The 224,952-nt window shown below is 45.7% G+C and overlaps 5 protein-coding genes and 1 non-coding gene across 7 annotated transcripts; 4 read left to right on the top strand and 2 right to left on the bottom strand.

Annotated features, from left to right (window-relative positions):
- Positions 1–10,137: 10,137 nt before the first annotated feature.
- GLB1 (galactosidase beta 1) lies at positions 10,138–126,120 on the top strand. 2 transcript variants are annotated; one of them, XM_089918980.1, is made up of 16 exons: positions 10,138–10,247; positions 31,549–31,718; positions 34,050–34,200; positions 34,738–34,798; positions 36,296–36,390; positions 41,241–41,421; positions 43,790–43,848; positions 45,278–45,399; positions 45,486–45,526; positions 50,859–50,971; positions 71,642–71,716; positions 74,464–74,553; positions 77,865–77,978; positions 79,603–79,734; positions 81,637–81,876; positions 123,403–126,120. In XM_089918980.1, exons 1-16 carry the CDS (start codon positions 10,176–10,178, stop codon positions 123,445–123,447), a joined length of 1,761 nt encoding a protein of 586 aa, XP_089775106.1. In that variant the 5' UTR covers positions 10,138–10,175; the 3' UTR covers positions 123,448–126,120. The 2 variants fall into 2 exon arrangements, with proteins under 2 accessions (XP_089775106.1, XP_030619975.1); XM_030764115.2 differs by lacking the exon at positions 123,403–126,120 and adding an exon at positions 103,352–104,181.
- TMPPE (transmembrane protein with metallophosphoesterase domain) lies at positions 10,153–24,371 on the top strand. The gene is made up of 2 exons (XM_022553899.2): positions 10,153–10,247; positions 12,635–24,371. Exon 2 carries the CDS (start codon positions 12,744–12,746, stop codon positions 14,085–14,087), a length of 1,344 nt encoding a protein of 447 aa, XP_022409607.1. The 5' UTR covers positions 10,153–10,247; positions 12,635–12,743; the 3' UTR covers positions 14,088–24,371.
- Positions 120,897–121,030, top strand: LOC115804038 (U11 spliceosomal RNA). Its single transcript, XR_004024845.1, has one exon. It is a non-coding gene; the product is annotated as a U11 spliceosomal RNA (small nuclear RNA).
- Positions 122,076–125,288, bottom strand: CCR4 (C-C motif chemokine receptor 4). The gene has a single exon (XM_022553902.3). It carries the CDS (start codon positions 124,474–124,476, stop codon positions 123,397–123,399), a length of 1,080 nt encoding a protein of 359 aa, XP_022409610.1. The 5' UTR covers positions 124,477–125,288; the 3' UTR covers positions 122,076–123,396.
- A 5,216-nt stretch (positions 126,121–131,336) lies between the features above and the next one.
- Positions 131,337–135,548, top strand: LOC111164300 (transcription elongation factor A protein-like 4). The gene is given in 2 exon segments (XM_089918979.1): positions 131,337–132,052; positions 132,054–135,548. Coding segments are annotated over 2 exon segments (564 nt in total). The 5' UTR covers positions 131,337–131,597; the 3' UTR covers positions 132,163–135,548.
- A 30,845-nt stretch (positions 135,549–166,393) lies between these two features.
- Positions 166,394–224,457, bottom strand: TRIM71 (tripartite motif containing 71). The gene is made up of 4 exons (XM_022553800.2): positions 223,456–224,457; positions 177,694–177,861; positions 171,461–171,595; positions 166,394–167,875 (listed from the first exon to the last, which is right to left on the bottom strand). The coding sequence occupies exons 1-4, from the start codon at positions 224,317–224,319 to the stop codon at positions 166,424–166,426; spliced, it is 2,619 nt and encodes an 872-aa protein (XP_022409508.1). The 5' UTR covers positions 224,320–224,457; the 3' UTR covers positions 166,394–166,423.
- Between the last annotated feature and the right edge of the window lie 495 nt (positions 224,458–224,952).

Raw genomic sequence — 224,952 nt, 5'->3', positions numbered from 1 at the left:
ACTGTCCTAATAATGTCTTTTTTTTTTTTTTTGCGGTACGCGGGCCTCTCACTGTTGTGGCCTCTCCCGTTGCAGAGCACAGGTTCCAGACGCGCAGGCTCAGTGGCCATGGCTCACGGGCCTAGCCACTCCACGGCATTTGGGATCTTCCCGGACCGGGGCACGAACCCATGTCCCCTGCATCGGCAGGCGGACTCTCAACCACTGCGCCACCAGGGAAGCCCCATAATAATGTCTTTTACAGCACTTTATTCCCCTGGGCAGGATGCGATCCAATATCCTGTGTTGTTTCTAGCTATCTCTTCTATTTAGTATTCTGGAATCTAAACCTTCAGCTTTTCTTGTCATACCATTGACACTGCATAAGAATACAGGCCAAAACAACAATGAGATCCACTACACACCTATTAGAGTGGCCAAAATTCAAAATACTGACAACACCAAATGCTGACAAGGATGTAGAACAACAGGAACTCTTCATTCGTTGCTGGTGGGAATACAAAATGGTGCAGCCACTTTGGAAGACAGTGTGGCAGTTTCCTACCAAACTAAACATACTCTGCCATACCATCCAGCAGTTACATTCATTGATATTTACTGAAATAAATTGAAAACTTGTGTCCACACAGAAACCTGCACACAAGTGTTTATAGCAGCCTTTTACATAATCGCCAAAACTTGGAAGGAAACAAGATGTCCTTCAATAGGCGAATGAATAAATAAACTGTGGTACATCCAGACGATGGAATATTACTCAGCACTAAAAATAAATGAGCTATCAAGCCGCAAAAAAGACATAGAGGAAACAAATACATTTTACTAACTAAAAGAAGCCAATATAAAAAGGCTATATACTGACTGTATGATTCCAACTATATGGCATTCTGGAAAAGGCAAAATTTTGAAGACAGTAAAAGAATCAGTGGCTGCCAGGTGTTGGGGGGAGAGAGGGATAAACAGGCACAGCACAGAGGATTTTTAGGGCAGTGAGACTATTCCGTGTGATACTATAATGGTGGATAAATGTCATTATACATTTGTCAAAACCCACAGAATGTGAAATACCAAGAGTGAGCCCTAATGTAAGCCATGGATTTTGGGTGATTATGATGTGTCAAAGTAGCCTCATTTGTTGTACTCAATATACCACTCTGGTATGGGACTCTGATAGCAGGGAGGCTGTGGGTATGTAGTGATGGGAGGTATGTGGAAAATCTCTGTACCTTTCACTCAGTCTTGCTGCAAACCTAAAACTGCTTTAAAAATGAAAATCTATTTTAAAAAAGAACACAGTCCAGTTATTTTATAAAAAGCCCTTCACTGGGGCTTCTCTGATGTTTCCTCATGATTAGATTCAGATTAAGCTCTTTGGACTAGAATACCATCCTTCTCAGCTGTCACAGGAGGAACACACTGTCTTACCTTATCACCTTATCAGTGACATTAATTTTGTCTACCTTGTTAAGGTAGTATCCATTTTCTCCACTTCATTTTTTTTTCTTTTGTAATTAATAAGTGTTTTGGCTATGATACAGCAGCACAGTTCCTAATAGCAGAAAGCAGAAATAACCTGTCTAAAAACAGAAGAGTGGATTTTTTTTTTTTTAGAGAGAGAGGATGTGTGCAGAGGAGAATATTTTACAGCAGAGGATAATGAAAGAATTACAGCTACACATAACAACACAGTTCAACCTTAAAAAGAAAAAAAGAATGATTCCACTTGTCTAAAAGTTTAAAAATATGCTAAAGTACACAAAATATTATTTAGGAATGCAAGTAATACAGTCTTATCTCATACAAACACGCAGGGTAAAACTGTAGTGAAAAAGGAGCCATAAACAAAAACTTTGGAGAGTGGTTTCCTGTAAGGCGGAAAGAAGGACATGGAATTGGAAGAGGGTCACAGGAGGGAGAGGGGATGCAAGTGAATATGGGAACATTCACTGCATCATTTTTTTATGCCATACATATATTTTAAAGATATTATTTTAGGGCTTCCCTGGGGGCGCAGTGGTTGAGAGTCTGCCTGCCGATGCAGGGGACACGGGTTCATGGTCCGGGAAGATCCCACATGCCTCAGAGCGGCTGGGCCCATGAGCCATGGCCGCTGAGCCTGTGCGTCCAGAGCCTGTGCTCCGCAACGGGAGAAGCCACAACAGTGAGAGGCCCGCGTACCAAAAAAAAAAAAAAGAGTTGGGGAGAGAGTGTGGGGCAGCAAAGGTTAACTGGAATTGCCTTTGAGGAGACAGTCGTGGGTGGGCAGGTGGAGGTGGAGGGAACAGTTGCTTCCCATGATAATTCAACACAATTTATAAATGGAAGTGAAACCAGACAATGTCTACAGTGGCTGACCCTTGCTTCCGGGGTCTGTTCAGCTTCACTAGAGCTGTGCCCAAGAGTGTCTCCTCCCTAAAGGAGCCAGCGTCCCCCAGGTGTCTTTAATGACAAATTCTCTTTCATGAATTTATTCATTCTTTCAATACACTGTTCAGCATCTACCTTATACCAGGTCCTGCCCTTGGCACTGGAATGCAAGCATGAATCAGACATATATCCTCGACTGAAAGGAACTTCCAGTCGAGTAGAGATAAGACATCTGTAGTTTTTTCATTTGTTCCATTAAACTATAGTGAACCTATAGGCACTGTATTAAATAAATATCACCTCTTTCCTAAGGGAACTCAAAGTCTGGAGAAGACATAAGTAAACCTTCAATTACCCACCACCAGAGCTGGAAAGAGTGCTGTGTGGGCCCCAAAGAGAGCTGGGTAACTGTCTTAGTGGGTTCAGGCTGCTATAACAAAATTACCATAGACTGGATAACTTATAAACAGAAATTTATCTGTCACAGTTCTGGAGGCTGAGAAGCCCAAGATCAAGGTGCTGGCAGATTTGTGTCTGGTGAGAACCCGCTCTCTGGTTCATGGATGGCCGTCTTCTCACTGGGTCCTCACAGGATAGAAGGGGCAAGAGAGTTTTCTGGGGTCTCTCTCTTCCTTTTTTCTTTGGCTGGGTAGCTTGCGAGATCTTAGTTTCCTGACCAGGGATTGAACCCAGGCCACGGCAGTGAAAACACCAAGTCCTAACCACTGGACCACCAGGGAATTCCCTGAAGTCTTTTTTTGGCCACGCATCATGAGGGATCTTAGTTCCCCAACCAGGAATCGTACCTGGGCCCCTGCAGTGGTAGAGCAGAGTCCTAACCACTGGACCGCCAGGGAAGTCCCAGGGGTCTCTTTTTTAAGGGCACTAATCCCATTCATGAAGGCCCTGTCCTCATGAACTAATCACTCCAAAGACCTCAAAGACCTCACCTCCAAACACCATCACTTTGGGGATTAGGTTTCAACATATGAATTTGGTGGGGGCTGGGGGTGGGACATAAACATTCAGTCTATAGCACTAATCTAGTCTGAGTCTGGGAAAGTTTCTTGCAAGAGGCCATTCTTTTTTTCTTTTTTTTAAATTTATTTATTTTTGGCTGTGTTGGGTCTTCACCGCTGCACGCAGGCTTTCTCTAGTTGAGGAGAGCACGGGCTACTCTTCCTTGCGGTGGCTTCTCTTGTTGCGGAGCAGGGGCTCTAGGCACGCGGGCTTCAGTAGTTGTAGCACACTGACTCAATAGTTGTGACTCTCAGGCTCTACAGCACAGGCTCTGTAGTTGTAGTGCACAGGCTTATTTGCTCTGCGGCATGTGGGATCTTCCCAGACCAGGGCTCGAACCCGTGTCCCCTGCATTGGCAGGTGGATTCTCAACCACCGCGCCACCAGGGAAGCCCCAAGAGGCCATTGTTGAACTCCTTTAAAGGGCCTGAAAAAATGGAATAGAAGTTTGCTGGGGGCAAAAATGAACAAAGGAAGAAGATTCTGGGCGAAGAAAACACTACAAAGGAGAAGAAAAGTGATGGGACTGGAGGCCAAATAACAGCATAGGAGACCCCTCAGTGTGATCTCCACAAGAAAAATGAGGGCCTGGGAATTCCCTGGCGGTCCAGTGGTTATGACTCCATGCTTCCACTGCTGGGGGCCTGGGTTCAATCCCTGGTCAGGGAACTAAGATCCCACAAGCTGTATGGCATGCCCCCTACAAAAAAATATAATTAATTAATTAATTAAATAAAATAAAGAAATATGAGGGCCTGAGTTAAGGCACAGACCATAAAGGGTCATAACACAGAGAAAGATAAATGTCATAAGTTAGATGTAGGTAGGGCGGTGTGGAAATTGTTAGAAGGAAAGAACTCCTTCAGCTAGTGCAAGCACTGATTACTTCATTACAAAAGAGGTATTAAATCTGGGACTTGAATTGGGAATGAGTTGTGACCTATGGTCCTAAAAGCAAAATCTAAGAGGACCTCCCCAAAACCCACGGTTAGAGAAAGTTCAAGAAATACGTACAGGCAACGGTAGGCTGCAGAGTAATTTCTTCATGTTCAACAAATAACTATCTTATCCTGGGCTAGAAAATAGAGGCTGAGGCAAGGACTAAGTGCTCATTCTTTATTTGGGAGGTAAACCCATGACAGTGGGAGAGAGAGGAGAGGCAAAGAGGGAAAGGAAGGGTGAGATGCAACACAAAGTAATGTGTTACCACACTGGCTACAGCTTCAGAGCAGCCTTGGCAGGTGGACCCGCTGGACTACGTGGAATGTCTCTGAACAGGCTATATACAGAGAAACCACTCCTTGAAATAGTTGATCCGAGGGAAGAAGGAGAGGCCATTTATTCACTGGCTCTTTTCCTCCTCTGATCTCTGTTGCACTATGGTTCTCTACGGGGGAGTGAACTTGCCTGCCCCTCTGGGTTGCACCACCCAGCCTCTGGCAGCCACATAGGAAGCATGGTGCTTTGTTCCAGTGAGTGCAGAGGTGTGTAGAGGAGCCAGAAACTCCAGATAGTCGGTTTGGGGCAGCAGATGTGCTGCCAGGGCAGCTGGGTGAAACAGGAAGACTAGAGCTCTGGAGACAGGTGACTAGGGAATCTGAGGCATCACACAAATAATGTTTGATATAGCAGTCAGAGAGGTTGTGATCAAATTACCACAGAAACTCTCTGACCCAGAAGCTGCAAACTTAAATCTCTCATGGGGCCTGCAGGCCATGTCAAGAGAGCAGTGGACCAGATGGAGATTGTTGCCAACTGGAAGAACCTACCTGCCTAAAGAATGTCCCAGTTTATATCTCTGATCTACTGTTACCCTGGTATGGCCAGACCTTCTGATCTTTGAAGAGAAACTGGAAATCCAGATTATGTAAATTCCCCTGATTAAATATTGACAATTCCATTGATTATATAAAATTTAAGACACCGATGGGCCAACATGGTGACTGTCAAAACAAATAGCCCTTTGGCCATATCTAGTTGTAACCTTCGATTGAGCTAGAAAACTACTGTGATTATTCAGAGACATGAACCACGGCTGAAGATGTGGATATAAAGACAGAGGGGGCTAAATCCAGGGGCCCAGATGAAGAAGAAACAACAGGCCTAGATCAAACATGAAGGGGAAAAAAACAACACTGCAAAGAAGCAGCTGGGAGACCCTAGGGAAGAAGATGCTTTTGCCAGATAGTGAAGGCAAAAGAAGATAGGAGACAGAGTGTTTAAAACAAAGTCATTTTTCCCCCCCACTAAGGCCGGCCTCACTTGGGGCATTTGTTTTTAGATCTCAGACTCCTGAAAGGGAGCTCGAGGACATGGTGACAAGGGCATCCTAGTGCTCATGACTATCAAGAGGGATGGGCCAGTCCTGGGACACAGCTGCTAACTTTTATTGGGATTGTGGGGAAACTGTTGCCAATGATTTCACAATTCTATCTTTTTATTGTTTCATAACCATACCCATCAGTTGGTTGCACAATTTAACCCCAGGATACAGGTCTTGGGACTTATTGTATCAGAAAACTCAAAGACTCGTGAGAAGCATGAGGAATTGCTGCACATCAGAATTGTCCACATCTGTTGGCAGTAGGCTTTATTATTTATTTTTTAAATAACTTTTTATTTTCATATAAGAATTGCTATATGTCCTTTACCTAATTCATCAATTGTTAACATTTTGCCTTATTTGCCCTTATTGCTCCATAATCATGTACATGTAATAATATGTATATTTTGTATAATGTATAATTATATATATAAACATATACATATGATCATTGGGGAGGAAGTTGCAGACATTATGCCCCTTTACCCCTAAAAGTTTCAGAGTGTATTACCTTTTTGTGTGTGTGTGATTTTTTTTAACAATTTTATTTATTTATTTATTTTTATTTTTGGCTGTGTTGGGTCTTAGTTGCTGCACGTGGTCTTTCTCTAGTTGCAGTGAGCAGGGGCTACTCTTCGTTGTGGTGCACAGGCTTCTCATTGCGGTGGCTTCTCATTGCGGTGGCTTCTCTTGTTGCAGAGCACAGGTTCTAGGCACGCAGGCTTCAGTAGTTGTGGCGCACGGGCTTAGTTGCTCCGCGACATGTGGGATCTTCCTGGACCAGGGATCGAACTCGTGTCCCCTGCATTGGCAGGCGGATTCTTAACCATTGCACCACCAGGGAAGTCCCAGAGTGTATTTCCTAAGAACATAACCACTGTATTGTTATCAAAGTTAGAAAATTTAATCTTGATACAATATTATTTTCTAATCCACAGTCTATATTCAACTTTTGTTAATTGTCCCAATAATGTCTCTTGTAGCAACTTTTTTTCCTGGTTTACAATCCAATCTGGGATCATGCACTGCATTTACTTGTCAGTTCTTTTTAGTGGAGGCCTTGTTTTCTCCTTGCTTTTAACATCTATCATTTAGTATTCCTAAAACCTATTGCAAATTACAATCATTTTAATAGAACTTTAAAAATATTAGAAATATAAAGTTAGCTAAATTTTTACACTGAAATACAGATCATAACTGACACTGGGGGACTTACCTGGCGGTCCAGTGGTTAAGACTCTGAGCTTCCAGTGCAGAAGGCTCAGGTTCGTTCCGTGGTCAGGAAACTAAGATCCCACATGCCAAGCGGTGCAGGCCAGAAAAATAAAAAAAAGAAAGAAAAGAAAAGAACTGACACTGGAACCTGAGGAAAGCTCTGTAGGACCACAATACAAAACAGTTCATTCAAAGGGAGATTGATTCTTGTTCTAAAACTTTATTTATTTATTTTTAATTTTTGTTTGAGTATAGTTGATGTACAATGTTCTGTTAGTTTCTGCTGTACAGCAAAGTGAATTAGTTATACATACACATATATCCACTCTTTTTTTAGATTCTATTCCCATATAGGTAATAACAGTATTGAGTAGAGCTCCCTGTGCTATCCAGTAGGTCCTTATTAGTTATCTATTTTATATATAGTAGTGTGCATATGTCAATCCCAATCTCCCAATTTATCCTAACTTGTGCAAAGCCCTGTTAGGATAGAGAAACAAAGTTTTTACCTGTTATTGGGTCGCATATGTCTCTTCCCTTCATTGTTCTTAGGCTACTGATGAGGCCTCTGTGCTTCTCAAGCTTCCTTTGGTGAAGGATCACTTTTGTTTCTGTGATTATCAGTGCTCTTTCCCATCCTTCAAGGACTGATCTGGTTGTACAAATCTATAACAATAAATTACTAGAAAAAAGAAATAAAAATAGACATAAAATTCACATCTAATTTTTTCATTATTAGATGCAACAGACAAGCTTTCTCAAATTGCTGTAAGTTTCCAAATACCTACTCTGAATTTCTGTACTTACCTTATGTCACTGGTCCTCGGACCACACTTAGAGTAGCACTGGTCTATATCAGAGCATGCCCCATATATAGTTGTGTGTGTGGACATCTTTCTACTGGAAATGATTCCCTATGGGGTGATAGCCTTCTCAAGATCACTTCATATTCCCCACAACCTGGAGCAGGAGGCTTACACACCAGCACACACTCTATATGCACACTTGGACAGGAACTATAAGTAAAGTAGGCACAGAAGCATGGCCTTGTAAAAGTAATTCAGGCTCTAATAAACTATAGTGGAAAAGAATATGAAAAAGAATATATTTTGCTGTACACCAGAAACTAACACAACATTATAAATCAACTATAGTTCAATTAAAAAATAAAAATAAAAAATAATTCGGGCTCTAAAATCAGGCAATGAGGGACTTCCCTGGCTGTCCAGTGGTTAAGACTCCGTGCTCCCAGTGCAGGGGGCTCAGGTTTGATCCCTGGTCGGGGAACTAAGATCCCGCAGGCTGCATGGCAAGGCCAAAAAAAACCAGAAAGCAACACAAAACAAAAAAAGGACTAAATGGCGAATACCCTTGTAACCACCCTCTAGTTCAAGAAACAAAACTTTGTTGCCCTTCCATGGGGCCCCTCCCAATCTCAAGCCCTCACCCCCAAAAGTAACCACTATTCTTGACTTTTATAATCATCGCTCACAGTGTTAAAAACCAGACTAAGTTTTAAAAAGATGCACAAGTTGTAAAAAACAGTGCTAAAGAAAAGAATTATTCTGACACCTGATAAAATGGTAAGGAAGATTTCCTTCAAGACTTTTTTGTAATAAGGGTCAACTCTACTGCCATAGGTGGGGAGGGATGGGTCTCAATTCTAAGTACAGCAAAGATAGCTGGGGATTTACAGCCAGCAGAGAGAAGGGCTTGTTGGTGAAAAATTGTAAGAGGAGATCTCAAGGGATTCTTGCTAAGGGGAGGTCAAGGACTTAGATGTCAAAGGGAGGTGGGGTGGGGATGAGGACCTTGATCAGATAACAAGAATTGGGGGATTGCTCCTAAACTGACTTAGCAGGATTCTTTGCTAAGACTGGACAATGCAGGGCAGGCAAGGACAGGACAGGCACAGAAGGCCAAGGTCCAGGTCTAGAAAAGTTTAAAAGAGTCTCTAGTCAGAGAAGCCTAATTAAAGTTTAGTCTAGGAGTCTGTCAATAGACCGCGTAATTTAACCGTACATTTGTTTTTTTGTTTTGTTTTTGGCTGCGCCCTGAGACTTGTGGGACCTTAGTTCCCCCACCAGGGATCAAACCCAGGCCACCGCAGTGAAAGCGCCGAGTCCTAACCACTGGACCACCAGGGAACCCCCTAACCCTACATTTTTATTTTTCAAAACTAAGTTAACAATATAAAAGTCGAAAATATTTAAAATGAGTGAATTTTGTGGAATGTTAATTATAACTCAATAAAGCTGGAAAAATACATGTATTTGAAATCGATTTCCCTAAAGGCTCCTTCCTCTGAGAAAGGGGGGATTTTCAGAGAGTTCGGGGAACTAGGTAGGAAAGACAACTTCAGACTCATATCTACTGGTTAACCAGCGGTCCTGGACACATTAACTCACACAGTAGAGACTTCGTTTTCACGAGTGGAAAACTTGGATAAAACTTGTATTTTATGCCCAGTTGATAGATCTGCGGTATCGCAGGGATGTTGAGAGGCTCAAGGGCAAAACTGAAAGATGGGAGGTGTTGCTACTCTTGTCTCTCAAAACCCAACGATGAAATAAAAATTCCGCAGCCCCTGGTGCTTTGAGGCTTGGCATTCGGAAAGATTTCGCCACAGTTGAAACACACCTCTAAATGTATCAATAACCTGGAACAGTGGTTCTCAAACTTAAGCGTGCATCGGAACTACCTGGAGGGTTTGTAAAAATACAGATTTCTGGATCCCACCCCTAGAATTTCTTGGACGAGGACCTGCTATTTCCATTTCTAACACGTACCAGATACAGGATTGGTCTAGGGAACCACACTTTACAGGCCCCTGGTTTAGTCTTCCGGACAGCCCCGTGGGCAGGGCTGGGAGTCCATCTAGTCCACTTAGGTTTATCTGGCCTCAACTTCCCTCTGCTGTCCTGTCAAGGGAGCCAGGGAGCAAGGAGACCCCTGTTAAAGTCCAACCTCGAGGCGCGTTATCAAGCTGCTGACAGCCAGGCCTCCTGAGGGCCTTTGCAAAAGGCCCCTCCCTCCGGCGGAGGCCTGCCAGTGCCAGATAACACCATCCTGCTGTCACGCGGCGGCGCTTGGCCCCAGGCTCCCGCCTCCCTGGGTTCCTGGCTCGGCGGCCGCTGGGCGGGACGCGGGGCGGAGCCGGCGCGGGGCGGTGCCAGGCCGCGGGTCCTCAGTCAAGTGACACCCGGCGGCTGACTGGGCGCTGACAGTGGAGCCAGGAAGCCGGAGGGTGGATATGCCGGGGGTCGTTCGCATCCTCTCCCTGCTGGTGGTGCCGCTGCTGCTGGGCTCTGCGCGTGGCTTGCACGTAAGTCCACAGGACCCCCGCGCAGGAATGATGGATAGGGGACAGGCTGGCGGGGGACCGGGCTGATGCTGCGGCCACCTGGGGTCCCAAAGGGCGGAGGTCCTGGGACCCCAAGGCGCGCCCGGGCCCGCAGGGCAACGGGGGGAGCTCAGGCAGTGGGCTGAGCCGGCAGAGGGCCGGCCGGGCGGGGCGAGCTTCCTTACCGGTAGCTCTGTCGCTCGTGTGTTCCGCCCCTGCCGCCTCTTTTCGCTGGGGCCTACTTCCTTATTGGTGCAATGAGGGGCTGAGATGAGGTGCTTTCCATCTTTGCGGGTTTCCGGGAGGGGGATTCCAAGCAGCGCGCGTTCTTGGAGGGCGCCTTGGGCTCTGTCTGGCTTGGCGCGCCCTCCCTTGCCAGCGCTCTGCGGAGCGCTCCGGAAGGAGAAAAATGGGGTCAAGAGAGGCCCCCGCAATGGGAACATTGGATTAATTACCTTCGAGGTGGTCTCTTTTCGGACATCTCGTGCCCTTCTCGGCCCTTCTCGCCGCCTACTTTTTAAGGCTTGGATTTTCCAAACCTTCAGGGTTTGGCGGTGGGCAAGAGGCAGGCTGCAGGTAGCCGCCAGCGTTGCTGGAGGGAGGTCTGGCGGGACGAGGTGCTGGGCGGTGCGGAGCGTGCACGATTGCGGGAGAACTACAGCCTCAGTCCACCCGGCAGAGCTAAGGCAGGAGCCGAGGGAACTCCGAATCGCTCCTGGGAAGGTCAGCATCACGGCCTTGGAAAGGTGGGGTGGATCTGAGGGGAGAGGGACCGGGGGATTTAAACGGGCGCCTGTCTCTCTGCACGTTCAGGGAACCAACTTTCTTTCTCCAGAGTTCGGGTGGGCTGAGTCTGGGACTTGTTTTATAAGTGGAAAATGGTGAACTTTGACTTGCAAATTACACCTTTGATAAAAGGCTTTCAGTAAAGTGCGTAGGGCAGGGGGAAAAAAAGTATATATATATATATATTTTTTTTAATTTATCTATCTTAAACCGAGGTTGAGAATCTTATTTGGAAAACAACTGCTGAAAATATTTTCATTTTGGATTCTTCTTGGGAAAAGGTCACCTCAAATGACTATTTGCTAACCTTTGTCTACCTGGGTCTGTGCTTCCCCTGCCCCAGTTTTTTGTCTGGGAGCCCTGGAGTGGGAACTAGCCAGCTATGAGAGCCACAAGAGAACAGTTCAAGGATTCAGTGGCAGAGAAAGATGGGGAGATGGCAGATCTTAACCGATATCTAGGAGGGTTGTGAGACGGAAGGGATAAGGATTTATGGAGGAGGAGCTGGGGGACAGGGCAGCCTGCCATGTCGTGGTTGCTCATTATCCTTGTGCAGCATCATTCACAGGGGCTGCCCTGTGACTGCCAGGAGGCCGTCTTCACCCCAGGAATCCTTATGTTACGTGTCTAGGTGTCCCTCCTGGGCCTAGAGCTGAAAAAGATACCAGACAACCAGCTTTCCATGATTTCCTTCTTTACATTTATTTACAACAGCGGTTCTCAAACATTAACTGTCCTAGAAGTTAAAAGCGAACATTTAAAAATATTTATTAACTTAAGAAATCGTAAAATCGTTATATGTTAATAAACTTTATATATTTCTTGAAAAATAATAATTTCTTCCCAAATTGTAGGGCGAAGAGCGACATTGTACATTTTTGCAAATCTCTTTCATGTCTGTCTTAATAGATGATAGTTGGATTCTCATAGCTACTTCTGCATTCATTCTCGCTATATCACATGTCATGTAGCCTCTGGAAAACTTCACTGTACACTCATGAGAGAATGGTTATGGCTTAGTACTGTTTTTTTGGTTTTTTTTTTTGCGGTACCCGGGCCTCTCACTGCCGTGGCCTCTCCCGCTGCGGAGCACAGGCTCTGGATGCGCAGGCTCAGCGGCCATGGCTCACGGGCCCAGCCGCTCCGCGGCATGTGGGATCCTCCCGGACTGGGGCTCGAACCCGCATCCCCTGCATCGGCAGGCAGACTCCCAACCACTGCGCCACCAGGGAAGCCCCTTAGTACTGTTTTTGAAAATAGTTTTGACTTAATGGACCCCCCGAAAGGGTCTCCCTGGACCACACTTTGAGAACCGCTGGTTTAGAATAATGTTTTTGTTCTTATAAAAGTTCATACACATTATGGAAATACCTGAAACATACAGAAAACGGTAAGAAAATGAAACTGCCCATCCTGTTATAATCCAGCGTGTTTGTATTTCAATAATAAAATGTAGCAACTGACTGGTATTTGAGTGGCTTGGATTCAGGATGGGTTGGGCAGGTGTAAGTGGCCTTCAGGTTTTGACTGGGGACAAGGAAGCTCTCATATCCCACAAAGCTGACGCCGGTTCCTGGTTGCAGGCGGAGCTGACCTGGAAACCTGTCCTTGGCCACTGTCCTATCTAAGGAGCTCACCTTCCAGAGCCCGCCTGCACAGAACTGGCAGGGGACCCTCTTAGGAGCAGAGGTGATGGCGATCTTCAGGCAGCTGTCCCTGGGCGCAAAGGCCGCCCTGGCAGCCGGCACTGTCTTCGTGTCCATGGTCATCTCCCGCTCCTACCTGGCGGAGAGCCTCGAGCTCAGGGCCTGGCGGTGGCTGTTCCGCCTGCAGCTCGCCCTGTTTGCCAACTCGCTCATGCTCCTCGGTTCCCTCTACATCTGGCGAAGCACCGTCAGCAACCTCAGCCACTCCCCTGCTGCAGAATCGGCCTGTTTCCAGCTTTGGAAGTTGGCCGTTGTGGCCTTCCTGGCCCTGGCCCATTCCAGTTTCTTCACCATGATCTTTCTAGTAGCCGAGGAGCCCTATCTCTTTTCCCTGACGGCCTACTCCTGCCTCGGGGCATACATCATCATGGTCTGCTTCCTCTGTACCCTCAGTGGCATGGAGCAGGCCTACCAGCTCCTGGCCTTGCGCGCCGGCAGGGTGGTGGGCAGCCTTGACAAGACAAGGAAGCTGGCACTCAGGCCAGCGCTGGCGGTGCTGGTGTCCGCCGTGCTCAGTGTGGTAGGGCTGCTGAACGCTGCCCAGCCCCCGGCTGTGAAAACCGTGGAGGTGCCCATCCATTGGCTGCCCGCCTCCATGGACAACCTCAAGATCGCGCTGCTCTCCGACATCCACTTGGGCCCCACGGTGGGCAGGACCAAGATGGAGATGTTCGTGAAGATGGTGAACACGCTGGAACCGGATGTCACAGTGATTGTGGGTGACCTGTGCGATGCCGAAGCCTCTGTCCTCCGGACAGCCGTCGCTCCTCTGGGCCAGCTTCGTTCACGCCTCGGCACCTACTTCGTCACGGGGAATCATGAGTACTACACATCAGATGTCAGCAACTGGTTTGCGCTGCTGGAATCCCTGAACGTCACGCCCCTTCACAATCAGAACGTGAAGATTTCTGCCACCCGGGCCCAGCCTGGCGGGGGTGAGGATGATGACTGGATCTGCTTGGCCGGGGTGGACGACATCGAAGCAGACATCCTGCACTACTCTGGCCACGGCATGGATCTCGAGAAGGCTCTGGGGGGCTGCAGCCCGGACCACACCACCATCTTGCTAGCTCATCAGCCCCTGGCTGCCAAGAGAGCTCTCCAGGCTCGGCCAGATATCAACTTGATCCTTTCTGGGCACACTCACGCTGGGCAGATCTTTCCCTTGAATGTGGCAGCCTATCTCCTGAACCCCTTCTTTGCTGGTCTGTACCAAGTGGCCCAGACTACATTTGTTTATGTGAGCCCAGGCACGGCCTACTATGGGATACCCATGCGACTGGGCAGCAGGGCGGAGATTACAGAGCTCGTCCTGCAGCGGGTTCCCTGAACCCAACCCTGCCCCGTGCACCTCCTCATTGCCCTTGCCCTCCGTCCCCGACCCTCTGCAGACCAGGCTGCCTGCTTTATCCCCTCCAGCCTCTCCTGCCAGCACACACTTGTCACAAGACTGGCTTGCACCGTGATCAGTGGTGGGCTGCCTGTTAACTCTGTAGGTGGCCATCTGCTTCTTTCTGTGCATTTGTGAGGCCACTAAAGTCACATGTGTAGGAACAGGCATCTATTTTCCAGATGATGTGGAGTAAGCCCTCCTCCTCTGCAGAACTCATGGGGATGAACTGAATCAGGGGGTTGCTTGAAGGGGATGCCTGTGGAAAGTGGAGTAGGGAGGGGACTCTTGGTATTTTAAAAGCCTCTTTAGGACTTAAGCAGTTTTCAAAATCATTGATCCAGAGCTTTCTGGGGAAGGGGCAGTGTGGCTAGGTAATCTGGGAGAACTGGCGAGATGGAGGTCCCTCTGGCTGCTGGAGAAGAAGCTTTTCTTTTCCCCCTTGGTTCTATCAGAGTCACCTTTACTGAGAGCATCAGCCAAGTCGGGTGGAATATAGGCTCATCCTGTTCCGGGCCTTGAGTGATGCTGTCTAATTGACTGTGCTCCTGGGCCTTTGGGGTTGGGGGTGGGGCAGAAGGATGGGAACACTGGTCCGTGAATGAAGGTCAGAGTGCTGCTGCCTAGGAATTCAGAGGGTGTTTGCCAAACTTGGCTCCTTTTATACAACACCTGGATGAGGTGATTAGGGACAGGCAACTTTCCCCAACTGAGAGATGAGGGAACCGAGGCAAAGGGAGGTAGAACACTAGCGGCAGCACAAGGGTTATGGGAGATTCTGGCTGGAAGCCAGGTTTTCTGCTTCCCAAGACCAGTGTTCTTCCCACTGCCTGATGGTAAGTAGCTGTACCCTTACAGGTGAGGACAGGGTTCAAACACAAGTAACATTGTAACGAGAACAAGCAAGGGCCTATAACCTGATGCCCTTTCGAAGTGGTCTGCTTGAGGCCGATTTCAGTTCATGGTAACTACGTGAGCAGGACCTGGAAGGGGGTCGGGCAGTTTCAGTGTAGGATGGCTGTTACACTGGAGGGACAGTCAGGAAACTGGAGTGCACACCCTCCACTCCAGGTTTGGGTCAGAAACGGAGGTTCGCTCTCTACCGGTAGGGAGGTTGAGGCTTGCATGGGGAGTGGCAGGGCACTGAGCTCTCGCGGGCCCCAAAGCCCTCCCTTCGTGGGACCCCTGGCTCTGGGATGCTGGGCTGTCCTTCCTGCTGGTGGCTCACTGCCCCCTTCCCCCCCACCAGCCTGACCCCATCAGAGCTGTCCTAGCGCTCTGGCCACAGAACCAGACGGCCATCCCTAAGCTGGACCCTCAGAAAAAGAGGCAGGGGTTACCGTGTCTGGAGCAGCCCCAGCCTCGCTGGCCGGCCTCTGTGCCAGAGGTAGGATACCCTTTGACCCTGGGGTAGCAATAAGACCTGATAGACAAGGCCTCACTGAGAATCTTTCCGCGACAGGGAACTCTGACTGGAGGGGCTCACCCTCCTGCTTTCTTGTCAGGCAGCATCGGGCAAATGACCTCACTGAGCCTCGGTTTCCCTCACCCTGAAATGGGGATAATTATCATATCTACCTCAAGATTGTTTTGCAGGGAGGGTATTAAGACATGGCGCGGAAGTTGCTTGTAGCTCAGTCACAAGGAAGCAGTTGATGTTGCTAATTTTTAAACATCCCATGGGGCCTGCAAAGGGGCTGTGTTGGTCACAGGTGCACAGAGAATTTATGGAGCAGCCAGTCCTGGGAAACAGGAGTGGGTACCATGCCGCCTGCCGCTGGGCCCCAGTGATTTGTCACAGCAGCAACTGCTGGGGTTGCTTTCCTCTGTCTCTTGCCTGTGTTATTGTCTCCCTGTGCACACTCAGCCTGGCCAGGGCAAGTCTCTCCATTTTCCCCCTTGTCCTCTTGGTTAGCGGAACCCTGGGGGCTCCTGGAGACCACCTTTCTTGTTTCCAGGCAACCAAAGTATTGACAGCGGGTCTTCCAGTCAAGTTTAAAATGTATCTTTGAGTTGAGATTTCAGTGGTTTCCTTATTATTTACCCCCTCGTGTTTAATCATCCTTATAGCCAGGAATAAGTTTGGAGAAAAACTTATCCAGAACCAAGGGAAGGACCCTGGAGAGGCTTTCTTTTAACACATTTTGCGGGTGGTGGGGTTATAGGAGGGGGAAGTGCTTTGCCAAGGGCAGCGCCCAGCTCAGCTCAAGTTTCCTGACTGCATTCTTGGTGGCATCACTCAACCTCGCCACCTCAGGAAGGTCACTCTTCCAGACCCTCTCACTTTCTCGTGCCCTGACCCCAGTTGGGATCACCCCCAGTCTACACTAGTTCTGCCATTTGTCTTCCACCTTGTGTGTCTCCTGCTCTACCAAGTATTATTTCACTGGTTTCTTGATTTGGGATCTTTCTCATCAGTGCCCTGAGCTGGATGGAATTCACTTCCATCAGTCCTGCTTTTCATCTTGCACCTTCTTGTCTCTTCTCTTTCCCTGAGTGCCAGCATTTTTCAGTCTTGAGCACCTGTCATCCCTGCTCTGAAGTCCTTGCTTGACTGATTCCTCTCTTAACAGAAACAAGACAGGTCCATCTTCTGTGCCCAAGGAATAGTCAGCAGCACCTTCTCACACTTGGTTTGTGTCCCATGACGTGGTGGAAGTTTTCCCAGCACAAATTTCTCCAATTGTGTCCAGATATGGTCCTGGTGGGCTGCTCTCCACGGCCCCCTTGGTACCTCTGTTCCCTGTTCTTCACTCATTTACCTTCTTTGATTTGTTTTTTTATTGCCGGGGGAGGTGGTGAGAAACATTTACTTGAAGCTTGAAAATGCTTTCAATTTCATTCTAGTTTCTTTTTAAAAATCTGTTAAATGCAAGTTAAAATGAAACATAAAGCTTTCTAAAAATTAACTATAGGGCTTCCCTGGTGGCGCAGTGGTTGAGAGTCCGCCTGCCGATGCAGGGGACACGGGTTCGTGCCTCGGTCCGGGAAGATCCCACGTGCCGCGGAGCGGCTGGGCCCGTGAGCCATGGCCGCTGAGCCTGCGCGTCCGGAGCCTGTGCTCCGCAAAGGGAGAGGCCACAACAGTGAGAAGCGACTTGGGGCTAGAAGTTAGGTTTTCTACCTCTTAATAAAAGTATTTTTTCCACTGTCTGAGGATTAGGTGGCTGTGTCTATTACAAGTAACTTTAGGATTCAAATGCAGTTAACTGTGTAAAGAGTTAGTTTTCAGTTTTTCCGATTATCTCAATTGTCTTTTGTGTGTGTGTGATAGAAAAACACATAGTGTGGAATTTATCATCTTAGTGATTTTTAAGTGTACAGTTCAATGGCGTTAAGTGTATTCACACTGATGTACAACAGATCTCCAGAGCTTTTTCATCTTGCAAATGTAAAACTCTATACCCATTAAATAACAACTCCCCTACCCACCCCCAGCCTCTGGTAACCACTACTTTACATTCTGTTTCTATGAATCTGACTACTCTGGGTACTTCATATAAGTGGAATTATATATTATTTGTCTTTTGTGGCTGGATTATTTCACTTAGCATAATGTCCTCAGTGTTCATCCCCACTGTAGCATGTGACAAGACTTCCTTTTTAAGGCTGAATAATATTCCATTGCATGTATATACCACATTTTGTTCATTCATCCATCAGTGGACATTTGGGTTGCTTTCACCTCTTGCCTGTTGTGAATAGTGCTGCTGTGAACATGGGTGTGCAAATATCTCTTTTGAGACCCTGCTTTCTATTCTTTTGGATATATACCCAGAAGTGGGATTGCTGGATCATATAGTAGTTCTATTTTTCATTTTTTGAGGAAACTCTATACTGTTTTCCATAGCAGTTGGACCACTTTATAATCCCATCAGCAGTACACAAGTGTTCCAGTTTCTCTATATCCTCACCAAATCTTATCTTCCATTTTTTTGTTTGTTTTAATTAATTAATTTATTTATCTATCTATCTATTTATTTATTTATTTATGGCTACACTGGGTTTCTGCTCTGCACGGGCTTTCTCTTCTTGTGGTGAGCGGTGGCTACTTCCGTTGCGGTGCACGGGCTTCTCATTGCAGTGGCTTCTCTTGTTGCAAGCATGGGCTCTAGGCATGCAGCTCAGTAGTTGTGGCTCGCGGGCTGTAGAGCACAGGCTCAGTAGTTCTGGTGCACAGGCTTAGTTGCTCCGTGGCATGTGGGATCTTCCTGGACTGGGGATCGAACCCGTGTCCCCTGTATTGACAGGCAGATTCTTTTTCTTTTTTTTAAATTTATTTTTGGCTGCATTGGGTCTTTGTTGCTGTGCGCGGGCTTTCTCTAGTTGTGGCGAGCGGGGCTTCTCTTGTTGCGGAGCATGGGCTCTAGGCACTCAGGCTTCAGTAGTTGTGGCACGCGGGCTCAGTAGTTGTGGTTCCCAGGCTCTATAGTACAGGCTCAGTAGTTGTGGCACATGGGCTTAGTTGCTCCGCGGCATGTGGGATCTTCCCAGACCGGGGCTTGAACCCATGTCCCCTGCGTTGGCAGGCAGATTCTTAACCACTGCGCCACCAGGGAAGTCCCCGTTTGTTTGTTTTTGATAGTGGTGTGAGATAATAACTTATTGTGGTGTTGATTTGTATTTCTCTGATGGTTGGTAATGTTGAGCATCTTTTCATAGGCTTGTTGGCTATTTGTATACCATCTTTGGAAGAATGTCTATTCAGGTCTTTTGCCCATTGTAAAATCATATTTGATTTTTTTGTTGTTGAGTTGTAGGTCTTTATTATTCTGGATATTAACCGCTTATCAGATATATGATTTGCAATTATTATCTCCCATTCCATAGATTGACTTTTCACTGTATTGATTGTATCCCTTGATGCGAAAAAGTTAAGTTTGATGTTCCATTTGTCTATTTTTGCTTTTGTTGCCAGTGCTTTTGGTGTCATAACCAAGCAGTCACTGCCAACCAAGCCCAATATCATAAAGCTTTCCCCCTATGTTTTCTTCGAGGAGTTTTAAATTTTGGGTTTTATGTTTCGGTGTTTGATCCATTTTGAGTTATTTTTGTATATGGTGTAAATTAAGGATCCAACTTCATTCTTCTGCATGTGGATATCCAGTTTTCCCAACACTTTTTGTTTAAGAGACTGTCCTTTCCCCATTGAGTGGTCTTGGCACCCTTACTGATGACCATGTGAACATTTGTGTGACAGTTTATTTTCAGGCCCCTCTATTCTATTCTATTGGTGTATTTGTCTGTCTTTATATCAGTAACTCATTGTTTTTTATTACAGTAGTTTTGAAATCAGGAAGTGTGAGTCTCCCAACTTTGTTCTTCTTTTCCAAAATTGTTTTAGCTATTGGGGGTTCCTTGAAATTCTGTATGAATTTTAGGATGAATTTTTCTATTTCTGCAAAGAATGCTGTTGGGTTTCTGATAGAGATTACATTGACTCTATAGATCACATTGGGTAATATGGACATCTTAACAATACTAAGTATTTCGATCCATTAACATGGGATGTCTTTCCATTTATCTGTGTCTTTTAAAATCTCAGCAGTGTTTTGTAGTTTTCAGTGTATGAGTCTTTCACCTCCTCGGTTAGGTTTATTCCCAAGTATTTTATTCTCTTTGATGCTATTATAATTGGAATTGCTTAATTCCCTTTTTGGATTGTTCATTGTCAGTGTATAGAAATGCAACTGATTTTTGTATGTTGATTTTGTATGCTGCAACTTTGTTGAATTCATTTATTAGTTCTAACAATTTTGCGTGTGTGTGTGTATGTGTGAAATCTTTAGGGTGTTCTACATATAAGATCATGTCTGTGAATAGAGATAATTTTACTTCTTCCTTTCAAATTGAATGTCTTTTGTTTCTTTTCTTGCTTGTTGCTCTGGCTAGGACTCCCAACAGTATGTTGAATAGAAGTGGTGAGAGCAAGCATCCTTGCCTTGTTCCTGATCATGGAAGAAAAGCTTGCAATCTTTCACATTGAGTATGATGTTAACTATTGGTTTTCGTATACGGCCTTCATTGTGTTGAGGTAATTTTCTTCAATTCATAGTTTGTTAAGTGTTTTATCGTAAAAAGTTGTGGAATCTTACCAAATAAATTTCTGCCTCAATTGAAATGATCATGTTTTTGTCCTTCATTCTGTTAATGTGCGTTCCATTGATTGATTTTCATATGTTGAATCATTCTTGCATTCCGAATCTCACTTGGTCATGATGTATAATCCTCTTAAAGAGTTCTTGAGGGAATTCCCTGGTGCTCTAGTGGTTAGGACTCGGTGCTTTTACTGCCAAGGGCGCGGGTTCCATCCCTTGTCAGGGAACTAAGATCCCACAAGCCATGTAGCGTGGCCAAAAAAAAAAAAAAAGTTGTTGAATTTAGTTTGCTGATATTTGTTGAGGATTTCTGCATCAATATTAATCAGGAATATGGATATTGGCTTGCAGTTTTCTTTTTTTGTTATGTCCTGTCTGGCGTTGGTGTTAGGGTTATGTTGTTCTCATAGGATGAGCTTAGAAGTGTTCCCTCCTCTTTAATTTTTTGGAAGAGTTTCAGGAGGATTGGTGTTAATTCTTCTTTAAATGTTTGGTAGAATTCTCTAGCTGAAGCCATCTGATCCTTTGTTTTTCTTTGAGATTTTCAATTACGGATTCTATCTTCTTACTAGTTATTGGTTTGTGCAATTTTCTGTTTTTTCATGATTCGGTCTTGGTAGGTTGTATGTTTCTAGACATTTATCAGTTTCTTTAGGTTTTGCAATTTATAGGTATACAATTGTTCATAGGAGTCTCATAATCCTTTTTGTGTGTGTGTGTGCCATCAGTTGTAGTATCTTCTCTTTCATTTGTGATTTTGAGGCTTCTCTCTTTTTTTCTTAGTTAATCTAGCTAAAGATTTATCAGTTTTGTTGATCTTTTCAAAAAAAGAACTCTTGGGCTTCCATGGTGGCGCAGTGGTTGAGAGTCCGCCTGCCGATGCAGGGGACACGGGTTTGTGCCCCGATCCAGGAAGATCCCACATGCCGTGGAGCGGCTGGGCCCGTGAGCCATGGCCGCTGAGCCTGCGCGTCCGGAGCCTGTGCTCCGCAAAGGGAGAGGCCACAACAGTGAGAGGCCCGCATACCGCAAAAAAAAAAAGAACTCCTACTTTCATTGATTTTTTTTTTCTATTCTCTATTTCACTTAATCCCTGCTCTAATTTTCATTATTTCCTCCCTTCTGCTAGCTTTAGTTTTTTTCTTTGATTTCTTGAGGAATTGTGTCACTTTACAGTTCTTTTGTTTGAATCAGGATCTAAAAACAAGGTCCATATATTGTATGTGATATATTTCTTAAGTCTCTCTAAGTCTATAAGATACCCTCTCTTCTTATTTTGTGCCATTTATTTGTTCAAGTTATCTGGATATATCTTGGTATTTCCTACATTTTGGATTTGTGGTGGTGTTTGACATGTACTATCCTTCATATTTTCTGTAAACTGGTAGAGGTGGACATCTAGTAAAGTTAGGGCTAGAAGCGAGACAGATTCACGTTCAACTTTTCTCCTTTTTTGGTAGGAAGACTTCATTGCTTTCAGTGATGCTGAGATTGACCAGGTGTTGTCAGCTTGGCTCCTCCACTAGAAGGTTCTACATCATCTTTTCATCTAATGTTTCAGCAGTCATTGATGATTGTTGCCTAAAGTCATTAGTCCAGTAGGGATTGTAAAATGGTGATTTTTTTTTAAGTTTGATACATTTAATACAGAATTTAGTAGGCCAGAGCACTAAATAGACTTTCTGGGAGTATTTAGTTGGCTTTTATCTATTCAAGAGACAATGGAAACTTCTTTTACCTCAGTTCTGAATTTTGAAGGAGTTTTTGTGGAGCTTAGAAGTATAATCCTGGGAATTCACTGGCAGTCTAGTGGTTACGACTCTGCACTCTTGCTGCTGAGGGCCTGGGTTCAATCCCTGGTCAGGGAGCTAAGATCCCACAAGCCGCATGGTGCGGCCAAAAAAAAAAAAGAAAAAGAAGTGTAATTCTGCCTTCAGCCCCCAAAACGATGATTTTTAATCTCATTTCTTCTGCATTTACTAGCTGTGGTTCTTCTACAAAGAATTCTCTTCATCAATTGTTTGGTTATTCTGAAAAAGTCTGTACCAAAGGCAAGACGGATGCTGGATTCTTCCTCTTTATTCATTAGTTTTCAGAATAATTAGTTGATACCCCAGCAGACTTCAGGGATGACCAATAAGCTTTTCTTTTAGGTGGGAGGGAGTATTATGAATTTGGCTATTTTTGCATATCTGACGTGTTTCAATCTAACAAAATGATAAACCTTTTAATGCTCAAAATATCCCATTTTCAGCCAGTTGGAGCTCCTTCAAATTGGCTTCTATGTCATTTTGTGTGGCCCTAATAGTTGTTGATTGTTTTAGGCTTATTTTGTATATATTCTGCCCCAGACTTGGATTAAGTGATTTCTTAAGGAGCCCTGGTTCCTTTTTGTGGGAAATATTTAGAGACCATAATTTAAGTGCTAGAGGAGCTAAGTGCTACTGGCTAGTGTCATTTCTTAGCTGTTTCTGTGGCTATTGCTGGGAAATAAATATTTTTTTAGAAAGAGAAAAAATTTTAAGTTACATTAGTTTTTAGAGCAGTTTTAGGTTCATAGCAAAATTGAGTGGACGGTACAGAGATTTCCTGATTGCAGGGCTTTTACTTAACTTTCTTTGATTTTATGTTTGTTTCTATTTTATACTGAAATGTTTGGTTCCTAAAACCCGATGTAATTGCTTATTTATCCTATTATGTATTTTATAGATTCAGAATAGTAATGAAATATTATTAATAGGATGAAATCTACCGGATGCAGGTTTATTTGTTTTAATGCAGTTCAAGATGTATTTTTATCCTTAGTCTAAATACTGTCAAAATACTATTTCAAATTCACTTGAAATGATGCCTTCCTCTGTGGACAGTTAGGTCTGTTTTTCACTTTTAAGAATTATTTTATATTTTTAAATTTTTTTTTTAAACTGTGTACTTACCTTTTCTCTGAGATGAGGAAGCAGAATTAAATCTGTAAATGTCTGTGAGTCCTGGAGGATAGGGAACTGATCCTCAACTGTGCTCATTTCTCCTCCATTCTGCCATTTCCTCTTCCTCTTCCATTGAAATTTGCACTCTTTATCCACAGCCTTTTGGAATGCTGAACAAAAATCTTCTTGGAACAAGACAGGAATAAGTAAATAAAATTAATAAATCTATAAACTATGGCAGATCATTCACAAATTCCTCCAAATCCATATTGATTATCACCATTCATTCCGTGTGGTGGTTTTTCTTCTACAGCCTGTCTGATGTAATGGTGCTTCCATGATATTTGATGTTTGAAAGGCTCTAGCTCTGACATTATCAATGTGTGTTTTATAGTCGTCTGCAATATTCCTTCTCTTTCTCTTTGCTCTGTGAACTGAGGGATCTGGGAAGCCCATGTGTGTAAACACCCCTCCACCCCTGTCTTCTCCCCTTCTCTTAATCCCTTTTCCCTCAACACTAGGGTGCTAGCAGCCTGGGATGGTTGGGTCTCTGTCACCCTGGAGCTGAGCAGCTCATGTCAGGAATTCTCCAGGCTCTTGGGCTTCTGGGGTGAGTTGAGAAGGTATGTAGGGTGCTGGGGATGGAGATCCATGGAATAGGTGCTTACCTGAGTTATTATGAGAGACTTGAAGACATTAGCATCTTCATGTAATCGGCATGACACATAACCTGTGATAGCACTGAGCTCCTTTTATTTCTTTATTCAGGTTGAGGAATGTGCACAAATAATGCAAATATAATTAATTTTAGTCCCGAGGATTAGGCAACTTGAGGCATGTTCACATTACCTGGTGATGTAAATACCAATGTTACATTGAATCTTTTTTAAAGAAAGGCTTATTCACCACTGAAATAATCTCAACAGCATCATTAACTTTAAAAATGTTGTATTGGACAGTATTAGTTACCTGATATGTATTTGGTCTGGGGTTATTTCATTTGTACTGTGGTCTTTTTTCTCCAGTGTTATATGCATTATGTACAATACATTGGTTGGGGGTGGGGGCACGGCTTGGAAAGGTGTGGGCTTTGACTTGCTTGGAATTGCTTTTTATTCTGTAAGTTCTGTGATCTCATGCACTGTAAATATGGATGCTACCACACCCGAGCACTTGTGAAATAAAACTGTGGCTCTTCAGTATTTGGTTCCAATGCGAATTAATTAAAAAGGGGTTGGGGAAGTAGGTGTCCAGTAGTTAAGAATCCGCCTGCCAATGCAGAGGACACGGGTTCCATCCCTGGTTGGGGAAGATCCCACATGCCATGGAGCAACTAAGCCCGTGCACCACAACTACTGAGACCGTGCTCTAGAGCCCGCGAGCCACAACTACTGAGCCTGCGAGCCACAGTTACTGAGCCCGTGTGCCACAAATACTGAAACCCGTGTGCCTAGAGCCTGCACTGTGCAACAAGAGAAGCCACCGCAATGAGAAGCCCGCACACTGCAATGAAGAGTAGCCCCCACTCGCCGCAACTGGAGAAAGCCTGCGTGCAGCAGCGAAGACCCAGCGCAGCCAAAAAAAAGGGGGTGGAATTTGCACACAGGGAAAATTTTCCATTATATGTATTTGGGGGGAATAAACTCTGAAGGCAGCTTTCCCTCTTTTCTCCTCCCCCCACATTTCTCGATGGCCCTACTTCCATCAGTGGTGCCACAGCTCAGAGATTAAGGAAGCTGGCTCTTTTAGACTGGGTCCTCTCAGGTCCTTCAACATTGAAAGGGGTCACTTTGGAGCCATGAAGTGGATTTTCCCTGTTTACCTTGGCCCTGACAGTCACCAGTTAGAGGCTGTCTCTTAGGTGATGCTGCTTCTGCATCTGTCTGTATCATCCCCTCTGCTGCTTTTCTAAGCTTCCGTTTCAGAGACTTGTCACTGCTCCCCAGGTCCAAATAACATGCTGTTGTTTGTATATCAGACCAGTGTGACAGCTCAGGTTGTGTCCTGACAGTCGAGGTGTCTCATGGGAGAGGGCGGGGCAGTTACCAGGTCCCTGGAGCAAGACAAAGAATGTGTCCTGCTGTCCTGCCCACTTAAAAACCAACTGCTTTTGACCCTTTTTATTGATAGTTTTGAAAAGATTAGCCACAGACCAAATGCCAGAGGCTGTGCTGACTGTCCCACAGCTGCCACTGGGGCTACCACTTGTTTAAACAAGTGGTCCACCACCATCCAGCACGATCTGTTTTTGGCAGGGGCTCCCCGGTGATCTGAATGGGGATGTGATGAGGATGTCCACTGAGTCTTTGTGGTAGAGGCACCAGTGTCTGCAATTCCAGGAGAACTGTGGGCTTGTTCAGAATTATCTTGGGTGGAGGTGGGCAGTGGGCAGTTCCAGGACATCTGGTTGGCCCTTCCCTTCATAGTGGCTGTTACTCATGGGGAGGCTTCTGGGGGCTGTTAAGTAGAACCATCCCAGTTTGCACTCAGAACCAGGGACATCGCCATAGGGTAGGTCCTCTGACTAGTGAGAAGGACGTGGGCCCTTTCCCGTGGCAACAAGGTGGGGATGGTGGCATTCGGGAGCCCTGGTATATACATACCAGTCCAGACTGCATCCAACAGTCCTGATGAGGTCTGGGGGTGCACTTTCCTTAGGACACAGGTGTCCTAAGTCCCACTGGGGAAGGAATATTTATTGTGTGTACTTAGGGTGGCATCACAGGGCCCTTCCTCACTGGGATCCATCCAATCCTTCCTTCCATCAACGGTTTGTTGTAGAACCACCTCAGAGCTGGGAACCGGATGAAGGAGTCGTGATTTTCCACTGCAGGGGCTGACCTCAGCCTTTTGCTCACGAGTGATTGATTTTTTTCTTGCGAGACACATCAATCAACACCCTCACTGGTTGGCCAACCATCTCACCCTCTAGGAATGCTGCAGTTTCTGAGCCCTTGCCTGAAGTCACCTCTGTCAACACGCCCCAGCTGCCACTCTGGCCTAGCTGGTTGTGGTGGTGATTATGTCCATCTGCATCTGGTGGTTAAGTGGTACCTCTTTGGTTATGCCAGGATCTCATCACCCTCGAAGACACGAGGGAGCATCTTCTGTCACCCCCTGCCCACAGAGCACAGCCCGCAGGGGACTTCTGGAGGACACCAGGACCCTCCTCACTGCTGTGTTCCTTACTGAAGGGTGTGTTCTCTGGACAGTTCTGGGGAGTATAGTCAGATGTTGGGGTGTCTGGTCACCGTTTTTACTTTCTCACTTCTTGGAGCCATCTCATACCTTCCTCAGGATTCCATGGCAGTCTGGGCACCTCCACCTCATTTCCTGTAAGTCAATATCATGTCCAAGTTCTAAGGAACTGGGTTCCAACAGCACAGGGACTGGGTTGGGCACCTTTACCAAGATGACAGCTCACACATGGGAGAACGCACCATGTCCATACACTCCCCTCTATCTGCCTTGTGTTCTGCCCCCTCAAGATCCCCTCCCAGTGTTCCCCCTCCCCCTCCCCAATTAAGTCCTGGCCTTATCTTTCTGGCAGGAGATGTAGGTCTCTTTAAACATTGCCATGGAAGCCTCTGGCATTCACAGAATGCCCTGAGTGGGTGGCTGATTTGAGCCTGTCAACCGGTCTCTTTCTTCAAAGCTTCCAATCTGTTAGTAAAAACCAGCCAACCTCACAATCCTTATAATTACCAGCACCCACCCCTCAGCTCCATTCCACGGGTAGAGCTAATGCAGATGCCCACTCCCAGCCCTGCACAGGTGAGGGCCTTATCGTGTGTGTTTGCATACCATGGGCCGTCGCCACCCACTTAGCACCAGCTGTAGTGTTCCTGCTGTTTGACGCACAGGAAATGAGAAATCCAGGTATTGACTCACATCCTGAGGATCTGCTGTTTAGGACAGTTCTGGTACCAAGTGTCTTAATTTGGGTTCCTCTAGAAGTAAAACATGAAACCAGGGCTGGAGTGCAGGTGATCTGGGAAGCAGCCCAAGAGGGACAGATTCTCACTCTGGGCAACACGACCGTGATTCTGCCAAGGTCTCCTGGAGAGCAGACGGAACGTCTCCCGAATTGCCTGCCTAAAAGAGGAGGGTGGCGCAGTGGTTGAGAGTCCGCCTGCCGATGCAGGGGACACGGGTTCGTGCCCCGGTCCGGGAAGATCCCACATGCCGCGGAGCGGCTGCGGCTGGATCCGTGAACCATGGCGCTGAGCCTGCGCGTCCGGAGCCTGTGCTCCGCAACGGGAGAGGCCACAGCAGTGAGCGGCCCGCGTACCGCAAAAAAAAAAAAAAAAAGGAGGGTGCAGTTATCCACTCCCACTGGTTGAGGGCTGCTCCGAGGTGCGTGGACTCCCCCCGACACCTGGGTTCCTGGGTGAGCAGGTGCCCGTGGCGTGTGGGTGGGAAGACACAAAGACTTGACGGGTGAGCTTGAGATGAGACACTGTCAGCACACTGTACAGTGAACTCGCGCGGGACTATCCACAGGAGCTGACATAGGTGTGTTTTTTTGAGGTTTCGTTTTTTTAATTTTTTGGCCGCATCTCGCGGCATGCGGGATCTTAGTTCCCCGACCAGGGATGGAACCCGCCCCCCCTGCAGTGGAAGTGCGGAGTCTTAACCACTGGACAGCCAGGAAGTCCCCAGGTGTGTTTTAAAAAACACCTCTTGACCTTCTCTTTATTCTGTCTCAGAGATCTTACCACAGTGGCAAGAATAAGTCATTACTCTCAGGATGTACATAATATTTCATCGTGTGTGTGTATGTACATTCATATGCAATACACATACCATAGAAACCGTAATTCATTTCATCAGTCCACTTTTTAAGTTTAACCTTTTTCCAGTTTTATTGAGAAATAATTGGCATACATCACTGGATAAGTTTAAGGCGAACAGCGTGATTTATTTACATGTTGTGAAATGATTACCACAATAGGTTCAGCTAACACCCATCTTCTCATACAGATAAAATAAAAAGGAAAGAAAGAAAGAAGAAAGGAAAAAATTTTCTTCTCCTTATGATGAGAACTCTTAGGATCTACTCTCTTAACAGCTTTCCTGTATATCCTACAGCAGTGTTAGCTATAGTCATCATGTTGTACCTTACATCCCTGGTATTTATTTATCTGATAACCGGAAGTTTGTACCTCTTTTTTTTTTTGGCTGTGCCACGCAGCATGTGGGATCTTGGTGCCCCCACCAGGAATTGAACCTGCACCCCCTGCAGTGGGAGCGCAGAGTCTTAACCACTAGACTGTCAGGGAAGTCCCTGGAAGTTTGTGCCTTTTGACCACCTTTCTCCAGTTCTCCCTGCCCCTGACTTTTTAATTTGTGTCAACATTTTACTAGGAAAATACTCAGGAGGGTGGAGCCCCCTCCACCAGGGCTCACAGATTCCTCTGCCTGTGTCTCCCATCCCCTTGGCTAACTCTTCCTCATCCTGGGGCTCAGCTTAGACCCATTATTCTTTTTTTTTTTTTTTTTAGATGTTGGGGGTAGGAGTTTTTTATTTATTTATTTTTGCTGTGTTGGGTCTTCGTTTCTGTGCGAGGGCTTTCTCTAGTTGCGGCAAGTGGGGGCCACTCTTCATCGCGGTGCGCGGGCCTCTCACTATCGCGGCCTCTCTTGTTGCGGAGCACAGGCTCCGGACGCGCAGGCTTAGCGGCCATGGCTCATGGGCCCAGCTGCTCCGCGGCATGTGGGATCTTCCCGGACCGGGGCAAGAACCCGTGTCCCCTGCGTCTGTAGGCGGACTCCCAACCACTGCGCCACCAGGGAAGCCCCAACCTGGTGGTTTTATCCTCATTTTGCTCTGTAGGCCTCACTATGTCGACTCTTGGGTTTCTTCCTTGCTAGACAGAAGCTTCATGTGGTCTGTGGCTGCATCTGTTGGTTCCCCTCTGTTATTACCCAGCACATAGTAGGTGTTTGTAATATTTGCAAGTGCTTGTTAGGTTGATGTTTGGGCTGGATTTTGAGGTTGTTTGAATGCAGGGGTGCTGTGCTCTGTGGGACAAAGGCCATATTCCACCATCTGCCCAGATCGTTTCTCTCCAACCTCATCTGCTTCTCCAAATCCCTTCCCTTAGACAAGCGAACTCCAAACAGCCCTTTCCTTGTCCCAATTCTGCCCGAAGTTGCTCACTCCCTTTCTACCTGTACAAACAATTTCCCCAACATATGGGCCACCTTTGAACTCAAAGAACTTGTGGGAAACCCTTATTTGACATTTAATCATATACATGCTGTGAGATGTTTTCAAAGTCATCCATTGGGGCACCTACTATAAGAAATCATGTGAGTTTCTTGCTTTTGAGTAGCAATTAAAGCGTTGTTTGGAGATATTAAATTGACACTCTGGCCTTCTAAAAAATGATTCTTAAATTATTTGGTTTTTTTGGTTAGCTTTAGTAACTCACATACAGTAAAGCTTTCCAGTTGCCCCTAAGCAGTCTCCTGGCGGCATGCAAGATCTTTAGTTCCCCGACCAGGGACTGAACCCGGGCCGCCTGCAGTGGAAGCTTGGAGTCCTAACCACTGGACCGCCAGGGAATTCCCACAGTCACAATACTTTATATTTGGATTTCAGGTCAAGTGTGATCTAGGACCCTTGCTCTCATTGATGTTTCCAGATATGGCTTCAAGGGCAACCCCCAGAGCTCTCATGGACTGTGATGCTGCTATGAAAAAGAGATTAAAAAAAAAAAAAGCCTAAAGATGCACAAGGAATCTTACCAACAATGGAGGACACTAATTAAATGGTCTCTTGTAGCCCTTGTCCTGTTGGAACCTGAGGTCTATTGCTGCCTTTTTATATCCACCAGAGGGCAGTGTTCTATTCTGCCTCACAGTCTGCCTCCCCTTTCTTTTCTTTTTCTTTTTTTTTTTTCAATAAAAAATTTTTTTTTGGCCACGCTGCATGGCATGTGGGATTTTAGTTCCCTGACCAGGGATCCAACCCAAGCCCCTGCACTGGAAGCACAGAGTCTTAACCACTGGACCTCCAGGGAAGTCCCAGAGGTCTTCCCTTTCAAATCCTAGCATTTCAGCTCCTGAAGTGATCCCCAAACTGTGTTTCTCAAACTTTGATTTGACTTCTAGAAATACATCTTGGGCTTCCCTGGTGGCGCAGTGGTTGAGAGTCCACCTGACGATGCAGGGGACGCAGGTTCATGCCCTGGTCCGGGAAGATCCCGCATGCCGCGGAGCAGCTAGGCCCGTCAGCCATGGCCGCTGAGCCTGCGCATCCGGAGCCTGTGCTCCGCAACGGGAGAGGCCACAACAGTGAGAGGCCCGCGTACTGCAAAAAAAAAAAAAAAAAAAAAAGCATCTTGATTAGTTGCTAATAGAAATACATCTTACATCTCAACCCCACAGAGACATACAACCATATGCAACTCTATATATGTATATATAACAAAATTTCATAAAATGACACTTGTTTTCATAGAGAACAGACCTGTGGTTGCCAAGGGGGAGGGGGTTGGGAGAGGGATGGAGTGGGAGTTTGGGATTAGCAGATGCAAACTATTATATATAGAATGGATAAACAACAAGGTCCTACTGTGTAACACAGGGAACTATATTCAATATCCTGTGTAAACCATAATGGAAAAGAATATGAAAAAGAATGTATGTATGTGTATAACAATCACTTTTCTGTACAGCAGAAATTAAGACAACATTGTAAATCGACTATACTTCAATAAAACAAATTTTTAAAAAAACACTTGTCTTTACTATGTGCAATACACTGATATTTCTATTCTCTTTCATTAAAAAAAGTGCCAATCATCACCAAATTGAGTTCACAACCTACAAATTGGGTCGCACGTATTGCCTTAGAGTTCATTTAGTCTGGCATCCTGCATACTTATGGATGAAGAGATGCAGGGTTAGAGAGGGATGCTCAGTCATTGTGGGACTCAGCGCAGCACCTAGGATAAGGCTTCAGGGCTTCGGACTTCTGATCTGTTGCTTTCAGCACAACGACATTCCTGTTGAGGGACACCCAGAGCTCCGGCAGGTCACAGCCATGGGATCCAGGGTATGTGTGTGTGTGTTCCAGCCCCAGCACACTGAGCTTCGCCACACCTTGCGAAGAGTCCCCTGCAGCAGAGTTTTCTCTTTGGACATGTAAATTCTGCAGCTCACCCACTGATTGTCACATTGGTGCTGGCCTCTGGAATCCTGCACGTGGCTCCTCCATGCCCTGACTTAGCAGTGGTTTGCTTTATAGCCCAGAATCAAGAACGTACACAAACTAAGAGGGTAGGGAGTCAGTTGCCACTGTTGAAGCGTCTGCTTCTGAGATGCGGAGGGTGGAAGTTCTCATGTGGTTCCGTCCTTGCTCTGTAGAACGCCTCCCAGAGGACTTTCGAGATCGATTACGGCCACAACTGCTTCCTCAAGGATGGCCAGCCCTTCCGCTACATCTCGGGAAGCATTCACTATTTCCGCGTGCCCCGTTTCTACTGGAAGGATCGGCTGCTGAAGATGAAGATGGCTGGACTGAATGCCATCCAGACGTAAGTAGGAGGGCACTGGGCTCTCACCTGGGCCTGGACACCCACCCCTGGAGGGAGGGTCCAGCTGCATCTCTCGGTGCAGCTGTTTCATTGCTCAGAACGGGGAATAGCATGGTCTGGGGTCCCGGGAGAGGCTAGTCATGGGCTTGAGTGTCCCTTCTTTAGACAATTAACTACTTCTTCCAACCTTGAACTTTGTCACCAGAAATCATAAAATGGATATCAGCTTGAAAGGGCAAAGGGAAGTAACAATGGTTGAGCGTTTACTGTGTGCAGGGCACGTTACATGGATGATGCCATTTCTCCAAGGTCACCCTTCTTGTTTGCAGCTGGCGAAACTGAAATTTGCCCAGGCACATGTGTTTGGACAGAGGTTCTGCTGAGATTTGAAGATAAGGGTGTTGGTAGGCAACCATAGCCCCTCTCAGCTCCTAGAGGGATATGCCTGGTTGGGTAGATTCCTGAAACCTAGTTTGTCTTTGTGGTTCTGCTGGGGTGATTCCATGGCCCAAGGTTACAGAATTTTACCCCAAAACTATCTCTCCTTATCTCTTCTGCTGTTGTAAAGTGACTAATTGAGAAGGAAGTTGGGGTGGCTGGCCACTTTGGTTTCTGCATTGCTGATGTGGATTGCTGATAACTCTTCAAAGATAAAGGGTGAGAAAACCCAGCGGCAGATTCCTGGGACAGATGGTTAGGAAGAATCCCACTTGTTTTTCTGGTTCTAGGGCCACTGGGACATGTCTGTAGTTTCAACACTAAGTTCTGGGAGACCAAGACTGTTCCAGGGAACCCTGAAACCATGGGATTGTGGAAAAAAAACACAAGCCAGGGGTCATCAAAGACACCTTTGTGATGGCAGCGGGTGGCTTCATATTTAAAGTTGTGTCCCAGGGCTTCCCTGGTGGCGCAGTGGTTAAGAATCCACCTGCCAATGCAGAGGATATAGGTTCGAGCCCTGGTGTGGGAAGATCCCACATGCCGCGGAGCAACTAAGCCTATGCGCCACAACTACTGAGCCTGTGCTCCAGAGCCCACGAGCCACAACTAGTGAAGCCTGCACGCCTAGAGCCCGTGCTCCGCAACAAGAGAAGCCACCGCAAGCAGAAGCCCGTGCACCACAACAAAGAGTAGCCCCCACTCGCTGCAACTAGAGAAAGCCCGCACGCAGCAATGAAGACCCAACGCAGCCAAAAATTTAATTTAAAAAAATAAACTTTTAAAAATAAATAAATAAAATAAGCTTGTGTCCCATGCTGCAGGCAGCCCGAGGAGCTGGTTGGAATTTTATTTTTTATAAATTTATTTATTTATTTTTGGCTGCATTGGGTCTTCATTGGTGCACACAGGCTTTCTCTAGTTGTGGTGAGCGGGGGCTACTCTTCCTTGTGATGTGCGGGCTCCTTCTCATTGCGGTGGCTTCTCTTGTTGTGGAGCATGGGCTTTAGGCATGCGGGCTTCAGTAGTTGTGGCATGCGGGCTCAGTAATTGTGGCACGCAAGCTCTAGAGCGCAGGCTCAGTAGTTGTGGCGCCCGGGCTTAGTTGCTCTGTGGCATGTGGGATCTTCCCGGACCAGGGCTTGAACCCGTGTCCCCTGCACTGGCAGGCGGATTCTTAACCACTGCGCCACCAGGGAAGTCCCAGAATTTTTGTTATTTTACCTCCTTCGGGCTATTCCTGACAAAATCTTTTGTTAGGAGGACACAGGGCTTGGAGGTTTTCCCATTTTTATTGAAAAATATTTTTCAAAAAATAAGTATGGGGCTTCCCTGGTGGCGCAGTGGTTGGGAGTCTGCCTGCCGATGCGGGGGACGCAGGTTCGTGCCCCGGTCTGGGAGGATCCCGCGTGCCGCGGGGTGGCTGGGCCCATGGGCCGTGGCCGCTGAGCCTGCGCGTCCGGAGCCTGTGCTCCGCGATGGGAGAGGCCACGGCAGTGAGAGGCCCGCGTACCGCAAAAAATAAATAAAATAAGTATGCCTCTTATTACTTTAGCACAGATATTTTCATTTTTCCTAAGCCCTTACATAGGCATAAGTAATTTTTCCATAGCAGTAATTTGTGTCCATGAACTCTGTCTTTTTTTTTAAGTCAAGCATTAAATAGGAATGGGCATTCTTTGAGGGTCATACACTTAAAAGTGTTCCCCACAAGTTTGATTCTCTTGGTAGCTGCTGTGAAAACTCAAAAGAAGGCTTCTTTTCTGCGAGTCTGCCTTAGGAAGATGTCTGTGTGTCCTGCGGGTTTATAGTTCCGCAGACTGTTCAGAAATTCATGTAGGACACCTGGATTTTTGAGCTATTTCCAGGAAGGGGCTGTGTGTGTCTTGGCAGGTACGTGGCCTGGAACTTCCATGAGCCCCAGCCAGGACAGTACGAGTTCACAGGGGACCACGACGTGGAGCATTTTATTCAGCTGGCACATGAGCTGGGACTGCTGGTCATCCTGAGGCCTGGACCTTACATCTGTGCGGAGTGGGACATGGTGAGTGCGGCTAGACCTGCCCTGCCTGCCTGGTGTGCGGTCAGGCAGGGATCTGGAGGCAAGTGAACTAAAGCAGCGTTGGTAAGTCTCTAATTCCAGGTAACACGGGCCTGTGACTGAGCAAACCCAGTTGTCTTTTACCTTGAGCAGTGCCCAGGCAGAGAGGAGCAGGGAGGGGTCACAAGGCGTGGGTCCTCCTCTTGGTGGTCACGTACAGAAGTCAGTTTCCTCATCTGTAAAAAGAAGTTCATGGTGTGGCCTCTGTCTGCCTCACAGGGTTGTTGTGAGGTTAAGTGGAGGAATCTGTAGAAAAGGCTTTGATTCTCAAAACATTGCATTCATGCACAGTGATCTTATTTTTATTATGTTTACAATTTCTAATTGCCCTGAAAGTTACAACCCAGAAAGCCCAGCTCAAATACCCCGTCTCCATGACATTTTTCTTCTTTCCCCTCACTGCTAGTAGTAATTTCTGTCTCCCCTAAGACCTTATCATGGCCTCTTCTTCCTTTTTTTTTTTTTTTTTCCCTCTCCTAGGGAGGATTACCTGCTTGGCTACTAGAGAAAGAATCTATTGTTCTCCGTTCTTGTGATCCAGGTAAGTTGTTACAGATGTCGTAAGAGAATTTAAGAAAGCTTAGATAATTTATATGAAAAGAGTCAGGTATTTCAAAGGCTGGGGTACTCCTGGGCGAATGCTTCTGAAAGTTTGGCGAAAGTGTGAGTGTTCATCATGCTCCTCCAGATACTGAATGTTTTAGGAAAGAAGGATTATTTGAACAACTTGACCAGGTCTCGCTGATACCCTGGTAACTCTCTGAGTTGGCACTGGGCCCTGTTTGCGGTTCACTGGCTGATTTTAATGCTTTCTCTGCCTCTGTTCTTAGAGTACGACATGGCTGGTGCTGACTCCCAGCTAATCAGAATGGCAGATGTAGCTTCTGCGGTGGTGTCACTGGATTTCTCAGTAGCTGCGGTGTCTTCAGTTCCTTCGTCTACTTTTACAGAGTTAGATAACTAAATGATAGATAAAATGATAGGTTTTTTTCTTGTCTAGCTGTAAACCCTGATCGATCTGCAGGTCCCATTTAGCTGCTATTCTTTTTTTTTTTTTTTTTTAATTTTTATTGGAGTATAGTTGATTTACAATGTTGTGTTACTTTCTGCTGTACAGCAAAGTGAATCAGCTATACATATACATATCTCAACTCTTTTTTAGATTCATTTCCCATATAGGTCATTACAGAGAATTGAGTAGAGTTCTTAGCTGCATTTCTGTCTTCTGAAGGCTTCAGTTTCTCTTGGTGATGAAGCTGGTCATAAGAGCAGCTAACGCTGATTAAATTTGCTGTGTAAAAGGCTAGTATATTATGTTCTATATGCATTTCCTTCTTAGTGTACTACCCTCACATTTTATGCTCTTAGTATATTAGTGTTTTTCCACATTTTATCTCAGTTAATCCTTACAGCAACTTTATGACCTATGTACTCTGTTATCCCCACTTGACAATGTAAATGTATAATTGATTAGAACTTAATTTTTAAAAACTCAACTGTGACAGAGAGGACACATCACTCAGTCATTCAACAAACATTGGTGGATGCCTCCTGTGCTGCAGGCTTTTTGTCCTAATGGCAGGGGCAGATACCAGGCATACTGGTCCTTGTCCTCTCAGAGCTCCACTGAGGAGACAACTCTCGGCAGGACAACTTTTTTTTTTTTTGGGGGGGTGGGGGTATGCGGGCCTCTCACTGTTGTGGCCTCTCCCGTTGCGGAGCACAGGCTCCGGATGCGCAGGCTCAGCGGCCATGGCTCACAGGCCCAGCCGCTCCGCGGCATGCGGGATCTTCCCGGACCGGGGCACGAACCCGTGTCCCCTGCATCGGCAGGCGGACTCTCAACCACTGCGCCACCAGGGAAGCCCAGCAGGACAACTTTTAGCAGACTTTTAGTGCATGTAGCGCCCCCCATTTCAGAAAGTGGTTGTTAAATCCAGTCTGTTCAGTCTCTGCTGCCAGCCCCAGGGTAAGAGGCTGTGTTGTGTCTCTTTGTAGAAAAAGGCGTGTGATGGTGTTAAACCTGGTTGTCTTCCAGATTACCTTGCAGCTGTGGACAAGTGGTTGGGAATCCTTCTGCCCAAGATGAGGCCCCTCCTCTATCAGAACGGAGGGCCGATTATAACAGTGCAGGTAACTGCAGAGAGGAGCCTGGCCGGGTCAGGGGAGGTTTCCATCCATCCACATTATATATGGGAACGAAGCAGACATGAACCTCATATGTCTGTTTCTTTCTCTTTTTTTTTCTTTTTAATTTTTAAAATTGAAGTATAGTTGATTTGCTATGTTGTGTTAGTTTCAGGTGTACAGCAAAGTGATTCAGTCATATACATATATATGTATATATATTCTCTTCCAGACTCTTTTCCGCTCTAAGTTATTACAAGATATTGAATATAGTTCCCTGTGCTATACAGTAGGTCCTTGCTGTTTATCTTCATATGTCTGTTTCTTTAAGAGGCAATGCCACAGATGGTGCTTTGATTTAAATTGCATTCTGGGGAGGCATTACCATTTTTGAATGCTTGCTGTGTGAGACTCTGCTGGATACCCTACAAATGCTATTCAGTTATTCCAACCACCATCTTCAAAGAGGTTAAGTGACTTGGCCAAGGTCACGCAGCTGGCAAATGTTGCAGCCTGGCTCCTCCCCGGTGCCACGTTGCCTTCTGGCCACAGGGATGCAGCATGGACTGACCCACTTTGGCGTCTGCACTGCCTAGGCCGTCAGTTTCCATGGGTGTGGAAAGAGGATGCAGTGAATTGGGGCCACTGTGTTTTCTCTCCCACTTGCTGCCCTCACTTTCCTTCTTCCATGTGTTTTTCACTTTGCAGTGACTGGTAGATTGTGAGGTATATCACGTGGCAAGAATTTTTCAAGTGAAAAATAGGTACACTTGACCTGCGATGATTTTTGATGTTTGTAAAAATACTTCGGTAAAACAAAACCATGTCTGTTGGTCATTTACCAAGGGTGCTCTGATTGCAAAGAATACGTTATGTAAAACTGGCTGCATCCCGGACCAGCAAGGGGGTGCGTGCGGTGCTCCCTAGGGGAGCGTGGGCCAGATTTCCTTCTTGTGAACAGCACTGTGGAGTGTTTGCAGGGACGGTCATTGTGGGGAGGGAGCCTGGCCATTTCCATGCCCTTCAGATATGAGAGGGCTGGGCTGGCCAGGGTGCCCTGCGTGGTGGAGAGAGGCCAGGCTGCTGCTCCCAGAGGGGTGTACTGATAGCACTCACTGCCCCTCACCTGTCCTGAGTCTGTACCAGTTAAGCTTACAGGAGCCCATTTTCCTGTATGAAGATTTCAAGGCTGAAACTGGGTGTATCTGCATAGCTGGGTCTTCTTCCTTTCTCTTGATCTCAGGTTTTCCTCAATTTCCCTTGCTTTTTAGTCTCTGCTTCTGCCGAAATCACTTTCAATTTATGCTGATGGCTTTTCTGTACCTTTTGGTAATTGAAATGCACCACAATGTCAGCAAATATGAACTGTGCAAGGGAGAGCAATGTTGACTGTCTTGGGGGGAATTTCCTCCTGTGTCCATCCCTGGCAACCTCAGATGACTTGAACTTGACCGTGGATCCTGCCGGAGGACTCAGCTTCCTTCCTCTCCCTTCCCCCCGTCACATCTCCACCTGCTAAAATCCCACCTAATCCTTTTGCCCCTTGATAATTAGGAGTGGAGGCCTTCCACCCACAAATTTGCTTCATCCAATTTGTGAGGTACTCATCATGAGGGATTAGCCCTGTTTATACCTGCTGTTTTGGAAGAGGAACAACTGAAAATGTCTGCAGTGTTTTGTTGCTTTATCAAGGAGCTTACAGGGTGAGATAATTATTCTAGAACAAAGACCTGCAACCTGCAAACCTGGCCCTCTGCCTGTTTTTGTAAATAAAGGCCACTGGCACATGACCGTGCCCGACCATTTATATATTGTCTGGGGCTGCTTGTGAACCACAATAGCATAGTTCAGTAGTTGAGACAGAGACATATGGCCAAAAAGCTCCAAATATTTACTCTCTGGCCCTTTATAGAAAAAGTTGGCAAACTCCTACTCTAGAAAAATCAGCTTTCCTCTGAGGCTAACTGCAACTTCGTCTATGAGTCTCAAGCCCTTTTCTGTGTGTTTCTCCTCTTACCTCCCTCGCCTCCACACACACCTCTGCTTTCCTCTCGTTGGCAATGATAGAGAACTTGACTGTACGCTTTATTGCCAGCTTTCTGAGCACTTACCAGGTGCCAGGTATTGTGCAAAAGCCCTATTCATGTATTGGCTCAGTGAATCCTCATACAACCCAGTGAGGTAGGTACACTCACCTCTTACAGACAAAGAGACATTTTACGGGTGGAGCCACCTGGATAAGAAGAGGCAGAGCTGAGGTTTGCACAGGGACTCTTGGGCCTCTGATGCCTGTGACCGCAGCACAAGGCTGTCTTGCGAATGTTGAGCTTTTCTCTTTCTCTAGAAACCTAACCAAATTAGGTATATGCATTTATTACAATCCTGTTTAAACTACAGTCCTGTATTTTATCTTAATACAATGATGATAATGGATAAATAAGATTTGAAAGAGTAAGTGAAAATCAATGACATTGGCTTGGGGCGTGGCCAGAAAAGAACGAGAGGTGCAGAGGCTCTGGGCCCTCTTAGTTGCTAAAGCCGACCCTTAAATTTAGCTCTGAACTTCTTGGCAGCCAGATGATGAAGGAAGACACAGCCATTTAAGTAGCTCTTAATTAAAGAGGAGAAAAAAGAAAATGAGGGGGACAGTACCTTGCCAGTATGTGCAAAGCTTTTCTTAAGATTTATTTCCATTATTTCCAAAGGGACTTCTGAGGCACTAATCAGAGTATCAGAATCAGTCATCCAAGGGGAGTTTCCTGCTCTGTGTGAGTGGCACACACCTTCGATTGCAGGATGGCTTCATGACCTGTGAAGCCCTTGATACTGGCCTACCACTACCTGTTTTGCTTCTTTTTTTTTTTAATTTAATTTATTATCATTATTTTTTTGGCTGCACCTCGCGGCATACGGGATCCTAGTTCCCCGACCAGGGATGGAACCCGCGTCCCCTGCACCGGAAGCGCAGTCTTAATCCCTGCACCTCCAGGGAAGTCCTTGTTTTGCTTCTTTTTTAAATTATTTATTTATTTATGGCTGCATTGGGTCTTTGTTGCTGCACGTGGGCTTTGTCTCGCTGCGGCGAGCAGGGGCTACCCTTCGTTGCAGAGCATAGGCTCTAGGCGCACAGGCTTCAGTAGTTGTGGCTCGCGGGTTCTAGAGCACAGGCTTCAGTAGTTGTGGCGCACGGGCTTAGTTGCTCTGCGACATGCGGGATCTTCCCGGACCGGGGCTTGAACCCGTGTCCCCTGCATTGGCGGGCAGATCCTTAACCACTGCGCCACCAAGGAAGGCCTGTTTTGCTTCTTGAACCCATAACGTGAAAGTATAGTCAGAGGGATTCTCGCTGAGAAAACCATCGTGCGTTAAACCATTGGGAGGAGGTGCTTTGCAGATGGTGGTGGTGGTGTCTAGTTCTTCTACATCCCTCCCTACCCCCTTCCCACTCCCTGACTCTGCCCATAGGCTTCACGGAGCTACTAGCAATTTTGCCAACAGCATACTCCTTGCAGGAATACTCTCTACCTCTTCCGCTTCCCTACCCAGCGAGTGCCTTTCTGTCTAGAGCTGCCTCGGGCAATCCCTCCGGGGAAGCTTCCTTAACCATCTCTTCCAACCACCCTCAGACTGGGCACCTCTTTTCTGGAGGCTCACAGTTTCTTATGCTCCTGTTCAAAGGCCACGTATCCCTAGGATCACAAAAATTTTGTTTCGCGTTGTGTGCAGGTAGAAATTGTTATGTGTGGGAAATTTTTAAATTTTTGTGAAATTGTGAAGTATACCACACACACATTAATGTGCAGTAATGAAGCATTATGATGGGAACAGCCACAGAGTGACCACCCAAGATGGAAAATGGTACGTGGCCAGGACCCTGGAAGCTTCCCAGGTGTCCTTCTTAATCACACCCCACTTCTTCTCACTGTTCTGACTTTCGTAGCCATCAGCTTCTTGCTTTTCTTTACACTTTTACCAATTATGTGCACACCAAGACTTGATAGTTTGGTTTTGACTATGCAGGAAATTGTTTTCTATTCGGGAAATTGTATCGTGTGTATTTTTCAGTGTCATGCTTCTTTCACCAACCTCTATACCTCTAAGATTCTTTGGTGTATTGGATTTTCTGGTGTATCTGGTGTATAGGAAATAAATGAAGGTCATTCATTTTATTGCTTTAGAGCAATGTTGCTTAGCCTTTTTTTCATTGTTGCCCATTAAAGATCCTCTCTAGACATATTTTTCTAATTGCCCCCCATGAAATTTTAATACCTGAGATATACTGTATAATTGTACATATATCTATACTTTATATGAAAAATAAGGTGTTTTTTTTTTAATCCTATAAAAATCAGCTCCCACCTCTTTGGGGATGCTCTCCACCTCGTTGAGAATGGACACTTCAGAGCAGGGGTTGCCACCCTCAGCACTATTGTCATTGTACCCAGTAATTCTTTGTTGTGGAGGCTGACGATGCAGGATCTCTAGCAACATCCTTTGGCCTCTACACACTGAATTAACAGATGATTTTTCTTCATTTTTTAATACTTCTGCCATGGAAAGGTATTATTTATGTAATGTTTAAAGTATCGCTTATGTATTAAAGGGGACAATATCACTACAATCTGAAAACTAACACATTGGTTGTTTTCCTTATTTCTGGGAGGTATTAGAAGGTAGGTTTTTATGCTGAGTTGCTTTTTGGAAAATGAGTTTTGAGGACTGAGTGTAGGAGATATTTGGGGATATTACTAAGCCTTGTCATCTCAGAGATGCGCAGGTAGTTTCTCTAAACAAAAGCTTGCCTTCGGACGTTGGAGTCTCCTGATTTCTTTCCCCTCCTCTTTTTAAATTTGCAGGTTGAAAATGAATATGGCAGCTACTATACCTGTGATTACGACTACCTGCGTTTCCTGCAGAAGCGTTTCCACTACCACCTGGGTGAGGACGTGCTTCTGTTCACCACGGACGGGGCGCATGAGAGCTTCCTGCATTGCGGGGCACTGCAGGGGCTCTATGCCACCGTGGACTTTGGAGCAGGTTGGTGTCTACAGTCACAGAAACCCAGCTCACCAGGCAGGTTTGGGCTTTTTACTCCATCGGTCATTCTAAGCAGCTGTTGTTCAAGTGGCAAGGGCATATCGAGTGAGATTTCCCAGATTTTCCTGTATCTGGTAACTGGTAAAATAGAACACCTGATAATGCACCCCTCCATTGCAGAGATCATTTTATGTCAGCTGAGCTGGCCCTTAGGTCAGGAGCTCCATTTCCAGCCCTGGCGGAGCTGGCTGCAGCCTGGAGTCCTGTTCTCTTAGGGGCTGCCTGCCAGGAGCAGTTCCAGGTTGAGGAGTTCCACCTTTCAGGCTCTGTCTGGGATGTGCTGCTCTTCCCTGCTCCCTCTGTCCCCCGAGTCATGGCTGGATGCTCGGGCTGGGTCATGGCCATCGTGAACTCTGAGGCCAGTCCTGGGTTTCGGGGAACTTACCTGGTACTTCCATTTTCTTTCTACATAAACTCATAAGGCTGGGAACTGTGATGGGCCGGAGGTGGTTTGGCAAATGCTACAAAAAATCGTCTTCCTGATGCATTAGTGCTGTGTAAGCTGCTGAGGTTCCACACATGAAAGGAGGGCTGGGATGCTTTGGGCTGTAATGACATTAAGAAATCTTCATGTAGGTTGAGAGCAGCTTTCATAAAAGGCATGGCAGCTAAATGCAGTTGTGATCCTGGACTTTTTTTTTCCGTGTTTTTTTTTTTTTTCCTTTGTTGTTGTTACGAAGGACATTATTGAGACAATTGAAATCTTTGAATAAAGCCTTTAGATTACTGTTTTTTATCATTGTATTCTGTTTATTTAAAGAATGCCCTTGCCCTTAGGGGATACACACTGAAGTATCTAGGGGTAAGGGGCCATTCTGTCTGCAAATTATTCTCAAATGGCTCAGAAAAAAATATGTATATTCATATAGAGAGGGAAAACCTGATGAATGTGGTAAAATGTTAACAATTGGGGAACCTGGGTGAAGGGAAGATGAGTTCTTTGTACTATTCTCACAGCTTTTCTGTAAGTTTGAAATTATTTCAAAATGAAAAGTTACTGCCCCGCCCAAAAAGACCAGCTCTTCAAGTAGCATAAGGATCCCGCTGTTCTCCCATCTGAGGGATGAGACGCATATCCAGCGTTGCCTTCTCTTGAGAAGGATGTACAGAAAACTGAAGTTGCATTTTTAAAAAGATTCTTCTACCCTACCAACAAGGAAATAACTGGCTCTGAGTGAATTGAGTGTTTCTAGAAACATGGCACGTTGCTCAGAGCATTTGGCGGTGAAATAACTCATCTACAAAGAGCTGCACAGGAAGTGGCATGCTGGTTTCGTCCTGCTTTGGCACACTTCCCAACACAGTGATGAAAAAGCACAGTATTTTTCTGTTGGGAGGAACAAATTGAAGATTATTATGAGTTAGTTGTAAGCATTATTTGTATGTAGGGTGACAGCACATACAAATAATGCTTCTTCTGTGGGTTCAAGGACAGACACTCAAGACCAGTGTGCCTGAGGCAGGTGGGGCTGTGGTAGCTTTATTCATTTGTGTGCAAGAGGGGCAGTGCCTGGGGTCAGATCCCAGGAGAGGCGCCTGAGAGCAGCATTTAAAGATCTGGAAGCTACTGAATGCTTAATAGTGAGAAATGTACAGCCATAAAATAAATGAGATTCCATTCTTTCTTGATCAGCACATTCCCTCCTGAAAGCTGGCCTTACAGAGAAGCCCAAGGCTTGTCCAAGAGCAGGGGGGTTTTGGAGACTTGGCTGGTGTCCCTTTCACGGTGGGACACCCACTGCGGGAACTGGACTGTGCAGTGTGGGGTCAGGGTGTCCTCTGCTCTGGCTGGGAAGCACTGTGCGTGTTCACTGATCTAAAGCAGCCCATTACCTCTCTGGGGAGAAACCCCTTCTCTCTTTAGAGGTGGAGGGGAGAACAGAGTCATGGGAAGCAAGATGAGATACAGGCATCCTAATGGAATATTTCAGAAGAAAAAATTGAGTTCACGAGTGGTCTGGAATGACTGTTGATGTACAAATTAAAATTCAGAGTATACTCCATGACTCAGGGATAAACGTAATCAGAGCACATTTGTCCCTTTGATTTGTTAATTAAGTGGCAGATATTTGTGCCACTATGGTGTGTATGGCACTGTGGAGCTTACCAGGAAGTATGTCCAAAGCAGGGCTATCCTGCAGGGAGCAGCTAGGTCAACCAGATGTCCGAGTGGAGAGAGAGAGAGAGAGAGAGAGAGAGAGAGAGAGAGAGAGAGAGAGAGAGAGAGAGAGAGAGAGAATTTGTACATCAACAGTCATTGTCATTGTCATTCCCATGGCTGACCGTTCTTCTCCCTCTCATTTTTCAGGTGTCAACATCACAGCTGCTTTCCTAACCCAGAGGAAGAGTGAACCCAAAGGACCCTTGGTAAGAATCAGGCGTGAGGCCTGGGGAGACTGTTTGCTTGCACTAACTTCATTACCGCTGCTGGGAGAGAGCGATTAACTGCTGCGGGGGGTGGGAATGGATCCTCGGTTTCTCTGAGTCTGAGGTCAGCAGCTGATGGGAGTGTAGAGACCCCCTTCTGGACACATGGGAAACCGCAGAAGCAGTGCTGCTACTTGACACTGAGGCCCTGCACTGGAGGGGGGCAGAATGGGGACCAAAGTGAACATCCCGCCTCCATCAGGCTCTGCGCTTTTGCATACCTCATCGTATTTGGTCATCGTGCCAGCTCTCATAGGTAGTATCATTGTCTCCATTTTCAGTGAAACTCAGAGGCCATGTCACTTGCCCAGGGTCGTACAGCTGGTGAGTGGCAGGGCCAGGATCTGTGTTCAGGTCTGTGTTTCTTGAAAGCTCTTTGTGACAGAGCTTCTCCACCTTTAATGTGCTTACAAATCACGTGGGACTCTTGCTAAAACGCAAACGTTGATCTGTTGGGTCTGGGAGGGGATTGAGATTCTGCATTTCTGACAAGCACCCGGGTGACACGGGGAGGTAGGTGTTGCTGACCACTCTGGGAGCCGCGGGGCTCTGTGACATGCTGTGTAGGTGCCTGGGAGGTGGAGATGGAGGCCAGGTCCTGGCAGGTGTGCTCAGCCCATCAGTGATGCAGCGCTCTCTGTGCTTCCCTTCTCCTTGCAGTTGTGGCAGTTGTCCTTGTCACTTGGCCCCGTGTAAGGGGGAATATCCTGTGCTTTCCCTGCAGCAAGTCAGGCTGCCCCGCCTGTGTACCCACCTTTGTACAAAGCAGCCTTTTCTGAGCCTGGTCTCTGCTTCGTGAGCCACGCAGAACCCGAGTTCCCAGACTCCGGGTGGAGCTATTTCCTGGAGTCTGAGACAAGAACTCCCCCGAACACGTCCAGATTTCTCTTTCCTTCCATAGATCAAGGGCTTGGCAGGGTCATGCCCAACAGAAACAAACATTAAGTGCTTGGGGCCTGCTTGGCAGAATATTTGGACAAGTCTACCTCACTTTAAGTCAACCTGAGATCTGAAAATCTAGATTCACACAAAGGGTGAATTTGGAGCTAGTTATTTTATAAACATTTTGTCATCTGATTCTTTTGCCCAACAAACTTTCCTACCATATTCAAACTGAGGATTGGTTAACAAGATTTTGATGCAGGTACAACTTTTCAGGGACACCTGTATTGTCCACACCTGAGACCTGAGTTTAGGCAATGCTATATGGGATGTCCTCGTTGGTCCCCCAGCTCCAGGTAAAGTAGTGAATGTCAGCTCCTCTCCCCACCTGTTCCTCGGTAGAGAACCTAGGGCAGTAGTTACTGAGAAGCCCAGCATGTAAAGGTCTTAAGTCTATCCTAAGCTCCATATTCCTTTCTCTTTTCAGGTCAATTCTGAATTCTACACTGGCTGGTTAGACCATTGGGGCCAACCTCACTCAACAGTCAAGACTAAAACGGTGGCTTCCTCCCTTCACGATATTCTTTCCCGAGGGGCCAGTGTGAACATGTGAGTGTTATTTTTCAGAGGGGAGGCTGTTCTCTGTAGCTGTGGGCTCATGGTGAAGTACTGTCTGTTCTCTTGTTTCCTTGTAGGTACATGTTTATAGGTGGCACGAATTTTGCCTATTGGAATGGTAAGAGCAACTTAACATCTATTTGTAGAATCTAATCCTAAAATGTTTTTGGTGCTTGATTTTTGGAGGGGTGTGCCTGTGGACAATTGTTATTTTCTATTTTTGCTTACTTTCTCCCAAATTTTCTAATATATAAGAATTGCATATATAACTTAAAAAATAATTTTTCTTTTATTTATCAAGGAGGAAAAAAAAGGTGAGAAATGTTGAATTTACTTTTCTATTGAGAACTGATTTTAAAAAATTGAGTATCCAGGTGTTATGAAATAATCAATGTTATATAAATGAGGAACTGCATTTGATGATTATAAATTACCCTTCTATACTTGTTTGAGATGCTCACAAATTACTTGTTCTTTTAAAATTTAATTCAGAATTTTCATTTAATTTACAAATGTGTTATAGAATCATAGAAATGGAATATTTTTCTTATGTAAATACGAATCTTTCAAAGTTTTCTTTTCTTTTTTCATTTTATTGAAGTATAGTTGATTTACAGTGTTGTGGTAGTTTCAGATGTACAGCAAAGTGATTCAGATATAGATAGATATAAATATATAGATACGTATTGTTTTTCAGATTCTTTTCCCTAATAGGTTATTATAAAATATTGAGTATAGTTCTCTGGCTATACAGTAGGTCAAAAAATCATTCTTCCTTAAAAAAAAATTTAAGAGACATAACTTGTACATTTAGAAGCTATTGTTTTAAATCAAGCTAGTCGGGCAGGTCATAGTCTCTGGCTATAACTTACTTGTTCATATATTCTGGTCTTTTTCTTCTCTTTTTTTTTTAAAAAAAACACTTTGTTTTGTTGAGATATAATTCACATACCATAAGATTCATGATTTGGGGAATTTCCTCGCTGTCCAGTGGTTAGGACTCCGCGCCCTCACTGCCGAAGGCCTGGGTTTGATCCTTGGTCGGGAAACTAAGACCCCACAAGCCACATGCTGTGGCCAAAAAAATAAATAAATAAATTCATGATTTTAAAGTACACGATTCAGTGGTGTTTAGTTTATCACAAACTTGTGCAGCCATCATCACCATCTAATTCCAGAACATTTTCATTACCCCAAAAAGAAACCTCGTACCCAAGAAATGCCCCACTCTCCCTCCTCCCAGCCCCTGGCAACCACTAGTCTACTCTCTGTCTTTATGGATTTGCCTATTCTGGACATTTCATACGAAGGGAACCATACAATTTGTGGTCTTTTGTGTTTGACTTCTTTCATTCAGCATAATCTTCTCAAGGTTCATCTATATTGTACTGTGTATCAGGACTTCGTTCCTTTTTATTGCTGAATAATATTCTGTTGTGTGGATATACCACATTTTGTTTATCCTTTCATCAACTGATGGACGTTTGGGATGTTCCCCCTTTTGGGCCATTATGAATAATGTTCCTATGAACATTATTACCTATGTGTAAGTATTTGTTTGAACCCCTGTTTCAATTCTTTTGGCTGTACACCTAGGAGTGGGATTGCTGGTTCATATGGTAACTAACTCTATATTTAGAGTTAGAGGAACTGCCACAGTGTTTTCTAAAGCAGCTGCACCATTTTACGTTACTGTATGGCCTATATGGTCATTTTTTTTTAGTAGGAAAAATTATGGTAAAATTCTCTTCATTGCCATTGACTTTTGCAAAGACAAACCATCCTATACTGCTTTTCTCTAAACCTCATTCCCCACATCTCTCCACATCTGCGTTTTCCTCTAGGAGTCATTGAGGATGCTTTACAGTTGAGTTTTGGAAGCTTAATTGGACCTTAGTCTCCTGGTGTTAGTAATTGGACACTATCAGCTCTTAATGAAGTTTCTTCTTCAAACTGCTATCTTTTGTGCAGGGCAGGATGGTCAAGGAGAAGACTTTGGTTAAAGTATTATTAACATTATTTTTAGAGCCCAAAAATGGAGATAATGCAAAGTTCAAATGTCATTTCTTAAAAGATAGTAGAGTGCCAAGGTTGGTAATTGAAGTTAGATCAGCCCTGTGTCTGTCTTCCCCTTAGAAACACTTCAGATTTTGTGATGCCTTTTGCATTCAGAAAGTAGGGATTCCTCCTAGCTTCCATCCATGGAACCAAGACCAGTCACCAATCCAGGAATAAAGGCTGATATTGTTTGAAACTTTACAGTTCATGAAACAATTTTTTATATCCTATTATTTTATTGAAAACAATACATTCTTTTTTTTTAAAAATGTATTTATTTATTTATTTTTGGCTGCATTGGGTCTTCGTCGTTGGGTCTTAGTTGCTGCGTGCGGGCTTTCCCCAGTTGCGGCAAGCGGGGCCTATTCTTTGTTGCGGTGCACGGGCTTCTCATTGCGGTGGCCTCTCCCGCTGCAGACCTTGAGCTCAAGGCATGTGGGCTTCAGTAGTTGTGACATGCAGACTCAGTAGTTGTGGCTCGTGGGCTGTAGGGCGCAGGTCCAGTAGTTGTGGCACACTAGCTTAGTTGCTCCGTGGCATGTGGGATCTTCCCAGACCAGGGATCAAACCGGTGTCCCCTGCATTGACAGGCAGATTCTCAACCACTGCGCCACCAGGGAAGTCCCAATACATTCTTTTTTAAAATTTACGTATAATAACTGATTCACTTTGCTGTACACCTGAAGCTAATACAACATTGTAAATCAACCATACTCCAATAAAAATTTTAAAAATAAATAAATAAAATTTACATGTATAAAACTACCACTCAGAAGTTGTCCTTAATCCTGTCCCTTGCCCCTGACCCTGCCATAAACAATACAAGGCTCTTTTCTGCCTCTGTTTTCCCATTTAGTCCTCATAGCAGTCTCATCTGGGCTGGGGATTATGGACCCACTTTACAGATAAGAAAAGCAAGGTACCAAAAAAGTCCACAAGATTCCCATTCAGTTGGTAGAGAGTGGAGCCTGGGCTCAAACTCAGGCCTTGGAAAGCTGGTCACCGCTCTTTGGATAACTCCTTGCAGCCTGAAGCCTGTGTTTCCAACCCCCAAACCAGCCCCTCTGTGTTTGCGGTCCTCTCTCTCCTGCCCTGTTGCCCGGTCTCTTTGCAGGAGTTGGGCGAGGGGGTGAGCAGTCTGTGCTTTTGGCTGCAGTTCTTCGGGCCAGCTTCCCAGAGGACGGCATGGGAGAAAACCTGGCTCAGGTGCTCACTGCGTTCCTGCCCACAATAGCTGCCCATGCTGTGCAGATAGGCGCCCACTCTGGGCTCATGTATCCCCACGGGAGCCAGGCTGTCCTCTCCTCCTCACACACCCTGCAAAGCTGAGGAGCGGTACATCCTGCCATTTCTCTTGTCTTCCTACCTCACACTCCCCAGCGTGGCCAGAGGAGGCTGAAGTCAGCACTGTTTCCCTAGGACACTGCCCTGTGGGGATCTGAAACATCCAGAGGAAGATTCTGCTGGTAGAACTGCACACACTTAGTTTTCCAGTCTGTCCTGTAAAGTATGTTTCTGGGTGTTCACACTTGTTGACACTCCTTCACAGAGCTCCTTCTCATGCATGGCTCTGCAGGGGCCTTGGGTAAACAAGGCCATGCCTACCACTAGGATGCCCTTGGTCTAGTGGAGCGAGGTCACTGCCACACTGAGCGAGAGGAGGGACCATAAAGGAGAAGGTGAGCTCCTTGCAGCAAGGGATGTGGTTTTTCTTTTCTTTGCATCTCACAGCAAAGGATGTGTTTTAACATAGGTGTTCCCAGAGGCAGGAGAGTAAAAGTAATATGACTGGATCAATTCAATTGGTTGAGTGGTCCAGGTCTTTCAAAATGTAGATCCTGTGCATTGAACAGATTAGACAGTCTTTGGGGGATGACCTGATCCTTGGCCTCCCTCATCTGTCAACCCCGCCACCAGTAGGATCACCCAGGGCGGCTCCATCATTCGTGAGCTGTGGGATCACTCCAAGGAATTCGTTACTAAATCATAGTGAACTGTCAGATTTTGTGCCTCATTTACTTAAAAATTAGATTGGATATAAGATTATCCTAAAATAACTTTATTCTTTCACACACTTGCACTGCAAAACGCTCTCTGGAGTAGAAGAGAAAGGGGTGGCATGGAGCCTTGCTGGTCTGCAAAAGGCAGCATCAGTGTCACCTGGGAGGCTTACTTAGAAATGCAGAGTCTCAGGTCTGACCCTATCCCTGCTGAATCAGAATCCCAGGTTGGGCTAAGGAGTGTGTTTTAACGAGCTCTCCACGTGACTCTCAGGACAGGGCAAGTTGTACTGACACAGGGTCACTGCCCAAATTTGCAGAGTCTCCTATCTGTGAATGTCACCTGTGACAAGGCTGCGGCCCACTGGTCTAGACTGTGCCCCTTGGACAATAATTGCAGCGCTGTTTGCTTTTGGCATCCACAGTATTAGCATTATTTATTAGTCTCTGTGGCAGGTCACGTTCCCTGGGAAACGGACTCTGAGACTGCCTGGCACGAGTTTATTGACGTGTGCTCCCAGCGGCAACACCAGAGTCAGGATTGGGCAGAAGGAGAAGCTGGGCAGTGATGCAGTCTCAAAAGTGGCTCACCTGATTCTAGAGGGAGCTCTGGAGCTGGGATGGCCCTTTGAGGCAAGGGGACTGGGCTTTTATATCCCTGCACTGGTCAATCTTTGGATGTGGGCGATCCCAGGAGGGGTGTAATCTTGGGCAAGGCGGCCCAGCAGATGTCAAGGACCAGAGAGGGGCACATCTGAGAGCCGTCCTCAGCAAGCACTCCCGGTAACTGGGGGAATGAGTGAGTCAATGTGAGAGGCACACCACAGCACCCCCCCTAACTCTTTGCAGACATTACAAACGCCCAAGGTTACACTTGACTTTCAGTGGGCTGATGTGTGTCTGCAGTCATCTCCCAGTTTGTTTGGTCTGATAGCCCCTTAGTTGTTTGCTGCTGATCCTGGGCCCAGAAAACTGTGTGTCCACCATGGACCTTTTCTCAGCCACACATGAGGTGATGAACAAGATCACGGCTGCAGGGTTAACAGTCAGACGTGTGAGTCATGCCATAAGTCTTGCTGTTGCTGGTTGTGAGATGTCCAGGGGGGTTGTGGGGAGCTTCAGAGGCCCTGCTTGTCCAGTGACAGGGCTGTCTGCTGGGGTCGCTGAGAGGGTGGATGGGGAAGGTGCTCTGTAGGCTCTAAGAGCTTGGCGAGGGCCACTTGCAGGACGAAACTCGTTTCTCTAAACCTTGCCTCCTGAGGGCCACCTCTGTGTCACTTAACAGTTGACGCTAATGTGTTCTCCCTCCACAATGCCAAGCCATGAATCCCAAAGAACTTCTCCCAGGGGAAGGCCTTCCGTAGTAGCTAGTGGCACGGTTTTGTCTTCCAGGAGCCAACACGCCCTACCAAGCACAGCCCACCAGCTACGACTACGATGCCCCCCTGAGCGAGGCCGGGGACCTCAGTGAGAAGTATTTTGCTGTGCGGGATGTTATTCAGCAGGTGAGTGCTTTGTACGGGCTGCAGGGGCTGGTCTGGGCCAGAGCCTGCCCGGGACTCACAATGCTCTGTAGACGACTTCCTGGAGCCTTTGTGTTTAAAAGGACAGATGAAGGGAAGCATGAGCAAGACTTGGCCTTGAGTCTTGGTCCCACCCGATTAAGAGTGAGCCTGAGGGCTTCCCTGGTGGCGCAGTGGTTGAGAGTCCGCCTGCCGATGCAGGGGACACGGGTTCGTGCCCCGGTCCGGGAGGATCCCACATGCCGCAGAGCGGCTGGGCCCATGAGCCATGGCCGCTGAGCCTGCGCTTCCGGAGCCTGTGCTCCGCAACGGGAGAGGCCACAACAGTGAGAGGCCCGCGTACCGCAAAAAAAAAAAAAAAAAAAAGTGAGCCTGTCAGCAAGGTACTCCACAGTACGTTGTAAGGATTAAAAAGAACACAGGTAAGGCCTCCGGTACAGCCCCGACACATCTGTTGTCCAGTAAGCAGTGGCCATTTATACTATTATTCATACTAAACAGAAGAAAATGTGTGTCCACATAAGTAGCTGAAGTACGCAGGAAAGAACATCGTGGGCATTCTGAACACAGTACAAATGTGAGCTGTCAGCAATGCTTCATTTTTCTATTTGGGGCAAGTGATTGCTGTTTCCTCCGGGCCTGACACCTGAATGCTTAGTCCTTGCTAACGTTGTGACCTTTGAGGCATCTAATGCACCCAGGTGGGGTTTCCTGTCTCTGTGTGGCTTTAAAAAAAAACCCACAGTTTTTCTGCTCAGTCACCTGAGTTTTTAAGTTAAAAAACAAAGATTTTCTGCCTATAAATGGTATGGACTTTTTTTTCTGTTAGTTTTAAGTATGCTGTAGTCTCTGTTTAAGCCTAAGTGTTATTTATATTATGAAAAATTTTAAACATATTGAAAAATATGATCTATACTTAACTACTCTTAGAGTTTGTCCATTTGATCTACGTTTCCAGATGTGTGGTTAAAATGTTGCTTGTGTGATTTTTATTGTGGGTTTAATCTCTGTAGAATTTGAGTGATGGCTCCCAAGTTCTGTCTTGTACGTTTGTTCTCTGTTTCAAAGTTCTCTATTCCTATCTTTATTATTTCCTTCCTTTATTTGAAGCTTACCTTTTAAACTGGGCTTTCTTCTTTTCTTTTCTAATATAAATACTCAAGTCTATACATTTCCTTCAAGTACTGCTATGGTGCCATATCATAAGTTTTGATATGTAATATATTTATTATTGTTTGCTTTTAAACATGCCTACTTTGATTTCTCTTTGACCCTTCAAACGTTCAGAAGTGAGTTTTTAAATTATTAAACGTAAATATTTTTCTAGTCTGTTGGTTTCTCACATATTTGCATTGTGGTTGGAGAATGTAGTGTGTATGATACCAATCCCTTGAAGTTTCTTGAACCTCTCGGTAGAGCCTGGCCTATACCAATATGAACAAATACTCTGTGTATTCTCGAAAAGACTTCGTGTTTTATAATTGTTGGCTATAATCTGTATACGTGTTCATTAGATTAAGCTTATTAATGGTTCTGCTGATATCTTTGATATCCTTCCTAAATTTTTTGGTCAGTTTATTGTATTAGTTATTGAGAGAGTTGTGTTTATGTATTTCTTCTTGTAGTTCTGTCGGTTTTTGAGGCCATGTTATTAGTATGCAGACTGAGAATTAAATCTTTTAGTATCATTATATGGAAGTCATCTATCTCTGATAATGCTTTTTGCCTTAAAGTCTGTTTTGTCTGATACTAATACTACCTGCATTCTTTTGGTTAGTATTTATCTGGTATATCTTTCACAATGCTTTAAGTTCAACCTTTTTATATCCTTTTTAGAAAAACACGTGTCCCGAAACAGACTCAACGGACGTAGAGAATAGACTTATGGTTGCCAAGGGGGAGGGAGGGATAGATTGGGAGTTTGAGATTAGCAGATGCAAACTATTATATACAGAATGGATAAACAACAAGGTCCTGCTGTATAGCACGGGGAACTATATTCAATATCCTGTGATAATCCATAAAGGAAATGAATATAAAAAAGAATGTATATGTATAACTGAATCACTTTGCTGTACAGCAGAACTTAACACAACATTGTAAATCAACGTTACTTCAATTAAAAAAAAATTAAAAACGTGTCCCTTGTAAACAGGATATAGCTGGATTTTTAAAAAATCTAGTTTGAACATTTTTGTCTTTTAACTGGTGCACTTGTTCATTGTCATTCATTATAATTCTTGATACACATCAATTCATTTCAACCATCGTATAATAATCTATTTGTCCAGCTCTTCTTTTTGTCTTCCCTTATTACTTTCTTTTGAACTGTTTATTTTTGTTTCCTTATTTCATCTCCCTCCCACCCTAGTTTGGATGTTATTCACTATATTTTTATTCTTTTAGTGGTTACCTATTGAAGTGTGAAATACGTACCCCCCCAAAAATACAACTCAGTATAGAACAACGTGAACCCCTGGAACCAACACACAGCCCCCCAGAAGCTCCCCTCATGCTCCTTCTGGTCATTGACCTCCCATTGACCTCTATCACCATAGGTTAGCTGTGCTTGTTTTTTTTTTGGTACGCAGGCCTCTCACTGCTGTGGCCTCTCCCGTTGCGGAGCACAGGCTCTGGACGTGCAGGCTCAGCGGCCGTGGCTCAAGGGCCCAGCCGCTCCGCGTCATGTGGGATCTTCCCAGACCGGGGCACGAACCCGTGTCCCCTGCATTGGCAGGCGGACTCTCAACCACTGCGCCACCAGGGAAGCCCTAGCTGTGCTTGTTTTTGACTTTATATAGATGGGTTCATACAGTATGCACGCCTTTATGTCTGGCTTTCAAAAAACTTTAACATTCAGTTTTTACTTATAATAATTTAAAATTAATCCATATCTTTACTTCCTTCCTACAACCAGAACTTATCTCACATTAACTCCAATTACATCCTTCCTGACTTATATGCTCTGAATGTCATGTATTTTAGTTGTGGGCTAGTTGTGGATGTAAATCTTCAAGGGAGATTTGTTTTCTCCCCTATTTATTGCTGTGCAACAAATTACCTACAAACTCAGTAGCTTAAAACAACAAATGTGGGACTTCCCTGGTGGCGCAGTGGTTAAGAATCCGCCTGCCTGCGTAGGGGACACAGCTTCGAGCCCTGGTCTGGGAAGATCCCACATGCCGTGGAGCAACTAAGCCCATGCACCACAACTACTGAGCCTGCGCTCTAGAGCCCGCGAGCCACAACTACTGAGCCCATGTGCCACAACTACTGAAGCCCGTGTGCCTAGAACCCGTGCTCCGCAACAAGAGAAGCCACCGCAATGAGAAGCCCGCGCACTGCAACGAAGAGTAGCCCCCGCTCACCGCAACTAGAGAAAGCCCACGGCAGCAACGAAGACCCAACGCAGCCAAAAATAAAAATTAAATAAGTAAATAAATTTAAAAAAACAAAAACAAATGTTATGACCTCACACAGCTTCTGAGGGTAAAGAATCTAGGGGTGGCTTAGCTGGATGTTCTAGCTCATGAATTCTTCTGAGGTTGCACTGAAAGCTGTTGGCGAAGCAGCAGTCTCTGAAGACTTACGTGAGGCTGAAGGGTTCATTTCTTTCTTTTTTAATATTTATTTATTTATTTGGTTGCACCAGGTCTTAGTTGCAGCACGTGTGTTCCTTAGTTGCAGCAGGCGGGCTCCGTAGTTGTGGCATGCATGTGGGATCGAGTTCCCTGACCAGGCCCCCTGGATTGGGAGCGTGGAGTCTTACCCACTGTGCCACCAGGGAAGTCCCTGAAGGGTCCATTTCTTTCTTTATTTTCCTCTTTCTTTTTTTTAATTGAAGTATAGTTGATTTATAATGTTGTGTTAGTTTCTGCTGTACAGCAAAGTGAATCAGTTATACATGTATATATATATATTCTTTTCCATTATGCTTTATAACAAGTTATTGAGTATAGTCCCCTGTGCTATACAGTAGGACCTTGTTGTTCATCTATTTTTTATTTTTTTATTTTTTTTTTTAAACATCTTTATTGGGGTCATCTATTTTTTATATAGTAGTTTGTATCTGCTAAATTATCCTTCCCCCACCCCTTTCCCCTTTGGTAACCTTAAGTTTGTTTTTCTATGTCTGTGAGTCTGTTTCATAAATAAGTTCATTTGTGTCATATTTTAGATTCTACATATAAATGATATCATCTGGTATTTGTCTTTGTCTGACTTGTATGATCATCTCTAGGTCCATCCATGTTGCTGCCAATGGCATAATTTCTTTTTTTATGGCTGAGTAATATTCCACTGTATATACATACCACATCTTCTTTACCCATTCATCTGTCGATGGACATTTTGGTTGCTTCCATGTCTTGGCTATTGTGAATAGTGTTGCTATGAACATAGGGGTGCATGTATCTTTTTGAATTATGGTTTTCTCTGGATATATGCCCAGGAGTGGGATTGCAGGATCATATGGCAACTCTATTTTCAGTTTTTTGAGGAACCTCCTATTCTTCTCCATAGTGGCTGCAACAACCTACATTCCCACCAACAGTGTAGTAGGGTTCCCCTTTGAAGGGTCCATCTCACATGGCTGTGTGCAGGTCACTAAAGTTCTTTGCCATGTGGGACTCTCCATGAGGCTGCCCACGATGTGGCTTCCCCCACAGTGAATGATCCGTGAGAGAGTGGGCACCTCCAGATGAAAGCTGCAGTCTTTTTATTACCCAAACACAGAATGACATCCCATCCCTTTTTCCATATTCTTTCCACTAGAAGCCAGTTACTAAGTCCGGGCCATATTCAGGGGAATTAAGTTCCACTTGTTGAGGGGAAGAGTATCAGAGAATTTGTGGGCATGTCGTTAAAACCACCACATCCCCCTACACTCAGGGCCATATTTATGACGGGCAGTGTTCATTGTAATCACAGGTAGCCTTTGGTTATGCCACTAATCAGATAAACAGGTTCATTTATTTCCTTTACTGTTTTTTTTTTAATATTTTTTATTTTTAGAGGTTCCTTTTTTTCCTTTCTGTCCTAATTTTGTTTAATTATATAAAATTACAAGGTATCAGTATTTTTAGATGTTTCCCCTATGGCTAAGATTTCCAGAAAATATGTCTTCGAATGTCCTGCCTGGAGTAAAGGGCTGGTTGCCAGCATTCTGCGCCCTGGGGCAGGATTGGAGGTGGGGGGTGGGGGTGGGGTGGGGGGGTAGTTACTTTTTACTACGTGCATGATCACATTCTCCCCTTTTTTTTTTTTTTTTTTTTTTTTTCTTTACATTCTCCCCTTTTAAAATGTCCTCGATGCTGCAGGTTATCCATGAAAGCAAAGACCATGTTTTCCTCTCTCGGGAGAATAAATCTCTAGTCCCAGGTGGGAGGGGGCATTGCATAGAGCAGCGTTTCTCAAATACCAGAGCATCAGAACCACCTAAGTACTTGATGGAAATGCAAATTCTACTGAATCAGAAACGCTGTGGATAGGGTCAGCAATCCAAGATTTTACAGACCCCTGGGTGATTCTGACGTGCGCTAGAGTTTGAGAACCTTTGGCTTGAAGAAGGGGAAGAAATCTGAGGATCATGCTGCTTTACAAATAGCTTTCACCCAATCCTCCTTATTTTAGCACCTGTACCTCCCAGTTCTAGAAGTATCTGGTGCTTCCAATTTTGAGCCTTTTGGTAATTTTGCAGTCTGATTGAATTGGTTCTTAGTTGTCTCCCATTCTGGATTAGGATTTGGCTTTCTTACTACTGATTTGCCATTCATTTGTCCATTTTCCAGCTTCCAGGATTTTGTTGCTGTTGTTTCCTCTTCTGTTCTTCAGTTCTGTGTATTTATGTCTTAAACAAAAATCTGTTTACTGAGATGTTTACTGGCATTCTTTCGGGAAAGAATGAAATTAGATGTTATGTTTAATGTGCCATCTTAACCTAAATGATCTCATTCTCTGTAATGGCTACATGCTATTGTGCTATTTAGATTTACTGCCATTTACTTAATCCATTTCTAATTGATGGGCATTTAGATTATTTTCAAATTTTAAATGACATCTCATGTACAGTTCAAGGAAGCTACAGGAAATTTTCTTTTTTCTTTTTTTTTTAATATTTATTTATTTATTTGGCTGTGCCAGGTCTTAGCTACAGAATGTGGGATTTTTTTTTTTTTTTTTTTTTTGCAGTACGCAGGCCTCTCACTGTTGTGGCCTCTCCCATTGCGGAGCACAGGCTCCGGACGCGCAGGCTCAGCGGCCATGGCTCACGGGCCCAGCCGCTCTGCAGCATGTGGGATCTTCCCAGACCGGGGCACGAACCCATGTCCCCTGCATCAGCAGGTGGACTCTCAACCACTGCACCACCAGGGAAGCCCAGCATGTGGGATTTTTAGTTGCATCATGCGGGATCTAGTTCCCTGACCAGGGATGGAACCCGGGCCCCCTGCATTGGGAGCGTGGAGACTTAGCCACTGGACCACCAGGGAAGTCCCTGAAATTTTCTTGAACTATATTACAAATGGCTCTTCAATGAAATTGCATCAGTTGAGTCTTATTTCCCCACACTTTTACCAATACTGTGAATTATCAGACTTTTTGACGTCGCCATTTGATATGTAAAAGGATAGTTTTAAAAGTAAGCATTACTTTCTTTAGTAATGAGTACTTGGAGTTGTACACCCTTTCATGTATAAATTGTCCATTTATGTTACTTTTTCTATGAACTATTTGTTCAGGTTTTTTCATAGTTTTTCTGTTGGGCTATTTGTTCTTTTTGTAATTTGCAAGAGTTTTGTTATTGTGGCATTTTTCATTTTTCACAGTTTGGGGCAGGTTCCTTTTTTTTCTGTAAAAAATAATCCTGTGTTTTTATGTAGTCAGATATGTTACTTCCCTCCTTTATGGCTGCTTCCCCACTGTAGTAGTATAAATAAATTCTCAGCATGTTTAAAATTTTTATGATTTCATATTTTACATTTAAGTGCTGATGTGCATGGAATTTTTGTTGTTGCTGTTATTAGGAGTGAGGTGGAGACTTAGCTTTATTCATCTCTTAAATGACTAGACAGTTATCCCAGCCCTTTTTATTGACTTATCAATTATTTTGCCACTGGTTTGATGTGCCCATTTTGTCACCTACTTAATTTCCATAAGTATTTGGGTCTATTTTTGAACACTTTCTTTTATGTTATTGATTTTTTTTTTTTTTTTTTTTGCGGTACGCGGGCCTCTCACTGTTGTGGCCTCTCCCGTTGCGGAGCACAGGCTCCGGACACGCAGGCTCAGCGGCCATGGCTCACTGTGCCTAGCCGCTCCACGGCATGTGGGATCTTCCCGGACCGGGGCACGAACCCGTGCCCCCTGCATCAGCAGGCGGACTCTCAACCACTGCGCCACCAGGGAAGCCCAATGTTATTGTTTTTTTTTCTCTTTTATTAATACCAAACTGTTTTAATTGTTACCTTTACAATGTTTTATTATCTGGTAGGATTAGTCTTCCATCTTTTTTCAGTATTTCCCCGGCTATTCCTGCAAGTTTACTTTTCTATGTAAACTTTCATATTATTCTATCAACTTCAAAACAAAACAAAAACTCGAGATACCTGTTGATGTTTTAAGTTTATACATCAAATTAGGGGTGATATTTACAATATTGAGTCTTAGCTAAGAAAATGCCTTTCTATCTATTCAAGTCTTCTCTGATGTCCTTCTTATTTTAAAGTTTTCTTAAAGTAGTCGCTGTCCATTTCTTAATATGTTTATTCCCAAATATTCTATGTTTCTAATACTAATATCATTATAAAAGGAGTCTTTTATTTCTTTATGAGAAATATTATGATATATATTTGTCTTTAAAATATAACCTACTTAAAAAATGTTAAATATATAAAATAATGTCACACATCCATGTACCTGGTACCTAGATTTAACACAGGTTATTATGAAATCTTTGCTTCTGATTTTTTAAGAAAATAATACATCACAGATAAAGCTGGGTTTATTTCCTGTTTCTTCTCCTCCCTCCTCAGAGGGAGGAGGAGGAATAGTATTTATCCTTCACACACATTTTTGTGATTTTTTTTTACCACAAATGCATGCATCCACATACACTATATTTAACTTTTTGTCTCTTTAAATTGTACATGAATATTCCATTTACTTCCCTTTTTAAGTTACTGATTTCTTTGATTTTATTGTAGTGCCTGTGGACTTATTTCTTTTACAGTCTGTTGCCTCATCTCACAAACCACTTCAGGTTTGTTTATTTTTAAACAGATTTATTTAGATATAAATCACATACCATAGACATCATCCATTTAAAGTACACAATTCAGTGGGTTTTGTATGTTAATTGTTTTTAATTGTGATAAAATATATATAACAAAATTTGTCATTTTAACCATTTTTACGTGTACAATTCAGTGGCATTAATTACATTCATAATGTTGTGTAACCATCGCCATTATCTATTTACAAAATCTTTTCATCCACCCAGACAGAAATGCTAACTATTATGCAATAACTCCCCATTTCCCCCTCCTTTCAGCCACCGGAAAGCGCTAGTCTACTTTCTGCCTCTGTGAATTTGCATATTGTAGATGTTTCACAAAAGTGGAACCATACAATATTTTCCTTTTGTGTCTGACTTATTTCACTTAGCATAATGTTTTCAAGGTTCATGTTATAGCATGTATCAGAAGTTCATTTCTTTTCATGGGTGAATAATACTTCATTGTATACATACAGACAGCCCTCCATATCTGTGGGTCCCACATCCACAGACTCAACCAACTACAGATTGAAAATATTTAAAAAAAAAAAATTACAGAAAGTTCCAAAAAGCAAAACTTGAGTCTGTTGCACGCAGGCAATTTTTCACATAACATTTACATGGTATTTACAACTATTTACATAGCATTTACACTGTATTAGGTATTATAAGTAATGTAGAGCTGATGTGAAATATATGAGAGAATGTGCACGGAACATATGCAGATGTACTCACGTCCCTTGAGCTTCCTGGAATGTTGGTATCTGTGGGGGTCCTGAAATCAATACTCCGCAGATACAGAGGGACGACTTGTATACCACAGTTTGTTTATCTATTCACCTCATTCATCTCTTGATGAACACTTGGGTTGTTTCCATCTTTTGGCTATTTTGAATGATACTACATTGAACATTGGGGCACAAGTATCTGTTCAAGTCCCTGCTTTCGATTCCTTTGGGTATATACCTCTCAGTGGTGTTGCTGGCAGGTTTCTTTTTTTAATTTTTTTTTATTTTTTGCGATACGCCGGCCTCTCAGTGTTGTGGCCTCTCCCGTTGCGGAGCACAGGCTCCGGACGCGCAGGCTCAGCGGCCATGGCTCATGGGCCCAGCCGCTCCGCGGCATGTGGGATCTTCCCAGACCGGGGCACGAACCCGTGTCCCCTGCATCGGCAGGCGGACTCTCAATCACTGCGCCACCAGGGAAGCCCGTGGCAGGTTTATTTTTAGAATCATTTGCCTTCTGAAATAATGAGCTTTTCTATGCTTAACATAGAAAAACAATCCAAGTCAAATTTAAAAGCAGATATTTTACATGTGCTTTTCTTGCACAAAACATCATCTAATCTTTGGCCTCATCATAACCTCACGGTTTTTTTTGCGGTACGCGGGCCTCTCACTGTTGTGGCCTCTCCTGTTGTGGAGCACAGGCTCCAGACGCACAGGCTCAGCAGCCATGGCTCATGGGCCCAGCCGCTCCACGGCATGTGGGATCTTTCCGGACCGGGTCACGAACCCGTGTCCGCTGTATCGTCAGGCAGACTCTTAACCACTGCGCCACCAGGGAAGCCCAACCTCACGTTTTTATTCTCCCATATATTTAGCTACTTCTTTCTGCCCCCTCCCCCAACCCCTGCAACCCCTCACATTTTCTTGATCTTCCCTGACTCTTAGGATTGATGGCTGTTAGAGTCTTTCACCATCACCCTCCATAGCCCTCTCTGCTGCTGTTCAAGGGCGCCTGCTCCACAAACCACCAGCCTGGACCATTCTGCTGTCACACTCTGGCCCTGAAACCAGGCAGGAGGACTGTGAACTTCAGTGTGGAGTGGCTGGAACAGGGGTTTGTGCTTCCAACCTCAACTGGACCTTTAATTATCTGCACTTCTCTATTTACATCCTGGTCTCTTCTCCCCATCTAGTGGGAACCAACACTGCCATGCTTTCTCCTTAAGGTACAGGTGATGCTATCTCCTCCTTCACCAAGAACATTAATGCTGCTGAATATACCATGTGAAATAGTCAGATATACATTTCAGAAAGGGTACTGAGTGAGGCACCAAAAGCGAATGTATATTTAAATGAGTAAAAAAGAAATCATTACAAACTTACTGTTACCAGGGGATAAGTGGGGGGAGGGATAAATTGGGAGATTGGGATTGACATATACCCACTACTGTATATAAAATAGATAACTAATAAGAACCTGCTGTATGGCACAGGGAGCTCTACTCAATACTCTGTAATGGCCTATATGGGAAAAGAATCTAAAAAGAAAAAAGAGTGGATACATGTATATGTATAACTGATTCACTTTGCTGTACACCTGAAGTTAACACAATATTAATCAACTATACCCCAATAAAAATTGTTTAAAAATCATTACAAATTTTAAAATTTTTAAATTAAAATAATTGCAAACATCACAAAACTTAAAAACATATTTTGGCTTTATTAACTGAAACACCTCTGTCATCCTTCTTTCCTTATATTCTTTTGGCTGCATGCTGTTTTATTGTCTCTTCGGATGATAACAATGTTTGTAATCTTCTCTAGAGAGACTGGCAATCTCTCTCAAGTGTGACTGACTGAAATTTGTTTTTTAGTATTGATAGTTTAGAAAAACAGGAAAGCTTCACATTTTGTTACTGATAGCGTTATATGAATATTTAGGATTGTTATCTAAACTGGGGAGATCTCTCTCAAATTCTTTCATGCGTGAGCTGTAATATTTGGAAGAAATTTCTGTAGACATGTCCTGGCCCCATAACATTTTTTTTAACATCTTTATTGGAGTATAACTGCTTTACAATGGTGTGTTAGTTTCTGCTTTATAACAAAGTGAATCAGTTATACATATACATATATCCCCATATCTCTTCCCTCTTGCAACTCCCTCCCTCCCACCCTCCCCATCCCACCCTCCCCATCCCACCCCTCTAGGTGGTCACAAAGCACCGAGCTGATCACCCTGTGCTATGCAGCTGCTTCCCACTAGCTATCTATTTTACATTTGGTAGTGTATATATGTCCATGCCACTCTCTCACTTTGTCCCATCTTACCCTTCCCCCTCCCCATGTCCTCAAGTCCATTCCTAGTAGGTCTGCATCTTTATACCTGTCTTGCCCCTAGGTTCTTCATGACCATTTTTGTTTGTTTGTTTTTTAGATTCCATATAAATGTGTTAGCATATGGTATTTGTTTTTCTCTTTCTAACTTACTTCACTCTGTATGACAGACTCTAGGTCCATCCACCTCACTGCAAATAACTCAATTTCTTTTCTTTTTATGGCTGAGTAATATTCCATTGTATATATGTGCCACATCTTCTTTATCCATTCATCTGTTGATGGACACTTAGGTTGCTTCCATGTCCTGGCTATTGTAAATAGAGCTGCAATGAACATTGGGGTACATGACTCTTTTTGAATTATGGTTTTCTCAGGGTATATGCCCAGTAGTGGGATTGCTGGGTCGTATGGTAGTTCTGTTTTTAGTTTTTGAAGGAACCTCCATACCGTTCTCCATAGCGGCTGTATCAATTTACATTCCCACCAACAGTGCAAGAGGGTTCCCTTTTCTCCACACTCTTTCCAGCATTTATTGTTTGTAGATTTTTTGATGATCTGGCCCCATAACATTTTAAACCCTGTTTCCCCTCCACAACCCACATATTTCTGGAGCTGGATGCCTTAGAGCACAATCATATTGCAAGTCAGCATAATCTGTTAGCAATAGTTTACCTATTCATAGGAGTGACAGTGAACCTTGTAAATATATTCTGTGCACAAATTAAATAAATCCCCACCTCAGCTCTCCTTTGGTTGAATCTCAAAGATGCCTGTAGCCACTCTAAAGCCTCCTGACCCAAGAGGATGTTTAACACAGGAAAGCTGGAGCGGAAAGAGGCGAGGGTCTTAGCCTTTGGTGGTTAAATTGCATTACTTCTGCAAATTTTACAAAAACCTATGACCATGAGAACGCACTGCTAGGACCCTCCCTTGGGGCACTTCTGGCTGCAGAAGATGAGTTCAGCAGCTGCTGCGGTAACCTAGGGGTTAGATGACGGCGGGGCCAACGGGGAGTGCAGAGGAAGCAGTTGATTTGAAAAATATTCAGGAGGTAAAACTGGTGGAATTTGGCAACCGGCTGAATGCTGGTGTGAGGAAGAATGAGGAGTCATTGATTTGTCCGGGTTACAACCTTGGTTGGATAACTAGATTGGTATTGGGGTCAACAGCTAACATTGAGGGTTGCAGAGAAGGCACAGGTGGGAAGGGGGAGGGAGAAGCAAGTTGAGCTCAGGATGCCTCTGAGGACATCCAGGTGGAGGTGTCTGTCTGGCAAGCACCTCACTTAAGAATGAGAAGCTCCAGGAAGAATCCGTTAGGCACGGATTCTGCACTCATTGTGGAGGTGGAGACTGAAGTCCAGGAGAGGTTGAGATTGCACGCAGAAGCTGAGTGAGAAGGGCAGCGGGCCAAGCAAAAGACAAACCCAGAGGATCCCAAGCATTTAACCAGTGGCCACAGTAAAATGAACCCATGAAGGAGACAGAGTCTTCAGAAATTAAGGTAATTCAGTAGCTTATGATAGATTGCAGCTTAAGATGTGGTCATCTTTCCCCACTTCTCTTTTTTGATATTTCAGGTTTGGAAGAGAGAAATGAACGACTTTAAAAGTGAGCTCTTTCTTATGAGCCTTTGTAGATGTTCACTTCGATGGTTTGTTAGATGGTATTCAAAGTATTTGTCTGCATCGAGGAAAAGAAATGGGATCATAAATACCCCCATATATAGCTCTTCCTGCCTCTTTCCTTCACCAAAGACTTAAAAAGTCGAATGGGTCTCTTCTTTAGTTCATCTCAAGAGTAAGCTGGGTGGAGATGGACAGTCTCTTTCACTGACATGGACTCCCAGAGATGGGAATTTCCCAGCAGACTGCACAAGCTTGTGCTCAGCGGTGAAGACTCCAGGCAGCCCTTACACAGGACTCTTCAAGGCGTGACAAAGCTCGTGATATTTGCATTTTTAAATGTATTCTCTTTGGTGTGGGTAAAACTCAACCAGACGCGGTTAACACTTTGACCTCGAGGATGAAGCGTAATACTATAGGGTAGCGCCCTCCTCCTTGGTAGCAATTCCTGAGAGGGGCAGTGGTGAGTTTATTTTTGTATGCTTTTGAATGAATTTCAGACCGATTTTTTAAAGAGTTTTGTTCCAGTTCTTCATAGGGATCCCATCAAAGATGAGTCCAGCTGACTTTCTGAAGATGGGTCATTCTGCAGAAATTAAGTTGTAGTTGAGGACCTTGATGACTGGAGGGGATCTCGGAATTCCATGAGGGTGGTAGTGAGGCTGGGCGGGGACTGGACATGACAGAATGGCCATCGTGATTTTCAGTACCTCAGAAGCTTAATGAAGTTTGAAACTTGACCCAGGACCAGTCTACACTGGCTGATTGATAGTCCTTCTTGGTTTATGGCTGGAATGACATTAGCTCAATGGGTAGACACAGCTGTCTCTTGATGATCCATGTTGCTGGTGGACACAGTGTTTACGTCTGATAATTAAGGATTTCGATGTGAATATTACTTAATGAATGTTAGTCTTTTTAAAAAAAATTTATTGAAGTATAGTTGATTTACAACGTTGTGTTAATTTCTGCTACAGCAGAAGTGACTCGGTTATACATATATATATATATATATATTCTTTTTCATATTCTTTTCCATTACGGTTTATCACAAGATATTGAATATAGTTCCCTGTGCTATACAGTAGGACCTTGTTGTTTATCCTTCCTATATATAATAGTTTGCATCTGCTAATCCAAATAGTCTTTTAAAGCGTCACCTGTACTCTTGTGGCATTAGTCTATTCATTTCCTACACACCTGGCTTTTCTAGTCTGTCTTCCAGAGTGGTTTCTCTGAAATGCTGATCTGGTCAGGATGCCTTCCATGACTCTGCCCCTGTTTTCATCAAGCCTCATCTTTCAATTCTCCCCCTTTTTTTTGGTGCCACTTTAAAAATATTGAAGTATGGTTAATTTACAATGTTGTGTCAGGTTTGGGGTGTACAGCAAAGTGATTCAGTACTTTTTCATTCTTTTTCAGATTCTTTTCCATTATAGGTTATTACAAGATATTGACTATAGTTCCCTGTGCTATTCAGTTCTCGCTTTCTTATATGTGAGTCTCTAGCCTTAAAATGAAGGTACATAAAATTCTAGAATTTTACAGGAGGTGCAGTTTACAGCTCCTGGCCTCTGCACAAACTGGTCCCTCTGCCCTTATCCATCTGGAAAATGAGGACACATCTCTTTACCTTCTCTGGGGTTTGTCTTTGATTCGTCTCTCTGAAGATTTAGTCACACTTTGTTTTCCGTCACCACATTATACTGTGGAAATCTTGAAGACACAACTTCTCCTAGTTTGCTAATATAACTTGTTTATACATTCTCACTCTGGACTAGGGGCTGTTATTATCCTTAGTACCAAGCATAAGACCTGACACAAAGTACTTTCCTTTTTTTTGCCACGGCTTGTGGGATCTTAGTTCCCTGACCAGGGACTGAACCCGGGCCCTGGCAGTAAAAGCGTGGAGTCCTAAACTCTGGCCAGGGAATTTCCCAAAGTACTTCCTAAGAGCTTGTTAGAGATAAATGAATGAAAACATTAGAGATCTTGGGAAAAGAAAAGTTGGTCACCATTGAATCTGTTGGATTACACTGGGAAAAGAGCTGCTTCCCATGTTGAATTTGTCCATCTAAACAGGTAGGATAAGAAGCAGTATTTATGACTGCTCTTAAAACTATGATTAAAGTACAAATTACTATGGAGAAATAAAGGTTCCAAAGTATAATATTTTGGCATGTCTATTTCTTTTCTGACATATTAATTAGTTGGACAGAAGATTAGAATTTTGCTGTATGATAATCAATGAAAATTCACTATAATTTTTTTTTAAAGACAGAAGATTGTGGCAAGTGGAATAGACACATGGAGGCTTAATAATGAGAATATAATGAACTCATACCACTGATTAAAAATTCAAGATCCAATTAGATAATTGGGCAAAAGACATAAACAAGTATAGACATTTGGTGAAAGTTTTGGCATACACTGTATTAAGAATCATATAGAGCTTCCCTGGTGGCGCAGTGGTTGGGAGTCCGCCTGCCGATGCAGGGGACATGGGTTCGTGCCCCGGTCCGGGGAGATCCTACGTGCCGCGGAGCGGCTGGGCCCGTGAGCCATGGCCTCTGAGCCTGCGCTTCCAGGGCCTGTGCTCCGCAACGGGAGAGGCCACAACAGTGAGAGGCCCGCGTACCGCAAAAAAAAAAAAAAAAAAAAAAGAATCATATAAAATGCTTATATCATTTGACCTAATGACCCCTCACTTGGAACTTTATTTAAAAACATTCTGAACGTGGAAAATGCTATAGACATGAAGTTGTTCATTGCAATATTATTTATAATATCAAAAATTGGAAATAATTCAACTCCTAATATTCAAAGGTTATGGTTATGTAAACCATACATAACCATAGGTAAATTCTGTCATATTCGTTTGACTGTAATATGCAAGTAAATAAAATTATTGTTACTATTTGGTCATGTCAAAAGTGCTTTTGGGGCTTCCCTGGTGGCGCTGTGGTTGAGAGTCCTCCTGCCGATGCAGGGGACACGGGTTCATGTCCTGGTCCAGGAAGATCCCACGTGCCGCGGAGCGGCTGGGCCCGTGAACCATGGCCGCTGAGCCTGCGCGTCCGGAGCCTGTGCTCCGCAACGGGAGAGGCCACAACAGTGAGAGGCCCGCGTACCACAAAAAAAAAAAAAAGTGCTTTTGGTAAGTGGCAGTAGCAAATTACAAAATTACCTCCTATCTTTATGTGTGCTTAAGTGGGGAGGGGGTGTAGGAGGAAAACTAGAAGAGAGAAGGTTTTGTGGGATTTTTTGGTTTTGGAATTATGGGGTAAGACACTTTCTACTCTATTATTGTTCAGCAAAAAAGGAGTCAAGATGGAGCTGTAGAAACAACACTAGACTTGGAGTCAAAGTCCCAGCTCCCTCCCTTGCCCTCTTTAAAATCTTGAGCAAGTTCCTCAGTCTCAGCTCTAAAAAGGAAATATAATAACTAGCTATGAAGGTCTTTGTGAATAGTAAATAAGATGAGAGAACTGGCTGAATGTAGGTTGAATAAAGGTGTCTGTGCGGTGACTCTTTCTTCCAATGTGGTAGAGGGATTGCAGTCCTGGCTATATTGGAATCCACCTTCACTTCAGGAGTTAGATGTGCCATGGTCACTCCCATGTGCAGTGAATAGGGGACCTCAGAAAATGAATTGTACAGCTGTCAGGTCTCCTTTGTGGATTTGTGTTTGCTTATTTTACTGACCAGAATGGGGGTGGGGGGGAATGGAGTGGGTCAGCTTACAAAGAAGAAAGAATGTGGTCTAGACTTCAGGGAAAGCTGGGAAGAGAGATCTTACATCTTACTCTAAGATTAGCAGTAACTCTGGCCTCACATTCATGTTACTATGAGTCATGAAGATCATTTTTAATATGATCTTTCAAAAAATTTTTCACAGAAATATAGACTCATAGAATATTAGAAATACAAAGGGTTCCCAGTTCAAGATGGCTGTCTGCCTACATATTTGTCTCTTCTCCCTTCCAAAATGTTACTAAATGATAAAAAAGGATTTTTTTTTTTTCTAATGAAGCCAACAAGAGGGGAGCTGTCCATGCATGAGAGATTTCAGCGGATTTCTGGGAAACAAAAATAGGTGGAGCAATGGTGGCTGAAGAAGTAGGATAAGAAAATCTAGGTTCCCAGTGATGATGGAAAGGGAGTTGGTTATAGGAACAGGGAACAGGGAGAGATTGGCCTTAAAGAACCCTGGAGAGCCAGGGCCCTGGAAATGCAGGCATGGAAATGAAAGGGTGGAAATGAAAAGGATGAAAATGAAAGCTGAAAATGGGAAGACTGATGAAACTCTACATATTTCCTGTCATGTCCTTCATTTCTTCACCCCACTTTGAAATAGACTATCCATCAGGGAAGCATCTTTCTATCAGTTAGAAAATCAGAGGATTTAAAAAAAAAAAAAAAAAAAAAGAACATCCCCAGAGCAAAGACCCCATATATTATGTCTGACTCCCTGCCAAGTCACCCTAAAACAAAGCTCCCAACTGCACAAGCCTGGCTCCTGTACCCAGAGCAAGACTGGCAGAGAGAAGCTGAGTGTGCAAACGCTAGCGCACCATCTGCATTGCCGTTAAATATGAATAGACAACTAAGGATGACGGCCAGATGTTTGAGCACATCCGTAAAACCTGCAAAGGGAAAGACAAAGACCAAGATGAAATAAACAGAAAAATAACCCTAAAGGCAACAGAGAATTCAGGAGACAGGAGAGATCTTAAACAAAACAAAGCAAACTTTCTCAAATTTATATCCTTTAGAGAGATTTGAGAAGACATTGCATCCATAAAATAAGAACAGGATACTTGGATAAAGGAGATCAAGAAAAAGTTATTGGAAATTAAAAATAATATCCTAGAAATTAGAACCAGAAGACAGAGATGGAAACAAGAGAGAATATATGAGACATACAGAGGAAGAATCTAGGATGTGCAGGTTACTTACAAGGAAGGGGAAAAAAAATGGAGAAAAAGGAAACATCAAAGAAACAGTACAGATTTTTTTTTTCCAAAACAGAAAAGGATATCTGAGTTGCCTAGCATAATGAATGTAAAAAACATATGTATCCAGACACATCCTTATAAAAATTTAGGACATCGAGGATAAACAGCCTACAAGCTTCTAGAGAGAAAAAGCTGGTCACCTTTTTCAGGAATGAGCCTGGCATGAGCCACAGCAGGTGATAGAGGACACAGAACAGTACCCTTGTCATTCTAAGGGAAAATGATTTTCAATATAGAATTCTATACTCATTCAAATTATTAATTAAAGGTGACATATTCAGACATTGCGAAGATTCAGGAAGTTTACCTCCCATGTACCAGTCTTTAGGAAGTTACTTGAGATTTCTCTAGTGAAATGAGGAAGTCATGAGAGTCTAGAAACAGGAGGGAAAAGCCAGAAGAATAATGAAGGTGAATCCTGGACTCTCAGGGAATTTGCTGGTGGTCCAGTGGTTAGGACTCGGCGCTTTCACTGCTGTGGGCCCAGGTTCAATCCCTGGTCAGGGAATCAAGATACCACAAGCCATGCGGCGGGACAATAAATAAATAAATAAAATATAAAAGTTTAAAAAAAATCCTTGACTGTCAAGCCTTGGAGCAGGAAGACTGAGGGTTCCAGTAGGAAGTTTTCTAGGGGGGGAAAAGAGTGGTGGGAGAAACTTGATACCGTCTCTGGAAATTTGGAACAACCTAAAGAGGTGTTAACCTAACGGCAGACAAGAAAAAAGAAAGCAATTAGAAACCCCAGGGAAAAGAAGAGAAAAAAATCATCTACAAGGAAAGAGAACATGCCATCCCAGTACATATTCGCCACTTAGCTGTGCAGAGAGCAATATTTATATAATTATAATAATGTGAGCATTGGTGATTTTTTTTTTTTTTTGGCTGTGTTGGGTCTTCGTTGCTGCATGAAGGCTTTCTTTTTAGTTGCAGCGAGTGGGGGCTACTCTTTGTTGTGGTGCACAGGCCTCTCATTAAGGTGGCTTCTCTTGTTTCAGAGCACAGGCTCTAGGTGTGAGGGCTTCAGTAGTTGTGGCCCATGGGCTCAGTAGTTGTGGCTCACGGGCTCTAGAGCACAGGCTCAGTAGTTGTGGCACATGGGCTTAGTTGCTCCGCGGCATGTGGGATCTTCCTGGACCAGGGCTTGAACCCGTGTCCCCTGCATTGGCAGGCGGATTCTTAACCACTGCACCACCAGGGAAGCCCTGATTTTTAATTTAGAGTCAATGTACACTTGAAGGGAGGACTTATGGCTATAGACTAGACCTTTAACCTTGACAATGTAAAAAGTAAAGTTGATGGTTTGGAGGTGGGAGTGGAGAGGAGAGCTCAGCAAAGCGTGCAGATAGCCTTATCTTTAAATGTGTGGACACAAGGGATGTCTTAGTTGGTTAGAACTGAGATATAAGTATATGATATTATTTAAAGCTACAAATTCAACCAGTAGAGAAAGTGAAAATGACATAGCCACATTGGTAAGAAAGGGAGATACCCAGAAGAGTACAGCTGAGCTAAATCCCATGTATTAAAGAAATCAATAATCATGCTTTAAATTGACTGAACAAGAAATAGCAGATGAGTATATTATTTAGAGACTAAAAGAAGCAAAAATTGGAAGAATTAAATGATTTTAAAATGGTTTCCTCTGAAGAACAGAACTAAGAGAATAGTGAGTCAGGAGACTATCGCTTTTTACTATAGCAGTGTTTTATCCTCTTCTTTTTTACTACTTTTAAAAAGGGAAGCAGAGAGAGCAAGAGAGAGGAAGGAAGGAAGGAAGGAAGGAAGGAAGGGAGAAAGGAGGAAAGAAAGAACTGTAAGGATCCTGACAGATCATAATACAACCTACTTGGAGATTCCAGATGGACATAGACGTTTTTAAGACCTGGGAATTACACCCATACCTTCTGATGTTAATATAAATTGTGTGTGTGACTCTGTGTGTGTACATATTTAATATTTTATTTAGAAAATAAAATATTTTTATTTTCTAAATTTTTTTATTTAAAAATAATTTCAAGCTTACAGAAAAGTTTCAAGACTAAGAATATTACAAAGAACACTTGTATATTCCACACCAAGATTGACCCCTGTCAACATTTCACTCTATTTGCGTCATCATTTGCCCCTCGCCAAGCCCGTGTGTTCCCTAAACCTCTGGAGGGTTGCAGACATCAGGACCCTTTACCCCTAAATACTTGAGTGTGTATTTTGTAAGAATAGGCAGGAATATGCTCTTATATAACCACAGCAAATTTAACATTGACACAAAACTTTAATCTACCAATGAGATTTAATCTGCAAATACCATCTTTTCCTACTGTAAACTCCCTCCCTTCAGAGTCCGTTTTACCATGTACCTTTTTCCTTTTCTCCTCCACTTCAATCTTCTGCTGTCACCTTTATTCTACTTGTTTTTGCTTTCGGTTTGAAGTCTTTTGTTCTATAATTATTTGAATGATTCCTGGAGCTTAAAGAACAGACATACAAAGATATACACTTAGATTCTGTTTGGGGGAGAGTTTTTGGTTCCTTTGCCTTTCCAAAAATCACTGGCACTGTTGTTTGACTCTTTGACCCTCCTTTTGAAACATGAATTGTATAGATATCTTTCTGAGAGTTTAACAGCTGTTTTTCTTTTCTGTTTTTTTCCACTCTGGTTTATAGTTTGAAAAAGTACCTGAAGGCCCTATCCCTCCATCCACACCGAAGTTTGCATATGGAAAAGTTGGTCTGAAAAAGGTAAGAAAAAACAAAATGACAGAAACATTGAGAGTGAGGAAGTGGAATTCAGCAGTTGTGAGTGAAAGCGTTATGCTGGGGAATCGGTTCGTTATTTTTCTGTGAACTTGTTTTCTGTGAGACTGATGGGGTGGATGATGTTTCTGGGAAAACGGGGACACGGGAGGTGAGAGACTCTGTGTGCATGTTGACAGGGTGAGCACATGGGGCACGAGCGGGCATTCTTAGATCATTTTGGTTCCATTATCCATGTCAAAAGCAGCACTAGGAGCCCTTGTGGGAATAACGTGCACCTTATTGTTATGGCTGGTGATGTTCTTTTCTATAATTCACCTTTCTCAAAGGGGGTTCTCAAAAGGCACAGACATTAACCCTCAATTATACACTCCCCTCCATCTCAAAATTATGTCCTCGTGGCTTGTGGCTTATATGGTAATTGGGACATCAGGGGGGAAAGCTAGAAATGAATCATAAATATGAGTGAAGACCATTTTATTCTAGGGAAAGAGACAAAGAAGTGAGGTTTCATTTGATAGGAGTGACGTAGCCCAAATCAATTTGTTTTGACCATCTGTGTCTTCAGGTTTTCCCCTCTGATAATCCGTAACTCCTACATGGGTTAACTCACAAGGAAAAAAAGTTACATATTTCTTAAGAATCTTGATAATTCTAAAATAGCATCATAAGTTTTTATCTTTAAGCAAAATACCAAACATGATTGTATAATTTTTCCATTCATGAAGCCCTTTGATATATTATTCGTTGGTTGAGCTCTTGTAACATTTTCCACCTAGTGTCGGATAGGTGTGTTATGATCTACAAAGAATGTGGTCTCTCTGCCTGATAGGAATCTTGCTTTAGATTAACCAAACTTTAATCACACTTGTAAAGGGAGTATCTTCTACTTCTTCATTGCTACTACTACTTAAGGAAAGGGTTGGTTTGAGTCTTTTTAAAAACTTTTTAAATTTTTGGCTGTGCTGGGTCTTCATTGATGCGCGTGGGCTTTCTCTAGTTGTGGCGAGCAGGGGCTACTCTTCGTTGCGGAGCATGACCTTCTCATTGTGGTGGCTTCTCTTGTTGCGGAGCACGGGCTCTAGGGTGCATGGGCTTCAGTAGTTGTGGCGCACGGGCTTAGTTGCTCTGCGGCATGTGGGATCTTCCCGGACCAGGGATCAGACCTGTGTCCCCTGCATTAGCAGGCGATTCTTTTTTTTGTGTGGTACGCGGGCCTCTCACTGTTGTGGCCTCTCCCATTGCAGAGCACAGGCTCTGGACGCACAGGCTCCGGACGCGCAGGCTCAGCGGCCATGGCTCATGGGCCCAGCCGCTCCGCGGCATGCGGGATCTTCCCGGACTGGGGCACAAACCCGTGTCCCCTGCATCGGCAGGTGGACTCTCAACCACTGAGCCACCAGGGAAGCCCTTGGCAGGCGATTCTTAACCACTGTGCCACCAGGGAAGTTCCAGTTTATGTCTTTACAGAGCTGTGAAAATTTTATTTTTATGCAACAGAAAATAACTGCAAATGTTTCAAACAACAACATTGCTAAAACATAGCTACCTTAGTACCAGAGCACATTTTGTTTACCAGGAAGGAAAATTGTGAGACCAGAAACTAAATGTATACAATTGAAGATAGCAAATCGGCATATAACTAAATGAAGTTTAAGTAGAACATAGTTATATAGGATAAAAGCTTTCACCATGAGTTGAGTTCCTTTAGTTGTCCAAGTGGGAGAGCACCCACTCAGCTGAATTGATGGATTCCTGACCGGGGCTTCCCTGGTGGCGCAGTGGTTGAGAGTCCGCCTGTCGATGCAGGGGACATGGGTTCGTGCCCCGGTCTGGGAAGATCCCACATGCTGCGGAGCGGCTGGGCCCTTGAGCCACGGCCGCTGAGCCTGCACGTCCAGAGCCTGTGCTCCGCAACGGGAGAGGCCACAGCAGTGAGAGGCCTGCGTACCTAAAAAAAAAAAAAAAAAAAAAAAAAAAATTCCTGACCAGTATCGTATTAGGGAAAGCCCTGGGTTTGGAGCCAAACCTAACTGCAAATCCTGTCTGCGCCTTGATTCAAGTGAGCTGCTCTGAGCCCCATTTCTTCTTTACTAAAAAGGGACCATAATGCCTGCTTTTCCCGGTGTTGTGAGGATTCAGTGAGGTATGCGGGTAAAGTGATGTCTCCCCTGGAGGCAGCCAGAGCTTATAGCCATTATCATTGTTGTTATTGCATCAGAATAAACACCATGAGCTGCAAGAATACACAATTATAAGTATGAATTGAGTGTCTACCTTGTGCTGGCATTGGAGGTAAGCTCAGTACAGACCCTGCCCTTAAGGAGCTGACAGTCAGCAAGGACAGCAGTGGTATAAACAACTGGAAAGTGATACAGGCGTGGGAAACATGCTGCAGACCAATTCAGAGGAGGGCACAGTTGGAGCTACTTCATTGGGAGTGGTGGGAAGGCTTTACGGAGCTTTGGTTTTCATGCATTTTAAGGGCCTTTCATATACAGGAGGTTGTGTTTGCAGATAGGTATGTTTGAAACTATTTTTAAGTTTATCATCCGTTAATTTTCATCCAGAGTTAAGGAATAGATGGAATTGATTGAAGGTGACTGGGGGACAGCACTAAGTAGAATTTGAACCATTTCAATTTATTTAGGGGTTGGTCAATGACGTTATTCTCTACTGTGATTACCAGGGAGGGGTGACAGTGAGTGAATGCTGCTTTTGTTTCTTTTCAGTTAAAGACAGTGGAGGAAGCTCTCGACATTCTGTGTCCCTCTGGACCCGTAAAAAGCGTTTATCCCTTGACATTTATCCAGGTGAAACAGGTAGGCCTTCAAAGGTAATGCTTCACCTTTTTTCTACTTGCAAAAATGTGCTTTCTGCACTGCCTGTTCTGAACACAGAGACCAAAACGGTAAGTAGATAAATCAGACCCCACATAAATTAACCATGGATCTCCACGCTCTCTTTAGTTCTAAGTACTACATGGTGAGCTGATCTTTCCTGTGTTTTCCCCCCATTTCTTATTATCAGATAGGTCGTAGCTCAACCTGCTTCAGCAAAATTCTGTACAAGCTATAAATTGAGTATATTTAGGACATAATTAATCTTTCTTATAAGGTATCAGAGGAAAACCACTATTTTATTACTCAAAAAAGACAATTATTTGTCCTTAGCTCAAAGGTAGAAGGACTGTGTTCTTAATAGGTTAGGTTATTAGAGATTCTTTTTCCTGCTTTTGAAGAGAACAAGAACAGTACATCGTGTGTGTGTGTGTGTGTGTGTGTGTGTGTTTAATCTCCAGGCCACAGCCCCATCTTTATTGTAAAAGTTTCCCCCAACTTTTTATTTTGGAAAACTTGCCAGAATAGTACAACAAACACCCGTAAAGCTTTCACCTGGATTCACCAAGTGTTAACAGTTACTTCACTTGCTTTATCTTTCTCTGTGTGTATACGCAGTCAACTGCTTTTTTTTCAGCAGTTTGAGGTAGTTGTCAACATCATGACACTTCACCTTTAAATATTACAGCATATATTTTTAAAAAGGACATTATCCTACACGACCATAAATAATGATCACCCTTAAGAAATTTAGCATTGGGACTTCCCTGGTGGCACAGTGGTTAAGAATCCACCTGCCAATGCAGGGGACACGGGTTCTAGCCCTGGTCCGGGAAGATCCCACATGCCACGGTGCAACAAAGCCCACGAGCCACAACTACTGAGCCCGTGTGCCTAGAGCCTGTGCTCCGCAACGAGAAGCCACCGCAACGAGAAGTCCGCACACTGCAACAGAGAGTAGCCCCAGCTCACCACAACTAGAGAAAGCCCGCACAGCAACGAAGACCCAACGCAGCCAAAATTTTAAAATAAATAAATAAATAAATTTATTTTTAAAAAAAGAAAGAAATTGAGCATTGATACAATCTTTTTTTTTTTTTTTTTTTTTGCGGGCCTCTCACTGTTGTGGCCTCTCCCGTTGTGGAGCACAGGCTCTGGACGCGCAGGCCCAGCGGCCATGGCTTACGGGCCCAGCCGCTCCGCGGCATGTGGGATCCTCCCGGACCGGGGCACGAACCCGTGTCCCCTGCATCGGCAGGCGAACTCTCAACCACTGCGCCACCAGGGAAGCCCTGATACAATCTTATTATCTTATACACATTCCAAAGTCAGGTAGCCCTGGTCATTACAATGGTGTCCTTTATAGCTTAACTTTTTTTCAGTCCAGTTTCCAGTTCATGATCACACATTGTCTTCTTTCAGTCCAGTTTCCAGTTCATGATCACACACTGTCTTCTTTCCTCTGAAACGGTTCCTGAGTCTTTTTTTCTTTCTCTCGTGACATGGACATGTGTGAAGAGGTCAGCCCAGTTTTGTATACGGCCCCTCACTGGTTAGATTCAGTGAAACATTTTTGGCGCAAACGTGACAGTGGTGATGTGTTCTTCTCAGGGCACCATTTCAGGATGCCCATGAGGTCACTTTTTGCCTTTGGTTCAATGTTCAGTTTGATCACTTAGGATCTCAGCCCTGTTTTTTGAAATGGAAAGTTATCTCGGCCCTCCTTTCTGACTTCCGGGAGAGATCACCTTCTTGAGGGAATAATAGCACATCTGATCTCACTTTAACGTATTTTGCCTCCAGTTACTATTGTTATACTTGTGATTTCACTCCAACAGCACTGCTTTGTGATAAATAAAAATGAATAATTAAGCTCCCCACCCCACACTTTTTCATCAGGGTTGGGTAGGTTCTTTCTCTGGTTCTAACACACACTGACTGTACATCCACGTTTTCATCTACCTGTCTTCTCCACCTAGTAGGGTCTGAGCACATCAGACAAGACACAACACAGAGCAGTAGGAACCTGGGAAGTGAATCCCAGGTTCATGTGTAGACACCGGCAGCCCTTGTTCTTCCTCAGACCCCTTCTGCTCTCTCATCTCTGGCCAAGGCAGTGCTCTCAGATCGGGTGGGGCTCCTGGGCCCTGGCTGTTTCAGATCTGAGACAAGCCCATAGAAGATTTATTTCCAGCAAACCCTTTGGCGGGCACAGCTGCAGGGATTGGGGTGCAGCCCTGGTACCCCTGCAGCTGCCCCCCACCCCACCCCCAGAGGCCTCAGCTTTGCCTTTGCAGGGAGCATCTCAGCTTCTGCTCCCCTCCCGGAAACCCCTGGCTAAGTTTTCCTCGGCCTCTGAGTTAGGACTCACCACTTTGGTACTTTCAAAAGATAAAAACAAGAGAGAGATGGAGATTTGGAGTCTGGGAGGGAGGCATCCTTGCACTTGAAGGTTTGGCTGGCGACAGCAATAGCATTTCTTGAGTTCAGCACTTTCCTGCAACACAGGAGCGTGTGTTAGCGGTTTCCTTCCACTCCTGCAAGGCATCTCTCCACTTACCTGGGGTGCACTTTCTTGCTTTTGGGCCCGGAGGAGTAGGGAACTTTGTCTCTGTTCCCTGCTGGATTTCCATTTGGGCTCTCTTGTATGACTCAGGATTTATCCACCTCCCCCAGCTAATGGCCACAGCAGGAAGCCACGAACCGAGGCTGATGGTTGGGGCCTTCCTTTCGGACCAGGGATCCCAGCTCTCAAAGTACTTACTGACTTAGGGACAGGTTACACCCCCATCTCTGTCGGTTTCCCTCGTGCCTCCACTTTAAACAGTTTCTGATTGACTCTTGTTTTGTATGTTAGAGCGGATTTAGCCCAAGAATCTGGAGAATGTTTTACCGAGCATTCTGTTGCCGTTTGCCTTTTGTTGTTGTCTTTGGTTCTGGTTTTTGAGGTAACAGAAATAACTTTGGGATATATATGATGGGATCCCCCTGAGTGATTCTGGGCAAATCACTTAACACATTCCAGGGCCCAGTTCCCTCTTGTGGGAGGGGAGGTGACATTTGACAAAACACTCTTCAGGCTTCCTTGCAGTTCGCTGCTGTGATAGTTTTATTCTATGACCCGAAGATTGAAGCCGGCTCCCTTCTCTCAGATGGAATTTTTGCCGAGGCTGGGGAAGCATTTCATTCCTCTGGTTTTAGAAATGTCACTTTCACACAGATCGAGGGTCACCAAGTTCTCCTAACGTGAATGGCAAGAGTGATGTCTTTTTCTTGCATCCTTCTCTAACCAGTACTTTGGGTTTGTGCTGTACCGAACAACACTTCCTCAAGACTGCAGCGACCCAACACCCCTCTCTTCGCCCTTCAATGGCGTCCATGATCGGGCCTACGTCTCTGTGGATGGGGTAAGAATTCTCTCTGTACTTGTGGGTCTGCCCCCACGGGAGAGGGGGTTTGTGGTTGCACTTGGTAACATGACAGTCAAGGCCGTTGCTGCCTTTCCATCCTCAGGCTCTACCCCTCCTCGTGATGCCCCTTAGCTCTGCCCCTTGCTTGCTGTTGTAGCCTCACCTGTGCTCTGTCTACCTGAGATACACCCCCTCACCCATCCGAACCGCAGGACTGTGCTTAAGGCCCCACCTCCTCGGAAAGCTTCCTGGTTGCCCCAAATCCAGGGCCATCCCCTCTGACTGACCATGTGTGTCACCCATGTCTTCTTTGCTCCTGGAGGGCAGGGTCCGTTTGTACACCCCAGATGACTCATTTAACTGTGGGTCTTCATTACATGAGAAATTATATTGTGTAGGATTGTTCATGATAATTAGAGCTAAAAGACACAAAGGCTTTGGTTTTGTAGCAAAGTAAAGATAACATTTTAGGATTTCCCTTCCTCTCACTGAAACAATCATGTGAAAAAAAACACATGAAGAGATTTTTCCTAACCAAGAAAACTTGTTCAGAAAGTTTTAACTGAAAACATCTCCATTCTGTTGTCATTAGCGGCTTTAATTTCAGTGGCAGCAAGTGTCAGACATTATGTGTATACTGGCAGCACTTTCCAAAATCTCAACCTGGGGGTTGTCTTAGTGAATTACAGTCATTTTTTTTTTTTTCATCTTGCATTTAACAAAACTAGGAATATGTTGCTGCTAAAATACCTGTTGTTTCCCCTCATTTTATTATTTCATCTTTGTGGTTAACGCATCATGTCAGGTATTTTGAAGTGAGACTATTCCACCTAACTCACTGATTTTATCTCGTTTGTCTGACTCTGTCTCCTCTCTCCATGGTGTTTAGAAGCTACTTTTTGTGACTGCCTTTTTGCTGTGAGAACGTGAAGAGGTTCCTGTATTAGGAATCTTCCCCTGCAATTTTTGCCTCTATCCCCTTTCTGTTAAAAATAGATACACAGGCTACTCAACACTCTGTTATAACCTATATGGGAAAAGAATATGAGAAAGAATACATACGTATGTATGTATAACTGAACCACTTTGCTGTACACCTGAAACGAACACAATGTTGTAAATCAACTACATCCCAATATAAAATAAAAACTTAATTTAAAAAATAAATAAAGGACTTTCCTGGTGGTCCAGTGGTTAGGACTCCGAGCTTCCACTGCAGAGGGCGCAGGTTCGATCCCTGGTCAGGGAACCAAGATCCCACATGCCGTGCAGTGGGGCCAAAAAATAAAAAAACAAAAAATAAGATAAAAATAAAAAATAATAATAAATACAAAATTTAAAAATAAAAATAGATGCACAACAAAACATCCCAGAGCTAAGGAAACCAGCCTTGCCCCTTCCTTGCTGGGAGCTGAGCCTGCTGACCTTCTTGTGCAGAAAGCAGTGATTTCTGGAACGTGGGCATCTGGCCAGTAACTTGGGCAAAGGAGCCATCAGAGCATTTCCTCCCAAGTCCGGTGACACTTCCAGGCAGGAAAATGAGTGCTGAACTAACTGAGCGGGCTGCCTCTCTGCTGACCCTCCCACCCTAGTTAATTCTCATTTGGCATTGAACTGACAGGTCCCCCACGGAGTCCTTGAGCGAAATATTGTGATCACCCTGAACATAACAGGGAAAGCTGGAGCCACCCTGGACCTCCTGGTGGAGAACATGGGGCGTGTGAACTACGGCAGTTCTATCAACGATTTTAAGGTAGGCGTAGCTTCCCTGTTAGGAGTGAGGTTCAAAGGTTGACCTGTGCCTAAGCCACTAGGGAAGTTTCTGTAAATCCATTTAAAAACTCTCCCACATACACTCTTTCCCTCCAGCCCTGTTCACATAGAAGTAATTTTTAAAAGCACACCCACCTTTCCGTATTTGATGAGTGAACCTACCCTGATTTGTTTTGCAACCTAGAAGTTGGGTTATTTTGAAGAACTGTTTTCCTCTGCAGGTGATGAGAAAGTTGAGCTTTGCAAACAGAAGCCTTCCTTTGCGTTTGAATTCAGTCACCCCTTAGTAAGAAACAGGAGGAGAAAGCCACTGCACCATGCTTTTCCTTTGCTTAAAAAACCCACTGAGGTCGCAAAAGGCACTCCCTTGCCAACAAAGCCAGCTTAGCATCTGGTCTGCTCTGTTTTATGGATGTGGATGAACCAGGACAAACTCTTGAATTGCAGAGAACCTTTCCCTTGGTGCACTGCCTCTCACTTCTGTTGGTTAGTCTGTGCCTAGGTGTCTAGTCCAAATACATTTTTCTAATGTACATTTTGAGAGCATTATTCAGCAAACATTTGTGCAGTTCATGCTCTGTGCACATGCTCCGTGAGGCGCTTTGGGGGATGCAAGGATGTTGAGATATAGACTACCCCGTGGGTAGCTCACCATCTGCTAGAGGAGGGAAGTCTTCACTGAGGGAATGATGGCACCACCCACTCTAGGAGAGGACAGGTGTCTGGGGCTATTTCCTGACCCTCCTGGTGACACCTCGGAGGCAAGGCAATGACACTCTTAGGGAATAGCTATACAGGGGCCACTTTTGTCTCCAGTAGAAATGTCCCTGTTACAGTCCTTGTGCTCAGGCTGTAATTAGTGGCCTTCCTGCTTGGCTGTCACAGGCCATGCTGACCTATAGAGTGATGGGGACTCTTATGAGGTGTCTAAGTCCCCAGGACCCAGCAAAGAGCCTGGCACACAGCTGCCTTGTTAATGCCTATTGAATTACTAATTGGACAATTGAGGCTTGATATTGAGAAGTGTCCTGGGACTAATTTGGAATCCCACTGGGTTGGAGAAGTTCCCCTCATAAAAGGCTGGGAAGAGGGACTTCCCTGGTGGCACAGTGGTTAAGAATCTGCCTGCCAATGCAGAGGACACAGGTTCGAGCCCTGATCCGGGAAGATCCCACATGCTGTGGACCAACTTACCCGTGCACCACAACTGCTGAGCCTGCGCTCTGGAGCCCGCGAGCCACAGCTACTGAAGCCCGTGCACCTAGAGCCCGTGCTTCGCAATAAGAGAAGCCACCACAGTGAGAAGCCTGCACACCACAATGAAAAGTAGCCCCCACTCCCTGCAACTAGAGAGAGCCTGCGCACAGCAATGAAGACCCAACACAGCCAATAATTAATTAATTAATTAATTTTTAAAAAGGCTGGGAAGAGAAAGCCAGATAAACCATTAGCAAAGGCTTCGATGCAGTGGCTGGTGCCATGGACACCCCAGGCCCCTGCCCCTGCTGGACAAATAGAGCAACTTCAGAATGTGAGTCTGAGGCTCCCTATCATCATCACGGCCCTTTCTATCCTTTTACAGTGGGCTGGATGTTCTTTTGCATCCCCCCCTCCACTCACTCTCTCATCTTCAAATTCCATCATTTCCTCCATTCTAGCAATGTCTCTGAATCAAACACTGAAGATTGGGGATTTGGGATCAAAAGCTCTGGCCTCAAGCCAGATCTGTCACTTTGATGTACACACCGTTTGAGTCCGCATATACTGTTTGTGTTTCATATCCCAGTTTGCTTTTCCCAGGAATTCAGGGCTGGAACACAGAGTCACTTAAAGCCAACCTCCACCCCCACCCCCAGCTCATTGCTCTGTTTCTCCTTTACAGGGTCTTATTTCTAACCTGACCCTTGATTCCAATATCCTCACCGACTGGGAGATCTTCCCACTGGACATGGAGGATGCAGTACGCAGCCACCTGGGGACCTGGGATGGCCATGACAGCGGCTGTGCCCACAGCCCATCTGACTACACACTCCCGGCCTTTTATGTGGCTAATTTCTCTATTCCCAGTGGGATCCCAGACTTGCCCCAGGACACCTTTATCCAGTTTTCCGGATGGACCAAGGTATGTGTCTTCATGGGAAGTGTTTGAATTCAGGCCTCAGACGTCTGGTTTTCAGTCTCTGATTGAGAATCAAAAAGAGCTGCTAATGGGATGCTGTGTGAGTCTGAGAGTGGAGGTTTTTCTATGGAAGTTTACCCATTTCTCAGGAGCAGGACCATGGCAGATCTTTGAAGATGCAATGGTCAGCATGAAGGTACACCATCTACCCCATTTTCATTGACTGACAACTTCCTTTAGAAACTTCCTCCTTCCTCTAAGAAAAATCATAGTCCCCTTGGAAAGTGCCTAGGAGGAGCCCTTCTTCTTTATCCTGAAGAAAATCTGGCCCAGGCAAAGGGGTGAATATCTGGGGAACCTGTTTTCTCTTGCCCATGCCTAACTCTATACTCTCAGAACACCCCCACCTCCGCGTGAAAGTGCCCCTGTGCCCTGGGGGCATCCACCACTGTCTGTACGATCCTCAGCTCTCCCTTGGCCACTTTACTGCCTGCTCACTCTCCTTTATTCTTTGAAGACATCAGCATGTCTTCTTTCACCATTGTCTTCTCCACTTCAAGTCCTGTTTTCATCCTAGATGCCCTTATCATGACTCAGTTATTCATTCAACAAATATTTAGTGGCCACTGTTACCAAGAGTGGGTCTAATTGCTTGCTGCTCTAAAACCAATAAAGAGGCAAGGTTGGTGGAAAGGATGGTTTGCTTTATTTTGGTTGCCAGCAATTGGGGGTGGGGAGGACAGACTCCTGCCCAAAGGCTGACTCCCCCCCACCCCCAATCAGCAGGCAAGAGCTTTTATAGGTGGACGGAGGGGGCTACATATAGAAACAGCACAGTCAGCCTGACAGTCATATTGAAATTGGTCCTGCAGTGGTCTGACCACCTTCATCTTGACTGTTTTAAGTACACTTAATCTTCAGCTCCAGGGTCAGTTTGTTACCATTTCCTTGAGGCCAGTTCTCTGAATTGTGGCAGCTTATGTGATGGCTACAGTTCTGGTCCTTGTGTAGTTAACTTCTTCCACCTGGTGGGGGTTTCAGTATCTATAAGACAGCTCACAGAACATGGCTCAGAATATTATCTATAGCCCTTGAGGAGGAACTAAAGTCCTTGACTTTGCTTAATGACTAAACTATTAATGTTTTGTCCTATTTGATTGTTTTCCTTTGCTTCTGTATTTTCCCACTTCTCTCATTAAACCTATCCTTTGGCTAAAGTTTTTCTACAAGACAAAAGGCAGGTGGAGGACATGGGGCGGGGGGAAGGACAATAGGGTTCTGCTCCATTTCAATCCCCCCTTTCCTTTGATACTCCCCAATCTTGATGAGGGACAGGTATAGAACAAGAAAGGGAATAAAGTTTTGGATAGAGAGATTAATCATAAACTTGGCAGAGGAACTTGGTTTTAGTTCCATTTCTGTTCCAATTTCCCCCAAATCTTTGAGGGAATGGGGTGACAACTGTTCTGGCTACTTCCTGCTGAAATGGGGCCTAGTCCTGCCTAATTTGGGGAATGGACACAGAGTTGGAAATAATTTCGTATTCCAAGCTTAGCATCAATATTTTGTATTATGAAAACATTGCCTCTGTCTTTGATTGCCTTGTCATAGTACCTGGACAAACATTTGAAAGTTAGTAGACATATTGCAATGAGGATAATAATCAAAATGGTTTTTTTTTAAAGATCAGCTTTTTAAATAAATTTATTCATTTTATTTATTTACTTTTGGCTGCTTTGGTTCTTTGTTGCTGTGCACGGCTTTCTCTAGTTGCAGCAAGTGGGGGCTGCTCTTTGTTGTGGTGAACAGGTTTCTCATTGCGGTGGCTTCTCTTGTGGCAGAGCACAGGCTCTAAGCATGCAGGCTTCAGTAGTTGTGGCATGCGGGCTCAGTAGTTGTGGCTCGCAGGCTCTAGATCACAGGCTCAGTAGTTGTGACCCACAGGCTTAGTTGCTCCACGGCATGTGGGATCTTCCCAGACCAGGGCTCGAACCTGTGTCCCCTGCATTGGCAGGCAGATTCTTAACCACTGCACCACCAGGGAAGCCCCAAAATGTATTTTTGTACTATTCTCTGAATGTATTTTTTTCCTTAATGGTTAAAGTGGATGTACAGTGTATGTTTAATAGGCCATAAACAGGCTGTTTGGTTAGCCTAAAGTTCAAATTAAATCAGGTATAAGACAGAATGACTTCCCCATACCTCAATATGTGAAATTTCTTCTATCATTTTCCCCTTTCAACTGTAAATAGAAAACATTGATAATCAATGTATTTTTCCAAGTTGCCATAGTGGCTCAGTTGCCTACTCTGGGTCCATTCATGTCCCTCAGTGCTAGACCTACTTTTTGTTTATATATTTGTCTAGTCATCTACATTGGGGAAAAACTAGTCAGACATAACAAACAAGTACAGAAAAGTCTGTTGATGGGGAAACAGTTTATAGGCTATACATTTTATCAGTTATACCCAGTCGTCACACAAACATTGTACATGTGCTTTAAGCAGTAAACTTAAAGCCAGCAGTGATACACATCATGAGTAGTTATACTCTGTGACAACTTCATTAAACTTTTTTTTCCATCCTGAACATTGGGGTCAGGAGTATAGTTAGAAGAACAACAGTAGCTTTCCATTAGAACTCTTCAAATTTCTTATCAATATTTCTCTCTGAGATTCCTCAGGGGCCCTCTGGAAAACTCAAAATTAGATAGATAAAGAAATTTACAATCTGTTTTCAAAAGCAGCTCAGTATTCCAGGAAAACGTTGTTCTCTTAACAGAGAGAAAACCAGATTCCCACCTTGTACCAGCTTACCGTTAATAACAAAATTCATTTACATAATTAAATTCAATCTAATCTTTTTTTTTTTTTTTTTTTTTTTGCGGTACACGGGCCTCTCACTGTTGTGGCCTCTCCCGCCGCGGCACACAGCCTCCGGATGTGCAGACCCAGTGGCCATGGCTCACAGGCCCAGCCGCTCCGCGGCACGTGGGATCCTCCCGGACCAGGGCACGAACCCGTGTCCCCTGCATCGGCAGGTGGACTCCCAACCACTGTGCCACCAGGGAAGCCCCAATCTACTCTTAATCGATCTTAACAATGTACAAAATTCTTTTCTCAAAATACCTTTTTTTACAAAAAAAGGATACTTTCTGTATCCATATTAATTTGTCCCTTATTTTTTTCCCATCCAGAAGCAACCAGCTTTAGGACAAAATTATTCTCCTTTTATCCCTCAACAAAGATATCTCCAGGGAATTCCCTGGCAGTCCAGTGATTAGGACTCCACGCTTCCACTGCAGGGGGCATAGGTTCAATCCCTGGTTGGGGAACTAAGATCCTGCATGCCACATGGCATGGCCAAAGGAAAAAAAACAGCAGAAAACAAAAATATCTCCATTTTTTATATTTTCTCTTGCCAACAACACACATCCTACTTGCTTTACATACTGAAATGTTTCCCTTATCATTTTTACATATTACAATTTTTAATCTTTTAAAACCTTGACAAAACTAAGAAACAAGTAATCGAACTGTTATAGCAGCATTTTCTGATTGGCAAACTTAAGAACATATTCCATAACCTCTAAAAACATACATTTTTTTCATGCACAATTTCTCTTTAATGTGGTACCAGATGTATGTTTAATACACCTTAGTCCTCTTTCCTCTCTTTTTTTTTCTTTTTTTTTTTTTTTTTTGGCTTGAAGTTCTACTAATTAACCCAAGGCTGAAGTCTCAGGCAAAGTGAGCTGTGTTTGTATTTCAAGGATGTGTTAAGAGTTAACTTCAAACTTTCTCCTAAGCATATTTTTGTTCTCTCAGGGTCAGAATTCTGAGGGGAAAAAAAAGTATTTATCAAGCTAGCTTTCTCTAACTGCATATAGAAAAATAACCAGTTTTGGAATTTCAAAAGAATTTCATCTTAACCAATTTTTTTCGGAGTTTGAAGAATACTGTTGGTGGCCACACGGTGTTTTAAGAAATCATCTTTCTTTTTCTTTAGTCACAGTGTCATAGCTAAAATCTTTCTAATGAACTGAACCTGAATTTCTCATTTTACAAAAGGCAACAAGAATACCAAAGACACAAATGGAATACACACTCACACACCAGAAGACAGAACTGTCGCAGATCCTCTGAGAGAATGACCAATACGGAGTCCCAAACAAACACTTTCCAACACAAATGGTCTTCAATGGTAGACACACATCAGAACCAATTGGCAAAATGCCCAAATGACACTCAGTGCTCACAAATGGTTCTCAACATCAGACACACATCAGAACCAATTGGCAAAATGCCCAAATAGCACCTCATGCTCAAAAGAGAAGTTTGCCCAGGTGCACACCAGTGAACTTACCTTGGTCTTGGAGCTCATCAGCTCGTCCAGAGGCATCTTTCTGTTCCACCAAGGAAAAGCGTACGTGGGCAGCCAGCGGCGAGCAGGGGAGAAACAGGGAGGATCCCCGAAACAAATGGTTTTGGCAGCTGCTAGGAACACCCCCAAATCCCCCTCTCAGGGCCAGCGAACCATGAGCCGTGGGCTCCTTGCAGCCAACCCGGTGCATCGTCATGGTGGCAGCTCTGCTGGAGAAAACTCCAAGGAGCCAGATATTGTGAGAGCGCAGCTTCACAATGGGAGCCAAAATCTGTTAGCAAAGGTGGGCCCAGCTGCTCACTGCTCAAAAGCCAATAAAGAGGCAAGGTTGGTGGAAAGGAAAGTTTGCTTTATTTCCAAGGCTGGCAAGTGGTGGGGAGGGCAGACTCCTGTCCAAAGCCGACTTCCCCCGCACTCCAACTGACAATCAGGGGGCTAGAGCTTTTATCGGTGGACGGAGGGGGCTACATGCAGAAACAGCACAGTCAGCTCTGACAGTTGTCTTGAAACTGGTCATCGGTGGTCTGACCACCATCATCTTGACTGTTTTAAATACACTTAATCTTCAGCTCCAGGGTCGGTTTGTAACCATTTCCTTGAGGCCAATTCTCTGAATTGTGGCAGCTTATGTGATGGCTACAGTCTGGTCCTCGTGTAGTTAACTTCTTCCACCTGGTGGAGATTTCAGTATCTATAAGACAGCTCACAGGACATGGCTCAGAATATTATCTATAGCCCTTGAGGAGGAACTAAAGGTCCTTTTTTTTTAACATTTTTTTAAGATTTGTTTATTATTTTTTAATTTATTTTTGGCTTGTGTTGGGTCTTAGTTGCGGTGCACAGGCTCTTCCTTGCTGCACGTGGGCTTCTGTCTAGTTGTGGTGCGCAGGCTCCAAGGCACGTGGGCTCTGTAGTTTGTGGCACACAGGCTCTCTAGTTGAGGCAAGTGAGCTCAGTAGTTGTGGCGCGTGGGCTTATTTGCCCTGTGGCGTGTGGGATTTTAGTTCCCTGACCAGATATCGAACCCGCGTCCCCTGCACTGTAAGGCGGATTCTTTACCGTTGGACCACCAGGGAAGTCCCAAACTAAAGGTCCTTGATTTTGCTTAATGACTGAACTATTATTGTTTTGTCCTATTTGATTGTTTTCCTTTGCTGCTGTATTTTTCTCACTTCTCTGATTAACCTTATCCTTTGGCTCAAATTTTTCTAGAGACAAAAGGTAGGCTGAGGACATGGTGGGGAAGGACCATAGGGTCTTGCTCCATTTCACTACTGTGTGCCCAAACTTTGTGCCAGGTGCTAATTATACAATAATGAATAGAACCAGATATGGTTCTTGCCCTCATGGAACTTAAAGTCTTGTTGGGGCAGCCAACCCAAATCATATAATCACCCAAATTAAATGATAGAACTGCAGCTGCAATGGGTGCTAAGAAGAGATATGGAGGTTGATAATAATTGGGCATTTGACCTTGTCAGGGAGGTCAGGGAAGCCTTACCTGGGGACATGATGCTTGACAGAGGTAGGAGTGTTGAATAGGAATTAACGTGGCAGAAAGGGGAGGGAAACATGCTCCAGGCAGAGGAGACAGCATGTGCAAAGGCCATGTGGTTAGAGGGGAAGGTGGCCAGTGTGAGGAACTGATAAAGGACTGAAATGTATGGAACACAGAGAAAAGGGAGTGTGGTTCAGAGAAGAGGCTAGAAAGCGGGTAGAGACCAGATCAGGACAGGCCAATTCAGCCATATTAAGGTTTGGTCTTTCTGTTGAGAATCACTGAAGCAGCAGAGAGACATGGCACGATTGTGATGTGATGAGCCTCTGTGACCCCAGGATGGGTTGGTTGAGGGTGCATGTGGATTCAGGGAAACTGTCTAGGAGGCTGGCCCATAGTTTCATTGAGAGACTGGGATGGTGGGAGCCAAGATAGAGATGACATCAACTATGTGAGAGATGTTTGAAGTTAAATTGGGAATTCCCTGGTGGTCCAGGGTTAGGACTCCACACTTTCACTGCCAAGGGCGTGGGTTCAGTCCCTGGTCAGGGAGCTAAGATCCTGCAAGCCACATGGTGCAGCCAAAAAAAAGAATAAAGTTAAATCAATAAGATGTAATGACAGATCGGATATAGGGATTTAAAAAGAAGGATGTATCAGATGACTCTGAGGTTCTAGGCTTGCAGCTGGGTAGATGGTACCATTTACTGAAAGAAGAAATTTCAGAAGAGGACTTGGGCTGGAAGAGCAAAATCATGAGTCTGGATGTGGACAGCTGAGTTAGAAATGCCTTGGAGAACAGTGGAGAGAAGGTACACAAGGAGGCTGTTGGATTTATGGGTGGGGATTCAGAGGAGGGATCTGGGCTGGGAACATACATATGAGATCATTTGTGTATGGATGGTTGTTGAAGACATGGGATAGATGAGGTCCTCTAAGGAGAGAGGATGAAGAAGGAAGAAAGGAAGACCTCAGACTGATCTTTGAGAGACACAAACATGACAGAAAGTGAGGAGGAGAGACCAAAAAATGAGAGGAGAACAACATTTATGCTGCCAAGAGGACAAGTGAGATGAAGACAGAAGCATCTCTGCTGGATTTAGCACCAGGGGGTCATGGGGACCCTCAGTAAGGGCTAAGGCAGCAGAGTGAAGCATTGCAAGCCAGATGGCCTTCTACTGAGGAGTGTAGGGGGAGGACATGAACACATGAATAAATACAGATACTTGAAGATAAACATTCTTCTTGAGAAGTTTAACTCTGAAGGAGAAGAGGAAAAAAATACTGGAAAAAAAGCTGGAAGAGACGATGCACATGGCATGTGTTTAATAAATGCCCTTTTATAATGTTTGCTTTTTACATGTTTATGGAAATATGTTTTCATGATGTTTGAAATATTTTCTAATTTCCCTTATTATCTCTTTGAACCATGGATTATTTAGAAGCGTGTTGTTTAATTTTCATATGTTTGTGCGTTTTTTAAAGCATATCTTATTTTTGATTTCTAATTTAATTCCTCTATAAAACTTCTGGAAGAAGGAGGAAAATCTTCATGATCTTGGGTGAGGCAAAGATGTCTTATATTTGACACCTAATACATGATCCTTAAAGGAAAAAATGGATAAATTGGACTTCATCAAAATTGAAAATGTTTTCCCTTCAAAAAACATTATTAAGAAAATGAAAATCCAAGCCACAGACTGGCAGAAAATGTTTTCAAATCATATATCTGACAAAGGACTTGATTTTAGAATATATAAAAATTCGTATAACTCAATAATAGGAAGACAACCAACCCAATCAAAAAATGGGCAAAGGACTTGCATGGATAGTTCAACGAAGAAGATATACAAATGGCTGATAAGTACGTGAAAAGATGCTTAATATTCAACATCATTAAGGAAGTACAAATCAACCACAATGAAATACCACTTTATACCCACTAGAATTGCTATAATAATGAAAGATGGACAAGAACAAATGTTGGCAAGGATGTAGAGAAATGGGAAACCTCCTACATTGCTAGTGGAAATGTAAAATGGTACAAACACTTTGGAACACAGTCTGGCAGCTTCTTCAAGGGTTAAATATAAAATTACCATAGGATTCATCAATTCTACTCCTAGGTAGAGACATAAAACATATGTGCACACAAAGACTTACATGCAAATATTCGTAGTAGCATTATCAAAATAACCAAGAATTGGAAATAATTCAAAATGTCCATCAACCGATGAATGGATAAATAAACTGTGCGATATCCGCACGATGGAATGGTATTCCACAGTAACAAGGAGCAGACTACTGATACAGGCTACAACGTGGATGAATCTGAAAAACATTATGCTAAGTAAAAGAAGCCATCATAGGAGGCCACATATTGTATGATCCCATTTGCACGAATCGTTCAGAAAAGGAAAATCTGTAGAGACAGAAAGTAAGTGAATGGTCACCTACGACTGAAGGTGGGACTAGAGAATGACTGCAAGTGGGTATGGGATTTCTTTTTGGGGTGATGGAAATGTCCCCAAATTAAATTGTGGTGATGGTTGCAAAATCTTCTTAAGTTTATTGAGACTCGGTTTATGGCTGAAGCATATTGTGTTTCTTGATGAATATAACTCCGGAATTTTAAACTCTACCATCCTCTCTCTGGCCACATATTTCTATCCCTCAAACTCTCATGCCTCCCAAGCCTACTCTTGGATCTCATGGATGACCTGAAGCTCCACCATTAAGGCCGCAGTTCTTCCCTATCCTGCGTAGACATCACCACCATTTTTTTTTTTTTTTTCCGGTACGCGGGCCTCTCACTGCTGTGGCCTCTCCCGTTGCGGAGCACAGGATCCGGACACGCAGGCTCAGCGGCCATGGCTCACGGGCCCAACTGCTCCGCGGCACGTGGGATCTTCCCGGACCGGAGCACGAACCCGTGTCCCCTGCATCGGCAGGCAGACTCTCAACCACTGCGCCACCAGGGAAGCCCAACCACCATTTTTTTAAGGGCCATCAATGCACTGACTCCCTTGCCCTTCCACTCTGTCTCCTTGATCATCCTCCACTGGGAGTGGGTCCACCATTGGCCTCTGCGGGTTCACCAGTAACTGAGCAGCCCTGGGGGAGCCACTCTGGCACATTTGTCAGGGCCACGTTCCCCTCACTCTCTCCAAACTCTGGCAGTCCCAAGTTGCCCAGCAGTCCTGGGCCTCTCTCTTCCCTGTCCCCAGCAGGCCTTTATGACCCTCATCATCCCCCTTAAACCACCTTCCTCTTCCCCACCCCCTCCGCTGAGGACTCACCCTCCTTGACACTATCAGGTGGGGCTCCTTTGTTCCTCAGTTTCCTGTCAGACTTACCTCTCTGCCTCCACCCTCGCTTCCTGCCCAGCGGCCTCTAGGAGGAAGTCTAAGCTCCAAATCCCCCTCCCACCTCTTTCCTCCAAGCCGAGGTCCTGTTCTCTTTCTCCTGCTGCATTTTGTCAGCCTTTCTGTCTTCTCTGCCAACTCCCGTGTTGCAGCCCAGAAGCGATATCCAGGGCCTCTGCGACCCAGAAACAGAACAAAGCCCTCCCCGGATCTTCCCACTGGAGCACAAGCAGGCTCGTTCTTGTTCTCTTGCTCCCTGCCCACCCCCGGTCCTTCCCCCCTTTTCCTCTTGGTGTCCTCTGTTCACGCTTTTTCATTCCCTCCCTCTGCCCACCGGGTCTTCACGACGTCAGGACTGGCATTAACTCCTATCTGAAACCTTCCTAGACCCTCAGTCCCCCTTGATCCACCTCGTGCCCCGCCTGGACTCAGCTCCGTGATGCTTCATCACTCAGGCTGGCGCTCTGGTTTCACCCACTGAGTCATAAGTTTCACGAGGGGCATTTCTTTAAGTGTCCAGATTATTCTGTGTCCTCCCTGGGCCTGGCTGCTCTGTAACTGCTTTCAGGTGGAAAGGGGGAGTTGCCTGTGTTGCTGGGTCCCTTGAAAGAAAGCACGTGAGAGGAGTGTAGGCCCTTGGGTGGTCCTGTTGGTGAAGAGGGGCTTGGCTGGTGCTCTGGGTACAGGGCCAAGGCCAATGAGAAGACGCAGCACAAACCATTGCTCACCAGGTGGTGTCAGTTTAGTGCCTTAAGAGAAACAACCTTCAGGAGATGCAAAGTAGAAAGAGAACATTATCTGTCACAGGGGTTATGAACAGGGCTAGGGGGCTCAGATGGAGCTTGAAACACACCTGAAAGATGGATGGTCCTTCATCGGAATAGGAGGCTTTGTCAAGGAGGGAATTTCAGGTGAAAGAATAGTAGATGCAAAAATGAAGAAATGGGGCCTCCCTGGTGGCGCAATGGTTGAGAGTCCACCTGCCGATGCAGGGGACGCGGGTTCGTGCCCCGGTCCGGGAGGATCCCACGTGCCGCGGAGCGGCTGGGCCCGTGAGCCATGGCCGCTGGGCCTGCGCATCCGGAGCCTGTGCTCCGCAGCAGGAGAGGCCACAGCGGTGAGAGGCCCACGTACCACAAAAAAAAAAAAAAATTAAAAATTAAAAAAATTTTAAAATGAAGAAATGGAGAAGCATAGGATGTTTTTGAGGTCAAGGGGTTTTGCCTTGGCCAGGTCATAGAAGTGTCACACCCAGGAGTTACTGACCCAGGAGTTTTGCTCGGCACTTAAGAGACATTATCTTCCTAATCATGAAAGGAGGCCCCTGTGGTAGGATGTCCTGATAGTGTCTCCAGTTTGCAGATGAGCAGGTCGAGGCTCAGAGACCTCAGTATCGTGTGTGAGGTACAGACATGGTGGTGGAAAGGCTCCCCAGCCCCAGGTCTGTCTGACTTGAAGGCCCACACGAGAAGGCAGGCAGCATGTACGGGGCCTCGAGGGCCAGCTGGGAGATTGTGCTAATTATCCAGGCAGAAGCTCTTTACTTACTTAGTCAGTCTGATGGATTTTCTGCACCGTCATGCTCGAAAAGTACGTGTACACACAATATTTATGAATGTGTCAAGGGGTTTGGAACCCCAGAAGCCCATCTAATTTATATGTCCGATCAAAAATGGGTACACAGGGCTTCCCTGGTGGCACAGTGGTTGAGGGGTCCGCCTGCCGATGCAGGGGACGCGGGTTCGTGCCCCGGTCCGGGAAGATCCCACATGCCGCAGAGCGGCTGGGCCCGTGAGTCATGGTTGCTGAGCCTGCATGTCCGGAGCCTGCGCCCTGCAGCGGGAGAGGCCACAGCAGTGAGAGGCCCGCGTACAGCAAAAAAAAAAAAAAAAAAAAGAGTACACAAATGTTCACAGCAGTAGTATCCAAAATTATCCAAAATCAACCAAAAGGTCGAAAAACCCAAATGCCCATCAGCTAATGAATGCATAAACAAAATCTGGTCTACTCACATAACGGAAAATTATTTGGCAATGAAAATAAATAAATAAATAAATAAATAAAATACTTATCGATGTTACAACATGGATGAGCCTTGAAAACATGTGCAGTGAAAAAAGCTAGTCACAAACCATACATACAGTATAATTGCATGTATATGAAATGTCCAGAACAGGGACTTTCCTGGAGGTTCAGTGGTTAGGACTCCACACTTCCACTGCAGGGCGCACAGGTTCCATCCCTGGTCGCAGAACTAAGATCCTGCATGCCGCACAACACAGCCAAAAAAGAAAAAGAAAAAAGAGAAAAGAAATGTCCAGAACAGGCAGATCTCTAGATATGGGAAGATCAGTGGTTGCCTAGAGCAGGGAGAAGGGGGTATTGAGGGGAGATGGGGAGTAAATACTAAAGATTGCAGCGTTTCTCTTCGGAGTGATAGTTGCATAGCTCTGTAGTAAACTAATAACCACTGAATTGTACACTTGAAATGAGGGAATTGTATGATATGTGAATTATAACTCAAGAAAGCTTTACACACACAGCTGCAAAAAGGCCCATCCACAGGCTTTGTGGACCTGGGTTGCACTGGCCTGAAGGTCAGAGGACATACGTCTTTCATACATAGGACAGAGCATGTGTGTTTTCTGTTATTTTCCAGCGAGCAGTGGTCCCTGTTGCCAAGGACAGTCCTGGGCCAGCTCCTGAGGTTCTGAATGACCAGCAGATGCAGAACAGACAGATCCCACTCCCAACAGGGCATGGAGTTCTGACTTGGGGAGAATGAGCACTTTGGCAGATCTGGGGGTGCGTTGGGGATGGACTGCCTGAAGCCTGGGCAGTTTCCAAGACTCTGCCTCCAGGCACTAACCCTGCTCCATCCATCTCCAGCAGGGAGGACCTGTCAGGCCCCTGTCCCAGCCTCTTGACTTATGCTATTCACTTGCTGTAGAGAAACTACCTTGATGGAGTGAATGAAGTCACTGATAAGGGTGATTCAGGAGATTAAAAAAATCACTTCTGATTACTCAGCCTTACTTAAGTCAGATGTGGATTTCTCGTTAAATGCCCAAATGTCAACCGGGATTTCAGTGGGAAGCGGTCAGGCATGTTTTGCTCCATCCCAGAGACACAGGCCAGCGCTTTGTCCGCACAGAGCTCTCGTCTGATGCAAACTCCCCGCAGTAGGCACTGTTCTTCAGTGCTCCAGCTGGGTCAGATGTGCCAGACCTAAGATGTCGTGCTCTGCCGCTGCAGTGACGTGTGTGCTGTTTATCTCTCCTTCAGATGCGTGTGGATAATCTCACATGAATATCCTGTGTAGCCTTCCTGCATTTTTTTTACCACTCGCAGTACATCTGGGTGGCTAGCAAAGCCTGGCAATGAGAGGGGTGGGATAACTTCCCGCTTTTCCTCTACCAGAATTAAGCTTTGAATGTTAAGAATCAACATAGAATACGGACAAAAAGCAATTTTATTCTTTAAAGGCAAACATTCCCTCTTTGAAGATGTAAAAAAAATCACAAAATAAAAGAATTTATAACAAAGAGCTGACAGAAATCCCTTCTATTTTGAGACTCTTTTTTTGCATCTTGCCTTTGAAATTTCCAGCTCTCTAATCAATTGGTCTTTCTGGTGACCAGGCCTATCCGGAGGCCTGGTCACCAGAAAGATGATGTGATTAGAGGGTTGGAACTTTCAGCCCCACCCCCAATCTCTAAAGCCAACATGGGGGACTGGAGATGGAATTCTATAAAAACTCTAGAACAATAAGATTCGGGGAGCTTCTGGGTTGGTGAAAACATTCAAGTGCTGGTTGGTACACCTGGGTGGGAGGTACACCTGGACAGGAGGTGCACCTGGAGAGGGCTGGGAGCTCAGCCACCCTCCTACCGTGCCCTATGAATCTTTTCCATCTGGCCATTCCTGAGTTGTAGCCTTTATAATAAGCCCATAAATATCTGTAAAATGTTTTTCTGTGTTCTGTGAGCCATTCTAGCAAACTATTGAACCTGAGGAGGGGTGCATGGGAACCCCCAGCTTACAGCTGGTTGTTCCGAAGCAGGATTCCAGAGTTTGGAGCCTACACAACTGGAGGGATGGAGCTGTCAGACTCTGAGAGGGGTGACTGAGCAGCACAGGTGGGGACCGGAGGCCCTATGTTGAGCATGTTCAGTCTCAAGTACTTCCTGTTCATCCAAGAGGAGCTGTCTGCTCTTGGCCACCAAAGCCTGCAACACAGCAAAAATGGAAAGCTGCACTCAGTACAATGGAATATTGTCATCTCTGTTTCCAGACCCAATGGCCATACTCTAGAAAACCTGTCAGTCTTGAGTCTATATGGATAATTCTGTACAAATGGGGAGGTGGGGTACAATGTAAGTTAAAGGTGTGCTTTCGGTGCCTGTCCCAGGTTTGGGGCTGTTAGGAAAGGACCCAACCTGTAGAACTGACTCTGAGTGGAGGACGATGGGGAGGAACTCTGCTACCACACTCCTCGGAAACCGTCCCCACCGAGGCCACCAACACGCACATAGTGACACCCCAGACGTTTCTCACTTAACGTCTTGGCAAGTAACGTCTGACATAGGTAACCACTCCCTCCCTTGAAGCTATCCTGATGTCTGTGACCAAACTTCTGGTTTCCCCCCCTGTCTTCATTCCTCCTCAGGCTTCTCTTTCTGTGTCTGTGTTTCAGTTCTCAGGACTTGATCCTGGGCCCTCTTCTTACATTTTCGTGGGAGGTCATCCTCACAGATGTGCTGGTAACACCCAAATTTTCAGCTCCAACTCACCACTTTTGAGGACTGGGAACACCACATCCAAGCACCAGGGTGGACCAGCTACTGGAGGCCTCAGAGGCACCTCCCACCCGATACATATAAGACAGACCCTTCCTCCTCATTCCCCTGAAACCTACTCTTCTGCAGGAGAAGTGGTCCAAGGACAAGGAAGGAAGCTGGACTTTAGTGCAGCAGTGGTGGGTGGGTGGGGGGGGGGATGGAGAGGGGGCCCAGCTGTGGGAAATAATACCAGCCGACTCATCATGGAGCACTCCCTGCACACCAGCCACTGTGCTGAGTGCTCACCTGTGTCCTCTCACTGTCACTTAACAACAACCCTGAGAGAGGCACGGACACGACAGAGGTAGCCCTAACGGGATTTGGTGACTAATTAGTGAAAGAGGAACTGACTAGTAGAGGATGATCCTACTCTTGCTAAATCGGGTTCAGTGACATCATTTACTTTACTAAAAAGCAGCCTGCTACTGCACCTTGAGGCTGTGGAGATGTGTATCAGTTAGCTTTTGCTGCTTAACAAACCGCCCCAAACTTAGTGGTTTCAAACCAAAACCATTTATTTAGGTCCTGATTTGGAGCGTTGGCAGACTGGGTGGTGGTTCTTCTGCTGGTCTCAGATGGGCAGGGCCTTCTAGTCAGGGAGGAGGCCCTCCTCCTGGGGGCTGGCTGGCTGTCTGCTGAGGCCACAGAGATTGGTCCACATCTCTCTCATCATCCACCAAGCCAGCCCTGGCTTGTTCATATGGTGACTGGCAGTGTTCAAAGAAAGAAGGCAGATGTGCAAGGTTTCTTAAGACCCAAGCCAGAATTCACATGTCACTTCTTCCCTGTTCTTTGCCCAAAACAAGTCACTAGGCCAGCCCCATCCAAGGGATGGAGAAACAGATTCTACCTCCTGATAGGGGAAGTTGCACAGAATTGTGGCCTTTGATAGGGGAAGTTGCACAGAATTGTGGCTATTTCTGCAGTCTGCCATAAAGTCTTAGCAAGGTTTGACCCTACTTTCATTCTGAATTTGATTTTTTTTTCAACTTTTTTTGGCCTGATTTACAGTTATTCTTACCCCCGACAAAATCTACTATTTCCACCTCATTCGTTGTTTCTAGTCACAAGTCCTGTGAACTTGGAAACTACATAATCAGACTCCTTTGCACAAATATATATTAATTTAGTAACAAAACTTGTAAGAATTGTGTGTAAACAGGAGTAAATAGGCTCTGAGTGAAGGAGGGTCTCCTACAAATTTTAGTGCATGGACTTTGTAACAAATAGTATATGGCTGCCTGGAGGTGCTTTTCACTCACCAGTTCCTAGCCTCATTCCAGGCGCGTGAGAACGCGTGAATGACTCTCGTTAGGTGAGATGCTTCATAAAAAGATCAAGCAATGGTGGCACTCTGGGGGAGTTGAGAAGGAAGGAATTTATCTCTGGGGTTTGCTGAGAGGAGGAAGTGACTCATCTTTTAGGCTAATATTCTATGTTTTCATGGCTTCGATTCTATCTGGGTCCGTCCCAAAATACAGAGAAACCATAAAGTTCTTTAACATTTTTACTCTTAAGACCAAGGAGGAAGCAAAGGATTTGTATCAGCTGCAGACCCCTTGGGGTCTGAAGGAAGGGGAGATTTTGTTTTTCCCCTGTGTACTTCATGGAGGTTTATTTAATGTCTTATCTCTCACTATTTTACCCTTTCTTTTCCATTTTTTTTCCCTCCCAAGTTAGCACCATAAATACTCATGAATTGTGTGTGGTGAGAGCCTTCTAACCTTGAGAAATGAAACTTTGTCTTTTCCATGTTAAGTCCTCCAAGTGTCTAAATATCTTTTTCCAGAGTAGGACAGAGTCGACATTCAACCCAAGTTTGCTGTTGCTAAAGGAACTCCTGACCACATCTGAAAACTTTAAAGCTATGACTTAAACCAGGATTGACTCTTTTATTTATTTATTTATTTTTGGCTGTGTTGGGTCTTCGTTTCTGTGCGAGGGCTTTCTCTAGTTGCGGTGAACGGGGGCCATTCTTCATCGCGGTGCACGGGCCTCTCACTGTCGCGGCCCCCTCTTGCAGAGCCCAGGCTCCGGACACGCAGGCTCAGTAGCTGTGGCGCACGGGCCTGGTTGGTCCGCGGCATGTGGGATCCTCCCAGACCAGGGCTCAAACCCGTGTCCCCTGCATTGGCAGGCAGATTCTCAACCACTGCGCCACCAGGGAAGCCCCAGGATTGACTCTTTTGCTTTGCGTTCTTATCAGAGGGTTCTATTAATCTAGAGAATTTAAAACAGACAAGCAGACACATGTCTGTCTGACAACACAGAGTAGGTCAGGCACTTCCTATCCGTCATTGGAACTATTACCACCTTGGTGATAATAGCAGAGAGCTGGAGTCAGCCAGGGGTCAAGCCGTGGTCAGAGAAAGTCAGCCTTTGTCATGGAGATATTTCGGCTGGGACAACCATGGGAAGCCCCAGAAGCCACTGGGTTCACTCTACAGATGCTCCACCTCAGTGAGGCTCCCTGTATTAATTAAGAGTATGTCTACTTTTAGGGACTCCCCTGGCGGTCCAGTGGTTAGGACTCCGTGCGTCCACTGCAGGGGGCATGGATTTGATCCCTGGTCGGGGAACTAGGATCCCACAAGCTGCATGGAGCGCCCAAAAGAAAAAAAAAAAGAGTGTGTCTACTTCTAGATCACATGTGCCTACTCTCCCCTCCACCAATAATTTCAGCATTACTTTTAAAAGAGAAACAAAAATCAGAGTGTAGGGCTTCCCTGGTGGCTCAGTGGTTGAGAGTCCACCTACCGATGCAGGGGACATGGGTTCGTGCCCCAGTCCGGGAAGATCCCACATGCCACGCAGTGGCTGGGCCCGTGAGCCGTGGTCGCTGAGCCTGCGCGTCCGGAGCCTGTGCTCCACAATGGGAGAGGCCACAACAGTGAGAGGCCCGCATACTGCGAAAAAAAAAAAAAAATCAGAGTGTATATGTTTGTTTGTTTTATAAGTTCATTTATTTCATTTATTTATTTTTGGCTGCGTTGGGTCTTCGTTGCTGTGCACGGCTTTCTCTAGTTATGCGAGCAGGGGTATACTTCATTGCGGTGCACTGGCTTCTCATTGCAGTGGCTTCTCTTGTTGCGGAGCATGGGCTCTAGGCACGTGGGCTCAGTAGTTGTGGCTTGTGGGCTGTAGAGCGCAGGCTCAGGAGTTGTGGCACACGGACTTAGTTGTTCCGGGGCATGTGGGATCTTCCTGGACCAGGGCTCAAACCCGTGTCCTCTACATTGGTAGGTGGATTCTTAACCACTGTGCCACCAGGGAAGTCCCAGAGTGTATATGTTTTTTAAAATCGATTTTTTTTTAAGTTTGACTCTTTTAAAGTGTTAATCAAGGGGGAAAGCAAATATTGCATTGTTCTTCCAGTAAACAATATTCTCTAAAATTCTTTAGCTGAGAGCGGAGGGGCATGAAGTATCTTTGAGTAGGGCTGAGTCTCTCCCCAGGCAGAATTATCCTCCAGTGTTATTTACTGAGTCAACACTGGTGTATATTGAATGTCTCTCTGCTAGGTGCTGAGAAGCTCTCCCTGAACAAGACAGACTCAGCCTTTTCTTTCATAGAGTCTCTGCTGGAAATAGCTGATAAACCAGTAATGAGACAAATGACCAAAATTTCAAACACTGACAGTAACTAGAAGAAAGAAATTAAAGGGAGAGTGAGTGATGGAATGGAAGGCCCAGAATTGAGGAGGGGATGACATGCTCCTTCTCTCCAAGGAGGTGATGATGGGGTGGAGACTTGAGGGATCTGAAGGCTTCAGGTGTGAGGGACAGTCTTGCAGGCGCAGGGGATGCTTGGTGCACAGGTGAGCAAGCTTGGCGTGCGGAGTGGGGAAGTGGAGAGCTGGGAGCAAGGGAGAGAGGATGTGCCTGTTGGCCACTAAGGAGATTAGAAGCAGAAACGTGTGAAAATTGTCTTATTTTTATGTGGCTGCTGTGTGCAGCCTGGTATCTAGAGTTAGAGGAAGTCCGGGGGCCAACCTGGGGGGGGCAGCTGCAGGAGGCTGGATCAGCGCTGCCTGGGACGTGCTCTGGAGGACTGGCCATGAGGGTGGAGAGGAGCGGGGACACCGGACTGATGATGGAGTGACGGCCGTTCGCTCAGCTCAGCTGTGCTGCCCAGCACGGCAGCCACTGACCACGTGTGGCTCTTTTACGCTTACATTTGAATTAATGCAAAGTGAAGATTCAGTTCCTTACACCAGCCACACCGCAGGTGCTCAGGAGCCACTGTCAGGGCACACAGCTGGCATCGCCGAGCTCTCCATCTCTGCAGACAGTTCTGTTGACTAGCGATGCCTCGGAGCTGTGTACCACGACCTGTGCTTTCCCAATCCTTCATTCCTCTCTCTTGGAAGGGCAACCAAGCCATCACAGGCTTCATCGAATGTCCATTCTGTTAAGGACTGAGAGTAGAGGGGAAGTTTGTCCTGAAGACTTTCATAGCTTTGGAGAATTAACCAAAACCAAAGACAGTGTAACCCTGGGTTTTGGGAACGTTGGGGGGAAGGTGCCAGGCAGGATGCCTACGTGTTGGAGTCACTTGGGCAAGTTAAAAGACAAGAGTCCAGGGACTTCCCTGGCAGTCCAGTGATTAAGACTCCACGCTTTCACTGCAGAGGGCACGAAATCGATCCCTGGTCAGGGAACTAAGATCCCGCACGCTGCGGCACGCAGCCAATAAAAGAGTCCACGTGGGAGCTGAAGGCTTAAAATAGGCCACAGGTGATAATTTGCGGGAGAAAAGAATAACTAGAACAGGGCTTCCCTGGTGGCGCCGTGGTTGAGAGTCCGCCTGCCGATGCAGGGGATGCGGGTTCGTGCCCCGGTCCAGGGGGATCCCACATGCCACAGAGCGGCTGGGCCCGTGAGCCATGGCCGCTGAGCCTGCGCGTCCGGAGCCTGTGCTCTGCAACGGGAGAGGCCACAACAGTGAGAGGACCGTGTACCGCAAAAAAAAAAAAAAAAGTAAAAAAGAATAACTAGAACAGATCGTGCAAATGAAGGAGAATCAGGAGAAAAATTGTATCACCTTTGATGTGCAGCTAGGAGTGACAATTGCGGGTTACATCCCTCGGTCACAGAGTAGTCTGGGAAGTGGGGCCACCACGAGTGTTCGCTAGTGGGAGTTGAACCTTCCAGAAACATGGGGGTAACTGGAGAAGTGAAAGTTGGAAGAAGGACCAGACAATCAAAGGCAGAAACGCTCATCACCCTCCCGATTTGGTCCAGTCGGCTTCTCTGGGGACTCCCAGAAGCAAGTGGTACCCTGGGAAGCTCACGGGAGGCCTTTGGGGCTGTTGTCTGTGCAGTTACTGCACTGTTGGTTGGCAGGGCAGCGTTTAGGAGGATGAGCTGGACCTGGACCAAGGGTGAGCTGAGCCCACAGGTGCCTGGTTCTGTCAGTTCCTCGTTTAACCGTGAAAACCCCCAGCAGTGTCCCGGCTCCCTTCCACCTTCCAGTGTCAAGCAAGTTGCTCCTTGCTCGGGGAGCGTTCTGCTCCCAGGGCCCCTGCTCGCTGCACCCTGTCTCCTTGCCCGGGTGAGTTGCATCCCCTAACCCTGGAGGGAGCCAGGGGAGCCTATTTCCACCCTGCGCTCCCAGGTCCCAATAACCGACACAGGGGACTCAGGACCCGGTCCCCAGCTTCCAGGTGGACATGCCCGGTGCAGCACGAGGGATGTGAGGGGGTAGCATCTTAGAAGGGACTGACCCTCAGCATAGTCGTGGCTGGGATGCAGTGTGGAGCCCCTGTCGCCCAGGCGAGCCGTTGTGTGCTACTCACCGAGCCCTCTCGCACTCCCCCTTGGAGCCCATCGTTCCCCCTCGACCGCAAAAGTCAAGTTCTGCTGTTCTCTAATACTGCGGAAACGGGGCACTGCCAGATCTTCAACTGATAAAACCTGGTGAGGCTGTCATTGCATGTACCTTCAGGATGGATGGAGATAGCATATCCCGTGGTAAAAACAAGAGTAAAATAATTCTGAGAATTGTGAATCTGTCACCCTTTTTCTAAATGACTTATCCCAACAGACAGGTGGCTTTCCATCACTGGCCTCCTTTTGTGGACCTGTGGAGGCCAAGATCTTTTCACTGTGCTTGTGTGAGGGGTGCTGTCACGCCATGCTGACCACGGGCCAGGCACTGCTTCCTCCCACCCTCACTGTCCCCGAGTACCAGAGTGGGGACCCGCCCAATGTCACACAGCCAGTAAGTGGCAGGAGTAAGGTTTGAACCCAGGTAGGAAGCTGACATTGAGGGGACACCTGGGGTTAACCAGGTGAGAACTGAGTAGCTCTGCAGCTGGGTCAGGGCTGCAGGTGGCAGCCAGGACTGGGCCTCCAGGGTGTCCCCCAATACATGTGGGCCACCGTGGGAGCGATTTTTATACTTCTCCCTCCCTCCCTTCCTTCTTCCTTCCTTCCCTCATCCTCTCCCACGTATTCTCTCTCTCCCCACTTGCTCTGTCGTGTGTGTGAGATCTCCCCTCCTTTGCTCTCTTTCTGTGTAACAGAAGGTTCCATCTATTCATCCAACTGCTAAGTCCCACCTGTGAGCAAATCCTAGCTCCTGCCTAGAGGCTGTGCAGACACACCTGCACCTGGTCCCTATTCCTGAGGACTTTCTCCTCCCTCTCAGTTTTGTGGTGGAAGCAGCTTCTCCTACTCACGGAAGTCGTCTTTGCAGCATGTAGGATCCCCTCTGCTCCTTGAAGCAAGTCCCCACTCTCACTCTGATGCTGGTGTGAAAACTGCCAAAACACAGCAGGAACACAGACACCCGCCTGGGCGGCCCCCGTCTCTCCCTCCGCAACCTTCACATCCTTCTAGAGGACCTGTGTGTCCCAGGCTGCAGGCCCCGTGCTTATCTCGTGCACAGAGGCAGCGAGGTCACCACCTGCCTGGAGGAGGGGAGAATAAAGAGAGAAAGCTCGTCTCCTTGAGGAGGCAGGGAGGCAGCTGCCTACAGAGGCGCCAGGCAGAGGCTGGTGTGTGCCTAGAGGCACCTGACCCCCACCCCGCCCTGGACCCAGGACGGAATCCAGTAACTTGGTGCATCTGCCACAGTGTCATCCAGTGCTGATATGTGTGGTGCTGAAGCCAGTCAAAGGGACCAGACACATCTCTTCCTGAAGCAGGGTGGGTACCAGGGGCAGCTTTTGTGGCTTCTCCCACCCAGCCCCTGCCCGATTTGGCTGGACATCTCGGCAGGATGCTGGACCCCACGCTGGCCTGGCCTGGCTCTGGGCCTGACCTGTGGCGGGAGAGTTCCTTTCTGGGGACACTGCCCGCCTCCCCGCCCCGGCCCCCTTGCACCAAGGCTCTCGCACTCCCCAGAGTGGTCAGTGCAGCTGGGTTGATGGTTTTCTCTCTCTCCAGGGTCAGGTGTGGATTAATGGCTTTAATCTTGGCCGCTACTGGCCAGCACGGGGCCCCCAGATGACCTTGTTCGTGCCGCAGCACATCCTGGTGACCTCGGCCCCAAACACCGTCATCGTGCTGGAGCTAGAGCGTGCGCCCTGTGGGGACGGTGGCCCAGAACTGTGCACTGTGGAGTTCGTGGACAGGCCGGTGCTCGGTGCAGCCAAGACCCACAGCCGTGTCCCTACAGACCAACACTAAGACTCATGGCTGGACCATGTGTGATGACGAGGACTGCGACGCTTTATCATGTGTGATGACGAGGACTGCGACCCTTTACCATGTGTGATGACGAGGACTGCGACCCTTTACCATGTGTGATGACGAGGACTGCGACCCTTTACCATGTGTGATGACGAGGACTGCGACCCTTTACCATGTGTGATGACGAGGACTGCGACCCTTTACCATGTGTGATGACGAGGACTGCGACCCTTTACCATGTGTGATGACGAGGACTGCGACCCTATACCATGTGTGATGACGAGGACTGCGACCCTTTGGAATTCTAGCCTTGCTCATACCTCACATGCCCCTTGGAAGGTCAGCATTCACTGGAGAGTTTGACTGGAAAATAGATTAGGTGTGTTCTCACCTGAGGTTTCCCTACAGCCTGGCGGTGCCTGACGCACCCCCGTCTGGCTGCGTGGACGTAGGGTGAGGGTGGTAGCCCAGCAACACACAGAGGCATTTGCAGAGTTGGAATGCAAGCGTTCGAGGTGTTCCCGATTTTTATTTTGTACAAATCATGTAGTCTTTTTATTAAATAAAATTTGTATTCAAATGATCTTACTGTTTTTAACGTTGAGCAGGTATTAAATTATAGGTTCTGACTTAAATCATAACTAGACTTGAGTGGGCTGAATAAGCCACTTCACTAACTTGAGGTTGGTTCAAAGGAGTAGAAAAGAGTCTTGTTTTGATCTAGTGGACTATTGCTTTTCTGATCTTTATTTGACTTCCTTTTAAATCTCTGTGATATCTACTAGGTGAGCCTTTAAACACAACTCCAAATAATTATGCAAAGGATTGACAGTTGGAGAGCGTAGATAGGATGGTGCATCTGTACAGTAGGAGACCCCAGAGCCACTAAAATGGTGATGCAGATCATGGTAAGTGATGTTAAAAAAAGCAGGTTGCCTTAAGTTGGATCCCATTTTGTGTGTTTAGACATAAGAGCTGCATGTATGCACACATTCAGCCCAGGCCTGTTCAGCGTCAGTAGACACGTGAACACACGTGGACATGCAGAGACCAGGCGTTGTGTGAGATGCATGTCCTGCCCGGGGCATCCTGCTCTCAGACTTTGGGCACTGTCCTCCACTACGCCCAGTTCTGAGCATACTGTATATTTAATCCACTCCTCCCCCACAAGGACTCAGAGGAACGTATTGTCCTCTTCCCCGATTTACCAGGTCACACGTCTACAAGTGGTAGAGATACGGTTTGAACCCCGGTTGTCCGGCTCTGGTGTCTAGACACACATTGCATTCGTCATATATCGACACATGCTCATGTTCCCACAGGAAAGGACCACAGCAACATAAACAGAATTGTCAGTATGAGCATATCTGGGTGGTGGGTGTTTGAGAGATTGTTTACCTTTTCTTTTTTGCTTACCTGTATTTTAAATCCTGTACAGAGAAGATGTACATTTTTTTAAGGGAGGAAGAAAGGAAAAATTTCTGATGCTAATCTACAACACCTTTTACGGGAGTGTGTTTTTCTCTGTCTCCTAGACATCAGTGATGACTGTCTGGGATTCAACAGGGAGTTTGGAAACTCTGGTTGAGCCACTGCCAGAGGCAAGTATGAGTTGAGACAGACCAGAACTTGACTCAGGACTGTCTTCCATAGCATCTTCTGCTGGATGTCCTGCATCCTTTGGATATTGGGCAGACCATAGGGTGAAGGGGTTGCTACCTGCACACGCAGCCTCACTGCATCACTCTTTCTTCCACTACTAAGTTACTGAAAACTTAGAAAACGATACTCAAGAACTGTGCCTAGTGACACGTTTTGGGAAGATGTGAGACCATTCCTTTTAAAGCCTTACGTACATTGGTACATTTCACGTCCCCTTCCCAGAGATTCCCTGTCGTGGAGTCTCCAGAGGCTCAGGCAGTGGAGTGAAACCACCGCATCAGAGCATACATTTCCCTTCCATTCTCTCATCCGATATTCAGAACTGCACCCTACGATAGGCAGCGGTAAACCCGCTTCACAGATGAAAACATTTAAACATCAGCGAGAGCTGGAGTTGGATTCCAATCTGGTCTATCTCTGTCCAAAGCCAGAGTGTTTTGTCTGGTTCATGTGAGGGAATCTTTTAGGGTTCTCACCCTTGTCCAGGATATCATGTTCTGGAAAACAGAATCTTAATACACACAAATGGTACCACCCTGGACTCTACCCAAACCTATCCAACTCTCTGTACTGCCTCTCAGGGGCATACATTTCATCTTCTATAATGTTGTTCTTAAAATACAATGCCCCTTCCATCATTCCTGATTTCTTAACTCTGTGGAAGGGTGCTACCTCTGAAAATAATAAGGGCAGCACCTTTATTGCCTGCTATGTAAACCTTTTATATTAAATTTATCTTAAGCTGGTTTTAATATGTCAAAGCTTTCTGAGCAGGCCTGAGCTAACCCAACCGTAACACTGATGTTCCTGGAACGTTACCATATTTTCAGCCATCCTTGTGAACATCGTGGCCTTTTCCTTGGTACCCTTGGCTTAGATGTTCCCCCGATTTGCACAACCTGCAGAACCTCTTGTTTTGAACAGTTATTGAAGTGTGATTTACATACCATAAGATTCACTCAGTTTGATGAGTTTTACTAAACTTATACAGGTGTAAACCACCATCACAATCCAGTTTTAGAACACTTCTTTCACCCCAGAAGGTTCTCTAGTGCAGAAGATCTTCATTTCCACCCTACTCCAGGGAACCGCGAATCTGTTTTCCATCACTGTAATTTTGCCTTTTGTCAGAATTTCATGGAACTGGGATCACAATATGAAGTCTTCCGCGTCTGACTCCTTTCCCTCAGCATAATGTGTTTGAGGTTTGCCCATGTTGTAGCGTGATCAGAAATTTCTTCCTTTTTTCTGCTGAGGAGCATTCCATGTATGGACATCCATTTGTCGGTTATGGGCATTTGGATTGTTTCCAGTTCGGGACTCTTATGAATAATGCTGACCTGAGCATCCATGCACAACTCTTCATGTGGTCAACTGTTTTCCTTTCCCTTGGGTAGGCACCTAGGGGTAGAATTGTTTAGTCACATGATAAATGTATGTCCAACTTTTTAAGAAACTGCTAAACAATTTCAGAAGATCTTGTCTGAGGCAAGGAAGGGATGAAGAAGGGACAGAGTCCCCCTGGGTGGAGCCCTGTGGCACTGGAGTTTGTGCCCTCTGTCTCTTTATCCTGCTCTGTGTCAGGCTACTCAGTGTCTCTCTCTTTTTGTCTTTCAGTCAGTCCATTGTTATTTCTCAGCAAATCCAGTTTATTCAGAATGAAATTTTTTCGTGTTCATCCGGGTTTGGGTTTTTTTCATTGTTTCCCCAACAAGCGATAGGTCTTCTCTCAGATGACACACATAGGAAATGATCTTGTGTGGTCTTTGTTTCTTGCCTTATGAGCATAAAAAAAAAAAAAAGTCATTTCCTGAAATCACTTTTTCAGTCAGTGCTCTGAGGGAGTCTGTCTGGTCTGTGGCAGAAGAGACGGCTCGGGTGGCCTAGTAGCTCGTGGGCTGTGAGGAAAGTCCAGTCGGTGTCCGGATACAGGCTGAGGCAGTTCTGGGTTAAGCCCAGCCTCTGCTCTTGGTCTGACTGAGCACGTTCCCAGGAGGGAACCTCCCAGGTTGTCCCCTGCCCTTCAGCCTTCGGGTCCTGAGGTTTGCTAACTAGACACCCTGCAGCCCTCTGTTGTCTATAAAAGCCCAGGGAAGATTCTCAACTGATTCCTCAGCAGACAGCTGCTCTGTACCCCCAGGGGTTTTCCACATGTGAGGAACCCCCCAGAAGCCCAGGCCTCTGAGCCCTCAGGCCGGCAGCACTGTCCCATCCCACCCCCGCCCCAGTGAAACAGGACAGGCTGGGGGCAGAAACGCAGGTGCGTGCGCCCGCGCCATCACTCACCATCGACATGGTCTCAAGGAAGTGATTCGCTTATTAAGCCCCCATTTCCTCACCTCCTATGTGGGGTCCCCACTTGTGGAGTTTTTACATCAAAGGCAATAATCATAAAAGCGCCTCATAGGGCACTTGCCATGGAGCAGGGGCTTCCTGAAGGCTAATTGCATTCTTTCCCATCACATTCCTCCACAGAAGCAGGTAACCGATCATCTGGAAACCTGAGGGATGGGCAGGGAAGAAAAGCCACCAGGAGACACCATCCTTTCCCTGGAGCTCCTTGTGTTCAGTTCAACAGCTTGGCTCTTCTGACCGGGCGCCGTGCTTGGCTGAAGGACGCAAAGCCAAGGAGACAGTCTAGTATCAAACATGGACCCAGACCAGAAAAGAGGGGGGAGGCTCCACAGAAAGGGTGAAGGTGCTTCATCCATCAGGACCCTCCAGCACTAGCCTGGCCTTGCTGGGAGCAGCCTGTGCCTACAGAAAACACTTGAAATCCAGCATGGACTTCAGAAACCTCAGTGTAGACCTCAGGGTCCTCCACTTCCTTAAGGCCTCTGTTCACCTGTTCTCAAAACTTGAGCAACTTTCTGGTGCCAACACCTTGAATTCCTAATCCAAAGGGCATTTCCCATCACTGCATGCCACGCTGGTCGTGGTCTGTTGCTACACATCAAACTGCTTCAATACATTTGCATAAGTGGCTTAAAAAACTATTTTGTGATGTACATGATTCCATGGATCAGGAATTGGGACAGGCACGACAGGATGGCTTGTCTCTTCCATGGCAGCTGCGACCTCTGCTGGGTCCTGGAATCGTCTGGAGGTTCCTTCACTCCAGACGGCATTTGGGCTGGGATGTCTGAAGGCTGAGCTCAGCTAGGATTGTCAACCAAAGCTTCCATCCATGGCCTTCTCTATGCCTTCCGTAGCCAGGTTCCGAGAGGGCGTGTTCCAGGAGGGAATTCTAGAGCGTCCTTTTTGTGGATTTACGTCCATCCCACTAAAGTCTGAGAAGCCGGTGAGCATGAATTGAATCCCTTCACCCTTGGTCCGAAGTCCCGTTGGCAGAGCACTGTGCTTGCTCCAGAGAGGGTATGTTTAGCCTGTGTTAATGAGTTGGATTCTTTTGCAGATTACTGGCCTTTAGGGGTCCCACCAGGTATTAACGAAAGGGGAATTGTGACTCTGAACATAGACTAGAAATCCACTGTGTGACCCTCCACCGGCAAGAGTATATGGCAGGGTGAGGTGATGGGAGTGTATACTGCACTTGAAGTCTGGTTTCCTTCTTTGTTATCTTTGGATTTAGATTCCTGAGCAAGATGTGCACTCTGTCCAATTTACTTCACTTTGGCTTTAATTTTTACTAAGCAATAGGATTTTTATCTAGGTAATTGGGCCGTTCTGGATCACCTGTCCTCTTTTTCATGGCCTTTGAAGTCATGAAGTGTCCCAAGAAGTGTCAGTGAGGACTCCCCGGGGGTTCAGGTCGTGTCCCTTTTAGGGTGGGTGTGCTCTTCACCTTTAACTATGAGTGGAGTGTTTTCATTTATACAATAAATGTTCATTCAGTTCTTACTCTGAACCCCATGCTACTGAGTAGGACGTATTTCTTGCCCCTCAAGGAGCACACAGATGTGTGAATGGACGATGCAGTGTTTGTGGGGAAGACAATTCGAAGGACAAGACCAGCGTGCTGTGAACATTCCGGATCTAGTCCTGGACCTGTTGTGGAGCTGGGATTGGTCAGGGTAAGCCTCCTGGAGTGGAGCCATGTGGAGAATAAGAGAAGGAGAAAGGAATAGAAATGAAGAGAACAGAAGGTACTTCAAGGGGGAAGCAGCAACTACAAAGATCCAACGTCTAGACAGACAATGGAGAATTCCAGAAATATTCAGACCCCAACCAATCTTACTTAACAAGCACCCTTACTTCTCACTAGCTCCAATTCTAATTCTCGATAAACAACTCTCGTAACTGACAGTAACCTTGTGGGTTTTGCCTTTATCAGCCTCCCCCATTTTGTAGTCCAGCAGAACAAATTCAGGTGCTTCTTGAGTCTGTGTCTCCCAGACTACAGTCCTAACAACCCCCAAATAAACACCTTTTTATTTCAGTCGGGTCTCAGTTTCTAAAAATTTTGGTTAAAGCTCTTGTTTCATAGTCCAGTGAATTCTTCTGTTGCAGGAGTCTGCAATACAAGAACTTATTTTCCTCCTCAACTCTTGAAACTTAGATAATTTGTTTTCTTTCTTTCTTTTCTTGATTGCTGTTATTATGGAAAATGGTAGGGGAGAATTTTTCTTTTCGACTCACACTTGAAGAGAACATGTCCCACACAATTCCTCCATCTCCATCATGTCTCGTAAAATCTCTCTGTCTTCACACTAAATGTGCTAAGAATCTCATCTGTCTCTTTGGGACAAATGCCCACCTCCAAAAAGAGCCTTTTGTCTTTCGTGCTAACTATGGACATTAAGGCAATTATCTCACCCAAAGGTTTTTGAGATAATGGGCGATTTCCTGTTTTGTTGACACTTGCTGTTAATACTGTACTCTCCCATCACCTTAACTGCAATATGTGGTTATCATGGAGCTTCTGCAGAGTAGTCTTATGCTCATGAAGCAATAGCCAATGATAATAACCATCACAAAAGAAGAGGAATTTCCATCGTTTAATTAGGCAAAGGACACATAAGTAAATATCCTGGGCACTGTGTCAGAAATTCAGACTTGCGGATTAGGACCAGGTTGGCAAACATTCTGTGAGCCTTGGGGGCAGACGAGGAAATGGAAGAGCTAGGTTGCCCTGATAATTATTAGTGGAGGGACTGTTAATCCTTGCCCAGGTTACATCTCCTTCTGTGGGACCTAGCTCATAATATTGTTATTTGTTTACTGCTGACCCGAGAGCCTTCATGACAAGTACCATGTGATTTTCATTCTTGTATCCTTGGTACCCAGTACAGCACATCTAGCCCTCAATCAGTGCTTCCTGGATGAAAAAATACTTCTGTGTCTACATTCACAGACTGGGAGTGGGTCCATGTGTTTTCAGTGTTCCTTTGGCCGTGTCTAACACAGATGCTAGCTGAGGTGTCCTTCTCTTTAAAAAATTTAGATGAGATTTGTCTTTAATACCTTCCCAAGATTTCTGTGAACCCCAGGAGAGCTTCCTTTCTCATGGTTTCCTCTGGCTACACATTGTGCTTCCACTGAACTAGTTCAATTCATGAACGAGCTCATCATCCCACACAGTCTTTTGCAGTATCTTGACTCAAATGTGGAACTGAGTCCCTTGAGTTTCACCAAAACCTCACCCACATTGGGCCTTTCATCTTTAGAACTTTACAGAAGTTTTAAGAGATGTGGGTGAGCGACAGTCTACAGAGCAACAGCATAAGCTTGATAGTACTGAATATCAGACACTCCAGTTTTTACAAGACATTCTACCATGCTCCATATTCCTTGGCCATCCTTGTTTATCTTCGCTTCTCTTCTCTGTCCACTCCCACCTCTGAGTTTCTAATAACTTAAAAATTAAACATGTCCCATCTGTATTCCTGAAATGACACATTCTCACCTTTCTCCTTCAGGCCCAGTTTCTTAGGAAGGGCCCCTGAGAAGGCTTCCATGCACTAAGAGAGAGGAGTCAAAAGGAAAGCCAAGTCAGATGCCAGGGAGCATCCCTGGGAAGGGTTCTGGCATGGCCACCTCCCATGGCCAAGCCCTTGGAGTTGGAAACCACAAGAGAAGCCCCACCAAAGTTTTGGGATCTGAGCAAATGGGGCTTTGCGGGGAGGAAGCAAGATCCCTGAGCTCCCCATCATGGCTCAAGTGTGGAGGCAGCATGGCATGGGTGTCTGCACGTGGACCAAGGCCCCTTCAAGGGTTCCTATGAGCAAGACATGGAGTGGAGAGCAGAAGGATGGTCTCATGCCAGCCAGAGCAGCATGAAGTAGCAAAGCCTCCAGAAAGCCCTGCTAAGTCTTCTGAGGCCACAGAGGAATAAAGGAGAAAATGGAGCATTTCCAGTGTTGCAAGAGGAATGCCAAAGGATCAGTGGATCAACTCGGGAGGTCAGTGCATGGGTTGATGGTTGAGGCCCAGACAGGATGAGGTGCATTTCAGCAGGTGCTGACAGCAACAGATGACAAAGACCAGAGTCCCTTTCCCAAAATTGTTGACACCGAATGCCACTGAAGGAAGGGGGGTGGGTTAAATGCTGAATTGACTAAGATTAAGTCTCCGCCTTTTGGAGGAACTGGGGTCTCAAAACAGAAGTTAAGTTCAGTTCTAGGTGGAAGTTTACTGTTGACACCCACATACATCTCTCCTAACACCTTTGGGTAGGATCAGCCCTATCTGGTGCCGGTAAATGTTTTAGAATCGTTTGTTCTTTGTTAGTAGGTGTTATTACTTCCTCAGAATGGATCAGCATATTTATTTAGAAGTATTTCCTCCGCTACTTCATTATATTGAGTTCATCTCAAGTGAGCTCGTTTGGATTGTTGATCTTGTTCATTGTTGTAGAATTATATTTCTTTCTTGGACTAAGGAGTGTTGGATTGCAGGCTCATTTTGAATGGGAGATTTCCTATTAGCTTGTTTATAAAGATTTGTTTCTCTCTCTCTCTCTCTGCTCCTCCATCCCTATATAGGAATTTTGAGGTTGCCTCTGTATTGGAGGCTGTTGGTACCCTACCCAGAAGCCTTTGCCCACTGCTGCACCCCTCCTTTACGTGCTGTGAGCGTTGGTTGTTCTTTGTGTTTGTTTGTTTGTTTTTGGTTTTTTTTTTGCAGTATGCGGGCCTCTCACTGTTGTGGCCTCTCCCGTTGCTGAGCACAGGCTCCAGACGCGCAGGCTCAGCGGCCACGGCTTACAGGCCCAGCCGCTCCGCGGCATGTGGGATCCTCCTGGACCGGGGCATGAACCTGCGTCCCCTGCATCGGCAGGCGGACCCTCAACCACTGCGCCACCAGGGAAGCCCTGGTTGTTCTTTACCCCAGAGAACTACTCCTGGCTTAATTAGGAAGATGCCTCACTAACATGAGAATACAAAAGGCCATACTCTTTGCCTCAAAATGGGCTTACTTCTGTGAAACAATTCATGCTCCAGAGCCCCTGTGAAATCAAGCCAAGGCAGCCAACTTGTAATGGTTAATTTTATGTGTCAACTTGGCTAAGCCACAGACATTTGGTTAAACATTATTCTGGGTGTGTCCGTGAGGCTTTCTGGATGAGATTAAATTTGAATAGAAATATAACTGATTTCTTTATATTGATCTTGTATCCTGTAATCTGCTGAAGTCATTTATTAGCTCTAAGAGTGTTCCTTATGGATTCCTTAGAATTTTCCACATAAAAGATCGTATTGTCTGCAGAGAGATGTAGTTTTACTTGTTCCTTTCCAATCTGAATCTGGATGCATTTTATTTCTTTTTCTTGCCTTTTTAATTTTTTCCTGACCAGAACCTCCACTGTGATAGAAATGGCAAGAGCAGACATCCTTGTCTTGTTCCTGATCTTAAGGGGAAAGCATTCAGTCTTTCACCATCAAGTATGATGTGGTGAACATTCTTGAACAAGTCTTTTAAGGACTGAGGTCTTCATTTCTATTGAGTAAATACCTCGGACTAGAATTCCTGGATCACAGGGTACGTATACGTTCAACTTAAGAAAGAATTGTCAAGCTATTTTCCAAAGTGGCTTTTGTATCCAACATCTTTTTTTTTTTTTTTTTACAAAGAATAGGTTTGGGTTTTTTGGTTTGTTTTTTTGGCGGTACGCGGGCCTCTCACTGTTGTGGCCTCTCCCATTGTGGAGCACAGGCTCCGGACGCGCAGGCTCAGAGGCCATGGCTCACGGGCCCAGCTGCTCCGCGGCATGTGGGATCTTCCCGGACCGGGGCACGAACCCGTGTCCCCTGCATCGGCAGGCGGACTGTCAACCACTGCACCACCAGGGAAGCCCTGTATCCAACCATCTTTTAAATTTTTCTTGTTACATGTTATGTATCATCTCAGTGAGTTTTGGAAAACAGAAAGGCCCCCAAACTGTGGCTTCTTGTTGCACCTTAATTGGAAGTCTTCTCAGTGATAGACTCAACACATCTGCAACCCTCAAGAAGTTCCCAAGGGGGGACTTCCCTGGTGGCGCAATGGTTAAGAATCCGCCTGCCAATGCAGGGGACACGTGTTCGAGCCCTGGTCCAGAAAGATCCAACATGCCGCGGAGCAACTGAGCCCATGTGCCACAACTATTGAGTCTGAGCTCTAGAGCCCATGAGCCACAACTGCTGAAGCCCACGTGCCTAGAGCCCATGCTCCACAACAAGAGAAGCCACCGCAATGAGAAGCCCACACACCGCAGCAAAGAGTAGCCCCTGCTCGCCTCAACTAGAGGAAGCCTGCATGCAACAATAAAGACCCAACACAGCCAAAAACAAATAAATAAATAAATAAACTTTTTAAAAAAAGAGAAGTTTCCAAAGGACAGTTCTTCTATTTTCAACTTAAATCCATTCCCTCATAAGCTCACTCTTTGTCGACTGTACAAACCCTCTCAAACTCCTCCTTAGTCATTCCCCCAAGAGAAGCCCAGCTAGACCACAAAACCTGCTGCTTGAACCGCCATTCACTTTATTTGCATGTGATGTTTTTGTAGCGATGTCATTACAATTAGGAGGAATCCCTCTAACCAAGGCAACCATGGAGAGGTGGTTGTACAGTCCAGTCTTGGTGCAGATCTTTTTCCTGCCTGGCAGGGCTCCAGTTATAGGCTTGGCTTATCTCCTGTGTGATCAAAAGAATGCAAACATTCTGCAGGCTCCCACATGCTATCTTGTAACCATCTCATACCGCAAACTCTGCTTCCCATCCCAGGACTGACAGCATCTTCTTCAAAGCACCACGCATCTCCATAGGCAGGTATATCAGGATGAGCAATCACCTGCTCACCTCACTTGCGAGCCCTGCTTTTTAGATTCTCTCTCTGCGGTTCATTAGTCAGTTTTCCTTAATCACAAGGTCTCCCTCTTTTTATTTTTCTAAAATGGAGGATATTGATTGTTTTGGCAGAATATGAAAATAATGCGTGTTTGTTTAAAGAAATAAAGAAGCCCTGAAATTATAAAGCATAATTCTTCCCTCTATAAAAATGGCTAACATCAATAATATCTCAATAAACCTGGAAACATTTTAAATGACTAGTAGTTTGGGGTTGAAGTTTGAGGTTTATCCTTCCAGGTTTTTAAAATGCACTTAAGGGAATTCCCTGGCGGTCCAGTAGTTAGTGGTTAGGACTCAAAGCTGTCACTGCCGGGGCCCAGGTTCGATCCCGCAAGCCATGCAGCCAAAAACAAAAAAAAAAATAGAAGCACTTAATATACATAATGAACATTTCTGCATGGTAGTAAGTTTATAGCTGGACATGATTCTTTTTAATGGCATATTCCATAATATGGATATACATTAATTAATTTTTATTATTAAATGTTTTAACCATACAGAAGAGTACTGAGAATAATGTAATAAACATCCATGTGCCATTTAATCATCAGAAAAAAAGTTCAGTCATGTATACATATTTTCTCCAGTTTGTCATTTGTCTTCTGATTTTTCTTTTGGTGATGTTTCGTCATGCATATTTTTGTATTCACCTAGATGAATTTATTACTCATTTCTTTTATGGCTTCTGAATTTTGAGAATGTTCTTGCCTGTGCCAAAATTCTGAAGAAATTCTCCCATGTTTCCATTTAGAACTTTGATTGCTCCAACTTTTACATTTAAATATTTTATCTATTTGTAATTTAACCATGTATGGTGTGAGGTATGAATCAAGCTTCATTTTTTTCCCAGATGATGGTCCATTTTGGTCTACTCCTTAAATAAACAATTCATTGTGTCCCTCCTTTGATTTAAGATGCCATCTTTATTTTTTTAATTGAAGTATAGTTGATATTGTTAGTTTCAGGTGTACAGCAAAGTGATTCAGTTATATATATATAAACATTCTTTTTTAGAAGACGTGGTATATATGTATTATATATATATATAATGTGATATTACTCAGCCACAAAAAAGAATGAAATCTTGTCATTTGTGACAACATGGATGAACCTAGAAGGCATTATGCTAAGTGAAATAAGTCAGACATAGAAGGACAAATACTGTATGTTATCACTTACATGTGGAATCTAAAAAACAAAATAAATGAACAAACGTTAAAAAAAAAACAGAAACAGTCATAGATACAGAGAGCAAACAGGTGGGTATCAGAAGGGAGGGGGTGGCGGATGAGTAACATAGGTGAGGGAGTTTAAGAGGTACATCTTTCTAGTTACAAAATAAATAAGTAACAGGTATGAAATGTACAGGGTGGGAAATATATCCAATAATTATGTAATATCTTTGGTGACATTTTTTCTTTTTCTTTTATTTCATATCTATATGAGATGATGGATGTTCACTAAACTTACGTGATGATCATTTCATGATGTATGTAAGTCAAATCATTATGCTGTACACCTTAAACTTATACAGTGCTATATGCCAATTATACGTCAATAAAACTGGAAGAGGAAAAAAAATAAAATTATGAAGAAAGTACAGAGAGTTCCTATATATTCCATTTCCCCTATTACTAATATCTTACCTTAGCATGATGCATTTGTTATACTTGATGAACCAATATTGATGCATTATTATCAACTAATGTCCACATTTTATTCAGATGACCTTAGTTTTTAGCTAATGTCCTTTTCTGTTCCACAACTAACTACATTTAATTGTCATGTCTCCTCAGGCTCCTCCTGGGACAGTTTCTCAGACTTTCCTTGTTTTTGCTGATGTTCATAGTTTTGAGAGGTACTGGTCAGATACTTTGTAGAATGTCCCTCTTTTCCAGTTTTTATAGCTCTAGTTTATTCCGCTTACAGCAAGGAGCTAGCATCTCCAGCACGATGGCGTGTAGCAGTGATGATAGCAGGCATTCTTGTCGTCTTTTGCTTTTAGCCAAAATGCCTCAGGAGTGCCCTGTTAAGCATTTTGAACTGAGATAAATATATTTGATCATGATAATAAAATATTATATTCCTATACTTCTGTCGTATTCCTATCCTGGTTATAGTCAATATTATTTTTCTTAGTGTCTATCTTTGAATTGTTTTTTTTTCAATTGATTAGTTTATTTTTTGTTTTTATTTTGAGCTGTTTTGGGTTGAGCTTCTCATTGTTGTGGCTTCTCTTGTTGCAGAGCGCAGGCTTCAGTAGTTGTGGCACGTGGGCTCAGTATTTGTGGCTTGCGGGCTCTTGAGTACAGGCTCAGTAGTTGTGGCGCACGGGCTGAGTTACTCCGCGGCATGTGGGATCTTCCCGGACCAGGGCTCGAACCCGTGTCCCCTTCATTGGCCGGCGGATTCTTAACCACTGCGCCACCAGGAAAGCCCTATCTTTGAATTGTTAAATATGATTATGTTTGTATTTGTGTGTGTCTGTGTGTGTGTTTGGGGCAGGGTGTCGGTAATTTTCCAGGAGGCAAGCTGTTTTCACAACCCAATGACTCTCTTCTGCTGCCTCAGAGAGAGATTGCCTCCTGCAAATCTGAAATTTAACAAATCTGCCTCATCTGCTCTTCTGAACCGAACTGGGACTCGGAGGGCTTCTGACTGAAGCCTTTCTCCTGGAGGTGTGCCCCTCCCTTTGGGAAGTGGATTCTTTCAGTGCTTTGTGAGGTCCGTCACTGCTGCACCCTCTCCCCACCCTTCTCTTCACCTTTCCCCACAATTTGCGCCTGACGTCGGCTGCTTTTAGCAGACCTTTCATATATTTTGGAGTCTGAAAAGTATCTCTCTCTCCAAGTTTGATTGAAAATGGAGTTCGTGGGTTTTTTCATTCTTTCTTCTTGCTGTTATTTTACAATTTCCCAGAGAAGATGAAAATGCAGACTTCTGCAGCTCTGTTCATACCAGAAGTCTTAATGAAGTCATTTTTGACCCAAGGACCACAATTTCTGGAACTAGGAGGCAATTCAATCAACCTTTGAGCTCTGTCACACAAAGTTTTATTAGAAACATAATGGGGATTTTGGAGAGAGGGCTGGTGAACCTTGTGTAGTGAAATAGAAACTTGAATTGCCAGCATAGAGTACTTAATTAAGAGATAAGGAAATTCACTCATTCATGAAAAAATAATTGAACAACTGCTTGCGCTAGGCATTTTACTAAGCAGTGAGGTGATAATTATTGTTGGTAGGGTTTGTCTAATTCATTATTAGAATATTGTTTCCGCTGAACTCAGTTGCTTGGGGATAATAAAACCAACCTTATCTACTTTAAGAAGAGGCTGAAATGAGTTTCAATATGTGAAAACAGTTGGTGGAGTTCTGGTATACTGAAAGGGGAATTTGGAGCCATTATAAGCTTTTAAGGAGTGAAGTATTTTATTTTTATTTTTATTGAAATTAGTTGGTTTACAATGTTGTCCTGGTTTCTGGTGTACAGCAAAGTGATTCAGTTATACATATATGTATCTATTCTTGTTCTGATTCTTTTCCATTATAGGTTATTACAAGGTGTTGAACATAGTTCCCTGTGCTACAGAGTAGGTCCTTGTTGGTTATCTATTTTATATCTAGTAGTGTGTATATTTTGATCCCAAGCTCCTAATTTATCCCTTCCACCCTTCCTCTTTGGTAAACGTAAGTTTGTCTTCTATGTCTGTGAGTCTATTTCTGTTCTATAAATAAGTTCATTTGTATCATTTTTTTTAGATTCCACGTGTAAGTGACATCATATGATATTTGTCTTTCTCTGTCTGACCTACTTCACTTAATAAGATAATCTCTAGGTCCATCCATGTTGCTGCCGATGGCATTCTTTCTTTCTTTTTTTTTTTTTGGTGGCTGAGTAATATTCCATTGTACATATGTACCACATCTTCTTTATCCATTCATCTGTTGATGGACATTTAGGTTGCTTCCATGTCTTGGCTATTGTAAATAGTGCTGCTGTGAACATTGGGCTGCATGTGTCTTTTTGAGTTAGAGTTTTCTCCAGATATATGCTCAGGAGTGGGATTGCTGGATCATATGGTAGCTCTATTGTTAGTTTTTCAAAGAACCTCCATACTATTTTCCATAGTGGCTGCACCAATTTACATTCCCACCAACAGTGTAGGAGGGTTCCCTTTTCTCCACGACCTCCCTAGCATTTTTTTTTTTTTGATTTGTTGTTGTTGTTGCTGTTGGCTGGGCCACATGGCTTGTGGGATCTTAGTTCCTTGACCAGGGATTGAACCCAGGCCCTTGGCAGTGAAAGCACGGAGTCCTAACCACTGGACCTCCAGGGAATTCCCTCCAGCATTTATTATTTGTAGACTTTTTGATGATGGCCATTCAGGAGTAAAGTATTGTGATCACAGAAATGGGTGGAGCTTGTGTCTGGTTCCTTTGAGCCCAGGAAGCCACTGACCGGTACAGAACACAGGACGTCAGGTGGCCGCAACACGGCCAAGGGTAGAGTTGGCCTATGACTATAATAGAAACAGAGTGTAGGGACAATGCCTCAGGGCTTGAGGCAGGCAAATTATGGCAGCAAAGGTGAGATTGACTAATGGAATTGCATGAACCAAGAGTCAAATGGGGGCCGGAAGGCAATGAATGGACAGCCCTGATGCAAACTCAGTGCTTTCTCATTTTCCCACAGTGGAAATGGGGTCAATTTCCATTTATATTAGGTGCTGATCCAGAAGTCCCCATTTTAGACCTGAGTTCCTGGAAACAGACTCTGAAACCCTGAGATTAGCATACAGGAGATTTAATGGGGAGTCCTCTTGGGAACAACACCTGTAAGGGCATGAAGGAAGCAGGAGTGGGCAGTAGGAAAAGTTGGTCCACAATGTAGCTGCAGCAGAGGCCCCAGCTAATCTTATGGGGAGCTCTGCAGTTGTAATGGCCTATCAGCGTTGTCCCAAATTAAAGCAAGGGGGCAAGTGTTTCTTTCTCCTCAGTATCCAGGCGCTGGATATGAGCTGGCCCAGGAAGGACAGTCCTGAAATGAGACCAGCTGAGAGCCCCAGATGTCCGGCCTCCTGGTAGACGGTGCAGTGAGTGGCCCTCCGTCCTGCATGGGGTGTGTGGACGGCATCCCACAGCACCCACTAACAGTCTCCTCCAGCCTAATGCAGGATGGCCACTGGCTCAGGAGCTCAAAACTGCTGCCTCTTAGGTCTATAATTTTTCTTTTGTCTCATCTTTTCCTACTTTGCTCCTCTCCCCCACCTGCAACGTTCACTTTAACTACAAAAACCTCCTCGCCACTACCTGACCACACAGTGTGCTCTTGACACCACACCTGCCTTTTCATGTGTGATTTCATCAGCTTAGAATGTCCTTCCTCCCTTCCATTCATCCAAATCATGCTCTTCTTATAAAGCCGACTTCAAAAGCTACTTGTATTATAAAATTTGACATTGAATCGATCTGGGGTCCTGAAGCATTTTGTTTGTGACTTTGTTATCCTATCTGTCCTGCTTGCACTATAGTCGATCTTGTGCTTGTGTTTTCCCTTCTCAGATTATAAATTCCATACATACAGAGCTCACTCCTTTATCCTATATTCTATCCATTACCTAGCATCCGGTTTGGCACAAAACAGACTCTCAACAAATAGGAATTAATTGCATCAAATGTCCCAAAGTGTTATGAGAGTTTCTTGGGAAGAACCTACCTAAAGATCTGAAGACCTTTTGCCATCACCCTGTATTCTTCCTTCTCATGGGAAGCAGGTAACACATCTATTTAATAGAATTTGAGTACCAACTACGGGACAGATCCTGACAGGGCTATTTCTTGTTATTCTTTTTGTTGTTGCTGTTGTTGAGGTAAAATTCACATACTATAAAACGAATCATTTAAAAATGTGCAATTCAGTAGCATTTAGTACATTCACAGTGCTGTGCAGCCATCACCTCTATCTAGTTCCAAAACATTTACATCACCTCCAAAGCAAACCTGCTTCTTTTGTTCTTAAAGAAATTACACCTAGCCTGTGTTCCCCAGAAGCGAGGCATATTGCAACAAGAAAAGGATGGGTCTAATGTCTGAAAACTTATTGTTAAACTCACCTTAAAAAGGGCTTCTGGGGCTTCCCTAGTGGCGCAGTGGTTGAGAGTCCACCTGCCAATGCACGGGACACGGGTTCGTGCCCCGGTCCGGGAAGATCCCACATGCCGCGGAGCGGCTGGACCCGTGAGCCATGGCCGCTGAGCCTGCGTGTCCGCAGCCTGTGCTCCGCAACGGGAGAGGCCACAACAGTGAGAGGCCCGCGTACCGCAAAAAAAAAAAAAAAAAAAAAAAAGGGCTTCTGTTGTGAGTGGCACACGTAGGGCAGCTTGCTTGTTCTTTGTGCGGAATCGACATCAAGAGATTTTGGAGGCATAATTTTTTGGTACTTGGACAGCTGGTGATCATTGGTCCTGATGCCCTCAAAAAAAAACCTTTGTGTCGAAATCAAGCTGGCTTGCTTTCTATGTTTCTGTTACTGAAGGGGAAGAAGGAACTTTCTTTTCAGTGTTCTGAGAGGATTATGTTTGGGTATCACCAGAGGTTTTAAATTCCCATCCTGAGGGGACACCCCCCAACTTTGGAACAAGGGAGGCCCTGACTGACTGGGGGTGATAAGTGACCCTACCCTCAGGTGGAGGGGTGGTAGCTGTGTGGTGTGCACCACAGCCTTGCTTAGCATTGTATGCTATGGACAAGGAAGGGACAGTAAAACCCCTTTGGCCAGTCTTTGTCTTTTGGTGTCCTTACTGGGGTTTTGGGTTTTTTTTTTTGTTTTGGCCATGCTGTGTGCCATGTGGGATCTTAGTTCCCCAACCAGGGATAGAACCCGTGCCCCCTGCAGTGGAAGCTCAGAGTCTTAACCACTGGACTGCCAGGGAACTCCCTCGGTGTCCTTAAATTTCTGTCTCCTTGTGATTAAATGAATGAAATTACAAGCTCCCTCAGGAAAGGGGAGGCAGTCACTGGCTGGGAAGTTCAAAACCACACTTTATCTATGACTAAGGAACATAGATGCTTTCAGTAATCATCTTATTTCTTTTTTTCAATCACTCTGAACTGTATTCTGCTTTACAGATGCGAGGAAACTGAGGCTAAGAGAGGAAAGTAATGTGGTCAGACTCACAAGGAAACACAGAGGTAGGATTTGCAGACCCTGCCATATGGTGCGGAGGTTTCCTAAGGAAACACTGCCTAGGAACCCGGCCCACCCCCACTCCTTATCCATTCTAACCTCCAAGCGTTGTTGTGACAACATGTAGCGACTCCTTTCCCCATCCCAAGTGGTGATCTTAACAGTGAACCCTTTAATTCTTCCTCTCGGGGACATCCATCTCATCTATGACATGTAGCAAAGATGATTAATCGAGACAATTGGAATATTAGTGGCTCAGATTCTCATCCCCATCTGGAGACCAAACACACACATACCAAGGAGAAACCATACACAGGTTTATTTTATTGTATTTTATTGTATTTCTACAAAGGCAACATCAACTTACCCTGTTAAAATCACTTCTGAAAATAAATTTTCTGGAAATGCATTCTTTATAAATGTAAAGCATGCAATAATGTGTAAATTTACAGAAACATTTTAAACTGGTTAACTCAGGTAATAGTCTGTAAAATAGGTTTTGTTTCTGGAGATAGTACAGGTATCCCTAGACTTTCTTAAAGTCTTTACTTAATTCTGATTAAGGCTGTACGAACAGAGATTTATCTTAATGGTGTAAAATGATTAATTACATAATTAAAATGACCTGTAAGAACTTTTGAGTCATCCAAAAGTTAAAAAGCAGGGCCAATATTTTAAAAGAGAGGATGACACCTTGGAAAGTCATTTTTATGCCACATCAGCGATAACTTTTAGTGGATTATTCTTGCCTCACTTGACGGCAGGCACTTCAAAATGATTAAGGAAAAACTGTCATACTTGATTAGTCCTCATCATTTTTGGTTTTGAAGGAAATGTTTGTAAATGAGTAAAAGACCCCAAATAAATGTGTCTGGGCCTATGTATTATTTTTTTAATTTGAATATTCATCTGTTATAATTAAAACAAAACATGTCCACAAGCATATGAAGCTGTGTTTGGAGTTCCACAAGTATGTTTAGATTTGTTAATGCCTTGTATTTCATGTTTGGAAATCAGACCACGCTAATGCCTTTTTCTCCTTATGATTGTAATCAGCATTGAAAGCTTGGCTTCCATTAACAAATAATCCTTCACAATAAAAGAATCAAGATCTAAGTTCATTACTTCACTATTGGTTTCTGCAGACACCTGGCTACATGGAGTATACCATGCTTCAGATATATTCTTAGGAAAACACTGAGACAGCATGCCGAAGTTTTCTATATTGTTTCACAAAAAGCTAGAAGTTAATTAAAGGGCTCATTTTCACATCAAGAAGTAGAGATTTACTCCCCCAGTCAATTCTCTACAGTCCCCTCTAGAGAATCCCATGAGTTCAGGTTAGAAGGGACTGGTCTTCCCTTTCCAAAATCATCCAATTCCTCATTGAAACACTGCTCAGAATCCTCCTCAGGTTTACTCATCCCTGCAGGAAAGCCTGGTGCGAGGAAGGACACCTTGGTCCGGGTGAACTCTGGTCACACTGAACTTGTACTTGGCAGGAAGAAAAGCTGACTGCAGGGTGAGAAGCCCTACTTTTTGCAGTGGATATAATTCTTCCCGGTACTTGTTCAGGAAACTCTTACTACAATACAATTTTAAATAAGCTCTTAATTTGAGAAGCTTATTAACTCTGCTTTTTGCATTTTCATCTTTTACAGAGCATCACGGAGATCGTGGTCCACCGTGGACTGTGTGTAAGATGAGCTGGGGGTGTCGGGGTAAATCGGGAGGAACCTACAGTACTGGCAGAGCACCGAAGTGCCCCGGCAGGTTTTGAAGAGCTGTACGATGTACTTGCGAAATTTCTGCCCCAGGAAAAAGTAGATGACCGGATTAAGGCAGCAGTGAACAAAAGCCAGGGTCTCTGTGGCCTGAATGGCATAGTCCAGGTGCCTCTCAAAGGTGCAGTCTTGAAGGACCTCCAGCTCCACCAGGGTGTCCAGGAAGAGCACCACGTTGTAAGGGGTCCAGAACCCCAGGAAGAGGACCACCACGGCAAAGATCATCTTCACTGCCTTGTTCTTCTTCTCATTTTTGCAGTGCTGCAAGGTCCTAATGATCATGGAGTAGCAGAACAGCATGATCCCCAAGGGGATCACCAGCCCTAGAACGTTGATCTCCAGGGAGCTCAGAACCTTCCACCTCGTGGAGTTGAAAGAATACTTGGTTTTGCAGTAGGTGTGGTTGTGCTCAGTATAACACGTGCTGAACACAAGGCCTGGGAGGGAGGCGAGCACAGCCACTGCCCACGTGGCCACGCTGGTGATGACCCCGTAAGTCAAGGTCCTCGCTCTCAGGGAGAAGACCGCGTGCACAATGGCCAGGTACCTGTCGATGCTCATGAGTGTGATGAAGAATATGCCGCTGTAGAAGCCCACCAGGTACATCCAGTAAACTAGCTTGCAGAGGCCGAGCCCGAACACCCACTGGTCTGCGGCATAGTAGCCCCAGAAAGGGAGCGAGAGCACAAAGAGCAGGTCCGAGATGGCAAGGTTGAGCAGGTACACGTCGGTCATGGACTTGAGCCGCTTGTACTTGAACAGGACCAGAACCACCACAGAATTTCCAAGCAGACCAAACAGAAAGACCAAGGAGTAGAGGGGGGGCAGGAAAAGCTCCCCAAATGCCTTGATACCTTCCTTGGTGCAAGGTTTGGGGATGCTTTCATAAAGATAATAATTGTTATAGATGCTTTCATCCAGGGTGGTGTCTGCTCTGCCCGTGGGGTTCATTTTCAGATTTACAGGCTTCTCACGGCAGGTCTGAGCCCAACCAGAAGAACCTAATGAGTGGAAGGGCCAATAAGATTTCTATCAGAAGAAAAGCAAATCAGAACGGTGCTGCGTACAGAGCACAACTGCTTCGTATTTTGCCCAGATCACCATACACTCTTCCCAACCTTCCCACATTGAAGGGCTCAGGTCCTTGAACTGAAGGGCAGTGCAGCCGAAGTGAAATAATCCTGCCCTTTGGAGGCAGATTCCAAATTACAGCTCTGCCACTTTTTCTACCCCTCTGCTGGGAGCTCTGGTTCTCCTGTTTGTAAGCGGGGGTAGTAAAACCTCTTTATCAACAAGAGGTTTTTCTTTTTTTTTTTTTTTTTGAAGTTTTTTTTTCAATACAGGGACCATTTTTAAAGTCTTTATTGAATTTTGTTACAATATTGCTTCTGTTTTATGTTTTTTGGCCGTGAGGCATGTAGGATATTAGCTCCCCGACCAGAGATCGAACCTGCATCCCCTGCACCAGAAGGCAAAGTCTTAACCACTGGACTGCCAGGGAAGTCCCAATGATGAGGTGTTTTTCAAAAATATATTTCTGAAAGTTAGTCTGGCATTACTGAAATCACTCGCAAGAATGACGAGACTATAAAGGAGAAACTAACACACCATTGTAAAGCAATTATACCCCAATAAAGATGTTAAAAAAAAAAAAAAAGAATGACAAGACTAGCTGACGTGCCCAACAGAACTTTATCCAGGGCCTTTCTGACATGAAAGCCAAAAACAAAAAATTTAAAAAAGATTTTAAAATCTATGCATGTTTCCCCTTCAGACTGTAACACCAAAAATTCAGTGATGACTTAGGTAAATCATCAGGCTAGAAGGGAACCAGGTTGGCCTCTTGCCTTTATATAAAAATTCTGGGGGCTTCCCTGGTGGCACAGTGGTTAAGAATCCGCCTGCCAATAAAGGGGGCACGGGTACGAGCCCTGGTCCAGGAAGATCCCACATGCCGCGGAGCAACTAAGCCCGTGTGCCACAACTACTTAGCCTGCGCTCTAGAGCCCAAGAGCCACAACTACTGAGCCCACGCGCCACCGCTACTGAAGCCCGCGCGCCTACAGCCCGTGCTCCACAACAAGAGAGGCCACCGCAATGAGAAGCCCGCGCACCGCAATGAAGAGCAGCCCCCGCTGGCTGCAACTAGAGGAAGCCTGCGGGCAGCAACGAAGACCCAACGCAGCCAAAAATAAATAAATTAATAAATAAATCTATTAAAAAAAAAAAATTCTGGGACTTCCCTGGTGGTCCAGTGGTTAAGAATCCACCTTCCAATGCAGGGGATGCGGGTTCGATCCCTGGTCAGGGAACTGAGATCCCATATGCCGCTGGGCAACTGAGCCTGTGTGCCACAACTAGATTGCCCACATGCCACAACGAAGCTCCTGCGTGCCACAACTAAGACCCAATGCAGCCAAATAAATAAATAAATATTTTTTTAAAAAAAGAATAAAAGAAAAGGGGGCAAGGACCAAGAAAATATTTTTTTAAAAAAATTCTAGGGGCTTCCCTGGTGGCGCAGTGGTTGAGAGTCCACCTGCCGATACAGGGGACATGGGTTCGTGCCCCAGTCCGGGAAGATCCCACGTGCCGCAGAGCGGCTGGGCCCGTGCACCATGGCCGCTGAGCCTGCGCGTCCAGAGCCTGTGCTCCCCAAGGGGAGAGGCCACAGCAGTGAGAGGCCCGTGTACCGCAAAAAAAAAAAAAAAAAAATTCTAATTCCTCCTGTGTGCTTCGTACTTCATAGGATTTCAGAGCATGTTCACTCATATCGTACATTCAATCCCAGTCCTGTGCTCCTGTTCCCACACCCCCTCCAACAAAAACCTGGTACTCTAAGCCAAATAAGCATACTGAGCCATGGTGTAGATGACTCGTGAAAGACTCAGAGAAGTTAAATGCCTCCTGAAGGCCACACAGCCATGCAGAGAACTTGTTCCTCGGGCCCCAAGTCCCAGTGCTGTGCTGGTGAACCAGGTCTGGGAGGGCAAAGAGGTGCGGGGGAGTGGGGGGGCTCTGATTTATGGCTCTTGCTGGTTTCCTTGGTGTAAATGCTCCCACCATGGCCAAGTTCAAACCACCAACCGCCTCAAAAATTCCTGAAGATTTAACAGTCAGCTCCTGAGAGCTGGTGGGGGTGGGCCCTAGCACGTCACACCCAAGCCCCATGTTTCCTCTGGAGCACCTTCTTAGTTGGAACACACCTAGCCTCCCAGGCTGGGTGGCTGGCCACTCCTGGGCCGACCTGACACTAATGCAGCAAATGTGTTTTCCAGGCCCTGTAGAAGGTTGCGGTATTCAGTTGGGTAAATTGAGGGAAATTTTTGGCCTTTTCATCGAAACCACATGTAAAAAATCAATCTTGGGCTTCCCTGGTGGCGCAGTGGTTGAGAGTCCGCCTGCCGATGCAAGGGACGCGGGTTCGTGCCCTGGTCCGGGAGGATCCCACATGCCGCGGAGCGGCTGGGCCCGTGAGCCATGGCCGCTGAGCCTGCGTGTCCGGAGCCTGTGCCCCGCAACGGGAGAGGCCACAACAGTGAGAGGCCCGCGTACCGCAAAAAAAAAAAAAAAAAAAAAAAAATCAATCTTACACACTGAATCCTATCAGAGTGGGAATTAGCAGGACGGATCTAGAAAAGGCACATCATAGCCAGAAATAAAATCTCTACCTCGCCAACCACCCTCATTTCTTATCTAAATTGGCAGATGAAGAGGTTAAAACCTTCTTAAAGTTATTCACACATCCACATGTGAATCGGAGCAATGCAGGAGGCTTTCCAACTCAAGGCCACCTCCTCTTGCATCCTTCTTAGTGGCACTCTGATATTCCTTATCAAAACCCTTTCACATTGTTCAATAATTCACATCTATTCCCCATCTCCCACCCTGACCTCCACACACCCAAACACCCAAGCTACGTGTTTCTCAAGAGAGAGGTTTTGGTTTATTCCTGCAAACAGATGCTGAAGACCTGGGGCATCTCAGGGTCTCAAAAAAAAAAAAAACTGTGTTAAATGATTATCAATTCTAGTTAAATGAATAACAATTCTAGCCTCCCTCCATAATTTTACCAGTGAAAATGAAAGGAATAAGAGAGACTGAGGTGTTAGGAAATTATCAGGAGAAGAAACGAAAGTCAACACAGCTGGTGAATGTCTGGAATTATTCTGCAGGCCTTATTTGGCAGGTGTTTCTTGACCTGGGAGTCGATAGAAGCCAGAAGCGGAAAAGTGTATATGTTGAATGAAAATTAGCTGTGTGTTCTGAGCCTGTGGCTTAGGCCACATGTGTGCAGGAGGAGAGCCCTGTATGTATGTGAGAGCCAGTCAGATGAGGGCTGGGAGGGTAGGTTGTGTGTGAGCTGCAGGACAGGTGCCAACAGAACGACCAGCAGGATGACCAGGATGCCTGAGTGATAGGGTTAGCTGTGTGGCTGGGTAGCTTTCAGCGCTTCCAAAGTCCACACACCTGTGGACAAAGCAATGCAGGGCCTGAGACCCTGGGAACGCGTCCCCTCACCCGCACCCCCCTACCCCCCCGCCACGCCGGCCCCTTACCTTGCGTTTCTGAAAGTGGCTCCAAGGCAGGTCTGCGAGGCAGTGCCTGGCTTGCTCAAGAAGCACAGCACTAAGAACGGCAGGAGCCTTTGAAGGGCTCGTGGCTTCCTGTGAGCACCAGCTCTGTTCCTCATCCATCTATGCTGAGTTCAAGTGGGGTTTTTTGATAGAAGTAAGATGCAGAAAATGAGTGACTCTTAGCTTGGGTTCGGGTTAAACTCTTAGTCACTCATTTCCCCAAACTGAAAGCTAGGAAGGTTTGCTCTCTGCAAGATGAGGGAAGTTAAGTTTTTCAAGAGAGAAACTTTTAAATGTTTTAAAATTTATTTGTTGGATTTTTAAATTTTTTCATTTTAGCTGGCTATGTGCTGTAGAAGTGATCTTTATACTCTGGATCAGTGGGCTGTTTGTTATTTCCCCATCATGGATGTACAGTGGCCAGCAATCAAGATATTCAGTGTTCTCTAAACAGTGGGATCTGAGGAGGTTGGAGTGAGAGGCCAGATTTATTTAAGAATAAGGATAGTCAGGAGGAGAGAAAAGTGTATCCAAATGTCTGGCAGTGACGTGGAGGCCCTAGTCAACCACATTCAATAAACATCCTCAGCCTGGTGTAAAGTGACATGACAACAAAGCTCTAAGCCCTTTTCCCAACAGGAAGAGCCCTCCCCCAAGCCCCTTCCACCGAGAAACAGCAGAGCTTCCCCTGACAGTGCTCCTGGCTGAGAGCTTCTTCAGGTTCATGTACCCATCATAGCCAAGGAGCTGACATCAGTCCTGAGTCTTTTCTATATGGCATCCTGCCAGCTTCTGCCAGCTCCCAGCCATTTCCTTCTATGTGTCCACAGTTGCTTGGCTCTTTGGTTCAGCTTACAAGAGCCACAAATGTCATTTTTCCTGAGGAATTTGCATAAATAAGAACTGAAAAATTGAGCTAGAGTGGTGTTTATCAACCTTTTTTTTTCCATTATCACCCCTCCCAAGGAGGCTTTTTGGATTTTTTTTTCCTAGTCACCTCCCCATGATATATTTTAATACCACAGATAAATAGGGAAGTTCCCTGGTGGTCTAGTGGTTATGATTCAGTGGCCTGGGTTCGATCTCTCGTCTGGGTACTGAGATCCCACAATCTGTTCGGTGCAGCCAAATTAATAATAATAATAATACCACAGATAAATAGTAAATCTGCTTATGTTTCATATATATATATATGCAAATATATATGCTTTATATATATATATATATATATAAGAGTAAGGTTTGTTTAGGGTGGGGGGAGTTGCTTCTGGCTTCTAATGGGAAAAGACCAGAAATGCTGCTTAAAATCCTACCGCACACAGGCCAGCCCTCCACAATACAGTCATCCGGCCCAGAAGGCCAGCAGTGCTGAGGCTGAGGACTCCTCAGCGAGAGTAATATTCCCACCTGTGAACTGTGGAACCAGATTCATAGAAATCCGGTGAAAAGGAAATAGACAAATAACCTTAGGGAATGCTGGGCTTTGATTCAGGTTAAATACAGTTCCTTACGGCAGTGCTTTCCAGTGCTAATAGTATCATGAACTCTGGAAGCAGATGTAGAGTAAAAATGTCCCAGATATATTTTGTTGCCAGAGCTGACACCAGATCCTTGCTCAAAACCCGCCAACCCCTCCCTTGGACAGGAACTAACATATATCTTTAATCATAGGGTCTGGAGACAAAAAAGCGGAGTTATAGGAAGAGAAAAACAAAAGCTCAGATAGAACCAGCTGGAACCAAGATGAATCTGACCTCCAGCAACCCCTGAGCCTCATTCTATGCTGATTTCGCTACATCAGCTACTAAATGACACCCCTGCTCTAGGCTATGACCCAAAGTTGATCCACGTGTGCGAGAAGCTCATCCGTAAACAAAGTTCCCGCTTCTCCATTCTCAGGCCATTTAATAAAGCTTGCACTGCATCAATCTCAGCTTCGTTTTCGTTTCTGCTGCACGAACCTGAAACTTCCCTGCTGAGGCAGGGGGCCTCGGCTGGGCTAGGGCCCGAGCAGGGGTCCATACGACCTGATTCGGTAACAATTTGACCAGTAAATCCATGCCCATTATACAGAGTAACTTATTTTTAGAAATGCAGAGCCTGAGGAAGGTTCCACCATGGAATTAGAGGCCTTGAGGGACGAGTTACCCTGGGCAAGGCCATCTGAGCATGTTGCGTAAGTCTCCATGGACCCTCCATGGAGGGGGGAGAAGTGGTAAGGTCTAGAACAGATGATATCTGGATGTCCAAATTGTCATCAGTGTTAGTTGGTCATTGTGGGTCTGGAGATGGTCCCTTAAAGCTAGTTGGTGCTCCCTTGACTGACTGGCCATGTGACAGACACCTGGCCCCATGAGTGGGGATAAGCCCAAGCTCCAGGGTCCATGTTAGCTAAGGGCACTTGCTTTTTGAGGCCTGCTCAATCTGGGTTTGGATCTCAGGGCCACCATGTACTAGCTATACGAACCTCAATTTTCTCATCTGTAAAAAAGGGTGATAAAGCCTGAGGATTGTGGGAGGATTAATGACCTAATGTTTGTAAAACACTTAGCATGGTGCCTGGTACAGATATGTGCTCAAAATGGCACCAGCTGTGAAAATTAGTAGGATAAATAAAACACACAGGAATAGCTTTCTCTCTTGAAATGGGTGAGCCTGGCATGTTGCCCTTAGCCATAACTAGGAATCCAGGAAATATTTTGATTGAGACGCAGTGGGCCACAATCAATTTCTGAGTTGCTGTTCAGGTTAAAAGCAGGTTTCAGGGCTTCCCTGATGGTGCAGTGGTTAAGAATCCGCCTGCCAATGCAGGGGACACGGGTTCGAGCCCTGGTCCAGGAAGATCACACATGCCGCAGAGCAACTAAGCCCGTGAGCCACAACTACTGAGCCTGAGCTCTAGAGCCCGCAAGCCACAACTACTGAGCCCACGTGCCACAACTACTGAAGCCCGCACACCTAGAGCCTGTGCTCTGCAACAAGAGAAGCCACGACAATGAGAAGCCGGCGCACCGCAACGAAGAGTAGCCTCTGCTCACTGCAACTAAAGAAAGCTCGTGCACAGCAACGAAGACCCAACACAGCCAAAAATAAATAAATTAATTAATTTTAAAAAAAAAAAAAAAGCAGGTTTCAGATTTCCAAGTTGCAAAGGTTACTGCCCTGGAGAAAGTCGGTCTTCAGGTTTGCAAAGTAAAAATGATAGTGTCCTGGAGAAATACTAAATAGGTTTTCCCTCCAGTAGGGGATTCAAAACTAAACAATATCCCCACCCACAAAAAAAAAAAAAAAAAAAGAATAAAGGATGAAATTTTAAGAATCCAGAGAAGCCTGCTGTCGGACCCGGAGCCGTCTGGGAGCCCCTAATTGTTGCTCCAGGCTCTTTCAGGTGTACGTGTCTGTTGTTCCCAGTGCTCTACTGGGCTAGAGAAGGAGGAGGAACCTGTCCTGAATCCTCGCAGTGAAAATGAAGGAAAGCCTGAGAACCAAGGCAAGATGGAAAACAAAGAACAGCCACTGGTTGCGGGAAAGCCGGGAGTAGCTTGTACTGTGGAAGACAAGGAAAAGTTAGAAAACAAGGGAAGGACAGATCTCAGGGGAAAGACAGAAGATGAGGAAGTACTAAAGGATAAGGAAAAGCCAGAGAGTGAGGCAAAGCCAAAAGAAGGAAATCCAGAGAGCGAGGGAAAGCCAGTGAGTGAGGGAAAGCCAGTAAGTGAGGGAAAGCCAAAAGAAGAAAAGCCAGCCAGCAAACCAAGGGCTGCAGGAAAGTGCCCAGCTGGGGATCATGTACCCAGGAAGGCCAAAAGAAAAACCAACAAGGGGCTGGCTCAGTGTCTCAAGGAATACGAGGAGGCCATACACGATATGCATTTGAGCAATGAAGCGATGATAAGAGAATTTGACGAGATGGCCAGGGTGGAGGATGAGGTGAAGAAAACCAGACAGAAATTGGATGCAAAAAAGTTTACAGGACCCCTTCCACCCGAGGGGCCCAAGGGAACTCAGGGGTGGCTGCAGGGCCCCACAAAGGGGCTTTGAAGACATTCCTTTTGTGTAGTGCCCCTGGCAGGCATTTGCAAGGCCTTGTGCTTTATTTAACCTTATGCTAATACTATACTTTAGGTGTCACTCTCTTTATCCAACTGCAGCCCTGTGTGTTTCAGTAGCAGATTTTCATCCATTGCATGGAAAAATGTTTATGGTGCATTGTAAAATGTTTAAAAAACCAGTTTTCAGAACCATATATACGGCATCAGTCCATTTTTGTAAAACTACAAAGATACTTACCTAGTGATCCATGTACAGAAAAAACTCAGAAAGCTGTGTCTACTAAAAGATTAGCAGTGGTTTAAAAAAAAAAAAGAATCCAGAGAAGGAAGGTGGTGCACTCAAGGCAACACAGCCAGAGACACAGTCAGGGCTAACGCCTACCCTCCTGACATTTTCATGGACAATATCTTTTATTGAGCTAAGTTTCTGAAACCTGACCAGAGAGAAGGTGACCAACAAAAAAATACCCAGAGCAAACCCACCCCCAAAGCAAGGTGGTATGTCATATGCTGCACAGCACAGACCTTCAGCAAGAAACAAAGCGATAGCCTGAGCCTACAGCGCCCCCTAGCGGAACAAACCTTATTCCACGACCAAAGACATCAAAATACAATCCCCGGGCCACAGGTACCATAGCCACCCAGCGTGTCTGACACTGGAAGGCAAAAACTCCCAAGGCCTTCAGGAAGAGCTCCATGGAACTCTGCTGCAGAGCAGAGGTGATAAAGCATCCAGAATTTGGTGTCAGACCTGTTACTTACAGCTTAAAATGAGAGAAGGCTGTGAGGCAGGCCACACAGGGGTTGCACCCAAGGACAGTAACAGCAAGCTAGAGCTGTAGGGGGCAACTTATGTATGGCAAGCAGGGTGGGGTTAGTTAGTTTTCAAGAGTTCTCTGTTGATTGGCTCAGTTGAAAAACTTTGTAGGCTTGGAGCAGAGGAGCTGTCCCTAGTCATCTGATTCCCAGTCCCCAGGACAATTAGGGCTGGTTCCTAGTGATCCCAGAGTACACACAAGAGGCTAATGGGGGAAGTGACTGGGGTATGGACCTAACTCCTCAAAAAGGGGAACTGACCGGTCCTCAAAACTGGGTCAAGAAAGCATTTGAACAAACTATATTACAGGGGAGGTCTGAAGAAACAGACAAAACTTTGGAAAGGAAATAATAGATTGCAAACAGTTAAATTACAAATGGCTTGTTTTGTTTTGTTTTTTGACAATAACTAAAAATTACTGCATATTTGAAAACTAGAAAACACATTTTCATGTAACCTGGATGTCAAAGAAAGTACTATAGAAAATAGAAAACACTTATAACTGAATGATAATAAAATATCATTTATCCAATATTGTGGTCTGGGACTTCTCTGGCAGTCCAGTGATTAAGACTCCAAGCTTACACTACAGGGGGTGTGGGTGCGGGAACTAAGATCCTGCATGCTGTGCAGTGCGGCCGAAAAAAACAAACAACAACAACAAAAATTGTGGTCGGCAGCTAAAGAGGCTCTTAGAGGATAATTTAGACCTTAAATGTTTATACCAGAAAAGAAGAAAGGCTACAAATTGGTAAGAAGTGTTTAACTTGAAAAAGAAACTGCAGAAAAAGGAAGAGTAGAAGAAACTCAAAAAGGGTATAAGGAAGGACTTTTCTGGTGGCTTAGTGGTTAGCATTCCAGGCTTTCCCTGAGGTGGCCCAGGTTCAATCCCTGGTCGGGGAAGATCCCGCAAGCTGTGCGGTGTGGCAAAAAAAAAAAAAAAAGAAGAAGAAGAAGAAGAGTTTAAGGAAAAAATAATAAACGTAAGAGAGAAATTAGTTAAACAGAAATTGAAAGTGGGGCTTCCGTGGTGGCGCAGGGGTTAAGAATCCGCCTGCCAATGCAGGGAACACAGGTTCGATGCCTGGTCCGGGAAGATCCCACACGCCGTGGAACAACTAAGCCTGTGTGCCACAACTACTGAGCCTGCGCTCTAGAGCCCATGAGCCACAACTACTGAGCCCACATGCCACAACTACTGAAGTCCGCGCACCTAGAGCCCATGCTCCGCAACAAGAGAAGCCACCGCAATGAGAAGCCTGTGCACCGCAATGAAGAGTAGCCCCCAGGGCTTCCCTCGTGGCGCAGTGGTTGAGAGTCCGCCTGCCGATGCAGGGGACACGGGCTCGTGCCCAGTCCGGGAAGATCCCACATGCCGTGGAGCAGCTAGGCCCGTGAGCCATGACTGCTGAGCCTGTGCGTCCAGAGCCTGTGCTCTGCAACGGGAGAGGCCACAACAGTGAGAGGTCTGCGTACCGAAAAAAAAAAAAAAAAGAGTAGCCCCCATTTGTTGCAACTAGAGAAAGCCCGAGCGCAGCGACGAAGACCCAATGCAGCCAAACATAAATAAATAAATAAATAAATAAATAATTAAAAAAGAAATTGAAAGTAAAATAGACCCATAAAAGTATTTGAAAACAATAACAAAATTCACAAACCTCTAGGAAGATAAGTAAAGAAAAAATAGGAAGCAATCTTGGGAATGTAAAGGGAGAAATAAATACAGAGCAGAGACTTAAAAGATAATAAATATTATGAATGATTTTATTACAATGAATTTGAAAACTTAAATGAAATGGATAAATTCCTAGAAAAATCTACCTACCAAAATTGTCTCAAAAAGAAGTAAAAATCAGTCAAAAATTAAATAAAAACTGACATAATCTTTCAAAAATTGAATCAGTAGTTTAAATGCTTTGCACAAAAACAAAGTTAAAAAAAAAAACAAAAAAACCCTCAGGATGGTTTTATAGGAAAATTCTACCAAACATGCAAGGAGTTTTTTTTTTATTGGCCTATAGCTGCTTTACAATGTTGTGTTAGTTTCTGCTGTACAGCAAGGTGAATCAGTTACACACATACATATATCCCCTCCTTTTTGGATTTCCTTTACATTTAGGTCACCACAGAGCACTGAGTAGAGTTCCCTGTGCTATACAGTAGGTTCTCATTAGTTATCTATTTTAGGTTCTCATTAGTTATCTATTTTATACATAGTAGTGTATATATGTCAACCGCAATCTCCCAATTCATCCCACTCCCACCCCTTTCCCCCCTTAGTATCCATACATTTGTTCTCTACGTGTCTCTATTTCTGCTTTGCAAGTAGATCTATCTGTACCATTTCTCTAAATTTCACATATATGCATTAATATATAACATCTGTTTTTCTCTGACTTACTTCAGTTAGTATGGTAACCTCTAGGTCCATCCATGTTGCTGCAAATAGCATTCTTTCATTCTTTTTTATGGCTGTGTAATATTCCATTGTATATATGTACCACATCTTCTTTATCCATTCCCCTGTTGATGGACATTTAGGTTGCCATGCAAGGATTTTTGTTTCTTTGCTAACTACACATCTCTAGCACCTAAAACAATGTCACACATGGGATATGCTCAAAATTATTCACTGAATGAATATCTTACACAAATTACTTTATATGACATAACCAAGAAACTTAAGACTTCAGTAATGGGCAAAAAGTACAAAAGTAACAATTCACCAAATAGAAAATACAATTAGTAATAAATGATAATGGAATAATGTGCAATCTTCCTAGCAAACAACAACAACAAAAGCAAGAGATTTTTTCCTAAGAATTTAAGTTGTGACCAATTCTCCTAGGTGAAAATTAATTCAATGATTCAACAAGATTTCCTGAACATCTCCTACATACTGGACAATGGTGATTTCAAGAGGAAGTGTCCATGTTTCAGGGCACCAGTTCACAATCCAGTGGAGGAGATGACAATATAAGAAGATAGTTATGATAGAATATTATGTAAAATAAGGTTGAACAGAACTGTATAATAAAATAAAGAGATAATTTTATAAAGTATAATACTGAGTAAGTGAGATATGAGCACAATTCTATAACAGAACAGAAATCATACCTGGCTCTGCTTATTAGAATGAAGGAAGGCTCCTAAGAAGGGTTGATATTTGCCAACCATATTTGCCAAATGAAGGCATGACGTAAGGACTGACTGGCAAGGCTAAGGAAACAGTGGGGTCAGAGGCAAGGAATAGAGAAAGGGCAGGAAACCTGTTTGGGATGGTGATGCTCAGTGTAGTAGGCAGGGAGGGACACTAATGGTAACTGAGATCAGACACAGGCTGACGTCATCACTGGCATCAGAATTCTTTGAAATAAGAGAAACCATAATCTCATCAATGCTCTTCTTTCTTTTTTTTTTTTTTTTTTTTATGGTACGCGGGCCTCTCACTGTTGTGGCCTCTCCCGTTGCAGAGCACAGGCTCTGGACGCGCAGGCTCAGCGGCCATGGCGCACGGGCCTAGCTGCTCCGCAGCATGTGGGATCTTCCCAGACCCGGGCACGAACCCGTGTCCCCTGCATCGGCAGGCGGACTCTCAACCACTGCGCCACCAGGGAAGCCCAATGCTCTTCTTTCTAATTGAACGTTAGCTCTACCTCTGAGCACAGTGATGTGGATGTGTTGTAGGCTCCATCCAGTAGGCAGCTCTTGGGAACACCCCATGGGATAGTCACCTTCCACTTCCTTGCTTTCTTTTGAGCTCCTGATGGTTTTCTTCTGCCCCAAAGCACACCAGGGCCAGCTTAGCCAGTGTGCAGCACCCCTTCTTTGGATTTAACCCTGACAATTTTCCTTCCCGTTAGGTGAGGATAGGAGACAACAGCTAATTTCCTCTTTGCATCCAAGGAACTAAATATAACACACAAGTACTGCCAAATTCTGAATAATAAAATATGCATTATTCTCTTTTTATGAACAAATGTATTAGTGTGAAGTCAAGTGGAGGCCAGCGTTCATGAAAGAACAAATCCAATCATCTCAAACAGATCGATGGTTGATTACACACCTTACTCCTCCCAGGGGTGATGCTTGACGCCAGAAGGGAGCTGGAGCCCAGAGTCCAACGACCTCATTCCCACCCAGCTGGTCTCCATGTTACAGTTAGTCACTGAGGGGAAAAAACTGCCCAGGGTCATTGGCCAGAGGGTATTTCGATCCCCTGAGGTGGATTTTTTTCTGGGTGAGGCTCAGACACCTCAGAGCCTGCCCCCCAGTGCGGGCCCTCGTGCTCTGAGGAGAGTGGGGCCCAGCCCTCCCACCAACCTCTGAGCTTCTGAACCCTAACTTCCGACACCCCTACCCCTATACAAAACCCACCAGTGGCCCAGAGAAGAGAAAGTGAGAGAAATATGGTAGGCAGCGGATAAAGCCTGAAAGGCTTCGCTCCAGCCTGGCTCAGGCTCACAAGGGTCTTGTCTGTAGGGCACAAGGAGGGGTGGTGCCTCACAGCCTACCAGCCAAGGGAGCAGCATGGGGGCATGGCTTCAGAGGAGCTGGTCATGGCTACCTGCCCCCTAACTGCTCAACACTGACCAGCAGGAGACACCAAACACCTACTGCCACTCCCAGCAGCCACTTCGGCAGCACAGCTCTTCAACCCGTTCCCTTTGCTTCTGCTTGGGAGAGGCTGCAAGAAGCTGTGTGGTTGATCTAAGAACCTTGCTCATCTCTTTCCTCAAATTCACACAATAAAGAATGCCAAACACTGGAGCAGGCTGGGGCAACACTCCTGCCTTTTCATCTTTGCTGTACCTAATCAAAAGAAACATATACATAACCATATGATTTATGAGTTTATTTGCTGAATCATTCCTCAGTTATGGAGGCCAATTTCAATGACTTTCTTCCAGAGATAGACTTTTTACATTATTAGGAAGCCCCTCAAATATTGTCTACCACCCCCCCCACCCCCCGGCGACTATAGCCCACTGGTGAAATTGCAGTTGTTTGACCCTGAGAAATAGTATGAAAAAAACAATGGGAGACTGTTGATGGGCAGCAGAGTCTCCAGGGAACAGCGCCTAGACCCTAGAGAGGTCCCTTCCACACTGCTAGATACCAACATGTTCCATCAGTTCTTCAGGACATATACTCCACACAGAGCAACGACCACCTTTCCTCCTCCAGAGCAACTACCACCCAACACACCTACAATCCACCAGATCCTGTCTCTGGAATAACCAACTGCCTCCAATCCTGACTTTCTACCTGTAAATCAGCCCTGTGAGGTTCTTCCTCCCATCTTAACCCAAGGTTCTATTCCTTCCTTGTTAAACACAGTTGAAGACATAAAATATAAAATACAGCTCTGCATATTCAAAGAATATATTTTTATTTTACCATGTAAATAATTTTGGAAATATGACAGTATATTCAATATGAGGAATTTTAATATTGCCATCTTATATGTGAGAGAGGCAGTAGAGAAGAGTATCACAGGCATTTTTACTACAGAGAAACAGTTTACCACAGCCCTCTAGAGGGTACATGAGGAGTCACCATGAGGAAAGAAGTTGGAAAAAAATCTCATTCCTGCAGCTCTGAGAATGCTTGGGTGGGACCTGTGGAGGCAGAAGGTGGCTGTGGAGACTGGAAAACAGACTGCAGAGGTACACCATGGTCTGCTGCTGCCATCTTTTTTTGGTCTAGGGTAAAAAGAGGAGAAAAATCTCTCGGAAAATAATGGCTCCATGATGTGCTAAATAATGAAGCCCTGAACTGCAAAACCCAGGGCTTTCAACAAAGAAAAACAAAACTGCTTAGAAGCAGTTGGGAGAAACCCTGGGCCATATTCCCTTAGGGGTTACTCCCTCCTCAGTGTTCCCAGGTGTCAGACACTGTCTCTCCCATCTCTTAGGAATAGATAACCCTATCCTCCCTCTTCTCTTTCCTCTGGCCTCCTCCGGCCCTGCCATTTCCCTGACACTCCCACGTCAACACTTAGTCCCAGAAGCTGCTTAAACATTAGCACCAAGGGTTAAAGAGCTGGGATATACCAAGCCTTCCTAAGTGCCAGAAGTCAACGTGGAGAGGGAGATGAAGTAGGAAAGACTGAATATTTACCTTATATCCACATAGCCGCTGTGATTCTCTCATGCTATGATATTTGAGAACATTCCAAGATAAGAAGTGATACTTAATATAAAATAAAATGTATTTTTAATCAGAAAACATTTTTTATATATTATCTATGGTACTTAAAAATGTCATGTAGAGAAAATTAACTTTTGCTCTTTTCTGAAAATATTTAAAGTTTATATAATAAAACACAAAATGTTATCAAACAAGAATGTGTGTGTGTGTGTAAGCTTGTGTGTGTGTGTCCCTGTATACATACACTTTTGGGTGCAAATATTATATAAGCAGTACTCACACCTACACAATGACATGATGTAATAAAAAGCTCATGTACTAAAATGTATCCACGGTACAATGGTATATCTGCATTACAAAAGCCCTCCTCCCTCATACTTTTTTTGAAACGGGGCTCATTTTACTTTATGGGACATGCACACATTGTTAGCAGTTCCAAGATATATTTATTTGAATGTCTTGGTTTATTTAAGGAAAAAAGGAAGAGATGTTGTGATCAATACCTGAATGTTGGAAAAGGATCATTCTTGCATATAATTGAGAAGTGGGACTGACTTGGTCAAAAGTGTCAGCCAAGCTACATTAAACATATTTTAACAGACAAAGCTGATTTTAGAATTATGAGAGTGAAACAAAGAAATGCATTTTCCATGTTGAGTGTAACTTACATCATTTATTCATGAACAAAATCTTCTAATCAACTAAGTTTTGCAACTAAGGGAATAACTATAGTATTTAAACTCACCCATTTAGTATGTTTTTAAATGCTTTAGCTTCTTTCAGCTTCTCTAAGAGTTTCTGCTTGACGCTTCTATTACCTCCAGAGTTGAATGCCACTCCAAATTCACTGTCACTTCCTCATCTGCATACTAGGGCCTCTCATGGGTCATGTGCTATGAAGTAATGTAACCAGCTTTTCAATTCAATCTAATTTTATAGCTAACATTTAAATTCAGCTCAGAATTAATTTGGAGGATCCAAAGAATATTATCATTCTTAAACATGTGGAAAATTTACGTGTGAAAAAATATCCCTTCTCAAGAAATTGCGAGTTAAGTTTCAGAACTCTTACCTATGAATGTGCTCAAGATGATTATCAACAATATCATTCCCACCCACCTTATGGTTTAGCAGTCATAGTTTATTACAGAGCTTGGAATAGTTGGGGAGAAATATTACTGTAGGCTAAAACCTAGAAAAATTCACATAATTAGTTTAATGATAAAGATATTACCCCAGCTGTTATGTCATATGACAGATCTTGACTATTGTTCTTGCACCCAAACTAGGATTCAATGCTTCATTTTGGCAGTTATTTTAAGGGCCACAATCTGATTATATGCATGTGCAGCCTTTTCATCACAGAATTTAGAAAAAAAAAGTTAAGAACAGAAATAATGTACTAATTTAAAATATACTTATAGTCACATACAAAAACTAAATTAAATATTAATATTTAGACTCTTGCCTTCTGAGATGGCCCACACTCTGTCCGTGGAGTGTGTTTTTCCCAGGGCCGCTCTCACTTTTTGAGATGGACCGCATTCTGTCTATGGAATGTGTACCTCTCTAAATAAAGCCACTTTTTACCGATCACTTTGTCTCTCAGTGGATTCTTTCTGTGACAAGGCATAAAGAACCTGAGCTTCAGTAAGTCCTGACACCAGTTCTGCAGGAACTAATAAGACCCCCACTCAGGTGGAGGATGGAATGATGATGTTGACCCTCTTGACTTCAACCAACTAAAGCTTGGACTCTGTCGACCTTTGCCCCAATTCTACGCTGAATTCTCCTCAGCTCAAGCCCCCTCCTGAATATGCACGTACCCTTAGTTTAAAACTTCCCCAGTTTTGCAGTTCGGGGAGACACCTCTTTGGAAAAAGATCCCCAGTATTCTCCTTACTTGCTGCAAGGACAATCCTTCCTTCTCCCCAACCCCCCCCAAATTAATATTTAATTAGATCAAAGATTCCTCAATATATGTGATACTGGTAGAAATTTAAAGTGCATTTCAAATAATTCTTCCATCAAAGGATCTATTATGGCAGTACAGTGGTTCTTGGAGTGTTGTCCTTGGACCCCTAAAGGGGCTTCAGGATTGTTTCAAGGGGCCTATGAGGTCAAAACTATTTTTGTAATACTACTACTAATACCAAAGTAAATAATTTTAACTTCTAAAGAATTTCTAGAATTACAGTTGACCCTTGAACAACGTCGAGGTTAGAGACACCCACCGTCCATGTGGTCAAAAATCCGACTATAAATTAAGTTGGCCCTCCAAGTATGCAGTTCCATGTCCGTGGATTCAACCAACCACGGATCAGATCGTGTAGTAATGTAGTATTTACTATTGAAAAAATCCACCTATAAGTGGACCCGCGCAGTTCAAACCCATGTTGTTCAAGGGTCAACTATATATCTGTTTTTAACTTTTTTCTTCTATATCCTAAAGAATGTACAAAGAGGGGACTTCCCTGGTGGCACACTGGTTAAGACTCTGCACTCTCAATGCAAGGGGCCCGGATTTGATCCCTGGTCAGAGAACTAGATCACACATGTATGCCGCAACTAAGGAGCCCATTGCCACAACTAAGGCCTGGTGCAACCAAATAAATAAATATATATATATATTTTTTCTTTTTTTGTAAATAAATAAAGAATGTACAATGAAATTTCCCAGAGGCTACAATGTCATGATGCTGCCAGTGGTTTTACCTGCCAATGCTTTTGCACCATTAGTGCAAATATCAACACAGTGAAAAAGGCAAATAACATCTTATTATTATGAAAATAGTTTTGGACTTGCAAACACTCTAAAAGAATCTCTGGTTCCCACCAGAGGGCTCCACATTCCACACTTTGAATACTGCAGTATTAGGGTAATGAATATTGCCAGCAGGTGACAGAAGGTATAGTTTAGTATCTTCAAATTAATCCTAGCCACAAGTTAAGATATTGTGAGTTATCAAAAGTAATCCAGGATTAGGCAAAGCCTTCTTAGATATATAACAAAAGCACAACAACAAAAAAAGTAAATTAGACTTACAAAAACTTTTATGCTTCAAAGGATACCATCAAGTAAAAAGACAACCCACAAAATGGGAAAAAAATACATATATCTGATAAGCGACTTGTATCCAGAATATATAAAAACCCTTACAACTTAATAAGACAAATAACCAAATTTAAAATGAAGAAAGGAGCTGAACAGACATTTCTTCAAAGAAGAGATACAAACAGCTAATAAGCACATGTAAAAATGGTGAACATCATTAACTATCAGGGAAATGTAAATCAAAACCCCAATGATATACAACTTCACATCCACTAGGATGGCTATAACCCAAAAGACAGATAGTAACAAGTGTTGACAAGAACATAAAGAAACTGGAACCCTCACACATTACTGTGGGAATGTAAAATGGTGCAGCCACTTTGGAAAACAGTTTTCCAAAGTGGTGCAGCCACTTTGGAAGACTGATGACTGGATAAACAAAATGTAATATAGCCATACAATGAACTATTATTCAGCTATAAAAAGGAATGAAGTACTAGTACATGCTACATCATGTATAAACCTAGGAAACATTATGGTAAGTGAAAGAAACCAGTCACAAAGGACAGATATTATTTCATTTACATGAGATGCCCTGAATAGGCAAATCTATAAAGATAGAACGTAGATTAATGGTTACATAGGTCTGGGGGAGAGGAGGATGAGAGAATGGAATGGTGAGTGACTACTAATGAGTATGGGGTTTCTTTTTGGGGTGATGAAAATGTTCTAAAATTGATTATGATAATGGTTGCAAAACTCTGTGAATATACAAAAAGCCACTGGATTGTACCCTTTAAAAAGGTGAATTTTATGGTATGCGAATTATATCTAAATGAAACTGTTACATGTATACATAAGTCAGTGCCCTTATTATGACTTTAAGACACTACATGATCTACTCTTAATATTCTAACCTCATTTCCTACCATCTCTTCCTTTCTCCCTCAACACTAGCCTTTGCCTCAGAGATGCCACCAGGCATGCTGCCACCTCAGGTCATTTACATTTGGTTTTTCCTGTGCTTTGAATATTCTTCTTTCAGATATGTACAGTAAATTCTCCCATTCCTTTCAAGTTTTTACCAAAAAAATTACTTTCTGAATGAGGTCTTCAATTGTTATCCAAATGAAAATTTCAACACTCTCTGACATATTCTTTTAATCCCCATTCTGCTTTTTTCTCCCTAGCATTTCCTATTACCTAAAATACCAAATATTCTATTTTCTTGTTTCTTTTCTTATATCTTTATTATTTTTTATTCAAAAAGTTGATTTACAATATTATATTAGTTTCAGGTGTACAGCACAGTGATTCAGCATTTTTCAAGATTATACTCCATTAAAAGTTATTACAAGATAATGGCTATAATTCCCTTGCTATACAGTATATCATTGTTGTTTATCTATTTTATACATAGTAGTTTGTATCTGTTAATCCTGTACCCCTAATTTGTCCCTTCTCCCCTTCCTCCCCCATTTGGTAACCACAAGTTTGTTTTCTATGAGTCTGAAAACATTGGTATTATTTTTTAGATTCCACATATAAGTGATATCATATAGTATTTGCCTCTGTCTGACATTTTGCTAAGCATAATATTCTCTAGATCCATCCATATTGCTGCAAATGGCAGAATTTCATTCTTTTTTAATGGCTGTATGATATTCCATTGTGTATATATGCCACATCTTACTAATCCATTGTCTGTTAATGGGCACTTGGATTGCTTCCATGTCTCGGCTATTGTAAATAGTGTGGCTATGAACATTGGGGTGCATGTATCTTTTTGATTTAGCCTTTTTGTTTTTTCTGGATATATAGCCAAGAGTGCAATTTTTAGTTTTTTGGGAACCTCCATACTGTTTTCCAGTGACTGTGCCAATTTACATTCCTACCAACACTGTACAAGGGTTCTCTTTTCACCACATCCTCTCCAACATTTGTTATTTGTAGACTTTTTGATGAAAGCCAGTCTGACAGATGTGAGGTGATATCTTGTGGTTTTGATTTGCATTTCTCTGATGATTAGCAAAGTTGAGCATCTTCTCATGTGCCTTTTCATGTACCTGTTAGCCATCTTCTTTGGAAAAATGTCTGTTTAGGTCTTCTGTTCATTTTTGATTGGGTTGTTTGTTTTTTGATATTGAGTTGTATGAGCTATTTATATATTTTGAATATTAACCCCTTGTTACATCATTTGCAAATATTTTCTCCCATTCTGTAGGTTTTTTTAGTTTTGTCAATGGTTTCCTTTGCTGTGCAAAAGCTTTTAAGTTTAATCAGGTCTCATTCATTTAGTTTTGCTTTTATTTCTTTTGCTTTAGAAGACTGATCCAAAAAAATATTGCTATGACTTATGTCAAAGAGTGTTCTATGTTTTCTTCTAGGAGTTTTATGGTTTCTGGTCTTACATGTAGGTCTTTAAATCATTGCAAGTTTATTTTTGTATACGGTATGAGGGACTATTCTAATCTCATTGTTTTACATATAGCTATCCAGTTTTCCCAGCACCACTTGTTGAAGAGACTGTCTTTTCTCCATTGTATATTCTTGATTCCTTTGTCATAGACAATTGAGCATAGGTGTATGGGTTCATTTCTGGACTCTCTATTCTGTTCCATTGACCCATGAGTCTGTTTTTGTGCCAGCACCACACTGTTTTGATTACTGTACCTTAGTAGTATAGTCTGAAGTCTAGGAGGATTATACCACCAGCTGTCTGAAGATGGTAAAAGGTTTAGTGTGGTAGATCATAATATTAATGGTAATGGATATTAGACATAGGCTGAAGTAATCACGGGCCTTTTCAAATATGAAAAGCCATAATTCAATCAATCTTATTCTCTCACATGGACATGAGTAAAATGGATAATAAGAGAACTCTAAAAGATGAACTACTGAATGTTTACTTTGTAATATACACTCTACTGAATATATAATCTATCCATTTAAATCCTCACAATTACTCTATGAAGTAGGTTTTTTCATTATCTTCCATATGTGGATGAGGAAATTGAGATACACACATATTAGTAGCCATGCCAACATCATAAAGTTGGTAAGTGATGGAGCCTAAATTAACATCCAGTGCTTGAGCTCTGAGCCATCTTTTCGTGACATTAGATCTGGCTAAGAGGAGTCAGCCCATGTCACTTCATGGGTCCACAAAGAACCCCAACCTCTCCTAAAAACAAGTGTCAAGCTACACACAAGAACTTGGATGGGGACTTCCGTGGTGATCCAGTGGCTAAGACTCTGTGCTCCCAATGCAGGGGGCCTGGGTTTGGTCCCTGGTCAGGGAACTAGATCCAACATGCATGCTGCAACTAAGAGTCCGCATGCCACAGCTGAAGATCCCGCATGCCACAGTGAAGATCCTGCATGCGGCAACGAAGATACCACGTGCCGCAACTAAGACCCAGTGCAGCCAAATAAATAAATATTAAAAAAAAAAAAAAAAAGAACTTGGATGGATTGCAAGGTAATTATGCTGAATGAAAAATGCAATCTCAAAAGGTTACAAACTGTAAGATTCCATTTTTATAACATTCTCGACAAAATTATAGAGATTGAGAACAGATTAGTGGTTGCTAGGTATTGGGTGCAAGGCTTTATCTCATAGGTAAACCTTAGGAATACCCCCATGAGGTGGTCAATTCCCATCTCCTTGCTTTCTTTTGCACCCCGAAGACCAGTCTTCCTTTTCTTTCAAGCTCACTACAACTGCTATAGCTCCTTCCTAAGGCTTAGCGCTGACAATTCTTCCTTCCAATCAAGTGAGGATTGGAGCCACCAGCTAGTTTTCTCTTTTTTGCAAACTCCAAAGAACAAAATATGCATTATTTTCTAATTATGAACAAATGTATCAGTGTGAAGTCAAGAAGAGGCCAACATGTTCATCAAAGAGCAAATCCAGTCACTGCAAAGGGGACTGACAGTTGATGAATCATTTTCGTCCTCCCGGCCCCTCGCGACCCTTCGACACCAAGTAAGACCTTGTCCCCAACGGCCTGTCCTCACCCCCCAGTCTGTCCCCATGTCACAGAGGCTCACTGAGGGGAGGAAACGGCCCAGGGTTGCCGGCCAGGGGGACTGCTATGCCCTGAGGCAGATTTGTGGGGAGATGGGGCCCGGTCGCCCCACAGCCTGGCCCTCACCTGGGCGGCTCCCCCTCCTTCCAGTGCTCCAAGGTGGGTGGGAGCCGCTTCCCTGGTTCCACAGCCTCCCCTTCCCCACTTCCTGGCGCCCGGTCCCTCCCCCGCTCCCCACTCAAATTACCTGTCAGGGACCAGCGAGTCTGTGAAGAAACTACACGGCAGCGCAGAGCGGTTAAAGGGCCTCCCAGCTCTGAGGCTGTGGCTCAGGGCGTGTCTGAATATGCTCTTCTCCCAGCCAATCAGAGGCAAGGGGGAACTGGCGGGCGCCTCTGAGTGGCTAGCCTGGAGGCGCGAGTCTCGCAGCCAATCAGAGCCAAATGAGCCCAGAGGCTGTGGCTCCAAGGAGTGTGTTCCTTCATTCGAGGCTCAAAGTGTATCCACGCCCAGGCGACCTCAAGAGCCCGGTAGGAGTAACCCGCCTAGGGGAGGCCGCCTCTCGGCCAGTCAAGGCAAACAAAAGGACTCATGTCTTGTGGGTTCCTATGGGGCGAGATCCACGGGAACATCTAGACGTCTCACTGTTGCGCTGTCAAGGCTCAGCGCTGTGAGTAATAGGAGACTGAGAGCTACTGCATATCCAAGCCTGAATTCACACTGGTTCCTCTGCCATAAATGCCCTTCTCGCTTTCCTTCCCAGTTGACACCGGTTCTTCCTTCAGAGGCCGACGCAATGCCATCTTCTCCTCTAAGCCTCCTCCAACCTGGGAGAATCTGATCTCAGGCGCACCAGCCCTGGTCATCCTGCATTGAGACTGCCCTGCCTTTGTGCCGCCGGCCCACCCCGCACCCCACCCCATCAGACTAGGAGCTTGTCTCGCCCCGGGAAGTGGAGGCAGATTGCATACTAACAACTTGCAAGGGCTGAGTCCGAGGCCAAGCTTCACTCACAGCAGGTTTCACAACCTCCAAGCTTTGTGGCCTCAGGGAAGGGAATTAACCCCTCTGAGATCAACTTTCTCATCTACGAAAGGGAGGAAGATGCAAAAGCCTCCCTTTAAGTTGTTGGATGACTAGAACTGTAAGTAAAGGGACAGATAAACCTAGCGCAGGCTCTTGTCATTTCCCTAACTAGTTATCTGAAGAATGTGAGGAGTTCGGGGGCTGAGGAGTGGGAGGGGGATTAGTAGCACCTTCTGGTACCTAAATTTAGGCTTCTTTAGGAAAAGGCATTTCTAGATTGGAGGCCCCTCAGGATGACATCGGCAGAACTGGGTCCAACAGTTGGAAGCCCCAGGAAAATGGCTTGGCTAGGGGGTGAGGTCCCCCTGCAAGGAGGGGTCCAGCAGGAAGAGGCTGTGTCTGGAGCTGGACCAAAAGACCCCTCAAACTTTACCCCAGCCTTGGAACCTATGACTGAGAAAGGAAGAAGTTCGGCAGCACTTTCCCCTCTGGACCCCAAGCCTCCTTGCCTTTAAAATGAGAGGACTGGTGCTTCCCTGGTGGAGAGTGGTTAAGAATCCGCCTGCCAATGCAGGGGACAATGGTTCAAGCCCTGGTCCAGGAGGATCCCACATGACATGGAGCAACCAAACCTGTGTGCCACAACTACTGAGCCTGTGCTCTAGAGCCTGTGAGCCACAACTACTGAGCCCATGTGCCACAACTACTGAAGCCCATGCACCTAGATCCCGTGCTCCGCAACTAGAGAAGCCACCGCAATGAGAAGCCCGCGCACCACAATCAGGAGTAGCCCCCACTCACCGCAACTAGAGAAAGCCCGTGCACAGCAAAGAAGACCCAACACAGCCAAAAATAAATAATATAAATTAAAAAAAATTAAACATGAGAGGACTGGGCTGAACATCTCTAGGGTTAGGGAGGGCACCTCAACCTTGGAAGAAAGCCCACCACCCCGAAACCCTTCCACTGTACATCCTTGACCTCATGGCCTTTCATCAGGAATGCCTTCTCCCACACCACTCCAATATCCTCTACCATCTCTCACAGTGTTTCCTCCACGTTCAACATACTAAGTACTAAATACTAAAATCTGGTCATCCCCTGAGGACACTGATTTTTCTCTAACGTTCTCTAGAGCAGCTGCTCTTTCTCAAACACTCCTGGTTCTAAAAAGATTTGGAGGAGAAAAAGATCAGGAAGGTGCAGTGTCCTAGCACGGAGGAGATGAGAAATGTGAGCCCAAAGGTAAGACAGCTTCACTTGTGAGGAGGCAGCAGCGCCTGAATTAGGGGCCTCTGAAAGCTGGGATTTCTGGTCTGGCGCCCACAAAGTTCTTTCCCCAAGGCTGGATGACAAAATCTGGGGTAGAAGAGAGAGAAGCTCTCCCTTTACTCACCAGAACCAAAATATAGAAAGGTCTTGAGCGTGGGGTTGGAACCACCCCCTGGGTTTGGGCTCCTGTCTGACACAGAGAAGCCACTGAACCTCTGAATGAACCTCCAATCCCACCTGTCGCCAAGCCTTCCAGGTCTCCACTAACATGTTTTCCCTCAGGTTTTCCTAGCTTCAGCTCTTCCCACCTATTCCCAGTCCCCACTCTGGGCTTGTCTCTTGCTTCTCATCCCTCCCCCTGGCCTCCTGCACCTGTCATAGAACCAGCCCCCCAAGTCTCAGCCATCCTTACACCCATCATCCTACCCACCAAAGCCAAACCACCGAGCTGAGCTCCAAGGCCCCTCTCCCCTCTGGGCAGTGTGGCGATAGGACACAGGAGGAAATGGGCACCGGGACTGTGAGGTCAGGAGAGTAGAGAGAGCAGGGAGCGAAGAAGCTCTGGTTCTACATATAAAGGAAGAAGCACAGTGAGAGAGGAAATAAAGAGGAATGGGATCATTTCAGGAGAAATGACAGGAACTAGTGAGAGATTGGAAGCAGGGCACGCAGTATGTGAGCTGCACGAGGGTAGGACTTTGGTCCACGTTGTTCACTGCAGTATCCCCAGCACCTGGAACAGTGCCTGGGTCATAGAGGCGTTCAAGAAATATGTGTTCCAGAGCATATGATTCATAGAGTGAAGTGATGACTGATGAAACAAAAAACATAATTAGTTGGAATTAATACTGCTTACAAAATTCTAAATACCTTACACAGATCTGTCATTCTTTTTTTTTTTTTGCCGCACTGTGGGGCTTGTGGGATCTTAGCTCCCTGACCAGAGATTGAACCCAGGCCCCCGGCAGTGGGAGCACAGAGTCCTAACCACTGGACCACCAGGGAAGTCCCCATTCATTTTTTTTTAATGTATTTATGTATTTATTTATTTTTGGCTGCGTTGGGTCTTCTTTGCTGCGCGCAGGCTTTCTCTAGTTGCGGCGAGTGGGGGCTACTATTCGTTGCGGTGCGCGGGCTTCTCATTGCGGTGGCGTCACTCCTGGCTTCTCTCGTTGAGGAGCACGGGCTCTAGGCACCCAAGGCTTCAGTAGTTGTGGCTCACGGGCTCTAGAGCACAGGCTCAGTAGTTGTGGTGCACAGGCTTAGTTGCTCCGTGGCATGTGGGATCTTCCCAGACCAGGGCTCGAACCCGTGTCCCCTGCATTGGCAGGCGGATTCTTAACCACTGGCGCCACCAGGCAAGTCCCCCATTCATTTTTCAAATATGTATTGAGTGTTTATTCCATGCTGGACACTATCTAGGCCCTGGAAATACAACAGCAAGTGAGCTAAACAGAGAGGGAGGGGATAAAAATGACAAATCAGTAAACAAGGTAAGGGCTTCCCTGGTGGCGCAGTGGTTGAGAGTCCGCCTGCCGATGCAGGGGACACGGGTTTGTGCCCCGGTCCGGGAAGATCCCACGTGCCGCGGAGCGGCTGGGCCCGTGAGCCATGGCCGCTGAGTCTGTGCGTCCAGAGCCTGTGCTCCGCAACGGCAGAGGCCACAACAGTGAGAGGCCCAAGTACCGCAAAAATAAATAAATAAATAAATAAAAATAAACAAGGTAAAATAAGCTAGTCATAAATGCTAGTAAAAAATGAGAAAGAAAACAAAGAGAGTTGAAATATTTGAATATTTGACTATAGAATATACTAATGAATAAACGAAAGGGCATTGCCAGAACTCTAGTCTGAGAGTGTGACAACGGAGGTCCTCCTGGCAGGTGTGAGGAAGTTGGCGAAGGAAGCCAGCTGGCAGGGAAGAGACAAGATGGGCTCAGTTTCACAGCTTGTTACGGGTGGCGTTGGCAGAGGTTCCTGGAGAACTGACAAATATGAAAATGAACTCTTCGGTTCATAGTCATACCTACACACACACACACACACACACACACACACACACACACGCACCTGCATATCTGATACGATCAAGAATAAAAAGATTTAAGAAAAAAATATATACATATAAAGAAAAAAAGAAAGAATAAAAATATTTTTAAAATATATACAAAGAAAAAAAGAATAAAAATATTTAAAGCAGAAAGGAACCCAAATGAGTAAGGAGTGGCTCCTTAACACTGGAGAGTGCTACCTGGCCTCTGTCACAAATGGGCAAACTGCCCCACCCAGAAAAGGCCATTCCTCTGTCTCCAGTGGTTTCCTACTCCTCCAAAGTGGGCTTCTGCCTGCATCTCGGTCTCTCTTGTTTTAGAAAAAAACGTCCTGGAGGGAGATCTTGTTGGGAGAGAGTATGTTGCTATGTGGAAGGTGCAGCAATACTAGTGGTGCTGGAGTCACGACAGAGCCTGTTTCCTGGGGATTCTGCCGGACTTGGCTGGGAACCTTGACATTCTGGCACCTTCCCAGCCCTCCCCGCATGAGGGCAGTGGGACAGCGTGTTCTGGGTGGATCCCTCCCCCTTTCTCTCCTCATTCCCATCCCAGACCTTAATGTTACAGGCACATTCCTAAACTGAGTTCCCAAACCTGATGAGATCTCTCAGTCCAGATTAGAGACTGTATTGCAGTCCCCAGCCCACCCTATTCTTACTAAGAATTTGTCCTGGTGCCAGCTCCTTGAAGATAACCCTGGTTCATCTGGGAGAAGGTGGTCCAGGCTGCTGTTGAGCTCTCCTCAGGCAGTAGGGTCTCTCCCTAGAAATGGTGAGCTAACTGAGAACACAGTGTAAAAAATTAAAAGTTTTGGGAATTCCCTGGTGGTCCAGTTGTTAGGATTGCACACTTCCACTGCAAGGGGCACGGGTTTGATCCTTGGTCGGGAACTAAGATCCCACATGCTGAGCGGCGCGGCCAAAAAAAAAAAAAAGTTAAAAGTTTCCAATTCAATGATAGTTAGCTCGGTCCAGTGAAAATACTCTGTCTTTAGCCTTTTGTAGCAAGGATAGCATATATTACTAGAAATAGAATTCTGAGTGTTATATATGATAGCCATCTTAAAACATGTTATCAACTACACTTCAATAATATTTTTAAAAAAATGTTGGGAATGCTTGACTGTAAAAGTTGCCAAGATAAGTCTCCAGTCACTAAAATCAAAGTTGACATCTTTTGAGTAAAACACTAGGAAATTACCCCACCCAAGAAAACAAAGTTGTTGTCAGGCCACCTGTCCCAGCAGGCCCTAGAAGGGCTTGGTTGAGCAGAAAGTACATTCACGTCATGGAACCCACGAGGTAAAAGTGGGTGAATACCCAGCCAAAATCATGCATCTGCCTGACTGGACTAACAAGGTCATGTTCACATTTGTCAGTCAGTGTTGCAGGAATATTCACCTCCAAACCCAGTTCCAAAACCCACACATCTTCTTCCCCACCAAAGGGCGACATTCCCCATCTCCTCATTTCTTCTAGGAAAGCCTTCATTCCAGCACTAGGCTAGGCATGGGGGATCAAGAGTAAGTGTAAGTCATAACACAACCTTAAAACAAAAAAAGAAAAAAAAAGTCTTTTTTTCTTTCTTTCTTTTCTTTTTTGGCTGCATTGGGTCTTAGTTGTGGCACACGGGATCTTTTGTTGTGGTGCGTGGGCTCCAGAGCGTGTGGGCTCAGTAGTTGTGGTGCATGGGCTTAGTTGCCCCGTGACATGTGGGATCTTAGTTCCCCAACCAGGGATCGAACCCACATCTCCTGCACTGGAAGGCGGATTCTTAACCACTGAACCACCAGGGAAGTCCCAAAATCAGTCTTGTTGGGGAAAAAAAAGATCAACAATGGAAATGGTGAGCTAACTGAGAAGACTGTCATTTTTTTTTAAGACAACACATTTAAAAAATTTATTTATTATTGGCTGCGCCACACAGCTTGCGGGATTTTAGTTCCCCGACCAGGGATCAAAACTGTGCCCCCTGCAGTAGAAGTGGAATCCTAACCACTGGACCGCCAGGGAATTCCCTGTAACTGGTTTTAAGTCATCCTAGACAATGCCCAAACTAAACGACCACTCCCTGGATATGAAGAATTAGAAGGAATGAGGCAACACAGCCCAAATCCTTTTGTAGAAGGGAACATGGTCCTTAGTTGTAAGGCTAAAGATGAAAAGAACTGTACACCAATATGGTATTTTAGGTAGCAAATTTGTTTTACGTAAGACTATGGGTGAAGCATTTCTGAAACTAGTATATATGTATTCTAGGACTGGGCAAATAAGTAAGTATATTTTAGATAATGAGTCCCAGGTTTCTCTCTGTGAAGAAACTTACAAATAATGAAAGGAAGGAGACTGGAATAAAGCCTGTGATGTTGGGCTAGAATCAGAAGTATCAGTATGAACTCAAGGTTTTTAGTATATTACACATAGGTATGTGTGTAGGTGCATCTATGTACATAAATATATGTCCTAGTGCTGTCTGCCGAGAGGGCCTAAGAGCAATGACACTCCAGCAGAAGTGAGTCCACTCTGCACCCAGATTTTTGTTTCTAAATACCAGTTTGCAATACAAGGAACCAGGGTTTCTTGGAGAAATGGCTGTCCCCACCATAGTGAGCCATATTGTGGGACTGCCCTGTGGTCCAGTGGTTAAGACTCTGCACTCCCAATGCAGGGGGCCCGGGTTGGATCCCTGGTCAGGGAACTAGATCCCACATGCTGCAACTAAAAATCCCTCATGCCACAACTAAAGATTCCACACGTGACAACGAAGATCCCACGTGCCGCAACTAAAACCCAGCGCAGCCAAATAAATAAATATATTTTTAAAATGAGCCATATTCTTACAATATATGGGTGCTTCAGCCCACATCCTAGCTCCCTATCCCCCAATCCTGCAAACAGCCATGCCTTGGCCACACCTGGCTCCGTCTGCACTAGGAAGGCAGTTCTAGGGAAGGGACCTGTGCAGGCCTTAGAAGCAGCATTAAGGTAATTTGAGCTGCGGCCCCAGGTTTTGCAGCATGGTCTAGAAGGGACAGCCCTTGGCCACTGGGACTCCTTGCCCAGTGGTGTGGGACACAGCTGGAGGAGAGCCAGAGTGGAGACTGCTGAAGTGTGGGACCCAGGACAGAGGCACCTTTTAAGAGAATAATAAGTGAATTTAGTATTTCAAAGGATTTTCTTTAATTTTTAGGCCCTAAGGGTCATGTGATGCTCTAGAGAAACGTAACTTAAATTTTTTTTTTTTTTTTTGCAGTACGCGGGCCTCTCACTGTTGTGGCCTCTCCCGTTGCGGAGCACAGGCTCTGGACGCGCAGGCTCAGCGGCCATGGCTCACGGGCCCAGCCGCTCCGTGGCATGTGGGATCTTCCCAGACCAGGGCACGAACCCATGTCCCCTGCATCGGCAGGCAGACTCTCAACCACTGCACCACCAGGGAAGCCCGTAACTTAAATTTGACTTACTATTTACTATTGGGTAGGCCCAAGCTCTCTCTCTAAAGTTAGATGTTAACTTGGGGAAGAGTGAAAACGATTTCTGTCCAATAGGAAAGATAACCCCAAAGATCTCACTGCCCTGAAGGACATTAAGTGGATTTGTAACTCACTTTGCAATCTTATGCCAGCATTCCCTTTTCTGCTGACACGTGTTCGCCCCTCTCCATATCCTCTTTGAACCAGCTTTAACACTGCCATTCCCTCATTGATGAGCTGAACATGTCTTTGACACATGCACACTCCATATTGTGTGCATCATTTTACTTTTCAAAATTTATACTTGGTAGGTTCATCCTCAAAGAATATGAAAACAATTTAGGTCACCATCGCCTAAACTCTTATTACTCTTGTGGGCCTACCATTAATTCAGAAGTGCTAGTCCTGAATCAAATGACTCTATTTAGGTGACATTTTGAAAAAGGAAAAAAAAAAAACAAATTAAAAGCCCAGTGACTGGCTGGGCTAAGGGTGCTGTAGAGGTTGACTACAGAGACACTGGAGGAATTTGGGGGGGATGGTACTGGCCTCTATCTTGCTTGTGGTGTTGGTTACATGACTATGTACGTTTGTCAAAATTCACAGAAATGTAAACCAAAAAGAGTGAAATTTATTATATGTAAATTATACCTCAATTTTTGAAATAAAAAGGCTAGTCTCTAAAATTTGATTTTCTAAATATCCCACCAGATTATATGTTTACTGTGATTTGTTCTGGTGCTCATTATTAAATTTTAATAACGAGTACTGTTGCCTAGGAGACATAAAACTCACTTTTAAGCACGAGTAAGTCTAGCACTATACACTTAGGGAGAAAGAATAGATGTCAAAGGTAGAGAAAACAAAGCTTACATGTCTGAGGAGAATGGAGGGATGGTAGGGAGTCATATATCACTCATGGACAGGAAGTTTCTTAATAGCTATATACTCCATTTTATTTATCTATCTATCTATTTATTATTTTTGGCTGCATTGGGTCTTAGTTGTGGCACACAGGATCCTTCATTGTGGCATGTGGGCTCGTCGTTTCGGCGTGCAGGCTTCTCTCTAGTCGTGGCACATGGGCTCCAGAGCACATGGGCTGTGTAGTTGCTGCATGGGGGCTTAGTTGCCCCACGGTATGTGGGATCTTAGTTCCCTGACCAGGGATTGAACCCGCGTCCTCTGCATTGGAAGGCAGATTCTTAACCACTGGATGACCAGGGAAGTCCCTATATACCCCATTTTACCCCATTTTATACCCCATTCTATTCTTTCTAGAAATGCAAAGTTCTGCCATTATTGTTCTCACATTTCTTCTTCTTCTTTTTTTTTTTTTTTTTTGCGGTACGCGGGCCTCTCACTGCTGTGGCCTCTCCCGTTGCGGAGCACAGGCTCCGGACGCGCAGGCTCAGCGGCCATGGCTCACGGGCCCAGCCGCTCCGCGGCATGTGGGATCTTCCCGGACCGGGGCACGAACCCGTGTCCCCTGCATCGGCAGGCGGACTCTCAACCACTGCGCCACCAGGGAAGCCCTATTTCTGCTTTTTATTGTCATGTTTTATGAGCAAGTCAGGATCTATACTGGAGGAAACGGGAAAACAGAAGTTCTGAGGTTTTCTTCATCTTCTTGGTCACCCTCCCTTTTTAGTAACCACAAGGGGATTAGTTGCTTTCAATTTTACAACTTGCTCATCCAGCAAGAAATCCATCTTGTAACCCAGCGGTCTCCAATATTTTTGGCACCAGGGACCAGTTTCGTGGAAGACAACTTTTCCAGGGACCGGGGTGGGGGAGGGGTGGGATGTGGTTCAGGCGGTAATGCAAAAGATGGGGAGAAGCAGATGAAGCTTCGATCACTCGCCCACCACTCACTTCCTGCTGTGCAGCCCGGTTCCTAACAGGCTGCAGACCAGTACCGGTCCACACCCGGTGGTCGGCGGCCCCTGTTGTAACCCACCAAGCCACGTAATGCTGCCTGAACAAAAACCAGATCTATAACAAATATGCAGTATTGTTTTGAGCTTTTTTCAAACATGTAAAAGGTGTACTCTAAAGTCACCCTGGAACTAGCTCCTTTGACTTTTAAACATATCCACAGTTAGCTCCTGGTCATTCATTTTGGCTTCCATTGAATAAATATATCGCATGTACTCTTCTCATGTTCTGTGCTAGAATCTCTCCACAACACACTCTTGCAGGTGAAAGTACTGGGTCTTAGTGCACACCCACATCTCCCATTTTACTAGATATTGACAAATTCCCCTACTAAGTAAGAGTTGTACACTCCCACCAGCTATGTAGTTCTTATTTCTCACCAACACTTGCTATGAGACTTTTACATTTTTATCAAAGTTATGGGTGTGGGACGGTATCTTATTTTTGTTTAGTTTGTTATTTGTCTGAGCTCTACTGCAGTTGAACTCTGTAAATTACTTTTTTAAAAAAAATTATTTATTTATTTGGTTCTGCCGGGCCTTAGTTTGGCAAGTGGGCTCCTTAGCTGCGGCATGCAAACTCTTAGTTGCGGAACACATGTGGGATCTAGTTTCCTGACCAGGGATTGAACCGTGGCCCTCTGCATTCGGAGTGCAGAGTCTTAACCACTGCACCACCAGGGAAGTCCCTGAACCCTGTACATTACTTAATTACTTAATCACATCCTTTGCCTGTTTTTTTTAATTGGGCTATATTTTCCTTATTGTAGTTCTTTAAATATTCTGGATATTATTTGTTGTTACTTATACCTTCTTTTATTAATTAATTAATTATTATTTATTTTTGGCTGTGTTGGGTCTTTGTTGCTGCACGCTGGCTTTCTCTAGTTGCAGCGAGCGGGGGCTACTCTTTATTGCAGTGCTCAGGCTTCTCATTGTGGTGGCTTCTCTCATTGCAGAGCACGGTCTCTAGGCACATGGGCTTCAGTAGTTGTTGCATGTGGGCTCAGTAGTTGTGGCACACGGGCTCTAGAGCGCAGGCTCGGTGGTTGTGGCACACGGGCTTAGTTGCTCCACGGCGTGTGGGATCTTCCCGGACCAGGGATCGAACGTGTGTCCCCTGCATTGCCCGGTGGATTCTTAACCACTGTGCCACCAGGGAAGTCCTATACCCTCTTATACCATTATAGATATCTTCTCCCAGAAGAAAATGCTTTCAATTTTTTATGTTGTTCATTGGATAGATTTTTTTTTTTTTGGGCGTGCCATGCAGCATGTAGGATCTTCAGTTCCCAACCAGGGATCAATCCTGGACAGATTTTTTAAAAAGATTTTTAAAATAACAACTGTACACATTTTGATCACATGTACATCCATGGTTGTTCACTGGATGTGTCTGCCTCACTCCCAGATACTGGCTGGTGATGCTGCCTTCCTTAGGATATTGCCTGTGGCCCTGGGAGAGGGACCAGAGCTCAGCAAGGGCTCACCCTGCTGATGAAATACTCCCCTTAGGAAGTGGCACCATATCACTGCCGCTCACAACCTTTGGGACAGGCTAGTCACGTGACCTTCCCAACGCAAGTACAGAAAAGGCAATCAGACCTTTTCATTTAAACAGAAGGGTTTTATTGGTTGTGTTTTTTTTTTTAAGCTTTTCTTTTTCTTTTTTTTTTGGCCTCACCGCGCATCTTGTGGTGTCTTAGTTCCCAGAGCAGGGATAGAACCCGGTCCTGGGCAGTGAAAGAACTGAGTCCTAACCACTGGACTGCCAGGGAATTCCTTAAACAGGTTTTCAAAGTAGTCAGATGTTTTGATTGGTTTCCTGTGCCTTTTCATATTGAGATTATTCATATACCATAGAATTCACCCACATAGTTGTAAAACCATCCCCCCACTGCCTAATTCTAGAACACTTCCAGCATCCCCAAAAGAAATCCCAGGAGGATGTGGATCACGGGGGACGGTTATGCTTGCCTGTGGAGGCAGGAGGCCTATGGGAAATCTCTGTACCTTCCTCTCAATTTTGCTATGAACTTAAAAACTGCTCTTACAAAGAAAAAAAACTCTTGGGGATTCCGTGGCGGTCCAGTGGTTAGGACTCGGCACGCTCATTGCTGGGGCCCAGTTTCGATCCCTGGTTGGGGAACTAAGATCCTGCAAGCCACACAGTGCGGCCAAGAATAAAACAAAAACAAAAAGTCTTACCAGAAAAAGTAAACTTAATAGCAGTCATTGCCAATTTCCCCCAACCTCCCAGCCCTTGGCAACAACTTCCTGACTCTATGTATTTGCCTGCTTTGAATATTTCATGTATATGAAATCATGTATGGTACCTGGCTTCTTTCACTTACGTTTTCAAGGTTCACATGTATCACTATTCCATTCCTTTTTGAGGCTGAATAATATTCCACTGTAATAATAATATTTCATTTTGTTTAGTCATCAGTTGAGGGACATTTAAAGGGTTGTTTCCACTTTTTGGCTATTGTTACTATGAACATTCCTGTACTAGTTTTTGTGAGGACATGTCTTCAGTTTTTTTTTCCTGTCTTCAGTTTTTGTGGATATATACCTTGAAATGGCATTGCTGTGTCCTGAGGAGCCTTGAAGAACTGCCAAATTGTGTTTCAAAGTGTTTGTAGTACCAGCAATGCATGAGGGTTCCCATTACTCCATATATTCTGATTACCGGCAGCCCCACGGCCAGCTGCAGAGGGCTGTAGTCACCCTTAGAAGGTTTAGGTCCCTCAAAACTCACCTGAATCTCCTGGAAGAGACTGGAGGAACCAGGGAGGGCTGAAGATCAAGCACTGATTCTTTCTAGAATTTTCCTTCTCTGCACTTCCCTCCTAAGTGGGTTCTGCCTCATTTTTTTTTTTAATTTGTTTTTATTTTTGGCTGTACTGGGTCTTCGCTGCTGTGCACAGGCCTTCTCCAGCTGCGGTGAGCAGGGGCTACTCTTTATTGCAGTGTGTGGGCTTCTCATTGTGGTGGCTTCTCTTGTTGCAGAGCACAGGCTCTAGGCATGTGGGCTTCGGTAGTTGTGGAACGTGGGCTCTAGAGCGCAGGCTCTGTAGGTGTGGCGCACGGGCTGAGTTGCTCCGTGGCATGTGGGATCTTCCCAGACCAGGGCTCGAACCCATGTCCCCTGCATTGGCAGGCGGATTCTTAACCATTGTACCACCAGGGAAGCCCTGCCTCATTTTATTGGCAGCTTCTCCTGGGGCTTTCAGAGGATTAAAGATTTCTTCCATTAAAAAAAAAAACAAAAGTGCGTCCATCCAGCTTTCTATGTTCAAAAGTCTCCCATTGTGTTCAGCTAGGAATAAAAGGGAAATAAAAGCGAGAGGCCTGAAAAAGGAAATGGGGAATGGAGTCCAGAGTTCATTAAGTCATACACCCCTATCTTGAGTCTCCGAGGAAACTGCTACTCAGGATGGGTCACAATTTTGAAGCTGAAGCGACCAGTGGGCACAAAGCACTTTAAATGCTCAATGCCAACATGGGCTGAAGTGGAGCGGTCCCCTATGCCAGGTGCTGACACCTGGCACTTTAGGAAGGAGGGTCCTGTACAGCAGGGGTAGGACCTACCACCACTGGAACTTCTGTACACGCTATCACAGCTGGGAAGGGACATACAACAGGGGAAAACGTGCCGGGGGTGGAGAGTGGAATCCAGTGTGGTGGCTTGCCAGATGCTCCATTCAGAGGTTAAACCTAAGACTGATCAGACACAGAAAGCAGGTGAGCAAAGTTGGGGAAAATTTCCCAGGGAAAAATGAATTTTCCAGGGAAAAATGAGGTGTCCTAGTAAGCTGTGAACACATAGAGCGCAAGAGAAGAGTCTTCTTCATCCTCCTGGCATCTATGGTACCCTGCCAGCAAAGAGGCACTTGGGCAAGTTGCTCACGTCCCCTTGGCTGGAGTTCACATCCAAGTAGTTCCTCCCAACCCAGACAGAGTAATAGTTATTAGGCCAGCGCCCACCTGGGGGGTGGCATCTGTGGGAAAACAGGGTGGGGGGGGGCTGTGGTAATTGGGAAATCACATACTTGTCCCTCTAAAGGAACATCTGCTACTCAGCTTCTTGGGAGAAGACAGGCCTGTGGCTGCCAGATCTGAAACTTCCCAAGAATCCGAAAGTCCAGATTTTAAGCATTTAAGCTCTAACACGTCCTCGTTTAAAATGCTGGTATCCACCTGTTCTGAAAACACTGCAGGGACCCAATCTGACCCACTGACCAGGGTACAACCTCTAGGCCATGCATCAGAGACTCCCTTTCATGATGGGCAGTGTACACACCCTTATTTATTCTCAATTAAAGGATGACACAGACACACTCTTTCCATGGAAAAACCCTCTTGTTTATTTGATTAAACAAAAATAAAATAAGCTGCATAGGAACAATTTTAAAGTCCAAAGAGACACCAACTTTGTTTTAAGGCTGCAGTAGCTGATACAGCATCTCCTTGCTACCTTCTCCAGCCTTCTCTGTGGACCAGAGCGATACATTCAGAAGCCTGTTAGCTAACACAGGAGTTTTTGAACACTTTTTCACTGGTTCTTCACCTGCTCATTGCCTGTCATGCCTGAGGCCTGCAGTATATCACTTAAGATTTAAAAGTAAAAATCCAGAGGTTAGGAGAAAAAAAAAAAAAAAACCCACCCCAAACAAAAACCTACCTTAAAGGTTTGGGGGAAAAACCTTTGTTTCCCCATTCTCCACTTAATTGACGGGATCCGCACCACCACCGCGATGCCCATTTTTAAAAGTGTCAAGAGGCAGTCAGCACCCAGGTGGGCTTGCAGCATGGTTTCTGTGGCCCGGGCAGTTAGTCTGGTGGTGCATATCCCTTACATGTCTGCCTTGGACAAATTAAAAAAAAAAACTCTGACCTTAGTCATTCTAACATGAAGGCAACATGCCCATGTTAATTTCTCCAATTTTTGCATTTACTTTTCTCACAAAAACAAAAAACCCTCAACCAAGCCATGTATTCTACGCTTTAAAATTAAAACATTTTGCTGACCAGGCATGACAGCTAATGGACAGTATTAAGCAAGATTCATTTAAAAAAATACAAACGACCTTCCCACCCACCCGAATATACCTAACATGCTAGTTAAAAACAACAGCCCTTACCCTCCCACCCTCTCACCTGCATTGAATTTAGGGGAAAAGAAGAAAAGAAAGAAATCTTACTGCCCTAGAAACAAGAACACCCCAGAAATGTGAAAAATCCTCCTCTGAAAAGACAACTACACAGACTGCTAGAAACACAAAGAACTATTCCAGAGCTGGTTATTTAAAGAAAGTAAACACTTTGCTACACACATTAACATTCAGTCAGTGTGCTCTGAGATAGAGCCTTAAGAAAAATACTACCTGAGCTTGTAAGTTAATACAATCATTAAAAGGAGGTCTACGACCATGTGGATACACAAAACTTTTAGAACCATTACTGGTTAAATGATGATGGAAAACATCCCACCAGGCTGGCTTGTTAACCCGTAAGATCGGTTTTTAAAATAGGCATCATTGAGGTATTTCTTCACCATGACATTTATAAACCAAATTCACAATAATGACAGTGGTCTTAAGGATGCTCTCTTCCAACCAAAACAAAAATTAAGCGAGGGGGGAAGAGAGGTGGAGAGGCAATACAGTATATCACGGTAATGTGCTTCTCAACTTTATCAAGTATTTAATAAACAAGCAAAGGAAAAGAATAACCCGTCAAAGAACATGTTACCTTTGGTAGGGGAAAAAAAAAAAAAAAAAAATCAAACACAAAAGAGCAACACACACACTTCACCATCACTGCTCAGTGAGACAGTGACTGCTGCAATGCCATGGTGAGGGACATCCTGCTGGGTCCAGAAAGGGTACAAATACAATCACGAGGTCTCAAGGATGTTCATTCCTTTCCAATAGGTGATGTTCCCAACTAGACCCTTAGAATTGCTCCTAAAAGGGTGTATTTTCAGACATTCAAAATACAGATATTTTTTCTCTTGAAGAGAAAAAAAAAAAAGACCTAAAGGTCTTCATTTGCAGATAAGTCCTCAAAAAGGTCAGATGAACCCGTGGTTTCAGAACACTGAACAACGTGGTAACGGTGTGCATAACTCCTGGTGGGGGAAAAAAGCCAGATTGGTAAGAAATACTTGGATTTATGACTACATTTGTCTGTATAGGACTATTTGGTTTCAAAGTTTCTTTTCCAAGGTCAATCAAACGCTTCTCCTGTGAGAAGTCAGTTCTGGATTTATGAAAACATTTTCTTCTCGAGGTAGCTCTCCACTCCTACCCACTCCCCGGTGGATTAATACTATTCAGAGACCCGTCAGATACTAACATGAGGTAGATGACTTTCACCAAAAGTGAGGTAGAAACTAAACAAAAGCAGATGGTGTGGGATGGAGTGGTTGGTGTGTGTGTCCTGTGCCCTGGCCCACAGGCAGCCCAGCCCAGGGAGGCCAGAGTGCCTCAAGAGGGCCAGGCTCCACGATTCCATCACACGCAAGTACAAGACTATGACTTTTATACAGCCCCAGACTGTTGGAAACTCAGTAAGAGTGATGTTTTAAATAAATACTTTTTGGCACCACTGGATTTCTTCTTCTTCTTTTTTTAAACAGAAAAACAAGCCTATAACTTTGGCATATCTTTCACTATCTACCAGAACACAGCAATCTTAGAATCTTCCAAAGAGGAAGACGACACACATACAACAGTATTCTGCTGCTTCAAGCCCAGAAGACCTCCCGCCTCCAATCATTAAGCTTTGGCTTAACTAGAATAAAGCAGACTGAGCCAATCTCATGCTATTCTCTTACAGCCCCATTACAAAGTGCCTTCCATCTGGCAACTTTTTTTTGGCCCAGCGTGTAATTTAGATTCCGTTTATGGTACCCTTGTATGTGTTTCCCCGACTCCCCAAATAAGTTAGACTTAAAAGGGCATCCATCAATCAAAGAGTTAGTGCACTTGGGGGTACTGTTTGGGCCACTGGGCTCCAGCCAACTTGCATGCCACCTGCCAGCCACCACACAGCACAGGTTCTCAGACAGCATTGCTTCTCATGACCAATTTCACAGAGGAATTATTTCAAAAACAAAAACAAAACCACCACAACGAAAAACAGTAACACTTCTGAAATGTTAAGTTGGTATCAACCAAAAGTGGCTTGTATCTGTGGGTTATTCAGATTTCCTCTAGCCATCTCAATATCCAAACCTATACATCCAAATCCAATTGGCATCTCAAACCATATACTGACCTTACACCTCACCCCACCCCCTGACCAGATCAGACATACCTGGGGATTATTGTCTCAGTATCACATTTCCTCAAGAGAAACATTTTATCCTCCTCCCTCACAGCACCCAGGACCTTATCTTTTCACGTTAAAGACACCCTCTTTGACCCAATTCCTGCTACCCTAGCATCACCTCATAATGGGCAGGAGATACGCATTGATAAACACTTGTTATCTCTCACACTAGGGAGGTCCAAATGCTGGCTTTTCTCATCTCTCTTCCACACTGTACAAGAAGCACACTCTGGAGGTGCTTTGCACCAATCCCTGTGGGTCAGGAGTCAATCTGGGGCAGCCACAGATGGCAATATTTTAAAAACAAAAGCTTCCCAAGTGTGACCATGTTTCTCAAATGGCAGTGATGCACAATTTTGGGTGCAGAACATGTAAGGAGACGTACCTTTTACAGAGACTAAAGCGGCAGTTATCACCCAGAGACACGTTCATTTCAAGGAGGGGACCTGCTTGCCTTAAGCAGGCAAATTGAATAGTCTATTAAGCCCTAATCATTTTAGCCACATGTGGAAACCCTGGCTTTACAACCAGATCCACAAAAAAATGTTAAATCAGCAGCTCTGGTTGCTGCTACTCACCAAGAAAATTTCTCGCTCAGGTTCCAATATTTCCCCACATATGGGGAAACTGGGAAGGAAAGGTTAAGAGTGAAGATGATGAAAATGAAGACAGAATAACCAAAGGTATTGACTACTGGAAATAGCTTAGCTTAGCCATAATCATGACCTGAGTTTCTGAGAACATTTTAAAGAATTTAAGATACTTTTTTTTTCAATTAAAAAAATTTTTAATCATTTAAAACCAGTTGTCTTTGGTGTTTAAAGGGGGATTATTTAGGGGGCAGGGGGATTGAGAGGAGGAGGTTCAGCACCAAGTTATTCCAAAATAAAAAACAATAAAAATGTTTAATTACATGATCTCTTTACCAGTCAAAGAACTTCGAACTTAGGGGCAACATAAAAGGCAACTGAATAGGAATTAGAGATGGATTCACTATTAGAGGGAATGACTATTAAATTCTTCAATAAAAGAAGAAATGCTTTTACATAACAAGATCCCCTGACACCTTCCCACCCTGAAACACAGCAGCTGGGCGACAGCAGTTTGAAACTACTTTCCAGTTTTTGGATCCTTTATTGCATGTGGTTCTCCTTTATGCAACAAGGTTTCCCCCATCTTGGTCACTCAGAAACCCCAGAACTAAAGCAATGGGAAGAGACAGGGGACCATGAAGTGGTAAATTAAATGTCCAAAAGAGCTGGATGGGAAAAGCAGTTTGATTGGCTTGCTACACTGGTCCCCATCATCTCTTTTTTTTTTGGGGGGGGGGGAATGACAAAAACAATCCATCCACTTGTTAGTCTGTCCGTTAAAAACTCTATCCATATTGCAAGAGGAATTTCTCTTAAATACAAGGATAGAAACTGATCTGTTAGTCTTCCAGTTTAAACAAGAAGTGTCCTGGAAGCCACTGCCATCTGAGAGCACCTCTTTCTCCTGTGGTGCTCTGGAATTTGGTTCTCATTTCAGTATCTGAAAGACAGTTAACGCCCAGAAGCACAAGATTCTGCACCCAAGTCCAGCTTACGACAAGCCCACCCTGTAAAGTGACGGATGCCATCCCATGTTTCTGCAGCGGGAGCCTGGCTTAATAAATTTTCATTCTTTGGTACCGAGATACAGGTTGAACAAGAGGTTTCAGTTCCTATACGTTTTTCCGGTTGGGGCAACGTGGTTTACAAATCCTTTGCATTCAAAGGCCTTTAGGGGGAAAATTCACGTTTACCGTGCTCCATGGCTCGGGAGCAGACCACTCTGTAACAGTGACCCAAGAAGAGGGTGTAGGGATGGGCTGTTCCCATAAACTTGACTTTAAAACATTCTATTTCCCTGAACTTCCAAAGCAGGAAAAAATTGTGCTTTTAAAACAAAAGTTCATTCCTTTGCCTACTCTTCTTAGGAAAAGAAATGCCTAACATTAAGAGAACAACATTCAACTGCAGTCTGGGGGTCCCTTGCCTGTGTCTCATGCTCTCTGCTGACCAACTCAGCACACGTGTGCCCATCCACCCACTCAATGTCCACACGCCACATGCCTGAAAATCCTCTTTCTGAGAAGGAGGGTAATATTCTTCTTCTACTTAATTCTTTATAACCAACAGCAAACTAAAAACACAACTTCTGAGAATACTTTTAATCAAAAATCCTGAACTACATCTATTTTTCAGAAACCAAAGTGTGAAAAGAATAAGTTCTTTGGGAGGTGGTATATAGCATTTTTACTATTTTGGTGTAAGGTGGCTTCACACCCACACATACACACGCACACACGCACACGCACACACGCACACACACACACCCTCCCTTAGAAGAAACAAAGATTGCATACCCTAAGATAGGAATGGTCTGCTTTTCTTGGCTAGCAAGCCACAGCCACTTCTTCTAGGAATAAGAAAAGATACTGATGTTGAACGGGTTCAGAAACACAATGAGGTATAAAAGAACACAGGAAGTTCACTGTTGCAGCATTAAAAAAAAAGATTTTTCCCAAAAAGATCAAGATCACCACATAGCCTAACCCCATAAACACAGTATTCTCAAGAACACAAATACTCTACAATTAAGCATCTTAAATCCCATTTTTCCACGTTTTATAGTTTTTTTTTCTTTTTAACTTAGTAGTTTTCTCGTGTTTGCTTGGCTCAATCTACAGAATGCACCCCACCGCACACATCCAGCACCCTCCCAGCCACAGAGATGCTAGGCTTGTGCATGTCACGCCCCACGGAGGGGAGAGGAAACGAGAACTCCACTGATCGAGGGTGGGAGGGCAGAGGGCCTGTTGGAGAAGGAAATGTAAAGGTTTCTGAGGTAGATAGAGATCATCACTTCACAGGCTCAATCCCTGCAGAAAAGATACGTACATTCGTCTGTAAAAAAATAAAGATGAGGTAGGACATAAGCAATGTTGTACTTTTCTTGTTGTCTTTAAACAAAATTAAAAAAAAAAAAAAAAAAGAAATTTCCCTGAGACGGTTTCTTCTTTGAATTTCAAAAGGGGGAGAGAGAGAGAGACGTACACACGCGCACCCCAAACACAGAAGCCTAGGAATGTGATTAGAAGATGAGGATTCGATTGTTGCCAAAGTCCACCACGACAATCATCCCATCCGGCGTGACAGCGATGCCGGAGGGCCGGTCCATCTGCCCAAAGCCACTGCCCTGAGCGCCAAACTTGCACAGGAAGCTGCCGTTGGACTCGAACATCTGCACCCGGTGGTTCCTGGAATCGGCCACGATGATGCGCCCCTCCTGGTCCACGGCCACGCCCTGTGGGCGCAGGAATTGCCCATTGGCGGTGCCCTCTGAGCCCAGGAAGCGGGCCGACTGGCAGTCTGGGTGAATGACCAGGAGCCGGTGGTTGTTGAAGTCGGTGACCACCAAGTGGCCCTCGTGGTTGAAAGCCACCCCCCTCGGGGAGTCAAAGTGCTTCCAGAGAGCCCCCTCGAAGCCATACTTATTCAGGAAGACCCCATCGGGCCCGAACAGCTGGATCCGGTGGTTCCGCGTGTCGGAGACCAGGATTTTGCCCTCGGAATTCACCGCCACATCCCAAGGGTAGTTAAATTGCCCGTTTTTGGTGCCCTTCTCACCGAACTTGAGAAGGAACTGGCCCTCAAAGGTGAAGATCTGGATGCGATGATTGTCCTTGTCGGCCACCACGATCCTGCGGGAGGTGTCACAGGCTACGCCAGCAGGCCGGTCAAACTGCCCGGGCCGGGAGCCCAGAGTGCCGAACTTGTGGTGGAAGGCGCCGCAGGGCTTGAACACCTGGATGCGATTGTTGCTGCGGTCAGCGACCACGATGTAGCCCTCCTTGTCCACGCTCACGCCCCAGGGCCGGCACAGCTTGCCATCACTGTCGCCCTCACTGCCGAAGCTCAGGCCCGGGAGCCCGATGCCCACGTAGCTGCGGCCAGACTTGACCACCACCTTGAAGGGGCTGTTCTCGATGTGCTGGTTGCACAGGGTGACCGATACCAGGTGCTCGCCCTCCAGCTGCGGCCGGTAGCTCACGACGTATGTCCCGTTCTGCTGGTCGCTCACCTCCGCACCAAACAGGTTGCCGTCAGGGCCCAGGACCACGGCTGACATGAGGTCGCCTCCTGAGAGGCGGGGCTCCCCGTCATGGTCGTAGCCGATGACAGTGAAGGAGGCCACCTTGCCCTGGAGGGCCCGCTTGAGGCCGTCGCCCGTGGCCTTGGTGAGTGGCGCGAAGGCCCCGCTGCTGACAAAGCCGAAGGACTTGATGGCGAGGTAGAGGGCCTGGTCAGGGGGTGTGAACATGACCCGGTCGTCCTCCTGGGGCTGCAGGAGGCTGCGCACGGTCTTGAGCTCCTGCACCTGCGCCAGCATGCGGTCTCGGGCCAGCAGGATGTCCAGCGCCCGCCCCTCCTCCAGGACCTGCTGCACGGCACTGATGGTGCTCTCCAGCTTGTTGAGGTTTTGCCGCAGCTTCTCCACCTGCAGGTACAGGGACTTGGCTTTCACCTGGCGGATTTTCTCTACCTGGAGGGAAAGGTGAGAGCCGGGAGAGAGGACACAGAGGCTTAGAACCAAGACAGAAAACAACACATCGGCTGACATACTCATACTGAGGGAAACCTCACACCGAGGGAGGGTCTGCAGAAACGTCTGGTCTGCATTCCCCCAAAGTGGCAAAATCCAAAGACAGAGGAGGCTGGGGAACTGTCCCTGATCACAGGAGATGACTACAGAGACCTGACAACTAAACTAAACGCCAACAACTGATCCTGGATTGGGAGGACACTGCCATTAAACACACTATTGGTGGGATGTCCCTGATAGTCCAGTGGTTAGGACTCTGTACTTCCACTGCAGGGGGTGTGGGTTCGATCCCTGGTCAGGGAACTAAGATCTTACAAGCCGTGCATGGCCAAAAAACACTCAGAGCAAACCAAACCAAAGCAAAGCAAACCAACCAACCAACCAAACAAAAACACCAACCCACTATTGGTGAAATGTGACTACAGACTCAGGATTAGGTACTGGTGTTGTATCAAGATTCGACTTCCTGGTTTTGATTAACTGTGATTAAGAGAATATCCTTGCTCAGAGGAAATAAGCTGAAACATTTAGGTGTAAAGGGGCAGTGTCTCCAACACTCCAACTTACTGTCAAATCACACACACACACTCACCTATTGAGAGAGAATGATGAAAATGGGACAAGATGTAAATAATCAGTGAATCTGGGTAAAGGATACAAGGGGCTCTTTTATTATTCCTGCAAATTTTCTCTCAGTTAGAAATTAAATAGAAGTTAGAAACAGCCGTGTAACAAAGAAACGTTTACTGAGCACCTACACTGTGCCAGGTGCTGGAGATACATGTGGCCCATAGAAAACATGGGCCCCGCCCCACTGAGCTTAGAGTTTAAAGCAACAGATACTAAGCAAGCAAAGAAATACTGCAAGACAATTTCAGACAGTGCTGGGGTTAGAGGGTAGAAAAAGAGTGTGACAGACAGTGACGAGGGAGGCCTGATTTAGACAGAGGGTTGTCAGGGACAGGTGGCCTTGAACGTGGAGAGAAAAGTGGCAGAAAGGGGACCAGAGGCAGGATAGACCAACGGACTGTAGTACAAGGCTGGTCATGCACTCCCAACAGACTGAATCGAAAATGCTCCTATGTACAGAGGGCCTGAAGTCTCCTGAAGGATATTTCTCTCTCAGCCTCTCTCTCAGCATAAACACACACACACACACACACACACACACACACACACACACACACGTAATCAGAGACAGAAAGCCTGTGTGTGGAGAGAATAAAATGAAGGATTTGGTGAGGATCACAAACCTGGCTCTTTCCTTGTCCCATTTTCTCTCTTCACAGGGGTTAGAAATCTTCATCAGGGAGCCTGAGAGGTCCCACACCCCAAATTTGGAGATACCAACTTTTTAGCAACTGTTGGCCTGTATTATTTCGAAAGGGGCCTCTAAATCTAAAACACCGTGATATGTAAACACGGGTTCTGACCTGCTTCTGACTCAGATCACACTATTAGGGAACGTGGGATTTTTGTCTGCCTGATCAGTCAGTTCTCCATTCTTCTGCAGGAAATAACTCAGTCCTCTAAGTTTAAGTGGTTTCCTCTGAAAAGAACAGATCAGTCGCCCAGCCAGTACGTGCTGTTTTGCAGAGAGGACCATGATTTCTGAGTGCTTGACCGATCTGAAAGCCACAGAAAGTCTACTTCAGAATAAGGGCCCACTGTTGGAAGGGCTGGATTTTAATCCGATTTTCCCGTGGGGGGTGGATAACATGATTTTGGACCCGATTCATGTGTATTCATCTGTCCACTCTGGAAGGACGTGTGTGTGTGCAGAGAAGCCCGTGTGGGGACAGATCAAAGAGAAGCTCTGTCGTTTGGTTTTGCACTGGGCCAAACCTCTCGGCCTCGATTCTGATCCCTCAACCGGATGGTTGCAGCTACCCGCCAAGAGGCAGCCATGTCCACTGGAAATGCACAAGCCACAAGAAAGGACATGCATCCAGATACCTATAACTGGGTCACCCAGCACTCAAGTTATCTCCAATAACCAGGATGCAAGAAAAAAAAACACCACCACTGTGTAACAAGGAGGTGCCCAGACAGAGCCAGGCAAGAGAGAGCAGAAAAATCAGTGATTAGTGAAGAAGGGGGACTCCCACAGGATCTGGGGCGTGGTACCCCGGCAAAAAGAGCAAGCACAAATGGGACTGAGGCGTGTCCAGAATGAGCAGGCTGTTTTTGGATTTATCGGAGAATGAGTTTTTAGGCAAGTAAAAACGAAATTGATAACATGAATAAGAGACTGACTGTCCTTTCCAACTTGCTTCTCCTACGGTAAAAAAAAAACGTGCTCTCTATTCCTCCTGAAAGAGAACTGCCTTGAGAGAGGTCCTCAGCCCCACCGGAGGGAGGGTAACTAAGGTGAGATCTGCAGAAACCCCTGCACACAAAGGCCTTTTCATCAGCAGATCCAGCAGAGCAAGTTTGTGGCAGAGTTCACCACAGAGCTCTCAGGTTGCAAGGAGGGGGCCCCTTTCAGTTATAATTAACATTCGTGGGTGGCATGGGACTGGCAGACCTTGGGGACATCGGAGGGTCTGAAAACTGTGTCAGGCCCACAAAGGTGCCTGAACAAATCATGTGAATTAAATCTTGGACTGTTTCCATCCAAGGAGTCTTCTCTTCTGTCAAAAGGCAGTAGAGAGTCAGAAGAAGCAGAAAGCAGCTAGATACAGAGCTAACTCAAAGGAAGAGGCAATGCAAAAGCCCACACCGCATTCCCAAATGCCAATACAATTTACTCTTTTAGGGGACAGGAAATTGGCGAGGATCACTTTCAGAAATCGACATGCGGTCCCCACCATCATATAGTTTGCAGTGAGCCAAACAAGCACCACGCACTCAAACACACCCGTTCACATCAGCTCTGTATAGTCTTGCTTCTGGGTTCAGAGAAGGTGATCCCAGTTGAACTGGCATGAGGTACTGGCCCCTCTTAGGCACGCTGCCCTCTTCTACCTGAGTGAGAGCGCAAGATCAGAGAAGAAAATGCTGTGGGGGACGTGGGTGGGGCGAGTCATCCCTCCAGCTGATTTTATCTAAACAGCACACCAGCGCGCTCAGTGCTCTTTCCGGCTCCAACAGGAAGAAAGGGCACTCGCTCACTGCCCCCACAAGTGGAAAACTGGTTTTCCACAAGGGGTCAGGAAGTCCAACCAGCCGGGACACCAAAACTAAGGACGTGTGTTAGCAGCCTGCTTTCCTAACAGCAGTCTCCATTGTACTCCCTTCTTTCTGCTTCCACCTAAGTGCCTGCAATAGAAAACTTGAGACTCTGTCCAGTGTCGGGGACCTGACCGCTTCTGAAAAGGCTTCTTGTCGTCTTACTACTCGGAGGGGGACCCCTGCATCTTTCTGCAGACAAACTTAGGAGAAAACTACCAAGTGTTCTAAACTCAGAGCCGGGATCCAGGGTGTGACATCAGCATGCTGTCACCCTGCTGTGGTTCAGAGGCCGTGCCGGCCACCGAGGAGCCCAAGGGTGGGGTGGGCGTGCAACCCACCCCCCCACGTTACCTTCCACAGCAGCTCACACTCCCGCTCCTCCAGGGCCTTCTTGTGTCTCGCAGTCACGGCTTTGACCTCCGACTGTACCACTTTTGCCTTCATCTCCACCTGCTCTGCCACCGTCTGGGCCTGCTCGATGCTCAGCTGGAAAACCAAAAACAATCTCAGAGCAAGAGAAGTACCTTCCCTCCTCACACGCAACACTTAAGGCTGCTTTCTTCAGCCCCGAAAAACTAACGCCTTAGGCCCCCAACGCAGACCTCGAGGTCCACGTCCTTGGAAAGAAAGCAGGCACTGGGGGAGAGAAGGGCATCTGTTTGACATGTAACTGAAGGAGCTGCTTGGCAAGGGCTGCATTTCTTTGTATAAGAAATGGCACCTACAAAGTGAATGTCAGGACTATTAAGAGATAGTCTGACACAGTGAAACCAGTGTAGCTGGGTCACAGCCCAAAACAGACTGGGGATCAGATGTGAAATGTTCTACTGCAGATGCACGAGCAACTTTCCACAGACTTTCCGGCCAGGCTCCCCACCTGGGGGAAATCTCGCAGGCTGGGCACATCCCTCGGGAGAAGGTGTGCAACAGGCTGCAGCCCAGCTCAGAACCAACACCAAGTGCAAACTGGGAAACAGTGTCTGATGCACCTGAGAAGCCATGCCTATGGCCAGAGACCACCTCTGCACCCCCAGGCCCCAACCCTGTACCATCAGCCCCCGTAAATCAGCCCATTTAATCAGACGTATGATTGTTCATAAAAAATTAATCCAGACAGAGGCCTGGTGTTTTCATGAATATTACATGATGTGCCTTGAAAAGCCACAAGGATTGGAGACACTGAGGTATTAAATCAGGGAGTTCAAACTGACTGCTAATGCTGCAACAGGCTTCAGAGCAGGTGTCCCAGATCAGGAGGGACCCAGGGAAGCCTCAAGGGTTTAGAACCTGCCTGGGTTCAGGAATCAGCTACAGGTGACCAGTCTTCTGTGTGCCCCGCAGAGAATGGTTTCTGGGACACGAAACACATCTAAAGCGGGCACAGTCCTGGACAAGCCAGGCCGGATGGTCATCCTAGGGCTCAGGAAACCCAGGTTCAAATCCTAGTTCCACCTCCTACCAGTTCAGACAAGCTCCTGCCCTTCTCCAACTTCGGAGTGAAAGTGAGAAAAATGCAGGACAATATATGGGAAGAGCCGAGTCCAGCCCCTGGTCATCCTCTCCCCTCATCCTACTTAGCTCGCATCATACAGATAGGCCTATTCACACTTCCTGCCTTGTTTTGTTTTTAAATTGTAGTGATAAAATACATGCAGCATAAAATGTCCCACGAATGACATTCAGCCCATGCAATGTGGTGCAGTCACCACCACTATCTGGCTCCAGAACATCTTCTCTACCCAAAACGAAGCTTCCCACGCCTGTGAAGCAGTCATTCTCCATCTCCCCTCCCTCTCCCCCATGGCATGCATAACCTACAGTCTCTACAGACTTGTCTATCCTGGATATTTCACACAAATGGAATCAAACAATACATGACCAGCCTTATTTTCATGAATATGCTCCCAGCTAATCAGCTATGACTCATTCAGTCACTTACAACTGGGACCCCTAACTGACCACCTTTCTCGCTCTCAGTCTGATGACACCTGCTCACTGCACCCCCTGCCCCTATCCCCGTGAGGCCTAAGGATCCACTGAGCAGATAGGAGCTGGCACCTGGCCGATCTGGGTGGCTCACAGTTTGGCCTGGGATGCCTTTCTCTTCCAAAGTCACCCTAAAATCTCAAAACCTAGCTCAGATGCCACTTCTTCTCTAAAATCGGAAGTAAAGGACACCTATCCACAGTGTTTCCGTTCCACCTTTACTATCCCGTCCCAAGTGTCATTACAGACTGAACTAAGGTGGGCCAGGTACACAGTGCACGGTACTTAGCACTGGGTTCTAACAGGAACAATCTATACATTTTATACTTGCTCGTGTCTACGGCCATAAACCGTGTCCTATCAAAGCACTACATAACTGCACTGGGTTAAATATCGTCCTGCCAAACTTCAGGCGTGCCTGCAACTTCAGAATGTGGTTAAGATGAGGTCATACTGGACTAGGGTTAAGTCCTAAATGCAGTGACTGATATCCCATAGGGCCATGTGAGGATGGAGGCAGAAAATGGAAGGCAAGTACAAGTCAAGACGTGCAGACCACGACCTGCAAGAAGAAGCAAGGAAAGGTTCTTCCTTAGAGGCTTCACATGGAGCACAGCCCTGCTGACACCTTGATTTCTGACTTCTATCCTCCAGAATCGTTGAGAAAACTAATTCCTATTGTTTTAAGTTACCCAGTTTATAGCAGCCCTAGGAAACTAATACAGTAGCCAACAAGTTGAAATAGATGGCTTCTCTATTTCAACAAGTTGAAATAGATGGTACTTCTCCAAATTACCCGAAACACAAAAAGTTAGACTGACGGGCTTCCCTGGTGGCGCAGTGGTTGAGAGTCCGCCTGCCGATGCAGGGGACACGGGTTTGCGCCCCGGTCCGGGAAGATCCCACATGCCGCGGAGCGGCTGGGCCCGTGAGCCATGGCCGCTGAGCCTGCGCGTCCGGAGCCTGTGCTCCGCAGCGGGAGAGGCCACGACAGTGAGAGGCCCACGTACCACAAAAAAAAAAAAAAAAAGTTAGACTGACGGATCAAATAAGTGTGCATGTAAGCAGATACCATAACAGGGTGTCTTGGGCTGTGGGTCAGGATTAATTCAGAAGAAGAGAAACCTCACTAGACATTTAAGCAGAGACGATTTAATACAGGGAATCTGGTTAAACGGGAAGCGGGGAACTGCTAATGCAAAGGGCACACTGATGATTAAGACAGACTGCAGTAACTGCAGTCAGTAGCTACCACCCCTTGGGCTCAGAGAACAAAGAAAGTAGGGGTTACCAGGACCCAGAAGTATGGGGGAGGGGCGGCCCAGGCCCAGCTCATTCTGGGAGTGGCAAAAGCTGGAAACTGGAACCAACTTCTGCTGCCAGGGTAAAAAAATACTGCTGATAAGAACAGGAAGTCAAAAGGAAGAAGCAAGTCCCTTCTCCCCACTTCCAGGCACGTGGTTTGAAATGAACACTGCAGCCCCAGCCTCACACGGCACGACTGTGAAAGGGTAGGTTGGTAGGTTATTAACCAGTACACCCTGTTTTCAGATGTGTTGGTTATTAATTAGCACAGAGCTGGTATCCACATCAGTGTCTGACTGAGGCAACCAAGCCTATGTCCACAACATTTCTTTAACGCTTCCTCGATGGAAAGCAAAGGCCACAAACTGCCTTCTATTTATATTAACATCATATTACTTAACCAAACTGAATTTCCATTAAAATCAGAAGATATGGAAATAACAGGTCCACATTCCTACAGGGCAAGAACTGGCCGGAGAGCAATGACCATCCCCTCTGCATGCACAGCCAGTGTCTGCTCGCCGTCTACCCTCCTAGCCAGGCTGCTCCTACTGTTTCCTCCTAGGTCCCTAGCAGGCCCTTGCGTTAACTCGCATCCTATGACAGGAACTATTTCTTCCATTTTCCAAATAGGTCAAAGGGGAGCAAAGCTCTGGCTATAATTTGAGTCATTCCCATTCCTAGAGTCATAAACTATGTGAAGAGACCAAATGGAGCTTTCCTCTCCAAATCCTACACAACACCCCGGCAAGCACTGCATTCCAAGACGTGCAGACCAGGACCTGCTTAACTAGTTCCCATTATCTAAGCAGGGCATTTGAAGGACGCCAAGAGGCAGGTGGGTTGGGGGAAAATGGCAGTGGGTAAAAGGGCTGGGGAAACTCTGAAAACAGAAACATTTGCAAGAAAGAAAGAGAAGGAAAGAAAGGAAGGAAAAAGGGAGGAAGGGAGGGTGGGTCACCTAACAAGCATGGGGGCTTGAGAAAAAATGTTAACAGATTCAATCAAACACTCGAAGTTGAGGCAAGTCAGTGATGCCATTTGACTGCTGAGTGGTGGCCACTTAGTACTGAGGAGGAGTCTGAGGCCAAACCCGGGTTTCACAGGGAAGGGTGCAGAAAGTGATTAGTGATGTCTGCCATGGAGAACAGCGGTGGCCTGATGACAGGTATTTAAAGTGTCCTGATAGAAGATACTAGAGAATGCAAGTGTCACCCATAAGCTCAAAGGCCACCATACCGGTACCAGATGGGGGAATTACTGTAGTTCACTCTAAAATGTAATTTTTATCACATTTAATATCTTTGAAACTATGATTCATCTTAACACTGTCAGTGGGCTTTTTCCCTTTGTTAGCTGTATATAAAATAAATGTGCATATCTTACAGTTAATGGCATCTTAAATGTGATGAAAGAAATAAAAGTAACGAATCAAGGCTGTCTTACGTGGAGAGCAACTATATTCCTGACCCAAACTCTGGATGTCCCCCGGGGAATCTGTGCACCTTTATGAAATCCTCTAATTACATAAGTGACCAAAATGTTGTACTTTCATCAAGAGTGAAAGTGATTTGGATATCAGATTACTTGACTCATCAGAAAGATCACTTCAGTATCACACATAGGAATGCTGATAGCTGCTGAGAAACTTATTAAAATCCTAAACCATCTGCCCGCCCTAGAACACACGATTGATTCTTTACCATTTCCCAAAAAAGTCTTATGTTAAAAATATTCATGTATTCAAATACTCGTTCTAAACAGTTTCCTACTCGATTACTTTTTAAAATATTTTTCCTTCTATCTATCTATTTATGGTTGTGTTGGATCTTCGTTGCTGTGCGCATGCTTTCTCTGGTTGCGGCGAGTGGGGGCTATACTTCATTGCAGTGCGCAGGCTTCTCATTGCAGTGCGCAGGCTTCTCATTGCAGTGGCTTCTCTTTTTGCGGAGCACGGGCTTCAGCAGTTGTGGCACGTGGGCTCAGCAGTTGTGGCTTGCGGGCTCAGTTGCTCCACAGCATGTGGGATCTTCCCGGACCAGGGATCGAACCCGTGTCCCCTGTACTGGCAGGAGGATTCTTAACTACTGCACCACCAGGGAAGTCCTCCTATTCAACTGCCACTCGAAGATTAGCAATGTTTCTTTTTTTTCCCCCATAAATTCATTTATTTATTATTGGCTGTGGTGGGTTTTCACTGCTGCGCGCGGGCTTTCTCTAGTTGCAGCGAGCAGGGGCTACTCTTGACTGTGGTGTGCGGGCTTCTCATTGCAGTGGCTTCTCTTGTTGCAGAGCACAGGCTCTAGGTGTGCAGACTTCAGTAGTCGTGGCTCGCAGGCTCTAGAGCGCAGGCTCAGTAGTTATGATGCATGGGCTTAGCTGTTCTGCGGCATGTGGGATCTTCCCGGACCAGGGCTTGAACCCGTGTCCCCTGTAGTGGCAGGTGGATTCTTAACCACTGCGCCACCAGGGAAGTCCTAGCAATGTTTCTTGACTTTCAAGCTTATCCTACCAGATGAGGGAAACAACCTATGATTTTTTTGTCTTCCTAAAACCTTGTCACCTGGATCAGGCAAGAAGATTCAAAAATTAAGGCACACTATTACCTGCCTATGTAAGAGAACTTCACTATATCTCAGAGTTACACGTGTCCCTTCCTAGCCCCAAAGGGACGGGAATTCAACAGAAACAAGGGTCTAAATTACCAGGACGTCTAATGCTTCCAATAGAATAGCATAAAGTAGCATGGCATAGCATAGCAATAGCTAATGCTTCCAATAAAATTAAATTAAAAATAAATAAGTAAATAACCATGGCATGACCTTTATTTATCACCCAAGAAAGAGTCTGAGATTCAACCTTAAATAAAATTTCCCACGCTCACTTATTTCTCACCTATAAACAAATCTGAGTAGCAAGGTGAGCACCCAGTCTTTCTATAGTCCTGGCTGAACACCCTAATATCCACTTGGATTTGGGGAGGCAGCTGGATGGCAGACAGGCAGCTGCTGTGAAGGGGTCCAGCCAGGGTATCTGGAAGAAGCCCTGACCAGCCAGTAACTTCAGCCACATCACTGTCATCTTCACCATACTGTGAGGTCTCCATGCACTGCCCACCCCCACGTGCTTGCTGCTGCATGGGTGTCACATGGGCTCACGTGGGTCGTTGTCCCATGGCCTCCAGACACTGGACTCTGCCCAATAATCTACACATGCCATCTGAAAGGGAGTGGTAAAGGTTTTATATGCAAGAAAGAACCAGGGAAACAGGTGAAGGGTGGGGAGGGACTGACCTGGATGGCCTGGCGGCCCTGCTGGGCATCAGCCAGCAGCTGGATGGTGAGCGCCCGTGAGTCCTGCAGCGCCTCCTGGAGGTAGACGAAGCTGTGGCCGCCGTGCCGGCCCACAGTACACTCTCGGCAGATGGGCACTGAGCACGTGTCACAGTACAGGTGCAGCACCTGGGGACCAGAGAGGGCCAGGTGTTAATGACAAGGGGGTGGGTGGCGGGGTGCTCTGGATCTCAGGACCCCACAATAAACAAGCACACCGCATAGGGAGCGGGATACCCGCAGGCGACTGTGAGGACAACTTGCTCCCCCCATCCCCACCCAAAGAAAAACAACCAACACCCTCGTTCTACTCCAGTTCCATTCACAACCACAACTGAGACACCGCAAAGGCAAAGATGAAACAAAATGATCCTCCAAGGACTTCCCTGGGGGTCCAGTGCTTAAGACTCTGCACTTCCACTACCGGGGGCACGGGTTCGATCCCTGCTTGGGGAGCTAAGATTCCACAAGCCGCTCAGTGTGGCCGAAAAAAATAGATTAAAAAAATAAAATGTGCTGCTCATCAATTGACCTTAGTAAATGACAATAATTATACAGTCATATGAATAAAACTATTTAAAACAAAAGAAAACAGTCATCCTCCATAAGACATTTCCCTGTATCTGAGATTAATTACCCAGAAAGGTTCCAAGATTGTCTCCCTGGTCTGAGATTGGTGGCCGGAATGAAAGGATAAATCGACAAGTTCCTCTTGCCACCCCACGCTCTGGGGGTGGAAACCAGGCTGGGGGCCAGGATCAATCCCCCTCACACGGCAGTTGGCTGCCACCGTCCCCCCATCAAGGACACGAGTGCACCCAAGGCACTCAAGCAAGGTGCGGGCTTAAGCTTCTGGAACAGAGGCCAAAGGCTAATGGTAAAGTCAGCCAGCTTCTTGTCTTTCTTCTTCCTGCCAAGTTGTTCCAAGGAGCTGACCCTGGGAGGCAGCCAGTGCTGACAGCGCTGTTTATACGATGCTCTGTGCCTCCCTGGGGCCCTGCGTGCTGGTGGGGGGGAGCGGCTTGGCACCACCTCCACCTGCTGATAAACCTGCCGAGAGCCGAGCTCTCAGGAGCCAAAGCTCCTTGGCACAGAACGGGGCCAGTCCCGTTGCATCCCTCCCCAGGGCCGGCACTTAGGGCCGCTGTCTATAAATGTTTGCTGGCTTGCTTTCAAGAGCAGAGCTTCAGTTTGCCGCTGGTACACCTGGGGTGAAGGAAAGCGAGCCAACACTCGACAGGCAGGGAAGGGGGCATGTGTGTGTGTGTGTGGGGGGGTGTCTTTCACATACACAAGCACTCAATCTCCAGGGGAAGAGGCTGCACAGGGAACAAGGGCTGGTCCCAACGCACGGAAGCTGGTTACCCTGTCCAAAGCACAGAGACCCAGAAAGTTCCTATTAGGCTGAAAGTCCCACACAGAAAGGGCCTGGGGCAGAGCGAGAACGTGGCTCCTCTCATTCTCCAGGTTATTTATTTTATTCCAACCAAAGTCTCGGCGTAGTGCGTGTGCACGAGGAAATGACTGTCAGCCAAACAGGCTGCTCCACGTAGGGGGTGTGTGATCCAGCAGGGGTTAGGTTGCTTCTCCGGGAACTCTGGGATCCAGGAATGGAAGAAGGAAAGACTTAGGATATCACGTTCCTACTTTGAAGAAATGGTTGTGATACGGCAAGTTTTCTGGACCCTCTTTTACAGGAGGGAAACGTGATCGGGTTTGTAACTTTAGTGCCGATTTTTGTCCCGTGCTGTACCGATTTTTGTCCCGTGCTGTACCGTGGGAGACAGAACCCAGGAGGCATCTGCCTTCCTTTGTGAAGGCTAATCACTTTTTGAAGAAGGTCCACCATTTAGAGACTATCTAATCTTTCTCATTTGATAAATCTAAAATTCCCAAGCCAGCCTTAGATACTAACCGAAAAATGCTAAACTGGGTAAATGTGGGGAAATGCCCCGACAGGTGCTAAAGCAATTCTCCGGCCAGTTTCCACGACTCAACCACATCCCTCCCCTCTGCTCCCTCCATTTGCCACGGGAATAAAGGGATCACTCCTGCTAATGTGAAGTGTGAAAATCTCCTGGCACAAGCCTCCCTGTTCTTACCAAACAGCTAAGCAATCTTCTCTTTACCTCTGCTCAGGAGCTACCTTTTCTTGGACAACTGTGTGGACTGACTAGTGTCCCCCTGCTTTAGGAGTCTGTGGGGCTCCTGCGAGTGGGGAAGAACCTTAGGCTGCAGGCCCCCGCATGTCCAGCCTTGAGAGCCCAGGTACCTCTAAAATGGGCAAACGGGGGTGCTGGGATGTGACCCCACCTGACAGTGTTACACGTGGGATTGACACAGCTCTAATCGCCTAGAACACCCTGTGATATTGGAAGTGCCACTGCTTCTGCAGTTCCAGGCTGACTGTAGGACCACGGGGTGGGGCTGGGGGTGACAGTATAAGTGGGTAAAAGCAGAGCCTCAGTGGTGCTTTTAATTAACTGTTGATTTTTTTAAAAAAGAACACACTGTCTAAAACCTGAAAATGTGATCACATTTTGTAAAAAAAATTTTTTTGGCCACCATTCAGCACATGGGACTTTAGTTTCCCCGACCAGGGATCAAATCTGGACCCCTTGCAGTGGAAGCATGGAGTTTTAACCACTGGACCACCAGGGAAGTCCCACATTTTGGAAACTTTCTAGTGAAATATCAGAGTAAAACTTTGGGAAGATGTCACACTCCATTTAGAAGCTCCACATCTCACTCACCTGGCAATTTCTAAGGTCAAAAACTTACAATTTTATAGCTTATGAAACTCAGTGAATAGGCAAAGGTGCACACGGGTGTGCATGGGTGCAACTCTCTCTGAACCAGCTTACTTAAGGTTATTTTAAAAGAATAAACTGGATGACTGTTCAGAGGGCCCACCGCCAGAAAGAAATGTGGCAGAGGCCATGAACTGTGGCTCTGGGAAGGAGCAGTCCTCTGGCGGCAGGAATTCCAAGGCCTGAGCTGCCTGTTTGGGGCTTCCCGGGCAGATGTGTGGACACGCCCCCTCCCCCCCCCACATGGCGACAATCTGGCTGCCCAGCTGAATGGGGCAGGCCTGACCTCTGACCTTGCAAGTGACCACCCTCTCCCCTGCCCCCAGCTTCCAGAACACGCCCCACCCACTGCCTTCCTCTCCCAAAATTTCTAAAATACCAGCAGAGACAAAGACCTAGGAATGTGAGCCCAGCAGGAGAGGAATGGGGGTGGGGGGGGCGGGGGTTGGAGGAAATAAATAAAAATACCAAGCAGGCAGGTTTACCTTAGCCAGGGCTTAAATAAAGTGCTCTGTTAATGAACAAGAATGTTCTACATTTTATATTATTGATACATGTGATCCAACAAGGAACACACACACACACACACACACACACACTCACATTGGAGCACCAGGTTAAAATACAACTATCCACATCAGTGAGAAGTGTAAACAGAAAAGTATGGAGGGGGCCTCTCATTGTCAAGATCCCCCAACTGAGATAATAAATATTAACTGCTATAAACTTACTTTTTGAGGTTTCTTTGACATCCCTTAAAATGACTGGGGACATGCGGCCTCCCACAAACTCAGGCCTAGACACAAGGAGGTCTCCACCCACCACTACAGACACGAAGGGGAGGTGACAACCAGAAGCCTTATCTGTATGTAACACTCGGCAGGCTCTCCTATTAAAAAATGGTAAACCAAATTCAAGGAGTAAAGTCCAGCCACGCAACTAAGTCTATCCAACAACACCAAAACCAAGCTTTACTTGATTTAGGGAAAATACATTGAATGCCAGTGTTCTCAAACTCGCAGAAGCCCTCCTACATCTCTGGCCAGAGCTGTGGTCTTGGGGGGCCTGCGAAGAGGTGAAAGAAAGGAATCTGGACCCTCCTTCTTACAGAATCACCACCAGCTCAAGACAGCAGAGTTCAGCTGTGGACAAGTTACTTCTTTCTGGGGGAAAGGAGTCGGAAACTTTTTAAGACAAGTTAGGGAACACATATGCATTTTTAATGCAAGAAGATACACAGGTGCAAGTCGTTTTTTAAAAATCTGCCCCAGGGACTTCCCTGGTGGCACAATGGTCAAGAATCCGCCTGCCAATGCAGGGGACACAGGTTCTATCCCCGGTCCAGAAAGATCCCACATGCCTCGGAGCAACTAAGCCCGTGCGCCACAACTACTGAGCCCAGGTGCTGCAACTACTGAAGCCCCTGTGCCTAGAGCCCATGCTCCGCAACAAGAGAGGCTACGGCAATGAGAAGCCCGCGGAAGAGTAGCCCCCACTCGCTGCAACTAGACAAAGACCGCGCACAGCAACAAACACCCAACGCAGCCATAAATAAATTTAAAAAAAATCTGACCCAATTTTTCAGTTGTTTCCACTTTTTTACATAATCATCCAAAAATATGCTATATTCTATGCATAGGCGAACTTTTTAAAGACATAAATAGGAGAGCTTTATACTAGACCTTTTCACTTAGTTATATTAACTGGGAGAATGTTTTGAGTCGGGCTGCCTGTTTTAGGAATGGCTGCATGGTATGTTGCCTGCTGATGATAGGATTTTAGTGTCATTTCCTGGTTTTTGAAAACTCACAAGCAATGCCACAGTGAATATCCTTTTATATTGTTCTTTACAAAGCCCAGAAGTGTCCATTTGATAATATATTCAACTGCTACATCATTTGACAAATCAGAAGAAAAAAAATCTACTTGCATGTGTGGACAGTAAGGCTTCTCAAATTTAATAACTTGATGTCAGGTCAACCTCCATTCATGTGAAGAACAAAGGTGGTCAAGTGCCAATTTCTGTTCCCAAACAAGATCAGACCTACACGAAAGGCTGGCATGGGGACACCAGGGAGCCGGGCAATGTGTGACTGGGAGTCCAGGCCCACTCTGCTTGGCTGGAAGGTGGAAGGTGGAGGCTGAGACTGAAAAGAAGCCCCAGAGGAGCAGCAAGAAAGCAAGGCTTGTGTTTTGTGTGCTCAGGATTGGCTGCTAGATTTTCCAAAACACAAGGGTAGAGGCGAGTGGGGCCGCTTGTTGGGACGATTCCCGAGGTGGGCAGTGAGGGTGGTCTCAGGCAGTGTAAAGGAAGAGGGCAGTCCCAGTGGGTATCGTTCAAACACCCGGTGAAACAAACATGGGTAGCCCCATACAAGCCCAGAACCCCCTTCTGCAATCCCCAAATTCAACAGATCTGGAAAGCAAAAGTTTTTACACAAGCTATTTGGCAGCAAAACCTGAACTGGTATGAAAATGATCTCAAATTTTTATCTATACCATTTAGTGTGAGTTCTCATATGTTTCACTGAAGAAAGAACTGCTAATATTCATTACTTTGTGGTGTTGTTTCACAGTATAAACTTACCAAAATCATAAACGTTGAATGTCAAGGCACATCTAATCCCAAGGGCTAGGGTAAAAGACCTGCCAGCCCAGCTAGCTGAACAAGAGTCATTCCTGGGCTCTCAACAGGCAAGAGAAGGAGTTAAGACTACCAGCCGGTAGAGTGGGATGGGTGTGTACAAGTGGGGTCAGAGCAGTTCTAGGCCAAATTTTTTGGCTCCTGTGGACAAGGCAAATTTGAAAAGGAAGGGTTGGAAACAGGAATGCCATCAGCTCGAACAACTTTTCTTGTTTTTGGCTGCGCTGCGCCACGCGGCTTGCAGGATTTTAGTTCCCCAACCAGGGAACGATCCCGGGCCACAGCAGTGACAGCGCCAAGTCCTAACCACTGGACCGCCAGGCAACTCCCAGCTCTTAACAACTTTAGACTCAATGTGGTTGCTGGTACCAAGGGAAGGCATAGTTCAATGATGACTGAACGTCCCATGCTGTTCCCCGGAGGTTTTTGTGCCACTGCAAAAGCCACATCATGATCCCTTTCCTATTTTTCAGAAGAAAATTTTCACACTCCCAATGACCACTGCTTCCCAACACCGACCAACCACCACATACCACCCAGCAAGACCCAGCTCCTCCAGTGCCTCAACCCACGAGGCTTCCTCCAGGCTCCTGTTCCTCCCTATCACCTGCTCCCCTGCTTGTGGGACCAGGTCCCAACACCCCAGAGCCAGGCACACGGGATCCCCACTTTATATTTCAGCAGTATTTATACCTTATACTTTATATTCCCTGTCTCAGGGCCCTCCTCCAGGAAGAACCCTCCCTGGGCACACAGCTTCTAATATTAACATGTGCAAAAAGCAGAACCATTGCCTTTTTATAAAAAGCCACAGGTAATTAAAGGAGTAAGTTCTATCTCTACAGTTAAATGACTGAATTTGGCTGAGCTCACTTGCAGATTTGGTAAAAAGAGAAAAAAAAAACACCTCCATTTTTGGCTCAGAAAAGTGTCAGAATTATTAAAAAGCATGAAAATGATTTCATCCTAGAAAGGAAACCACTTCCCCTGTAGCACTGAAGCCCCAGAGAACAATGACACACACCGCCTTCCTCCAGTGTTGCCAGAGTCATAGACAAAAGAGCCTTACAAATATTTCTTACCATAGCTCCCCTCCCAAAACTGAGGCTGCAGCAGTAAATCTGACTCAAATAGGGCCTTTAGGAGGCAAGGAAGGACATATAACCGAGGTGTGTGTGTTTTTCTGGGATCCTGACGATACTCGGGAACTGTGCAGCTGGGTTTTCGGGGCAGGAGAATCCTCCAAGGGAGCTCTAAGGGCAGAGGTCGAGGTGACAAGGAGGGTAAGAAAAAAAGCAGGCAGAAGACAGCGCTTCCCACGTGGAGCTACAGCCAGCACTTCTTAGAGCCTTTGTAAAGTCCCCCAAAGAAGCATGTTTTATAAAGGTATAATCAGGATGTCACAAAATACTCAGTGTGGGACAATACACATGGGAACTCCAGAGACGAGCTATGCCTCTGTCCCTTCACTTCGAGTACCCGGAGTGCCCTCCCTATGCCAGCCCAGCTATACTCAGGCCCCCGGCAGCCGCGCTGGTATCACTGAGAGCATCCTCATGGGCCTGTATCCATCCTGCTTCCTCCTCAGATGCTGATAAACAAGTTCTCCATCCAAACCTCTGGGGGGACCCAACCTGCAAGAGCTCCTTCCCTCTTTGGACTGTTCATTTGCCTGCTGGTCGGATTCTGGTTTTCAGGCTGGAGTCTTGGTATCTTTGCCCAACCACACAGCTTTGAGGCACAGTTATGGCTGGCCGCCACCACCAAGGCCAGCAGGGTTGACTGCCCACAGCCTGCAGTCTCTCTCCTTCCTGGAAGGCTTTAACAATGGCCCACACAAAAGAGCAGGTGACACTCCTGTGCTGGGGGGTTTCCTCCAACAGATCCAAGTTACATGACATTCAGTGACACTCTGGAACATACCAGAACTGTGTTTGGGGTTACTGCCTACCAAACGGTTTTTCACAAATAAACTTGTTGACTTAAATAATATGTGGGTGTTTAAAAATTCTTCCAGGGGGCTTCTCTGGTGGCGCAGTGGTTGAGAGTCCGCCTGCCGATGCAGGGGACACAGGTTCATGCCCCGGTCCAAGAAGATTCCACATGCCGCAGAGCGGCTGGGCCTGTGAGCCATGGCCGCTGAGCCTGCGTGTCTGGAGCCTGCACTTCCAGAGCCTGTGCTCCACCACGGGAGAGGCCACAACAGTGAGAGGCCCGCGTACCGGGGGAAAAAAAAAAAAAAATCTTCCAGTTCAAAAATAAAAATCAAACTTCCCTATCAACAGAGAAACAGACAGGTATATGTCCACACAGTAGAATACTTTTAGCAATGGGAACGAATTACTGATTTTGTGCTATCACACAGGTGCGTGATGGAAAAATAAGAATCAAAAAAACATATACTGCATAATTCTATTTCTATGAAGGCAAAACTAAGGTGAAAAAAATCAAAGAAGTTGCAAGTGGAAACAGATGTGACTGGAAGGAACTCAAGGGAGATGTTCTGGAGCCATGGATGTGTCGTTATGTTGTCTTGGTAGAAGGAGTAGGTACACAGGTGTATAGAATTGTCAAAATGGGGAACTCCCTGGCGGTCCAGTGGTTAAGACTCAGCGCTTCCATGGCAGCAGCAGGGATCTCAGGTTCGATCCCTGGTGGGGGAACTAAGATCCCGCAAGATGTGCAGCGTGACCAAAAAATTTAAAAAGAATTGTCAAAATGTATACTTTTTATTTATGTAAATTATACCTAAAAAATAATAAGTGAGTGGGAAACCCTCCCAGCGACCACCTAGCGGTGGTGGGGTGAAGCTTGGAGCCCAGCCTCAGCATGGGCTCCTCACAGCTAAAGACCTAATAAATACTCTTTGAGCCCATCAATGAGTTACTCCAATGGCCCCACATAATTTACTTCTAATAGGTCACTACCATTCTTCCCACAATGTTCCCATTAGGTATTATTTTTCCTTTGCCCTCCACTATAAATATTATCTTAAGTTTAATCTCACAAGAGGCAAGTCGGACTAACTTCCTGGAGGTTTTGATAAAAATTAGAACCCCGAGTCCGATTTACAGCCCCACAGGCGGCCAGTGGTCACACAAAGCCCTACGAAATCATTAGTGTGCCAGCTGCCGCCCAGGCTTGCACCTGACCTCTGATGTACTAATGAGTGGTCCAGGCAGCTTCCAGCAGCAAATAAAAGAGATTTGTTCCAACACGGAGATCACCGCCCACGTAAATTATAGACTTGCAAATCAGGCACGAAAAGATGGATTTTGACACAGATACACAGTTTTCCTGTTTCCCGTCGCAAAAGCAAGGCCCAGTTTTAATCCGTTGTGTTCTAGACCAGAATCGGTGGTACTGGGAGGCTGACTGTAAAAAATGGCCAGACTGTAGGTGGCCACGTAACTCAGTCCTCACCTCTTAAGCAGTGGGCGACGCCATGCACCCGAAACCTTTCACCACCCCACCCCTGAAGTAGCAAAAAGGGTCTCAATGGCCTGCATGGCTGAGATCATGTGGACAGGTGGATGTAAAGCAAGGGAAAGCACTCACCTCGAGAAGGGAAGCAGAAATAAAGACTCAGGTAAGAAAAGAAAACTCATAACAAAAAAGGTTTTGAAATATTACTAGCCATATCTTATCCCTCCAATAAGGGATAACAACCCAATATAATTGTTCCTTTCTCTCCCCAATTCGGCAAGTTCTATAATCCGGAGTAGCTGGGCGCCTCTGTTACTCAGTTGTCCGCTGCCTTGGGCAACACAGGTCCAACACTGGCCTTCCCGACGGCCCCGTGTGACACTGTCACCCCCTGGTGACAATTTTAAGAGCCAGCTAACTTTACACCAAGCACTGCCTCCAAATCAGGAGGTTAGGGCTTTCCTGGTGGCGCAGTGGTTGAGAGTCTGCCTGCCAATGCAGGGGACACGGGTTCGTGCCCCGGTCCGGGAAGATCCCACATGCCGCGGAGCGGCTGGGCCCGTGAGCCATGGCCGCTGAGCCTGCACTTCTGGAGCCTGTGCTCCGCAAAGGGAGAGGCCACAACAGTGAGAGGCCCGCGTACCGGGGGGAAAAAAAGAAACATCAGGAGGTTAACCGAATATTTAATGCTGTAGGGATCTTATTCACAGGCAGGAATGATTTAAATTGGGGAGGGGGGCCCCATCAAGAAAGCAGTAGATGGACTCTGTGAATTCTCTCAATGCCAGTAAGGGCCGCCCCTCGACGTGGGGCTGGGGCGAGGGCTCCCCGTGTGTCTGTGGAGCCCTAAGTCTAGTCTCTTTGGCGGCACTCCTCAAAACTGCTCCCATCAAGGAGAGCATCAAATAGAGAGCAGACAGACACACTCCTCTATCCCCTGTGACACCTCAGGAATCACCAGAGGCTTTCTCAACAGTTTCCTCTGTGACCAAGAGCAGAGGGGCCTCAAACCACAGCTCCAGTGCAGCAGCTGAGGGTGAAAGGAAAAGCCTCAGTCTTATCAAGAAATGGATTTCTTTTTAAAACCCTTTTCAAGTTAGCACTTTGTTAGGCAATTAATTTAAATCACACCCTCCCTTCAACTCCAACAACAGGAAACTTAATCCCTCGGACACCCCTACAAATGAAACAGAGCCAGGCCAGGCCGGGAGACCAGCTTTATTTAAAGAGTCACCTGTCACCCATGCTGGGCTGGGCGACACGGGAGGAATAGGAGCCCCGGGGCCGGTTCTGTGGTCCAGGCAGTCTACAGGGTGGGTCTTAATCCCTCCCTCATCGCAAGGGGAAAAAATCCAAACTGCAGCGAGCAGTGGAGACCTCAGGCTAGCAATGAAGCCCTGAACCCTTGGAGTTCACCCACCCCTCTTCCCACCAGTGTGCACAGATCCTGATAGCTGCGGTCCTAAAGCATTAATTACAGCAGGATTTGGCAAGGAGTCAGGGAACCCCAACACCAGGCCAGCAGCGTGATTTCAGGCAGGGAAATGCCAACTAACCAGGGATAAGATACAATCTGAAAAAAGATCAACATCTGGGGACACTACAGGTAAAACCACTGGAGTCAAACTCCTATTTAGAGAAGCCTGAATTCCCAGGACCACTCATCATGCATGAACGAAGTTGTAATGAGAAAATAATGGTAATGAGAAAAAATTCAGGTCTCGGATATGGATGGAGCTTCGTCAGAAATCCCACTTCATTCCAACGAAGGAAGCCTGAGCTTCACCTCTTTGCACTGCACCTGCGTGCTGTTCAATAGAACTTGACAGCCCGCTGACCCTGACCCAGCAGGTAATGCAACCAGGAGACACAGGAGGGGAGGGGCAGAACCTCCCCAGCACCCCCCAAGCAGATACTCAAGGATAAACTCCAGTTCAAAGGCTAGACCTGACAGGGTGGGGAAAGAAAATGTACAAGCTCTGAGCTGGGAAACAATCAGGTGGAGTGTTATGTAAGCTAAAGTTCAAGGCAGACGATAAAGGAACAGCTCTTAAATTGGTCTCTCCTTGGGTTTTTTAACTTCTGACCTGCTTCGTTTGGCTCTCTGTGGGAGAGCGAGCGGGGAGTCGCCCTTACTTTGGCTGGCACCTAACCAGGAATGGTGAGATGCAAGGCCAGGGAGATGCAGACGTTTGTCTGTGATGGATCCTCAAATTGCTGTATTTTGAAGTTCTGGCCCCAGGTGGCTCTTCCTCAGCCCTTCTACACAGGAACCCACTGCACCTCGAACTCCAAGGGCCTTCCCCAAACAAGAGGCCCACTGGGAGTCTTGGGCTGGCCTGTCCACTTCTGGGTCAGCCATGGGGAGCCTCCTGGCTCTCCCAACCTTTGCCTCCTGGATGTTAACTTCATCTATTTTAGAGACAGCTTTAATACAGGTTGTAGTCTCTGAGGCCATGATGTCCCTAACAAGTATGCGGTGTTTGCAGATTTTTTAAACGACATTTTCCTTTATTTTCAGAAACTTGTTTCCCTTAGGCACTTGTAGATCTATTTATAAAACATAGAGAATAAACCATAATGGAAAAGAATATAAAAAAAGAATGTATATATGTGTATAACCGAGTCACTTTGCTGCACAGCAGAAATCAGCATAACACTGTAAATCAACCACACTTCAACAACAAAAAAACCAACATAGAGGGAAAGCTGTCCTAGTAAAGATACATTGCAACATTTGCTGATTTTTTTTAAACCATTTACACTGGACTCAAGGCTTTCAGCTAAGAGTCTTGGGAGGTTTAAAAAACAACTCAAGTTTCCAATCTCCTACAAGTCTTGGGTGGTCAGTTTGGGGAAGTCCAGTCTGTTTGTGTTGTCTAAGCATAATTATTAACAACACCCTCCTTCACTCTCAAAAATGACCCAGTTTGGAAACCCACTGGACAGGATCAGTAAGACAAATGGGGAACTAACCAAAATACATGAGGGCAGATAGGAAAAACTGCCACCCAGAGAAGTACCAAATCCCTTCATAGGACTTACTGTGGTTGCATGGCCTGGGGGCGGGGCAGATAAGTCAGAAAAGGCTTCTTAGAAAGAATGGGATAACGGGATTTTTTTTTTTTTTTTAAAAGGATGGGATGGAAGATTTACAAGTCCAAACAAAAGGAACACCTCCAGCAGAGAAGTACACTGTTCTCGGTCCAAGTGCAGGGAAGAATCTGGAGTAGACTGGAGGGGAAAGTTAGCTGGGAGCTCAAGGGGGGGGGGGGATGAGGGAGTTGGGGGTAGGTGGCCTCGCGGGGACGACACGACATGGAAGGAGGCCAGGGCACAGCCTGGGGTCACCTTTTTTGTTAAGTCAAAAAACCTGGGTTCAGATATTGATGTGGTCCTTCCTTTCTCCAGCTCTTTTGGTTAAGTGGGCTCACTGAGCTGTTTCCACCCATAAAATGGGGAGAATACACTCCATCTCGTGGGCAGTGGTGAAGAATTCATAAGAGAAGTGCGTGAAATGCAAATGCTGACTGGCAGTTCCAGCAGCAAAGAGCAGGGTGGCGGCCTGCCTGTGAGGGCTCCAGCTTGGTAAGTGGCCAGTAAAGTTAAATCAACTCCAGGAACCTGTTTGCAGGGCTGGATATGTTTGCAAGGCAGGACTGATAAGGGCTGTAAAGCCACTCCAATGGCCTTTGGGGCCGTTGTTCACCAGAGCTGTGACTTTCTTTGCCCACTGAATGGAATGTTGAGAGATTCCATAAATACGCTTGGAAAAGGCATACTGGAAGACCACCTCTGACTTGCACATGTCTCCAACTTCCTATGCAGCCACCCTGCCTGCCCCTCTACTCTCATCAGTCAGATCAGCCTTTTTCAGGCCCTCCCAACAGATGTCATATGTTCAACATGAATCCCCAAGGCACGCACATTTCCTTACTGCACCCGCTCCGGGCACCAGGCCCTTCCCCTCTAAGAGGTGACAGTCCACCAGGAGGGATGATGAGTAAGGCCAACAAGTTCAGGGCTGAGGGAAGAAAGCTAACGCTGGGGCTTCGATGTAAATCTCAGCACATTTCCTGGAGGAAGGGAAGCCCGAGTTTAGGCTAAAAGTGCAAACAGGAATGGGTGGGATAAAAGGTCCAGACAAGGAAGACTCTGGCAGGGAAACACAAGACACCTTCTCACTCTGCCCGAGATTCCACCGTCGCTGCCCTACAGTCTCTTCTCCACGGGGAGAGCACCTTTTAAAGTCAGAGACAGCACCCCCTCCTTGAAGCCCTCCAGTGGCTCCCATTGTGCCACTGTTTGGATGGGTCTTCCTGGACGCCACCTATCCTGGACTCCACCTGCTGTTCCCTCTGCCTGAGAACTGTGCCCACCACCACCACCCCGCCGCCCATCCATATAAGGTTCCCTTCCCCAGTTCATTCAAGTCTCAGTATCACTTCCTCAGGAAGACACTTCCCCTGACCACTGGCTTCCCCTGCTGAATTTTCTTTGTAGCACTTTTCACTACCTGAAAGTATCTATTCACTGGTTCATGGTCTGTCTCCTCACTGGAATTTAGGCACTGCAAACGCTGCAAATTCTGTCTTGTTCAACACTTCCTTCCCAGTCCCTACATGTCTGGCACATGGATGCTCAGTAAACAATTGAGTAACTCTACTTAGGTGAGGGGTTGGCACTATATCCACCAGAACACACAGAAAAGGGGTGACAGCCAGCACTTCTGCAGCAGGTCCCCAGATAAACTGAGATGTTCTGGCCACCTGTTTGACCTTGTTTAGCCATCTCACTAACTGCTGATGAAAAACACCCCACTTCAAAACAAAAACAAAGCAAAAAACAAGGAAAGTGGAAGGGGAAGGAGACGGTGGGAGATTTGTTCCAAGGTGTGCAGGTCTAAAATGTGAACAGAAATCTAGGTTATGATAGGGAAATCCAGCTCCCATCACTAGCAGGTAGTATCTGGGTGAATTTATGAACTTTTCCAGGAAAAGCCACTCATGTGCAACTGCAGATGGTTGCACATATTTTGCTATACCTCTCAAAAAAATATAAAATCTACTTCCCCTCTGCTTGAATTGGGGCTGGTCTTGCAACTTCCCTTGCCCAGTCAAAGGCGTGGTGGGTCACGCTATAAGCCTCGATGTGCTTGGTTGGAGCACTCACTCTCAGGGCCCAGCAGCCGTGCCCTGAGAAACCCAGGCTACAGGGAGAACCCAGGCACCCCAGGGTGCCAGCCCTAGTGGACCACCAGCCAGGGGCGCCAGCCCCCGCACACCTTTCAGACCAGCTGACTTTCCACCTTCAATAACAAGGCCAAAAGGCACACTGCGGAGTCATGAGAAACAATCAATAATCAAAACACCATTTCAATCTTATCCATGAGAAAAGACAGAACAGTTTTTCACTGAAAATAACGCCTTTTTCCCTTCGTGAGTAAGGCCTAGGGATAGAATAAGATAGTCCAAGGTTCTTTCCCAGCTCTGCCCACAGCTAATTCCATCAAAATTCAATTCGTGGGTTCCACCGCAGACCCTGATCAGGCAGCAGCCACAGAGGGAGAGCCTGAGGAAAATGCAGATTCTTAAAACCCCAAGAGCTGGTCACAACCTCTCAGAGCCACAACAGCCTACTAAGCCCACCCATTAGCATCTTTCCACGTCTGAGACCAGGTCTATGAACAGGTCGTTCTCCAGAAATAACTACCCAGAACGTGGTAGAAAACCATTAAAGTGGGGGAAAGGAGAGTGTAAATCCCCAGTAAGCTTCCAAAATGATGTTTTTCCAGGGGTCATCCCTAAGCCACTGTCTCCCACACACTTCTGACAAAACCAAACTCCAGATCTGACACTCCTGTCGGTCTAGAGCTATAATCCTATTTCTCAATTAGGAAATCTAATTGATCTCGGGAAAAGCCTTAATCTCCATTTCTTCTCAGGAAAAAGAGAGGGCATACTTATCACTCCTCCAGCAATAAGAACCTTTACAAACTTTATATTCAAGCCATCCAGCTAGGAATTCGGTACTTCCTTGAAAAAAAGATGATTTATAGCACCATGTTTGTGATTGGAAGCAAGCTAAATGTCCACCAATAGGAGACTAGTTAAACAACTGTTAAATAGATTGATTACCGGGCAACCATGAAAAAGAATATGATCCATGGAATGAACTCCAAAATACACTACTGAGGAGAAAATAAGGAGTAGTGTGCTACTATTCGAGCAAAGGTAGAAAATAGGTTCAAGAATTCAGGAGTACCTGAATGTGCTTAGATGCCGTAGGATACTATTGTGTAGTATTTGCACCCCACGCCCAACTGCAGTGTGTTGATGTAGTTATTTATTTTTAATTAATTAATTTATTTTTGGCTGCGTTGGATCTTCGTTGTCGCACATGGGCTTTCTCTAGTTGCAGTGAGCGGGGGCTACTCTTCGATGCAGTGCACAGGCTTCTCATTGCGGTGGCTTCTCTTGTTGCAGAGCACTGGCTCTAGGCACGCAGGCTTCCGTAGCCTGTGGCATGCAGGGTCACTAGCTGTGGCACACAGGCTTAGTTGCTCAGCGGCATGTGGGATCTTCCCGGACCAGGGCTTGAACCTGTGTCCCCTGCATTGGCAGGCGGACGCTTAACCACTGCGCCACCAGGGAAGTCCCAATGTAGTTATTTAGAACCTAATGAAATTGTAAATACGTTTTGCTATTCCCTCACATTGCTAAAATATTTGCTGAGATAAGCTACACGTTTAATTACTGTTTACACTAAATAAATAACTAATATCAGATATTAACATGATACAATGTGAAGTGAAAAACAGAATACAAATAGTATGCACAGTATGATCTTCACAGGGGAATGGAGGGGTGCCCATTTTCTTTTAAGCCATGAAATCAAGAATGATATAAACCAGGGAATTCCCTAGTGGTCCAGTGGTGAAGACTCAGGTACTGTCACCGCCGTGGGCCCGGGTTCAATCCCTGGTCAGGGAACTAAGATCCCACAAGCCACACGGCATGGCAGAAAAAGACTGATATAAACCAAACTGCTAACTATGGGTTAGGATGACCAGCTACTTAGTTTACTATATTTTTTTGTTTCCACATAGGGCATCTATTAGGGGGCTCGAATGAAGCATAGGGCTCTCCCCTGAGGTTCATTTACCCAAGCACCGTCAGAGCCAGAAGGAATTTAATAATGGCAAACACGTCTCGAAGTGTTTACTGGGGTCAGTCCCTAGACCAGATGCTGTACACACATAAACTTGTTTAATCCTCATCACAGCCTTATTGGTTAGCGAGTATTATTAGTATCCATTTTACAGATGAAGAAAACTGAGGCATAGATAGTGACTTGCCCAAGGACACAAGTAGAAAGTGGCAGAGCCCGGCTCCAGAGTCAATGTAGAAACCACAGGGGTTTGCCGCCTCTATTAACGGCGACAACACTCCCTCCCCCACAGCCTTGGAAAACTCACCTCTGTAATCTCCCACCACCCATCTAGGGTTTAGTAATACTGTGGCACAGGCAACCTGCGTGGCAACGACCACTGCTAACATCAATCCTCCGACTCAATTTTTTTTTTTTCCATGAATCCCCAACTCAACAAAACCCTCGATGGCTCCACACTGCCTATGGGTCAAGAATAAACTCAAGTTGAACACGTCTTACTTTAAGAGCATATTCCCCAGGCACCCTAAAATGAACTCAGGATGAAACCTCTCTGGGCAGAGGTTTTTGTCTTGCTTTGGCCTCTGCTCCTAACCGCTCGCCTCTGGGTAATGGAGTCCCTTACCCTCTACAGAGGGTTTATCCCAACCACTCATCAAATTTCTACACAACGCCCCCCCCCCCCGCCAGGCGTAACCTAGTGAACAGGCGGCAGAGCTGGAAGAACCTATTTATCTATCTCCCAGCCCTCACAGCCCTGTGGTCCGAGGGAAGGAGCACGGCTCAACGTCCTTCTCCAGGATGTGCCCCAGGGCTCCAGTTCAGGCCACAACACTGCCCCTAATTTCACTCAGGCCCCACAATCCAAAAGGCTACCCGCCCCCCAAGGGGATCTGTGATCAATTTGGTCCAAGGCTTACGGCCAATCGTAAAATAGCTGGGTCCAAGATGGCGGCTGGTCCAATACGGAGCCTTTGTTCCTAGCGACTCCCTCCGCGTCACAATCTCCCTCCCGCCCTGCAAGAGGGAAGTTGACAGAAAATTCCTTCCCCACCTCCCCCCCAAGAGACAGTTGTTTATGCCTGGATGGTGAAACGAGGTTTCCTTTCTTTCTCTTTTGCAACTTCAGTACTTGCCACCCTGAAATCGTTAAGCTCTAAAAAGGGAATTTCTAGGATTGTCCCACAGGAGGTAATTACTTTAAACCCGAATCGCCCCATCCCTCTCAAAGCTGCCAGCTCTAACATCATTACCAGTCAGAAGAAAAGGTGTAGGTAACAGCGACTAAGAGAATTCAAACTCTCTGCTGGCCGAGTGAATTCAGTTGAGGAGGAGGAAGGCCTACAAAGTCAACTCTGCACACGCTTCTTATTTATGGACTCAGCTCTTCTGCTAATTGTTTGCATTCAACTTAGTACCAACTGCGTTCGCCTATGAACTGAATTCACTTTCTTTGCTCACTGTAGGCTGAAATTTAAATTTCAGGATTTGGGAATTTTTTTTAAAGTAGGAGCGGGGGTGGGGATGGAATTAAAACCAACGCCTATCAAAAAGAGAACACACTTTTCCCAATTCCCCTGAAGAAACACTGTCAAACAGGTTTTAAAATGCAGTAGTTGAATTAGGGACGTTTCTAGTCACATTTCGGGAAAGGGAGCTTTTTTAATGGCCTGTTCATGAAAGTCCTAAAACAACAGGAAGGTGGAGAAGGTTGTTTTAAAAAACTAATAATGTTTTTCTCATCTTGTGTATTTTGACAAGTAACTTTTCCTACTCAAACCCCTCCCCCTCTCTCCCCCTCAGGTTTTCTAATGTGAATGGGGTTGCTGGTGGGGGTGGAGAAATGACTTGAGATTTCGGGATTTGATCAATGCAACATGTTAGGGGCAGAGCACAAGGTCAAAAGGAAATGATTAATCCCACAAGAGAAACAGGCGGATGGGGCAGGGAATGGCTCCCCTACAAAAGCCTCACTAATAAATAGGTCAAAAGATTAAAAAAAAAAAAAAAAAAACCTCTGGTGAGCAAGGTTTCCTCCCCAACCCAGACTCAGCAGTTCATCCTAAAATAGTTTCTAGAATCCAAAGAACATTAGTCGACACAAGCCAGTTTTCCTTCGGGTTATTTTTATTGGCTGATTACATTCCAGCTGTTGCCAAAGGGGGTCCAGAATCGGGGGAGAATAACCCCAGTCATCTGGATGACTAGACACTCTATGACAATTTCCATTACTGGAGAGAACCATGCTGTCATTAATGGAGACGGGGATATTTCAGGCCTACTTAAAAGAAGTTAGCAGTCCAGACATACAATATCCCTTTGAAATGCTATGACATCAACACTCTGAAAGTACATAAATAGGTCAAACACAAGGAGTGGGGAGGGAAATGCCTTACAAAAATCCTCTGGGAGACAATTTTCCTCTTAGCTTTTTTCACCCTCCCTAATGCTTTTTTGCTTTTAGAGCATCACATGCAAAAATTCATATTTCTAATTAATGATGCACATTTTCCCGCTCTAATCACCACATTCTCCTGTTCAAACAAACCCCAGATTGGCCACAGGGCTGGCACTGTAAACAAGCTCAGTCTGGCCTCAACACCCTTCTGCTCCCTTTACCTACCTCATCCCCCAAAGAACCCAGAGACTGGAAGGCTTCCTCACCAAGGGCCTCAGGGGCTCAATCCTGACACTGTCCAGGCTGGGTGGGGTTCTGTTCCACTTTTAAAATTTCATGGTAACAGATGACTATCTCGATTGAAAGGCACTCAAGACATCCCCCAAGAATGCTTTGAGCCACAAAATCTTTTTTTTTTTTTTGGTTTGTTTTGTTTTGTTTCTGGCCGCGTGGCATGTGGGATCTTAGTTCCCCGACTAGGGATCGAACCCTCACCCCCTGCATTGGCAGCACAGAGTCTTAACCACTGGACCACCAGGGAAGTCCCTGAGCCACAAAATCTTACACATTACAGGGGAGGAGCCCTCAATTTGTGTCCACAATTGTGAGGGTGCACGGGTGTCAGATTCTCAGAAGTCCCCGACTATTAAAAAGAAAAAGGTAGGATTCCCCTGGTGGCGCAGTGGTTAATTAAGAATCGGCCTGCCAACACAGGGGGCACGGACTCGAGCCCTGATCTGGGAAGATCATATATGCAGGGGAGCAACTAAGCCCGTGCACCACAACTACTGAGCCTGCGAGCCACAACTACTGAGCCCTCGTGCCACAACTACTAGAGCCCATGCTCCGCAACACGAGAAGCCACCGCAATGAGAAGCCTGCACACAGCAATGAAGAGTAGCCCCCGCTCGCTGCAACTAGAGAAAGCCCGTGCGCAGCAACGAAGACCCAATGCAGCCAAAAATATAAATAAATTTATAGAAAAAGGTAAAGAATCCAGTTAATGTGCTCAACTCTGCCCCTTCCATGAGACAAAAAAAGCGGAGTGGAAGGAGGCTTGTTTATCCAGGTAAACAAGCGTGGCTAATATAGGACTAAGGATCAGAACTCGGTCCTCCAGGGCCCGCGATCCAGGCTCCTTTCTCTAGCCAGGATGTTTACAAATCCGTCCTAGTAGGGGATCCCAATGCCAGGTTTATAGTCCAAAGCCAACCAGAGGACTCAGCTCTACCTTCCCTCAGCCCCACAAGAAAAGATCTGCTTGCTCCCTTCTGACCTTATCCGTCCAAACTGAGGCCCATTTCCCAAAGCACAGCTTTTAACTTTAAATTGCAGTCACTGTGCCCATCCCCCCAGCTCTCTGCTTAAGGTCCCCTGACCTCCCAGGGCCAGGATCCCCAGGATCCCATTTCCTAAAACAAGAGAATCCTTGAAATTTTTAAAAGTGTCTTAACCCTCCCCCAACCCCAGACACAGAGGCTGCAGAGAGCCCGCTGGCTGAGGTGGAGGTGGGGGGCGTTGGGGGGTGTGGGTCCCGGGTGGCAGGGGCCAGAGGTAGGTCGGCCAGGGTCAGGGAAGGAACAGCAACCCATCCACCAATGCGAGCTGCAGCCACAGGAGGCTTTGCTTGGCTTCCTGGGTCTTCCTGCCACCTTGGGTCCCAGCTGCTCCTCCACTGGCTCCACCGCAGCCTGGCTACTGGCCCAGGCTTCAGCCAGCTGCCAGGACTGGTGGCCAAAGGGTAAAAATGAAGAACACACAGCATTGTTTAAATGCCCGGCAAAGGGAAAGTAACCTCATACTCCTGTTCACGGATGCAGTGTAGTGTATTTCTGAGCCTCATTTCCCAGAAGGAGCATGAAAAGAAACAATCCTTAGGAATATGAAATGATGAAGAGGGGGCAAAGCATCAGCAAAAACCATCTCCGTGTGTCTTCAGAGAGACATTTCCAACAATCCGATGCCCCGATGACTCAGGGCCCCATGCCCCCCCCCCCCCGCCGGGGCAGAGGGGTAGTACCAGGATAGCAGTGAGGAAACCAGCTGACTTCTGCAGAAACGTAACAGCAGATGGGCCAGACCTGTGGAACTCCCTTGGCAGGATTCCTCGCCCCGTAAGACCAAGAGGGCAGAGAGAAATGCACCCTACCCCGAGGTGCACAACTGTCAAAACTCAAACATTTCAGATTGTGCATATAGGAATGCACCTACCCTGATCCCTACTCAACAAATAAGGAAACCGGGGCAAAAGGAGAGAAGAACGACCCTGCACAAGGTCACACAGTTGTAGGTGGCGCTTTGCCACTTTCGCATAAAGGACACCCAAACACATTCCTTTCACAGTGTGTCCTAGCACAACGAAAAAGAAAAGACCAGAGCCCCATATGGAGAGCCACCTGAGCTGAGACTCAGGAGGCTGTGGGGAAGGGGCAGACCCTAAGTCAGATCTGTCTGGTTGTTAAAACATTCCTCTGCCACATGAGGAAGGGGCTGCATTTAACGGAGCACAGATACTCGGTGGATACTTGCCAACTCGATGGACATAGTAAGTCAGGCTCTGGGCTGGATGCTGCCCTGCCTCAACAGGTTTAAAAAGCACAACTCATGAGCCACAGCCCCATCTCCATTTTACAGATGGTGGAAACTGACGCTTGGCCCAGGTCAGATGGCTGGTACGCAACGTGACCCAGAAATTGCATGAAAGACACCAAGGGGCTTTATTTTTATTCCCTCACGGGGCTAGGCATGTTAATATTATTAATCCACAATATGCACAACTGGTTTGTGATGGCATGTAAAGCTCAAGTTACCTAGTGCCCACTGCTTTAAGGTCTGTATGTATAACCCTAAACAACTGCCTACAACACTGCTAGAGTGTGCCAAAGGCACAAATACCGGTTTATAAAAGAGCTAACTGCTTTGTAGGCAAGACTTAAAAAGAAAGGAATGATGAAATGAAGGAAGGAGGGAGGGAGGGAGGAAGGGAGGGAGGAAGCCACCCCTGGAGTAGTAGCAGGAGCTGCTCAGCCAGATGAAGGACATGGGGACGGAAAACTAGCTGTGAGCAGAGCAGCCAGCAGCTGCATTCTTCCATCCTCTGTGCCCCTAGGGAATCCTAGGTTTTTCGCAAGGTCTTTGTAGGTCTAGTTCTGTATCAGGAGCAGGGTATGGGGCCACTATCTCCGAGTCTCCACCCAAGCAGTGGAATTCACCGTGGGCAGTAAATGGCAGCCCTGGGGGCAGGTCTGGGGGACACATCCACAAGCTCACTGTTTCAGCCTTGTCTTAAAAATCACTGTACTCCCTCCATGGCATAGCGGTGGCTGCTTTAATACAATCTTCAAATGAAAGGGACACTTGGGGAAGATGTGTCCTGTTTGGCACATTCCTCCCTGCACTCGTCTAAGGCTCCTCTCCTGGGGGTGGGCGGCAGTGGATGAATTCAAGGTGGCCTTCGCCACTGTAAAGAGTCTGGATGAAACAACTAGACAGAGGAGGGAAAAAAGAGAAAGAGCTTTACTTACTGACTTAGTCTTTCAACGAAACATGGAATTTTTAAAAATTGGGATATAGTATAATATTAACAGATCAATTTCCCAAGGAAGAGCAGTGCAGCTCTAAAAGAATGATTATTTCTTAACCCAAAATCAAAGCTGAATGTGCAGCACCCCCTCCAAGGGGGGCGGGGAGGGGGGAGGCCAGGGCTTCCTCAGGGCTGCTACATGGTCTCCCCGACTGAGCATGGTGTGATGGCCCTTACTCTCCCTGACAAGCCGCCCTGAGATGCTCCTGCGGCCTCCTCGCAGCCTAAGTGCCTGCCAGGCCCCGCGGGCCCCGTGCCTGTCAGACAGGTACCTGGAAGGCCTCCAGGTGGCTCCCATGTGGCTCTATTTAGACAGAGGAGGTGCCAACTGGCAGCAGGAGCAGCAGCTGAAGACCTGGCAACAGACGCAGCCTCGCCCTGGACAGCTGCGCGGACACCGGGACTCTGGCCCTGGCGCCCCGTCCCAGAGGGGCTAACCTAGTTCCAGCTGCTTTTGTCCGTAGCAGATCCGCAGTTCCGCGGGCAGCAACTGTGGGGCATTTCACTCCAACACAGGCCAAAGCACTTCGTTAACCTGCTGAAATTGGATTTTCATCCCGATGTCAGTAAGACTGGAGAACTTGGGGGATATGAAGTAATGGACCCCTTGACCCTCTTTTCAAAAGTGGCTCAGAGGAGGGGACAATAATGTTATAGCTTGAAGTGAAACACCAAATAGTATGTTAAAGCATCATTTTCATCAAGGGCTGCTGAAATCAGGGCATCCTTTGATAAACAGGTGTATTGACAATTGGGGTTAAAATGCTAATGCAAAAAACAAAAGTGTGCCTGGGGCTCTGCTGTGACCTTAAATCTCCTCTCCTAGGGCACCACTTAAAACCTCTCTCTCAAAGGGGCCACCTGCATTAGAACCCCAAGGTGCTAGCTAAAAATGCAAATTGGAACTCCACCCCAGTTTTAAAGAATCAGAATCTCTGTGGGGTAGGTAGGGAGCCCTGGGGTTAATCAACTCCAGTCGTTGTTAAACTGGAAAAGGCTGATTTAAACAAGAATGAAATGAAAAATATAAGCGAGCTCATAGTAGGCACTCACTAAAAATGCTCTTTGCATAAAATATTTTAATTCTTCTGCTCCAATAGTTTAGGACACTATTTCACCTCCAGGCACCTTAACAGAAAAAGTACGTTATCTGATGTTGTTTGCATAACATTAAATCCAGGAGCTCCTCCACAAAGGAGGGCCGGTGTTCTGTGTTACTGTGGGCAGAGCCCACACCCTGGTTGCTTTCTGGTTTGGCTCTGCACCTTCCCAAGAGGGAGCAAGACAGTTTTCAGGTAGGTTCTAACCGTCCTTGGGAAAAAGGACTCCTTCCCTGAATGTTACTTGTCCTTGGCTAGGCTGGAACAGAAAATCCAGCAGGTAACAGAATAAACATGCAGGCGGCAGCCTGCTTCCCGGGGAAGTTTAAACACAGTTAATTAAAACCCTGCAGAATGGGAGGCAGGGGATTAGGGAGGCAGGGGATTAGTTCGTAGGGGGAAAGGGGGGGGCCTGCTAGCAGGAGAGGTGATGCCTGCCTACCCAGAGCTCTCTCCCTAATCAAGATCCAATGTGCACCCCACCAGCCATCACTCCATTTGACAAGACCCAGCATCCCTTACTTAAGGGCCACTCTGTAAAGCCTGTCCCAAGAGCTGGGCAACCTCAAATGCCTTCTTCATCAAAAATGAAGCTTACTGAGGAGTTTACTGCTTTATCTTAAAATGGGGAAGAACGAAAATAAGGGAGGGAACTAGGTGGGGAAGGATCCTCTGAAGTGCAATAATCACTCAGCCCTTCCCATCTCTCCCCGCCCCACCCTGTCCCGCCCACCAGGATTCCCCTGCTGTCCCGGGTGGTCACACCTAGCTCCAGCACCCAGGGGGCCCTTGCTCGGTCACAAACTTTCCAGCCCAGGCCCCGCTGGGAAGGGCTCAAGCCACCACCCCAGTAATCCTAAAAGGTTCTCCACTCCACCTCCCAATTACAGAAAACCAAGGGCATCACCATCAATTAAGCACCTAACTGCCTAAAGCCCGGGCAAAGATGCACAGGAGCCTGGCCCCTGCCCTGGGAGCGGGTCATTTATGAGCATTAAGCCCAGAGTAAGGCAGGCTCCCAGAGGCCCATAAAACTCCCAGGGGAGGAAGTGGGGATTAACCACTTCCTCCCACCCCTCAAGAAGGGGTTCCAAGCTCTACCAAATTGCAGAATAGAAGGGTTCCCAGGGCAGGAGAAACAGGGGACGTGGGTCAAAAGATCCCATACCCGGGCCACGGCCTCTACCAGGGGACACGACTAACCCTGGGGTCTCTCAAGTTGCTTTGATTTTTACAGATGAGGGCTTCTGGGGTCCTGTTGCCCCTGCAGTTCAGTGGGGCACGTTCTAGCAAGTCTCCTCACCGCCCCTGGCACGGGTCTGGACACTGTCCAGGGAAGGACAGGGCGTACACGAGGATTACGTGTTTATTTGACAAGTACTATGCTGGTACAATGGCTTAATTCTTTTACATACACATCAGCCAGATTTATTGGGTTGAAAACTGTCCCTATCCTGGGCAGTTTACAACCCCCTCCATCTTTCACTCAATTTTTATTGAAACTTATTTCAGCAGCTCTTACCCAAATCTAAGAAGAGCAGCTTACAAAGAAAGCCAACAACATGCAGAACCAAGCTTGAGTCAGCAAAGGAGAAGCATGTCAATGAGCCGTCCTCGACTGAAACCACGAGTTTGGCTCTGAGCTTCCTGGCAGTCAGAGCAAAACGGGCAATACGCCACAACTATGTCATTGTCAAACCATCCGCTTGAGAGGGCCAACAGTTCTCCTGGCAGCAGATTCAGACACAGCAGCGAGCCTGTAAATCCCCTCCTCCGGGAAACACTTTAAGGTCTGTACGTGAAACAAATACACAGCTGGAAACACACTCGTGTAACCTGCTCTCCGGGCTTCCCTTCCCCCGAGTTACAGAAATCCCTGCTGAAATCCTCCAGGGACAGTCTTTCTTTTTCTTGCTAGAGAAAAGCAGGTACAGGAGAGCTTCCCCAAAAATCCTCTTCTAGAAATCTCAAAAACTACTCTTCCCAAACTACTGCCCTAACCCTTCAAACAGGAGTGCAATCTACCCCACCCCCATGACGGCCTAGGGGGGCGGTCACTGACCCCAGAGTGTTTGGCAGCAATGGACCAGGAGTGCAGGAAAGAGCTAAGCTTTTTCCCACCTCTGAGCTGGCATTTGGTTTCCAAGCTAACTTTCCATCTCCAGGACCCCCTTCCTTTGCCAGAACCTGCAGTGATTGGGGCGGGGGTGAGGAGGTCAGAGGGGTCCTGTTCTAGGTATTCTGTCCTGTGAAAAACTATGAGGAACTCTGCAACAAAAGGGTCTGTAGGACCCAAATGCAGAGTGCGGGAGGGGTGGATCCTGCAAGGGGTGGGGGGAGCCTTTCAGGTTGGGGATTTCAGCCCCTCCAATAGCTTTAAGGACTGGCAGGAGAACTGCCATATAAACTACAGCACTACAGCCCAGTTAAATTTTAAATTCTAACAGACAATTTTTTGTATAAGTGTGTCCCAAATATTGTATGAGACATACTTGTACTAAAAAACTGCTTACTGTTTATGAACTAGGCATCCTGGGGGGGTGGGTCTAGGAGGGAGCTAGAGCTGGCAATCCTGGTCAGGAGGCTTCCGGCTGAGTTATGGGGGGGGGGGGCGTTTCCAGTGGAGTGAGGCAAATCTCTTGACAGAACTTTTGAGATTACTCCTCATTGGCTTTGTGACAAGGTTTTTTTGTTTGTTTTTATTTTATTTTATTTTTTAATGAGGGGAGGGGTCTTTAGTGTGACTGTGGTTAGGACTAAAGCTGGGGCACTTAATCCAGCCCAGGGGTGACTAAGCTGGGAGATGCAAACCTCACACCCCCACCCCCACACCCCCCCACATCCCCGCCCAAGAGCAGAGACAGAGGCTTCAATGGTGCTGGCCACTCAGCCAAAGCATCAACATTCCAGGAGGCAGCATTCCCGCCCTTCAGGAGGAACAAAGGGCCTGGGGAGGAATTCCTGCTGCCCCAAGCATGGGGGTGGGGTAGTATCCAAAGAAAACTGGGCAGAAAAGAGTGCCCCCAGCAAGAGGCGCTAGGAAGAAGCCCATTCCCTCCAAGAGGAATGAGAAGGCCCAAGGAAAGCCTCCAGCACGGATATTAAAATTCAGCCCTACAAACACGAAATGCAATCTGGGGGCTAAGTCTCTATCCGCGATGGAGTAAAGTTCAAGAGAGAAAAAAATCTAAAGGTAACAGGCCAAAAGTTCCAAATTTAATCATTAACTTTACCTTGAGGGTCTTCTTTGTATTCTTGCTACCGGCTGGCTTTTACTTAAAGTAACCAATGCGAACATTTCACTGACCTTCAGAGAGGGTGGGATTCGCGGTCTTGTTTTTTAAACTACAGCTCCCGCGTCACCACAGATGATCTCCCAGGCAGATTCTAATCGCAGATCCCCAGCACAAAGGACCTTCGGAAGGAGGGGAGCAGGTGCGGGTGAGCACTGGGGGAATCAGCCTTGTCTCTGACCCATGTACGGGGGGCACCCACCTCTGGGGACCCCAGTGGACAGGATCTTCAAACAGCTTGAGGGGAGATGAGAGACTTGGGCACTCCAGGGCCTCGGTAATGAAGTCTGAGGACAGACTGACGACTGCGAGGTTCTCTTTTGCTTTGAGGGCAGAGGTTTTTCCAAGGGTGACACCGCTCCCGTGGAAGTCCCCTTTCACCATCCCCAACCACAGGTTTTAAAGGGGGCCCAACAGCTCCCTGGAGCCTGTCTGAATTAACTCCGTAAACATTGGTTGAACATTTGCTTTGCAGATAAAGTTCTAATCACCAAGGGGTCCTCAGCAAAGTGCTTTCCAGTTTTTCAGATGCCCTCAAAGGCTCCCAGGCCTTTCTTCCTGGAGACCACGACCGGTCCTTGCCCTCCAACTGAGTCCCCTCCCCACCTTCACTTCACTCTCGCTGCAAAAAAAAAAAAAAAAAAAATCATTTTCACGCCTTGTAGCCGGTTCTCGCAGTATCCAATCCTTACTCCGTCCCAGCTCGGCAACCTACTACTTCCTTCAGCAGCCCAGTTCTCACTGCGGGCAGACGCCAAACACCAGGAAAGAGGAGGAAGAGGGCAGAAACCAACTCTGGATCCTGACAGAGTCGGGCAGTCGAGGACCCCTCCCCCCACAGCAGCACTCAATGATCAAAGGACTCAACAGTTCTGCACACAGGATACAGCCTAAAACCAGGGGAAGGTGGTTCTGAATGACACTTAAAACAGCTGGTTCAGGGCAAGGAACTGCCCCCACCCCTAACCCCTAAGTGAAGCATCCTCTGGTAACAACTCAAAAGTTTCTAAGAAGCTCAAAACCAGAATTTTCTGAAAAGGAAGGCTCTTTGGGAATGGAAGCCACCAACCTGTCACCTCCAGTTGAGTTGGCAGGCCTGGGAAGCTATGATTCTCAGAAATGCTCAGGACCACAAGCCTAGACTCAAGGATAAGAACATTCTGAAGGACACCCAGGACGCTGGCACTCTGCTCGTAGGACTTCACTCCTCTACCGAGTTACCCTTTCCTGAGCCCTGGAAATTTTTTTTTTTTTTACACATAAGCATGTAATACCTAATCAAAAATAATTTAGTACTTTACATGTACATCATTCACCAGAATACCCCCAAATTCCCGGGCACTCTATTTCCCTGTATAGTGATGTAAGGGTCCCCAGAAGGCAACCTCTGTTCTGGTCCTTTGTGTCCTCAAACACCCGGAGAGAGCAGGCACATGGCCGGTGTTCAATGAGAAGTGTGTTGATTGAACGGAATTCACTTCCACATTTTCCGAGCAATCCTTGAGGAATTTGCCTCCCAGCAGGCAAGTGCTTGCTGGAAAACAATGTTCCCTGACCATTTGCATTGTGGCCCTGAAACAGCAAATGTTTAAAACAGGAAAAGAATGGCGGGGGGGGGGGGGGGGGCTGGTGAAATCTGGGCCTTTGCAGAGGCCAAAATGCCTCAAAGGTAAAGATTTTAGGGCGTTTTACAGCTACCTCCACCTCAGCAATAAACCAGGACATCAGACATGGCAACTTTCCGTCATCAGAGACTCATTCACAACCAAAGGCCCATGTCTCACTCTAGTTTCCATAAATCCTCCCGAACACCCATGACCAGAGCAGCAGACCAAATTCTCCAGAGATTAGCACTGAAAGGTACTACAGCAAGGGAACTTTCTAGGGTGTCTTGATTATGATGGTGGTAGTATAGATGTATAACTTTGTCAGAAGTCACCATCAAAATGCACGCATAAAAATGAGTGCATTTGATTGTGCCTACACTACACCGCAATAAAGATGATAATGAATGAACAAACTGTATATTGCCATGCAAGGACGTGCTAGGCTATTAGATTTAAAAAAACAAAGCAAGATGTAGAACTACAGATGCAGTATACAAATATTTTCCCAACAAGTTCATTAACATCAGTGTGTGCACAATTAAAGATTAAATAATAGGGACTTCCCTGGTGGTCCAGTGGCTAAGACTCCGAGCTCCCAATGCAGGGGACCTGGGTTCAATCCCTGGTCAGGGAACTAGATCCCGCATGCCGCAACGAAGATCCCTTACACAGCAATGAAGACCCCACGTGCCACAACTAAGACCCGGTGCAGCCAAATAAATAAATAAATTTTTTTAAATGTTAAAAAAAAAAAAAAAGATTATTAAATGATAAATACAGTCATAAAGGTAATGTTGCAGAAACATAGGAAATGAGACCAATGATACACTCCAACCTCTTACCAGTAGTTACATCTGGGGAGTGGAATCAGCAAGTTGTGTATTTTTAGCTACTTAGCACTTGCCTGTGTTAAAATGACTACTTACTTCTCTTCCAGTTAAAAAGCCCAATGAAGATAAAAACCAAGCGGAGAAACGGCAGGTCTGTAGGGCCCTGCCCAGTAACTGGTACACAGTAGGCAACAGAGCAACACATGCTTAAACACTGACTGATGTGTAACAGGCCTACACCAAATCAAGCATTGCCACTTATCTGTTATCTATTTCCTTAGTAGCCACCAAACATCAAAGAGATTTTTCAGAGATCACCGGTATATGACCACAAAGCATGAACACTCAATATACATACATTAAACTGCAACCCAGTCGGCATTCACTGAGTACAGGCCTTAACACACCCTTCTCTTCACCCCCAGTTAACAGCTATATTCTTAACTGTTTTCCAGAATTGTACGGGTTCAGAGAAAAAGGGGAAATGAGACCATTCACTAACAGTCAGGACACCAGGCTCATCATTTGTTCTAGATAAAATTAGACCCCACCTCCTATGATACACTAAGAATGTATTCTAAGGTAGGATTAAAGATACAATATGTAGAGACAGTAGAAGACGATCATAAGTGGCAGTAAAATTTAAAATGTATAACAAGTTAAACTAAACTGAGGCAAGCCCAGGACTCTGAGAAATCCACTGCAACAAAGAGCCAGTACTCAATATTTTGGATAAAATGCCTACAAATTGATTTTTTAAAAACCCAGGAGGGGGCTTCCCTGGTGGCGCAGTGGTTGAGAGTCTGCCTGCCGATGCAGGAGACACGGGTTCGTGCCCCTGTCCGGGAGGATCCCACATGCCGCAGAGCGGCTGGGCCCGTGAGCCATGGCCGCTGAGCCTGCGCATCCGGAGCCTGTGCTCCGCAACGGGAGAGGCCACAGCAGTGAGGGGCCCGTGTACCACAAAAAAAAAAAAAAAAAAAACCAGGAGGGAGAGGCCCGGGAACCAAGGCAATTTGAGGAGGAAACCCAAATGGTCAATAAACAAAAAGACGCCCACCCCACAGTCATCGCAGAAATGCAAAGTAAGCCAACAGGACGAGCCATTTTTCTCCCATTAGATTGATGGCAACAAGGCCGGGTGGGGTAGGAGGAAATGTGGCTGGCGAGGAGGCAAATTAACAATTCAAATGTGCCTCTCCAGCATCTTAGCAAGTCCCCGGCTGGGGGAGAAGGGGGAGCCAGGGGGATCTTCCCTCCGGAAGCAACAAGTACACAAATTGATGGCAATGGCCGATGTAGAGAAAATCCCACATAAGGGAACAGCTAAATTAATTTCACACCTTGAATGCCAAGTTTGGAGCAGTAATGACTAGCAAAGTAAGGACAGGAAAAAGTACTACATGTTTTTAAAGACTGTATGTCTATACTCTGTGTGTGTGTGAATGGCTGTTAAGGTTTGGAAGAAAACACACTCAGATCACACACTTTGGGAAGAAGTAGGACTGGGGGTACACTTTAAAAATTTTTTTACAAAGATATTTATTACTTGCATAATTAAATAAGGATTAGAGTTAAGTGGTCCAAGTTACTTCCTGGGAGGGAATACAGGTAGCCCTGAGAAAAATCTCAATTTTCCATTCATCCAGCAACTACAAACTGAAGATGGTGAAGGAAGGAAGGAAAGGTCAAATAAATAAAGTCACAGAGACATACATATTCAGAAAAATTACCACCCAAAATGACAAGTGCTGTGAAGTCTAAACAAGTCAGTTAAGGAAAAAACAAAAGTCAGTTAAGGAAAAAAAAACTTCTCAATGTTGTTAAAAGAACACAAATTTAAAACAAAATTGCTACCTCTTCCCCCTTTATAGCCCCTGTCAAGTGTTTGCAAATGTTCTATGGTTTGTATTAAGCACTCATTCATCCGTGTTCCTCTTTTGTGTTCACTGTGGCAAACCTATCCGCATTTAGCACCAAGAAGGGGTGAGACCCTCCCACAGTGAGTGACAACATTTTACAAGTGCCAACTGAAAGTCGAGGAGCTGAAATAAGAAGAGCCAGGCAGACAGGACAGGGATACCTCCCCCAGTTAGTTTTTTAGTTTTTTTTTTCTTAATCTGCTGAAACCACAGAATGTTATGCTCTGGATACTCTGGGCTCCCCCCATGCAACACCCCCTCATCTGCTGAAACCATAGAATGTTATGCCTTGGATACTCTGGCTCCCCCCCATGCAACAGCAACACCCCCTCCATCATGTTATACAAGCCAACATCGAGGACTCAACAGAGCCTGAAACTCAATCCTTTCTCCCAAACTAAGGCCCAATACCCCCTCCTCATCTTCATCATCTGATCTTACATGCTTTTAGATTTTATTCCCATTTATTTATCTATTGCTTTTCATGCATTTTTTTTTCTGTTGTTGTTGTTTTGTTTTGTTTTGCACCCCAAAAAGCAAAGAAATGGAAAAAACCTTGAAAATAAATTCTGTGGGGCTAGAACAAATAGGCACTGATGAACATTAACTTCAGACAAATTCTGTGCTTGGTTCTGCAGTAAACACGATACAACCAATACAGGAAAAAAAAAAAAAAAGGACCACTGATAGGAATGCTGAAAACAGCAAATGTGAAACACCATCCGTCCTTGTATGAGCAAGGGAAATGTTTGCTTTCCAACTTCAAAACTAGCTGCACACATAGAAGCATTTTCAGCCTGAGACGTCCAGATATATTCAGTGCCTTTCTTTGCATGTTTCTGTATGTTAGTTACTAACATTTCAATACAATTAACAACTATACTTCAGTTCTTGGATCTCAAGGTACGTCTGTCTTTTTACTGCACAATATACTTAAGGATGAATAAGATTACAAAATTAATAGATGTTGTGAACCCCAAATGTTGTCCACAAATTAACCGCTATCTCTTGCTAAGAGAGGATTTTTGCTATGCCTTCATAACTTGGTTTCCACTCATCACCATAAATATAAACTCAAACACAAAACCCCCTTTTCCCCAACTAACCTTCAGTTTAAAGTGGAGACACAAACCTAACTTCATTTACACTCCCTGGAGGCGATTCTTTCCAAAATTCCCTCAAAGCTCCAGATATTTGGGTTGGTCCATTGCTGATGAGAGCTATGCTTTTTTTATTTGCACCCATGTGGCTTTTTAAAAACCTGGTTAAATTGGTAAAATAAATTTTCCTCTTCGCATATTCCTCTAAATCTCTGAAAGCTCTGATAAAGCTAACAACAACAACAAAAAGGGAAATAAAAACTAAAGGGGGGCTTTCCTGGTGGCACAGTGGTTGGTTAAGAATCCACCTGCCAGTGCAGGGGACACGGTTTTGAGCCCTGGTCTGCAAGGATCCCACATGCTGCGGAGCAACTAAGCCCGTGCGCCACAACTGCGGAGCCTGCACACCACAACTACTGAAGCCTGTGCACCTAGAGCCCATGCTCAGCAACAGGGGAGGCTGCCACAATGAGAAGCCTGCGCACCGCAACGAAGACTAGCCCCCCCTCACCGCAACTAGAGAAGGCTCACGCGCAGCAACGAAGACCCAACGCAGCCAAAAATAAATGTAAATAAATAAATTTATAAAAGAAAAAAAAAAGGAAAATTTTCTGAGAAGTTATTAAAAATAAAGGGCAAGACTGGTGGGTGGCTGGCAGGTGCTTCCACTGCCCCCTGCAGCACTGTCCCCAAAGCAATTCCTTCCCTTTGAATTTCTGTCTTCACTTATATTACTTTAGAAATTCTTTTATTGAAGTGGAGTTGATTTACAGTATCATGTTAGTTTCAGGTATACAGCACAAGGATTCAGTTATATATGTATATATACTCCTTTTCAGATTCTTTTCCCTTATAGGTTATTACAAAATATTGAGTGCTACACAGTAGGTTCTTGTTGTTCACTTATATTTATATATAGCACACATTGCAATTTTTCATCAGAAAATACCTCATTTGATTCTCAAAAAAAGACAGCCCTAGGCAGACGAATGCACACGTTACCATCCTATAGAGTGATGAGGAAACAGGAGGCACAAAGCCACACACTTTTGCTGACAAATGTTCCTGATCAAAATGGAGGCTCCAGCAGAAGACAGTGACCACCAACACTCAACACAGCACTGCTCATATTCCAGGCATTAACATAAACAGTCACCATCGCCAAAAACAGGAAACACGAGTGCCCTCCAACTGGCGAATGTATAAACTGTGGTACATTTATACAATGGAAAACTACTCAGCAACAAATAGGGAGGCACCACTGATTCCAGCGAATGCAGCTTGGCAAGTGGAAAAAGCCCGACTCAACACTGTCAGATTCATGACCTTCTGGAGAAGACAAAACCATAGGGCTGGAGAACAGGTAGAGGGCTACCTGAGGCTGGGGGTCGGAGCATTTGAGGTGATGGGATGCTCTGTACTGAGCATGGTGGTGAATCTTACAATGTGCGTACCTACCTCAATACACAAAAACGAATACCAAAAAATCAAAATAGGAAATCACCAGACTTGGTAAGAAGTGAGGCCTTCCCTCTCGGCCTAAGGTTCTGCAGCACAAACTGCTCCCTGAACTGCAGGACAAAGCCAGGGGGGTGGGGTGGGGGCAGGTCGTCCCAAAGGCCGAGGAGAGGAAGGGGAAGCAGGGAACGGAGCTCCTTCCTGCAGGGCCGAGGCTCCTCCCCTCACTCAAGATTATACCCATAATGGGCTGCACGGGTCTAGCTCACACCAGGGAGGTACCCACGGATGCCCCGGTGCACCAGCCTTTGGGGAAGGCAAGGAGAATCCCCCAATCCCAAACTGGTTGTGTAAGCTCCACAAAGAAAGGGATTCGGGGCTATTTTGCTCACTGCTCTTTCCCCAGAGCCTCCTGCTTTACACCAAATCCGATTTCATAGAAATTCAGGTCTGCTTACCTAGAAATTCTCTGCACTTGTTTCATTTTTATTTAAACCGTGTAATTACACAAACAAGTACGAAGAACATACATAGGTCTGGGAACAAAAAAGCAGCAGCCTCTCTTGGTAAGCACATACATGACTCAGAGAGCTGGAAGCAGGGCGTGGGCTATCCGTGGCTGGTGCAGCCTGCTGGCAAGTCAACAGCAAGCTGGGTTAGTCGAAGACTGGAAACACACTGACAGGAACGGCACTGCTAACTTTGGACACGTTCTGGTCCTCCTTAGCCTGAGGTCTCCCCCCGTATTTTCATGAAATTTTCAAATGGAATCAAGCACCAAGTGGTGCTGCCGGAGGAGTGGCCCAAGTGCGATTCCATCTTCCCAGCTGTGCTGCTTACTGAATTCTTATTGTCTCTCAGCTCGAACCCACCCTCCTGAGTAAACCACATCTCTGCTTTGCCCGCTGAATCCCTGTGACTCAGACAATAGGGGATGTGAGGGGGAGAAAGGCTTCGCTCTCTGCTGTCCTGCTTCCTGGGTGGTACCCTCAACAGACTTCTTACTCCAGCGTCATGGGTCCCTGGCCAGACCCACAGGTACCCTCCTCCTATATCTTAACAACTCCAACCTTTTCTCTTCCGATCTCCCAGCCCTTGGGTGGTAGCCGCTTCCCACAGCTGCTACTTCCCAGGTACCCAAGTGCTCTGCTCTCTCCTTGCACTGCAGCTTCTCAGTTAACTCAAATAACACTAACAATTCTTTACATTAAATGACCTGTTAAAGTAACTAAAGTGGCTCTGGCTCCAGACTGATATTTATTTCTTCTACGTATCAGTAACCACCCCCACTAAGAAGGATAAAAAAGGAGGGGATCCCTAAAAAACAGAACTATGAAATGACCCAGCAATTCCACTCCTGGGTAGATATTTGGAAAAAATGAAAATGCTAATTCAAAAAGATATGTCCACACTTATGTTCACAGCAGCACTATTTACAATACCCAAGATATGGAAGCAACCTAAGTATCTGTGAACAGATGAATGGATAAAGATGTGGAATAAATATACAATGGAACACTACTCTGACACAAAAAAGGAAATTTTGGCACTTGTAGCAATGTAGATGGACCTAGAGAATACTATGCTTAGTGAAATAAGTCAAAGACATCCGTTATTCGTGGAATCTAAAATATAAAACAAATGAATAGCAAAACAGAAACAGACTTACAGACATAGAACACAAACTAGGGACTTCCCTGGCCAGTCCAATGGTTAGAGACTTCATGCTTCCACTGCAGGGGGCACAAGTTCGATCCCTGGTGGGGCAACTAAGATCCCTCCCACAGCAGTGAGGCAAAAAAAAAGAACACAAACTAGTGGTTACCTGTGGGGAGAGGGAAGTGGGTAGGGGCAAGATAGGGGCATGGGATTAAGAGGTACAAAGTACTATGTATAAAATGGATAAGCAACAAGGATATACTGTACAGTAGAGAGAATTATAGCCTTTATTTTGCAATAACTTTTAATGGAATATAACCTAAAATACTGAATCACTATGCTATACACCTGAAACTAATATAATATTGCAAATCAACTATCCTTCAATTTAAAAGGGGGTGAGGGGACCCTAACACCTTTCTTAGGGATGCTGAAAGGAAAAATTAGATAAAAGATCAAGACTGCAGGCCCTCCTCTAGAGTCAATCCAATGCAGGCTCCTTGAAACCACTCCTGCCTTTCTTCCATCTTCTACCTAAAATCCCACCATTCTCCAAGATTCATCTTAAACTCCTCTCTTTCAACCCAAACTCATCTCCCAGTCAGAACCTCTGTTTAGATGCCACAAGCTTTTAACACTTATATTTCCTCTGGTAATGTAAATGCGACCATATATAAAGTAGGCACCCAGGAAGGTAAGAATCCCCCTTCCTCATCAACTACTTTCTTCCAGTTCTGTCTTCCCAGTAGACTAACCAACCACAAGGCTCCAGCATCCTCAGCAAGGAGCATAATTCCTAGCAGAAAACAGACATTCAAATATTTTGATGACAAATCTTAACACATCAAGTCCTGTCAGCAATGAGAAACCGCCCAAATTATTTCATGGTATCAAATATTGCTTGGCCATCAACCAGGAAGTATTTTTTAAAAAAGGATAAGCAACATTTAATTTCATGAAGAAGGAATTTTACCTGTTTGGCTGAAACTTGCAGGAAAAACTGAAGCCAAATTTTTTTTTCAGGAGACTCACACAGTTATGTACATGTATATTGAAACAAATTTTTCTAACTCCTTCTTCCAAGCATCTTCGTATAAATCATAACTCCCCTCCACAAATAGGTCTCTAATACTACTCCTACCATTTCCACCTGAAAGGTTAAGTGACTTGTCCAAGGTCACACAGCTACTTCCGCGTAACACCAGGCTGTGAACCCAGGTCTTCTTACTCTAAAGCTCATGCTCTTGCCTTTACATCAAGAATCTACAAGCATTTTCCCATTTACTGTTCCCCTTTTAATCCCCCAACTACATAACGTGAGAGAGAACATTTTCAGGGCATTCTGTGGCTTGAAAAGGAAGAGATCTCCTTTGTTTCTGGCAAAGGGATCAAGGCAGCATCACGAGCATATTCTAATTAAACCCAACTTGCATCACCACTGAGAACCAGCAACCTGGCAACATCTTTCTCGAATTGGTCCGTAAGTCCACTAACATCAACCAAGGCCAGATCTGGTGTAAGAGCCCCACCAGTGCCAGAGTAGCTTCTCTGAAGTGCTGGGGCCACAGGGCAAGAGTACTGGGGCAAGGGCGGGTGGGAGTCTCCACTGCCTGAGATCACGGAAGAACAGGCCTACGTTAGAGGTTGGCTGACAGAGGAAGTACCCTTCTCACTTTGATACTGTAGAGATCTGCTATGAGACAGACATTATTTCAAGAGACTAATTAAAACTCAAGGCCTCGGACTTCCCTGGCGGTGCAGTAGTGAAGAATCCACCTGCCAATGCAGGGGACACGGGTTCAAGCCCTGGTCCAGGAAGATCCCACATGCCACGAAGCAACTAAGCCCATGAGCCTCAACTACTGAGCCTGTGCTCTAGAGCCCGCGAGCCACAACTACTGAAGCCAGCACCCCTGGGAGCCCATGCTCTGCAACAAGAGAAGCCACCACAATAAGAAGCCCGTGCACCGCAACAAAGAGTAGCGAGTAGCCCCTGCTCACCACAACCAGAGAAAGCCCGCGCGCAGCAACAAAGACCCAATGCAGCCAAATAAATAAATATATATATATATCCCCCCCCAAAAAAACCTCAAGGCCTCTTCCTTGCTAAATCATTGTTCTGATAATACTTCGCATTAAGTTCATTCTGGAAGGAGAAGTAGTCACGGTAATGATGGTCACACTCACTTTTGCCAAGAGACCATACTGTGGCCCATTTGTAATTACCTGTGTGCTATTTAATTTTCTCCTTAATAACTTAAAAAGACCAAAAACAAGATAAAACACAAGAAGCTAAAGATTCAAGCAAAAAATTTAATATTAAACATCAGACTTGGGCTTCCATGGTGGCGCGGTGGTTAAGAATCTGCCTGCCAATGCAGGGGACACAGGTTCAAGCCCTGGTCTGGGAAGTTCCCACATGCCGCAGAGCAACAAAGCCCGTGCACCACAACTACTGAAGCCCGCGTGACTAGAGTCCGTGCTCCACAACGAGAAGCCCGTGCACCGCAATTAAGAGTAGCCCCCGCTCGCTGCAACTAGAGAAAGCCTGCGTGCAGCAAGGAAGACCCAACGCAACCAAAAATAAATTAATTTTTTAAAAAATCAGACTTCTATGAACTAGTTTCAAAAAAAATAATAAATTTGCCAAATATTGTATATGAATAGTAGGGGAGTTCCCTGGTGCTCTAGTGATTAGGATTCCAGGCTTTCACTGCCATGGCCTTGGTTCAATCCCTGGTCGGGGAACTGAGATTCCACAAGCTGCACAGCACAGCCACAAAAAAAATTTTTGTTTTAATTTTTAATTAAAAATTTTAAAAAATAAAAAATAACTAGCAGTGTGAAAAGAGTGCTAGACTAGGCAAGTTCCTGCTTAAGTCATTTCATCACCCCAGCCTGTCTCCCCATTTGTAAAGTAGCAGTTTTTCTATGATGATTTAAGGCCTTTCTTGTGATAACTGAAGTTTCCTCTTCAGGAACACCTAAAACACACACCTGACAACACCGTGAAATTAAAGCTTATAAAATATTCCAGTCCCTGAAATCAGACTGTTCCCTTGAGCAAGTTGATCCATTTCCTTGAAATGTCATGGTGCCAAAAAAGATCAAGTCTTTAAAGATTAATGGTTGTCAAATACATCATATAAAATGTGAACAGAAACAGTGGCCTTCCATCTCTAAAAAAAAAAGCTGAGGGCATTGATGTAGCCTCTAAACACAGTTGTGCCCATCTTTTCCCATAGGCTCAGGGAGCCCTATAACCCTAAGATGGTCTAGACCAGAAGTTAAAGTTGAGGTCCAGTTTTTCTAAGGTGAAACAAGTTTTATGCATGTTTCTCCAGTTCACTTTGCATCACCTGAAAGAATCACTACATCCTTCCGTTTAGATCATAGTAAACTGACAGAAGCCACAATTTCCAACACTGACATTAGTTTTCTTCTACAGCATCCCCTCTGGGGGGAAGAGGGGTGGGGTGAGGAGTCTGCTGCAATACTCAACAGTTTATTAATAAAAGCTATTACAAACCACAAGGTCCTACTGTATAGCACAGAGAACCATATTCAGTATCCTATGATAAACCATAATGGAAAATATATTAAAAAAAGAATATATATATGTATAATTGAATCACTGGGCTGTACAGCAAAAATTAACATGTTGTAAATCAACTATACTTAAATTTTTTAAATTCTTAATTAAAAAAAAAAAAACCTGGGACTTCCCTGGTGGCACAGTGGTTAAGAATCCGCCTGCCAATGTAGGAGACACGGGTTCAAGACCTGGTCCCGGAAGATGTCACATGCCACAGAGCAACTAAGCCCGTGCGCCACAACTACTGATGCCGGTGCGCCTAGAGCCTGTGCTCCGCAACAAGAGAAGCCACCGCAATGAGAAAACTGCACACCACAACAATGAGTAGCCCCTGCTCGACGCAACGAGAGCCCAACGCAGCCAAAGATAAATAAATAAATTTATAATAAAACAAAACAAAAGCAAAGCAAAGCTATTATAAGTGTTTACAATTGGCTTCTACTGTGCTACAGACTCTTTAAATATGTTAACTGGAATCCTTAACACTGCAAAGTGTTACAGATGAGAAAACTAACGCAGAGCAAGAAATCTCAACCTAAAACCACACTGCCTAAATGCTTAAGTAAAAATAAAGCTATATAAACAGACAGCATTAATAAGAAATACCACAAAACCATTATCCCAACTCCTACTAAAACTTCCTTTACCATATCCACTTTTCTGCTCAACACTTACCCAGTACAAGCCTACAGATGATCCTAAGAGAAAGATCTCCCTCTGACATTGATCTCAAAGAGAGGCAGACGGCACAGAACAAAATCTGCGGATGTGGTCTATATAAACACACCATAATCATGAGTGTTGACACAACCTATTCACAATTCTCATTTTTTAAACACCTGTGCTGAAGATGTTCTATCAGATCCATATTTAGCAGCAAAATCTCCATGTGCATACTTTTTAGTAGAAGAACATCTTTGTAACTATCCCAATTAGCCAAAGACATTAAAGAAATCTGCAAACTCCACTGGCATTTCAACAAGGCTAGATAGAAGGAAATGGCTGCCCGAACTTTCCAGAAGCAACAATAACAACTAAGGATACAGTTGCTGACAGATGTTTGACAGAGGCTGGGCAGGGGGGTTTCCAAAGCCCACTCAGGGACCCTCAAAATTCACAAGATGTGGGAGCCATGAGGGGAGCCCTCAGTTGACACAACTGACCTGACCCACTTCATTGTCTTGTGCCCACTGCTCGGTTTCATTCAAATCCCATTTATATATATATATAAAAAAATCCCATTAACGATGACAGAATGTGCAATTTTGCACAAGCCTGTTGGATAAACAATCACAATCAATAAAAGCCTGTCAGATAAATAATCACAATCAAGAATTGCACCCTTGGGACTTCCCTGGTGGCACAGTGGTTAAGAATCTGCCTGCCAATGCAGGGACACGGGTTCAAGCCCTGGTCCGGGAAGATCCCAAATGCCATGGAGCAACTAAACCCGTGCGCCACAACTACTGAGCCTGCCGCTCTAGAGCCCGCGAGCCACAACTACTGAGGCCGCATGACACAACTACTGAAGCCCACGCACCTAGAGCCCATGCTTGCAACAAGAGAAGCCACTGCAATGAGAAGCCCACGCACCGCAACAGAGTGGCCCCCACTCACCACAACTAGAAGAAGCCCACTCACAGCAAGGAAGACCCAACGCAGCCAAAAATAAATTAATTAATTTTTAAAAATTGGCCTGATGTCTTCGGATTAAATATGAATCTCTCAAAATTTCAGGTGGGTGTTAGTGGGAGATTAAACCCAGACATTAGGGGTCTTCCCCTGTTTCATTCCACCATACCTTCAAAGCCAACTGTAAGCCAACTATCTAAAACATGAAGGAAACTGGAGATGCAATCTGAAGAGGCAAGGAATTACACTGGAATAGGGTTTAAGCCGAAGTTTCAGATGTAAATTGCCCACGCTCACCCCCCCACCCCTCCCAATTCTTCCGTTAACAAGCCAGAGTCTTGTCAATCAAAACAGTCAATCTGGTTTCAGTCAACTAGGTTTGTGGGTACAGACAAAACCTCAAAGGGAGAAGAATAATTTAGTATTGAAGAAGCAGTAGGTCACATCAACTGAAGAGGAAAGATGGCTCAAGCCTCCTCCTGTAACTCACAAAGCTTGAAAGGTCAAAGAACGAGGAACAGAGTGGCTGCAGTGGTGGCACCTTTTGCTCCCTTCAGGCAACTGTAATTCTTTATCCGCTCTCTTCCAAAATAAGAGAGATGGCACAAACAGCCTTAGTGAGTCAAGCCTTCAACTCTTTGTCAGTGTTATGGGGAAAAGGGGGAGGAAACGCTACTTTGAAACCGCCTGCATGGTAGAATTCTTCTCAACCTTTTGCTTAAGTGTCAAGAAGAATGACATCGAAATGGTCCTTTATTAGCTAAGAATGAATACATCTGAAATAAACCTTGCCCTGTGTGAGGAGCTGGCGAGTAAGCAACCCATGTGACTTCAGTTAGCACCAAAGGAAATAAAATTTGGAGGGGATTAAATTTCAGAGCTATATAGAATTATCAAGTAAATTAAAATTCCTCATAATCAGAAAAACTTATAAAACCCTTTCTTCTGGCAAACTACCTCAACAACAAAAGCATTTTAACCATTTCACCTCCTCATTTAAGGCTTCCTCCAAAACTAACTCCCTTTCTATATATGCACAGAATTTTTTAAATGAAAACATAAAAAGCCAAACAGTTGTGTTCAAAATTTTACATGTTAGGAGAAACTAGAAAACTACACATTTTAATGTTGGTTTTAGTGACCTGAAATATGTTTTAAAATTACATATGTGTGCATTTTCTTCTTTTTTTTTAATTGGCTATGCCTCGCAGCTTGTGGGATCTTAGTTCCCCAACCAGGAATTGAACCTGGGCCCTCAACAGTGAGAGCATGGAGTCCTAACCACTGGACTGCCAGGGGATTCCCCATTCATCAAGCATTTTCTTAATTCAACAGATTTCAATCTACAAACATCCACCTGCTGAACTAGATTCAAAGCAGGAACCTCCAATTATTTCCAAGGTATGGAAAATTTGGTTTTCTGGTGAATAGGTGAGATGCGTGTGCTATGCAGACACACATCTACCTAGTCCTATAGAACGGGTTGAAGATGGGGCACAGAAACAACTAGAATGCACATTTCTACTCACTTTTTCTCTCTTGTCCTTAAAAAAAAAGGCTCTTGCTATAAATTTTACAATGTACAAAACACACACCTATTATTTTAAAACATACACTGAGTATGCATGCCTGAAAAAGCTTAGACTCTGGGAATGCAAAATAAAATACATTGGTGCCAATACTGGTACAATCCCCATTTACAGGAACTCATTCAAAATAAGATACAAGAATTCATTCCACAACCAATTATTTTAGGCAGCAAACCGTCTTCCTCAGTGGTTTGAGGCTGATTTTTTGAGAGTGGTTTCCTGGGGAAAGATAGTCTCCCCCCGCAAGCCTAGGATGGCTCAATACTTAGGGTCACACTGGATTGGAATTCTAGAACCTATATTTCCAGGGAGTGAAAATAAATTGTATTAGCACCTACACCCCATTTTCCATACAGGACACTCAGGAAAATCCACCCCCACCCCCGCCTTCATAACGGGGAACAATACTGCCATCCTCGAGCTACAAAATATCCCTCGGCTCAAGATGGCAACTGGGTCACCACCGCCCCCCTCGGCCACCCCCGCCAGTTGACAGGGCCTTTCCCGGGGACCGGAACAGGCTCAGACCCCACTCGGCTTCTCGCCATTTACAGAATCCTACCGCCCGACCTCTAAACACACTCACACCCCCTTTCTGCTTCCAGTGTCGCCTCCAAGGCAGCCAAGGGCTCACATCCCACGTGCAATTAACACATTAAAAGGCACCTCGTGAAAGTGGGAGCAGCGCGCTCCAGTCCCACTCAACTACCTAACTCTTCCCCCCACCAGATGCGTGCAGACCCCGTCTCGGCCCCGCCGCCTCCCGCTCGCCGAGGCGGGCTCCGGGCCGGCCGGGCTGGGGCTGACCCACTGCCGCGGCGCCTCCGTCCGCCTCTCCCAGGCCCCGCGGGAGGCGCGCGGCCAGCGGTCAGGAGCGCGGGCCCCCAATTCCCGGCCTGGCTAACCGTGGGCCTCGGCGCCTGCAGGCCTTTCGGACTGACCACCAAAGCGAAAAACCCAAACTCTGTTTTTTAAATGGACCAAATACAGAGTGGCAGCAAACAACCCTCACCATTCCGTTGGAAAACCCAGCTCCCTCCTTTTAAATTTTAAAATTAAGTTTTAAACCAGTGGTCAGAACACCACCTTGTCAGTCCTGAGGGGCCATTTCCGGGGGGGTGCGGGGAATGCTTAGGAAAGCAGTCTGGGAAGAGACCCTACCGGCTGCTTCCCGCACCCCTAGTGGCCAACTGTCGGAGGCACCCTCCTTAAAATTAAAGGGGAAGAGCCAGGCGTCGGGGCCCTCTTCCCAAGGTCAGGTGGCATTAGTCACCATCAGGCAAGGGCTCCCTGAATTATTTAATTGAGCCTGTTGACCCGGGAGGCAACTCAGTGAAGGAGCACGTTTCAAAAACTTAAGTAGAGTGTACCTACTGTAAAACACATGGATTTAGGCATCCAGTCCGTCACAATCCAATAGAGAACAGGACGATAGTCCTCCACATTGCCTTCAGTCTCCTTTTCCCAATCCGAAGAATGGTTTTTTAAAGCAACAATATTACTGAACTGTGAAGGATCACTCCCTCGGAAGGAAACGAAGAATTTAGGCCGTGGGTGGGATCACTTCTGTGAACCTGGTGCTTTCCCTCCCAACACTTGACTTCTCCATTCACAGCATTGGTTTGTCCCTTTAAACTTAAATTCCCTAACATTCCAAATGCAGGAACGATTAAAGAGATCTAACAACTGTTTTCCAAGTTTTCTTCTTTTAATGAAAAACCAAGAAGGGGAAGTAGAATTTTGCTCAAAACTGAGCAAATGTCATGTTTTGAAAGGATAGTTGGTCTAACAGTGTAATATCTTAGTGCCTTTGCCAAACAACTTCAGCCTAGTATTGCACACGTTAAAAAAAAATCTAAATGTTCAGGGCATCCAGGTACCTCCCAGGGTGAGGGGTGCGACACTTCACACGCTCCCATACCGTTTGAATGGTTTAATAATTTAAAAAGTGTATAAACCTTTTACAAGTGTGGCAACACTGAGCATCTACTGTTTTAACCCAAATAAAACGTATGTGGATCTTTAACCGGGAATATAAATAAAACCTGACATTTAAACTCAACTGCTGGGAGGGAGGGTTCAATCAACGCCCCTGCCAGGAGGGAAATTGTGGCGGATTCAAGCGGCCCTCTCCCTCCCCCCCTTCCCCTCCCCCTCGACGCTAATCTTCCCGGCAAATTGGCTCCCTCTTTCCATCCCCGGGATTCGGATCAGTATTTAACTCAATCCATTTTTGAAAGAACCTACTAGACACATTCAGCCATGAATGTGGGAAAACTTTAAAGATGAGTCCATTCAAAGCTTAAAAAAGGAAGGAAAAGAATAGCTGCCCCTTAGGCTTCATACCGAGAAAGAAACTTTTAAAATGAGGCGTCCACAACAAGTAGATTAGAATTTCAACTTTTTTCCAATAGAAGAAGCCGGCTTAAGGCCAGCAGGCAATAGCTCCGCCCTCCTCCCCAAATAACAGGTTAGGCGTGGAAAAGGCTGCGCTCGGCAAGCCTCAGCCGCGTTCGGAACGAGCACGCCCACTCCACCTAGCACGCAGCCAACTCGCACCAGGAGCCGTCTCCTGCCCGCGCCCAAGGCAAGGCTAGCACCAAGTCTCACAAAGGGGCTACAGGTAGCATTAAGTCACCGACCCTCTCAGCAGAGGCTGAGCCTCAAAGCTTCTGGCCCCGTCCTCCAGTGGGTTCGGGTGAGTGTAAGGTGGCACAAGATGTGAAAAATAAGCAAGAACGGTTTATTCAACAAACAGCCAAAAGAGCCAAATAAGCTCAAAGGCTGCCGTGCAGCCCGCGGACTCTGCGCCCCCGGTTCGAGCCGCGTGCAGCTTGGGTCGGCTTGTTTTCCATGAAAAGTCGAGCCCCAGGTTGAACGGGGTGGGGACACCTCCCAACCAGGGAAACCGGTTCCCGCAGAGATCGAAGCCGGGGCAGGCGGGGGCGGCCCAAGGACTTCCAGCTGGGTGAGGGCAATGGGCAAGGCCCCCCGATTCCGCTGCTCCCGGTGCAGCGGTGGGCCCACGAGGCCGAAGGGCGATTCCATACAAGGGAGGTTCAGGGGCCAGAACACGCTTTTTCCACGGTGCGGGAACAGAACCGCGGAAGGCTGTTCTTACTCCATACAAGGAGGCAACGACTGCCACGATGTCCCAACAAAAACCACAATCCTCCCCTCACAAGCGCGCACGTGGAAACCAGGTCTACACGCGCAAGCGCACCCCACACTCACCCACACGACCATCTCCTCCTGGCTCATGCCCTACTTAAAAGCAACAATCGACGAGTTTTACAAACAAAAATAAGGGGAAAAAAAGCTAAAGGAGAACCCTCAGCATGCTGGGAGGCCTCTGGTGTGCCCGCACAAGGAGACCACGTCTACACATACACACGTTTCCATCTCATGTCTTACTTAAAACAATAGCCTGCACGCTTTGTCAAACAGGAATGAGGAAATCAAAGTCCCTAAAGAAGAGGGGGTGTCTCCAACCTCGGGAGCCGTCGGAGGGCAGAGGAGGGACCCTCGCACACGGAGGCCAGGTCTACACAGTCGCAGACAACTACCTCTTCCCAGCTCATGCCTAACTAGAGACAGCGGATGCCACATTTTGCCGAAAAGAAAATTGGATACGGAAGCGGGGGACTCTGCGTTTTGGGACCCCTCGCAGCCCGCACACAGAGGCCAGGTCTTCTCCACACACACTTCCCGGGTCAGGATCTGCTTGGGGCAGCGGCTGCCGCGTAACCAAAAGAAAAACGAGAAATCCGGAAGGGAGAGGACCCCCTCCCCTTGCTGGGGGGCCTGCCCGGATGCCCGCACGAGCACCCACGCGGCTCCCCGGGTGCCAGACCCGCGCCCCACGCCGCCCGGCCGCAGCCCCCGCGGGAGCGGCCCCCGAACTCACCTCGTCGTCGTGGTGCTGGCAGAAGCCGAGGCGCTCGGGGAAGACCGAGAGGATGGAGAAGGGCGCGCCGGGGAAGGGCGGCCCGAGCCCGAGCTGCTGCGCCGCGGCGGCGGCGGCGGCGGCTGTGGGGCCAGGCGGGCCGCGCTCGATGTAGTGGTCCTTGGTAAGGCGCACGCGCTGGTGCGCGCGGACGCAGTTGTCGCACAGGTGCTCCTGGCAGTCGAGGCAGCGCGACGAGGCCGCGTTGCCCTCGTCGCAGGAGCTGCAGCCGTGAGGCCGGCGCAGCAGCAGCGCCGACGGGGAGGCCGCGGGGCCGCCGGGCGCTGAGCGGGGCGGCGCGGGCGGCTGCGGCGCTGGCGGGAGTGGCGGCGGCGCCGAGGCAGAAGCGCGCGGGTGCGCGTGGTGCGCGTGGTGTCGGTGGTTGCTGTGGCCGCCCGCGCCCGCCGCGGCGCCGGCCCGCCCGTTCTTGGGCGGCGGCTCGTCAGCCGTGGCCACCACGGCGTCGAGCAAGTTACTGAGCAGGAAGGCGGACGAGGGCAGCGCGTCCATGCCCGCCGCCTCGGCCAGCACGACCTTCTGGTCGCACACAGGGCAGCGCAACTTGAGCGGCTCTCCCGGCGCGCCGCCGCCCGCCGCCGGCAGCCGGTGCGCCTCGAGGCACGGGCGGCAGAAGGCGTGCAGGCAGGGCAGGACGTGTAGGCGGCGTGCCGCAGCCCCGGGGCCCCCGCCGCCGCCCCCCGACGACGTGGACGTCTGCGAGGACGACGACGACGACGACGAGTTGGAGGAGAGCGGCGCCGGAGAGCCGCACATCTCCTTGCACAGCAGGCAGATCTGGAAGTCGGTCTCGGAGAACGAAGCCATTTGCAACCAAGCCCGGAGGAGGGAGGAGACCAGAGAGGAAGAGGAGGAGGAGAGGAGAGCGCGGACAAGGAGGGTGGGGGAGCCGCCGACTCACTCAGAAAAAGGCATCAATTAGGCCTGCGATCCAGGAGCCGGCACCAGAGCGGCGCGGCCCGCTCGGCCTCGCCGCGTCCGGCCCGCGCGCTGCCACCCCCGACGCTGCGGGCATTAAATGCCACTCTCCGGAGGCGACACAGATTCCTCCCGGAAAAGGACGCGGGGGCCGCGTGCTTTCCCGAAGCGGGAGCGCCGGAACAAGTCCCGACACGCGAGGGGCGAGCGGGGGCAGGGAGGTCAGAGGACTCCCTGGAGCAGCTGTAGCTTAGCTTCTCGCCAGCCGAGGGGAGTTCCCCCAAGTCGAGTCCGCTGTGCAATCCCAGTCCCGGCGGGAGAAGCAGAATTTGGTTCGACGAGTATTTGGTGCGTGGCTTTTCTTTAAACGGATTTAGTCTCTTCTTGGGACAGGAAAGCTCCCCCAAACTACTAAAGGCGGGAGCGGCGCGATGCCGAGCCCGTGTCCCCCCGAGCGACGCCGACCGCCCCGCCGCATGACGCGGCGGCCAGGGGCTCCTGGGTGGCCCGGCGTGCGGCGCT

Source organism: Delphinapterus leucas, chromosome 10, assembly GCF_059928025.1.
Source record: "Delphinapterus leucas isolate spDelLeu-1000000601 "Yukka" chromosome 10, BTC_Dleu_Yukka2, whole genome shotgun sequence".
Taxonomy (NCBI): domain Eukaryota; kingdom Metazoa; phylum Chordata; class Mammalia; order Artiodactyla; family Monodontidae; genus Delphinapterus; species Delphinapterus leucas.
The sequence above is the reverse complement of the archived record's forward strand: the minus strand, read 5'-3'. Positions and strand labels throughout refer to the sequence as shown.

Bases quoted from the DNA above. Each gene is read 5' to 3' on its own strand.
- TRIM71 (XM_022553800.2), bottom strand. From the start codon at position 224,319: ATGGCTTCGTTCTCCGAGACCGACTTCCAGATCTGCCTGCTGTGCAAG. The intron at 177,862-223,455 runs GTGAGTTCGGGG...TCTGGTCCCCAG, and splicing joins GCCAGCACCACGACGACGAG to GTGCTGCACCTGTACTGTGA. The intron at 171,596-177,693 runs GTCAGTCCCTCC...TTGGTTTTCCAG, and splicing joins AGGGCCGCCAGGCCATCCAG to CTGAGCATCGAGCAGGCCCA.
- TMPPE (XM_022553899.2), top strand. From the start codon at position 12,744: ATGGCGATCTTCAGGCAGCTGTCCCTGGGCGCAAAGGCCGCCCTGGCA.
- GLB1 (XM_030764115.2), top strand. From the start codon at position 10,176: ATGCCGGGGGTCGTTCGCATCCTCTCCCTGCTGGTGGTGCCGCTGCTG. The intron at 10,248-31,548 runs GTAAGTCCACAG...CTTGCTCTGTAG, and splicing joins GCTCTGCGCGTGGCTTGCAC to AACGCCTCCCAGAGGACTTT. The intron at 81,877-103,351 runs GTATGTGTCTTC...CTCTCTCTCCAG, and splicing joins AGTTTTCCGGATGGACCAAG to GGTCAGGTGTGGATTAATGG.
- CCR4 (XM_022553902.3), bottom strand. From the start codon at position 124,476: ATGAACCCCACGGGCAGAGCAGACACCACCCTGGATGAAAGCATCTAT.